General features: G+C 33.5%; 2 protein-coding genes and 1 non-coding gene across 3 annotated transcripts; all 3 read right to left on the bottom strand.

Moving 5' to 3' along the window:
- Positions 1 to 61,424: 61,424 nt before the first annotated feature.
- Cht5 (Chitinase 5) lies at positions 61,425 to 70,185 on the bottom strand. Its single transcript, XM_085957259.1, has 12 exons — positions 70,134 to 70,185; positions 69,392 to 69,459; positions 68,814 to 68,983; positions 68,277 to 68,442; positions 67,679 to 67,901; positions 66,996 to 67,119; positions 65,486 to 65,683; positions 64,384 to 64,465; positions 63,819 to 64,030; positions 63,305 to 63,469; positions 62,437 to 62,508; positions 61,425 to 61,991 (listed from the first exon to the last, which is right to left on the bottom strand). The coding sequence occupies exons 2-12, from the start codon at positions 69,450 to 69,452 to the stop codon at positions 61,866 to 61,868; spliced, it is 1,599 nt and encodes a 532-aa protein (XP_085813385.1). The 5' UTR covers positions 69,453 to 69,459; positions 70,134 to 70,185; the 3' UTR covers positions 61,425 to 61,865.
- A 57,508-nt stretch (positions 70,186 to 127,693) lies between these two features.
- Positions 127,694 to 270,939, bottom strand: kmr (pleckstrin homology domain-containing family A member kramer). Its single transcript, XM_085957084.1, has 23 exons — positions 270,791 to 270,939; positions 239,945 to 240,214; positions 161,706 to 162,928; positions 161,194 to 161,401; positions 160,622 to 160,712; positions 160,418 to 160,536; positions 158,885 to 159,692; positions 156,679 to 157,470; positions 156,113 to 156,338; positions 149,746 to 153,678; positions 147,798 to 148,000; positions 146,975 to 147,097; positions 146,133 to 146,318; positions 144,545 to 144,801; positions 143,112 to 143,319; positions 141,493 to 141,685; positions 136,158 to 136,352; positions 134,609 to 135,537; positions 133,756 to 133,965; positions 133,514 to 133,615; positions 131,887 to 131,983; positions 129,674 to 129,862; positions 127,694 to 127,979 (listed from the first exon to the last, which is right to left on the bottom strand). Exons 2-22 carry the CDS (start codon positions 239,992 to 239,994, stop codon positions 129,798 to 129,800), a joined length of 10,218 nt encoding a protein of 3,405 aa, XP_085813210.1. The 5' UTR covers positions 239,995 to 240,214; positions 270,791 to 270,939; the 3' UTR covers positions 127,694 to 127,979; positions 129,674 to 129,797.
- On the bottom strand, positions 233,158 to 233,374 carry LOC147065758 (small nucleolar RNA U3). Its single transcript, XR_015071857.1, has one exon. It is a non-coding gene; the product is annotated as a small nucleolar RNA U3 (small nucleolar RNA).
- Positions 270,940 to 288,358: the final 17,419 nt, after the last annotated feature.

Genomic DNA, 288,358 nt, shown 5'->3' with positions numbered 1-288,358 from the left:
AAATCGAAACGTTTAAAACAGGCTATTATTTTTTTAATGTATTTAAATACTTACATAAACTTGTGTACAGAGCAATTAAAATTGAATATTAAAATTTATTATTCTAGGATAATTATTACTATCAAAAATATTGTAATACAACAAAATCATAGTATGTATCTCCTTTTCTATTGTTTACTTTTTGTAAGGAAAACAGTCGTTGACTTACTAGTAGACGCAGGCTCTGAAGAATAAAATGGTTTTTCTACAATATACTTATCTTGGTTTGCTCATTCATATAAACTACATTCCTTTATAAACGGATGAATACAGATGAATACAGCTGGAAAAATATTTCGGTCTACATTGCAATAAGGCCACATATTACAAATTCGTGTTTACATATTCGACTTGTTTTGTTCAAACCTCTTCTTTAACATTGATATTTCGTATTTAAGTAAGAATGTATGTCCTGGATACACGTCAACGAATGCAGAATACTTTTGATACAATGGATGTATACTTATAAATTTCACCTAAAACTAGTTAATGTCTTCTTTTGATTGTATTTTTTCCATAATTATTCTAACCACTTGTGTAAGCTTACATTTTACAACTGAGCTACGTATTATAATTACATTATTAGTACTGAAGTGCTGAAAGAAAAAAAAAGCTTGCACCAAGAGCTTTCGAAAGTTTGTTTTGCTTATTTGCTCTCACCGTCGAGTCGCTTGAAGCAAAGTGCCAGCTCCGTCAGTAATGATATTAATTTCATAATTACTTCGGCCTGCGGCTAATATAAATTGAGTACTCATTACTTGTTTCGTGGAGTGTTAAAAACGTGTAAATTCCATAGCACTGTTAAGTTTAAAAACTTTTATCGCCCGAGGTTTCGTGCATACTTAATATAACTATGGATATCCTCCCAATTCTTCCGGGATAATATTGTTAAACTTCCGTTATCGGTTGGTACTTATAAACCTAAAAACCAACAATGATTTCAGTGATCTTTTCTAGTTATAACTTTCAAACTAATCAAGAAATCGAACATAATATCATAAAATTACCATGTTCATTAGTTTTTCATGTTTGTTTATGCTGAACTAATTTGAAATTTGTAGAAACAATCATCATTCGATGGAGGTATCATCACTCCACGCCGTGGCCTGTGCTGCATTTCTCCAGTTTTGAAAGCTTAGTATGATGGCGTCTCTATTCGCGACAGCAAGTCACCTCAATTTGGCTCTTCCAATTTTTCTTCGTCCATGGAGGTTCATCAAAATTAATAGCAGTTACTTTCCCTCTATTTATTTTATAGTTCACTGCAAGCATCCAATATATACATCCGTCGTTAAATTAATTGACTCTCTAATTTAAAATATCCATTACCCAATTTGATCAACATGTTGGCCCATATTGAATTTTTAGTCTAGAATCCTGGACGAGAGTTTTTTTGCTTTCTTCCAGTCCGTCGACAATTCAGTTTTTTACCGTCCGTACAATTTTATTCGTCAGATTATTTGCGTTTGAAAAAATTCCTGGTTGCTTTGCGTCTGGTCTAGGCTCACCCGGGATTTGATTCAGGATCTTTTTTCCGGCGAAACCGTGATGGTTGAGAACCCTAATTACAATACTAAACTAACCAATCTGTCACTAGATGGCAGATGCTCCTAACCAGTAGCACTTATCTTAACTACGTATAGTTGGGCATTTTTTATGTAATTTCGAATTCATCAAAATACGACGATATATGTATTGATACTGACCATTTTAAGCTATGTATCTGCGTTTCCAAAAATATCTCATGCAAATAATAATGCTTATAGGTTATCGAAAGATAATAAAAGTATTCAACAACAAAAAGTGAAAACAAACGCGCGAAATGTATTTTCGTTTGAATGCATGGCCGACATTTTAACGTTGCGATAAATAACGTTGTTAATTTAACTATGCGCAGAACGTCGTTTCGATAGTTTCACGCAGAAAAAACGTTAGGATTTTTACAGTTATGGCGGTTATTTATTGAGACAACTTCCGGTGTTCTGCTGTAATAATTAATTTTCAGTGACAGAAGTTTTCACAATTCCGAAAAATAAATATTGCAACGACTTGTCTACGAGAGAGAAAAAAACTGAACTATGTTGCCTACCCATATTAATTACTAGCACCGTTTCAACGAGAATATTTTGTCAATTATTTAATATATTTTATTTTTAATTTATTCAACGAATAATTCACAAGATTTAAGAATGTAACATTCTTATTATTGAGCATACATATTTTTTGAAAACACTTCTGAGAAAATATATTATAACCAATAGAAAAATCTTTTTGAAAAAAGTAAGACCCCGCAGGAATCGTACCTGCATCTCTCGTGTATCGCGCCCACGCACATAGACCACTACGTTAAAAGAATCATACTTAATTGTGACAAATTTTAACTAATGGCTTTCAATACTCACTGAAGGGCTTTCCAAATTGAGCTGCTATTGGCGATCGGCTTTTGTATTTTAAATCAAAGTAGGTATCACTAATAATTACTAACCGACGTCACGGATCACTCCATTTTATTTATATTAATCATTATTATATAAGCGTACGTTAACAATTTTCTGGGCTGATCGCAATACTAATGATAAGTACTAAAACTACACAATGAGTCAAAAGCTACTATCAAGCAAAAAATAAGGTTTAATACTTCAGTTATATTTTACTCTATAAGTAAACCAATGTCCGTCAAACACAAAAAGGTATTGAAATATGATATTATTATAAGCATTACCAACTTTAAATATATTTTTTTAATTAAAATACTATATAATAAGCAAACATTTCAAACTATAACTTCAAGGCATTCAAATTTACAAGAATAAAATTATAAATACAGAAAACATAATAAAAATATATAAAAACAAAATCCTAAAAAGTAGGTACAAGGAAGCAAACCGAGTAGGCAAAGTAGAACCTATTTTAAGAATATGATACCGATGACCATGGCCCCCACAAGGGGAGGGCTGACAGGGCTCTAGCCTGGGGGGCCGGGCTCAGGAGGGGCCCGGCAAGGCGAGTCGACCAGATAAGTGAGATAAACACACATCACAAATTTGCTTTAATAGTAAAAAAAAAGTCGCCTGCGTATTTTCCTTCAATAATATTGTTATTTAAAATTATGCGGTTGTACCATACAATTTTTAATTATATATCAATACTCGACATCTTGATAATTTGCGAAAGGAATATTTTTGTTTATTGAATTAAAAATACTGGTTTACAAATTACCGGGAACTTTCTAATCGGTTAAGCTCTTATACATATAAAGTGACCGACGGAACGCTAACATTGAGGCCTTTATTCCTAACTCAACTCCTCATCTACTTTTCTACAATGTCTTTATAGCTTATTTACTATCAGGATATAATTCGTATTTCTCTGTGTTTATTTCTTCAAAAGTTAAGTTTATTAAACACTCTTTAATAATCATCACTGATCGGTTGCTAAAACAAACTAAACTACGTTCAACGTCAGTTCTACGTCAGAGTCGAGATAAACATTCAAAATTAAGAATATTACCGGTAATTGTATAGGTATTGTAACATATTCTTTCAAACACAAAATATACACAATAAGTTTATCACAATATTAAAATAGTTAATGTTTATAAACATCATTAGTTTATACATATATATTATAGAATGTAAAAGTATTATTTTCTAGGTTTGGTGTAGTACCCGTCTGCTATTGAGAGACTAAGAGCCCTTGTTCTGTAACAAATTACAATTGTGCGGCTGACAGTCGCTGTTGACAAGTTGTATGAAGTGGGAGTATGACTTCATACGTATTTACAAGTAAATAAAATACGAATTTAGACCAGCCTCTGTCCGATATCACAAAGGTAGTATTGATTTTATATTAAGGTACATTATGACGGAAAATTGCCGTGAAAATCCATTTATTTATTATTATTTTCACCTCTCACAATTCCAAAGAAATGCGTCGAAGCATTTCAACCGCGTCCCTGAATTTCAAGGCACGTGATTGGGGTTTTAATCACCCTTGTTTCTTGGGAAATAATATATAACATACGGTATATAGGTTTTTTCCTCTCAGGAAATAATGATTTTAAGGTAACAGGAGAAGGCAAGGAAAGCTTTTATTGTTCTTCAATTTTTTTAAGTATATTAAACCATTGTGATATATATTTATATAGTATTTTTGTGACTCTTTTGGGTCAAGAAAGGTAGAGGATTAATTTAATGAAATATGTATGTTTTTCACCGTTTTAACCATATTGCAAAATATAGCTAACCTGTACATTTAAAAAATCTGTTCACAAGCCCTTATTTAACAATAATTTATGAAGTTATCTGATTATATTATATCTGATTAAAAATATCAAACTAATTACACACTTTTTGGAAGAGTATATATAGAGTATAGAGTATTATGGTATATATAAAAAATACTGCAATCATTGTGTAATTTTAAAATAAACAGAATACCCGGGTTGGTAAATGTTGCTTTTTTCTAAACAAATAAATGCAGAATTGACCGTTTGCTAGTAACAGTAGAGGAGAGTTTCATTTATGATTCGAACATAAAGCTGCACGCTAAAAATGTTACCACAATATGCTCGCGCGATCTAATAGTATCTAATATTTTAAAACAAATAAAATAGAGAGTGCTATAAAAACCAAAATGAAATAATCAATTCGGTTGTTTATTCATTTAGATAAAAATAACAAAATAGTAAAATTAAAGTATTTAAATTTTTCAGGTGTTTTTAAGATTATTTAAAAACTAAATCTAAATGCCATTTATATCTTATACAAAGCGTTTAGCAGCTGTTTGAGTCAATTAATGTCTAATCCATCGTTCCCACCCTAATCCCACTGTATTATGGGCAGAGAGGATTGACTCAGTAGGCTTGAGGTGAATCAGTGCAATTTAGACATTGCGGAATATACGACAAAAAGTTACCAAAACAATACCCGCTTTAGTGTGAAATAAGCTCCTCTGTTTCGGCAAAGTTTCAGTACACGGATACAGAGGACACTCAGGTAAATGACGGCAAAGCAAGTCAAGATTCTTTTTATTTTCTAAAACTCTTTCTTTAAGCACTAATGTGCTTGGTTACTACATCAGTTCCGTGCAGCATAGCTTTGGGACAAGAAAGTGTGGCACTAAAATCTTTTCATTCTGACACGTTTATAGCGTCATGGAAGGCGGCCGTGCGCAAGCTGAATATACATGGTGGGTGGAGATGAGGCAATTCAAATCAGTGTTCAAGAATTCATTAAATAAAACGAAGACAAGATGTGACTATTAATATGAAACATAATATATTTAGCGTGAAGTTCAAGTTAGAGTACACATCCTGGGTTACAGTCGTCGTCTACAGAAACATCCGTTTATCTTCACTCCATTATCTATCCATTTCTCCACACTTCCCACACTCCCTTTTTTTATGGTCGAATTTAAATCCCACCCGACAATACAGTCCACTTAATATTTGCTACCAACAGTATTTCGAATAACTATAGAAAATATTACAGTAATAGATTGATTCATGGGTGATAAAGTGTTAATTTAATGTAATCTCTTTCACCTTCAAAGAATTTATTTCATAATAAGTAACATAAGTTTTGGCAGTTATTGCCGATTATTTCCTGATGTTTTCTCACAAAAAAAAATTATCTGATCCACTCACAAATGCTTCTTTCAAAATGAAAACTGAATAATTATTTTGTTCTCTTAATGAACGCGCAAACTTTTTCCGTGTCTACGTAAATTCCAAATTTTCTCTTGTTTTGGGCACTTTTTCGTAATTGTGTTTATTTTTCACGTGAATCCCTATTATCTCAAGTGTTGAAATAAAAATTTAAACGAGTAGTAGTAGGGTACTTCGAGGCAACTTTTTTTACAACTTTTACCCTCTTTTTATTTTACTTGTCATTTTATTTATTTTCCACGAAATCATTACGAAACTCTGGATTTTCTTAATACTATACTGAGTTGATAATCCAAAGGGGTGTAAGTGATATTTGGTAGAAAATAGTTATTTATGCCGTTAGATAGCTTACTTACTTACCAGTACTTAAGCAAGGATTATTCCGTGACTAAGTTACAACTTTTTTGATAGATTAGTTAGTGACAAAATATGAGAACACAAATAAAATTCTTATTACTTAATAATTACTCTTCTGTAAAGTTGTAAATTGTCACTTACGCCCTTATGACTTGATATATTTGACGAGTGTAGACATTACATAATTATTTAAAAGTTTAGAAAACTTTTTTTTTCATTCTGATATTTGAATACCTTCATGTAATTTGGTATTTAAACAAATCTTTAAGTTGAAACATCGTTTAACTGTATTTGAGACCTTCGCTAATATTTTCATAAAGACGATTCAATGATTCCCAACTTTTTGAAGTTACACTTATTTTGGCACGTTTGGAAAATCAGATCAGAAAGTATTTTTGGCGTGTGAAATGTAACACATAATTTATTTCTTCACACGAAAAAAAAACGCACTCGATTGGATTCGAACCACCGATTGTTCGGTTATCAGCCTAACCTTTACTCTACAGTATGATACTGCAATCGTGACGATTATACAGTATAATATTATAGTTTATAATTGTTCCGTTGCCTAGGCAGCCAATTTATTATTGTCGGCCATTTGCAATTCCTTATGTAAACAAACAATTAAACGTCAGAGTGACAGTTGGTACTTTAAAAATAAAAACAACGAGAAACCATTATATAATTTAGTAATATAAATTAAAGTGTATATAAATAAACCAACGGCGTTCCAATAAGCGGTCCTTTTTCTCGAGTGTGTAATTTAACAAGATATTTAAGAGCTAGTCAAAGATTCTAGTTTATCACAAGTTTTGTTTTTGTTTTTTTTTACGCCAAAGAAGTATAACTTCTAACGCGCGTACATAAGTACACACACCGATTTTTTTTTATAATGAATGTCTTGATACATTTTATTAATTGTCAGATAACCCCCACTTGGCTGACATATAATATAAATATGCAAAAAGGTATTCGGGAGGAAATTTTGATCTTCGAATTATCTAAATATATTTTCATCGGAATTTTATGGAAAATATATATATTTGTCTCTGTTCTGGCAGAACACACTAACTGGAGAATACTAGTTTTGAGTAATTTGACTTTGAAGTTGTTAAAATGTTTGAAATGGTCTATCATGTGAGTTTATTAAGTAATCATAAAAAGGATGACTTTAAAATAAAGACTGTTTATTTATTAAGAAGGTTTCCAGGCGGTAAAGTTTGAAATAAGGAACATTTTGGTATAATTAACTCAATATGTCATTTTTTCGAATTAATGTCTTCTGCCAGAACAGTGACGATTTAATAATGGACAGTTTAATATATTACACATCAATAAACTTATAGCGTGCATATTACTGAAAATTGAATTCCTTTATCCATTAAACATTAAAGAATTGAAAACTTTCTACCAAATTGGTTTTAAGTTTGATTTTATTCGGTATCTCTTGCAAATACTCGCAAAACTCCAATTGGGAATCGCTAGATTTACATGACATGAACAACAAAAAATACAATTAAAACGGTATTAAAAAAAATAGAAGCAAGTAAAAAAGTAAATACAAAAATTATGAAATACCTATTTGGAAGTACACTGAATGAACTAAGTTGATCCTGTTTTAATAATTTATATAACAGCGTCCACCTGAATTCATCCTCACTTAGATGGAATATATCAATATCCGAATAGATTTGGTTAAACACAGTTATTACCCGCCCAATTTGTATTACTAATGGTAGGTTAGTTCTGCACCTTTTTCTAAAATAGTTACTTGGGGACACAGGACAACAATACCAAGAGGGCAACGTTCACATTTACACCGCGTATACGTCGAAAAAATTACGTAAACAAATAAAAATCTCTTTTAACTTTTAGACTATAGTATGGCAGCATACCTAAAAGAAAGTCTGATAAAGCCACGGGTAGTATTCATACAACCTCAAATAAAGGAGTTTCCAATAAATTCTTCTCGACCTTCTACACCATAAGGCTGTAATTCAACTGATGCGGTTCCCAAACAATTGACCTACATTCAAGTCTACATCGAACTAAGTTATTATATTTATAGCTGTCAGCAGATTATCGATCGGCGAAATTAAATACTGTACCTCAATTATAAATACTTTATCCATTTCCGTAGTATCGAATTATAGTAAAATCAGTAAATATTATTTTGTTGTTATTTTCGCGATATCTATATTTTATACAATAGTCAGCTATTCGTATATCTATTGACGCAAATGACAGTAAGTAGTTGACTCGATTTATAATGGTTATTTCCTAAATTATAATGTTTAGATATTTTTTTGAGTGTATAAATAGCGAATAAGAATTCATCGAAAAGGTCACTAGAATCTACGTACCTGGCCCGTTACTATCTCAGTATACGTACTGTTATTTTATTTATATTATTGTGCCAATCAGTGGCAAAGGGTGACTTTATAGGTAAGCTATGGATATCAGAGAAAAAGAGCACACTTGTCAGGTAACTTACGGGAAATAAGAAGATAATACTTACGATATTACTACTGATGAATAGGTGCACACTAATGACAACGACACACTGGTCATAGGTTTCACCGCTGATTTTGTCAAATTATTTAAATCACTTATGGCAGTAAAATTCCACGCAGACTTTTCTTTAGCAACAATACGCATGGCCAACAAAAAAGTTTGCTTAATGTACCTATTAATGTATTAACTGCCAGTTAAAAACAAATATTTATCATATAAATTGTTGTGAAAATGTCTAATATAAGTTTTTTTGCTGTATTCAAATCTAAATGAACCCTTGGAAGGTCAAGCTTTGATAATTTTTAATTTTTGAAGAAACGTCAAACTCGGGAATGATTTTTTTTAAATGCAATCGTTTCGCACAACATCTTCGATCGGGACACTAGACAATTTAATAAATACTTATATATTTAAAGCACTGACGAATGATTTCGGTACAATATGAGATAATTTGTCCACATTCAAAACACAGTAATACACTGAATTTTGTATAATAAAATAAATCTTTATCACCGTGTTTGAAATGTCAATATGACATGAACTGTGAATAGCATGTTATGTTTGTCTATGACTGAAGTAACCTAAATAATAATCGCGAAATACAATATTTATTTTTAATAACAATTTATAAATTTATATGTGATCGAACACAATAGTTTTTTTTTTAATCATCCTTATTATTTATTATTTGCTTAAAAAAATAGTTATCGACAATAAACTAATCAACATAGAGTGTAAGCTTGTCCTGTAACGCTTCCAAGTCTAGAACAAATATGCAGACATGTATGAAGTTGGCAACGGAATTTCCTTAAAAAATTCGGCGTGGATTACGTTCAACATAATTTTAAAAATAGCACCACGTCTGTGACCTTCCGTCATTTATTTATGATTCGAAACTTGACTAAATTAAACGCTCTACTTCTAAATACCGACTATAGATGACAATCAATATTTTTATTGTATTACCTAGTCGTAGACAATATAGATATTTATTTATTTAAATTACATACTTGAAAATAGAAGCTAAGCTTTAAATAATCGCTTAGTATGGACCCTTCGCCACTGGTTCCAATTGTATCCATGTACTTATGTAACCATAAATAAACTCTCACTCCTCCATCATCACGAATAACCACGATCGTCTTTCATCTATAACACCATCGACCCTCACATCTACAACTCCTACAGTGGTGACCCCGACCGAACCTGGGTAAATACCGAAAGTTCAATAACGAATGCCAAATTCTTTAATACGTTGTATTATTCATTGAATCTAAATAGTTTAATTTATCATTAGTATTACTAGTTAATTTAAAATTACAAAGGTCGCCAATATTCATTTAATTTGAAATAATACTTCAAATGCATAATTATTTTTGCATGATTGTGACGGTGAAGCTCAACATCAAAAATCTGTTTGTGGATTGATGTCTCATTCAGTATAAAAACACATTGAATTTAATATGTATGTTTTGAAGTTGTTCCAAATTATGTTACCACGATAAAAACTAACAAATCGCACTAAGCTACATAATATAAATTTACATATTTTTTTAAAAAGTCGTGAAGTTTTATAAATGGTGGATACATAAAATAAACTTTATTGCGTGCAAACCTCTCAAAGGTAAGTTTTAAAACTAAGTATTTCACACGTCCTTGTATAAATATCTACTTACAAATACTACTATAAAAAATATACTCTTGTTGAATACCTTGCAAGCGTTGCCAACCACAAAGGTCTGGAATGTGTTATACTTTTATGGTCAGAAGCGTTCTCAGTTTTAGTTCACTGTAAAAGTTTTGGAGTGGGAAAAGTTTTGGTGTTTATTCAATTTTCGGTTGGTGTTGGGCAAAACTTCAGTGACAGGCTCATCGCGTTGTGCTGCCAGCTCATTAGACACATTCAAGGTAAACTTTTTCAATTCACACCGGTAAATATTATTCTCTTCAAGTTAATTAAAGTGTACTCAAATTAGGTATACTTTACTCTTCAGTACTACGACATATTAGTGCTTAATGAGACGGAAATGTATAAAGTATTAGTAAATTAGAGTAGCAGAACTTAATATTCTGCCTACTTAACGTGAAAAAATCATAAAAAATAACTATATTTGTGGTTAGGTTAGGTTAGATAGTTACTAATATAATATATCAATTTTATCCCATCATAGTTATTCCACAGATAGCACATTGGCATTTTACATATTTTACATTTATATCCATACTAGTATTTCGATTGATCATTAGATAGTCAATAAGGTCGCGTTAACAGCTTTTTGTATATTTGTTATAATAAATTTAATTAAAATAGCCTCCACTGTTTAATAACTGCGATACATCCTCTACAGATTAATTGTTATCAGACAGGTATCTATTAGTGAGAAAATTTCTTTCAGTGGTTATTTGGACCCCATTTTGTATTTTTCGTATTTTTTAAATTGTTCGAATTTTCGAAAGTGTTTTGTATGACGCAATGCTCAATTACATCATATTATGTAGTGATTAAGTTTTAGTGCAGAAATTTTTAATATTTTTTATAGAACGATTGTGTATAACAATATGCAGGTACATTGGGCATTGGCCAACGATGGCCCTTCGGTAACGTGTCAACTTACAATTTCATGGGTAGGTATAATGTTTGAAACTTTCACGGTTTTGTTTTATCGTAATAGATTGTTGTGTTTCCACCGCGTCTAAATCCAATGGTCGATTTGGTATCTCTGGTCGTATCGATTGATACATTACTCTGAGCAACGTTTGCTCTTAGCGAATCGGATTCATTTTGGCATTCTTAGAGCGACGTTTGCATTCATGTAACTACACTACACTTTGTCATAACACATATCGTGGAAACCCAAAAATCTATTACGATAATTTCATAGGTCTCAGGTTTATAGATATTGCTTTTCAGTGTGTGTTTGGACCCAGAGTGTGAACAATTTGCAAACGTCCGTTTCTCTTAAAAACCAACATCTGTTAATAAAATCTCCATTCTGTGGATACCCATAAATATGATACTCTTAGTGTCGAATATGGTGCTGTAAATTTTTGTATTTAAATCAGCCCCGGAGTCCATGGGTTCTTGTACCATATATTTACGCTTATATTATAAAAAGAAATGCGGCTATATCAGTGTAGGATGAAACTAGTCACATGACTATTGAGAAGGTTTTTAGACAAACTAATGTTCCAAGAGAACTTATAGCTACAATTAAGCGTATAAAGTCCTCATTTTACGCAACAAAAATATGATTTCCACGAGTTCATAATGCAGTGAAGGATAAAGACAGGCGTAGACGGAAAGAGATTTTCTTCGCTATGCAGCTTCCATTAGTGGCCTAATGCCCAACGTGACGGTAACTTAATACGAATGGCTTCCTCTGATAGAAAATGCATGAAAATAAAAAGAAGAAAGAATATATTTTTAAAATTTTGTTACTCAATTTTTATCAATTGAACGTATACATTTAATGTATCTAATTATATGCCAATTTTTATGTTAATAATATTATTATTTGCTAAAATCATTGAAATTATTTTGATGGTTTGCAGCGAATGACTTAATGTTTATAGCCCTTGTTTAAAGACGTTTGTTCAAATTTTACGCAGTTCAAGATTCTAGATTTTTTTCTATGCCGTTTTCAAGTGATCATAATAATTTCAATATTAGTTTAGATATTATAATACATAGACACTACCGTAATTTTAGTTAGTAATAATAGTGCTATGAAAATGACATAACTATAATGAATAGAATTATAAATTATCATTACAGCCCTTTGTCAATTCAAATAATTTAAATTCGTCTGTATTACACGTGACACGTATTACAAAATTATATTTAAAACAACAAACAACTCTATTTTTCGCGGAACTGTTTATTATGTTGTAAAAATTATTCACTAGACTGTTATTAATCTAGGGGTATTGTGTTATATTGAAACGATTTTGATAGCCACGTACCATGCCTTTAAAATAAATGCTGTTTGCGATTAGATTTGTTCTCATCGTATAACATAATATTAAATATACATATTTAAATATGTAACACTATCAAAAGCTTACTAACACACCCCAATAAAAATTCAATATGATATACTGGTATAGGTACTCAATTGTTTTTCCATACACAATGAACGATCACAACATCATTGTAAAAAAGAGAGGACGAAAGAATATACAAATATGCCTAAACTTTTGACTGACATTACAACATTTTTACAATGTAGGTACTTATCTGTTTTTTTATCTGTTATCTGATCTTTTTCTTTCAACGTTTATTTAATTTTCACCCAACTTCTCTAAATAAATTCTATTTCACAATGCTTGCTAATTTTGCTTGTACGTAATTTACTATATATTGTAAATCTATGCTATTTGGGTGAATTGTTTACTGAAATGTATTGTTTTATATTATTGTATCTTTCACCAAATCAAATCGCTTCAGACAATGATACATCCCCCCTTCATGATCATGAGTTTAGTTTAGGTGGACTTTGATTTATAAAATCTTAAAATCAGGTCTACTTAGCGCATTCGCCGTACTTGCATGTTATACTCTTTTTATACTGTTTATCAAATACTGCTTACATGTTTTTGTTTTTTCATGTCACGTTGTGAACGTCATGAATTTGTAATATATAATGATAAATATATCAAAATAAATTTTATTCACATGTTCTTTATTAATTATAATAATATATCGACGGTGATCTGACAATAGTATCTATCTGCAGTTTTGGAAATATTATTGTTCTACGAAAAAAATCCTATTTTCAATTTTCAAATCACTATTTTGGTATTAATATTAAATCATTTCACTTGAAAAATAAAAATAATACCGATACCGATAAAAACAGTTTTTGAACCCCCTGAAAAATTGACTATTATTGTCAGATAGATACTATTATCAGATCACCGTCGATATACTCTTTATGGATAATCTTTTTTCAATAAATAGATATAATATTTAATTATTTACAAATTTAAAGCATTAGTTTGCAAATTATGTATCAAAGAATTTTTATTCTTCAGTGTATTAGGCCGCGCGGCTTAAGCGTTGGCCTATAGCGTCGTGGGTCCCAGGTTCAAATCCTGGATCTGACAAGTACACATAATGTTTTTCAATTTGTGTATGAGTCAAAATATGGACCTAATAGGTTGAGCAAGTGGCTGAAATCCATTTCTCGTAAAAACAAAATCTGTTAATACTAAACCTCCACTCTGTGGATGCCCATATAATCTTATTACGATCGGACATGGTCGACACATGAGAACATCTAATCACATAATCGTCTACATGAATAGGAAATTTTCATCAAACCGTCACCGTTTTGTTTATTTGCTTTTGTGTTTTCTATCATATCGGTAGTTAAATATATTTTCTTGAAAGTAGCTGTATAAAACAATGATTTATGCATATGATGAATCTCACAAAAAAAACTGAACTATTTAACATATACCTATCTAGTTTTGTGAGAGTTTCATGATACTGTTGCTGTTTTGGAGGACTGGTTTATTAGTTATTCAGTCAACGCCATTTCATTCAAAACCTATGTTACCTTCATACAACGTTGCGTAATATGTATAGAATCCAACGAAAATAAAACAAAAAATTATGGGTACTGTTTAGGTGTACTTATGGGTATCTTATCAATGATAGTCAGTCTGTGTGAACGTTATACAAGGACCAGCTTATCGCCAAACCTATTAATATGGGACATTTCAGATAGTTAGTTGGAGGGTGTTAGAACAACTTATTATGTTTCTACGAAATACATTTTGTTTATAACACAACATTAATGGGAAAACATATTATTAATCAAATATTGAAATCCAAATAATACTTAACCGAACCGTTTGTTATGTCATAGGGACCATCCCTAATAACATAGTTTTGCATCAGGACACTGCGATCAGAGATTACCAACAAGGGGCTTACGATCCTAGGCTTATGATTATTCTATAGAAGGGGATTAAAATGCAAGCATGCGGATTACAAACCAAAACATTCGATATATTCTAATCTACTGATAATCGACTTATATCGATAAGCTTTGTCTACGAAGTATCTTAATGATATTATACATAATAATATACTGTTAACTGTAATTTTGAATACAAATTATATGTATACCACTGAGCCAGTTTACCAGAAAGTTCGGCACTCGTCCATGTTGAGTAACCTTATAATTGTGATCTTTTCAAGAATATCTCAAAAATATAAGGGTGTTTTTTTTAGAGGTATAGAACTTTGAAATGGAATAAAACAAAGATGACTTTTTATATTGACATGAAATTTATTTTATTCGAAAGATGCTCTTCTGGCATTATAATTTAAATATGACTTCTCGCATATGACCGCCACGGCTGGCTCGGACGTAGTCTAATCTGGAGGTCCAATTTTCGATGACTTTTTCCAACATTTGTGGCCGTATATCGGCAATAACGCGGCGAATGTTATCCTCCAAGTGGTCAATCGTTTCGGGCTTATCGACGTAGACTAGCGATTTTACATATCCCCACAGAAAATAGTCAAGCGGCGTTAAATCGCACGATCTTGGAGGCCAATTCACGGGTCCGAAACGTGAAACTATGCGGTTACCAAACGTTTCCTTCAATAAATCAATTGTGGCACGAGCTGTGTGACATGTTGCGCCGTCTTGTTGAAACCACAGCTTTTGCACATCATGGTTGTTCAATTGATGAACGAAAAAGTCAGTAATCATGGCTCTATAGCGGTCACCATTGACTGTAACGTTCTGGCCAGCATCGTTTTTAAAGAAGTACGGGCTAATTATTCCACCAGCCCATAAAGCACACCAAACAGTAAATTTTTCTGGATGTAACGGTGTCTCAACATACACTTGAGGATTGTCATCACTCCAAATACGGCAGTTTTGTTTATTGACGTATCTATTCAACCAAAAGTGAGCTTCATCGCTAAACAAAATTCGCTTATGAAAATCGGGATCAACGGCAATCTTGTTTTAAAATAAATTTTCACAATTTGGAAGCGTTGTTCAGGCGTCAGTCTATTCATGTTGAAATGCCAAACCAAACTAAACATAAATCACTTAACAGCTGACAAAATGGCCGCCAATTAAAAAAGTGCTGCCAGCTTAAAGTTCTATACCTCTAAAAAAACACCCGATACATATTGTAAATAATTTTGTAAAAGAAAATTATTGTTATTTCATAATGGAACAGGTTATTTAGAAACATATTAAATTTTGGACAGCAACCTTTATCGTAAAGTACAAATTGATTTGAACTTCTATCGTGGATAAATAGCAGAATGTCTGTTCATATCTGTTTGAATCCGGGGCATCTATTGAATGTCCTAACTATTTTTCCTAAGAAAAAATTCCTCATTAGGAGGGGACGTGCGCCGCGTAGGTCAAAATGCAGATTTTATGGTGTGTTCAAAGCATGATAATGGACATTCCTTAAACTTTGTAGATAATCTGTTTAAACAATTTTTAAGCCTTCTTATCCTTTATATTTAAAATTATAATTATAAATATGACTATATTCTAAAACATTAGAGCGAGAGGTTTAAAATAATACTAGTTTATGTAATAAAAATACTTTATGCAGTCATAAAATGTTTAAAATAAATGTAAAGGATTATAAGGCTTCAAAATTATATAAATAGATTATCTACAACGTTTAAGGAATGTCCAGGATCACACTTTGAAAATAGCATAAAATCTCCATTTTGACCTACGCGGAGCACGTGGGCCGTTAAGCGACCAATATCGATGCTGATTTGTAGAGGCAACAAGTCTAGCACCCATCCAGATCAAGCAACCATTTAACTCTGCATACTTCGTTGGCAAGTACATCAAATTGATTGAAATGCATCATACTTTCTGTCCTGGGTTTCAAAGACATATGTTTTTGGCAATTCTCACATCCAAACTCACTTTCCTACCTTCACGGTCGTAAAACAATTACCATACGTATCCTAGCGTATCTGCAAATTGTGCTGTACCCGCACTTTATTTTACTTGAAATTTCGTCGAAGAGATTCTGTTGAAGGTGTACAGGGCAATTTTAAATAATTCATAGTTTTATGTATGTTTTCATTTATGGTGACAAAACAGACACTCGATTGGATAAAAATAAAAAGGAGTTTCAAGCTTTATACATTTTCATTTTGTAGTATTTTAGATTCTAGAAAATTTGTGTAATTTTTATTGTTCTCTAGTTATTCCTAGTAGCATAACACTTGTATTGAATATAATATTGATAAATAATATTTTTACATGTTATTGTTCATTTAATTCAGGTATTATTCATTTAATATAAAATAGTTTAATTAAAAAAATGCTAGTGAAAATACATCTAAACTTATATTCGTAGAGATAATGATTCCATTACATTAATAGCTTTATTCAAAATTACTAAATATGGTAGACATTATTAATGGAATTTGAAATAATACCTCAGACACATATTGTCAATCAATTTTGGCGGAAATTGTGATTACATCGATGGATTAATTGGTAAAGTACATCACCTGGATTGCGATGGTTGTGTGTTCATGTTTATTCTGTACAAATAGTTTTCTTTTCTATTTTGTAATATATCATCATAATCATCAGCTTGAATCTATCCTCTGAAGGATTGAAGGCCTCTTGAAGCTGATTCTATGACCTTCTCTCGGTCATGTGAGTTGCGTTGCCACGTACTTGTAATATATTATAATATATTTATATAATAATATATGTCTGATATGTTACAAATTATACACGTAGGTACGTAACATATTATTAAACTTAATTATGGAACAATTGCAAATAAAGCATTGCATTCTTGGAACATTAATCATTATTCTAAAATCAACTTTTACACCATAACAGATATTTTGGGTTAGGTTCTTGAAAGTATTTTCGCTCAAAAATGCATGCCTAAAATTAAAATGTGTTTGACAGGCCTTCCATGTCGGACAGAGTCGGACACGTTCACAAATAGCTGAGCGTTTGTTTCCCCCCACCCCGTCCAATTTTCCAAGCCCTGTCCGCCCACCGCACAAAAGATCTCGACCTTCGGAGATCATAATCACTTATCATGAGAAGCAAGCGCGCGTTCGCGATCCTCGGGCCAAAGAGATTTCAGATAGGTCATAGGAAATTCCTAACAACGGGCGGTGAGATTTCTTTTTGTTAAGTCGGCATTTATTTGGTGTCAAACAATTCAGCAGGTGCTATCAAAACTAGCCTTGATTAATGGATAACTTGAAGATAAGTTATTTTGTAGGGGTTGAAATAACTAAAATAAATATAATATTAACAGTTTTTTGGTTATATTAAAGAAATACATTATATTTATACATATTTATAGAGATATAGAATTACAAAATTGAATATCTATTTTTCGTAGTGTCAAATTATAGCAAATTCGGTAAGAAGCTGACTTCAATAATAAATTCTGCATATCCGTTTTCACTTAGTCAGTTATCCATTGACGCAAACGCCAGATAAAGCTGACTCGATTATTTCAATAAAAATAATATTATTTTGATTGTATAAATAGTGAATAACAATTAATTGGAAATGTCACTCGAATCTAAGTACCTGGTCCGATACTATCTCAATCTCCGTATCGTCCAGCACAACATCTTATTCTACCAAGATTCGGACCTCGGAAAATTATCATAAGTATTGTAACATGACTAGTAAGTGTAACATACTATTGTACCGACCGTTACGCCGCAAATAAAACTCGCTCCTGCATTCATCTTCGACTTCTTAATCATCATCCTCAACACCATGACCTATGACACGTCGACGACTCCCACATTGGTGACCCAAATTAAACCCCACATATTAAGCTCAATAGCCTAGTCGCTAGTGATTTTCAAACTTTTTTGTTTTACTGTATCTTTTCTGTATATTTTTTTCACAGCGTCCTAAATAATAATTCCGGAAAAAGTTATAGTATGCGTCATCTGTGGGCTTTGTTTGGATTTTCTCTACCAACGAATCCTTTTATATCTCCTGAGCTTCCATTTTTTTTTTCTACACTGCCGATTGAATACTTTCTTTCAGAATGACATTCGTTCGTTTTTCTTTATGAAAAATGTCGAGCAATGATTGTCGTTTGAGAGTGAATTTGTATAATATTATTTCTTTAATTTAGCAATTTAGTCCATTTAATTTAGTTTATTTAACTTCTGTAGTTTAACGTCATCACTGACGAACATTGTGATCTTCGAGATGCTGATGGATACTGTTTATAAACATTATATTATTTTCCCGAGCTTAATTTTTTCGCTCAAATGAGTCGTTATGACAGCTTGTGTCTTATACTCTTTTTAAAAAAACTTTTTTAATAAACTAACTTAGGTACTGTTTTTTTTTAAGTAAAGCAGTAACAATTCGGGTCTATAGCACCGGCTAGACGCTCATGCTTTACGACTAACTCATAGGTAAATCATTTTACAGTGGACCATGGGTACGGCCAATGCGGCTTGCAGTTGTAGTGGCATTGTTGCAAGCAATTCAATACACGCGCGAATCGCCTATGCTGCCACTCTAGAATGATTTACCTATCTGCCTTACCTACCTGCGCAAAAACCGGTTTGTACCGGGAAGCCCGTGCATATGGACGAGAAAACGGAAGCTCGCACAAACCGAAAAGCGCTGTAAAGGTCTATACCGTGCAGGCAAGTCGCTGCTGACTAGCGACTGTCTAGAGAGTTATCGGAATTTAAATTATTACGTTGACATATTTTATTCAAAATTTTTGAAAATTATTCGAAATTCTTCTTCTTCTTCGTCTTCCACGGCGCTACATCCCGGGGTGGGATTTGACCTCCTTCACAACCACTCTCCACTCACCCTGGTCTGGGAATGGGACGATTTGACACCGCGAACTGGCCTCCGCCGATTGGCCTCCGGTAATTGGCCGCCGGTACAATCGGACGCCGGCCCAATTGGACGCCGACCCAATTCGACGCCGACCCAATTGGCCTCCGGGAGGATAGGACGCCGCATAGTTGAATTAAATGCGCAAAGGAATAGACGTACGTTACGATTTGTTGGAGTAAGTAAGCAAGTCAGTTTAATATGCTTCTATCTTCTCAGTAGTTGTACCTTATACATTTCGCACTTGACACATTTTTAATATAGATTGAGAATAATTATTATGCCTTATGATGTTTATTAAAAGAAAATAAGTCTTCCCTCGCTAAAACTTAAAGATGTGCATAATCAATTAATTTATTGTCTATACACGGGTACTTATTTATATTTACAACAAATATTAAAAATAAAGTTAGATGTTAGAATGAAAATTACATTAAATTTCAGCGTTTTATCGACTTAATATTATAATAAAGCTTAAACATGTATATTATTATGCATAAATGCGTATTTTAAGATAGTATGAAATTAAAAACAAAATATTAAGTAAGTTATCTGCTAAGTATAAATGTTTCAGTAGTTTGATTGATAAACTACTTAGGTACTGGGTGCTGGACGAAATCCCGAAGGCCGAAATCCCGAATGGCCGAAATCCCGAAAAATAAAAAAATACAAACATCAATAATTGCGCAATTTTTGCAAGAGAGACAAAAACCAATTTTTTGTGGAAATATAAAAAAAATGTAAAATACAAACATCAATAATTGCGCAATCGTGCTGTGGACTGGCTTCATATAGGAAGACCCGGTAACTGGAGAAGTGTGGTGAGAGACCAGGGGGGTCTAGGACGATTTGGCACCGCGAACTGGCCTCCGCCGATTGGCCTCCGGTAATTGGCCGCCGGTACAATCGGACGCCGGCCCAATTGGACGCCGACCCAATTCGACACCGACCCAATTGGCCTCCGGGAGGATTGGACGCCGCACAGTTGAATTAAATGCGCAAAGGAATAGACGTACGTTACGATTTGTTGGAGTAAGTAAGCAAGTCAGTTTAATATGCTTCTATCTTCTCAGTAGTTGTACCTTATACATTTCGCACTTGACACATTTTTAATATAGATTGAGAATAATTAATATGCCTTATGATGTTTATTAAAAGAAAATAAGTCTTCCCTCGCTAAAACTTAAAGATGTGCATAATCAATTAATTTGTTGTCTATACACGGGTACTTATTTATATTTACAACAAATATTAAAAATAATGTTAGATGTTAGAATGAAAACTACATTATATTTCAGCGTTTTATCGACTTAATATTATAATAAAGCTTAAACATGTATATTATTATGCATAAATGCGTATTTTAAGATAGTATGAAATTAAAAACAAAATATTAAGTAAGTTATCTGCTAAGTATAAATGTTTCAGTAGTTTGATTGATAAACTACTTAGGTACTGGGTGCTGGACGAAATCCCGAAGGCCGAAATCCCGAATGGCCGAAATCCCGAAAAATAAAAAAATACAAACATCAATAATTGCGCAATTTTTGCAAGAGAGACAAAAATCAATTTTTTGTGGAAATATAAAAAAATGTAAAATACAAACATCAATAATTGCGCAATCGTGCGCGCAATTTTTTTCAGGAGAGGCCATTTTATAGAACGAATGGATTTTGTGTCTCTTGCAAAAATTGCGCAATTCGCGATTGCGCAATCATTGATGTTTGTATTTTACATTTTTTTTTATATTTCCACAAAAAATGGGTTTTTGTGTCTCTTGCAAAAATTGCGCAATTATTGATGTTTGTATTTTTTTATTTTTCGGGATTTCGGCCATTCGGGATTTCGGCCTTCGGGATTTCGTCCAGCACCCAGTACCTAAGTAGTTTATCAATCAAACTACTGAAACATTTATACTTAGCAGATAACTTACTTAATATTTTGTTTTTAATTTCATACTATCTTAAAATACGCATTTATGCATAATAATATACATGTTTAAGCTTTATTATAATATTAAGTCGATAAAACGCTGAAATATAATGTAGTTTTCATTCTAACATCTAACATTATTTTTAATATTTGTTGTAAATATAAATAAGTACCCGTGTATAGACAACAAATTAATTGATTATGCACATCTTTAAGTTTTAGCGAGGGAAGACTTATTTTCTTTTAATAAACATCATAAGGCATAATAATTATTCTCAATCTATATTAAAAATGTGTCAAGTGCGAAATGTATAAGGTACAACTACTGAGAAGATAGACGCATATTAAACTGACTTGCTTACTTACTCCAACAAATCGTAACGTACGTCTATTCCTTTGCGCATTTAATTCAACTGTGCGGCGTCCAATCCTCCCGGAGGCCAATTGGGTCGGTGTCGAATTGGGTCGGCGTCCAATTGGGCCGGCGTCCGATTGTACCGGCGGCCAATTACCGGAGGCCAATCGGCGGAGGCCAGTTCGCGGTGCCAAATCGTCCTAGACCCCCCTGGTCTCTCACCACACTTCTCCAGTTACCGGGTCTTTTTATATGAAGCCAGTCCACTTGTCCACAGCACGATTGCGCAATTATTGATGTTTGTATTTTACATTTTTTTTATATTTCCACAAAAAATTGGTTTTTGTCTCTCTTGCAAAAATTGCGCAATTATTGATGTTTGTATTTTTTTATTTTTCGGGATTTCGGCCATTCGGGATTTCGGCCTTCGGGATTTCATCCAGCACCCAGTACCTAAGTAGTTTATCAATCAAACTACTGAAACATTTATACTTAGCAGATAACTTACTTAATATTTTGTTTTTAATTTCATACTATCTTAAAATACGCATTTATGCATAATAATATACATGTTTAAGCTTTATTATAATATTAAGTCGATAAAACGCTGAAATATAATGTAGTTTTCATTCTAACATCTAACATTATTTTTAATATTTGTTGTAAATATAAATAAGTACCCGTGTATAGACAACAAATTAATTGATTATGCACATCTTTAAGTTTTAGCGAGGGAAGACTTATTTTCTTTTAATAAACATCATAAGGCATAATAATTATTCTCAATCTATATTAAAAATGTGTCAAGTGCGAAATGTATAAGGTACAACTACTGAGAAGATAGAAGCATATTAAACTGACTTGCTTACTTACTCCAACAAATCGTAACGTACGTCTATTCCTTTGCGCATTTAATTCAACTGTGCGGCGTCCAATCCTCCCGGAGGCCAATTGGGTCGGTGTCGAATTGGGTCGGCGTCCAATTGGGCCGGCGTCCGATTGTACCGGCGGCCAATTACCGGAGGCCAATCGGCGGAGGCCAGTTCGCGGTGCCAAATCGTCCTAGACCCCCCTGGTCTCTCACCACACTTCTCCAGTTACCGGGTCTTCCTATATGAAGCCAGTCCACTTCTACTTATTTGAAATTCTAGTAGACTGCTATTAATAAAATATCAATAAAACTTTATTGATACGTCGCTAAATAACACATACATTAAATACAAAAACAAGAAATTTTGCATTTCGTTATATTAGTAATCAAATCAAGCTATTATTAACATTCTTTAACATGACACATAAGATAGTATAATATAATTTTTTTTGTATTTGCCGTCTGACATTTTCCCTCTTATGTCCGCAATTTACACACGAAACCATTCATGGCTCCAAAACAAAAGCACTACATTTCTTTGATTATTGAGTTTCACTTGAAAAAGCCTATTGTTGTATATAACGGAGTTTGTATCGTATCATTAACGGTGCTGTTTTGAAATATTCGATATATTATATACTAAATAAGATAACCTGCATGTGAAAGTTTTTAACCATAAATAATAGCACGTGCAAGTATTGAGAATCGAATGGGAGATAGGTGGGAATTTGAAATTGGTTTCTTGATATAATTTTATAGGATGTTGGACGATTTACGTATTTAAATAGGTACTTAACTCCTTCAAAGACACATCCCGTGGTTTACGGTGGCAGTAACAGAAGATCATGAAACAGGGTATTCCATTCGGATGAACACGGATGCGCTGAGAGATTATGGTGAAGTACCACGTATGAGTCTTTTTAAACGTGAATAAGTAGGGGTGCGCCGTAGAAGATTGAATCGACGGAAGAAGTTCAAATCTCGTGTTGATCCATCGGAAAAAATGTTTTATAATTTATTAGTAGCAAATTAGTAGAGTGAGATAAATAGCATTAGTTTATACTCCAATAATCACAAGTGTGGCGTTGGGGTTTGTATGTCTTGTATGTTCAATAAAAAATACTCTAATCGCTAATCCACTACTTGAAAGCACATCAAACAAACTTAGTAGAAGTCAGCCGCAGTTGTCTGGCGCTAAATGCGGCTCGATAAATCTTTTATGGCTTATAATTCATTTTTATGGCGCTACGACTCGAATGTTGTGCTCTGAGAACTTCTCAATTCCGCATTTACCAACTTAATGAGCTATAAGAATGAACTTTCCTATTCGACGATTTAAGAAAGCTTTTATAGTGAGAACGGAAAATAGCTAATAATTGTATTTGCATAATAGTATACTATTATTAAATTAAATTTATATATAAAATCATACACATAAATCTGGGATCAAGAAGTCATCCTTATATTGACACCACCTAAAATAATACTTAAGAGCGGAAAAGAGCAGAAATCAGATCAAAATAACATTAATTACAATACATATTAAATAAATTCATTAAATACCGGAAAGGAGTGTTTATAAAATATATAAGTACAGGTAACTACACGGTGTAAGATAATATTTCCTAAAATCTCGTCCACCTAAACTCACCTCATGCAAGTGGAAAACATCGACAATGATCGTCAGTATAATATAATGACCGTTTGACGGTACTCGTAGTGAACGAAACCGGTCTTAAAACTAAATATGTAAAATTATGATATATATTAAAACCCTACTGTAAATATTATTTATTACTTTATTTTATACAATAGATTTCCACCGAGAGTCGACATTTAATATTACATTGATAAACAAAACCCTTTCTATAAACCCTGTAAAAGTGTCCATTTTATTTTTAAATCGTTTAAACGCAAAAATTAATAGTGATACATTTCTTATTAGGCTTATTTTTGCAAAGACTTGTTGAAGTCGGTTCGGTGAAAGAATAAAAAATAATAATCCACCAGTGTAATGCAGCTAATTACCAATAAAAATGAGAAAAATACCATATCACTACTTCACTCCGGGTTATAAAAACTATGTTAAAAAGATTATATTAAATGCTTGATTTACCCACCTGTAAAAAATATTTTAAGACACCTGTTTCACTTGCGTAGTTACCTTTATTAATTAGTTCATCTTATTATTATTATTATTATTATAATACTATGATACTAAAGAAATAAATTCTATAATATTTCGCTAATACCAAATACACTCTGTATCGTAATAGATTTTTAGACCATCACCGCGTGTTCTCCCTCCAACTTTTTTCGACATTTCGGGCTCTTTGCAGAGACCATTCTCAAGATATAACATATTATGGAAGTGTATTTTAATGTGTATGAATTCGAATACCGCCCTAAGTTTGTCGAAAGAGGATCTGTTTGGTTGGAAGTAAACGTTGCTCAGAGTAAAAAAGGGTAATACTGTACTGCGTCAGTTGTGACGAAGAGTGCTGGAAGCCATGATGTTTATAAACATGGCACATCGTCTCTATAAATATTGTTCGAGTTCCTATGGATTTAGCCTCCTTTACTCAGCGTGAAAAATATCCATTATTCCTGCAAAATATCTTAGTCTCAAAGTAAAATTTGTGGCCTGCGTCCATCGGGTGTTCGGCTATCGCTGACATCATGACAATGTAGTTCTTTAGTCGATATGTCCTCTCATGTTCTCTCACATGCTTTTTTACCGTTCGTGATGTTTGGCCAATGTACTTCGTCTGGCATATGTGGCAATTAATTTGGTACACGCCGAATCCAAAGACTACGAGTCCTTCACTCATCTTAAAATATTTCGGACCTTCGTCGATGTTAAATCCGTTTACCATTTTGACCTCGTATTCTCAGTAATAACCAAGATATTAAAAAAACATTATTTCTATGACCATCAACGACAAAAAATATTCTTAGTTTAGTACCTACACCTACTGCATAAATATTACACTTATTAAACAAGACTTGGACTTTAAAACATCATAACTTCTCAGAAAAACTATTCTTTGTAAGTACTTACCAAGTTATACAAAAATCTCGCTGCTTCAGTACGAATACAAAATAAGCACGTAAACGAGCTCCTTAGAGGTGGTATTAAAACCCTAAAGTTGCGAAGAACTTTTCGTGTTTTCCAAATTAAAATGGTAAACAGCGAGCTGACATTGACAAATTATTTTCTGCAGAAATATCGACATTTCTATACCTTTTTCGCTCAATCCGAAAAAGTTTAATCACTCTTGTTATCCCTGCAACATAATCCTATAATTTATTTATAACTATCAACTAATAATATATATTTGTATTGATTTTCAGTAAACAAAGATTTTTTTCTGTGTGATAGATTGTAGTTGTTTGTTGTTTCAATTACATTTTAGTTCGGTACTACGTAAACTAATATTGTTTTTTTATGAATACATATTTGACTTTTTTATGGCGCTTAATTTGTTTAATGGGATTACATTTAAAGTTTATTCTACTAATACTATAAATCAAGGGTACTTGATGGAATTTGTAGTTTATTCGTTTAACCATTAGTGTAACATTTTTTTGTTATTCTATGATATATAATGTATTTAATGTTGTTTAGTTTTCTATACGGAGTCGAGTCGTGGACCCTGAAGGCAAGGAAACGGAAGGCAATTGATGCCTTTGAGATATGGTGTTGGCGACGAATGCTTCGTATTTCTTGGATGGAGCACAGGACGAACCAGTCAATCATCCAGAGACTGAAGATAAAGGAACAGCTCTTGAGAATATGTCTGAGAAGAATTCTGCAGTTTTTTGGACATATTATCAGGCGCGGACCGGATAACCTGGAGAAACTGGTAGTTTTGGGTGGCTTCCAGAGAAGGCAAATCAGAGGAAGAGCGTCTGCGCGCTGGAGCGACCAAGTGAAAGAGCTGACTGGGGGCACCATCCATTCTGCCCTGAGAGAAGCGGAAGATCGAGAAGGATGGAAAGTCTTGGTCGCTCAAAGGATGGCGAAATTCAAATGTGGTCACGATCCTCAGCCATGAGTGCACGACCAAGAAGAAGTCTTAAATCACTTTCGGATGGACACGTCCGTTTACGTCGACTGTCTTATGACGAGTACTTCATTTCATTATGGACTTAGTTCTCTTTTATGTTGATATAATATGTTACTATAAGATACCTGCTCATAAAATTCGAACACTGATACTCTTTCTATTAATATTTTACTATAAAAACACTTAATTGAATTCCAAAAAAATTAAAGAGCTATCAGATAAATACTTCGACTTGCGGAATTTTGTAGTTAAAAAAAATAAAAATGTAGATTTATAGTACTACGTTTTTGATATAATTATTATTTAATATTAAGTATTCACCAAATAATCACAGTTTTAACATTAAAAAAACTAATACACTTTATTATACTTTATTAATTGGCCAATATGAATGGAAAACGCCGTCATGTCTAGACTAGGGAGAATTTGGTAGAGCATTACTATGCATACTAATGGACGTCTAGAGCGATCAGTAATTTTCTCCGTATGGAGATGTATGTCCTCGGTAAAACAAAATGTCGAAAGAGTAAAAACAGTTAACCACTTTTGAGGACGATGTTTGGAATCTTATGGACGACCGAGCGCATTCTGAAGGGCTGCACACCCATCTCGATGTTATTACGTAAGATGCAAACCCGGCTTCGTCGACCATATTGCCAAAAGTAGTGCCGAAAATCTCAAGAGGCTGGTAGTCACAGGAAAATTCGAAAGATTTAGAAGGATCCCATCTCGCTGCGGTTGAAGTAACCAAGTAAAAGGTGCCACAGACTGACCAATGGCCAGAAAATGTGCGGAGTACAAGATATAATAGCAGCAGATAGTATAGAGGAGTTTTTCTCAACCGAAGGCTATGCTCCCTTGAATGCACATAACATCCCAAGGGAAGCCAGAGGCCAAATTAAAGTTTTTGGGCTGCCGAGAAAACTCTAGAGCGGCCACAGTCCGAATACAATTTAAAAAACAACGAAAACAATTAAAATTCAATACCTACTTAAGATATTTTTTTATAGAAATATACATTCATAAAAATAGTATCTTCATTGCAATCAGACATAAAATAACTTGCTTGTCAGCAACAGTCACCACGATCACACTTAACGGAAACGCCAATTTATTACAATTTTTAAAAGTAACATGACTATAAATATAGTGAAGAATATAATATTATAATTATTTTTTATTAAAAATCCCCTAAGCAACTATAACGGTTGGGGGATTAGACTCAAACGGGGGACGTAGATAAAAAATGGTTGAGAAACACTCGTCTTGAATAACTGTTCATCGGTACTGAAGATTGCTATTCCTACGAAGAAGAAGAAGAATACAAAAAATGTACAGACATTTGAAAAAAAGAAAATATTACAGAAATAATCTGATAATGTTCTCATTATTCAATGGACGATGAAATATAATTTCAAAGAATGTTAATTAAACCAAAGTTTACACTTTACAATTCCCATAAAAATCAAATCACTTAATAAATGATAAATAAAATGAATTTGATGATTGTATAGGATCACAGTTTTCTCGTCATTAAGTGTACCCATAAAACAATTTATTGTAGTGGAAAGCTTTGTGAAAAGTTTTTATATGACTGACGATAGTACCGGAATGGCCCATAAAAATGATAAACGTTCGCCATTTTAAAAGTTATCGTGCTGCTGAGATTCGCGTTTGATTTTAGATAAACATTTACGTGGAAATTTGTCTTGTATTTTTAATATTTTTTATTATACAAATTATTACAATCTTTTGTATATTAAATTTCTAGAAAACTGACTAAAATTACTAATTTAATGTAATTTATTCAAAATAAATCTACTCCTTTTTTTAGATAATGCTTTGTTAGAAGAAAACATGATGACCAGTGAGGAAGAAAGATTCTCTAATGAAGGAATACACTGATATAATCGAAGTATTGGAAGGTCACCTAATAGGTGCATAAATGTTATCAAATTTACCGAACTTGAAAATGGGAGAAGCCTATGTTCAGCAACGGATGTCTACACGCTGAAGAAGAGCATGATGCTATAGCTCAAATTGAACCTTTACAACTTTCCTCCAACCAACCAGATTTTTTTCGCATCATATCTAGCCATAAAAGTTGTATAGAACTCATGCAACGCTATTCACACCTCGATTTCAGCTGACGTGTTCCAAATAAGAACTATTATATGTTTCCGTATATGGTTTATCTAGTTATGTCTGGGAAGTTTATTTTCACATGGTCATCAGAACAATTTTTAATTAACTATTGTTTTTATTCAACGAATAATTCACAAAATTTAAGAATGTAACATTCTAATTATTGAACATACATAATTTTGAAAACACTTCTGAGAGAAAATATATTATAACCCATAGAAAAAATATTTTTGAAAAAAGTAAGACACTCCGCAAGATCGAACCTACATCTCTCGGGTATCGCGCCCACATACAATATAGTCCACAATACTGAAAGAGTCATACTTAATTGCGACAAACTTTAACTATTAGCTTTTTGATACTCACTGAGGCGCTTTCCAATTAATTGATTAAGGTGATCGACTTTTGTATTTTAAATCAAAGTAGGTAGTTATTACTTTAATTATTAACTGACGTCACGGATCACTGACCGAGCGATGAAGGTTCGATTTCTGCGGGGTGTCTTACTTTTTTCAAAAAGATTTTTTCTATTAGTTATAATAAATTTTGTCAGAAGTGTTTTCAAAATTATGTAAGAACACTCTTCGTCAAACTAAAAAAATGAGGCCTTGCCATATTTTTTCATACATTTAAATTAATTGAATTGCCTTCGATGGCAACCTTTAGATTGTGTCTAATTTTAAAATGGTGGGCTGATAATTTAAACGGTTCTATAAAATTGACACGCTAATTTTTTTCCTAACGTGTGTTTGATTCTAAATATGTATCAGCCAATATCAACATTACTTTTATAGCGCCTGTACACATGCATGGATTTACTATCAGCGATAGTCTGTCAATTAAACTATCGCGACTCTTTTCTATGTTACGCAGTGTAGTTCGTATTTTTTCCGGCAGGTTTGCCACTACAACTATATCTACATTATTTGATCACTTCATCTTTTAATTCATTTCATTTTTTTAAATTTTGGTTTTAAAGCCGAGTAGTTGTGCGCATGTTTTCGATGGAGAGTGTATTACGCAACGCGTCAACTATCTACACTTGTACGTCAAATAGTTTTTAATTTTTCACGAGCAGAAGTGTTGTCATTTTTTATAATGCTGATTTTAATACAACGATGTAAACTTTAAACTTTAGTACACAGAACATTTTTCGTTTTTAATCTTTCAAAATTAGAGTATTTTTGGCTTATTTGGCGAAATATTATAGTATCTCCTATATATTATTATCCTACAGCTTTGCCCGTTTTTGCTAGCGATTGTGTGCCTTATTCGTTATGTCCGATGGGTTCAAACGTCAAACACACTAATTAAATGTTCTTAATTCAAAACGGTCGAATAGAGTGTGAAAGAAAGGGTTTTCCGAATTTAAGTTCTCTTGCGATATAATATTGATGTTTCTCTAAAGCTTTCCGGCACGAACGTCACTTTATTGACAATATGGGAATTAATTTTTTCACAATGTTTGCAACACTCAAACCAACTAAACAAAGATGGCCGCTTTAAATTTAAAATGCGTTTTAACCGATATATACAATCAATTTTCACAAACTAATCATAATAAGATTAACCGATAAACATATTAGAACTGATTTATTTAAATTTTTATGAATTAAGTTCTTTGTTTAAGTTAAGTTTCTACACCTCTGATGGAAAGGAAGTCTTTTGACACTGCGCGTATTTATCACGCTATGTATACTAAATACGGTATATCAATTGACTCACCACATATTTATTTATCAGATGCATTTGAGTGACTATAATTTGAAGTGAGCACAATTTTATAAAACGTAACACAGTCACAAAAAAATCACTTTTAAAAACTAGGTACCATCCGTCATTTGTTGTTTATGTAAAAAACGACAGGTGATATTACTTACGTCTCATAATTATTTAAAAATGCACAGCACTATATAATAACTCACATTTATACCAAGTACCCATAGATAACTATAATTATTCAAATAAATAATAACATTTATACGAATTCCGATTAAAACTGATCATTTCATTGAAACGCGGGCGCACGAAATATTGGCGTTTTAACATAACCGAGGAATAATATTTCAAAATGTAATGTCACTTTTTTTTTGTACGGCTGTTGAATGAATTTTTTTTTGAACCAATGAAACTTATACACATTTAATTAGCTAATTATATAACCCAAAAATATTTAAAAGGTATCAACCAGTGTTGCCAACTAAAATTTTCAAAGTTCAGTAGATTTTTTGATTTTTTCTTCAAAATATCAGTAGATTGAAAAAAATGTATAAAATTCAACGATTGTGTTTGGTGAAAGCGTGCATATTGACATAATCTCACAAGTGTCTTTTAAAAAATCATGTAAAAAGTGACTTTTGTTCATCACAAATATCATAATTTCTTCTTTTCCTGACAAAAATTTCAGTAGATCTAATGAAATTCCAGTAGACATGGCAACACTGACTATGAGATCAACCCAGTGTTGCTATGTCTACTGAAATTTCAGTAGATCAACTGATATTTTTTGCCAATATACTGAATTTTTGATTTTTTTTCGAAATTCAAGAAATCTACTGATATTTGTGTTTCTCCATAATTGTAAATTAACTGATGATTGTTTTAATAATAAACTTGAAATGATTTACGCATGACCTTTTTTGATGTTATACACTTCTAAATTGACATAAAAAGCATTGTAACTCTACCCAAGAGCGCCATTTTACCCATTAATATCATCATTGTTTACAGTAAATTAATATTATTAGTTATTGTTATTCTTATTATTTTTAAATCATATCTAATAAACCACATTTTTCAAAATCTACTGATATTTTATGAAATCTACTAATCTACTAATCTACTAATTCCAGAATTGATAACTTTAGTGTATACTTTTAGCTTGTTCAAACTTTTTGTTCAAACATTTTTTTTCCATTATCCTTTTGTTGTTTCATTCTGTTGTAATATTTCGTTCAGCTCTAAATTTGATTTTGCATACCTATAATAGTATAATATTATATCAAAATTGTAAACATCTGAAACCAATACTTTTTCATTATAAATTACAACCAAAGTTAATTACATTATGCGGTTAATACTAAATTTGTGATATCGTTTTTCAATGAAATTAATAGATTTCTTAATAATCACAAAAGTTCATTACATTACACTATAGATTTTTTGCTAAAATGATTAAAATTCATTATTTTAATAAGTTTTAATTTACAATACACAAGCAGAGTTTGTTACGAGGGTGGGTCAATAATTCCTTAGAAAAAAGCATTAAAACAGTTTTTATTTTTGTATTTTTTTTTTATTTCTCAACATAATCTCCTTGGAGCTCAATACACTTGGTTAGACGTTTCTCAATTTTTTTTAAACCGTCAGAAAAATAAGTTTTCGGAAGGTCCTCAAAATAAGCATTTGTCCGATCGATGACTTCTTCATTTGAAAAAAAACGTTGTCCACTTAGCCATTTTTTTAAGTTTGGGAAAAGGAAAAAGTCACTGGGGGCTAAATCTGGCGAATACGGTGGGTGGTCGACCAATTCGAACTTCAATTCTTCAATTTTAGCCATTGATCGTAAACATGTGTGAACACGGGCATTGTCCTGATGAAAGAGGATTTTTTTCCTGTTTAAATGAGGCCGTTTTTCTTCAATTTTGTTTTTTAGCTGGTCCAATAAAGATGCATAATAATCCCCTGTTATTGTTTTTCCTTTTTCCAAATAGTCAACGAAAATAATTTCACGTGCATCCCAAAATACAGTAGCCATAACCTTACCAGCTGATTTTACGGTTTTCGCCTTCTTTGGACATGGTTTGCCTTCGCAATCCACTGCTTTGACTGTTCTTTCGTCTCGGGAGTATAGTGGTGTATCCATGTTTCATCTACAGTCACAAAGCGACGAAAAAAATCATCCGGATTGCGTTGCATGAGCGACAACAGGGCTTTAGAGGCCACCACCCTATTGCGTTTATTGTCGACTGTGAGCAAACGCGGCACCCATCTTGCAGAAATATTTTTCATGCCCAATTTGTCATGTAAAATAGAAATGACGCTACCTTTTGAGATCCCTGTAACCTCAATTATCTCACTCAACTTTAATCTTCGGTCACTTAACACCATATCGTGGATTTTATTGATCATTTCTGGTGTAGTCACCTCTACAGGACGTCCTGAGCGTGGTTCATCCTTTGTTGATGTACGACCACGTTTAAATTCATTTAACCAGTTATAAATAGTTGCAAGTGAAGGAGCAGATATGCCGTGAACTAAATCCAACTCATTTTTTATTTCGTTTGCTGTTAACCCTTTTATATTAAAATGTTTAATAACAGCTCTAAACTCAATTTTCTCCATTTTCCATTTTTCCATTTTCCACAAGCAAATTTTTTTTTTAAATGTACGAGAAACACACAACAACCCGACCAATCTGATTGAAACTTCGCAGCATACTGAATCGGTAGTGCCGCTGCATGAAAACAAACCGCTTACAGTACTAGTCGCGCCACCTGTCGGCTTTTCTAAGGACTTATTGACCCACCCTCGTATTTAAATCATTATCAACCAAGATCAATCCACTGCTGGATAAAGGCCTCCCTAGCCTGATTCTATTCCTTTCTGTCATTTGAATTCCTGTATTTATCATAATCGGTGATATTATATTTATCCTCATATTCATATCATCATCATAATCATCGACCTGAACCAATCCACTGCTGGATAAAGGCCTCCCTACCCTGATTCTACTCCTTTCTGTCATTTGAATTGCTGTATTTATCAAAATCGGTGATATTATATTTATATACATATTCGTATCGTTATCATCACCATCATCAACTAGGATCAATCCACTGCTGGATGAAGGGTTCCGCAACCTGATTCTACTACTAGCAGTTAAACGAATTTGTGATACTATACCTATTTATATCATCCTTATCAACATCGACCTGAACCAATACACTGCTGGATTAAGGCCTCCCTAGCCTGATTCTATACCTTTCTGCATTTTAATTACTGTATTTATCAAAATCGGTGATATTATATTTATCTACATATTCATATTGTCATTATCTTCATCGACCTGAACCAATCCACTGCTGAATAAAGCCCTCCCTAGCCCGATTCTACTCCTTTCTGTCTTTTGAATTGCTGTATTTATCAAAATCGGTGAAATTATATACGAGTATATCTACATATTCATATCGTTATCATCATCATCATCAACAACTAGGATCAATCCACTGCTGGATGAAGGGTTCCCTAGCCTGATTATATTCCTTTCTGTCATTTGAATTGCTGTATTTATCAAAATCGGTGATATTATATTTATCTACATATTAATATCGTCATCATCACCATCGACCTGATCCAATCCATTGCTGGATAAAGGCCTCCCTACCCATATTCTACTCCTTTCTGTCATTTGAATGGCTGTATTTATCAAAATTGGTGATATTATATTTATCTACATATTCATATTGTCATTATCATCATCGACCTGAACCAATCCACTGCTGGATAAAGCCCTCCCTAGCCCGATTCTACTCCTTTCTGTCTTTTGAATTGCTGTATTTATCAAAATCGGTGAAATTATATATATCTACATATTCATATCGTTATCATCATCATTATCATCAACTAGGATCAATCCACTGCTGGATGAAGGGTTCCCTAGCCTGATTATATTCCTTTCTGTCATTTGAATTGCTGTATTTATCAAAATCGGTGATATTATATTTATCTACATATTAATATCGTCATCATCACCATCGACCTGATCCAATCCATTGCTGGATAAAGGCCTCCCTACCCATATTCTACTCCTTTCTGTCATTTGAATGGCTGTATTTATCAAAATTGGTGATATTATATTTATCTACATACTCATATCGTTATTATCATCATCATCAACTAGGATCAATCCACTGCTGGATGAAGGATTCCGCAACCTCATTCTACTATTATTAGCGAAATGTCAAACTGTCTGACGTGAATAAAAAACCCATCCCGAAGAGAAAACTATGGCGCCATCTATGCATACTTATCAATTATATTAAAATCCAACACCGCCAAGCCGTCTGCAAGACCTATCGAGACAGACTGGCGAGAGCCAGCTGGCTCAGCTAGTAATATACTATTATACATTTTTAGCGGAATCATTTGGTTGGCAACACTGGCGTGATGTTGAAAATATTAATGTACATGGGTGATCGATCTACGTGCGCTAGCACTTCATGAAAAACGACCATTTTGAAACCGGTTTGAAGCAGGCAATGCGATGCGCTCATCTAGCGAACAAAAAATGCCCGAATGTAAAAGTGCTTTTCGTTCTTCTAGCCATTCGCAGATATCGCGCACGCTGCAACTATCGCGTGAAGATTCAAAAGTCGCTGAACTTTTTCAATCCATCCATACAGTCTTGCAACTTGCGCTATTGTTATACGTACTGCCAACAGTAAATACATGCAGACGTAAAGCTAGTACATAATAACAATACATAATATTAATAATATATAGATCACTCTCAGCTTCTTAAATCATATTCTATAAATTTCTAATAAATAATATTCTTTTTATCCAACACCTAAATATTTTTGTATCCTATTGCCATCTTAATGAGGTACAACGAAAGGAAACCAATATAAAAAGAGTAAAAATAAAGTATTGTATAAACTTCAGCAATCAAAAAAATATATTTATACATCAACAAAAAGAAAAAACATTTTTAATAAGCATCGTTCATTATTTTTAAAATTTGAAAAGGCAAAATATAATAATTAAATGTCAAATGAAGAAAGAAAAACATCAAAGAATCGGTTTGAATTTTTAATTGATAATTAAGAATAAATTGAAATTTAGATAGAAAAATTGAGTTTTTATTTTTTTCAAAAATATTAATGGGCATTACTTTACATTTAAATATACACAATTATCCATTGGTAAAGCTTTATAGAAGTGACAATTATTTAAGTTTTATTTTAGCCACAATTGGACAATCGGTTTCAATGAAATTATTTTAATATATCAAGGGGATAATAAACTATTAATCTAAGACTTTCACAATATTTAAGACAAATTAAGAAATATATTTACGATAGTGAAGAGTCTACAGAGTAAGTTAAACATAACAAATTTCAATAAATTGTGAAATAACAAATCTCAAAATCTCAATTAACCCTAAGCTAAGAAGAATATTCCAATACTTTAAGGAATTTGCTATAATACAGCTGTTATTGCCATCACCAAATGGTTTCAATTCAATTCAATTCAATTATATTATTCAATATAATTTAACATATTATTGTGAACATTACAAATTATAATTTTAAGACGTTCACAACATGACAAGAAATATTATTATAAAGAAGAAGAAAATGTAATAAAAGCGATAAAAGCGAAAATATAAAGAGAACATAATATAAACATACAAAAGCAGTGAAATACAATTATACATCTATAGAAGTTCAAAGAAGTACACCGAGTTTGCTAAAAAGACCCTATTTTAAGAATTTATAAAATGTCGTTCTTCTAAACTCACCCTCACGGAAGTGGAATATATCAACACCCGAAGCAATTTGGTTAAACATAGTTATCGGCCTCCCAATTATTGGCATTACCAGTGGCAGGTTGGTTCTGCACATTGGGTTGCAGGTTGGTTCTCTATTTAATATATATTTATCAGGGGCACACAGGTCAACACTGCCCAGAATGGCAGAGTTCTCATTTATTTTATACCTCGTATAAGTCGAAAAAAATACGTAGCTAAATAAAGATCTCTTCTAAAGTAGTTTTACAGATTAGTAACACTAAAGTAGTTACAAGTAAGTTTTACATATTGGTAGAAAAGCAACTAATATTTCTGATTATATGCATATATGTCAGAAAAAAATGGATACCAATATTGACCTTTTTTAATATTTTTAAATATACTTTGCAATCTCACATAAGAACAAATCAATCAAACAATGACACGGATAGTTTCCAAACAACTGCAAATAAATAAATCTGAATTCTTTTTCCCAAAAAATTAGACTGTACTTCAACATATCTAGGTACTAAACAATCAATGCATTCTAAAGCCTGTGTAGAATATTATATGTAGCATCTTCAACTACGTTACCTACCTATAATTTAATATGAATTAGTGGTTAGTGTTCAGTTAATAATTTGTCTAAGATTCTCGATATTAACTACATAGTTTCAAAGCTGTTATTATAATATCTATATAGGTAGTAGCTAAGTGTCCTGCCAATGACGCTCGGCTATATACCTATGTTGATATTAATAACAACTCTGAAGTTTAGATATGACCTGGGGCCGTCGCAGCTTTAAGCTTGTGTCAGATAAAGCTCTTGAATTTAAACATCCTGCCTGTTGCAGCGGATCGATCTGGTCTGGAGAGTGTAGCATGTTGGCACTTATATTTGATATTTATTCAAATTGGGTAATATTTTGCACCTGCATTTTTAACTTGCTGCAATGTTGTTTTATATTATTTGTATTACGTATACTAAAATCAGCAAATCGTGATGTAAATATATATTATAAATATACCCATATTACAGCTACTGTCATGATGTATTTTTTAAGGGTAACCATCGCATATCGATTTTTCTATTTTAAATCAAAGTACCTATGTATTATTTTAATTACTAACCAACGTCGCGGACCACTACAAGATATTTTACTGTTATAGCTTACTTGAACGTGCTAATAATTTTTAATTAATTCCTTTTTTTATTCAACGAATAATAAGTGTATTCACAAGATTTAAGAATGCAACATTCTAATTATTGAACATACATAATTTTGAAAACGCTTCTGAGAAAATATATTATAACCAATAGAAAAAATCTTTTTTTTTTGTAATTTTAGAATATATAATAGAATAATAGATTAAAAATACAAACACCGATAGCCAATCGTAGCTCAATTTGGAAAGCACTTCAGAGAATATTATAAGAGCCAATAGTTAAAAATTGTCGTAATTAGTATGGCTGTTTTAGAATAGTGGTCTATGTGCGTGGACGCGATACCCGAGAGATGCAGGTTCGATTCCTACGGGGTGGTGTCTTACTTTTTTCAAAAAGATTTTTTCTATTGGTTATAATATATTTTCTCAGAAGTGCTTTCAAAATTATGTATGTTCAATAATCAGAATGTTGCATTCTTAAATCTTGTGAATTATTCGTTGAATAAAAAAAGTAATTAATTAAAAATATTTTCTTTTTTTCACTACTTAAATATCAAATATGGTAAATCAGATCATATTTTCTAAAAAAATAATCATTTTTATGGTTAAAACTTATTGTTCATTGAATTAAATCGTTTGCGAGAATAATAATAATTGTGATTTGTGGTATACCTAGTTGATATAATACTAAGCGACATTACAAATACTTTGTGACAGATTGACAAAAAGCTATAAAGAATTATGGTGTCGGGTAAAAAATACAATTTTGAAAATGATATATTTCTGAAAATGATAATTTCTTTTAGAATATTTAGGGAGTGCATGAATCAAAATTAAATTGTTAAGAAATAAATAAAGCGGCGTTTAAATAAGAAATTATTATCTTGTCCAAGAGATATATTAAAAGTAATTATTATAGGGATACTTAGACTTATTAGCAGGATCTGACTAATGCAAAAAAAATCAATTAAAAAAAAATTGTTTCTTTTTACAGTTAGAATATTTTTGAATCGTTTATAATATGTTAATCGTATTTAAACTCTATTTAATATGAAGATGGCCATTACTGCGCCATGACGTAGAATATGTTAAAATTTAACTGACCTTGCACAAGAAATGGTGCTTAGCCATTCTATCAACCCACCCGTTTACACACGTCATATTGATTCAAAATGCATTAAATGTATTTTTTGTATATTTTGTGTTAATGTGGAATAATTGTTTGCCAGACCTTTTTTTCCGAAATTTATCAAATAAACTCGAATATGTTGTTTCATATTCGATTAGCCCAACGGTTGAATAGTGAACAAGTGCTCTGAAATGGTGGATATAGACTTTCGCGGCTGACAAAAATTATAATATTATTAATATATTTATTCCTATTTTTGGTATCCACATATTATTTTAAAAGGTCGAAAATATTTGCCAACTTTGATGGGGAAAAATGTAACTTATAATTAACAAAAGTTTTATTGAGTACGTACTAAGGCACATAATTGCAGAAAACTGCTTATAACTATAAAAAACTAGATTTGTATAACTATTTTCTCTTTAAAAAAAGAAATATCGTTATAACTTTGAAGTTTTAAAGTGGTTATATTATTTAGAAAGTAAATGCATTTCGTTGAACGATCGGGTCATTTAATGTGATTTAAAAGCTAAGCTCGATTAAACTTTAGCGAAAATGTCGAGTGACTAGTTACATTCCAATTTGCGTAGTGATTCCGTTAATTTATTTTTTTACATTGGCTGCGGACATTTTTGTAGCTATCTTCAATTTTTTTTATCTATCCTCTCTTTCACGTACGTCAGATCCTCGCTTCTGTCATTTCGCACCAGTGGCATGCTGATTATATTATGATAACAATGCTTACGAGAAATAGTTGTTATATATTCTCTCAGCCAATAGGTACATGCTCTGGATCCAATAACTCCAAATCAATTTGTTAGGTGCGGGATTGAAACTGATGACCTATAGTTTTTCAAGCAGACATTCTGCCGTTTATCCGCGTTGGGTGTGGCAGTCTAAAATTAATTTAAATAAATATTAAGTAGGTATGTTACAAATATTTTCTAAAAAATATCAGTTTGAATACAAACAATTTAGAAAGCATTTACTTACTCACACACTTAATTCACTCATTGAAGATGGTTATAATAGCGAGTGATGATACTTCTTTTCCAGGAGGGTATGCACCTAGGAAGGACATTAGGAAGATTTTATGAAGTAAAACACGATATCTACATAGAACACATTAATTATTGAATATCATAGAATTATAAAAGTTAACCAGTTAACACTGTGGCAAATGTTTTAGTTATTATCACGACTAAACAAATATTTCTTGATAGTGGTAATTCGTATAACTACTAAAAAGAAAGCGAGTAGAGAAACTACAAACTAAACACACAACGGTCCATCTCCTGCGAGACAAGGATGGGTTATTGTGGCAAAAAAGATAGTGTGGCAAAGCTTCATGGCGTAGGTATCTTTTATACATACCAATACCCAAACAGAATATAATATATTACAACTTTGTAACTGGTTAATATACACATTGTTAGGTGGCGGCACACCAATATGTTCATCTGGTAACAGTACATATCATAGATATAAAAGTAAAATTTATTTACTTATCTAAGAAAACAAACTATTGTGGACATAATAAATGTAAATTCAAGGCGTTCGCTACATGAGATTTGTATTATAAGAAATATTACCCTCGCAAGAGAGACGAAGAGAATCGCCGAACCTAATTCGTATGTGAGACAGTGTCTACTCCGTACATTATTAAATTTGTGGCTGGGTCTCAAGTACCTACTAGTACAATAATTCAATAAACTTTCTGCAGTACTGCAGTTAACTATTCACGTGGTCATCTAACTTGCAGCATATTATTTCAGTTTGTATTTAACTACTATACTGTTGTGTTCCATACATGACTGCGTTCTATTCCAATATTAATCCGACTTCATTATTTTCGTGATTAAATGCTTTAAAACTGGCTTATTATTTTTATTTTAAATATTTACTTATTAAAAAATGATTAACTGTAACCAATTTTTCATAAAAAAAACGTAACCAGACCGCAATATCTCTCAACTCCCATTGTGTATATTATATGCATATATAAATAAATTGAAAACACCTCAGATATATTACTCATTGGCGCGAATCCAGTATTGACAGGTTCATGTCCCGCCTAGGCGGGACTATTTAAAAAAAAATAGTAGGTATATTACATTAGTATGTGTTTACAAATTATATATTATGTTATATATAAAGAATGTTACATTTTCAAATCGTGTGAATTATTCGTTGAATAAAAGAAATATATTAAATTAAACGCGACCTTAAATCCCTCAAAATTGAAAATGCAGTTTCTACTTTTTACAAATTCCCTTGACAGGCCATCAATTATATATTTTTTGATCTTTATATATTATCTGATATAGAATAACAGTTTGGAAAAATTGGTGGTATTTTTTTTGAGTCAGATGTCAGAAAAAATGGAGGAAAATAGCTCATCTGAAGTGCCAGGAGTTTTCTTTTACCATTATATTATGAAAAGTAGAGCCAAGCTATAGAGATGCCTAGCCGATGGCCAAATCATCCATAGCGCTATTTTTAATAGTGAGGTATAGATGATGGAAGTATAAAATTATTTTTTTCCTTTAAATCATTATATTTTAGGAAAAACTATTTTTTTGGTTTTTTTGGTAAACGTAAAAAATAACGTAATTATTTGTAATGAACAAAGTATAATAATCCTTACACAGGAGATGATCTATTTGTATCCAAGATGGTATAAAAATACTTAACGAATCTGCTAAATCTATGAGGTAATCAAGTTTAGCGGGAAGTAGGTACGTCGAAATGAAAGTCTTAGGACTGAGAAGAATGCAGACAGCAAGAAGAGGCTTTCATCCAACCATGTACCGAGTGTGGCTGAGGTGATGATGACTTAATGAACGTAAAAACACTACATGTGTTAGTTGTCTGCCTCAATAAACAAATATTTTGTTTTTGTAATTATTTATTATGCCACTATCTGAAAATGTTACTGGAAGCTGAGTAAAAACATAAATGTATTCATTTTGTAATGCGTAACTCTGTCTAAAACCAATAATTCAACAAACCTCGCATGAAAACAAATAAAACATTATAGTCGTTCGCTTTATAAGGAAACAAAAACACTTAACATGACTTTCAAAGTAATTGTGTTTCGGTATTGTCAATTTCTAACAATTTACAATAAAAAAATCGTACGTCCTTTTATTAGTGAATTTCATTATTCAAGGGCAAGTTTTAATGATATTTTGTAAAGGGTAGGTACTAAATTTAAATACGTAAGTGAGGATTTGGTTTTCGGAGAAGTCTGAATGGAAGGATTTCTTTGTTGGAGTCGCGCTGGTAATATTTCGGCCTCATAACGTCTTTCTTGTGTAAATTTTCACTTTCACTCTTGACAGCAACGCGATCGCTAGACTTCGAACGAACTCACATACGCAAAGTACTTGCTCGAAAGAGAGAGAAAATTGTATCTCGTCGTCTTTTTTTATTTCTTCTCTGGATTGTTATCGAATTACTAGTTACCAAATTAGTTGTAAATATATAAGTATATTTTATTATGTTGTTCAACCAATATGTGCTACCAACGCTAAAGTGTGCATGTGAAAATTACGAGTAGCGAAACGTGGCATGGAAAGGTGCATTTTAGGCATAATGCATAAAGATCACAAAATAAACCAATGGATAAGGAAGCAAAAAAGAGTACGCGATTTGATAGAAGTCGTAACAATGGACTGGACTTGTCACTCGGTGAGTGGACAATCATTTGACAAACACCCTGTGGTTGATGGATGTACGTGACAGCAAAGAACTAGGGACCTATCAGAATGGATGGAGCTATGGGATGTCTTCTCTACTGTATATATTATATAGATAGACAGTGAAAAATGAATAATAAAAGGTTTTAATTTCTGGTAACTATAAATGAGAAAAAAAAAATTAAATTTTATTACGTTTATCAATAATTATGCAATTGACAGCTGCTCAAAACCTTATACAGAATCACAATAGTTGTTTCGTCTTCTATGATCATTTGTCTCATTTATTTTAGAGTACCTATTCAAAGTGTTCATAGTAGTAGATACAGGTGCTACAATGTCGATTAATTTATAGAAAGCTGACGTCTTTGTAACATTAAACAATATATTCAATTGTCGAACTCGTTAAGTTTTAAACACGCAATAGATTATAACTTCAATATATTGTTATAGTTTATATTTCTTGAGTCGCAATAAATTTGAAATGTGACAGACATGTCCGTTATGTCGTAAATGAAGGAAAATACGGCCTATTTCTAAATTACCACTGCAAGTTACATTTCATGGTCGAAAAACAACCTATGTTACTCATTATGTTCAACATTATCATCGACACCAAAACTCAATTTTGTTCTTGGCCGCCTCCGGAAAAGACACCTAAGTATTGCACAATTTTGGAACATATTTCTAGGCTAAAGTGAACATTTTTAATCAATGCATGTACAGAAAATAGTTTATTTAAATTTGATCTATTTTCACCCCATTCATTGAATTTACATTACAATTTGTATTGATTTATATTTTCATAACAATTCTACTCACTGGCTTGTATATACTGTTACCTAATACCAATCTAAAATATAATGCTTGTAACTTGTAAGCAGATTTTTAAAAGTAACATGTCAACTCACATTTTTATGCAAATGGCGACCAGACTGTTTTCATATACGTAGAAGAGAGAGTTTTCAAATTATTTTTTTCATAACATAACTTTTACTTATACCTACATAATATGAATCTTATATATCTAAACTACATTTAGGATTACATCTTAGATAAATTTTAAAAGTTAAATCATTAACCAATGTTAACCAATAAAAAGTCTTGTGCCTCAGATTTGATTCCCGGGCTTAATAAATTCATAATTTGTTTTTCAGCGTGATTATAAACACAGAATGTACCTAATATTTTGAGTAAATGGCCATCGTTCATTCTTTAAAAAAAACTATTAGTAAACTTCCGAGAAGGAGTCAAAATTCATATCGGATTGTAAACATACCTAAATGACGAATAGAATGTTGATGTCTAAAGCTTCGATGGGCTGATAAGATTGGTACTTGATAGCGGAGCTTCATCAAACTTGTACCGTACTGCCTAAAAAGGCTAGAACCCACCCCGGAAACCAGTATGGATAGTTATTAAACTATGTCTTTCTACCAGGAATGGGTTTTTATCAGAATAATATTTTAATCAAGGAATATACACATTTTTCAAACGATGCCTAGCTTAATACTTTCACATGTCATCTTGGTTATTTTTTTCAACAATTATCTACCGTAATAACTGATTTAATTATTTCTTTGAATCGTGCATGTTGGTACTGATTTTTTATATGTTAGTTAGATATGTTGAATCTATTTACTGCTTTATGAAAGCGTCTCATAACTGCTCCTTACATTCTTATCAGTCACTAGTTCTTCGTTTTCGCATACATCCTCCAAAGTAAAGTTGATGAGTTTAAAGCAGGGGTTCACAAACTTTTTCATCAAAGGGACAATTTTGAAATCAAAAATATTTGGCGGGCAAAAATATTTCTGTTTTTAAAAAACATAAGGCAAAAAAATAAAAAATATATTTTATCGTGTAAACTTATATTTTTAATTAAATAGGTATACATTATTATTACTCTTATTAAAATACTAAAAAATACTATATAATTTTTTTCACCATGTTATTTATGCAAATGTTTGTTTGAAACTAAATCCTGCAATCTAGGCTCAAATTTTGTGGTGTGAATACGCAAAATAGATGCGATATGGTTGTCTGTTAATTTTGGTCTTAAGTTTGATTTATTAATGCTCATTGTAGAAAATGTTTTTTCACAAACGTAGATACTTCCAAATAAATAAGCCATTTGATAAATATGTTTAACTATATTTAGATATACCCCAATTGAAAGTCGTTTGTAGAATTCAATTAAATTCTTAAAAAAATAAAAGAATAAAAAATAATACAGATTTTTTAGCATAAATCTCAAGGGACACATCAAAACTCATGCGGTACACACTTTGTGAACCCCTGGTTTAAAGTGCCTCTGTAGTCATATACTGCATTTTGACAACATTAGTTCAGCAGTTTGGAGAGAATATCACCTACTCTTGATATTAGGTGCTTTCCAGTGGCGAAGGGTGACTATTGGAAAGCGATAGGCTGTGGAGATCTGATAAAAATAACACACTTGTCAGGTAGACTTACGAGAAATAAGTAGATAATACGATATTACTACTAATTAATAGGTACACACTAATTTAATGAAACCTCAAAAACTCACTGACGACATAAAATTAAGCGATCAGTTTAAATTACGTATTTTTTCAAAACATTTATACACATCAAAAATCATTAGATAAAAGTTCTTTTTATTTTTAAAAACAGTCTATATTTATTAATATTCGATTAAACACCATAGAATTTTTTTTTCGGTTTTAGGCTCTACGATCGGAACTTACCTTAGTTCATACAATTCGATAAACTGGGCGGGGCTACGTGGCGTAAAGTCCATATGAAAAAAAAATTACAATTATTTGAAATATAATCCGACCTTCATTTACGCCAAGACAGATGGCGCGCTGTGGTGTATTTTTTAAAACCTTTGCAGATTGTTTTGTGATTATCTTTGTAATACTTTTCTACACATGCTGCATCTCTCGTTGGTAAAATAAATTATTAGAATATATTATAATCAAGTGATTATATAAATAAGTCAATATGCAATTGAAAAATATTTTTCTTAAGAAGGTAGGCTTCGAATAATAGCCTAGTATGGAGTTTTCGCCACTGGTGCTTTCAAAATATTGATTTATTTAACGGAAAATACAAGTTATTATTTAAAATTATTCTAAATCTGTACTCGTATATGCATAGGTACACATTAATTATAAGAATAAACAGAGAAAAATAATACATTTCAAATATTGAAATCCATTGAGAGTTTTTTTACCCATCCATTCTTTGTTCAGTCAACAAAGAATTTTTATTAATATAAAGGAGGTATATTGACGGAAGGTAATGTCCGGGAGGTTATTGACGGGAGGCTAGTCAGTGTCTGAGAGTTTTTATCCATGGTGTATTTGTCATATTATCATCGTACTCTTGTACGTTTTTCTGTTTTTTAATTATTTTTCCTTGTGCTGGATAACTTTTTAGAAATTTTCATTTCCAATAAGAGTACTACGCCATTCTCACTACCCCATTGCCTTTTAAGCAGTATGATAATAACAACTATCACATCCAGTGTTGCCAACTGTCATTCACAAAAATATGCCAGATTGGATAAGAAAATAAGCTAAATGGCAAAATAAAATTCTTTTTATTTTGAAAATTAAAAAACTGTCTAGAAACTAGCATTTTTAAAAAAAAATGTGTCACAATTATTACAAACATCGTTTTTACAAGAACAAAGATCGTAAAAGAATTTAGTATATTAATAGAACGCCTAGGTCTTTCAATTTAAAATTAATGAACTTAAGAATTAATTTCATTTTTTATGTAACATTTAGTGTATTAATTATTATAATATGTATATAATATATTTGTCTGCAACATAGCGCAAGACACACAGACGCACACACATACTATCATACTACATGTCTGCGCATTGAACACACCAAACGCATTGTGGGCATTGAGCGCTTGAACAATAATATTGACGGGTGGTACTGCCACCTTATATTTTTCCTAGTAATATATTATAAAGTACGTAAGACCAGCGTGTTGATTTTCAAGCAAATTTGGTGTTATATTCTAGATTTATTACAAAAACTTTTAAGCTGATTGCGATGTCAAAAAACTCTAGATCTAATACCATATGCCAGATCGATATGTTGCATGCTATATGCCTATTTAAAAATGATAGATCTGGCAAGAAAATCGCTAAATTGGCAACGCTGATCACAGCTTTGCCTGTTCCGTATGCAGGGATTCCGTTTTCAATCTTCTCGCGTTATAAAAAAAACCCTATTTGACATATTATAACCGTTCTATTTTAAATACTTTATTGCGACTAAAATTATGCTAAAAATATATTATGAGTGCCCTAATTTTCCGGCTACTTCCGCCGCCCCCGTTCCGTGAAGCATTTAATAATAATTTACTAAACGTCAGTGATGTCATAATAAATACCTTGCATCAATCATTCATAGATGGACGTTTTTCCGTGACGTATTATGCATATTATTATTTTGTTATGAAAATAAATTCATTTTCTTTATCAAGATGCAAACACGCCATCTGTCAATTATATCTGGAAGTGCTTTCTTGTTTTATAAGTTTAATATTTTAGTATTTCTTAATTTATTATTCACAGTGTATTTATGAGAATTTTATTGATCACCATGTCATTGTTTTATGAGAGGTAACTCATAATGGAGTGATTGGTTTATGGTGAAAAAAATGAAAGAGTTCTATGAGCGTTGGTAACAACTTCCTTCAGCAGTGTGTCGGTTTCAGCTGTTGATGGCAAAAAATTTAGTCTGAATATCCTCAAATTTGACAACTGGTAATAAGTACTCTTTAATCCAGGCGTTTTTAACCTTATTGTCATCATGAACTCATTTATTTTATAGACAAAGATAGAATGTCTGGCACCATTTTTTTCAGTGAAACTTACATACATACTTTATAAGACAGGTAATAAATATTACGAAGACAATTAATTATTAGCGAATAAATCATTCAGATGTTATATTATTCAAAAACATTATTAAATATGATGAAACAGAATAATTAAAAATATGTATCATGTTTTGATGAAACATTTATTGATAAAGAAATAATAAAATAAATAATATTAAATTCTACAGGTGTTCTCTCTCTCTCTCTCTCTCTCTTACTGTTACTAATACTTCTTCTTCTTCTTGTGCCATCCCCTAGCGGAGGTCGGCCACCATCAATGCGATCTTATCTTTGTCGTCTGCTACCCGGAACCGTTCAGTGGAGCTGCACTCGTACCAATCACGGAGGTTCTTAAGCCGCGAAATGCGGCGCCGTCCTCTGCTACGCTTCCCATTGATCTTTCCTTGAATGACAAGTTGGGGAATGGTGTATTTTTGTCCTGAGAGGACAAAAATGTCCATGAGAGGACAAAAATATACCATACTAATACTATTCATGAATACATAATACCTACTTACCTAGAAACCGCATTAGTTTAAAATAATTAATTTACTTAATTTTAAAAAAATAACTGTCAAAATATATTATATTTTTTATTACATTTTCTTTTTTTATAAAAGGAGTATTTTTTTCTTTCGGGTAGGTAGGGATTTCGGCCTTCGAGATTTCGACGGCAAACCTGTTTAAAACGTTTGCAGATATAGGAAACATTTGAAATATAAACTACTCTGATACTTCAAATAATGTGTAATTTTGTTTTATTTAAATAATTTAAAAATATTATATTTACGATTATTCTATCTTGAAGATTTATGATATTCTCATTATTAGCGATTAGACTCACCCGGCCCCCTTCTCTAATCCGTAAAGTTGGAAGGGCACTGAATTTGCTCAACGAACGCCGTTAATTCAAAAGTTACAGATTGAGTTATAAAACCATAACTTGTGAAATTTTAACTTTATAATGGCTCTCGAAATATTTCCAAGGTTGATTACCCCACTAACCAAATAACTTAAAAGCTTTCATGAAAGTGATTTTAAAATACTGCATACAAAGTTACTTGTTATTAAATCAAACGTCGTTAAGGCGAAGTCTTCACTGAGTCTTTTTTAAAGAGGCACCTAGCGGAAAAATACGAAGCTTGCAATTTGAGATTTTTTTTGATAATTTACAATTTCAACTGTATTAATTAATAAATATGCATCTGAAAACATTAAAAAGAAAAATATTTTTTATTTTAAGGCAAAGATAAACTTACAATTGTAAGAAATGTAATAAAATGTGAATTTGTTGAATCGGACCGCACCCTATTATTACATATATTTTATGGTCATATTTATTATTAAAATTTAGTTTATTAAGTTTTTTAAGCATCACCTAAGAGATTTTTGACTAATTCTTAGCTTCAATATTAGGACCATACATAAATAAAATTTGATATAAATAAAAAGATTTCAAGTAATACACATTTATATTTTTTATAAAAATCGATGTTTTTTTAAAATAGGTATAAAATATATTAAAACGATGAATTAGTCAAAAATCTCTTAGATGATGCTTAGAAAACTTAATAAACCAAATTTTAATATTAAATATAACCATACAATACATGTAATAATAGGGTGCGGTCCGATTCAACAAATTCACATTATCTTTGCCTTAAAATAAAAAATATTTTTCTATTTAATGTTTTCAGATGCATATTTATTAATTAATACAGTTGAAATTGTAAATTATCAAAAAAAAATCTCAAATTGCAAGCTTCGTATTTTTCCGATAGGTGCCTCTTTAAAAACGGCTCAGTAAAGGCTTCGCCTGCGTATTTTAGATAAAATTATTGCAGGTTTCCTATCAGTAAATGTGTCCGGCGAGGTGAAACGATCTCACTCAAACTATTCACGGCTAATTTGGAAAATCCTTTCAGGTGACTTGACTTAGAGAAAAATACAATAATAATGGTCGTCTACGCTTTACAGACGGCGTTATAATATTTGCAAAAGCCCCAAAGATATTTAGATTAGAATGCTGTAGCTGTTAAATTAAAGCTGCAAAATACGTTGACAGATAAATATCTTGAAGACAGCAATACTGATAAGCTGCATTACTGACTCGAGTGGACAGCAACTGACTATTGATGGAGGTACACAAAGAGATTACACGAAGAATCAAACTGGCATGGAGTACATTGGATCGTTGAAAAAAGGTATCTCAAAAATTTACTTCCAATAATTGTGTTCAATCATTTTCTTTTATACTAATGCGTACATATTCATAATATTAAACATGGACCCTTAAAACTCATTCACCGCGGACCTGTCAATTACTATTCAATTACCACATTTAATTAACATGCTAATAGTATATAATGGCCAACTAATGGCAACGCAATAGTTGCGTTGGATGCACTTAATGTAAGTGAAATCTAAAAACTAAGAATATTGCAACGCGCCATGGAAAGGTGCATGTTAGACATAACGCAAAAAAACTATAAAACAACCTAACCGGGGAAAAAAAAATTTAACGGTACATGTTCAAACACGCGCGTTACCATGATCTTAACCCCTACTTCATTTATCGATTGTCAATTTATGGCTATGGCCGTATGTTGTAGCTTAGCCACTGGGAAATGCCAATAGAAATGGTGTATTTCAAAAAAAGACTACCTTATTCTTAGGTCAATAATTATTATAAAGCATACATTATTCATAGACTGTTTATCATATTTGAATGGTCAATGACATAGCTTATAATCAGTATTTTTAAAAGTACCTTTAAATGTGTAAATCTTGCCAATTTTTTGAATAATAAAATGCCTAATTCTTGTCAAATTTGGGATCACAGAGATTATCAATATAAATTTTAATTGTAAATATTTCACTATAATAACGTCAACATAAATTTTACTAATGGTTTTATAAATGCTTTTAAAAATTAATAAATAAGAAAAAATCTTAACACCACTGGACGTACTGAAATATGACTATATTCTAAAACATTAGAGCGAGAGGTTTAAAAGAATACTATTTTATGTAATAAAAATACTTTATGCAGTCATCAAATGTTTGAAATAAATTTAAAGGATAATAAGACTTCAAAATTATGTAAATAGATTATCTACAACGTTTAAGGAATGTCCAGGATCATGCTTTGAAAATAGCATAAAAGCTCCATTTTGACGTACGCTGAGCATGTCCCCCCTTCTATTGTACACTAGATGGGCAGACAGATACACCTATCCATCATATAAACAAGATTTTATTACTAAAAATACAAGAATCTATCTATAAGATCAAACTTATTGTGTGCAAATTTTGTTCGGGTACCCATCGTTAACCATCTAATGGTTACTGATAGACAAAATGTCATATCTAATTTCTCCACAAACAACTTTCAGCTCTATATCCCCTATTCATAATAATACCTGGGCATGTCACTGGCGTTTGTCAACTAGTGAAAACGAGGTGCAATGAACCGCCTGCCCTGCCTGAATGTCAAGTTCATATCTCCCGCGAGTGATAAATTTCTCCGCGGTTTCGGGCGGATGTATTTCTTCAGGGCCGGATTAAGGTATAAGGGTCTCGCAGTGATGTTAGGATCAGCATAAATTAAAGGTTATATGTTGTGTGGTGTCTTAACTGCTTCTAATGTACCCGGTACGCTTTCTGTATTATTACACATACCAGTAAATCTTGGAATGTCTTACGACTTGCGTAGGCAAGGCATGTATGAATGAATGATTAAAATGTTTTATGTCACAAAACAAAAGTGAAGAACTCTTAAACCATGTACAATGGGAAAATGTTGAGAACCTCGTAAAATATGATTATAATAATAATTATCGTACTATATTATTTTAATGGGTCATTACTGTGTCATTTTTATTGCATTATCCTAGAGTTAATTGGCGAGTTGACCCGAGTTTCCGTCCTTATGATGTTGACAACTTGCATGTGTATTGTTTTTAAGATTATATTTTATATTGTGCTACAAAATATGTCACCATCATCTTAATCTTTTCTTGCCGCATCCCATACTCTATCCATCGATCTCATGAGTGCCCTACAAATATTTTTATATATCTTGGTTAACAATGGATTGTGCGGTTTGTTCAATAATATTCTTCAAATGTTGTGACCCACTCACAAGAAAAAACTACCAAGACGCAGGAGAGTTTATATAAAAATTAGTGCAGTATTTTTGGTGCTCTTTTTTTACCTTAGGCTACTTACACCATATACAAAAAAATGTTTTCTTCATCATCCTGGAATATTTTAGTACGTCCACCACATTTTTGTTAAATATTTCGATATTTTTTACAACCCAATATCTCAAGCTCGTAGGAAAAAAACTGGAAGATACGAAAGTTGCTGGATAGTTTTTTTTTTATAAATCAGAGTTTCCGCGAATACTCAGCATCAAACACCCACAGCGACTGACCACGTGATTCGGGAGAATATCAGCGTTAGAGATAGGGTTTCAACTGTAAGCCAGTAATAGTGTTTGTGTCAAATGAAATGCGAATTAAAAATAATGCTGGGATCGGTCAAAAATTGCAACATGATTCACCTTCTGGCTATATTATCATAATAATAGTATTCATTTTTGAAGTTAAACTTCTTTAGGCGCGTTTAGGAAAACAGATCAGAGTGTATTTTTTGCGTGGGACGAAGTTGCGCACGCAAATGTAACGCAATAATTTGGCATGGGACGGAAGTTTTGCCCGCCGATGCAACATAATTTATTTTTCGCGGCGACGTTCGGGTGTTCTAAATGCTGGAAGTTTGTTATTTTCAGCCGTGATGTTGATGGTTTTGGCTTGGGCCGGTTGGGTAAAGACTGAATGTTGCAACTTTTATTTATGAGTAAAATTATATATGGTATTTTGTAAATTTACAATATTTAGACACTTCATACACAAAAATACATATTTTTACAGTTTAAGATAATATTTGTCGTATATCGTTTTAAACGTAATGAACGTAATGAACGTTTTAAACGTAATAAACGTAACCTTTTGCGCAAATTATTTCAACGATCTCTCTGACGCAGATACCTAAGTAAATCCATCCCTGTAGTCCGTTCGTCATCGAGACATGGTGTAAATAGATTAACCTTTGTGACGTACCGAAGTATTGGATATCTAAATTTATACCAAACATGCTATTTTTACATTTACACATTAATTATTTTCTCTTAAATCATTAATATAAATGTAAAACTTCTTTCACATCAATATATATATTTCAATTTCCTTTTTCTTTTTCACGTTTAAAATAATTACTTCTCATAATACGTGTATTGTTCTTTATAATAATGTTGTTAACTAATGTAAATTGATATAAGGAAATCCAACATGATGCCATAACCAATAGCACATATAGACAGCCATGCTTGACCTCTGGTGTAATTTTAAATTCGTCAGAGAAGGTTCTGGCTTTTTACTTTGGAGAACTAATGTCTCCATTGAATCCTAGTGGTATTATTATATACACTAGTATGACCGCCTTGATAACATTATATTATTTCATAATCAGATGCATCGGTTCTTAATGTAGGACATCATTGCCAAGAGACACATAATATTAAGAGTAGCACGCATTGTCTGCAACACTTGGAACTGCCGTTTTGACTGAGTATCACTATTATATCTCTGCATCGATGGTATAAGAATGATTTACGCATTGCATCGTTGATACAATAACTTGAATAACTGATCCAGTGATATAATTTAGCGTTTCCCTCACTGCATACTCATGCATAATCATAGTCATGCTCAAGTCAAGTCAAGTCAAGTAAATAAACAGATATTATTGTATCCAGTATTAGCAGTATTAGCACCAGGGTTGAATAAAATTTACCATAGAGGTAATGGTTAGCTCAAATTAGTAGTGGCCCCGGAACCTAAAAAATAATTTGAAATAATTCACAAAAGAAATTGCTGTAGTGTAAATCAGTGTTGCCAACCGTACTATAAGACGTATACTGTACTATAATTTTGGTCCGCGTACTATGTACGATATAAAACCGGTATAGTACGCCCAAAATACTATAATTTTGAATATTGGAAAAATATGTATAAAGGACTAAAATTTCGATATTTCCGTTCGATAAATTGGTGCAAAGTACTATAATTTTGCAATATAAGAAGATTTAGAGACCCTGGAAAAAAAATCCTTGAAAAACGTAAAAAAAATCCCTTGACTTTAGTTTAAAATGAAATTTCTTGAATTCTTCGGTAAGCATTTTTGGTCGGAAGAGGTACTTAAATAAAAAGAGGTCTCGGAGTTTCTCAAATCTCCGTTATTTTTTTCTGAGAAAAAAAAACCTATACATTTTCAACAGATGACAACGCGTACTATATTTTTCCCCCAACTACTATAATTTTAGAGGCTCTGTACTATAATTCCACTTTGAAAAGATGGCAACACTGGTGTAAATGCACAATTGTGCAAGTTTACAGATTCTAAAAAATGGGAACCCAATCCTAAGTATATTTGAAAATATACTTAGGTAAAAGTATATCTCAGTATGTAGGGTGAAGTAAGGTTATTTGGTGATAATTTTTAAAAAAGCTCAATTTACAATCTTATTTTTTTGTATAGAAAAATAAAAGACGTCGAAATATCAGGACAATATATAATTAAATCCTTACAATAAATACATTTTATACAAAAGCCAGGGAAATACACGATTTTTTATAGTTTAAGTAGTTAAGAACAGTATAAGTAATTTGGTGATAGCATAGGTAATTTGGTGGTGGTGGGTATTTAATTTGGTGATATTGTATGATTTGGGTTTTTTTAAGATTTGACTACCTATCTACCTATTTATAATGCAGCATCATAATTTGCACAAAATCGCACATGAATACGTTGTCAATGGCACCAGTTTGACATTTTTTATGATATTTTTCCATACAAAAACAACATTCAATCCATTTTGCTCCATTTTTTCTTAGTGTCATGAGAATTTGTTTTCCCAGATATTCCACAAATCCATTCGTCGTCACTTTGTTGTGATTGGTTTTTTGTAGTCGCTTGCATAGGAAGTGAAGAAACTTGAGAGCATCCATGTTGTTTTACCACAACTACTCGTTCTTCTGCAGCTACGTCTAGCTGCTCCTCTCCAACTGGAGTTAGGCATTTTGCCGAAGAATATCTTTTCTTTTTCACAGGCACACGCACTGATAAACTATATCTAGCTTAAAATTGACTCCACCACCACTTACTGGCTGAATCACTTTCCGAGCTTAACAAAGCATCGCAATAACAAAACCGTATTAATGGAAAAATATAATAGGCCATGCACTATGAAAAGCCATTATAAAAACATAAATAATGTAATTATTACCTTGATATAGCTTAAATGTTGGAAAAAGAAAGATTTTATTTGAAAAATGTGTCAATTCTCCGAAAAGCGTTCTATACAAACACGTGTACGTCAACTTATAACTGATAACACTTTGAAAATAATTTTTCCAAGTCAAAGAATAGTATATACATCTATGACTTATTCTTGAAAGTTTTTGGACGGCAGGTTATTTGAATACACAAACATACAAACTATCACCAAATTACCTGTATCACCACATTACCTTACCTTACCCTATACCTGCAACTGAATTGCCAAAAGACCAAAATCAATTAAGTTTGCTTGCCCAAATGTCAATAAGGCATTAAATATTTAAAATAAATAATAAATATTTCATAAAAGATTTCTCCACCAAAAAAAGTAATGACTATTACCTACATTATAATAATATGTTTTTTGGGGGGCTACGATATGACAATCGTAAGTGCGGCCTTGATTAGCACAAACCAAACTAATAGTTATATTATGACAAGTTACTGTACTTTATTGTGTTTTTAATAGGTGTGTTAAAATAACGTAAGTCATAACGACCTAAAGGCATTATTTTTAATGTCAATTTTCTAAAATTGCGAGTGTAGTTTGGTACACCTATTTAATTAACTCCTCAGTGTTCACAATCCAACCAATTTGTACGGAATAGATTTTTCCGCCTGCGTAAAGGATTAATTGATGGGGTGAAATCTAATTTTCCTTTCCAAGCGCACGTTCTGTATTACTTCATAATCCACAAATCCGGGAAAATGGGCTTTCATAATATAAATTATTGTCACGTAAAAAATGATTCGGAAATACGGAAAACTTTTGAAAATTTTTGAGAGTTCGATTTTTTCAATTAAGTTTTACAAGTGCCTCTTTAGAACATGCCAATATTTGGTAAAGTTTTCAATTTGAAAAGTATTGGATTTAAATGGTTTTTTAAACGAATAGGTAGTATTATGAATAAAGCACGTCTTCAGTATCGAAATATTCTTAAAAATGCACGTGGTTATAATTAATAATATATTGAATAAATTATTTGTAATAAAATGTTTTATGAACTGTGTTTTATTTTATTACATAATATTTACATTGTCTTCACGTCATAATAATTATTATTAGGTATTTAAAATTTCATACTTGATACAGAGGCAGAGGCATCTGTGGCAGCATAAGTTAACATTCAAATACCTTCAATGACCAAGGAGCAAAAGCTTTCAGATTTATACGCCAGGTAACATAAATGTATTTTTCGATCACCCGATTTTAATAAATTATTATAATGTTTCATTTTTAATTGTAAAAATGTAATCACAACCCTTCGTCGTGTGTTTGTCGTAGTTATACCTTCTTTAAAATAAATTAAAACCATCTCCATTTTCAATCTCAATGATCCAGTGACGTACCGTAGCGGTAGGCAGATTGAGCATCGCCTAGGGGCGGCAGTTACTCGAAGGGCAGCAAATCGAGAAGAATTATTTGTTATATATTAAAATAACTACCTAAACTCAGTAGGTATGTAATAATGAAAATATTTTTCTAATAAAAAATCAGCTTACTGGTTGGAAACAAAATGTCAGTGACGTCCCGTGGGGGTAGGCAGATTGGGCGTCGCTTGTGGGCGGCAGTTTCTTGAAGGGCGGCAAATCAAAGGATAATCAATTGGTATATAAAGAAATAGCTACCTACGTAAACTTAATAATAATGAAAATATCTTTCCATTATAAATTCTGCTAACTCGTTGGAAACAAAATGTAATAATTAACATAAAAGGTTTAACAGGACTGTATTTTTTGTCGGATTCGCGATGTCTAGTTTACTTCCGTTGCTCTTTGGCGTCCTTGGTGACCAGAAACGACACGTTCGCGGATGATGAAAAATACTGTATAAAAAATGTGGCGGCATTTTGTCTAGGGACGTACACGCACTGATCACCATAAAACGCAAACTTCTCAACAAAAAAAAAGGAAATCTCCTTATTATACATAATATTATGATAAATAATTACACTATAACGTATTATTGATTGACCGCAAGATGAAGGCAACAAATAATACTATAATGGCTTATAAATTTCATTAAAATAATCAAAAGATGAAATTATATAGCTATAGTCAAAGATTATACCCAAAGCATTTCAGTTTTTTTAAAAATGATTAAAATGTCACATTTTAAAATCCAATAAATTATAATATTTATTTTTATAAATAAATTCCCCGGGTTCGAATGATGTCGGTTGGTCATAAATAACGTGTGGTTTTGTTTTCAATCAATAAGCGCGTTTATATTTTTTATTAATATACCGCCAGTCTGTGGAGGTCAATACGCTCCAGAATAGTGATTTGCATATTAATCTAAAATTAAGACCAATAAATCTATTAGGTACTTAAGCCTCAATTACATTGAGCTTCTTTACGAGCTGTTTGTTGGCGAATTTATAACCTGCCTGTAAAGTCGCCCAGTGTAATCATCGAACATGTTAGCTTGTTCGATGATTACACTGAGCGACTTTACAGGCAGTTTATAAATTCGCCAACACACAGCTCGTAAAGAAGCTCAATGTAATTGAGGCTTTACTACATCGTTTTAGCTGTTTAATGTAATATAAATTGTACCGTTCCATAAATTGGCAAAGCCAACACCATTTTCTGCACCTTGTAAAATCCTCAAAAGAGATGTCTTATGCTTTTCATTTAGCCCCATTTAGCAAGATTTTCCATGTCAACATTTATTTTTATCAGTACGCCCTATCGTGATTCACATTATTCAATGCCATCAAATGCTTCCCATGTGGACAGTCAGCGACTCCATTCGAGTAAGAGGATTAAATCCTTATTGTACCCATTCGTGAGCAATCATTTCAAAAATAACATTACGTACTTACTTATTCGATTTTTATTGCTGAGGGCTATTTATGTGTAAAAAAATTATTAATGTTCAAGTATTATTTTAACCTTTTCTCTATTTGTAAATATTTAATAATAATGGTTTACAATTTAAGGACCTATCATCGAAAATTCTGACATCGCTACAGTGAAACTTTTTTCTTATCATTATTGTGGCTTTCATAAGCCGACAAAATTCAGAAACTTCAAAAATGATACAGATGAAAAACATTTTCGTTTAATATTCTTTTTAAAATACGTTGTGATTTTAATAAAGAAAAGCTTGTCATTTTCCAAACAAAGGATTGTCGTAATGATTGAAATACTTGAGATGTTTTTTTTTTCGATGGAGCTTTCAGAGAAATAAAAATAAAATAACAGGACTGAACTTGAAAATACTCAAATGTTTAATTATGAAGGCCTCTGAGGGTCATTAAAACGTCTTACAGCAGTCTGTAGGCGTTTAATTTCATTCGTTTGAATAAAATCGTCCTTCGTACCGGGTGGTTCGCAAATATCGAGTAAAAGATAAATAACGGTTGGGAATTAATTAAGAAATCGTTTACTTGGTAGAATTTATTTTTCAATAACTTAATATTAGACTATTAAGATACATGCAAGGTAACAAACTGCATTTACAATTTTCAAAGATACAAAAAGAATATGAAAATAATCGAAATGGATGTCAAAGAAAATCAAAGCATCTTGTTAAAGGTCTTCGATTAATAGTACAAAATTTGAGTACCTACGTATAAGAACTACATTGATAATTTTCAAGAGTAGAGGTAAGAAATTTTAATAAAAAATCAATGAATAAAAGAATATCTCATTCGTTTTATGTGTCTTCTTTGGTTTTCCATTCACTCTTTTATGAAATCCTTTCTTATTTTCACTAAACTTCCACTTCAATAAGTATCGATTAAGTGTATTAGCATTATTAGATTATGCACTATTTTCAATAATACGATGTTGCAGCAATTGTGCTTTATTCCAATAATGAGGCCTGCTTATATCCACTTCCAAATCATGTCGACATCTTCACCGTGATCTGCCACTTAATCTATGTTTGCCATAGGATTCATTATACCCAATATAAATCACTATGTATTTTTTTGCGTTACGTATCCTTAATTTTATTATTTGTAGCGATACATTATAATAATATGGTAACACAGAAAATGCACATAGTTAACAAAAGTAATATAACTATAAATAACTAATGATCGGCAGTTAACAACGGTCTTCTATTAGAATAAAGCCGTTGTAACCATTATTAAATTATGTAGATTAAGGACTATAAATGCTTTTTATTTCATTCAACACATTGGATTGAAAAGTTATTATTTGTAGGTGAATTTATTTTGTAAATATAAAATATATTTCTCGACATCTATTACACATATTTTTCTTGATAGGTTTATGAATACGAACGCTGCTCAAAGATATACATATTACATACATAAATTTGAAAACACTTCTGAGAAAATATAGAATATTAAGATCCATTGGTTAAAATTTGTCGCAACTAAGCATGACGCCTAGAGCATAGTGGTCTATGTGCATGGGCGCGAAACCAGAGAATTGCAGGTTCGATTCCTGCTGGGTGTGTTACTTTTTTCAAAAAAGGTTTTTTTCTATTGATTATAATATATTTTGTCAGAAGTGTTTTCAAAATTATATATGTTCAATAATTAGAATGTTACATTCTTAAATTTTGCGAATTATTCATTGATTAAATAAAATATTCAATTACAAACAATACGTCATATTTTGTTCGTTCAAAATATCAAAAATATATCAAATAATCGTGAAAGTCTCAAGCAATTATTTATCCATTCTATAATTCACTTCATAAATATCAGAAGTGGTTATTTATTTCATACCACTCTGTAGCAAGGTCCTTCTAACCGAGGATCTGTGTAAAGAGGCGGCAGTCAATGAAATAAAATAGATGGTCAAAATTAAGCAACCTCCTGAATGTTAATCTCGAGCAATTTATTTAATTTCGGTTATATCTACCATCACATAATTACTGAGCACGGCTCTGCCTGAATTATTTCGGATTATTTGCCTCGGAAAAGTTATACTTTTTTAATGTTTTAATACACTTATTAAATTATTTTTCAGCTCGGTTAAAATAACACCAAACGATAAGTCGTTGGTTACTTAAATTTATTTTCTTTGTGAGGTGTATCCAAGAAAACAGATAGTCGTGAAACCAATGATTACTAATTAATCGAACTGACGTTTTCTTCTATGGTATGGAAGTATTGACTATAAACCAAGAGATGTCACGGAGACTTGAAGCTTTCGAGACGTGGCTGTATAGGCGCATCCTCAAAAATTCCTTGGACTGACCAGGTGACAAATGTTGAAGTTCTCAATCGAATGGGGAAGGGCCGAGAAGTTCTACGTAGTATAAAAACCAGGAAACTACAGTACCTCGGCCACATTATGAGAGCACAAAAATGCAGCATTCCCCAACTTGTCATTCAAGGAAAGATCAATGGGAAGCGTAGCAGAGGACGGCGCCGCATTTCGTGGCTTAAGAACCTCCATGATTGGTACGAGTGCAGCTCCACTGAACTGTTCCGGGTAGCAGACGACAAAGATAAGATCGCCTTGATGGTGGCCGACCTCCGCTAGGGGATGGCACAATAAGAAAAAGACGTTTTCTTGGTAGAGCTTCATTATAATAATACACGTGAATAAAAATAGCTATTGTTCCCATTTCAAATCTGTGGATACTTTCTAAACTTCAAAAACACTAGGAAACGTTCCTTTATCTTTATATTCACTATAAAAACAGAATCAACATTTTGTCGAAGCGGCAATTTTCACTAACTTTAAAAATAAGAAGTATTTATATGAGATTGGTACATTATTTATTTGAAAACAACATTCCACTAATTGAATTACAGAACTAGATATTGATTCAAAACAAATATAAATAAAGTACTACCATAAATACAATGAAAATTCTATACGGCTTCAATACTTCCCTACTGTCTACGTACATATTTAATGATTTCTATTAAATTTCTGTCGTATAAGTGTTTTCAAACTAATTACCGGACAATGTCTAAATTGTATATCAATAATTAAATTTGATGTCTACGAAATAATGTGTGCACAAAATAAATAATTAAAAGATAAAAAGAACTTTTTATATACAACGTTTTCAAATTTTCTGTTGAATTTTTATGCTCAAACTTGTACTTGATATTAAGTAACTAAAAAACAAACAAACAAATTAATATAGAATACCGAAATGTCATTTTGACATTTCATTTTGATTTCCATGGTAACGCACGTATATATTAATAATTTTGTTGCTAGGACCACCCCCTTAGCAACCAATAATACTCTTTTACTTTTTACGGATTTTTCTGAAATAACTTTCCATACAAAACAGAATTAACTGAAAATGAATTCAATTCTGCTTAAAGATGGCTAAAGGTATTAAAAGAATGCATTGGCATCGTGTTCTGATATATTCTAAAAGTTTCAAATGTCTAGCTAGTCGGGAAGTTAGTTAAAAATCGATTGCAAGATTTGTACTGGACAAACAACCACCGGACAAACAAGAATACGAGCTAATAAAAACGTTGTAAAAATAGATATTACCTATTACATATTTGATGACAATTTCATGGATTTACCTATATAGTTAGCTCTAAGATCTGATGTCTAACCCTCCAGAATATTTTATATCGGTATTTCTTAACAGATCTCTTTTAAAACTTTTATTAATTCTAAATAATAGTCAAATGATGAAAATATACTTTTGAATAATCAGAATAAAATGCCAATAATTTTAACTTATTATACTTATCATTCAGTACACATTCTTTGCCAAAGTTATGCAAATATATGCTCAAAGTTGTGCGATATTTTTACCTGTTGTAGACCTTTTACTATTAAAAATAAGAATTAAAAATGAAACAAATAATATTTTTTCTTCATAATTTTATTTCAAAACATGAATTATCACTGCCTATATTCATATAATATAGGTATGATAAATTATCACAAACAAAAAAATCATGTTCAATTATAGAACTAGACCGTAACAGAAAACATTGTTAACAATACAATAATTACATAAATGGCACTTGTGTATAGTATACTAATCAATACATAATATACATTTTTTTTTAATTCCAGACAATCATTATTATAATATATTTCTAGATAGAATTGTATTGTTTAATATTTTTCTATTGAATTTTCAATTACCAAATATACCTTATACACAATATTAAAAATAAAATTGTTAATTTGAAAAAGAAAAAAAATCAATTAGTAAAATATAAATTATTATTTTCTATCTAAGTCTATCGATAAAATGAAATAGGTGGATAAATGGAACGATAGTAATGTATTTCACTCGGCGGTAGTAAACTATTGGTTTCTGCACTCTGGCCTGTCAGAGTTTTCTGGCCAGTCGCAGACTTGGGTCTGGGTGTTGAAGACGGTTCCTGGTCTGCACGAGAACAGCACAGCTTGGCCGTTGACGCACCTCCAGTACTGCAAATGAAAACATTTTCATTATGGTAAATGAATTTTGTATATTGCTACCCCGTGGACTGGATGCTTAGATATGGCTTAGATCGCGAAATTTTGGGCTGTGTTAAATATATTCATTTATTGTTTGATTTACCGCAAGATATCAATGAATGTCTAAACAAAAATTTCACCGTCGTTAATTAATAAAAATGACAATTTATCTTAATAGCTTCATATCGAGGACACATAGGTACATTCATAGTCGTTAATATCCCATAAACTACTCCACATTTCTTATAATTCTGTCACAATCAATATAGATTTTTCTAGCCCACTTTTACCCATTTTTTTTTTACCCCAAATGCAAAAAAAATACATGTCAATTAATATTTTTGTTCCACAGAATAAATAACACGTATCTACTACTTTAGAGGAGTATTTATAGTGTAAATAATAGGTACAATACCTTTTCGCAAGACTCGTGAGGAATGAAGTCATTTGTGCCAGTACACTCAACCTCGTTGCCTCCGGGATTTGCCTGGAATAGAAAAACAATGAAAATTATTTAACAATATCAAAAACAGATACATATTTAAACATATTTAATTTCAATTTCCTAAATTGGAGATCCGCACAGAGTTTGTATCAATAATGAGTACCAGTGGCGTGCGGTCAATAAATGCTGTGGATGCTTAGCATCCTCAAAAATAAAAAGCACTATATAATAATAATATCATGTAAGTATTTAATGCTCAGCTTTAGTATACATTTTGCTTAACTTCACTTATCGAAAGGTTATAATATATTATTAATACTATGTAAATATTTTAGTTTATATAAGAGCTATCGCCCTGCAACACTGCAAACCTTACTACCTCAATTAATAGCAGCTGTCCACTAAGATTCAATTAGTTGCGAAACCCTAAGTTGATAATATATCTCAAAAAGTACTTAGTTATGGTGTGTCTTTTTTTAAACAGAATCCCTTCAAGGAAAGGTCATCTCACACTCCTGGTGAACAACATAAGTTAGGTAATTCTTCGAAATAATCTATGGTAAAAATGGCTCAATATCTTTAAGTATTTCGACGGCCTAGTGCTTGAGTTATAGCAGAAACACATTATTAGAACTATGAATAATAATAATATTATGGGCCCTTACCCGGCACTCCCAATCGGTCTAAAAAGATTCTAGGTATTTCTAATTTCTACAACAAAGAATGCTACATTCTTAAATCACAATATCTATGTTCAGTCTTCAATAAACCATAATTCCATTATGTGATTAAGATTCAATTTACTAAGCTAATAAACTAATGAAGAGATTTGACTCACCTCTGTAGTAGTAGTTGTCGTCGGCGTTGTTGGTGACTGTGTAGTGCTACTATCTGGCTTCGACGTGGTGGATTGTTGAGTAGGCTTCGTGGGCATGGAAGTGGTGGAAGGAAGGGGTCCTTCATTTGGATCTGGAGGAGTGGTTGGTGGGCGATCCCATTCAGGCTGCAAAATAATAAAAAGAGTTTGATATCAATAATCCAATCACAACTTCTAAATACATATTAATAAGCTTTATCATACTGATATACAAAACAGTTCACTGGGAAGTTAACCAATTCAATCATTAAATATTATCTACTCATTTAATTTCAGGTTATTTTACAACTCACTAATATTTTAATCAATGTATCAAAAATGAAGAATAAATTTTCACAATACTTATTTGGATAACTCATAACCCCTTGTGCAGTCAAAAACCCGAGATCACTCCAGACGAACTAATATGTTAACACATCAATAGAAATATTTTTAGAGTTAGTTATTATATACAAAATAATAATGCTTTAATTACCCTAGGAGTGGTAGTTCCAGTAGGGGTTGGCACCATGTAGGTAGACATGGAGTCGTGCATGATCTTCATAAGGGGGTTGACTGCTCCGCAGACGCCTCTGAAGTCATCCATGTCGATGGCCCATGTCATGGCTCCCAGGTAGCCCTTAGTCTTCAGCCAGTCCATCTTGATCTGCACACTCTTGGGGTTCTCATAACCGACCCATTGTGTTCCTGAATCAATCGTTACAATATCGTTACGACAAGTTATATCTAGACATTAGGCAATTTATAATAATCACTTTCCGAAAAAAAAAATTTTAGTCGATATAAAATATGTAGAATTAAATATTGAAATGGAACAAGTAAATTCTATCTGAATTAACTAGCTAGCATAAATTTATTTGTTTACTTAACTAATTATTATATTATTGATGTAATGGTTCGGATTATTCAGTGAATTGGATATTTGAAATATTAAACAAATGTTTTAATACAAATTAATTCAAGTACACACTAATTGTGCAATAAACTAATATGGTTATATTATTAATGAGTTGTATTACATTATTTAGTTATATATTTACCTTTGTATGCGAATGGACATTTTCCAATATCGTCCCACCGTTCAGTCCATCCGTTATTTTCCTTTTGAATCTCCATACAGATCTAAAGAAATATAAAAGTATCTTTTAGACCTTTCAAATAAAATCAGTTTGAAATACTTCTTGTCAATTAAAATGGCTTTAACATTCAATTAGTCCCTTCTTATTCATGTTATTTCAAATAAACACTGAAAAAACATGTCGCTATATTATCTTTTATATTCAATATATAAAAATATTTTTACAAGTAAGCAATAATTATCTCCAATGTTTAAAGTAACTCAGGAACTTCAACTAAATAAGAAAAGGTCTAAATAACACGGACGTATCAGTGGCGAAGGGCAGAGGTAGGCTGTTAAGAACCGACATAAAGATCGCACACTAAACTTTGTCAGTCATACGTATTTGTTTTTATTGAACTAAATTTTTAAAAATCTATTATACCCTGCCTAAGACAAGCCATAATAGTTTCGGTATGCTATGGGCGATCTGATAAAAATAGTGCACACTTTCTCAGTCATACTTGTTTGTTTTCGTTGAATTAAGAATACATTATATTACAGCTGGTATTGGTTAGCGTTTTTATATTCATTAACCCCTGTCTGGACCAAACCATAATCGTTAAAAATATTTTTCTATTTATAAAATATCCAAAATTACATATGTATGATTTATTTTTAGATATTTTATAGATATAAGACTAGTTTTTGACTGTTATTTATTATTATTATTAAATGAAAATAAATACATATGGCTGAGATAGTTCAGTATCCATTATTTATGTCGGATCTTAACAGCCTACCTCCACCTTTCGCCACCGGGATGTATAGTTTATCTCCACACATTTTTTTTAAATACATTGTCATTGCAAAGTTTATCATTGATCGTCCATAAAAAAGTGATAGAATGTATCCTTATGTCAGACGCCAGCATCAAAGGATTGATCAAGCAAGGATTGCAATACATACTTATTTTTGACCAGCGTCCAACACCCCTTGACAAGTCAACCCTGCAGGGCTACGTGATGAGGAGATGGTTGTACTACTATTAAACATTACGTTGATAGGAATGAGTTTTTTTTCACCTCATAGTATGACCAGAATCCAGTAGCGTTGGTGAAAGGTGCTGGATCTCCGCCGCCAGCCTCCTTATTGATGTAAGTTCCGAGCTCGTAGTTGGTGTTTCCCGCAGACAGGGTGAAAGAGCGTCCGTAGAAGGGGATTCCGACGACCAGTTTGTCAGCTGCGCAGCCCATGTTCTCCCACAGTCGGAGACCATCATTCTAAACACAAATGAATACGCAGTCTTTGAAGAAATTCTCATTTTTTAGTGTTTACGATATTACTTTTTTTCGTTTACTTTTCCAAAAAGCTGACTTTATATGGGTAATAATAAATCAGAAAGTTAACGTAAGGCAAGAAAAATCTCTCTGTGGAGGCCCATTTATGATCTTCTCAGGATCGAATATGGTGAAAAAAAATCTTTCCTAATTGAATCGATGAGTACGATTGCCAACTCAGAAAAAGTGAAATCAAATACGTAGTAAATATAACATCGCATAGATGAGGACGATTCTCATCAACCGTGATTGAATTCTTAATTTATTAAAAATTCTTGCGAATATCAATATATTGATCGCGATGTCATGATAATGTGATTATCTATATCTCTTTGAATCTGGTCCAAAAGTCTGTAATAACAAGATTTTTTTTAATAAGCAGCATGTATCATAATACACACAAGATGTACTATAATGACAAAAGTAACATAAACTATATTTTTAAGTTATACTTCTTTAGACGCGTTTGGAAAATCAGATCAGAGTGTATTTTTGGCGTGTGACATGTAACAGATAATTTATTTTTTCACACAAAAAAACACACCCGGTTGGATTCGAACCAACGATTGTTCAGTTATCAGCCGAACGCGCAACTATTACGCCACAGAATGATACTGCAATAGTGACGATTATACAGTATAATATTATAGTTTAGAATTGTTCCGTTGCTAGGCAGCGAATTTATTATTGTCGGCCATTTGCAATTCCTTACGTAAACAAACTATTTAACGTCATAGTGGCAGTTTACTTTAAAAATAAAAACAACGATAAATAATTATATAATTTAGTAATATAAGTTAAAGTGTATAGAAATAAATCAACGGCGTTCCAATAAGCGGTCTTTTTTCTTGAGTGTGTAATTTAACAAGATAATTAAGAGCTAGCCGAAGAATCTAGTTTATCACAAGTTTTGTTACGCCAAAGAAGTATAACTTCTAACGCGCGTACATAAGTAAGTACACATACCGATTTTTTTATTCAACGAATAATTCATACGATTTAAAAATGTAACATTCTTTTATATAATCTGAAAATACTTATGTGAAATATGTAACCACTAGAAAAAATCTTTTTGAATAAAATACGACACCCAGTAGGATTTGAACTAGGATGTGTGCCTGATCTATATAACCAATAACACAATAAATAATTCACTGGCATACAACCTGATATTATGACTGTAATAGTTGTATACATATTGAGATGTTTAATTCATTATTTACTATCAAAAATAGAGTAACTGATTTTTATTTACCACATTGAGTGTTTCGTATGCCCATTGGTCATGGGGTCTCTTATAGAGTGGACTGTGAACATCAGCGAATCCTGCCCAGTTTCCTCTCAAGTCATATGACATCACGTGGATAGCATCGAGCAGACTGAAAAAAAGGATATTTCATTTATGTAATTATCATCATTATGGGTCGATTCATTGCCCATAGTTCCCTTCATTCTTTTCTGTCTTAATCAGTTTGTTGATCCAACGGGCTTATAGCAGATTAGTGCCTCGTGACTATCCCATAATGATTGCATTTGTCAAACGATTATCCATCCTACGAGTGACATATCAAACCTATTGCTATCCCATCATTATATTCCGTTGATTGCTTTCATATCCATTATTATCTTGTGTGACCTTTCTACGTTGTGCCTAACATACACATTCGTATGCCACGTTGTGTTAGGTACTCTTAATTGTTGAATCAGTATCACACCATGCATACCTCCCACTTTTAGCAATCAACAAATACGTTCGTTTGTTTCCGAGATACACTTCAATTTAAGTACCACTGATAAGGATCGAGTTTGAGTCAGCAAATCATTTTATCATTTATGTAATTATATTACAACAACAGTGCGCATTAACTTTACTTTCATGGATAATGATTTAAAATTAACGCAACCTTTTTCAGATAATAGTACTTTCATATAACTTACTCGCAAAGTTCTGGAACATGATATCCTTCTTGCAGTCTGAATTTGGCAAGTGGCACAGCCATGGTGATCTCCCATCCCTTTCCTTCCCTGGTGAAAGCCCTCCTCAACTCTTCGACGAAGTAGAAGAACATGTTCTTGTCTCCGAACGAGCCTCCTCTGTCTGCTGCTCCGGGGTACTCCCAATCAAGATCGAAACCGTCGAACTTGTATTTGTTCATGAATGCTGTAAAAATCATTATTCTTTACTCGTATAATTCTTCGTTTTTAACTTCGGATTTTAACTTAATAACTATGATATATAATATGTAATAGTAATAACTATTAAAGACAATAATAATTAATAATGGCAACATGTCAATAAATATTGGTAATGCGTGTAGCAAAAGGCCAAATCAAAAATTACGAAAAATACTATATGCATAAAAGGAATTTTGAATCGTATGGATGAATAGCTTGAAATCCAAAGTTTAGGTTGTTAATATTATTTATAATAATTAATTCCTATACTCCGCGCCTAATTTTCACTTGTATACCTGAGTTTTCAAGCCGTTGCCTCACATAATTTAGTGTGAATAATTATTAACAATTGAATACGCACCGACGATGCTGTTGATAAATGTGGTTCTCCTCGATTTTTCAGCGACCATATGGGAATATTTCTCTCCACCTTCCGCCCATCCTCCGACGGCGATTTCTAGCTGGATGTGAGGGTACTTTGTCCTCAGCGCTGTGAAGTTTGAGAATCCATTCTGCTGAACGTCCAACTGAAATGCAGATAGACACATTCAAATAAGTAATTCTCTCGGCTGAAGGAACTGCATAGATGTCAGATTTAATGAGCAATTAGACATCAGAGATATTAGTCTTCTGGCGGTTTTATCTCCATTAAAGAAATGAACAGGACTGAAACTAGTCAGAACACTATTTACAAAATTTAATAATAAATTAATATAGTAAACTTAAACTTAAGTTAAACTGAAATAAGCTGAACTTAAAATCAATTAAAAATGGAATTGATAAATCAAATTACTTGTTCACTGTCTTACAAATTGGGGAGTTCAAGACATTTTCTGTGTCGTATGAATAAACAAATGAATAATATGATGAAATAGACAAGTTATTTAAGCATAATTACCTCTGGATCGATGATGAGCACCTCTTGCGAAGTGCCATGGATGCCAATGAAGGAATAGATGACGTGAGTACAGAGGTCCACTGGAATATCTTCGATTCCGTACCTGCCAATGCCTGGACGGTACACCGCCCAATTACTGAAGTAGCAGACTATCCTGGCTGGCTGGTCAGCTGCAAATAGAAATTACATCGAGATTTATACTTTGAAGACAAAGGAACATATAGATCGCTAATAATAACGATACTATAACATTATGAAAGTGTAGACATGTATATACATTTTTTAAATTGAAAATTAATTTTCATCGACTACCAAGTAAATAATATAAATTTTCAATTATTCATATTCACAACCCGTAATATAAACCTATATTTTCAATATGTATATTGATTAGGTAAGTATGTAATTCATAAATATTATATATGATAATTGTTATTATTGTAACTTTATCTGATTTTTTTGTAATCTTTATTACAAGATATGTCATATTATCATTATAAATAGTTATGCAAAAACAAATAAGAGTAAAATCAAATCGATCCGAAAACAATATAATTTTAAATAGAGAATTTGCTTACCTGTTGCAAATGTAGCAGCCGCCAATACCAATAAAAGTGGTAACAAGGATTGCACCCCCATTTTTGATCTGAAATAAAACAAAGACATATTATTAGTGAAGAAAACAGAGTAAGTATAGATACTATTAGTTATTATTTTTTTGTATATCGTACACAATTTTCAAAATACTGTCTTCAAAATAAATTTTAGATTTCGAACAGTTTAAAATCAAATAAAAATATAATTTATAAATGAATAATAGAACGATTTCGATATGATTTTCCCCAATGACTGACAGGCATATTATTTATACTTTATTTCTACATAATCATAGCCGATATGTGATATTTATTTTGTCTATTAAATACAAGTCTATTTCAAATAGGTGTTTCACACATTTCATTCGATTAGAAGTGTGTATAAGAAAAATAAAATTACTTCATTTAAGTGAAAACTTTCACAATACCCAAGTTTGAAGCACTGAACTGATTGAATATTTTAGTAATATAATGTATAACAAAATCCAGGATTCTAGATACATACAAGAAAGAATAAAAGCCGTGTTGGGTTATAGGTGTAGCTTAAGTGAAGTTAATGTAAAGTGAAAAACGTCGTATCTAAGACGATTTCAATATCATCCATTTTTCGCGCTTATATTTCCCCTTGTAGGGTGTCAATACAAAAGTATTACCTGAAACGAGATCGATAAATAAATTGAATTTTCGCGCTACTTCGAAGAGAGGGGGAGGGACAAGTACTTACAATGTGAAAATTTAATGAAAAGCCAGGCGAGTAGATCTTATGGAACGGTCTAAGATACAAAACTGAACGGGAATGAAAAATGTCATCTTTTATATGAGAGCCTATTATGATCGTATCAATTTTCTTTTATCATGATGCTACGTCAAAGATAAGGGCCGCCTACAGACTATTTTTTAAATAATTATTTAATTCATATCCATTCGATGTATTTTGTTTACTCCATAACAAAATTAAAAACGTATTTGTATTAACTGATCGACAAGATTTTCAGAGCCAGGAGAAGAGGGCCTGTTGAAACTATGTCATTACATTACTTAAAATACAATTTTAAATTACACACTCCGATTTTTTTTTTAATTAATTTAATATGAACCATACCTTTTTTTTCGTAAAAGTTAGTCCATAGAGATAAATACATTGAGTTAATTATATATTCGTATTTTTTAGTTTAATGCAATATAATAATGTATTTGTGAGTAGAAACTTGCTAGATTTTTAGGTGAAGTCTGTAATGAGTTATGTTCCTCCATTTATCCACGCTGATGTTGCAATTCAAATGGAGATTCATATTTACCATTGTAAACAATAATAAAATACGGATATAGGTACTTATTATTTGCTCAATGAATCACGTACATATTATTACAATATTATTCTGGACAAATTTTGAATAATAAACAAAATATTTAACGATTCAAACAGACAGCCATTTCCTATTGTGTATATTAAATAACACAGTCAAGTCTTCAGTGTATTATCGCATCACATAACTAATCGATGGTCTAACATTGACACCTCGTATCTGACATTCAATATTTTTGATAGGAGTAGTTAAAATGTTATACATAAACTATTGAATGAAAATAAATAAAAACAAAACTGTAGTTATATTAAAAATAAACCAAATTATTTTTGCACTAAGCGTATTTTTGTTTTTATTTAATATCATTTAATAGTTTTGTATAACATTTTAACTACCCCCTGTCAAAAATATTGAATGTCAGATATAAGGTGTCAATGTTTGATCATCGTAATGTTATATTATAATCATTAGTATTTTTTACAAGTTAAGTTAGATTAACATTGATACTTCCATTTTCTGTTTCTATGTGGTTTTTATCCATAATATTACTACAATATGCAATTTGTTTTGCATTCAGTTCGGTATAATAAATTTGATCTTTCTAAGTCGCTTATAACTATTAAATTGAGACAATTTCCATAAAAAAATCATATACTTTATTAGCAGGCTGTGTTTAGTGGAAAATATATGTAACTATGTAGCGGGAAAATACACTTCTATTAATGAGCAGCATCAAAATTTCCGTTGTTGATTTTATACGACTATTTGAATACCTACAACTATTTTACTTGGAATTGTTAGGCAATATTTACTCGGTTTAATAAACCTAATAGAGTTAACTAAATGTATACATACATGCTCCGTAACAATCTTACAATGTATACATTATAATTAGTGAAAACAGTTCCCGATATGTATATACTAATATAGTATATTCGTCGATTTTCACACTTCTCATAACTTCAAACTATTTTGAAATATTCACATGAGGCAAGAAGAGAAGTCTACGTTATCTATGAACTCGTGAATCAAAATGCTAATAGAATATGAAAAATATCATATTAAAATCGGAATGAAATAAAATGTTGATTTTTACTAAGCATTTACGACTATTTTTTAACATTCTGTTTTTAGACTGACACCCATGTACTTCTTTCTCATTCTATCTTTCGTGACCCAATCATTTTTGACGCATTTTTACATGAACTTTCACTTTCATACACTCAACTGTATAATCTTCCATATTATCTTTTCAGAATAAATCCTGGAAAGAATGATAAGTAAAGTACAAACGTTGACCACTGAAAAACAACACGCAAGAAAAATCCTAAATACAATAGTATTATGCCTATATAGTTTAGTAGGAAACTGTTACAATAATTTGATGAGAATTTATGATCATAATGTTCATCATATTAATCAATAATTAACAGATTCGAGGTAGTTTTATTGTTGATTCCTTGTGTTTTTCTTATAGTTGAGTTTGCTTCTTCTTTATCTGTGTTTATGGTTCATTTTAGAATCCTTTTTCAAAAGATGTCTTAACAAAATACCAAGCATTGTAATAATATGAATGAAATAAATACCAAATAATTTATTTGATAACATAATAATATGTTTAAGGATGATTAAAACTTTGCTGAATTTTATTGCAATTGTATGGATAAGGTATAATAAAATTTGTTTTATTACAGTTTACAATCTCAGTGAATAGCATTAATGTGATCATTCTTATGATTTCTTAAACAAACGAACAAACGCTTTTACAGTCACAGAATTCTAATCCTTATTGAATTTTTTTAGAAAGATAGTATCTATATAAAATCTGTCATTATAAAATAATCAAAGGAATCTCAGATTAATTTTATCTAACATATGCGTAATATAATTAATAATATCTGATAGTTAATAATATGATTCATAATACTATTATTGTGTCTAACATTATATTATTATACTTATATTATATAAACTTAATATAAAGCATAATAAATTAAAATTTATTAAATCATGTCTACCGGAAGGTAAAGAAAAATGAACACTGAGGTAATATATAATATTACGTAAAAAGTGTAATAATTCAAACAATTAAGGCTGCGCGCACACGGCAAAGCGAAGTTTCGGATTCATCCGCCAAACGACGTTTGCGTTTTGTTTGCGAGCCGATTGCGAGCCGATTGCGTTTTAAATGCGTGTCAAATGCGTCAATATTTCGACGATGCTGTCCAAGAGAAAACACGGTTTTCAAGGGGATTCATAAACGCCTTTTTTTGAAACTGCACCCTGCTGCGAGAGTATTTATCTTTCATTACAGTGGCGTACAAGGGTAAATAAATCAATATAAAATCAGTACATAATATTGCATTATACCTACATTTATTTTCCCACTATTGCTTCTTTTGGAGCTGGACTGTTTTATATCGAAAGCGTTTTGAAAATTACCTATTGTTGAGCCTATTATATACCATCATCATCAATACTATCGACCGAGGGTACTTGATGGAGTTTGAATTTAAATTCTAATTGATTTAAGTTTTGTACTATTATTATTTATTAATAAAATAAAAAAAGATTATAAGTTAATACACGAAGAAAGGGTAAAAACCTTATTACCTAGATACCTACTAAGTAAAGGATTAAGTACAAAAACATAATATTTTGAATAATTTGAATATTTGCAGTATTTATAAAAACCTGTTGTAAATACTATTAAATACATTCGGTAGGTAAGCAGTTTTACAAAATATAATAAAAAGTTGTGACACAGCACAGCTATGAGAAGAAGTATTTCACGAGAAGAAAGATTTCTTGAAACGGCTTTGTTTTAAAAAAATACCAAATACCTACCATTTTTGTTTTTTCGCTAACCCTTTTATAGAAATTTCTTTTACTTAAACTTAATAACAATTAGTTTAGTTCAGACTACGTTGTGATTAAGACGTTATGGATTGTGACACGGATTCATTTATTGTGGCGATCAAAAACCACCTATGTCTTTGGAACTATAAGTGTGCAGACTATAGCAATAAAATAATTAAGAAATCTGCCAGGACCGAACTTTTGAAAGCTGAAATTTATGGGGGCGCGTATTAAGAAATATTACTGATTAACCACATAATTATGTTCAGAAAGGCCTAATAAATTTTATTTACCAATGACAAACTCATGACCGGATGAGTGGGTATTTTTCATTAAAAAAATGGTTCCATGACAAAACAGGACAGTGACAAAACAGAACACCTGGAGAAAACCTGGCTGTTCTGTTTTATCATGTTCTGTATTGTTATTGTTGTCGAAGTCATGATGAATTGTTTGCAACCAGAAAGATTCACTTGAATGCTTAATGCTTATTTGGACTATGTCTGCATTTGCGTATAGCTAACAAAAATCCGCATGAAAGTCATTAAAAATAATTTCTACACTATGAAAATATCATCAAATTAAAAAACGCTTTCGATATAATATAACAGAATTCTATTCCAAATCAAGCAATAGTGGAAAAAATAAATATAGGTAAAATGGTAAAAAAGACATACTTAATAATTATGTAGGTAATGTTTACATATTATATTTTTATATTTTATTTTTCTTAGTTCGCCACTGGCGACAAAAAAAAGTTTTTTTTTAATTCTTCGGATAGTGCAATAAATAAATTCTTGTTTGTCGAACACAATAAGGCAAATATTGTATGACATAATTTATTACTTTAGTCCGAAAAAATTAAAAAAATCTTCCTTCTTTCTTAATTAGTGTCATCAAGAATTTCACAGTGGCGTTAATGCAATGGGGAAAACAGATATAATTTAATTAAAATATTTTATAGGTTTTTTGTATATAATTTGTTAGAACAATGTAATATATTATTATACCTATTGTATATTTTATTAAATAAACATTTAAAACATATTATTCATAAACATTTGAAATATCTTCCCTTAAAATCTGTTCATATTTCCAATAGAATATTATTGCTTAGAATTCAATAGCTACATATTAAAAAGATAGCTATTGTAATGAGACTATATCAGGTAATTTGGTGTTAGTAGTAGTACTAATCAATAGTAGTAGGCAGGTATTCATTATTCTCACTTCAATATATTATTATTAGTACCCGTTTCCATTTTAGTGTATCTATAGAAGATGACAGTGTCAACTAATAAAAAAATTAATTAAATAAGTACATACTACAAAATAAATAATAATAGTTTAGTTTAACGTAAAGATATGGCGAGCCTTTCTTCTCGTGAAATACTTCTTCTCATAGCTGTGCTGTGTCACAACTTTTTATTATATTTTGCAAAACTGCTTACCTACCGAATGTATTTAATAGTATTTACAACAGGTTTTTATAAATACTGCAAATATTCAAATTATTCAAAATATTATGTTTTTGTACTTAATCCTTTACTTAGTAGGTATCTAGGTAATAAGGTTTTTACCCTTTCTTCGTGTATTAACTTATAATCTTTTTTTATTTTATTAATAAATAATAATAGTACAAAACTTAAATCAATTAGAATTTAAATTCAAACTCCATCAAGTACCCTCGGTCGATAGTATTGATGATGATGGTATATAATAGGCTCAACAATAGGTAATTTTCAAAACGCTTTCGATATAAAACAGTCCAGCTCCAAAAGAAGCAATAGTGGGAAAATAAATGTAGGTATAATGCAATATTATGTACTGATTTTATATTGATTTATTTACCCTTGTACGCCACTGTAATGAAAGATAAATACTCTCGCAGCAGGGTGCAGTTTCAAAAAAAGGCGTTTATGAATCCCCTTGAAAACCGTGTTTTCTCTTGGACAGCATCGTCGAAATATTGACGCATTTGACACGCATTTAAAACGCAATCGGCTCGCAATCGGCTCGCAAACAAAACGCAAACGTCGTTTGGCGGATGAATCCGAAACTTCGCTTTGCCGTGTGCGCGCAGCCTAAGTAAGTAATGATTCGTCTGGTAGTAAAAGTTATAAAAACCATTTAAATACATCTAAGTACTAATTTTACCTATAACTATGTACCTAAATAGTATTATTTTATATTGTTATCACAACTCATTCCTAAAATGTTCAATTAATCATGGCCCCCACATCCTGAAGCGGGCCCCCAGGCAAGGATCTTTGGCGGGACCCCTACCTATCACGAAGGTTAAAGGCAGTCTGACGCTCTACAGTGGCGTTTTCTAAGTGGTGTTCGAGGTCAATAAAAATTCAGTGTATTTTTAGTGATTTTTAACACATCTAATTATGGAGTTATCGAGTATTAACACACAATAACCAAAAATTGCATCGCACAACCATAGTTATATTTTAAATCGTTAATAATCCCGAAGTAAAATAGCGCCGCAGGCGACTTTTTTACTATTAGGGCATATTTAAGATGTGTGTTTATCTCAATTATGTGGTCGACCCGACACGCCGGGTCCCCGTGAACCCGGGCCCCTAGGCTAGAGCCCTGTCAGCCTCCCCCTTATGGGGGCCATGCAATTAATAATAGTTATCGAAATCAACTGTAAAACATAAATTATTTGGTTTGTAAAGACTGTATGTTGTTTAGCTAATAAAACATTTCTTAATTTATTTCTTTTATTCTGTTGATGAGTTAATTTGACAACTTTTTTCTGTTGTCAACTCCATTTCATCCACACAGCGAAAATAAGCGCCAACAGTTTCGTTTTCACTTCTTTACCCATATGTAATCAGCATTTCGAGCCATAAGTTGATTTTATGATGTTTTCAACTCGAGTCTAATTAAGGTGTGTTACTCTATTTCTCCCATTCTCCCAATTACTATATAACATTACTACTCTCGCAGCTAAGAAAAAAAAAGTTAAATATAACAAAATAGAATAGAATACAATACATAAAGACTATCGAAGTTTGTCAGATTTAGTATGGTATATTTTGTTTAATTTAGTTAGTTTTTAGAACTCTTATGACATTACTAGTGATATGACAATTTGGCACCTTACTCATATTCCCTGATTCTATCCACTTGACACGTGGACAGTTACCCAATATCAAATTCGTCGTGGCACGAGCGGACAAGGTTCATTTTAAGTGTGCCAACGTGAGAGACAAAATTCTTAGGTCCGTATGGGACCTCGAAACCACATCTAAGGGTCTATGAGACATAGATTCTTAGAAATTAGAACCGCATCAGAACCCACTCATTCCACAGTGGGCAAGAGTTTTCTAGAGGCTTCATTCCCAGCCATTACAAAACAATTTATTACATCAATGTTTATATATTTTACCGGTTAAGTCGTGTACTTCAACTAGTGTGTTACAGAATGGCTATGTAGGTACCAATGAAAAAATTAACAGTTTATGTAATTGAATAAAAAATACACGTAATTCAAATCGTTAGTAGGTGATAAAATTACCATTATACTATTAAATGTATAAACATTCAAATTAAGTCTTGTGTTGTAAATATTAGAGCTATAAATTGAACTGAAACCAAAAATTTCTAATGTTACATTATTTTTCTTCAAATATTTTCAGTCGTCATTCACTCTTGATGGACCCGGTTAATAAAAAAATTTGAATTATTATTTTACAATAATTAAGTACCTACATAATATATACATTTTGACATGTGTTGCTAATGTGATGAATAGTCAATACATACTGTGGTGACCAGATGATTGATAACTTCAAAAAATTGTATGTCTACCCTTATTTGGAGTTATGACTTAAAAAATATTTTGTATTATATAATATATATATATATATATATACAGGGCTTTTTTTTCCATTTAACGCGGTGGAACGGCGTTCCGGCACCTTTTTTCACGGTTTTATTTCAAAATCAATTAAACGAAAAAATATTTGCGCTTAAGTAATTACAATAATAATTCGTTAAAATGATAAAATAAGGTACAGGTGGAAGCCATTTTGAATGTTGGCGTGTTAGTGTTAGTGAAGTAACCGTATAGTTTAAATAGCAAACATGCGTATGTAACTAGCTTCATACGTATGCTGCGTATTATGATTTTGACAGTTTGACGTTTATCGCATGGCAGCATCTGCGTATATTGTTATTTACGTTTGTTTAGTCAGTTTGTGTTACGATTACGTGTTGTGCAACTATTTTATATAATATTATTTAGTGCAACCCCAAGTTTAAATATGAAAAAAATTTCCTGTTACTTCTCAACCACCGGCAGCGGCGCCGATTCCGCAAATAAAAAGCTCAAAACAGAAACGATGACAGAAGATATGGAAATATCGGTACATGTAGATGTTCCTGAATCATCTCTAGCTGATCTCGGGGATCAAGGTCGAACTCAAAACGATTGGCCAGACTGCTGGTCATTAGATAAAAAAAACGATTTTTGCTCAAAAAACGAATGGTTGAACGTACACAAAATGAAACTTGGCTGCACAATTTGCAGAAACGTTGGAACTCTTGGAACTGAAACGACAATGGGAATGAAAATATCCAAAGAATGGGCCAATAATGAAATCACGTATTCTGGGAAAGAGAGGAAGCTACAATTGGGGTCACTTCGAAAAAAAATTTTCGATCACAGAGGATCTATTGCACACAAAGCAGCGTTAAAAATCATTTCTGAAGCCAAAAAAAAGCAGATTGAAAATACTTTTTTAAAATCGTTATCTCGCGAAAAAGTAATAACAGCAAACATTTTTCGAACTGCATATAAAGTAGCTAAGGAAAATCAATCATTCAATATGTTTGAAAGTGAAATTAATCTCCAAGAACTAAATGGGATCGAAATGGGTCATATTCTCCATTCCACTAACGCATGTGTTAACATTGTAAATCATATATGTGATGAAATGAGAAAAAATGTTTTCAAAGAAATTGTTCAATCGAAAAATATAATTTCTTTGATAATTGATGAGTCTACCACCATAAGCCAAAAAACCATCCTCATTGTGTATGTTCGATGCTGTGTCGAAAGTGTTGGAATGAATTCACCAATTAATTTGTTTTTGGATTTGATTGAACTTAAAGACGTAACGGCAAAAGGAATATTTGAATCATTACTCCAATCTCTTGATTTATATGGGATGACAGAAGAATATTTAAAAAAATATTTAGTTTCGGTTGCATGCGACGGCGCTGCTGTGATGTTAGGTTCTAAAAATGGAGTGAAAAAATTGCTGACAGAAAAATTTCCTTCAATTATAGTTTGGCATTGTACTAATCACAGATTAGAATTATCAGTAAGTGATGTTGTAAAAAAAAATTCAGGGATCAATAGATTCAAATCATTTATTGATAAACTTTATGTTTTATACCACGCGTCGCCGAAAAATAATAGAGAGTTGCATTTATGTGCAGAATCACTAGGCGTTGAGGTACTGAAAATCGGAAGAGTTTTAAGTACCCGATGGGTGGCATCTAGTTTTCGTTCAGTTTCGGCTGTGTGGAATAATTATGAATCCCTTGTGCGTCATTTTGAAGAAGCGATGAATGACCCTACAAGAGATAAAAATGACAAGTGTACTTACAGTGGCTTAAAGAACAAAATAACATCAACAGCATTTTTATTGGATCTAGCATTGATGTGCGACGCTCTCCAAGAATTGTCGGAACTTAGTTTGGACCTACAAAATCGCAATGTGAACCTTTACATTGCAAATCGAAAAATAAATGAACTCGTTCAAGTTTTTGAAGAAAGAAAACAGAATTTTGGACCCTATTATAAATGTGCTGCAGCTGCTATAAGCAATCTGCATTTTCGTGGAGTTTTACTTCACGAAAAAGTTTCTAAAAATAATTCTCCTATTGATCCGAAAATATTTTATTCCACGTTGAAAACGTCAATTGAAAAAAGGCTGCTAGATAATAAAGATGTTGAGTTTGCACTTTGGGCTCGCGTACTTGACCAAAAATATTGGCCTGAAGACATTGATAATCGGTTGACATTTGGAGAGATGGAAATTAGAAACATTTCGATCAGGCTACAACTAGATGAACGAGAAATGATTCGTGGATTTCGCGAATACATTCTCGAAAAGACATATTCTGAAAAACTCTTGCGTTTGGTATATGCTCTGAATTCTATTCCCATTTCTTCAAGTGAATGTGAACGGGGGTTTTCGCAAATGAATCTTATTATTACCCCAACAAGAGCTTCGTTAAACACTAAAACAGTTTCGGCACTCTTGTTCATCAAACTCGTGGGACCACCCTTGACACTTTTCGATCCTTCAAAATATGTTGATAGGTGGTTACTTAAAGGAAGACATTCGGCCTTAGACTCTAACACTAAGAAAAGGAATCGAGATGATGTATCAGACGAGAATTGGAAAAAACTTTGGAAATCACTCTAAACTTTTATTCAAGTTCATAAATAAATACATTACATATGTATTTACAATTATATTTTAAAGTTAGTCTTATTTAGTCTTATTTGTACAATATATTTCAAATATAATGTATGTATTTTATTGTTTCTGTAGCTTTGTTTTGACTAAAATAAAAAATTATCGTAAAAATCAACCTTTTTTTGTTCGCTTCGTGGCATAGCTCCTTTAAATTTCATTTAAGTGACATTTGAATATAATTTTATTTAGTAAAAAGCTTGACATGAAGTGAGTTCCGGCACCTTTTTTTTTTAAAAAAAAGCCCTGTATATATATATATAATATACGCTGCTAGATATAAGTACGTAATTATATTGTTTTTTTAAGAACCGGAAACCCGAAACCGATGTTCTGATTTTTTCACTGTAACGGAACTCAAACCGGAATCTTTAAAAATAATGTACGTTCTTACAGATGTTGAGAATATGTTTTATACTGTTTTATTTAATTTTGAATAACGAAAACTCTTTTGACTAAAATCTTCTTAAAATCCAATGCTGAAATAATTACAAAATTTTAAATATTGTTTCAGTTAAGTAGAATAATAATATTTTGAAATACTCGGTTACATCTGTTACAATAGTAATGATGTAAATTGAAGTTACAATACTGTCGTTGTTACAATTTAAATCCGGTTTTATTTTCCCTATCGTTGAGTAATATTATGTTTTCCAGTAAAGTATGCTGCGATAAAAATATGAAGCGGGCTTCCTCTTAATACCGTCATATTACTTTCGTCATTTTGATGGACTTTTATTACCTACCTATCATCTTTTAAGCGCTTGTTACTGGATACATACATACGATTACTCCGCATTTATAGAACAGAAGTGCATTTATTAAATTTTAAACAAAATGTATGTCGCTAGTTTAATTCGTAATAAATTCACTATAACTATAAATTAATATATGTGGTTAGATATTTATCATATTTCTTTTATAGTGTTAACTGTCAATTCATGGTGGAACTGCATTGTATTATTTGATTAATTATTTGTTTTATTGAATTAAACAATCAAAGGTAATTAAGAAATCATGCTTTCCAGATGGAATCTTCTATGGTTTCTCTAAAACTAGATTCAGTTTATCATGTGCCACTTTTTTAGCCAAAACAATGAATGCCTTTCTGAGTCTTAATTTAATAATTAACGAAAATTTAACAAAAATTAATAAGCCAGGGAAGTTTTTTTCAGCTTCGCTTTCATATATTTAGGCTCCCATCCCCGTTGAATAATTTCTTCGATATAACAGTATTTTTAGTTAATCATTTTTTTAGCAAAGGAGCTAAATAGACCTTTATCTGTATATAAGGAGCCTAAATATTTGAAAGTGAAACCAAAAAATACTACTTGTAGGTATTCGAAGCAAAAGCAAGCACAATGACTAAATAGCCCGAATCTGTTAAAAAGCATTTCTAGAATCACTCAATCAGCCAATTCCGCAAAATATTATCTAATATATCTATTAAATCTTGTAGTGATAAATTGGGAAACTTGAATTATGTTATAAATGGATGATATTGTTTTATAAATTATTACATTATTTGACCATTCCGAAATGTTCGACTTGTACCAAAACTAAATCATTAGAATTGTAATACAAATGTATCTATAGAACAGGCGATACGAATGTTACCGTATATAGGTATACAGTCAAATACACTGAGCCATCATCATTATTTAGAATATCGATATGAATAATTTGTCATAAAACCTTTCAATGCGCCAGCATACAGAAAACTATTTTTTCAATGACAACCAATTCAACCGCATTACAAACGTTATAAAATCGCCATCAAGCGTTGTAAAACAAAAAGTTCGTATCTATCTACACACCCCAAGCCCTTTTCAATTTGAATTATATAATATTATACTGGGTAATATTATATTATACTTCTCTACAAACACATGAATTATTACGATTTTTAAATTTCAAAATTGGAGCAAACATGACTACAAATAATTAAATCAATATAATATATTTACATTAATTCTCTATGGCTAAGATAATAAATAAAATTATAATATCCTGTTGCTTCATTTGATATGATTAATTATTAATTAATTAAACAGAGTTCATTTATATAATATCTTATTTTTTACATCTCAAAAAGAAAAATTTCACCTGATGATGATATGAGATAAAATTTTACAATTAATTATAATGATATAATCTGCACGATATTTAATATAAGTAATACATCATTTTTGAATTGTTTACATTGTTATCTAAATTGCGCACCAACTTGCATGATAGAAACATCGCAGTAAGATAATAGTAACCAATACCTACTACTATTTCAAACCAGGTAATTTTAAATAATCAGTATTTTAAAAAATGGATATTATGAGTTTTGACTATTTTGGCGTGGTACCTATTGGAGTTATATTATCATCATTCATCAGGCAACTAATTTTGTAAGTAGGTATAATATTATGAATTTTATAATTAATGTAAATCCGCCAATATTCAACTGACTGTTTCAAACTTGAATTTTGACGTTTGCTTGTTCATCTTTTGTTTGAATTCATCAAAATTTCTCTTGATACCTTTTCTAATGGATTAACAGCCAATATAATATTATGATAGGTTCTTACCTATTTAAAGAGTGGGAAGAATGAAAGTAAAATGGAAAATATTAAACAAACATAAGTATAGGTTTATGTTTTTTATATATTTTTGAATAATCTTGGTGATAGCATTAATCAATATTAAGATTCTATCTAGCCAAAAAATAGTCTATCCCAATGATTCTCAACCTTTTTTTTCTTCGGGCCAAATACATATATTTGTAAAGTAACGCGGGCCGCATCACTACTGGTGTGACTAAAAAAATCATGAAACCCCCCCTTTTTCACAAAAAAAAAATAGAATTTAAAAATTATGCGTGTTTTTTTAAATTAATCGTGTGCACTCTTATACCAGATCTGATGTGGACCATAATGACAATCCTCTTCGGGTGTCACTATCTGTGCGTCAAAGTCGAAACGAATCTCAAGATATACGAAATTCCTGATAATAAATGTGTTTCGGGCCGCACATAAAAGCTCAAAGGGCCGCATGTGGCCCACAGGCCGCAGGTTGAGTATCGCTGGTCTATCTGATGACTACTCTCATGGTAGTGTAATTTCAAATTATTCTACGACTCACTTAATGTTCAAAAAAATGTAATCAATGTTAATGAATGAATTATTACAATAGGATCGAAAATTCGCAAGGCTGACTCAAAAAGTTAATAGATATAATATTCGTATCAGTCTATGCAATAAGATACGCATCAAAAGTGCTTTAAACTTATTCAACAAATTGCAAACTCCGTGCAGAAGTTTATTATTTTATATTTCACACAAGCGACTGAAGCGAAGTGGCCCAAAAACTGTTGTCGAGATAAAACTGAAAGGGTTTGGGCCATTTTGTTCTCAGCCGTTCTATGCAGGAACATTTTAGGGTACACATTCATTTTATTTTTACGAGTCGAGAACACAAATAATAAGAAGCTTGCTCGCAAAAATGAGACGGCTTCGCTAAATCGCTTTTTTATTGCGCCTAAAGTGAGCCTAGTTTTCGCAAGCTTTTAGGGTGACTAACATAAATTTTAAGCTCTACTACTACAATCATATTAATTTTACAAAAGTTTAATGGTAATATAAAATTCTTTAATTCTCTTTTAGTTAGACTATTTTTGTTTTAATAAAAAACAATATATTCACAGTTTTTACGACAATTCGTTGATAGTATTAATTTAACTGAACAAAAGCCGTAAAAAAGAAATATAAAATAAAAAATAATGATGCGATATCATATAATATTATGTCACCAAGCTATTGAAATTATAAAGAGCCGGCAAATGAATATCTGCTGGGTAAAGGTCGTCGGTATTATAGTAGGTGATACCTATAAAAAATAACTAATTAAAGATTATAAATATTTATTATATACACAGTGGCATTGTTATTAGTTTTAATTGACATTTCAATAAAATACACACTGATTGTCAACATAAGAAGTTTTGGTCACATTACCGGACCAAACATTCTTTACTTTTATTGCAAGTTTATATTTGAGAACATATCAAACGTAACTCTAACAGTTACCAAATTAACTATAAAAATGCAGGATTACCAACTCATAAAGCTTTCAGTTTGCTACTTACTCACTGTGCTCGCAGATTTAATGTTTGTCTCTCGAGGGATGAACATAAAAAAATGCATTTACACGCGTTAACCCTATTACTGTATGATGGTCATAATAATGTCATAAGCACACAACAACATTATTTAAAATAATGTTCGTGGCCTCCGTCAGAAAATTATATAAAAATTCTATTGTATTTTAGGACTAAAATATCGTATTTTTTTCACAACGAAGATTTATTATAATACAACTTGAGTTATTACGATTTGATACATTCACTAACTCTAAATTTGAAATTTGTCTATATGTTTTTTCAGGTACGTCTATCTCCAAATCAAACACCTCATTACATAATAATATCATAGTGCCCTAATACTTTATGATGCGATATATTCATGATTAATTTGGGTCTCGTATTCCATTTATTCGTGCAATTTTAATTATACTATTTTTTTTGTTCATTTATAATATATATTTATTGTGTGATATTTGAAAAAAAAATTATAAGTTTACATTATGAATGTAACCTGTCGCAAAAGTTTAATTTAATGAAAATGCTAATTGCAACGGAAATCGGTTAAAATGATACATAAGTATTATTGCCAGTAATTAATTGGGTTGATTTTATCGGACATAATACATCAAACTTGTCATATAGCATACTTATTTACGTACACAAACGACATGAAGGTATAGAAAATATGCAGCCCCATACTCCATACTACAAATGTTTCGTACAAAATCCAAATAAATTATTTTTGTAAATTTCGTTTGAAAGATGCATTCCTCTTAAGCCTTTTAATAATTGCGAAAGAATATTTTTTGGAAAAAATCCTTAATTACATAGGTAAAGAAAATATTTTCGTGAAAATCAATACCTACCAATTAATAGCTGTCACCTATGGCAATATTGAATTAAATGACCGAGCATTAAATGAGTACAAGAGCTGATTTTACGTCTCCACAAAAATATTAATACGTAAAAAAGAATTTAATCATGTAACAGCTTTCTATAAAAAGTTATAACCATTATATTTCTAACATTGGGCTATAGTGCACGAGCTCCTATACACAAAACTGTCATAATTTTCGTAGCAACACAATGTAAAATTTGAATATTTTTACTAGACCTTTTTGCCCCTTTAATATTAATACTATCTAAATAAATACGGATATTTTCTCATGAAAAAAAAAGCTCATTTAAAGAATATTAACAACATGTTTGAGGCTTTCACGGTTGTTTTTTTATCGTAGAAGATTTTTGGGTTTCCACCGTGTGTCCTTCCTTCTTTTCTCAACGTTTCGGGCTCGTTGCAGAGGCCATTATCAAGAGATGAAACGTCGAAGAAAGAAGGAAGAAGGACACACGGCGGAAACTCAAAAATCTCATACGATAATATTAAAAACAGTTTTGTAGAATTTATAATTGTTAGCCAATCGATTTACTCGACTCATTTACATTAGCAGTTGGATCGATTTTAATTCTCAGATTCTGAATAACTATACAGTAAATAATTATTGATATAACTATATAATTTAATTCAAATATAAAAATATTTTTAAACTACTTTAAATAGCAGACTGATTTTTCTATAGAGTTTGTTTTTTCAATCACTACACCATATTATTATCGTAGTGACTTGACACTGTTACATCTTAATACAAAAACCGTTGCATCTTTTGTTGTTGACGTTGACCTAAAATGGTTATTTAGTTTACACTAGAAATAGAAATGTAAGCTTATATCTATGCCAAAGTTAGGGTTGTAATATTATGTGTAATAATAGATATCTAGCCAATCTAGTATGTTCTTTAATACATATTATCCGTTTGTAACCCAATAACGTGAGACATAACAATAATAATTACAAGATAAAAAGACAAAACAGAAATAACTGAAAATGAATCCGATTCTGCTTAAAGATGGCTAAAAGTATTAAAAGAATGCATTGGCATCGTGTTCTGGTTATATATTCTAAAAGTTTCAAGTGTCTAGCTAGTCGGGAAGTTAGTTGAAAATCTTCAATCGTCCAATACAAATCTTGGACAAACAAGAAAAAAATGTACTGGACGCACAATAAAAAATCTGTACCGGAAAAACAAGAATACAAGCTAATAAAAACGGGGTAATAATTAGATACCTACCTAAAAATTTATAATAAAATGTACCTATATTATTTTTACTAAGTATAATATTTTTATAAATGTGTATAATATACAGTAACAAATAATATAACAAAATTATAAAGGGATCATTGTCCAATCACCTTACTTTATAACTATGAGGTGTTAAAGCAAGCAAATACGTTAATGGTATAAGAGAAAGCTAACATAACGCGCAGGGAACTTGCATACATCGGACATATTTTCCGCAGTATTGTGTATGATATTATATTGGCCAATCACGCAAGAAAATATTGAGGTGAGCACGAGGTTTTCTTGATTACACATCCCGAGAAATTGGTTCAAAGGTCGAGACGTTAAAGCGTTAGTTATTGGGGGTGGGTCCAGGCCAAGGAGGTATATTGCATTTTAATCACCATCTTGCTATATAAAACAGCACCTAAGAATATAAAGAAGACAACCAACGTGTAAATTCCATTGTGTTTTATTATTATGCATCTCTCACGTTAATATTAAAATTGCCATGATATTTTGTATTCGTCTTAAATTCTCAGATAATAATGATAATATTGAAACATAAACCTGGAATAATAATATAAACTTTTACTTTATAAAAATAGTTACAAGATAAAAATAACTTTTTATATACAACGTTTTTAAATTTTCTGTTGAATTATTAAGCTCAATATGCTCAAACTTGTACTTGATATGAAGTAAATAAAAAACAAACACACAATTAATATAGAATACTGAAATGTCATTTTGACATTTCATTTTGATTCCCATAGTAACGCACGTATATATTAATAATTTAGTTGCTAGGACCACCCCCTTAGCAACCGATAATATTTTTTTTTACTTTTTACGAAATTTTTCTGAAATAACTTTCCATACAAAAAAGAATTAACTGAAAATAAATTCAATTCTGCTTATAGATGGCTAAAAGTATTAAAAGAATGCATCGGCATTGTGTTCTGATATATTCTAAAAGTTTGAAATGTCTAGCTAGTCGGGAAGTTAGTTAAAAATCGATTGCAAGATTTGTACTGGATAAACAACCACCGAACAAATAAGAATACGAGCTAATAAAAACGTTGTAATATAAAATGTTTACATAAATTAAAATAGCGCAGCCCTGTATAATTAATAACAATAGTCATTGGATTTATTTATAATAAAAATTGTGATAAGATGAGATAAGTAGTAAAAGATTTTTGGAGCAACGAAACTAGAACGCTTTCGAAATATTTAACCAAATATTCATCTGTATAGTGTATGATAACATAATATATGAAAAAACGATATAATTATTATTCTAGCTTTTCAAAATATTTAACTCAAAATAATTACATATAACGTCATAAAATCAAGTACATGGTGCATCAGTAGTGATTATTTAACGTTTACCTCGATAGCATAATTTGTTAAAATGAATTACCCTCACTAATAGTGTATATTAAAGTTGGGTGGAAGCGGATACTGGAGGAGACCAAGCCCCATAATATAACACTGTGACACCAGGAAGACAATGGCTTATTACTATGATTTTTTGTTACATCATAGTAGCATTAACAATATAGATTTAATAAAAGACAATATGGGTGCATGGGTTACTCATTTTATTCTTCACACATTATTCCACAGCGAACGTCGAAAAATAAATAATTAAAATTATTATAATGTTACCACGCTCACATAACAGTAAAACCATAGCATACCACATCCTTGACCAGATCGACGCCAAGAAAAATAGAGGAGGAGATATATGCTTTTAATGGATTCCATCGCTCATGGGTATTGAGGGCAATGAAAGGGCGGATGATCTGGCAAAGGAAGCTGGCCATTCAGGGGTACCATATCAGTGGATACCAGAAAACCTGGACTGGACTGAGGCTATAAAGAAAATGGGCCAAAGTATGTGGATAGATTTTCTCCATAGGCCATCATTATAAATGGGGAAATGGAGTAAGTCTATTCTACCATCACCATGAGAGGTGCCCTAGTTTATAGCGTCTCCTTTGACGAGGAATGATCTTAAGTTAATACTGAGGCTAAGAACAGGGCACACAATGGGCAAAAGATTTGATATCCTCATGGAAAGAAGCGAATCGCAACTCTGCGATGAATGTCATGTTTTAGAGGACATTAGATATAGCACTACAATGCCCTAAATATGAACTTCACAGAGTACAGCTGCGAATTGCGGATATCATTGAGAATGTCGACGAATTGAAAGGTGTCCTGGCGGTGGGTAAGACGGAAGAGCTAGGCAAAATTATAAAGCTATTTAACAGAATAGGAGTGAGGACCTGATCGACGGATCCCCTTCTAGAAGAGAAGAGGCGATATGACAGTCGCAGTCAATGCCTCGGTAAAATCACAAACAAAAAAAAAATGTTACCATAATGATATGAAATAAAATATAATATGTATGTTGAACTTTACAGTTCATTGCACCTTACAATTTTATGCAATAACTTATGCAGCGCATACTCTTGAGCCCTTCGTTGCAAAAAAAATAATGTATTACCTTCCCAAAAATAGTCGGGACCAGTCCGCGATACAATGATACTGAAAAATCTGACAGTCATCGTTTACGGGTCATTTACCTAAAGATGCTCGACAACCGGTTTCCGAACCAATACTTTTTGTCAATAGGTAAGTCATACATGGGTAGATTTGTTAATGGCCAAATTTATTTTTATCAGTGGTCTCATTTTACAGCGTTTTTATTAGCTCGTATTCTTGTTTGTCCGGTGGTTGTTTGTCCAGTACAAATCTTGCAATCGATTTTTAACTAATTTCCCGACTAGCTAGACATTTCAAACTTTTAGAACATATCAGAACACGATGCCAATGCATTCTTTTAATACTTTTAAGAATTGAATTCATTTTCAGTTAATTCTGTTTTGTATGAAAAGATATTTCAGAAAAATCCGTAAAAAGTAAAAGACTATTATTGGTTGCTAAGGGGATGGCCCTAGCAACTAAATTATTAAAATATACGTGCGTTACTATGGAAATCAAAATTAAATGTCAAAATAACATTTCAGTATTCTATATTTATTTTGTTTGTTTGTTTTTTATTTACTTCATTTATCAAGTACAAGTTTGAGCATATTGAGCATAATAATTCAACAGAAAATTTAAAAACGTTGTATTTAAAAAGTTCTTTTTATCTTGTAATTAATCAATGTGAGACATGGCGGCTCTCATGGTGCAGTGGGTAAGGCGCTGGCCTTCCACCCGAGAGTTCTGAGCTCGATTCTGACCTGTCGTGCAAGAAGGAAAAGCCGCTTTATAAGTAAACATAATATTGTGTTGCTATGCGACAATAAAACTCAAGAAAGTAGATAGTTTTAATGATAAACCAATCTAACGATATGAAATTTAATCTGATATCAGATCATATATGATCTACGTATGTATGACAAGAATAATATTATCTAATTATCAGATCATTTAAATTAAGTTGAGATATGTTTCGTCGAAAAGCCTATAACTCTATAATATTATTCTCTTTGTGAATTTCTAGATTTTGTAACATAGTAATAATATCATTAGCGTAATATTAGTCTAAAGTTCCCATACGGTGTCAATATACATGGATTCTGTGATGTATGGCTAAATTCTAATCTAATTTATTTGAATACCGTTAATGCTTTGAGACGATCTCGAATTGTTGACTTAATTACCGATTATTTAAAAAGTTTTAACGGTGACTTCAGTCAGGTCACAAAAACTTGCCGTCTCTGCCTAATATTTATTCATTTAACCTGTCCGGATTCTATTTTATGCAAAACAATACAGTTAAACGATTAATTTAAATCTGAATTTGCAATAAATCAGGCCAATACTGCACATATTACTTTTTACATGTTGTTCGTCACTGTTATTTTATACAAGTATAAAAACATAACTGTTTACTTGACTTCAAACACGTTTTGTGTTGGAATTTACAATATTTATATCGACTTATAAAATAACAATATACCATATATATTTTTTATTAAAAAACAGTGATTCCTTATTAATAAAAATAAATGGTCAATTTTAATTAAATAAATATCGAATTTACCTGTTACAAAGAATCGCAGAGATAATACGTATCCGAAAATTTGTACGTAAACAGTTCACCGCAGGACACTTATTCGTGCGCCGCAGTACGTGAAACATGAGTTTGTGTAACATTTAATCAAATGACGAGTTTTTCATTGAACATTTCACCGTGGAGTTTATTTGTACGTATGCTACAACATGTGGCGAATTTTATGAGATGTCTCTACTAAGTTAGGTTAGGTTAGATTAGGTTAGGTTAGATTAGGTTAGGTTAGGGTTAATCTAATTGGAACAGTACTATTTGCAAACTATCGCCGCATGTATGTAAGATGCGTACAAATGTATTCCACGCGGCGCACGAATAAGTGTCCCACGATGAACTGCATACGTAAAATTTACATGTTACCGAGATAATAAAGTAGGTACGCATTTACATTACCGAACTTACTAATTTTGATAATTTAATCTACGCACGGTTTATGCGAGAGTAATCTATAGTTTAAATCTAAGTCTATTAATAATTGTTAATTGCGATCTATTATATTATAATAGTCAAATCAGAGTAATCGTAACATCCGAATAGATGACACACTTCAAATATCACTGTATTTCTTTAAAACAACAAAAGGCTTTATCCGAAATGCTAAATGATAAATTAGTGATTCCCTCAATTACGTTAATTGCTTCTTAAACTAATCAGGCACTTATAGCTTTACTAGATAATAGAAAAATATTAGAAAATCTACATTCACTATTTTAATTGAAAGCGATTTGTATACCGTTGTGAAATAAAATATGACACAAAAATTGTTCAAACTCAATTAAGACGTCCTTAGTAATTTTATCTAAAATTCAATAATTACTAGCACGCGTAACTCTTTCGTTGGTTCATTATAATTAAGTTAATAAGTGAGCAATCATTTCAAAGAATTTTCCTACTGTCTTAGTTTATTAATTTTCTATGTTAATGAACCTTTAGAAATGTACAGAATATCTCATTACGAAATCATAATTTTCCGACATGGAATACTTTTAAATAGTTAGTTTTGTTGATTCATTGAACCATACTGCAATCTTATTATATTTCATGACAAATGCACACGTATATCTACGAGCAGGACTGCATTATGCGCACATATTATTGCAGTTTTCACCAGCGCTTCAAATGAACCTTATCATATGATTATCTAGTCCCTCTAGTCACATAAAAGATGTTAAAAAAACTTCAAAGACGCAGCGTAAACATATAATATGAAAGTAGAACAAAAAAATATTTTCTGGTTATACAAAAACTGTAAAAAAAAAAAAAAAGAATAAGTTCATTTTTTAATAAACCATTATTCTTTTATTCAATGAATAATTCACAAGATTTTGAGAATGTAACATTCCATATATTGAACATACAAAACTTAAAAAATAATAATAGTAACGCACTTTAATAAGCATTCCATGTATGACCTACTAGTATTTTTTTTTCAAATATGATTTTTTCTAGTGGGCATCTGAGGTGTTTTCAAGTTATGTATGTTCAATAAGCTCATTTTTTGTTGCATATAAAAATCCTACAACAAACTAAAATTTACTTCAACTATTTTGGTTGGGAAACCACAGAATTCTGATAATTCCATCCAGCACAGAGCTTCTACAATTCTTTTGAGTCACATGCATTTTGTATGAATCATTACACCGTGTTTTTTTTACGCAGACGAGATGCACCTAATGTAAAACTGGATAGGTATAGTACGTTTATATATTGCAAGCTATAGTATCCATCAAATGGATTAAAAATGCAACATGTAACTTTAATACTAATTAAAAATTGTGTTAAGTAAATTATAATATCAATAAATTGAATTTTCTTCGAACTATCTTTGAATTAAGCGCATTTTCTTCGATTGAAAATAAAGACCAATGCTATGCACTTCATCTATAAATACCTACGTAGCGATATCCAATCATCTGAAATTATATTAATATATTTTGACCTTAACTATTACTCTCTTGATATGTTAATAAATAATGAAATTAATTATATAACGAGAAAAATATTGATATATTATCTTGTTGATAGCTTTATCAATGCAAGATTGATTGGAATGGTTATGATTTATTTTCTTTATCTATGACATTTTCGTTACAATTACAGATTCCCGGTGTATCTTGATATGTAAATTTCGTAGAAATTACATATATATGTGTACTCAGATATGTAAACAAATTCAATAAGGACACATACCGTGTAAAATATGGTACAGAGAGATTAATTATTATATTTACACGTAGGCTAAACAAACAGATTTAGTTAACTAAAACACCCTGACAGTAATTATTACTTCTTTTAACATGACCAATTAATATTTGTGACTCTGTTATCATATAAAATACTCAAACAATTACTTTTAAGTCCTCCAATTAAATTTAACCTCAATTTCGACTTGTCCAATTTTCCGCAATATTCTGATTCCTTAGTTAAGATCCCTATAAAGATACTGTCGCATTTTCAAAGGGTTACCGACCCTATTAAAAGATACGTCTCTAAACTTCTTCTTGATATTGAAATGAATTTATTTTCTTCTTCATATCTCAGTATATAATCAAAGTTTAAGTATGTGGATAAAGAAATTATTATAAATTCATTATATATTTATATTTATATATATATAATATAATAATATTTTCAACATATTATAATATTTAAAAACTAGTAACTATGATTTATTATATTTATATTTGAAATGTTGTCTTTTAACATTAATATTAAATTGATAATAAATTTTGATGCTTATCAACACGCTCAATAGATGATAATAATACAGTTTTCCTAATAATTATAAAGTATTTGATATTTCATTACTTAGATACAAATTGATATCTATTGAAGCTTGCATTTACTCATAAAATAATCAATGATATGGGTGTGCGATGTATATCTGGCATTAAACGATAATATGCAAATATTTGGTGCATTTGTATTAACTAAGTACATATTGTTGATAATTTGTACGTTATGCTGTGAATCATTAAATATTCATATTATGTCAATAGGTCCTGAATATCAGTATTCCCAATATTTTTTTTTCACTATCAAAAATCAATAAGAGTATTGAAATATGCTGAATAAATATGGTTTTCAGAAAACTTCATAAAACCCATTAAACAGTTCATTTCCCCTCCCAATACTGAGTAAAATCAAAAATGTTTGTGTGCAAAAAACCGCAAGTGTATTGATTCTCGGTACACTGCCATATTTTGGTATTATATAGTATATACATTATACGCGAATGCTCAGAATATAAATCTTTTCACTATAAATCAGTGAAGAGTCCATACTAAATGCTTATTCAACGTTTACAATGATTTATAAAGATAATTTTAATACGCTAATTTGCTAAACGATTTATTGAAATTTCAACAAATATAACAAATTGATTTATTAGTACCTCCTCAAGTACTACCTACCTGAGAAACTAGCGACGTTTATAAATAGTATGAAACTTATGTCTGCTGCCCTAACATTTATTAGAGAAAACACCTAGCTCCGCTAAAAATAAACTAATTTTATTTCTAAAGATTTTATGAGTTTGATCATAAATATTTAATCTCATGTATAATAATATGTACAATAATATAGACCAATGTCAAATCTATAAGGTACTTAGTAAAAAAAAATATCAATAAATTCAATTGAGAAAAAGCTTTTTGTGGTACCTTACGTAGTAAGTAGTTATTTAGAAACTTTATTAGTTATTTGATAACACTTGAAAGTTTTCGTTTATCAAAGTGGTATTTTCAACTGATAGTTCGTACGCTCTAGATCTTCTTTACAGTTTTTTAAGCACTGTCTGGTCCTAAGAATATATGCCTCGACAGCTGAGTGGAGGTTGTACTGACATTTTTTTTTTTTTTTGAGAAATGGATGTTAGCCACTTGTTCAACCTATTTGATCCATCCATACTTTCAGTGCAAACATACATTGAAAAATAACATGTAAATTTTCCAGACTCTGGGTTCGAAGCCGGGTCCCACGACCTTGTAATCCTGACGCGTAGCCGCTCGGTCATCGAGTGAGTTTACAGTAACCAAAATAAAATTGTACTAATATTATTGTAGACAACACAAATTTATTAGGACTCTCTATTCTCAAAATTTGGGCTTTTTTTATTAATAAACGGCAATCATTTTGTCAATTAAATATTTTAAAAATGCACCTCATGTTATGGATAAAGAATTTCAAGCATTTTTTTCACGTACATATTATGGCATCACCGATAGTGATCCATAACTAATATTGATTGAGAAATGTTTCCCTAAACAAACATATTATGATTTTATTAAATATGTCTTTACAGATTCTTTTTAAAAATTAGTATTCGCGTCGCGTAATTTATTATACTGTGTCATATTATTTTCTAATCCACTTTTGTATGACATACATACATACCTGACACACTTCAAAGCTATAGCACGACGGTTGGCTTATAATGTTGAACTACAAAATACATTTTAATAGCACATATTCATTCGTATATCTGTCGTGAATTCACCCTGAGATCAAACATAAGAAACATATTATTTTTTTCTAAATCTACGGCCTGGTACACATCAATATTTTCATCAACCCAAAAATGTATTGTCCTTAGAATAGCAAACTGAACGCTCTTATGAATTTCAATCTCTAAAAATTAATAATAAATAATGAACTTAAAGATTCCAGTAAATCATTAAATTAAATAATAAATAATTACAAGATAAAAAGAACTTTTTATGTATAACGTTTTTAAATTTTCTGTTGAATCATATAAACTTGACTTGACTAGCTTAAACGATCAAAAAAAAATTGTATTTGATAGAAATAATACTGAAATGTCATTTTGACACTCATATTGATTTCCATAGTAACGCACGTATATATTAATAATTTCCTAGCAACTGATAATAGTGGATTGGATTGCGGATTTCTTCCGAAATAGCTTTTCATATAAAACAGAATTAACTACTGAAAATGAATTTAATTCTCCTTGAAGATGGCTAAAAGTATTAAAAAAATGCATTGGCATCGTGTTCTGATATATTATTCTAAAAGTTTCAAATATCTAGCAAGTTGGGAAGTTAATTAAAAATCGATTGCAAGATTTGTACAGGATAAACAACCACCGGACCAATAAGAATACGACCTAATAAAAATGTTGTAAAATCCATCTTTATTTTAGAGTTATGAAAAATACGCCTTTTCACCGACTCCGTATAATATGATAGTGTTAAGTCAAAATACTATTAGAGACAATTTACATTTTTACAGGAGAACGATTTGAAAGAAGAATTTATTGGTTTCATCATACAGTTAATATTCAATAAATATCCTTAGTTAAGCCAAGAAAAATTTGCAATTTCGTCACGTAATAACTCTTGCTGACGCACTTATCCCCATAAATAACTTATTTTTCATTTTCATTTTTGCCACAACGTAAAACCCTTTCGACTAACAATTTTATAGTGATGTATTAATTTCTAATTGTCATTTTCTATTGAATTGATTATTATTTTTTTCTACAATGCTTGATTTGTAATTTTCTAAAATAGCTGTGTTTAGTGGGAAATGGTTAAGGTTTTTTTTGACATGTTCGGTCCTGTAAATGGGGCTCCATATAGTGAAGTTTTGCATTAATAGATTTCATATTGATTATAATTTATAAAGAGTTGAAAAAATACTCATAAGTGCCTACATGAAAATGCATAAAACTTTTATATTTATTGTCACACTAGTTATAATAAGCAAAATACGTCTAATATTTATCTATACCTACATCGATATTATGTAGATGGCCATTATGGAAATCACGTTTTTTTATTCTAAATTATTCACAATATAAAACTACAGGCAGCCAAATAAGCAAAAAAAGTTTTGTTTAGAAAATATTATAACGGTAGGTATCTACTTGAATCCAAATAGCTTCGTATATCAGGTAAAATTTTATTACATTATGATAATAATTTGTTGGTATTGTTTCAGAACTGCATACTAATTTTCATGAAACTGCATTAATTGAACGTTGTAGATCCCAATTTTAGGTAACAAAATGTAGATAATAATGTATTAATTTAATTGTTTATTTTATATTGACATATTACTATACTTACAAAATAATATATTGAAATAACAATAAATAATACGTCGAATATTTAAAAAAAATAACACAACAGAAAGAGTTGACAGTTAACTTAAAATGAACTTGTTTCGTCCCGAATATAATGTTTCGTTTCTGTTTTAATTTTATTATTTTACAACGTTTTTATTAGCTCGTATTCTTGTTTGTCCGGTGGTTGTTTGTCCAGTACAAATCTTGCAATCGATTTTTAACTAACTTCCCGACTAGCTAGACATTTGAAACTTTTAGAATATATTACCAGAACACGATGCCAATGCATTCTTTTAATACTTTTAGCCATCTTTAAGCAGAATTGAATTCATTTTCAGTTAATTCTGTTTTGTATGGAAAGTTATTTCAGAAAAATCCGTAAAAAGTAAAAGACTATTATTAGTTGCTAAGGGGGTGGTCCTAGCAACTAAATTATTAATATATACGTGCGTTACTATGGAAATCAAAATGAAATGTCAAAATGACATTTCAGTATTCTATATTTGTTTGTATGTTTGTTTGTTTTTTATTTACTTCATATCAAGTACAAGTTTGAGCATATTAAGCATAATATTTCAACGGAAAATTTAAAAACGTTGTATATAAAAAGTTCGTTTTATCTTGTAATTATTTTTAGTTTTAGTTTTCAGATTCTTTAAAATCATACCCATTTGAACAAAACTGTTTAAGAGTATAAAATAAACCTTTATGAAGCCAACATAGAGTTAAGTCTTAAAATAATGGTCTCAAAAGTCTCTTATTAATTCTTCCATTTTCAAATTGGTATGATAATGGCAGTTGTTTCAACCCCTATAACCAAATCAAAAGTTACAGGATTATGGAAGTCAACCGCGACAGTTCAATCAATCAATTAAAATTATGTAGTTCTCTGTTGGTAATATATAAAAAAGATAAGTGTCTAGATTACCTCTTCATTTGCGGATATTATTTTTAAATGCGAATGATAATCCAATACGTTTCACAGATTTTCAACGGTTTTATATATTTTCTTTCTCGCAGTTTTCACACAATCTTTAAGATAAAGCCCTGCTTAATAATTAGTGCATCAAAATAAGAACATCCTTCACTGTTATCTATTGTAATCGACATTGTCGTTATAATTAATTATGTCACCCACAACAAAAATATAATCACAAAACAGATCGCTCATAATTTTGACACTTCGTAAATAACAACAGAAGTAGCGGTCAAGACAGAATATTATTTGAAAAAAGAATCTTACTGCGTGAAGAGGTCTGTTGCTGGCTGCGTCGAATCACAGGCCGAAATAACGCGAAATCCAACAGCCGTCCATTTATATTTATTTATAATATGACAAATAAACAATGTCTTGTATCGAACGAATTGGTTTTTTTTAACCCACCTTGTCCACGCGACCGAGAAAGAGGGAGGAGAAATGCTTATTGTATTGTATAATAATGAGATGGTTACGATTGCACGTTATTCCATTAAATATCTATGTACAGCATATAAATTTTTAATATAGAATTTAGGCGTTAATCGTTTTCCGATTAAATTCACACAGAAACAAATCGAAAAAAAATGTTCGATATATTTTACATTGTCTCTTAATTCATAATATTATAATATTTAAGTATTAATTCAAGCAGAACTTACGAGTTTGGTTGGTTTTTTGAAGTTATACTTCTTTTGGGGCGTTTGGTAGAGAGTGAAATTGAGAGCTGCGCGCGCACACCGTTACGAAAGTGCGCGACAGTATGAAGTTAGCTGCGAATCAGTCAACTGTATACAAACGCAAGTTTGATAGTAGAATTATTGTTCCGTTGCCTAGGCAACGAATTTATTATTGTCGGCCATTTGCAATTCCTTACGTAAACAAACAATTAAACGTCAGAGTGATAGTCGTTACTTTAAAAATAAAAACAAGTTGAAATAATTACATAATTTAGGAATATAATTTAAAGTGTATAGAAATAAGCCAATGGCGCTCCAATAAGCGGCCCTTTTTCTTGGATGTGTAATTTAACAAGATAATTAAGAGCTAGTAGAAGAGTCTAGGTTTCATCATAAACAATTTTATACACTAATGAAATATTGAAACTTATATGTATTCGATATCACAAACTCTATCCTGAACGTTTGGCACTTTCTGTTATCTCCAGCAAATCGTCAGCATGGATGACAATTTCTTGTGAAAACTGGGAATATTTGGCCATGTCTAAGGTCACAGAGGATGAACAAGTACTCCTTCCATGTGGGCAGATAAAATTAAGAGTCCTACCATAGGCCAGATATTTTATCTACCTTAAGCTTCAATTACATTGAGCTTCTTTACGAGCTGTTTCTTGGCGAATTTATAATCTGCCTGTAAAGTCGCCCAGTGTAATCATCGAACATGTTAGCTTGTTCGATGATTACACTGGGCCACTTTACAGGCAGATTATAAATTCGCCAACAAACAGCTCGTAAAGAAGCTCAATGTAATTTACGCTTTACACATTTTAGAATCAGTAATAGATCCCAAATATTTTATCGTAGAATACAAATAGGTAAATAAACCGTGAATTTCTTACATCGTTTTCAAGTAAGTATTAAACTGGCAGTAAGTAACTCGATTGATAAGGAAGATGAAGTTGTTGTACACAACTAAATTTGTTTTATTGATTAGTACCTAGATATCAATCGTCATAAATCATTATTTAATTTCTACAATAATAATATTATAAAAACATATTATTTAAAATTACAATTCTGTGATATTTATTTAAAGATAATTTATCAATTTTAACACGATTACAACATCAATGTTGTATGTTTTGATATCAAGATCAATGTAATCGATAAATAATTTCGTAGATGAAAATGATAACATTTTTAAAAATATCATTTTATCAACACGTAAATGTATACATCACGTCATTATCACTAAACTTTTTTTATTTGATAATATCATTTTAATTCTGTATAAACGCTACCTACTATCAAAATACAATGCTATTTGTGTAATTATATCAATAACCTTTTTTTTAATATTCATTGCAAATATGTAATATACTTGTTAAATTTTTTAAGAATAATTAATATATTTTAGAACATATTTACTAGCTTATGGATTTATTTCAACTAATGATTCTGTTAAAGTATTCCTAATGTCAAATTTGTCCGTATTATTATAATGCTTTGTAAAATTTGAATTTTTCTGGAATCGGTTTTGGTTTCAAATAGAATATTCTTTTGTTTGACCGCTTTTGTTTTACTTTTTTTCGGTTAGTTTTGAATTCTGTTGAATTTTGTATAGTCCTGTGACATGTAATTAGTGTGTGAATACAAAATTATTAATATTGAAAAGGGTGTTTTGGTTATTGTTTTGGTATGTAATATTTTATGAATGAGTTTCCCACATCAAGAATGTCTGAACTTCTTTGTTGCCAATTTTATAATTATTGTGAAAAATTAAGGAAAATATTGTTTTAATGAATGAATTAAAATTTGATAAACGTTTACATGCCTACATTACTGTCATAAAGAATTCCAGGAAATTGCCTCGAAATCAATGGTCGACTAAAACAATACTTCCCATGATTACGCATAACTATAAACAAAGAATCGACCGCGAGAATTAATTCTGAGGCGTGCAGTCAAATTTATTGAAATTTTATTTAGTTAAGATTGAATGAATACACACAAGATTTACTTGTCAAATGCAGGTATATTTTCGTTAAGTTAACCTTAACTAAAACGTCATAAGAAAAATAACAATAACAAACGCGACAATTGGTTTTCTCAGTTTCACTGTATGATTGAGTGTTGCATACGTCCAATGTATACAGTATGATTTTTCATTTGGCCCAGGAATTTAGCATTATTTACTGTACTTGTAAAAAGGGAAGCATAATTCTAAGAACAACATAATATTACGTTGATATTTCAGTGGCAGAGCAGTCTCCTGTCAAGCGAGCGATGCAGTGGCCAGGGGTGGGGTAGGCTGTTAAGATTCGACATAAATAGTACAAACTAAACTTTGTCAGTCGTACTTATTTGTTTTCATTGAACTATGAATACAATTTTCAGATGGTGCTGGTTAGATTTTAAAATTAAATCTAACCCTGACTCAACCAAAGCATTATAGTTTAGGTATGCTATGGGCGATCTGACAAAAATAGTGCACACTTTTTCAGTACCTAATACTTATTTGTTTTCGTTGAATTAAGAATACATTTTACAGATGGTGTTGGTTAGTTTTTTAAAATTCATTACGCCTTCCCTATACAAAACCATAATCGATAAAATAGATTCGTATATGTATAAAATATCTAGAATTATGCATGGTTTAATGGGATAATTTTATATATTTTATAAATAAACAATATTTTTTTGACTATTATTATCTACTATGGCTTGGATTAGGCAGGGTTTAATTGAATTTAAAAAAAATATCAAACACTATTTACACATTGTAGTCTTAGAGCAATGAAAGCAAATATGTTTGACTGACAAAGTTTAGTCTGCACTATTTATGTCGGATCTTAACAGCCTACCTCCACCCTTCGCTACTGGAGCAATGTGTGTTAGAATCCCACTGTACTAATAGGTAAATTGCAGTTACTTTTTCAAGTAATATACCTACTAGAATCATAAAAAATTTAGTTTTTGAATTAATTAATTCGTTAGGTAGTGTTAAATTTAATATAATGATCGAAATCATTCCATAATATGGTTGTTTATACCCCGTTTACACGTGCATAGATTTACTGTGCACAGCAATAAAATGTATGGGGAAACATGTATTATTCTGAAGCTGGCAAGATTGCGTGCATAAATCATACAAGTTTGGAAGATTCCAAATTCAACGCGACAGTAAGATTATTTTGGATCTGCGCCTGCGCAGTAGAGCGATAGAGAGCGAGATAGCGATATAGAACATGCCGGTAAAAAACGAAATACTCATTTTGAGCTCCGATTTTCAATATAACTTGTCAGATAGTAGTATAAAATGACAACCTCGCGTCTCGCTTACTCTTGAAGAATGGGATTGGAGAGACAGTCAGCACTTTTACGTGTAAACAGTTATTGTCATGACAGTTTAAAATAAGCACAATTGCCGACAATAATTCCATGCATGTGTACAGGCGCTATTAGATTAGAAATGCAAAACATTTTCTTACATTTATGGACATGCAATAATTTTAACCTTCTTGTCGTTTTATCGGTGAAATAAAATAACGGATTTTTATTTAGTCAACAACTGTTTGGAGTCTTGAAGTAGCTTTTCTAAATAGTTGAAAAATAATATTATGGTGACAAGACAATACTTGAAGAACGTAGTATGTATAATGTATATGATATCATTATATACATTTAGTATAAGTATTATATTTAGAGTACTTAACTTACTCAAAAGAGTACTTATCAATTATCATTGTAGTGATTAATATCTATGGCTATTGCCTATTAGCTATGGTAATGTTATATAATACCTGTATAATGTAGATTGCAAAAAAATCTACGCATTTTCTGAATTACACGATACTCAAGCGTCTTCATCATTCTAGAACTCAACAGAAACGTATTTCCACAATATGTACCTAGAAAGGGAATCCTATGCTACTTAGGTAGGTACTATTTTAGGACGAACAGACGATACTACCAGTAGGCAGTAACGTCTCTACGGAAAATCCGCCAATGCCACCCCTTTTTATTTTTGGTTTCAAATTTGTTAAGTACCTACTTACCTATGTTATCATTTATTTTCAGGTGGCTTAAGCAAATACACTAAAAGTGAAATAGACACCATCTACCTACTGAAAATGAGAGCACTTCCACCGGGACCTACTCTCAAACAGTGGTGATTTTATGAACGTGGATGACTGTGAGGGTGACAGGTTTGAAGGCACCCTTGTAAAAAATGTCTGTGCTATAAACCGCCATTCCAATATTGGGTAAAACAACATAATGATAGCTATGTTTGTCAGAATTATTTATGTTTCGATTGTTTAACTAAGATGTTTATAGGTACTTTATAATGAAACGACCGCATCGTTTGCTGCATGTAAAACTCCCAATGCTCTCAAAAGTTGTAATATTAGTATTCGTTACTTCATTCGCCGCCCTTACGCAACGCATGCCCTGCCTACGCCCACAATATGCCACTACCAGTAGGAAAGTGATTTTCCTATAAGTTTCATAACTCACGTTAAAGATATGGCAGTTATTTCTGATATCTTATGAAGGTTCGGGCTAGGATTAGTATACTGCCATTCTAAGAAAGAAGGCAGTAACTCGCAAAAATTGTGAAATTGAGTTATGAATGCCATCCGTTAGGTAATTTTGAAATCTATATATTCTGTTCACTTTAAAATCAGTATTAGAACTAAAATATCGTTAAAATCCTTAGTGACAAAATGGACATCTGCTAAAATGACTTAGCAAAAAGGCAGTCATTGCACATATTTATTGCAGTTACTGCTTATTTATTATTACTTTGTTTGCATTTTAACATCCTACTAATAAAAAATGTCACGGTCTTTTGTTAATTCACAGTACTAGAAATAAAAAAAACACATGTCATTTAACTCGAAAGTGTGTGAGAGTTACTGCTTTCTTCCTTGGAAGGGCAGTAAGTAGAGCTTGTCACGGAAGAAATTATCACTACCTCCGGTAGAAGAGGTGGACGTATTATTTACTAATAAATACTACGCAATTCATCTAATATATAAAAATCAATATTTGTTTGTTTGTTTGTTCGTATTTTATGCGCTGCCATACCGTTCATTCGATTGCGATAAAACTTTGTCAACTTATTGCTTGCACTTGCGCGAAGGTTATAGGCTTTATCTTATTTATAAAAATGAATGTCTGTCTGTCTGTCTGTCCCGCATACGTTCCTATACCATTCATCCGATTGCGATGAAACTTTGGTGAGTTGTTGTGTGCACACCCGCGAACGTTTCTGAATTAAAAAAATCATCTTCTTTTTTTCTTCATTCTATATTCTTTTATTCGTATGGTTCATATACCATTCATCCGATTGCGATGAAACTTTTGTCAGTTGTTGTGCGCATACCTGCGAATGTTTCTAAATTAGTATTATATAAAATACAAAGTTTGTTGTTTGTTTGTTCCATGCAATTTTGAATTTTTTTAGTACATATTAATACTATTAATAGCGTTTGCATATTTTGGATTCTATTTTAATTTAGTGTTCTTTTGGTTGACATTTACTCCTATTAGAATTACTTTTTTTTGCCATATTGTATTACACAGATATTTTAATATCAAAAAGATAATTATTTTTATTATTTTTTTAAATATCTAAGATAAATGTATCCACGAAGCGACCCTGTGCGAAGCCGGGTACTTCAGCTTGTGGTATATAAATGTTCATGTAACCATGGATTTAAGTCAACACTCCCTCGTACATGTAGTAGGTACGTCACTGCACAGGTATCAAAGACAAAATGCGAAATACATTAATCACGTACGGCCGGACATGCGTGCGCACGATTCGTCCGCTGACTTCTAAACCCAAATATCGCACTCATCTTCACTTTTATTGTATTCAAATTTCATGTATTCATTCACATGGGGGTTTTAACACAGCGTTGACCTCAAAAATCATTCCTAAACTTTTTCTTGCGACTGCTAAAAACACCTTTCAAATTTCTCTTGATGTATTAGTTTTACAATAAGCGGTAAATGTAGTCCAAATCATAATAAACGGTAACTTGACAAATCATTTACAACCATGCTCTGATAATTGTCGTATTTTAGTAGCGGTTATATAAATCAAGGAAAAAACATCGAAGAAAATGTGGCTTTAAACAAAATTATTACACAATAAGTGCTAAAAACTTAATCTCAATTTATCGGTGTAAAAAATTAAGACATCACTGTTTCAAATAATAATTGTAGGTACCTAGGTAAATCTCATTTTTCTTCTGGTTCCTCTTCAAGCACTTCACGTCGGAATCTTCGTCACCTTTTAGAATATATTCCAAACAATGGTTGACATGGGTACTTTTTTGGCGTCATATGTAATATACATTTTTTTGCCATGGACCCTAAGTAAAAGAGAGATCCAGAAACTTAGATTAGCACAATGTGGTATGGAGAGATGCATGCTGGGCATGAGGCGAAAGGACAAAAAGAGGAATGAGTGGATAAGGAAGCAGACAAGGGTTTGCGATGTAATAGAGTTTATTAAAAGCCTTAAATGGAGATGGGGTGGATACATAGCTCGAAGAAGAGATAATCGTTGTACAAATCTAGTCATCAAGTGGTATCCAAGAAGTAGAAAACGTCCGCAAAGTAGACCTAGAGGCCGCTGGATCGATGAAATGGTAAAGTTCTGCGGAAGTACGTGGCAACGCAATTCACAAGACCGAGAGAAGTGGAAGCAGCTTGAAGAGGCCTTCATCCACCAGTGGATAGATTCAGGCTGACGATGATGGATGGATGTAATATAGTAGGTAAAAATGTAGAATAATAATTGTAATACGTAAAATCAAAAATTTTTGCCATGTGTCGAGTTTTAACCATAGTTATTAGTATCTGAAGCGCCTAGTTTCAAAAGCCCCTAAAACGATGTTAGGTCGTTCTGAGAAAAATGAGAAAAAATCACATCTATTAAGTCTGTGAACTTTATGTATTTATTTTTTAATTAGTTACATTCTAAAGAGTATTTTGGCTTTTCATTTTAGGAGTATTTGAAAAGCACACCCAACCATTTTAGCGGGTTTTGAAATTTACCTTAATTTTTGATCATACGTATTGACGGTTTTTGGCGTTTTTTAAAGTTCAATCTTTGGCCATCATATAGGCAACAAAAATATTCATCTCTAACACAATATTATCTAACTTGAAAATTTTCAAAAACCGTTTTAGGGGCTTTTGAAACTAGGCGTTTCATTTGACAAAGAAGTTTAGAATAATTTTTATACGGATTCATAATAAAAGCTTTTTGTATAAGTACCAATATTTGATGAAGATATATATATGATGGTTCATATAAAAATAGTAAATAATCTGTCGACCCGTTTTAATTTGTTGCAACGCCTCAAATGTGTCCAGCTTTGGTCTCTTTCCAACAAAAATTATTACTAATAAACTATTTTTTTTATTCAACGAATAATTCATAAGATTATTTAAGAATATAACATTCTTTATTGAACTAAATCGCACTTACAAAAAGTTAGATCTGGTATGTCGAATAATTTTTGGTTGTGTGCAAAATCTTGTTTTAAAACACTAACGGTTGTAACCATGGCCCCCACATCCTGAAGCGGGCCCCCTTACCTATCGCTAATATTAAAAGCATTGTAATGCTCTACAGTATTGTTTCCAAATGATATTCCAGGTAAAATTAAGGGTAGGTAACCAGTGTATTTGTAGAGATTTTTTATTAGGTATTTAATACATCGACTTGAATTATGGAGTTGTCCAGTATCGACACACAATAATCAAAAAAAAATATGGCACAATCATATATTTTTAAATGTTAAATATCCTTGAAAATAGCGCGGCATGCGACTTTTCATTACTAGTAGAGCAAAATTGTGATGTATGTTTAGCTCACTTATCTGGCCAACTCGCCACGCCGAGCCCCCAGGTTAAAGCCCTGTCAGCTTTCAGGCCAGAGGCCATGGTTGTAACTTTAGGAAATAAATGCCAACTGAAAGTTTTCCGGCTGCTACATATAATATTATGTAGTTATATCCAATGCGAAATGACTTGCATGTAATTTTATTAATAGCCTCAGTAATATTTTTTCATCATCAATTTCGTATTTTTAGATTTCTTCTCCATGGAAGAAGGTCTTCATCGACGTCTTTCTTAAATTGCTTAGGATAGATGGTACATTTATCTAATATGATTTGCGTTTTTATAGTAAACTACTAAATTTTACGTTGTATAAAGATTTATGCACCACAAATTTATACTTACCATAAATAATAGGGAATCGAAGAATATCTATGTTTTTGAGATATGGTCTCTAACCCTGGAATGCCATGATATTAGAGCCATCCTTGCAGGGATACGGATAAAATACAGACTCAACTGTCTTTTCAATTCCATAGGAGCAAACTTGCCTACCGCAGCAAGCTGCTATTATACACAGCTATCAACCGCCCCATCATGACCTACGCGTGCCCCGTCTGGGCATACGCTCGCCTAAAGTATCTCAACAGACTCCAAATCACACATAACAAAGCTCTCAGCGCAATCACAAATGCACCCTGGTTCGTAAGGAACACCACACTCCACAGCGATCTTAACGTGGAAACCCTCCACACCCATATCCTCAAGCTCACGAAGCAATTCTACAGCTCCTTCAAAAACCACCCCAACACTACAATATCACACTTATTACAGTATGACATACACACACAGACAGAATTCGACCAGCCCAGAAAGGTACTCCTTCTGATGCCCTCCTAGCTTCTCACATCCCCCATTCCCTTCAGACCTTCATTTCTTTTCGGCGACCGTAATCGGGACCCCATTGCGTCACAAGGAGATCGAACTTCCCTCGAGTATAAACTAAATATCAAAATATGGTGGTCAGTCTGATCCTTGACTTAAGTGCAAGCCTCAGAACCCGATAAACTAAATTGGTCAAAGCACGCGGACAGCATCTGCAAAAGAGCAGCGGTGACTTCGCTCAAACTAGCAAGAATGGCCAAACCCACATGGGGTGTATCTTCTGAAGCTCTTCGAATTCTCTACGCTTCTGCTATTGAGCCTATGATCACGTATGCGGCCAGCATATGGTATGAAGCTGCCAAACGGAAAAACATAGCAAAAAAACTCAATACGGTTCAGCGAGCACTAGCGATACGAATATGCAGAGCTTACCGCACGGCTTCGCTAAATTCAACGCAAGCTCTAGCAGTACTTATGCCTCTAGATTTACGTTTAAAACAAATCGCTCTCATTTACAGAGAAGGGCGAGGAGGGCCTCGCAGGTTTTCTGCCTGACGACAGGCTTTACGAAAAACCGGTGGACTATAGAAGGCTGCCACACCCGGCTAGACTATTTTCTGAAGTGGTTTCTTATCCTGCAACGTTGGAAAGCAACGAATGAAATAACATGCCGATTTTCACGAATGGGAGCAAAATTGATGGCGGTACTGGTGCAGGGTTTGTGGCATACATTAATGGCGGTGAGATAGCGGCTCGTAAGTACCGCCTTGCCAGCTATTGTACGGTGATGCAGACCGAACTCTATGCCATCCAATGCGCTCTGGAGTGGGCAGGCTCAGATCCAATCCAATGAAAGCTCACCGAAAACCATAGTATTTGTATTTATTCGGACTCCAAAAGCTCAATCCAAGCAATTAGAGATCCCTTGTCTACTAATCCGATTGTCTTTTCTATTCACAGCGAGTCCGCAATACTGAGACGGCGCCACCCCGAGGTGCATTTCAAGTGGATAAGGGGACACACCGGAATAGAAGGAAATGAAAGAACTGACAAATTGGCTCGGCATGGTGCCTCTGAACCCAAGACCGCGATAGCTTATGACAAATTTCCTCTGAGCTACGCGAAAATTACAATTTCAGATATGGTGAAAAACGAATGGAACTCACGATGCATAAACTCATCGACAGGGGAGTTGACCCGAAAGTTTTTACCTTCAATTTTAGCAGCACGAGACGTCAGGGTGCATAAGGGGCTGTGTTTTGAGATGACTCAGATTCTTACAGGTCACGGAGTCATGCGAGCATACCTGCACCGGTTTCAAATTACATCTGATGGAAAGTGTCCATGCGACGACGGAAGCGACCAGGATGTCCTACATTTACTCCTAGATTGTCAAATCTTTAGCAAGGAGCGGCACAACCTGAACTTTTTATTACAGATGGCAGATGCGGACATTCGAAACCTTCCGGGGACCATGGCAAACGAGGCCGGAAGAGATGCACTTTTTAATTTCTGTATTGATGTAATAAAAAGAATAAAAATAATAAATGGTGACATGTAATGATGATTCATGCCTTTCAGATCCAGTGACTGCAATCATATAAGATAGGATAAGTATATGCTCAGAATATCAGTCCTATGCGACATTTCTTTTACCACGGGAAAAAACTCGACTACAAATCGCAGTCCTCAGTTCCCAATGAATACGACAAAATATTCATCAGAAACACCTCCGCCATGCGGTACTAAGAATTTTCCAGGGTTTTTGCGAGGCGGTTTCATAGGCCCTGGCCGAATTCAAATTAGCAATACCCAATGCGGGTAGAAGAACAGTTTTCAATAATCATTTGACTAGCATCAAGTAGAGTAGTTTGCGTGCCAAAGTCCTTAAGAAACCTCGATATTAAATGCGAGGTATCCATAAAGACATCTAGGGGGGAAAAAAAAGCCTCAGAACCCACCCACCCTAGGTATTAAAAAATAACAAATACCAAATCATTGATTTTCAAATTATTTTTTTTTTTAACATATTGTGGACATTACAAATTATAAGTTTCAGACGTTCAAACATGACATGAAACATTATTATAAAGAAGAAAAGTAATAAAGTGATGAATATAAAAAGAGAACATAATATAAACATACAAAAGCAGTGAAAATACAATTATACATCTATACAACTTCAAAGAAGTACACCGAGTTTGCTAAAAGAGACTCTATATTAAAAAATTATAAAATAGCGTCTACCTAAACTCACTCTCAATTTGGTTGAACATAGTTATCGCCCTCCCAATTGGCATTACCAGTGGCAGGTGGGTTCTGCACCATGGGAGAATAAACAACTGATGCTCTCTATTTCTGAGATAGGTACCAGGGACACACAGGACAACGCTGCCCAGAATGGCAGAATTCTCATGTATACCTCGTATAAGTAGAAAAAAATACGTAGCTAAATAAAGATCTCTTATAAATTGCAGACAGCAGTATGTAAGTAAGTATACCTAAGAGAAATTCAGTTGGATAAAGCTACGGATAGTATCCATACAACCTAAAGGAGTCTCAAGAATTTCTTCTGAACCCTCTCGACCATCAGTATGGGTTAAAAGAAAAATATATTCAATATACGATTGATGACAAAATATCCATAAAAATATGACGTCTAATTAATGAACTAATTTATTTCTTATTTCCAATAAATAATGCAGCTGTAACTAAACTTGCAAAAGCACTTTGTTGTGGACGTAGTGTCTACAATTCGAACGTGTTAAGAATGCTCGCGTAGTTTCCTCTGTGTTCAAATTATAACAAACGTAATAAATTGTAATTTAATTATGTGTTTATTCTGTTTAGGGAATACTAGTATAAACAATAATTTCAAAGGCATTTGTGGTTCGTGTACTGTTTATTTCCTGTCGTAATGTTACGTTAAAAAGTAATTTTGAAAACTTCGAACGTGGCTGCCGTGAATCGCTAAAAACCAATCCATTCAAATTCAGCAATATAAATAAACCACGTGTACAGTGAATAAAAATATTTTAATACAATTTTCAATTACCTATATCATTTTTATTACAAACAGTTAGGTTACTATTTTTCCAGCTTTTAATAAATTATTATTCTTTGAAATTATGGAGATTTTGACACAAGTCTGTTAAACGAAACAATCATCTTTCTTATTTGTGTGTTTTCTTAAACCTAGGTATAAACAATGTTTCCCATCTGCGTCGTAAAATAAAAATCTAAGGTATGTACTTTATGTAGGTAATTTTTATTACAATATTAATATTCGGATAAACATTTTTGATCTAATTTTCGAACAGTTTGTGTACAATGTTCACCGATCTACGAGTATATATCTTGGTATGGACTAGGTTGGCTCTCACTATTTTAATCATTCATTCATTGGGGTTTGGTTCGAAATCCCGAAGGCCGAAATCCCGAATGCTGAAATCCCGAAAGCCGAAATCCCGAATGATGAAATCCCGAATGGCCGGAATCCCGAAAGCCGAAATCCCGAAAAATAAAAAATACAAACAGTAATAATTCTCAACAACTACCAACTCGAAAGCAAAAAATACTACTTTTTATAAAAGAGAATGCAATAAAAAACATATGATATAAATGAAACTGGTCGACATCTTCATTAAAATATGCATTAAAACCTGCTCTCTTACAATATATTTATTTTATTTTACAACGTTTTTATTAGCTCGTATTCTTATTTGTCCGGTGGTTGTTTATCCGGTACAAATCTTGCAATCGATTTTTAACTAACTTTCCGACTAGCTAGATATTTTAAACTTTTAGAATATATCAGAACACGATGCCAATGCATTCTTTTAATACTTTTAGCCATCTTTAAGTAGAATTGAATTCATTTTCAGTTAATTCTGTTTTGTATAAAAAGTTATTTCGGAAGAAATCCGTAATCCAATCCATTATTATTGGTTGCTAAGTGGGTGGTCCTAGCAACTAAATTATTAATATATACGGCCGTTACCATGGAAATCAAAATGACATTTCAATATTCTATATTTATTTGTTTGTTTGTTTTTTATTTACTTCATATCAAGTACAAGTTTGAGCATAATGAGCATAATAATTCAACAGAAAATTTAAAAACGATGTATATAAAAAGTTCTTTTTATCTTGTAATAATTATTATTTAATACATTTCCAACCAGAGATTGTTATGACGCTACGCCTTAGTAAATGTGCTACGCCGTACCTCTTACACCAACTCTCTAGCAAATCTAGAATTAATAGTGTCGTTCGACATCTCTTCGTTGGAAAAATCATGTGCAATTTTTATTAAGCTAGGAAAATGATAGGAAGTTACGTAAATAATAGAAGAAAATATTTCTAATAATATTTCTGGATAATTACTATAACTGTTAAAGTTATTTATGAAACATTGCTGACAAAAAAGCGATGCTGCTGCAACAGAGCGAAAAATATTTCCTAAATTAGACGCATTCCTTCTGTGAGATGCAACTTGTAACAGTGGATGTATTTAGCTATCAGACGGGTTAACAAAAGAAACTGTTTTTGACAATACAAAAGGATGATTTTTATGACTCAAATTAAAGTATATTAAGATATTTTCCTTATTATTTGATATCAAAATAAACTATTAACAACTATGTATTTGCAACATAAGGGCGACATACATTTTGGATTGGGTCGTCATTAAACAGAAAATCAATAAATATTTTATTCGTGATAGTTAATCGCCATAAAATAAAACAATATTTTTAAAACAGGGCTCCAAAATCTTTAAATGCAAGTAACACATTATGAACAGTGGAATATTACTTCTTCTACCTCAGGTGACCCGGATGTTTTAGCTTCAACTCAACGACACGGAAGGCTTATGGCCAATGGAAGACCCGTGGCACTCATGAATAATTGGTGCAACCACCTGAGGCATCCAATGTTTGTTAATCTAAAAGACAAAACTGCGTGGGCGACACAAATAGACACTAACGATCCTAATAATTTTATAACAGCTAAGCCACGCGCTCGTGGATGTGACAGCTCATATTAAATAACTGTTAGATGAAACCCATACCTATATGGGTAGATGATAGATGATGAATGATAGATGGTCCCTTTTTCGTGTTTCAAGTACCCACTTACCGGTAATTCATTCATAATGATTCTCGTAACATAAAGCACACTGCAACTTTGCGTATTCAACCTGTGGAAAAACGAGATTTAGAATAACCTACAATATATTTTGACTTCGGGGATTCCTAAAAAATCAATATTAAGACGTACCTGCCTTTTTTCAAGTACATATATCTTTTTCTTCTTATTCTGCCCATTTAATAACAAAACAATTATAACATTAACACAATTATAACAAGACTATATTGATATCGATGAACACAATATTGATACTAACCAATGGTAATTATTGTGTAAATGATTTTTAATTCGTGATAATCTAAAAAACGACTTTTCCACTCATTAATTATTTTATTTTTCAGGATAGCCACCTACCCCTGCCAATTTAAGTGCTTTTATAAATTAGATTGAGCTGAATTTATTATAGATCTTTTTTTACCATATCCAATCCTAAGATCATTTGGACCTTCACAGAGTGAAGGTTTGTATTAACAGATTTTTGTTTTTACAATAAATAAAACCTATAATGTACATACTCTGACTATAAACACACGTAGCAAAAACAATATGTGCATTTTCCAGACCCAGGATTCAAACCTGGGACCCAGGAATTTGCAATACGACTCGTCTTTAGTCATATAGTAAATTCAGGCATAAACAATTATTGTCGACTCAAAGTACCTACCTAAAAGAATAGTTCAAGAATCTGCCTTTTAAAACTTACCTATTAACTGTTGGAAATGTCCTCCCAAGCGAATTAAATCAGCCTTGATTATTGCTGAGCGCTTAAAATATGCAGTAAATGCCTAGGTACTATAGGTAAATTGTGTTTTATTTTAATTAATAAAAAGTTTAATTCAATAAGTACCTAGGTACCTTGTTAATGTTTGCAAAAATATGATTTTTTTTTCTTTTAGAATTTTTAATTTTTTCTTTAGAGTCATCTATATCTAAATTACTCAATATGGAGTTGATGTTATTTGATTCAAGATGACAGTAATCATCTCGCTTCTAAAGAAATGCTTAGCACCAGTTACTGTCATGATTGCAGAGCATTTAAGGAGACGAGGATTAAGATAAGCCAGGTCCATAGGTTACCAAGTTAAGTTAATTGACACCAAAGTTTAAAAGTTTATGATTGTACATTATACATACATATTTACTTAATTATGATCACATCAGCATTCTGTAAGTGATGTCGTACCTACTGTAAATGATACATTAATTAACAAAATTTATTGGCATTCATTTATGTTTATTAGTAGTTTAGTGTTTTTTATACCTCCTCTGCATAATTGAAGTCATCTTAAGTAAAAGCAAAGAAGTCTCATATCTGGGACTATGTTGGCTTTGCTTCTAATAGCGTCAATTTTTATTATTATAATGCATTTTAGAATAGATTGTGTATAACATTTTCATACAAAGGAGATATAATAATATGCATATTTTTTTTTACTTATTCGTCACGTGTAGTTCTTTTATCGTTGCCACCTCAATTAATAATATTGTTAAGTACTCACCTACCTACATTAAAATGAACTCGTAACTAAATTTTACTAACTCTATAGTCACGCTGTGGCGCCTTTAGTGACGTATTTTGAGGCCTCTGACAATAAAGAAAATTACAGCTAATTTTAATCGTCTAAATAAATCCATGCATTCGAACGATTTACTGTTTTTATTCTATATAAATTATATATACACAGATACTCGCGTTTAATTAAATTTATTCGCGTAAACAGTCTCATTTTTTACGAATCTTAATACATAGGTACATACAGCAGTATACCTACCTGTCGTTCAATTTATGTCTGAAATACGCATCTTTTTTAGATCTTGGTATAATTTAATGACTTTATGACTGGCTTGAACTATTTAGAGGCCCCCTTTTTCCTGACGAATTTTTTGCGTCATTTGCGCCAAGTAAAATCGCCGCTGTAGTCACGGAAATAAGTTATACCACTGACATTAGTTCTTCCTGCTGCAATTCGAATGGGAATATAAAATATAATATAGACACCTTGTATCTTCCTTCCTGGGCTTAAAATTACTTGTGTATGCCTCTCGCTTATAAACAGGCTGTAGTTCCTAACGCCGTACAACTTTGAGAAGCGTTTTTTGTCTAACATCAAAGGTTTTCTTTGACAAAGGACATTACGAATTCGATGCATGTCACATGCATTTACATTAGTTGAATATTTTAATAAAATATTTTAATCGCAATGGTGTGACGTCCGCAACTATGTGGTTAACATAACTCACTCACTAATGGCGCCAAACAAATATTTCCCAAGGTGATAAACACTATGTCCATCCATAAGCACAATACCTTCATTATTCGGTGACCATGCCTCAAACAATTCATGTCGAACTCAATGGTGACATTTTCACTGCAAAACCATCGGCTTTCAAAAAAATAACTGTCTACGTATCTATGTACTTTCAAACAGTACACCCCATCACATGGTCTCCACATCCTGAAGCATACCCCCAGGCCAGGATATATGGCGGGCCCCCAACCTATCGCTAAGGTTAAGGGCAGTGTGATTTTCGACAGTAGTATTCCTCAAATGGTTTCCGAGGAACCCCCGAGTTAAGGTGATTCGGTGTATTTTCAGCGATAAATAAATCCAGTCGATTTATTGAGTTGACGGCACTCATCATATTATGAAGCATTGATCGCAACCTCCTTTTGTAATATCTAAGTCAGTGACGTTCCGTGGGGGTAGGCAGATTGAGCGTCGCTTGGGGCGGCAGTTACTCGAAGGGCGGCAAATGGAGCAGAAATAGCTACCTAAACTTAGTAATAACGAAAATACCATTAAAAATTCAGCGTACCACCACTATAAAAGGTTTTACAGGACAGTCATATTTTTGTTGGGTTCGCGATGTCTAGTTTACTTCCGTTGCCCTTCGGCGTCCGCGGTGATCAAAAACGACATGAGCAGATTTGCGAATAATTACAGTCAATATTATTTTGTTAGTAATGTATCCTTACAACACATTTCTTAGATATTGGAGTCATGAAAGGATGATATAGTATAGAATATATAATAATAGACTACTGTATAAAGAATGATGCGGCATTTTGGCGCTTCTTATGGGGCGGCATTCTCTCTAGGGATGTCACTGAGCTAAGTAACATGCAACCCTTCACCATTAAGGTAAATAGCCATTTTTCGTAAAACAGGAAACACACACATGAATTATCATATCATACCAAATTGCATCGCCTAACCGTGCATATTAAAATCTAAATATTTCTTGAGGAAAAAATCGGCGCAGACAAACAACATCGCGCAAGACCCCATAGTGCAGGATGGTGGCGGGGTGCACAGGACCTTTTTATAAATAAAAAAACCTATTCGCAAATAATATAAGGTATTTATACATTGTTTGATACTTTGACGGTTGTTTGTTATCGTAGGATTCCAACCACATCCTCTAGGAATGTCCTAACATGTGTAGAGAAAGGAAGAGCTGCTCAAGTCAGTTCAACCACCAGCTGTTCCCATCTGGTCTCCACAAGGGCCAATTTTGTGAGCATTTAGATAATTTGCGGCGTAATACTTCCAAGATGAAAATCTTTTCACTTAGATTTTTCGTCAGTTTCGTATTAGCTTTTGTTACTTAATAAAACTAATAATTAGGGCTCCAAACCTGTCACGGTCTCAGACCTCCACTTCTTTCGTGGCAGGTAGGCACCCAACAAATTTGCATTCAATTTGAGACTAAAGGGTGGTATTCTAAGTCTGCTTAAAGGCGGCACTTTGCCTAAGGCTAAGGTCTAGGGACGTCACTAGTGCCTGGAATTTGAAGGTCCGCAACCGATGTTTATTTATTTTTTTGTCTACACTGCCGTCATACGAGTGAACGAATGAACATTGGTTGGTTTTGTCGATTATCGTACGTCGTATAATTTTGTGGTTTTCTGTCCTTGTTTTTGATAATAATTATTTACAGATATAAAATAGCATAAGTAAGCAGTCTTGAGCAAAGAATCAATATTACAAATCTAGTTATTGGCGTGTGGTGAAGCGTGGAAAATCAGGTGATATCAAAAGTACTGATTCGAAGCTTCGACAAACTATTATCAAGTCATCATACGAAGAGTCAAAGAAGCTATCAACATAATAAAACAAAAGCATGGCCAACAATGCTGGATTGTCAAAGATTAGAGGATCGTGCTGCTTGATGGATTGAAATGAATTAAATTCTCCTGGGTTTATTAAAACAGATTTCGGAATATTATGGTCGCCGTAAATTCCATAAATGCAATAAATTTAGTTGAGTAAAATTTTCAGCCGAATTATATTCGGGTTGAATGAATCTTCGGTAGGTATTGTCATCTTTGACTCATTTGAATACGGAATGTTTGCTTATTCTTCGTATTTGCGATTCGAATTTGAAACCCAATAAATTGGTGGCGGGGAAATTGACAGCTGATGCTATTTTTATGCAGATAGAGCGGTCCAAAACAATGAAATAAAATAAATCAGTGAGATAATTAAATTTATACCAAATACGCTAACAATGGGACATAGACATTTTATGGATTTAAAATATATTAATTTTATTGTGAAGCAGTGTATCTCAAAAAGTTCGCTGTGAAATCAATTTACTGATAAATTAGAAGGACCTGTTTCAATTTACCCAGCACAAATCTGAATAAATAAATGCATTTAGTTACCTAGAATATCCTCCACGTAACCTTGCCATTGTACACAGTGACAAGGATTTGTGTGTATACGCAACCGTATAAATGTATTAGTAAAAGCCGGGCACTCGATTGGTTTACACACGTACGCCGTATAATTATCGATTGGTTTATTCACATTTTCATTCAAAAACATCTATTCCAAATGGCAAGGTTACGTGACGGAGACTCTACTATACCTAATCTCTTCTCTCCTCCGCTGGAAGAACCGAAATATCGCTCAGCGTGTGAACAACTAAATGCAAAGTGCGATCTAGTGCAGTACTTCTCAAACTGGAAGGTGCGGCCCCCTAGGGCGCCCTGGAGCTCCTGCCAGGGAGCCGCGAAATATTTCAGTATTTGAAGAAAAAAATCATAAAAATGTGATTAATATCTCGCATTAAACAGAGCAACTTCTTTGCAATACAACTCGATGAATCTACTGAAACTACGGACAGTTAATGGTTTTTGTAAGATATCAGTAGGTATGATTCCCAAATTCATGACGATTTGCTTTTCTGTAGGAAACTATTGGTGACAACAACAGAAATAGATCCACCATAATCTAGAAAATCATGATAAAAATGTACATATAATAATAATTAATGGTTAATAAAATACTGTTGGTCACTAAATACTAAAAAAATTGGGGAGGGGAGTGCCTTGGATTTTTTTTCTTCTGATTTCGGGGGCCGTGGTATAAAAAAGTTTGAGAAGCACTGATCTAGTGGACCCAATATGCACTAAACAACCGCATTGACGCCCTGAAACTGACTGGACCAACGTAGGTACTCATCAAATTCGGCGGAAAACAAGAATGATAGCAAAGAATGAGTGAAAGGAGCTAGAGGAGGCTGATTGAGTTCCGAATGAATTTCGATCCACTGCCGAAACCTAACCAATGGTGATGAGAAGAAAGAAGAAGGAAAAGTATATTATAGATATTTTTTTTACCATTTTCCTGCAGGCGCGCCTGACTTTAGGTCACTTATCAATAAGGTGGTTCAGTCCTTGTGGTTTGATGGTGGTGTATATCTTAAAATTAGATGTGTCTACATTATATGATCAGTGGCGGCTCGTCCATATGCACTGCGGGGCTGCAGCACCCCCAAGCAAATTGAGAAAAATGTAATTTTATGATATACCTACTACATATAAATGTATGTATATTATATGAAAATATCAATATTATTGAAGCGTGTATTAAGCTCGCCCGCGCACCGATACATCCAATAATTATCATACACCGCGATACTAATATCAAAAAGTCATCGCGTGATTTTGTGCAGTACCATTTTCGATGGAATATGCTCAAGTGGGCGAAGGAATGGCGCGGAGAGTGGGGCTCGCAGCTAGGAGTTTGGTCTAGTATTACCACTCTGGCAGTATTGTTGCGTGCGGGTACAGCGTAGGTATCTGGGACATGTATTCCGGATGCCACCAGAATACGACACTTCGTACCCTTGTGGCACAGCCTCAAGGGATTTTCTCGCCGTGGCCGATCCTCTCACCCTGCATTAAGTAACTACTTACCTATTTTATTATTTATTTTTGGTTGTCTTAAATATGCAAATATGCTGATCTTTAAATTAGCATAGCTACACAAATCTACTGAGAAAGAGAGCATTTCCACGAAACCTATTCTCAAGCAGTGATGGTTTTAAGTATTCCGAGGTCTATGGTAGACCGGTTTGGAGGCACCCTTGTGAAAAAAAAATCCTGTGCGATACACCGCCGTCACACTATGTATTACGATGGGTTTTTCGTTATAACAAGACTTTTTATGCTTCGATTATTTTTTTAAACTAAGATATTTTCTAATAAAGCGACCGCGTCGTCGGCTTCATGGAAAGCCGCCACTGCTCTCAAAAGTTGTAATCTTAGTATTTTGTTCCTTCATTCGCCGCCCATATGCAAGACATGACCTGCCTACCCCCATGAGACGTCACTATAAAAAGTTATATTCATTGAACCAAGATAAATATTGCGCAGTGTTTATTCATCATATATCTATTGATAATTTACCTAAACTCGATAAATGATAGTTTCTTTGGAGATCTAAGGTAGTTATAAAATTATTTTTAATTTTCTAAAGCTGCGTTCGGCCAAAACTACTGAAACTGTTTCCACTGCTTGATAAAGGCCTTCCCTAGCTCCTTCCCTATTCTCGCCCCCTAGTTCTTCACTACCATGTACATCTACCGAACTTAATGAGCTGTAGTCATTTAACGCCCCTTGGATATCACTGTATGGGACCGCATTTGTCCACTCGCCGAGTAACATGTACGACTCACTGTACTCTTGCCTGCCTCCTTATACATTTTGTTTCTTATACAGGCACAATGCTAGGTCACTCATTTATATTATAATTATCGATAGGTAGGTATCATAATTACCTATGTATTATCATATTAGCTTTCTACTTTGGTGTAGTTTGCTGCGATCTAAATTTAAAGATAATGTGGTTTTTTGAATGCTTACTACTATAAGGAACAGTAAATACAACACTTTATTTAACATAAATCATTAATATTTTATTAGAAATCGATTCTATAAATTTGATGGATAGGTATGTTAATTGACACTACAATACAATAATATTTTGTAACAGATCCTTATCAAAGTACCTATTGGATAAATGAATGTATTTAAAATAAATGGAAAACATATTATGTAGTGTGAGATGATTGTTTGTAATATTTTTATTTCCATAATATCTATTATTTTCTCTCAATTAGTTTCATCCCTCTGTATCAAATTAATAAAGTTCTTATTACGTTTCCTGAAAATAATATTGCAGTCTTCCAACAGATGTCACTATGGTAATTAATACTTCAATAATAACATGAAGGTGATAAACTATTTTTTTTTTTAATTAATAATAATTACTATGTACCTATTCACAAGGGATTTTGTAGTAAGATTGTATTGTGATTCCAGTTTTTTTTTTCCTTTATGTCTGGTGTACACATAATTATTGTATTACTAACAGGGCTGTCAAATAACTATAGATAGATACTTTTCTTTCAATACAGATATCAGTACATATTGGTACAAACAGAATACTTTCTTTCAATGCATAAGCATTGCTAATGTTTAGCGATAATCCTTCGCAAACAAACACCATTTGATACAGATACTCCATGAGAGATACTCTTCTTCCGATATGATACTGATACCAAGTTATGTATTGATAATTTTTTTTCAATATGATGGCCGCCCTGATCGATATTATGAGTAATTATTCAGTATATAATTTATGTCTGAGAGTTTACTTAGCATAAGTATCATCCAAATCTGCTGATGAATAAAAAATTAAAATTTGTTAATCTTTTGATGTTTTGATATCTTTCAAGATTTATTTAGATTGTAATATCAATTTGTGTCACGATTTCATGTTTGAATCATTTTCTGTTGTATGTATAACAGCGATTTCCAAACTGGGAGGCGCGGAGTGTTGCAAATGGAGGCGCGAAAAGTTTTACACAAATGTAGCCACAGGTTTGCAGTTTGCAAATGCATAGTTTATAAAGAGCCTGGGGCCCGGGCATAACAGACATTAAAAATTTAATCCAATAGTTTAAAAAAGGCGTCTGCGACGCTACTTTATTTCAAGACTATTAAATATTTTGAATATGTAGTTTAAATATGATTGCTATAGGTACTTAAACGATAGCTCCGTGTATAATTTAGGAAACACTACTTTAGAGCACCACACTGCCCTTAACCTCAGCGATAGGTAGGTGGGCCCGCCAAAGATTTTGGCCTGGGGGGCCACTTCAGGATGTGGGGCCCATGATAGAACCCATTTGCCAATGAACGATGATGAATTTGGATTGACTACTATTGAAAAGGAAAAAAATTGATAACGACCATAGTTCAATTTTGATTGAATCGAAGTGAAGAAATAATATTATAATTTGTCAAGAAAAGCAATGCAAGTTGCAAGTAAAGTAGGTACTGCTATACCATTCGTAACATCACATTCTTATGCGAAACGGGATTTTCTGCATTAGCTGCAATGAAAACCAAATATCGACCCCGTTTAGTAGAGCACTTTGTGCTAAGAAACAAGCACATCCATCACATGAAAAACAAATTAATTTAAAAATGAATATAATAAAAGTACTTAGTAAAATCTTGTTTATTTTTATACTTGATTAAGTTTTTTTTCTTTGTTGTATTAAGTAGTACATTTTTGGCTATTTAAAAAGGTCTCTGTATTATTTAATGAAAGAAAGGAGGGAGGCGCCAAGATTAGATTTTTTTTAAAGGGAGGCGTAGTAACATAAAGTTTGGAAACCACTGATGTATAATAACAATAATAATATATAAAAAAGGGTAAATGATAGGAACAAAAGGGTAAATAAAAAAAATTAAATCAATAATCTATTATTTGTTTTGCACTCATATTTTGTAGGTATTGTACAATATTTCAATGGGGTGGGTATTTTTATTGTTATGTTCACAAACAAATCCTTCGAGTAAAATGTATATTATATTACAAAATTTGTTCCGACTATTTGAATGTTCTTAACGTAAACGATAACTATTATTATGACACTGTTGTTTTTCAATTATTCACTAAAATACCTTTAAAAAATCAACATAAAAATATAATAATGATATATGATACAAAAATGTACACGAGTGATAAACGGTGAACTTCCAAAAAAATATTTTAAAATGGACGAATCACGCTCACAGACTGTTTCATTAATTCAAAAAAATAAAAATCTATTTAAAACAAGTCATAACGTAATAAGTGAACCGTAAAAACTATAATCTATTGATAATATAATACAAATAATAAGTTGTACATTCTACATCTAAAATAATACATATGTTCAAAACTGATAAAAAATCATGTTTTTAGTTTAAAATAATATCTAATTGCATTTGGATGTCCCAACTCATTAATGATATTGTATTAACATGTATTTACAATAACAATAATACTTAAATGGTATTTATATGACACAAATAGTTATAATGAAGTGCTAAATAAATTATAATTCATGAGTACACACTACGTATGTATGTATGTCAATTGTTAGGTTCTCAATCATTATATTAGAAGTTATTTTATGAAGCAAAAATTGCTTAAAACACGTTTCAATTGTAATTTACATATTATGGGTGTTGAAAATAAAATTATCAATGTTGTTTGTTTCACGTCAATGATATTTTATAAGAGTTAATAAACAAAACACAACCTTTCGGGTCTAAAATGTACAATGGCTATCTGCACATTTTTTTAAATATCGTGTTAGGTACACTTTCGTTACTTTTTAATGAATAATTACAAAGATTAATGGGTTAAAGCCGACATTGCTATTTAATTGCCATTGTGTATAATGGAGATTAACATAGGCCAATAAGTTACTGTCACTTAAAAAGAAAGGCATGGTTTTCTGTATATTCTTGAGCATATTTTCTAAGACACTAAATGTTTCTATCGTATTATAATAAACATTCTATGAAAAAAAGTTTCACATATTATCAAGTAGGTACAGTAACTAAACTGCGTCAGTGAGTGTCAAATAAATCAGTATCTAAAAACATTACAAAAACTAGGCCTCGTAAACCATCCGTAGTAAAATTCACAATACGCAATGGTCACTATTGTATTGTAATAATGCAAGCAAAATATTCAATAAAAGGATTCTTAAATGGCAGTTAGTTTTAATTGTTTCAGTAGGACACCCTAAGTAATAATATTGTTTATCTACCGTCTTATTGTTAAGTCACTGCTAATGTATTAATTTTATACTATTATTATATATTGTAAAATTGAAAAATAATTTGGAAGACTGCAAAGAGTACTGTTGGAAAATGTTAATTTTTATTTAAATGGCCAACAAGTGTGGTACACAAAAACCAATGAATGCAAAATGGGAAAATTTTATTAATTAATTATACAGAAGGTATTATTACGTGTATATTTAATTAACTATTAGGTATATTATTATCGTAGGTAATAAATTCTTATTATAATTTTTGAAAAATTTTAACAAAGTTTTTCGATAATCTACGTATGTTTCAAGTGTGTTCTGTTTTATCAAATTCGTACGCAAACTAGAAGTGAATATAGGTACTATGTAGGTGCCGTATCCATTACAACTTATCCTTACCGATTCGTGGGGATGCGTTTAACTAATAAATTATTATAAAAGTATCTTCGCTTTCTATTGAATTTAATTATATTACAATCATATTAAAACCCTTTGAATGCTAATATCATTGTATATAAAACCAGCGAGAAATGCTAACTACAATCGTTGTTGACTTCATTAATGCTTAGAATGATAAATTAATTTGGGATCTTCTTACTATGCAATTGATTTTTACTAGGTTTGCTATGCACATTTAATTACTCTTTTTAACACTTCTTTTCCCTATTAGATGATTTATTTACTGAAAATTAAAGTTCTTCATAAAAGGAGAATTCCCTGTATACAGCTGAGTCCTGTTAGAACATCTAATTGACAATTTAATTAATTAGATGCACCGAAACATAAAAAAATAAGGTAGTTGAGTGTAAGCAATCTGAGATTATTGACAATTATCAAATCAATATAGAGAATTATACTCCTGGGATTTTATTTTCAACTTTATTTGGATCCGCTGACAAAACTATAGAATGACCTCTGAATGAACTTCAAAGAGAAGCCGAGCAAAGAATAATTGATAATAAGATCAAATAAAAACAGCATTTTTGTCAACAGGAAATGTAGTTTCATCCGCCGTCAATTGAGAAGTTTTCAGACAATCAGGCAATCCTCCATTCAATCCGACCCGCCGCGAGTTGTTGTCATTAGTTTGGTGTTAAAATAATGATCCGATGTCCCACGATCGATAAGAAAGTTAGGGTGTTTGAAAATTAAAACCATATTTTTTTATCATAATTATAAATCGTGGCATTTCTCACTGGGTTTTTGAAAAACATCATAGCAGCGAAAAGGACAGATTATTTTTATTTTCATGTCATGTTTCTATAATGAAAGCGTTTGGGTATAAAAGAGGCACCTGAAACATTTCAGATATCAGAATATGTCTCGATGTTAAATCAATGTCTCAATGTCATAGAGAAGTTGATTAAAATATTATTCTTTTGTTGCAAAACAATAAAATTGTGTAATTAATTGCCATAAATGAATACAATCTATAATTTTGTTATGGTAATTGGAATATTGTGAGGTGAGGTGAGGTGCGACGATGAAGTTCAACTGTGAATGTGTAAACAATTTTATATGAATTCTAAACAACACTAAATTTACACTTGTCAACAATTTTAGTGAGTTTTCTCTACATTAAAAACAAACATTTAATATTATTAGTTATAAAAAATAGGGTGTAGAGGTGACCGTTCAACAGGGAAAATTGAAATATTCTAGCTAGATTTTACATTAATAGTAAATACACTATCATTTGGACGTATGCAAGTTGCATCCACAAGATGTCTACTGCTGAAGATCGATTAGTGGAATCACGCAAACGTGAAATCAAAATGGCATACTACAGGTGAAACATTAATATTATTGTGATCGACGAACGTTGAACAGATTTTGTAGACGCATTATTGTACTTTACGGTGTTGAGAATAAGTATACCGTGAAAAATATTAGTATTTCTCTTACAATATATTCATATTTAATGATATAAACAAGACGATAAATGCCAAAATACTATTGGCCCAATTTTGATAACAACATTTAATTAGTGCGTCAAAGCAATCCTACAGTCATTTTGTTGCATACATCATTATGCTAAAGCGTTACGTAGAACGAGTAATTATTACGATATGATATTAAATTTAAGGTTATAATATGATATACGATCAATATATTTTTATAGGAATTCCCCAGATTCTAAAATATCGGTTGACTTATTCCGGTGTCCGGGATATTTCAACATTATAGATGGATGTTCTTTAAGAAATTAAATTTGTAAACAGAGTCATCGCAATATTGAGGAGATAATAAATTAATAAGTAAAATCCGAGATTCTTTCTAACGACAAATTAATGTCTCGATCACTATACTAGGTGTGTGCTTAAGCTAAAAGCAAGCTTTTAATAACAGTAATTGCGATACATGTTACATAATTTACACTAGATATTTTCGTTAAATGTTTTTATAAAAGTCTTTTTGAATCATTAGTTTTTTTCTCAAATCGGTGGGTTTAATCTAGTCTTTTTGAAATAATTTAAGTCAATACATTTCTTTGAATCATACACGAGGTCCCCGGACAGAACAGTCGACAGATTCCAGTCGTTCCTGTTACATATTATTATTATGAAACTTTTACAAATTACGTAAGAAAATTCATTCAAGTTGACTAATTAATTTATTCGAATATTGTATTCCCAAGATAATAATCTAATATTTTATATAAATACATATTGGGATTTGTGCCAGAGAAGCAGAATTAAAACCGTCTATGGTCCCTTTGTATAGGTAAAAATGGTTGAATGTCAGATGCTCAAAAGTTTGATCGAGTCCATGCAGGGAAACCCGAATGATTTTAAAGATTACAGAAATAAATTGGTACATCATTGTAGGGATAATCTCATTACAAATTTTAGTCCACATGACCTTTATTATAATATGCTTTTGACAAATTAATGAATAAGAAGTTATTATAGCAAAAGACACTGCCGACAGTCCAACATTTATGTTTTATTTCGTGAACAGGTATGAAAATAATAATAATATGTACGTAATTCCTTCTATATTAGACAGTGAATGAACGAAACACTTTCAATTGTTAATACTGAAGATATCCATGTGGAATAAACAGTGTTATAGACATTTTTAATTACAAGAAGTAGATGAATCAATCATCGTCACTAGAATTCACAATAAAAACAATCTTGTATAATTTTTCATTCTCAACACTTAAAAAGATGCTATGATGAATGACAGACAAAAATAAGCTCATTTCGTCAGACATTTTTCCCTCGTCATAAGTTGACGTTAAAGCATTGTCCGAATAGGATTATTCATAAATGGGTTTATAGACTACGATCCCCCCCCTTAAATAGAAAGTGGAAGTAGAAAATGAATAACTATCAAAGTGAATTTTATTACAAGTATGTATATGCGTAGGTACATTACATATTCGAAAAGTTAAGAGCACAATATGAATAAGCCTACGGGTAGCCAGTTGAGATAATTATCATCCATAATTATTGAACAATTGATATAAGCCAAGTATATCTACCCATTGTGGCAGAGATCCAGTGAAAGAGAGAACTTATTCTTGTTGTGCTTTCAACCTATAATTTATAACATAATTTACTGAAATGATACAGCTTTGTATATAAACATCATCATGACAAAATCATTAACACTATACCGATGGGTCAATACAAAAGTACTAAAGAGGACTTCATATAATTTTATTTTATTTAAATACGTAATTGATCAGAATCACTAAGCTATTGTCTATTGGTTCGGAAGAACTACCAACCCTACGATATAATATTTTTTGACAGAAAAACTTTAAACCGTTCAATCTGAATTGACAGTTACATTGACAGGTTTGTTAATAGCATTGACAATTATTATCATTTTGAGACCACAATAATTTAACAAATCGCATTACGTTACGACAAAAGATAATTGTATACTCAACGATTAATTTCTACATACTCAGCTTCTACTCCACCGATATAATATTTATTATAGGTATAGTTCAATTTAAGCCGTGAATACAACTTTTAAAATGTCTAGGTCTTAATATTTTATTAATGTAAGTCGTTTTTCATGCATAATAATTTATATATGTAAATAGTTTTAAATAGTGTGTGTGCGATCATATAAATTTGAATGCTACCATTACATTATGCACTTAAGTAGAGTGTTTGAGTTAAGTGAGCATTCACAACGGTCCTACCTATATCTTATGTATTTATTATTATGCTTATTATGTAGTTCACAAACGTGTATATTATTATTTAATGATACATTCATATTGCAGTCTCTAATTGACCGTATGTTGTGTGTCGATTAAACATCAAAGCTAGTACTAGATTTAGTAAACAATTTTGTAAAAATTTTCAATACTACCACACAAAACATCCAATCGAAGGTAAATCGAGTGTCAATAATTGCCTTCGTTAAAAATGATTAAGTAATTTTCTACACTTTGATGATTATAATAATAAGTCATTTAAAATTTATTTACGAGATCGATAATTTGCTTCAATATTAATTATTCTAGATTAACAATTTTGGAGTAAGTCATGACGACTATTATTCCGATACATATAATATTTGTATGAGACACGAAAAGCTTAATTTTGATTTACATATAACATATATCATGATTATGAGAAGTGCTCCGATAACATTGTCAACAATGTATGCACTGATATCGACTAATCACTACACTCTAACAGTGGATATCGAATATAACATCTGACTCATTACGGATCAGTAACGAGCTTGATATGTCCACGTGTTTTTACAATGTTGATTATTGTAAAATATTACGAGAATCTCTCGAAGCGGTCAAAATAAATAAGTCAGCAAACGCTTAATTAAAATGTCTAAGAATTTATAGACGATGAATACTTATATCCGTAGTGAATTTATGGAAAATCGGTGGCCAAATTTAGCCAGAACGTCTTTCCGTAATATAAAGCTGCTGCAGTAGTGAATAATACTCGCCTTCGAGTGAACGGTAATATAGGGTGCACCACTTATAAAATAGACAGGTACAATAAATACTTAACCGTAGAGAAAAATTTACAAATCACAAAAATTAAGTAAACAAATTTTTTAAATAACATACAATATTGAGTATATTGCGACTTAACAGTATGTTTTATTACGTTCAATTTAATATGAACGAGTGTCAAGAAAACTTGTCGGTATTTAAATGGTTACATATTTTCACTAATGGCCTGCATTATTTATAGTATGTAATTTTTTTTTACATTGTACATTTTACATCATAATAATATATTGTATTTTTTGATAATTTACTGTGAAAAAAAACTAGTAAATTCTAGTTGTACCGTTCATCCACGGGTATCTTATTATTTAATCGATGAAATAATGTATACTGGCTGTGAAGGGATGTTATAAAAGTTCTTTCGGTGAATATTTCAAGTGAAGAAGTTGTCTCTCTGCTGGTAGAGCGGCAACTCCACATCAGGCGAGAGGTCTGCAGAATCACAGCTGTCGTCACCGTCCGTTGGCGCTGTTTGCAGAGCTTTCACTGTCAATTTAACAACACATTAGAAAAATACAACCAAATGTTAAACCGACTACATAAACAGAATATCAATATGTGTCAATTTGCCAAAATGATTCACTTTTAGTACCTACGTATATTTCTTGACTATTCTAATGAATCGAGATATTTTTGTTTAATGAGATAAATTCATTCATAAATCAATAAGATAAATTCATTTCAAAATACATAATAATTATTATAATCCATAATTCCTTTGACATAATTTTTGTAGTTGTGTGCCACATCGAGAACAAGGTTTGACAGTTGAAATTTGATAGACTCCAAGTGACAGGAACGGTGTAAACACTGTCAATGATAACGGCTATAGGCAATTATCTACTTCTTTCACACGGGAAGAAATAGTATCTGCGGTGTTCATGGCCCCCACAAGGGGGGGGGCTAACAGGGCTCTAGCCTAGCGGCCCGGGCTCAGGGGGGCCCGGCGTGACGGGTCAATCAGATATTTAAGATAAACACCCATCACAAATTTGCTCTAATAGTAGGTAAAAAAAGTCGCTATTTCATCGCGGCGCTATTTCACAAGAGAGAATTTTACATGTTTAAAAAATGAGGTCGTTAGATCCATTTTTATTGTTTTGTGTTGATACTCGACAACTACATAATTCAAGTAGATGTATTAAAACTATAAAAATCCCTAAAAATAAACCGAAGGCCCTTACTTTTACCTCTAACACAATTTTGAAAACGCTTCTGTTGTGCGTCACACATGCCATTAAACTTAGCGATAGGTAGGGGGGCCCGCCAAAGATCCTCGCCGGGGGGGCCGTTTTAGGATGTTGGGGCCATGGCGGTGTTACTGTAGTCTAGATGCCAACAATAATATTAACATCACTATTTTGACAATTTTTTATGTCTTTATTAAAATTAATTATTAAATTTAATTGTTCTCTTTATGATTTCAGATACAAAATTACATAGCTTTATGTATCATATTATATTATGTACTATGGCAAATAATAAAAGCATCAAATCAGAATAAAGAAAGACATGACTAACTTAAAATGGATCATGCATTTATGATGCAATATTTGTGTATGCAAAGGGGTTAAAACATTGTGTGGGGATGGGACGGAATAGCAAGCTCACATCGATGAAATCAAATCTAATCAATATCATTAGAGTTTAAATCACACAATTTGTCCAGTTTGTAATCATATCGGTGTGACAATACTGTATTTCTATTTCTAGCGAAATTGACAGATGACAAATGAAGGCGTCCCCCGAAAAGGGGTCTATATAATACATCATGTCAAAAAGTGATTTTATTGACTAAAACGGGTCTATATAGCATTGTTCACGTTATTGGAAAGTTTTATTATTGTATCGGCCACAGTTTTGGAGATATTAGCAATACTAAAATGCTTACCGTAGAAGAGGGGTCTATATTATTATTTTATTATCCAAAAAAAAAAAAAAAAAATAACAATGATAAAGAGTGCTTTTATAAACATAATTATTATCACAGATATACTCCAATAGTCCGCATGATCAAATAAAACGTTTTTTCTTCTCCTGAACAATTTTGTTTTTGCATATAGACCCTTTTTCGGGGGACGCCTTCAAATATACAATATGATCACAAGCACAGTTACACCGGGACCAATTCTGCGATTTCTATCTCTACTGTGATTTAAATGAATTTAAAAAATACTCACTTTTGGTTGGGTCAAGCGGCTCTCACAACATAACCGAGCATTAGTAGTTATTGCTAAATGGGTTTGCAGTTGTGCTTTGGTTATAGGTGGTAACTTAACAACGGATCGGGTGGCAAACATTTTTTTAGGATTTTTGGCTGTCGACAGAGTCGGGCGACGGCGGCTGCCGGCCGGCTTCCGGTCCCGTACCTGTTTGAGGAGAAATTAAAACAACACGAAACACATAAAAGCAAAAGGTTCTCATGCACTGGTCAATTTTAAAAGGGTCACTACCCGAATAAATTAGAGTTGGTGATAGTATGTTTTGAAATAATTATGCATTGTTCTTAAATAAAATCCCAACCTCCGGGTTTCAGGTTGATTTAAAAAATGATAACCACAAAGTACAAAAGTGTCCTAATATAAGTCTAGTATTGCCGAGTTTAGATAATAACCGCAGTTATAAATTAATATTCCATCTCTCGTAGTAAAAGCGATAAAAAGTTTAGGCAGGTTTTATAAATCCTAAATTTATAATTTGGTTCATTATATGAATATGTGTATTAAATAAGGCGCTAAGTACCAAAAAGTAGTATTGCCTGTGGTTACAAAATAGTGAGTCATTGCAGTAAAATTCCATGAAGCAGATATTTTGAAAAATGTTGTTTCATAGTGTGAAGCAATCTCGGCAGCTTCCATAATTTTAGGAATTAAGAACTCGCGAGTGTCAACACACCATCGACAGCCATTTTATATTGAATGCCTTTGACCACTGCAGTGGTACTTACACCATTATAAATAAAAGACGCCAACGGACTTACAACGTCGCCATATTTAAATATTTTGTTGTATTTTTTTGCCTTGCTTGATCCACTTAGACCACAGTTGACGTTATTGGCATTGATACGTAGAACATTTTTCTATAAAAATGTCAGTTTTTATTTTTTTGGTACTTAGCGCCTTAATTAATACACGTATTCATATCATGTATACAATAATCAACCCAGTTTACCCGGCTGGCATAAAGAAATGTTCATTTGAAATGATATCATTATAAAATTTAATCTTAATTTACAATGCATAAAAAATTCAAAACAAAAATTTAAAAGAAGATGAGAATGATTATGTTTTGAATATAAATCCACAATTTATCACATTGAAAACTATCTATTGATTATTTCTAATACATTACATAAAATAAAGCTTTTAGCTAACTTTGATTATATTTTTAAATAAATTGTGGACTTATAATGGCATAATGTTATCATAATAATATGGATGTGTGATATAAAAATTGTTCATAGACCATGTTTATTGTCTTTGCATTTTTGACTTTGTAAACTACACAATGAAGGTAAAATGTTATGGCTGTAAAATTCACAACAAATCAAAAGTAGAAAACACAGGAATTACCAAAACACTTAAAACTTTCAAAAAACATGCATTTTTACTATGAGAACTCAACGGATGGTTTAGTGAAAGCGTAAACCTTAAAAAAGGGAATTTTAGCTTGCTGTAAGCAAATACATAATGATAAAAATTAAATGTGTACAGCTGCGGACGATACTAGAACTAGGTATATTCTCAAATTATATGTCAGCTTACAGCTTGATTATAATAGTTTAGCAATTAGTTTGGAGTCTGTAAAGTGTCAGTAAACCAATAATGAGATGTGTCGTGGATGATTGATGACAGATTTAGTGTAACTGTGAATGAGTTAGAACAAGGGTGAAACATATCAGTGCGAATGATGACAATTCTAATGTGCGATCATTTCATTCTTTGAATATCAGTTTGTTAAATTTAAAAATATATTGCATTGTAACAATGCCATTTTTTTATTAAATCTTGCAACGATCGTATAATGGATGCCAGCGAAGCTGTTGTCCAATACCCCTTAATAATTTTAAAAACACTTTCAGAGCATCTAAATTTTTTGATAGAAAATCAATTACTTAATTTATGATGAGGATAAAAATGACATACGTTTAATGAATGACTGAAAATACAAGTAATAGATATGATTTATAAATAATGACAGTTTAAAAAAAATATTAAAATTATAAGCGCTTCAAAAAAGGTGTGAACGCTTTACGAGCAGTTTCATAATGAGCTTTAGAAGGTACCAAATGGGATTAATACTCATAAAATTGTATAAAAAGGTCTATAGTTACTTTTGATACCTGATTGAAAAACAATACCATGACATGCAATGAATTGTGCATTGTTCTTACCGGCTACGATCTTGCTCATTTCCATGACTTGTTTGGCCAAGATCTGATTTAGTTGGAGTAAATGTTCTCTCTGTCGCTTATCTTCACCGTCAGGACTCTGGAAACAAAATATAAACATAGCGTTACGTATAATTATGTAGTTTAACCGTATACTCATGGATGCACAATGAGTCGGAAATGAGTGGACCGTTTGTCTTTCATCATGTTACTAACAGTGGCGAAGACTTCCTGTTGAACATACATAATATTATATAGTACATAAACAAAAATTATAAAATACACGCCTTTCACACCTGGACACTGAGTGAGTCACTGTTTTATCCACGTACTGTATCAAAAGTAAAAACCGATCGGGTCTTTGAACTGGAGCATTGAAAAACATCATGTATTTTTTTACCCAGCCGCGGGATCAAACCACCTCGGAGACCGACTGAGCCACCGCGAGTGGTGTACAGTGTATATTAGATATTAATAGCGCCTGTACACGTTGTGCATAGATTTACTGGCAGCAATAGTGAGTATTTTAAACTATCGTGACAATAACTGTTTACACGTAAAAGTGCTGACTGTCTCTCCAATTCATTCTTCAAGAGTGAGTAAGACGCGATGTTGTCATTGTATGGTACTATTTTGTACTATTTGACAGCTAGTAAAAATCGGTCAACCTGAAAATTCATTCGTAGTTCGTTTTTTCGCCAGCAGGTTTGCCACTATCGTTCTACTGTGCAGGTGGAGATCAAAAAATCCCTACTATAACAAGAAAATTCAGAAGCTTCCAAACTTTTTTGATTCATGCATGCAATCTTGCCAACTGCACGATAATACGTTTTCTTCTTATGGCCGCGATAATACTTACTGTCCACAGTAAATCCATGCATGTGTAAACAGGGTAACAATTCATTCTGACTTGTAAACTGAAAATTTCAGAAGAATGGAATATTTTTAGTGTATTTTAAAAAACATATTTCTTATTTCTTCACAACAGGCAATTCACATGTTTGAATAGACAGGATATGTGTAGAGTCAATAATTCAATCACAATTAATTTTCATTTAGAATCTGGGTAGTCAATTAATAGATTAAGATAATCAATTAATATGGGTGCCGCCATCTCATTCTTCTTCTTATTGTGCCATCCCCTAGCGGAGGTCGGCCACCACCAAGGCGATCTTATCTTTGTCGTCTGCAACCCGGAATAGTTCGGTGGAGCTGCACTCGTACCAATCACGGAGGTTCTTAAGCCACGAAATGCGGCGCCGTCCTCTGCTACGCTTCCCATTGATCTTTCCTTGAATGACAAGTTGGGGAATGCTGTATTTTTGTCCTCTCATAATGTGGCTGAGGTATTGTAGTTTCCTGGTTTTGATACTACGTAGAACTTCTCAGGCCTTCCCCATTCGATTGAGAACTTCAACATTTGTCACCCGGTCACTCCAAGGAATATTGAGGATGCGTCTATACAGCCACATCTCGAAAGCTTCAAGTCTCCGTGACATCTCTTGGTTTAGCGTCCATACTTCCATACCATAGAAAAGAATTGAGAGCACATAACAACGTACCATACGCAGTCTCAGACCTAGGTTAAGATCTTCAAAGTTTGACAATTTAAATAGATTGAAAAAAATACCTTGCTGGGATCACTGGATGGAGTCGTGCTGGAGAGCATCTTCTTTATGGACTCCACTTTCTCCAGCCTCTTCTTCTGTTCCTCGGGAGATAATTCTGGAAGCTGTGCAATCAGACAAATACTTGTAAATAATAGCTGATGAAGAACCAACTTCATGTGTAAAATTGTTAAAATACCTATAAGTATTAAGTCGAGTTATAATTAACATGAATTATTAGCGAAAATAAATCACTTCCACTGACCTGTTCAGGAATATATCGCTCCGGGATGAGGATCTTATTAGGTGCAGCCAGCAGGCGATCGATGGTCTGTTCAGAGTAATGATCGGCGGTGGCATTGGTAGGAAGGGTGGAGCGGACGACGTCAGGGGGCGCCACCAAAGGCGGAGGACCGCGAGTGCTCGCTCGGAGAACGCGTTCCATGTCCACGTCGTCTCTCGCTCGCCACCATTTCTGAACATATAAAATGAATCCATGTCAAAATTAGATACAGCAATGAAACAACTTTCACAGGAATAATATGTGCCACATTAATTTTAGACATAATTAATTACACGTTTAAACATTGTTGAAAATTCAAACATCAAGCCGGGCGGGCAAAATGATAGCATTAATGCACATTTGAAATTATTTTGAATAGCAAAATTGTATGCGTCTTAAGACACCACTGTGGCGTATGCAGTTTGTAACTATTGCCAACTATAAGACGCCACATAGACGGGGGCGATAGGTAGTGTTCATATAATAATAACGACCATTCATACCAAATGCAAGTTTCAGGATTTATCTTGGCAACAGCTACCCACTGATAAAATCGACTGTTTGAATGTATCCTAAAATCTTTAAATGCTTACAGTTTTTGACAGATATGATCGATAATAGGGTGAAGTTTGCTACCATTGAATTTGCAATGTGAAATGCCTACCAATTAATTTAATACCTACTAGTCAGCCTCATTTTAATATGTTTATGCTCCTGCTAGTAGAGAAAGTTTTTTTCAAACCCTGAAGTCGGGATCACCCAATCTTTTCATATAATATAATTCTAGGTCTCATGCAAAACATTGTACAGTAACTTTAATAGGAATCGTACAAACCTCTTCATAGAAGATGTCATTCTCCGGTGAAGACGGATCTAAGGCTTTGGCGGTCAAATGATGCGGCGCCGTGTAATGTCTCCTCTTCTCCTTGGGCACCTGCCTCCTGTGCTGTGACCCGTTGCTCTTGATGACTCCATTCTTCTCTCCGGCCATTTCGATGATGATCTGTCGGGCGGCTTCGCTCGTAAACACGGGGGACAGCTCCGCATTCACCTTAGTGAGACTGCCGATGCTGCCATTCTTGGAGAGTCCCGGACTCACGGGGCCGTTCATCAAAGGCCGGTGTACTTCCACAGGACTATCTAAGAACGGAACGGACTGCGACATACCATGCTTGGGCATGCTATAGCTATTTGCGGTGGGCAAAGGTAATATCTGATTACTGGATTGGTAACTTCCATACCTGCTGCTCGAAATCTGCAAAGCGTCATGATGATTGTTCAAGTAATCATTATTGTTCACCAGGGATGGACTCGACACGAACTTGTTGCTTGAATTAGCGCTCGAAATTGACATGTTATCGAAAGGAATATTAACATTCGTCAATGAGAGAGTATTCGGTGGGTTAGCGTGCGATCTCGGCTGATATAAGGCAGAATTGAGCTGATTATTATCCTTCTGATAGGAGCTGTACGTTCTCGAATTGGAGTGAACGTTCTCCGGTTGATATGCAGAATTGTACGAAGAGTACTGCGGCGGATTGGTTTGAAACCCACGAGGCAGGGACGACGTTCCCCGGCTCTGCTGATATGACAGAATGGTCTCCTCCTCCGCAAGCTGGTCCAGGGCTTTGACGGGATGCTGTGTCGGCCAGTCGGGGTTTCCGGGCTGCGAGGATCGTTCCCGATCTCTCTGACGCCGTTCACTTTCCCTTTTGACGATGCGGACGGTTTTAATCTCTTGCTTCTCGACATTAGTTAGGTTACCTGTGCAAAATTGAAAATTATTACATTATTATCATGGGTTTAGCTCGACAAATGCCATTTTGCCTATAATGTACAGAGAAAAAATACAAACAAAACTACATTCATAACTCAAAACCATCATGTCACAAGTGCCCTTTTGCTTTTGGAGCGATGATATGTACCTAGTGTAAAGTCTGCTACAAATGAATCTATTTTTCCAGTGACACTTTCATATAATTTAGGCTCCGTCATGTATAGAAGTGTTTTTTTAACATTCTACGATAAAACTTCGTTAATGAACAACGTTAATTTGAAATTCGCCATAAATTAAAATATTCGCTAAAATTCATAAAATCTATTTAGATACCTATAGATATAGCGAAATTCTACTAATTCCATGAAAGAAACATAATAGTCAACACTGATAATAATCTGAAAGAAATTGTATCAAAAACGGAAACAATGTTGTAAAATTGTAAGTTATAGATTTTCGGTCCCGTCGATTTCAAATTAAAGGGATTTACTGTACGTTGGATTCATTTATAACCTATTGACATTATTATGTAGATGACAAAATAATTGCAAAATAATCAAGTAGTAATGAACAGAGAACTCAACGCACAACTAAATTGAATACTAACCGAAGCCACCATTCTGTCCCGTCTCATCGCTAGCCAGCGGAGAATGGTTGCCGCCTCCGTTGCTGTCGTTGACCGCCGTGTCGATGTAAAGCGGCGCCATCCCCACCATGCTTCCGTTTCCGCCATGATCCACCAAAGATCCGGAGTCCAGATCGGTTTCCTGCCAGCCAGAGTGAAGGCGGGATTTCTTTGGATCTGAAACAAATAAATACTCTTGTGTGAAACCATCCATATCCATTATATGGCGTAATCCTAGCTTATTCTTAGTATAGTGAAATTTGTTAATTAATAACATCACAATATATTACTTACGTTTACTTTTTATTATGTTATACAAATACAATATATTGTTAAAAATACTATGGGTATAACAAAATCATATTTACAGCTTTATGGTAAGTCCTTATAGAAAAACATGTACATACATAACTATAATAATCTGGAAATTACTGTAATTAGCAGAGAAGAATGTATGTCAAAGATAAATGTTTTACATAAGCATACTACATGCAGTTAATTAATTGTGAACACCAACTTCACTTACGTTAATAAATTATAATATGCATAAAAAACAATATTTATTTAATTACCCATTTATAATATTATTATATAATGGAAATGATGGTCTCATTTGTTTGAGTACCTGCCTATATTGCCAAATAGAAGGTAATATATAAGTATAGCACCTGCAGCCCTATGTTGTAACTTGTGACATGAAGTCACCCGACGACATGACGTAATTGTGACGTATGCTCAATACACAAATCGAGGCGAGCCGCCCAATGCACACGGCTCACCATAGATTTTATTATGCTGAAACACCTATTTGTGTATGGGGACAATGAATAACGCCAGTATTAGAGTAGCGTTAATTTCTCGAAGACTATTGACTCACTCCGGTAGTACGTCACAATGATGTCATATGACGTCATGTCGCCGGGTGACTTCATGTCACAAGTTACAACATAAGGCCCCTGTACACGTGCATGGATTTACTGGCAGCAATAGTGCGTATTTTAAACTATCATGACAATAACTGTTTACATGTAAACGTGCTGACTGTTTCTCCAATCTCATTCTTTAAGAGTGAGCGAGACGCGATGTTGTCATTTTATGGTACTAATTCATACTATTTGACAGGTAGTGAAAATCGGTCAAACTGAAAATTCGTTCATAGTTCGTATTTTTGCCGGCAGGTTCGCCACTATCGTTCTACTGCGCAGGCGCAGATTGAAAAAATCCTACTGTCAGAAGCAATTCCAAACTTTTTTGATTCATGCATGCAATCTTGCCAACTGCAGGATTTACCCATACATTTTCTTACTGTTAACAGTAAATCCATGCACGTGTAAACGGGGTATGAGGTACATACATTGTTACTATACGCCAGTGTTTCCCAAAAACGGCACTATAACCTTCTTAGGAACACTGGAAGATACGAGGGCGGCTCAGTTACTAAAAAAGGCCAAATAATACAAATCAATACCTAAGGTTTTTCACCTGTATTAATTATTTAATATATTTTTAAACAATGAGGTTTTATAGTTTTATAGTTTATCACATTATGTGTCATTTATGTGTTTAAGTGGTGATATAGTCTACTTGAATAAGAACAAACAATGCAATTCAATAGTGAGCTTTCACTAGTATGGGTCTTTTCACATAGATTCAAAGCGCTTAGACACATGCACGGATTTACTACCATTATAATAACTACTGTTAAGTATCGCACCAATCTCATTTTTAGTCAGTGAGACGCATCGGTTGTTGTTGCGTGCAGGTTCACCACTATCATTCTATTACCACGCGCAGATATCGTGCAAGTTGCAACTATCGCATGGAAGTTCAGAAACCGCAGAACTTTTTTGATCCATGCATACAGACTTGCAACTTGCACGATGATACATGTTTACACCTGCATTTTATTGTTATGGTCACGATAATACTTACTTCCAGCAGTAAATCCATGCACGTTATAGAATTTTAGGTATGCTTTTTAAAATAAAATTTTATCATTTTTGATTAACTAGCAAAATCTACAATAAATGAGTGTGCTTGATAATAATAATAAAAACATACTTAAGGTGGGTTCAAATCACCTAATGATCCTGTATAAAACAAGATAGAGATGCATTTTCATCTTTGCGACAGACTGAGTAAGTACTGGTACCGTTAGCGAAGGGTGGAGGTAGGCTGTTAAGATCCGCCATAGATAGAGCACATTAAACTTTGTTAGTCATACGTATTTGTTTTTATTGAACTAAGACTACAATTTGACAAATCCTTACCTTACTATGAAAAGGTTCTAACTGACATTTTGGCCTAAAATGACTTTTTAGTGTGAAAAGGTTCCATTAGCCATATTCTATCATATACGTTCATTTCAGAGTCATCTATTGTTAAATATGGGAATAAGCAGTATGCCAGAGTTTTATCTACATGTCTTTTTATATTGAAAATATGACCATTCCAAATTTCAAACACTCATAGCTCAAAACATGGTCAAGTGCAATTAGAACCTTTTCAAAGTAAGGTAACGAAATGTTATTGGTTAGTTTTTAAAAATTAATTAAACCCTGCCTAAACCAAACCATAATAGTTTTGGTATATTTTGGGCGATACACCAAAATTGTGCACACTTTTTTATTCATACTTATTTGTTTTTGATGGATTAAGAATGTCATACTACACATATTGTCGGTTAATTTTTAAAATTCACGAAGCCCTGCCTAAACCAAACTATAATATATAAAAAATATCATTCTATTTATAAAATATCCAAAGTTATGTATGATTTAATTGCATAATTTTAGATATTATATAGATAGACGAGTATTTTTTGACTATTATCTATTATGGCTTGGTTTCACAGGGTTTATTTGAATTTAAAAACTAAGCAACACCATCTGTAAATTGTAGTCTTATTTCAATAAAAACAAATATGTATGACCGACAAAGTTTAGTGTACACTATTTATGGTGAATCTTAACAGCCTGCCTCCACCCTTCGCCACTGACCGGTACTGTACTGAATATGGATGATTTTGTATGAAAACACCAATTCATTCGACATCAATTATTTATTGTTATACAATATTATTATATGATAGAATAGATGGAAGAATGGATCTTTGAGCAAAATACTACATATTATTTACTAAATTATAAATTACAGAAATGTGTTTTAATTATTTATTCAATTTCTTATGTACAACGCAAATCTCCAGAAAATTATAGGCTTAATAAAATTAGTGAACCAAATCCTAAAATTAGTCATTAATTCATATATAAATTGTATTATTACGTTATCATGATGATGAATGATCCATGAGTAATTGAGTAATTGTATTCTACACAAATTGGCCAACTAGTTCTACGTAATTCCACAATCCGTCTTTAGCGATTGTTATGAAGCGAACGTTCTACTGAAGCGAGTCAAGAGATGAGACTAACTGTTCAAATCGACACTGGAAGAGTTGAGCGACTGTTGTTGATACAAGTGGGCAGGATGTGGGGGCAGAGGGGGGGGCACTAGGCCGAGGGTTTGCGACTTGTCGCTGATGTGGCGCACGGCCGCACTCAACTCCTGCCGCTGCTTCTGCAGGTCGCCCACCAAATGCTGTACGCGCCGCACTTCTGAAATTCACCACTACCGCTTTACGGACCTTCACACGATATGCGATATTCAGGCACCATGCACACAAACATATGACGTGGCGCCAACTTAATCCGAAGATATTCTACAAAATTTTATTCCTAACAGTGCACATAGAGTCGATTCAATCCACCAAAAAACTAAACTGTAAAATATTCAACCTTCCCTTTACGATGCTAATAAATTCTGTCCGCTCAGGTGATTTCACCTTGGGTAACCGTACGAGATTGGCAATGTTACAGTAGGTAAAATGGAAATGCCTGTTTTGGCAACATAAATAAGTCTAATAAGGTTTCATCATCATTATTTGCTATTCGTTTCATCTATAAAATGATCAAAAATCCAACAAAACCTAATTAGGTATATTCATATGAATATTTCTATACTTTCTTACAGCCTAAAAGTCATTTTGATCTCACGCCTTATTTTCATATCTCTTTCTCACAAACGAGAGTGTCTCTTTTTGTCGCATATACAAGTAGATCTATATCTTTTATTCGTAATGGAGTGTGACGCTCTGTATGCAATGTGCATTTATAAATCATGACGGATAAATGAAATCTGATGGATATTTAGCAATTACTATATGTATTTACTGTATTTTGACAATAATATCATTTTAATTAGATGTAAGTAACATTAATGATTCTAGGAATAGCCGAAATATGAAGATAACGAAATGCATCTTAACTGAAATATTTGCAGTTTAATGGACTAGGTAACCTAAGATGACATAACAGTAACGGGAGTGTTAACATCATTTCATCAAAAGAAAAACGACATTAGTGACTTTGTATTTGTGCTTAAGATAAATGTAAAATTGGTGGAAATATGAGTACATCCGCTAATTAAAAATACATAATATACCTACTAGTGCACTGTTTCAATTACTGGAAGGATATAAAACATAATACATAATTTCCTGCCTACCTTTAACCATTAGCATTTTTTGGGTTCTGTGTCATTTGAAAACTAGTGGCTAATAGTAAACTAGAGCCAAATGACACTGATGCTAGAAAATTCGATATGTTTTGACAGAACGGTCGAACTATAACTGAAAGCGACAATCCTTCCAATTTTGTTGCAAAACAAGTGGTTATTTTCCAACTAACAATGGTGCCGACTCAGTGTGCATGAGTGCATTAAGTTACATGTGTTTTGTGACATTATATTATACACAAAACCGTATGAATTGCAATTGAATAAAATTTGTATGTGGATGGGCTAAGTGTAGTACATAGTACATTGTAATTCATAGTACATAAACAAAATCTTTATGTAATAATAAACCTGAACCTAGCCTAACCTAATCTAACTATAAATTTATTACAATACATAAACACCTCTCCATTTGAAGACCTTTAAATTTTCTTCAAATCAAAATTTGACAATTTGAAAATTGAAAAAGGAATAAGTACTAAATCAAAAAATTTTGTTTTTATAGAAATTAAAAGACAATCACAAAAGTTCATGGAAACACAAGAAAGAAGAGACTATTATTAATCAAAATGAAGAGAAATAAGTTTCAATCACGACATGCAGCAAAATTTCATAAAATCACACAAATTAGTGCATGTTACATTTATTTTAGTAGATGTGGTCATATCAGTGCAACAGATTTCTTGATTAGATTACGATTATATCACAGCAAACCATTCCATTGATGAACAAAAATACGCACCATCTTCAAGCATAGCCGTGGTATCGGCGGCCGTTCGTCCATCGGGGCCGATGTCCTGGTGACTGTGACTGGCGGACATGTTTTGGTTTCCGTAGCCGCCCACCTGCTGATACTGCTGACCTTGAAGCTTCTGCCGGAGCACTGTGAGCTCCTGTTCCAATCGCGCATTTCCAGCGACCGTCTGTTCCAGTTTCTAAAAAACAAACATAGTCTGTCAGATGTCTAGCGGGTCTCTCCTGTATTTGTCTACCGACTCATTGAAAATGAGAGGACAAGCAAAACTAATTTATTATATTAGGTGCTTTCATTAAAATCTTTCAATATATTTCTCAATTTGTGGAGAAATGGCTATTACAAATTTCCTATACACCTATTTACGATTTATCAAAAATTCAATATTTACCGTGAACAGCGTTTTGCGGTTGGAGCTTAAATAATCGGATTTAATATTATTCCACGATTATTATTTTCAAATTACAATAATACGTCTATTTTTACTAGGCAATAAATCCTTAGTTGTAATAAAATGTAATCAAAATAAAATTATACATATCGGCATTTGTTGGTATGCCTTTAATTTATCAGCTTCTGTAAGTCAATAAGTTTTAAGCATTTTGCTGGTTTTAAAATTTATAGACTGGTTGGGCCAATTGTGGTTGTCATTCTTTCTTCCCACCTACCCTCGAATCCTAATTAATATTGTCACAAGACCTGACGACGAGCAATTACGGGTTATCTAAGCTTGTTATAGCTTTACCGTTGCTAACTACAGCGTGACTCATACAAAATGTATCTATGACGGTTTATCAATAAATTTGTTACGGTTTGAGTGAACTTCGCGTCTATATCAACCATCTTGAACTCATCATCATCATTCATCAACCTCATATATCATCCATCAAAAGTGTACTGTCCGTTTACGAGTGCGTGAGTGTGTGAACACTGAACCAGCTCCAGCTCGCGCCAGACCCCTCAACAAAAAGGTCAGTGTCTGGCATCCTGTGTAAACCCCCCCCCCCCCCTAGATCCATAATCCACCAGCATCTTCAAATTACAGTTCACTACAAAAGCGCTACCATAGACTATTACGTCATATTGTGTGAAATTACATAGAATATGTAGCTATGTATTTTTTGATAGACTTTAAGAATAATTATTATGTGAATGATGTCATATCTAAATACATAAACTCTAAAATGAGATTTTTGGGTGACCATTTTTATACCTAACCTGAGTGTCTATTATTTGATTAATTATATGTTTATTTAAATAAAACACAATTTTATAAGTAGTACTTATTCCACTTTATTAATTAAATTTTGGACCGGTTTCACCCTCAAGTGGAATAAGTACTATAAAATTGTGTTTTATTTAAATAAACAAATATTTAACCAAATATTACAACGGAGTTCCACCATGAATTGATAGTTAACACTATGTGTCTGTTTATACTATTGATTTCTCTTGATAAACTATGATAATGCCATTGTCTATTTATAGTACAACTAATCGGGCTCTAACAGACATGAAGCTCACATTGTTTGGCCCAAAATCAACAGATGAAGTATTTGAATGTGCTCTTTCCACAACGATCAAGTATTTAAAGGAGCCATTCTGACCTTGGAGTTGACGGCGAGCATGGCGTGCACTCGAGACAGATCGTGCTGCAGATGAGCGCCGCCCAGCGCCCGTTGAAGGTTGTCGCGGTCGCGCCGCAGCCCGCGCACCGCACCCGCCTCTCCTGCCACCAGACGCTCCAGAACCCTCAGCTGTTCCAGCTTCTGCTCCGCCTGCTCCCGGGGTAAGCACTCCGATGACTCCACCCATCTACAAAGTATAAACAAGAAATTCTTAAAAATCAAGTAAAAATTATTAAAAGTGTAAAAATGACTGATATTGATGATGGGCAAAGATTTAATTGGAAATATCTAGGCCATTTATAGCATATATTACACTCGCAGGCGAAGCAGGATGCAGATATCAATATCAGCGGCACCGAAAGAACGAGCCTGCAAATACAACATATCTCGTCCTTTTATGTTTCAGTTTACCTGCTTCGGTTTTCTTATGAACTGACAGATTAATATTGCCAATGATCCTGATCAGTACCATGGACGAGTTAAATCGCGGGTTCTTGTAAACATCGTAACTTCTGAATTAACTATTCATGTATATTTTCTAGACAATATTCAAGATTTTAGTGTAAAATTATTCACGATAAAAACTATGTTGATTTGGTAAGTTTTCACAAATATTTATCATTCCGTTTCTATTTCATATTTTTTAAGGGGTTTCTTTTATTCCAAAAATAGCTGGCCTACAAGTGTCCACCTAGTAAAAATTGGCTGGCAGTGATAAGGTTAATTAACAATAGAATCAGGTCAATGAAAAATAGCCACTTTGGTCTACCGAGACTTTTTAAGTTCTGTGTTGTTCCACAATGTCTAAGTTAACCAAAAGCTCGTTTTAAATGACATTCAGGAATCCTACACTTACCTACGCCTCAGAAACCTGGACATTAACTCTAATATTTATGTCAGGTGCTTTATAATAGTATTTATAATAATTGTTTAGTTTTTTTTTTTTTGTCAAATTATAATGGTGCTCTAGCATTAATTGTAAAACCTACGTGGTATGATTGTTACATTCGACTGACGATCAGAACTTGACCGACGAGTTTGTTAGATTTTTATTTTTAGTTACTTAGGCCAAAAATCTTTTTGGCCCCCGCTGAATCGGTTGACTGACATTTTTCTTTAATGTAATGACGCGTTTGAGCGAATGTATCACAGAGCCACTCGGAATACTACTTCTTTGAGAACAATAGTGTTGCGTGTTATCTGGGTCTGTCTCCGGGTTCTTCCAGGTTTGTCAATGACTAACTTAACTCGATGACATCAACAAGAGTTTCACACATTAGTAATTATTAACATTAACTATGTAGATACTTTCTCTCTATCGCTTGACATGTTTTTATACCTTTTTGAGTGTGTACTGATTGTGACCACGAGACCATGATTTTGAATCAACAAAAATAGAATATGGTACACACCTTCTCTGCTCCATGGCCTGCTCGAGAAGTAGCCTCTCCCTCTGCCTCTGGTTGTGCTCGAGGCGGTCGAGGGTGGCGGGTACGGAGCCACCACGCTGGTACAGCGTCCCCAGCTTTACCATGTTGTCCACCAGGTGCACGAGGGGCCGTCCCTTCTCATACTGCCTCTCCAGATCGGCCAGGTGCCGCCTCAGCTGCTCTAGCCGCTGCACATTCTCTTGCCGGTGCTCGGGAGAGTCGTCCGTGCTGATGCGACTCTGCAATGCGCACATCAAAAATAGTAAAGGTCTTCAATGCTTGACACATACAAATTCTACTGGTATTAGTAATAATATCGCTGCATGAAGTCTGTTCCAAATAAAAACTAAATCCTTAAAGAACTTCTGTATTCGAAGAGTATTCATTAGGAGTAACTTTACAACGTTTATCAGGCAAGATCATAGAGAAATCGGTTTTTATGTTCCGAGTAGGGATACATTATTATAATGGTCGCAAGGGTGAGGGTAGCAGCTTTCGTGACGTCATCAGACAATCATCCCTGGCACATCCCAATTGAACATGTGAAAGAGTACAAAAAGGATGGAATACCAATTAACAAACACTGCACTAAGAGATTTTATATAAAATAAAGTAAAATTTGGACTACACCTTAAAGAACGCTAAGGGAAGTTCTGGCAATAGCAGGGAAGTGTTCAATTTCAGATTGCATCAATGGGAATAGTGTTCTGTTTGTCAAGTTTAAGTATGCTATAAACTATAAGCTATAAATTATACAATTTTTGAGACTTTCGTGGTTGTTTGCTACCTTAATTGATTTTTGGGTTGTCACCGTCTGTTCTGTGTTCTTTCCTTGACGTTTCTGGCTCATTGCAGGGTCCATTCTCAAAAGATAATGTATTGAAGTGTACTTGAGTCCCTATTGATAGGGACGATGGGCTATGTTTGAAAACATTATAGTTTCCAACACTTCCAGCAAAATCCAATATCAGATTTGATATTTCTGGTCGTCACAACTGACACAGTGCACTCCCCCTTTTTACTCTGAATAATGTTTGCTCTCAGCTAAACAGATCTCTTTTCCACATACAGTGATGAAGGGTGGAGGTAGACTCTGGAGACCCGACATAAAGCGTGCACACTATACATCCATCAGTATAAATTGTCCGCTGAGTGAGGGCGCCACTTGCTAACATTTGACATATCGTTCAATAATACTGTGTTGAGTTTAGTTCCAAATTCGAACACCTGACGATTTATGATGGTATATCTATACACTTTGTCAGACGTATTTTTTTATTTTCATTGAACTTAGAATACACATTTACAGATGGTGTTAGTTGGTTTTTAAAATTCAATTAAACCCTGCTCGAACCAAACTAAAATAGATAAAAAAAAATATCACATTCATAGACCTTACAGTCTCTTGAGAATGTCCTTTGCAATGAACCCGAAACTTCGAGGAAAGAAGAAGGAAAAACACATTGTGGCATTTCAAAAATCCTTTAGAATATTATAAATTACTGTTAAAATAAGACAACACAATTAAATTAAATCAAAAATAAAAATGAAAAAAAAAAAATATAGGGACCTGGACGCTATGTATTTGCGTACAGCACTGCTCAATAGCGACGGCGGTCGCCGAATGTTTCCGTCTCAGTTGAATCAACAACAGAACGAGCTCCTCGTGAGTTCTCCCGAGAAGTTCTCCGGCCGACAGGTTCTGAACCCCAAGTGTCGGGTCTTGGGACGGTGGACTCACTAAAGGTGCATTGGGCTGGCGTAGTGAAAAGCAAAAGAACATAAAATAATAAAAACCAAACAAAAAATACCATAAGAAAACGAAATAATATATAAAATAATATCAGGTTGAAGGAAAGGGATTCATTCTCTACAATTTAAAAAGTATGTTTAAAAATTAGTCTATGATTAAAACCTCAGGGACGGTACAATAGTTAATGAAACTACTGGTTAATAATATTTTATTTACAGGAGTGACTTAGATCCAATCTTATGGTGAAATTATAATGTTGAAAAATTTTATTATTTTCATACATACAATATACTTCTCAAAATGCAATTGAAATGAAAATTGTATTATTGAAAACATTATTATTACTGTGTAGCTACCAAAATGTAGTTGATGCTTTTTTAAAATAGGTACTTATATTCATCTTCTATGTATATTTTTTGTTTTTTTAAATGTAATTGATTTTAATTTTCAATTATGTATTGTAATTGTGTATTAATTATCTGATGATTTTTTCTAAAATTAAAATTGTAATTAGATCCATATATTTGTTAGGTTAGGTTAGGTACACCTACGATAAGTGGAATCTAAGATAGTGGACTACGGGATATGAAAGAAATAATTAATAAATCTTTGGATGATTTGATTATGATGTTGACATGAAATCGATTATGAAATCTTACTCTGTCATCCACCTCTGAGGAGCGTCTGACTCTCGGACTGACAGCTCTCACCGGTTGATGATTGCTCTGTCGAGAAGGAGACCGCATCGTCGACCAGTTGTCTTCCACCATCAGTTGTTGCATCTGAAATCGAGAAATGATACCAATATGATATTCTTTGAATTATTTATTTATTAGGTACACATCATAGCCGGGACCAGAATTACACTTGAAAAGGCCCTGACCTAAAACATATTACGGGCCCGAAAACAACACTTATTATTAATTATTCCCTGTCTCAGAGTTTTTATCTTTTGTCTTTTTAGACATAAGACAACTCCAGCCACGGTTGCAGCCCGTCGTCCCACAGGATTCTCTTTCAAATATCTCAGCTGCTAGTGTTTTTTTGCTAGTTTCATAATATGAGATGAACCGCCTGGTTTCAAATCCCCCTAAAACGGTTTTTGAAAATTTTTGAGTTAGATAATATGTATTTAGATGTATATTTTTGTTACCTGTATGATGGCAAAAGATTGAACTTTAAAAACGCCAAAAACCGTCAATACGTATGATCAAAAATTAGGGTAAATTTCAAAACTAAATTGGTTGGGTGTGCTTTTTAAAAACCCCTAAAATGGATAAGCCTAAATCCTCTTTAGAATGTACGAATTAAATAATAAATACATAAAGTTCACAGATTTAATAGATGTTTTTCTCATTTTTCTCAAAACTACCTAAAATCGTTTGAGGGGGTTTTGAAAGTAGGCGCTTCACATGACAGTAGCCATAATCCAAATCTTAATGTATATAGTCGATATAGTAACAAATCATTACAAATACTAACACTTTGTCCGTTCCAGAGGTCTAAATCGTGTCCAGAGTGCATGCCGTAAGGTTGTTCCCTCACCCGAGGGCTGACGGCTCTTATGGGAATGGAAGGATCCCGCCCTCCGGATCTCTGACCGGACGAGTTACCTCCCGAGAGAGGCTTCTTCCCCAGCGATCTACTCAAGTTCTCCATACCTGACATGGATGCCGACATCGACGCTATAATAATATCATAAAAAATGTTGAAAAAAATAAATTGTTGTTATTCTTAAACATTTTCATTTAGCTTACGTCGAGTCCTCGTTGAATAGAAGTGACTCAAAAATTGTCTGTCTTTACTCGGGCAGAGAACTAATATGCCTAAGCATAAACAGGTCTTTTATTATATTATTTTCAGTTAACCTATCACCTACCTATATTATTTTGTATGGTCGACAACATTTGTTTGACCATGGGATATTGAGTGATGATTTTTATAAACGGAAGTTTGGTTTGATATTGTTTAGTTTGTGTTTTGTTTAATTTTTGTTATTTGCTCCTGACATGAACAGTAAACAGTATGTATTTATGAAAAAATCAGGTTTAATTGTGTATAATATTCTCAACGAATTAATTAACTTTTCAAGGGAGAATAATTGTTAAAATTAAAAACCTTTTATGATCGTTTCACTAGTTTATCTCCATCAGAAAGATATTAAATTAGTTGAACGGAGAGCATCCCATATTCGACAAGCAATTTTTGAATTCTTTCTGTTAAATTAGGATATTACAACTGTTTTATTTATATTATTCACCAATATCAATATGCGATGGATATAGTATAAATAAACAGAATAGTTTTTGGCATAATATAAATTTAATATAAATGTAATCTGTCAATAAAATGTATTATGTAGTATCCTAAAATTCGATTAAAATAAAACAACAAATGAAGCAAAATAATATGTATAAACAAGAAAAATTTTAATTAACACAAGAGAGAACAGTTAATAAAAATTAAATAAAATTTATAATACAAAGGACATTATTTGAAGATTCTGATTTTGGTATGTACAGGATAATAAGTCTATTTATTTTCTAATTATTATTGTGTAATACATTTGAGAATTGATTTGATTCTTGTAGAATGAATTAAACTCAAATCGAATGCTAAATTATTATGATTTTAATGTTTGAATGAATTTGTTTTCGTAACTTTTCTCATTATTAATCCTAGTATTGTGGTCTACAACCTACCTACTTATACTTAAATGAAATTTCAAAAACATGTAAATGAAATCGTTTTTCATTTTATGATATGATATGATACGGAAGGCAGATATTCTTAAATTACATAATGAACATTATCTTATCTATGTAAGTAAGTATTTGTCTTTTGAAAATGATCCAATCAGTTGACTAAAAATATTAAATGGTAAATGGACACTTCAGTTAGTACTTTAAACTCAACATGTTTATAGAGCAATGGTTTTTTATTAGAAATTGTGAAACAGAAAATATCTTCCATGAGAACTCATTTCTCGGAACGTGAAAACAAATGCTTTGAACAACATGCACCTGAAAATTGATGGATTTTAAATAGAATAAATAAGAAGAAAACGAATGTATTCGTTTCAATGTAAGCATTCTACGATAAATAATTTGGGTACTACGATTTGGTACAAAAAAGAAATGCTCAAAGCGTTCTAAGACAAAATCTAATTCACGACATTCAGGCCGTTAGTCACTTTTACCAGCCAAGCGATGATACATATTGGACGGGGCGTCGACCCACCAGAGAGCACGAGATCGAATCATTCTCAAGGTCATACGAAAGAAATCTGCGTTAAGTATCTATCCCTGATTGTACCTACGGACGAGCCGCCCGAACTGCCGCCGAACCGAGAGTGGCATCGAGCGCCGAAAGATGAAATAGAATCGAGAAGTAGAGAGAGCCGAGAAAGTGTATCAGGGTGTGAGAAAACCTGCGAGATTTGCCGACGACGTGGTGAGAGGAGTTTGCCGCCTGAGGGAAGACGTTTCGCCGGAGGCCGGTTCCGCCGGGTCGCCCCCCTCCCTGCTCGCTTCCCCTTCCCCTTCCCCGCGCCCCTTCATCAACCCGCTGGACATGAGGTCCCACTGCCGTAGCTTCTCCCGGTCGATCTCGAAACGCTTCCTCGCCCTCCCCGGCTCGCTGCCGGGAAGACTGCGCGAGTCGCTCGAACGATTGCTCTCCGTGTCCGCCGTGGCCAACTGTTCGTAGACTCCGTCATCCGCAGAAGGAGGCTCCTTTTTGTCCGAATCCGCAGCGAGCTGAACATATACATCGTTCTCATTGCTGTTGTCGACAGTTCTGGTGAGCGGTCTGGACGTCCTGTGGTGCTTTTTGGGCGGCCTCCTCTTAGAAGACAGCGGCCGCTGGCTCTTAACATTGTCATTGACGTACGTCACCTCTCTCGAGATCCTGCCGGGCCGGGGGCAATCTCGCTCCGGAGCTCCTTCGCCGCCGTTCAACATGGTCTTCAAATCCACGCTCCTCCGGCCGGATGCTCCGGCGGGACTGCCCAAGCAATCGAGATGGTCCAAAGACCTGGCATGCCTATGAGACACTCTCCTCAGATTCTCTCTCCAAAGGGCGTCCTCGTCCCACAGCATCTCACCATCACACGGTTCCTCTAATGCATCAGGGCCGTCCTCGTTCTCGGACGGTATCCTCTTGCTCGAGCGCGGACGGCGCACTTCCGTATCTACATACAAATTGCCATTATCGTATCTGTTTTCTGGCCGGTAATTTCGGATGGTTCTCGAATCATTATACGCCACGTTGGATGATGAAGTCGATGCGGCCGATTGAGCGTTGGAAACAAACGGTTCTCCTGCGACTGAGTGACTTCTGTTTTGAATCATCTCAATATTTCTCCTTGGAGTGACATTACTTCCGGAGCCAACCGCGTTCCTAATGATTCGATCCAAACTTTTATTCCTCTCACTCGAGTTCGCACCGGCTAAATTGCGAGCGTACGCTGTCATCGAGTCATTCTCACGATAGGACGATGGAGGATAGATATTCTTCATGTCGATATTTCCACGCAAGCTCAGCGAGGAGTCTCTGACCTTCTGCCGTTTCAGCGTGTCCGATTCATAAATGTTCTTAAGATCGATATCGGCGAATTTGTCAGCTGCGCTGAGAAACTCCACTGAAACGCATCGCGCCGCTTCAGCTATCTGAGCGGGATCCTCCTCAGGTTCCGGAGGGCGGTCACGTGCCAGATTCGAACGAATGGGATTATGGATGTGACCGATGTCACTCCTTTTCCCGAGTGGTCCCTTCCTACGCTGGTTGTTGAGCTTGCCTTCGAAGCCGAAATTATTCTTGTTGTGATTTGCCGAACTCGATGAAGTGATATTCAAGTTGTCCTGCGATGAGAGATCGGAATAATAATAAGGGGCCGACTGATCGGCGGAACTGTCCCTACTGTGGGACGTCATCGGCTGAACGAGCGGCCCGGCAGTCAAATCTCGTGAATCGGCTCCATCAGATTTGGGAGATTTCGCTTTGATCATTTCAGCAATGTTGACCTTGCCGGTCGATCCACTCGGACTTCTGGTTTGATTCAGATTCTTCAAAATTGACGCGTCATCATCAAAAGAGGACGCATTCTTAGCGTAATACGATATCGTCGGTTGCTCGATGCTGGTGTGCCTGGTGTGATTAAAATTTTGTGGGTCATAGTGACGAGCGCCTTCCACAGGCAGGGAACTTCTGCTGGCGCTCCTGGCCGAAGAACTTTTCAGACAGGAAGAGGTGCCACTGAAGCCAGATGTGTTTGACATTCCGCTCGTCGGTCGTACGGTCTGAAAAGTGTTCACCGTGTCAGGATCGCTGGTGGTGCCGGAAAGAGTGGAATTTCTGCTTCTGGATCGCTCGGTCCCGTCACTGACGTTTACGTTTTCATACTGAACTTCCTCTCTTATCGCTGCAACCCTATCATTTAAATATCCAACTGTGGCCAAGTCCAGATTCGAATTCACCGAGCCACCAAAGGTGCCTCCGCTCGACGACTCAGGCTTCGCATACACGTTACCGCTGCCAGTATAGAGGTAGATGTTTCTCGACTGCAACTCATCCAGGTACTGATCCAAGTTGACATCCTGCAGTGTCTCGTTGAAATCGCTATCGAGGGACTCAATCTCGAAACAGGACTCCTCCGACAGTGGCCTCCTCTTGAGCATCCGCTCGATTTCAGAGTCGGAAGGAGGGCGGGAGCGCCTCAGCTCGATGGGGTCACCATCTCCCAGGGTATCATAACCCAGTCGGAGGGACGCTCCTGTGGTAGGCGCGTCAAACTTGCCACTCAAATCGGATTCCATCGACATTCCGGAGGATCCTCTGTCTGCATTATAACTTAGAAGAGAATCAGTGTCCGCGTTTCCGCCGGGCGGGACAGACTTCGAATCGAGCGATGCCCTCTTACAATAGTCCGTCCGCTTAGCAGCGGGGTCTCCCTCTGGCAGACTGGCCCGGTTCCGCTTGACACGCTCCCCCTTGAAAAGAGTGTCATACATGGAAGGTGTGTTTCCGTATATCATCAGTGATGTGGATTTTCTCTCGACTGCCTCACCAGCTGGTCGGTGAAACACTCTAAGGTCGAGAGAGGAGTCCGCCTCTTCGGCAGGAGGAGGAGACGCAGGGACAGGCGGAGGTAGGACGGGTTCACCGTCGGCTCCGCTCGGGTGCAGATAGTAGGAAGCGGGTCGGAAGTTATCCGACAGGCTAAGCCGAGAATACGCTGTCTCCAGGGAGATATCTTTAGAAGTCTCATCGTCCACGTTGGAACGGTCCGACTCAGAATCGGCTTCGGTCCGCAGGGCGGTCAAAATATCCGGCAAGGGAGATCTAACATCCGGTCTCATCAAACTGTTTCCCGACAAACCGCTTTCAGAGTTTTGCTTTCTCAGAATCGATCTGGGCGGTGGGAGTTCTCTGGTAGAATTTTTACCATCCTCCTTCGCCTCATCATCGAGGACATTCCCGTTGGGCAAATTGTTCAACTCCATGTAGACAGGCTCCACTTTTCCGCCACTGACGCAGACTATCTCATAGGCTTGGGTCTCCTCGTCGGAGAAGGCGCTCCGGACTCCGATCCCCAGACTCATCTCCACGTACGGACTGTCCTCGTGCGGCTCTCCGCCCCCAAAGACACTGATGTGCTTGATAATCTCCTGATAGTTGTGAGTCGATTGGGCGTCCGGAACCGCTTTCCTGGGGCTCATCGGCAGATAGTGATTCTCGCACACGTCCGGATTGGGCGGAGTCTCCGGCTTGGGGGTGGCCGCTTTGCTCCTCGCTCTGATACTTTCGTTCGAATAGTCGCCGGCGAGCGGAGAAATCTTACTGCTTTGATTTATTTCACATATTTCATAGTCGTGAAAACGTCGTGGGGCGGATTCGCCACCGCCGGTATCATTTTTGTCTCCGGATGGGCATCTCATGACGGAGCGGCGTCCGCTCTGTCGGTCTTCGCAGGCAGACGGGTCGTCATCGTCGTCGGACTGCGCTAAAATTTCATCGAGGTCGTCGTCCGTGTATTCAAGCTGGATTTCTGATTCACAGTCGCTGCCGGCCGCGGTTTCGGGTTCTCCGCTGTCGTTTCTCTTATCCCGAGAGTCGACCTGACGAGGTGAACTCGGGGCGACATTTCGAGACGGAGGACGCGGCGACGGCTCTTCCGCGGGACCGACCGGGGGGTGAAGCCGCAGCGGGGTGCGTGCGGGGGCGATGAGATCTGCGGGCGGGTCGATGGGGGGAGGGGGAGGGGGTCGAGGGGGGTTCGCGTCGATTGACCTTCCTGCCTGCCGTTCCCCTTCCCTTTCCATTTTCCCTTGACGCTGGGGCGCCGCTTCGCCTTCCGATCGCTCTAACAGTCACACAGACGCGCACACATTAATTACATCCTCTACCGACACTGGGAACAGTGCGAGAGATGTACAGATTTTATCTCAGACATTATTGTTCAAATGAAATACTGTCAATATCGACAGTATATCAAAACGGGCTTGACAGAACTTGTTAAAATCGTTATTATAATAAAATTAGGTACCAATTTAATACCTATATAAGTATTCAACAAAATTATGCGATAGGGATAGGCATTGTTATTTATTGTATAACATACAATTTCAAATTAATAATAAATTATAATATAATAAAAGTTGTAATACATTAACTTGAATAAATACAATTAAAGAAATATTTTGACATGTCTATGTCTTTACAAGGTCCTCGATTGTAATGCAAGATATTATCTATATTCTATGAAGTAATGTCAAGCCCTGAGAGATGCAATAATTTAGATCAATTTAATATTTACTTTTCCTTTTCCTTAGATACTTCACCATTCACTAGATGCATACAATATAAGTGTTAATGAAATCATAATATGACATAATAGACCACATCCCATTGTTAGTACAAAGCTACATATAACATCTATATAGGTATCTTCATCTATGGTAGGTACCTACTTACCTATATGAACCATTGATCCATAATATTTCTTTTTAAATAAGACACCTACTCATGTTAGGAATGAATTTATAATACACTCAAAATACAACATGGAATATTCTTTAAAAACCCCAAAAGTCAATTTTATAGATAATATAATATTATGTTTCCAATTTTTGGACACCCACAATGGTCACACGGCTTAAGCATCGGCCTAAAGTGTCTTGTGGGTCCCAGGTTTGAATACTGGGTCTGGCAAATACACATATTGTTTTTCAATTTGTATATGAGTCAAGAGTATGGACCTAATAGGTTGAGCGAGAGGCTGACATCCATTTCCTGTAAAAACAGAAATCTGTTAATACAAACCAACACTCTGTGGAGGGGCCCATATGATCTTATTAGGATCGGACATGGTCGGAAAAAAAAAATGTTTCCAATATCCCGATCGATTTAAAAATACATTGAATTAGATTATAATAATACAAATGTGTCCATATAAGCTATAAACTTGTTTGTAGGGATGCATTTCGATAAATTTTCAATTTCATTGTGTTTTATTTTGGACATTTATGATTCGCCTTATAATAATATGTTGAGTATTCTGAGTGTATCGATAAACATTCGGTTGTATTTATACATAGTACTTTTTAAAAGAAAGATGTAATAACCCATTCACCATAATATTGATTCATCAACGTCTTTGAGGATAATCACGAATCCTCGAGCCCCCGTGTTAGTAAAACAGTCCCCAAAGCAGGCAGGAAGGTATGTACTTTTTGCAAAGCTAAATCTAAGAATTTCTAATCAATAACTCAGTGCTAAACTAAGATACAATTTTGATAACAATATGTTTGCTCTACTACCAATATGACCACATCGTATCGACATCTGACGTTTACTCATGTCAGTACATTTAAAATAAAATATGTCAAAATGTCCTTAATTAGTGTTGCGAGAAAATATATAATTAGAACAATGATTACATAACAATATATATTGATTATTTTGATGTTTAATACATATGTATATTCTCACTCTCGCATTTTTATATTATCATTAGAAACTAACAAATTGTGTTAAATAAATAAATAAAATGAAAGGAAACATGATGAAAAACGAACAGAAATTTAATTTAATTAACATATAAGAAAAACACTGTGGATAGACATGAAGTGGATACACAATGTTATGAGACATATTGTGATATAACGATGATCTTGAAAGTTATTTGTGATCACAGTCTGTATTTTAATAAAATATTTTATATTCATATCGAAATTCCTGTCAGATCTTTCCACAGTGTGTATTTATAAAATTAATAAAGAACAAATGGCCAATATTTAAAAACAGTCCCAATTAAACCAATACATTCAGATGGCTATTAGAATGATGTTCAGAATAGAGAAAGCCACGGTTACATAGTTTACCGATAAAAAATTCAGATGAAAGCGGAAGGCTTATAAGAAAAGTGGTTTTATTTTATGATAACAGATATATTATTATATACTTATCGAAAGAAATCTCAGTATCAAATGGATACTTTCTTTCAGGCAGACTTTCATGACATCATCAAACAAATTATCGTAAAGTAAGCTAGAATATGTATGTATGTAATACGATTGCTGTTGTAACAGGATATTTTAAAAGTTGACAGGGGATCATTATAATAATATATGACACCATCATGGATATTGCAAAGTTGAAGAATGACTTTATCAGCAATTAGATAAAATGCATAAATATTCTGACTTGCAGCTCAATACTTTCAAAAATACATTCAAAATAATTGAAACTTTGTCAAACTTGAATACGGTTTCTAGCAGGTAGACAAAAAATGATACCTTCATCGTCGGAAGAGTAGCTGTTGTAGGCCGCCTGTCCGGCCAATCGCGGGAAGGTCTGCGAGGCGGAGGCAGTCAGAGGCGTTCTAGTGGTCGACGTGGTCTTGGCCACGTGGCGATTTAGACTGCGAGCCAGGGATAGCGCGGCGGGAGTCGATTTGCGAGTCAGAGGCGATTGAAGCATTCGCTGCTTCCATTCCAGAAGCCGCTTCATCGATTCTTCACGCTACAATATGACATTAACAATATTAAGTATTTTACTAAAATGTTCTCTGAAACTTTATTGATTTAAACAATATATGTTAATACCGGCTAGAAACATAGATCCTTAGTATAGAAAGCTGACAATTATCTTTTGCAGGAATGATCCACTTGGAGATGAGGCTTTTTTTAAATCGTTATGAATTGAAATTGGTCTTTGATTCATTGGGTGAGTGTAATATGAGAAAATCACAACTCAAGTTTCTCTCCAAAAACACATGCCAAATGATAACCGCAAAACATTGGAATAGAATAACACCGACACGAGACAAATTGAATCAAAATTTTTCACTCACAACACCAACCTGTTGTACTTTCCTCTCTCCGTCTCTGGATGACAGCTGATCGGAACTGGTAGACGGCAGTCGTGCACTCGCCGACCTGATGAATTGCTCCCCATTACTCGAACCCATCTGCGCCGGATCTCTGTTGAACCCGCTGACAGTGGAACCTTCGCTCATCGCGCTGTTGCTTCTGTTGTAAACTTCTTCCTGTCCCATCAAATGAGTGAGACTCTTATTCCGAAGAGTCCAGTTTGAATTGGGACCGGTGATTTCACTCTGTCCGTATTTTCCTTCCCCGCTCACATTTCTGTTTTGATCTCTGATACCGTAGACGGCTTCCCCGTCTATTCTGAGATCGCCGTCGTAATTGCCGCCGTCCACATTCGAATCGTTCCCTCTGAACGTAGGCATGGACAGTTTACGCTGATTAGGGGGGAAATCGTCCGGCGATTTGGGGTCTGCGATTCTGGGGTTAAAATTGGAGCTGCCGAAGTTTTTGTTACGCAAATAGTGAGCGGACTGTCGCATCTTTTCCGCGTAGCTGGCCTCGGAATAGTAATAGCTGTCTCCGTTGTATTCGTTGTATTTGTTAATGTCCAGACTGGATTTAGGCCGCGGAGGCTGTCTGGACGATTGGCCAGACTGTCGGGTGGAGATATTAGGGTCGTAGGAGGGGTTTTTGGCTTCATATTCCAAAAAATCAGCACTGTGCGGTCTCGGAATCGAATTGTTGTGAGGAAGTATGGGAGCAGCGTAGTTATGAGGTAATTTCTTCTGACGCATCTGTACCGGAGGCGCTTGATACAGTTGGTTCTGAAAACAATCAATTTCAATAAAATCAACTATTAACGAAACCCGGTAATTCAGATCTAGAAAATATATGTTATAATAAATACCTACATTAAAACCACTTTTAAACAATATCTGGAGTTCAGAGGTGAAGTATTGAACAATCAGAAACCAACATTTCGGGCAAAGACAAAAAATTAAATCCGGCGATTTTTTTCGCCATTCACTTTTTTTCAATTTTTTCAGTCCAGTCTAATAACATATTATGTATCTACTTCCATATAACTATGGAGTTTTTTGAAGACCTTTATCTTGATGTTAAAATTTTCAGTATTTCACTTTACCTCCGGTATTTAAAAACTGTGAGATAATAGGAGAACGACTGCTGTTATTTAGCAAAAATTGTGGAATATACTTTAGTCATTAGTGAGTATGTTGATATATTTCTTATAATTTGGATCAAGGGTGTAAATCTTGTATTTATGGTGTGGTTTTGTTGGTTCTATTGTTTGTCTATATATTTTAAAATCTATTCGAAAAGCAAAAGTAGGTAATAGGTAAATTCCCGCGCCCACGATGGCCGAGTGGTTACCACATCGTCGCAGGTCCCGGTTTCGAATGGTCTAGCAAAATTCACATGCTGTTTTTCATTGTGTGTTTGGACCCAGAGTGCGGACCTGATAGGTTGAGCGAGTAGCTAACATCCATTTCATTGTAAAAACCAAAAATCTGTTAAAACAACCTCCACTCTGTGGCCCATAAATGATCTTAGGATTGAACATGTTTAAAAAAAAAACTTTTAGCTCGACGATATTATGTCGACTTGAATGCGGTAACAGTGAGACAAACTGGCGACCTAAAAATTTTGTGTGCGAAAAGCAAAGAGAGAAAAGTCTAAAATCACTATTTTTCGGAAGAGCTAAAAGAAGATTGATTTTTGTGAATCTGGGTGAAATTTACTAATTCAATGGCATTGTTTTAACTATTTCTCCTTTATTCATGAGATGCTTGATGGGAAATTGTCTTCTATAATATTTTCTTAATTTTTCAGACATATCCATTTTTCTACCTCATACAGAACATGAAAGATTTTTTCCTATTTATATAGATAGTTAGATAGATTAGCAAGATGTGTGTGTGAATGAAGAGCAAAAACCATTATCGAATACAACACTTTGGCGTCTAAAACCAGTGTGCAAACAATAGAATAGGTACCTTATTTATCTTCCTAATCAATAATACTTTATTGTTGTGATTTCATTTACTATTCTATAGAAATAGCAAACCTGATGCCAAAATACATAAAAACCCAAAATCCCAAATTTTTCAGAAAAGAGAATTATCCCCTGGGGAACAAATTGACAAGTCTGTGTTACATTGGTGAAAAGAAATTGATATGTAAACAACACTTTACTAATTTTTAATTGTGTCAACTTACATTGTCCAAATTAGTGGGCGTATATCTTTGGTGCTGCATTTGCATGGCGTTAAGTTTCTGCTCTTCGTACGCCATCGGGCTCAGCGGCCGTCTGTACGACTGTTCGGCATAATTCTGGGCATCGGTTCCGGGCGGAGGATTATTGTAGACGTCTTCGTAGTCTCCCGATCTTCCTTTGCTGTAATAACCGGGGACGATGACGGATCTTCCGTACGTATCGGGAGTTCTTCTTTCGAAGGATTGTCTCTCGGGATTTCCGCTCATTTGATTAGGATTATTAGGGTGCTGCTGGTAGATTTGACCGTTACCGCGGTCTTGAGGGTATTGCTCGGCAATTCGTTTGTTCATCTCCTGTTGATTGAGCATCTTTTGATAGCCGGTCTCGCCGTAAACATTCTGGTTGTCAATCTGGTAACCCTGTCTCGGAGTGTTTTCCGCAGGATTTCGGCTGTCGAAATACGCGGGAGATTTATTATGAATCAGTCTATTTTCGTTATTGTTATGTATCGTTCTACTGTCTTGATATAACAGCGAGGATTTGTTATTTTCTAATCTATTTGTGGCAGTGTTCGTCAGCGGAAGAGAAAGATTATGAGCATTGTAAATGACTTCAGGCGACTTGCTGATGTGTCTCTGGGCGGCGTAGTTGCTCGCGTTAGGTACGGATTTGCTTTCATAGAGGGCCTCCGTTCCGGACGGTTGCGGCGATTTGGCGTTAATTCTGTTTTTGACTTGGAGCTTTTGTTGAGCATTTTCAGGATTTTTGTAAGCCGAAGGATCTCGGAGGATGTCATAGTTTGGATCGTACCTAGAAGTCAGAAGGGTTCTCAAATGATCGGGCTGTTAATGGAACAGGGGCGTGCCAAGGTTATCCGACGCCACCGTACATGAGTTAAAATACGACCGGCGCCGTAAATGAGTTACGGTTAATGGAATAAACATTTCAAGCTCGATTTGTGGACGCCAGACCCGTCTCAAAGTCGCATAGCATGCCCCTGTTTTTCAAAATGCTCAGCTAATTATAAAGATATTAGTAACGCAATCGCAAGCATGGTATTAATAAGGTTATATTTGAACAAGCAAAACTCGTCATACTTTATAATGTAAACAGGCCTCTTGCTCAGTTGAAAATTGATAGTAACATTATGTATGAGGTATGAAAAATGTGTGCAATTTGATTTTAGAGACACCTCACATAAATATAACACAATCCATAAAAATGCAGAATTTTCTGTATCTTCATTAGAGGACTTCTAAACAATACTGTTTAAATATGATAGGTATGCTCATAATACTTTCAAACTAACACTGACAACTGGTGTTGGTAAATGATTATTATCATTGGAAATTGCATATTATTCATATTATGTATTCAATTCATAAATTATTAGTTTTGTACAATTAATAACTCATAATATGGCAATACTACTTGTGTATGAATTTATAAATATTATATAACAAAAGTTCATCATAATAATATAATAAATTATATTATTATGAATTATCATTATTATGTATGCAACATGACATTACCTCTCCATAGAGCGATCTGGACTCGGCGAATTATATCCCTCATTTGATCTTCTGGGTTTAGGAGGTGCATTCTCATAAGTCGGTTGAATCCCTCCACTCAATTCCGCTGTTATTTCATCCTGCAAACAATTCATCGGACGTTAAAAATTAATTTCCCGTAACAAAAAAATATAGATATCTAAATTTCGATAATATTCTGCAAACCTGTTCTCCCATGTTGATCGGAGTTTTACTTCTTCTTTCCGTGTTATTGGGCATCGAATTGACAGCAGAAAACTTCTGGTTTTCTGCACCACTGAAATTAATAATTATTTGAAACATACAGATCAATAAGAATGGACATGGGCTGACAGGGCTCTAGCCTAGGGGCCGGTCGTGACGGGTCGACCAGATAACTGAGATAAACACACATCTTAAATTTGCTCTAATAGTAAAAAAAGTCGCCTGCTGCACTATTTTACTTCGAAGCTATTACCATTTTAAAATATATTATGGTTGTTGTGACGTGTTGAGTGATAACTCCATAATTCGATCCGTTAAAAAATCGCTAAAAATACACTGAATTTTATTTGACCTCCAACACTATTTGAAAAACAATACTGTAGAGCGTCAGACTGCCTTTAACCATAGCGATAGGTAGGGGGGCCCGCCCAAGATCCTGGCCTGGGGGTCCGCTTCAAGATGTGGGGGCCATGAGAATGGAATCATATATCACATTGACAAAAATAGGTCCAATTCATGGGGTAAAATATAAAAAACAAAATTTGTAATCATACCCTCCCTCTTGCATAAGAGCGGCCATCGTTAAAACCTTCATCCAGTGCATCATCTGTTCTTGGTCGGGTGCGGCCAAGATGTAGGTCCTCATATTGGCATGTTCACATTTGAATGAATATTTCTTGAGAACCTTATCGTCCAAGGAACAGAGAGAGACTTTGTACGATGGAAGTAAAACGGATCCCAGCAGTTTGTCTTCTTCTTGACCTAAAAAGAAGAAAAAAATATGACAGCAACCATTGCATTAGAGTACTACTGTCTACAGGCTGTAGACAGTTCCCAGCCTTTTTGTACCCTAGAGCACATTTTAAAATATCAGTAGAGCGGTGGGCCTATTTTTTACGGCCTATTTTTTCAGCAAATTTATAGTTGGATACTACACTCTAGATAGATATGACAGAAAATATTGTTTAAATTGCATCAAATGATGATAACCAATATAAAAAAAAAATATGTAACTCTAATAAAAATATTAATGCAAAGCAAAATAATTAAAGTTGAAGTGACCAACCTTTATAGTAAAATAAGCAGTATTCAGACAGCACGAACCACCTCTTTCTCCAGACCTTCAGTCCGTCGGAACCTTGCTTATAAAGCCATCCAGCCTTGGTGACAGGTGCTGAAAGAGGCCTCTGAGCGATCGGAGACCGGAGAGCCTGTCCCGTTCCGCTGCTGCTTCTTCGACTCTCGGAACCGCTCGGCGATTTAGTGCTGGGGCTGCTGGCGACGTCGCAGGAATTTTTGCTGATCGGAGAGCTGCCCAAATGGACAGACGGCGACTGCGCATTCTGCTTGTGTTGATTCTGAGAGTTCTTCAAAGGGTGTAATGAATATTCATCTTGAGGGGCGGCATTCGTTTCCTGTTTTTGGGTCAATCTGGAGTTGACTTCGTTTATCTGCGCCGTGGTTGGCGTCATACCGTACTGCGTTAAATTCTGTTGAGACTGCTGTCGGCTGTGCAGATGTTGATGTAGAATCTGTCGCTGGGCGAACGTCTGCTGCTGCTGCAGTTGCGCTTGGCTCTGGTATTGCATTTGCTGGTGCAACTTCATCTGCTGCAGCTCATTATACTGCTGTCTCAAGAGCTGGGTGTGACTGTGGCCCGGCGACTGGACGTAATTCGGCTGCTGTATTCTGCTCGTGTAGGGTTGGTAGGTTCTGTTTTGCTGAGCCGGCGGCGGGGGTCTGTACACGCTTTGGTGATTTTGGTATATCTGCTGCTGGTCGGTCAAATGTCTATTTCTTCTCAGGTAAGCTTGGTGAACCGAGGCGTTGTACCCCGGAGGAACGGCGGCCGTCAGGATGGGATCTCGGGTGGGGCTGTGCATGGAGTACGTGGAATTGGCGACGGGCATGGACCTCTGCTGGAGTTCGGCGGCCCGCTGCGCCGCCGCTATTTGAGCGTTCTGCTCTCTGAGCGCGTACTGTCTCGACAATTCGGTGGGCTGCCTCGCGATCTCCGCTTGAAGTCTGGCCATCTCCAGAGTCTGCCTCGTCATCTCCGCGCTCTGCCTCGTGCCGTACAGGTCTTGATGGTTTTCGAGGAGAGGCGACCTCGGACCCGGGGGCTGCTGAGGTCTGGGCGGGGCGTCGTACTGCGGCTGGTGGATGTGGGGGTAGTGCGGGGGCTGCGCCTGCGTCTGTTGCTGCTGCCTCATTTGATGTTGATGAGGCGGCGGAGCCATCTTTTTACCCTCCATTGACGCCGACGTCGTCAGGACCGGAGGGTCCAGCCTGGAACAAAAGTTAAATTAAATTAGCCCTAAATCCATAATTTCAGATAATAACATCTACATTATAATTAATATTGTCAGTAGGTAACATGTAGGTAAATAAGTACATTTTCATCTACCTTTAATAGGCACCCGACAAAAAAGTGCATTGTTAGGTTAATGCCTTAATGATTAATAGAGAAAGAGAATTATTTGTTTTGTGGCACATCATATAAAAATCCCCTAAAATTAATATAGTAATTACGTACCTACTTTATTACTTAATATTAATTTAAAAAATAGGTAATATAGATAATAATTTTATCAGTGAGAAGGATACAATTAATTTATAAAAAAAGAAGTGTGTCAAAACGCGTATCTTCATTAGATTATACAAACACGAAATGACAACAGAGTTTTAATGGCTGCAGTTAGTAGTAGCTAATAGATAAGACTCCAAACCGAAATCTAAAATGCTGACAATTCTAGCTCAGAAAATAAGGCTTCGTGCACAAGATCGTTTTCCAAGTGTATTATTTTTTCCTAAAAACGATATCACGGACCTTCTATCTTAAGTCAATAAATTCATATCGCTAATCCAGATAACAACTATGAAAATATAAACTTAAAAACATGTTAAGATACCGCACCTACTAAAAAAATACGAATTAATCAGGAATACTTTCATTAAAAAAATATCAATTAATATATAAGTTCTAATGGATTTAAATTCTAATTCCTTCAAGTACCTTCGGTCGACAGCATTAATATTATAAATATATAAGTACTATTTTTAACTAGAAACTTAAGAATTAAGGCTTATTTTAACACAACCATATTACTATGTGCCTATTTGCATGTCGGATAGTATGCTTCTTTAAAGTGATATCGAAAGCCTTCATAACTTTATATGGACATAGGTACAATACGTATACTTTCTTACATAAGACAATAAGAGTAAAGGAAGGCCATTATCTGTATATTAATTCATACATCTTAAATCCATTGTATGTCTACATACCTATTCTATTCTAAATTCGATAGATATAGAATGTACCTATACCAACGCGTACCAGACGTGTTCAATCAATCAAACATAATATTATGCATGAATTAATATTATATCATTAATTTAACTACATACTCTAGACTTATAGACGAATCATCAAATCAAATCAAATCAATCAAAATATCAACTCTGACAAATAATAAAAATCTTTTAGCGAGTGAATGAATTAATTCATAATGCAACTAATTATGTATGTATCTAATAAAAATGTGTAAATTTACACATTTTGCCTGAAATTTCAGCAGTAATCCTGGCCTACCAACTCTCAGAACCGACAAATGTTATTTTCTTTGTTGCAACGTAGACCGTGCTTCCAGGAGCTGACGATCGACTTCTGTGAAAGAGGGTGCCAGCACTAAGCAGTGTTCATTGGTGTTTATTTCATAGATTCGCATTAAAATCAATTGCAAACCATACTTACCCTTATTTGACACTATACGGTTTTAACCGAACCGTTAAAAATCTGAATCGGCAACAAGTTCGCGCTCTTTTCACACTATACGGTTTATGCACGGTTTTTTTCCGTCACAAGCTCAGTTTGTGTTGTTGGTTTAAAACCGTCAAATGTGAAAGCGTGCATTAGGTCACGTATACCACTGAGTCATCGGTGGCCGACCGGGCGCCGTGAATACAGTGGAAATGGACTGCTGCTATACGGCGCCGTTTCGGTTTTTAACCGTCGCCGTGTAATGTGAAAAGGACTATGCTCTTCTTCATGCCACTAAAAGAATGTCGAAGTTCGATTTTTGCCGTACGGTCAAAACGGTATAATGTGAAAGGAGCGTAACTGTGGGTCTAAACATTTTGTATTGTCTGCGAATTTGCCTCCCGCGGGTTGTCTTTCCTATATTTTTTGCCCATCCCGCTACGGTCGTGGAAAGTGCTAATTCCATCATAATATTGTACTTTGTAGTGATTTTAAGGGTTTATCGGCATTGTGCTATAGTTATATGGATAGTACCTATAGTTTTATTATTGTGGGGGATCTATGGAGTATGGACACCTACGTCATTAAAATGCGGCTGACAAAAATAATCGTATAAGTGCCTACGTCTTAATTTACGGACAGTAAAGCGTTTATTTTCACACTACGATCGAGCCAAGAATAAGCAAGCATTCCACAAAAAACGGGCCAATGTCAACCGAATAAGTAATATGTAACACAATATTTCGCGAAATATAAATAATTAGAGCTTAACTGCTTAACACGTTAACACAATTATTTTGTATTGTGGAAATAGACTTTATTTTATAGCTTGAAAATAAATATTTGGTAAGGTGTAATGCTTGTGTAATGCTTAAATTTAACTGCAAAGACAAAAATATGTACCTACCAATAATTAATTACTAAACTAAATATGTTTTTATCAACAAATTGCTCACTTAATGTAACATTATTTAATTATTTATTATAATACATAATTCGAGCTGTATTTTTTTGTTAGTACCTATATGTTGAATGAAATGTTCGAACTTTCACTAAAAACATAAATTAATAGCAGAACAACGAGCATCGCCAGGTATTCGAACCTTCAATATTAAGCTATGTGTACACAATTTAAGTAATTACCTACTTAGATACTCAGGAGATATGTAACTACCTAGTCTAAATCCATTTCTTTTCAACCTTATTATGTATGAAGGACAAACTAAGACATTATAACGCTCAAAATAGTCTACAAAATTAGGCTAAAAGGCAAAATCCTCAACATTTTATGCTACACAGTAATTATAGCAGAATATTATTAATTATTAGACGATCTTCGAAGAATGCTGCGCAGATGTCATTTCAAATCAAAGAAATTCAAAACGACATTATCTATTGAAAAATAAAACAAATCACCTAACATTTGCAATGGGTCAGCAAGATACAAACTTACATAAAGCTGCAATCATCAAGATATCTACAAGACATTGTTTGGGGGGGGGGATGAGAACACAGCAAAACATGAATTAACAAAAACCATTGAAAAAGACAAATTAAGCCTAATGGGGTCGAGCGAACCAAATGTAAGTTATGAAGCCTAGATATATAAGGACTCAGGCAGAATCCTCAAGGATCATTAATTTATGAAACATGAACAGGTCCGAGAAAATTATGAAGTTGAGAATGTTGTCAGATAGGGGAGAAACGAAGAATGCACATGTGATTGCACCACAGATCGTTTAGAACTGAAGACCTGCTGGCTATCATCCTCTGGAATCTGGACATGTCTCCCAAAAGATGGGAAGATAATTTAGACTCAACTTAGCAAATATTTTAAAGTTCGAATCAAAACATCAAAACAGACCGAATGGTCTAAAACGAATAGGTATAGTAAGAAGATCTACTGATATATTATATTCTTATAATTTATATTACATATATTACGCATATGCACATATTCTTTAACAGATTTCGTATATTCTAAATTAGGGCGATATATAATATAGACAATAATTATTTACACATGAAACATAATGCACGTAAGTAGGTACCTACATCTTAATACAAAAATTGCCAACCTTATTCTATGCATGTACCGCATTTTTGCGAAAACAGAAAACTATACAATATATACTTATCACAGTATCAGACAGGTGAATGTCTCTTTTTGGCATTCATTTATAGACAGAAAGATACAGAAAACTTGACGGATATACCTATTCACATATTATTTTTTTTTTATCAAAAAACATCAGGATGAAATATCTTAACATTAAGTGGTTCTGAAGTTATTCTGAATAAGATTTAGATGACAGCCATTAAGCGTGGGACTGTACGAGATGAGAGATTTTTGTTGAAAAAATAAAACAAAAACAAAAACGAAAGTTATTTCCGAGTAAAACGCATTCCACTGACTTGAAGATGTGGTTCGTGCCACGAAACAGTGACACATATTCCGCTTGACAGCTGACTGACTGTAATAATTAAGGTGTCAACCGGTGGCCCTGCGTAATGTGTGCGTCAATCACAGACTAAAAACCTATGTTCATGTTGACATTGTGAAATCACTAGATGATATATTGATTACAATAACAATAAAATAGCTTTAGTGCGTTTCTTTACCCGAAATATTTTTGTAAATCATCTGTATGTACCTACGAACTATAAGAGATTCTAAAGGTTAAATACACGAACCGCAAAATGAGGTTGATAACATCCAGAAAACAGCGGTACCTAGTCTTACTTTGGTCACTCGTTTTTTTATGATTCAAATTTTACTAAACCAGTATTCTTTGATTGTGACATTTCTACTGATTATGTTGTAGTCGTAGTCCTTCTCTGAATTCTTGACCATAGGTTTAAAATATACGTGAGGATACGAACACATTACACGATGTTGAAGACTATTTTGTTATTGCTTGAACTGGCGTTTACGTAGTAAAACTTAATTATAATAAGTAATGAGAAATGCATTATAGAATGTATTAATTATTAAGTATATAGTTTTGGTGAGAGATTAATTATTGGGTTAGTTCAGAACTATTTCTCATAAATAGCCGATATGAATTTAACTCTAAGCGATTATTTAAAGTCAGCCTTCTAAGAAAAATAGACTAAAGAGATTATAAAGTTAAAAAATAAACAGACCCATTTGTCGTCGGAATCTTCAAGTATTAAATTTAGAATTCGTATCAAAGGTAAAAAATATGCGACAGTGCCATCTGTTTTCAACTACTGTATTCATACGATTATATTGTTAGGAATTCAGATTTATTTTGTATGACCGTCAGGTCACGTGACCTTAGCCCCGTATACAATACGGTAAGCTCGAAAGGCGAAGCCTAATTTTATTAACAAGATAATTTAGAGAAATAATTGATATGGCATACAATCACTTATTACTAGATATAGATTGTTTTTAAAAATAAAAATTAATTTTATCTACTTAATGATTTTTGATGTGGTTTAGGAGGAAAGAAGTAATTAAAAATCATCGTTCAACTTTATATCGTTAATGAGCTATTAAAATTTCATCGATTTAATGTGTCGTTGTCATAGTGTGGAGCCATTCATCAGTAGTAATATCGTATTATCTTCTTATTTCTCGTAAATATACCTGACAAGTGTGCTCTATTTCTGATCTTTACAGCCTACTGCTTTCCAAAAGTCAACCTTCACCACTGCCGTATATGCATACAAACTGACAGGAAGTTTGTGAGTTTCACTTTTGGAAGATAATATAATCTACTTAATTATTATGTAGTCTAAAATCTCTTCGTCGACTGAAATTGTCGTGAAAACCGGAAACTCCAGTACATTATTCAATGGAAAGTGATAGAGAATCTCAAAGAGTAAGTACTTCAATGCTATCGCTAATGTTATTGTTTACAAAAATAAATAATACTTAATCTGTCTCTATCATGTTTAACAAAGTGTAAAAGATTCGTGTGCACATATCGCATTTTACTGTGGGAATTTTCTTGGTCATTCAATGCGTATGCATGTAAGGCGAGTATTTTTTACTTCGATGATCTCTTTGCGAAAAAAATGGGCGTAGATGATCGCGTGTTAAGATACATTTAAAATGCGTGAGAAGTTATCTACATACAATGTCGCAACACTATTAATTAAACTGCAAGTGCTAAGCGCCGTGAATCTCGTTTGTTTTCAGGCATAAGTGCATGTTTAATTACACTACCTAAGTGGTTAGGAATATCATAATTAAGTACCTATATTATTCTCAAAACAATGTACATACTGGGCAATAGATAGTTTATATCAATCATAATAATAGCCAAATATGATGGCCGTCTTCCATTATTTCCCCACCTACCTCACATCCTTATTTACTATTGTCACAAGACCAGACGACGAGCAATTACAGGTCATCAATCGAACGTGATTGAATAACATTCAGTTATCTCAAGATATCGTGTGCCTGTTGGTCTGTTACCGCTAAACAACAGTTTATTGATTAATTCAATTATTATGAAGACTGATTCAGAAGTTGTTCGTGGGCCACGGCCGGCTCAGCTTGATATAGTGTGACCGTTGTCCAAGCGATACTTTTTAATGCTCGGCAAACCGTGATAGCGACTCTCATCATTCATACAATATATTATCATCATCGTTCATCAACCTCATATCATCCATCAACAGTGTACCGTCAAGTGCCGCGCCCCGGGTAATCCAACAAACCATACCGCACGAGTGATAGTGCAACCAGACCACGGAGCCATCATCAACATCATCTTGCATCCTGTTAAACCACCCCCCTCCCCCCAGATCCGGAATCAAAACATCACCTTCAAATTATAGTCTACTGCTAAAAGCGCCACCAATAACTCTCGGGCAAAAGATTACCGATTTATAACGAAGAGGGTGCTCACATTATATAATATTTTTAACAAGTATGTATTATCTCGTAGAATGGCAGCCACCAATAAGAAATTTCATACAAAATACGTCGTACAATCAAATCCAAAATAACTCTTTTTTCAGGACACAGTACCCACCTAAAAGCAGTTTCGCAATTCAAAAATAAAAACAAACAAAAACTGTACACAAAATGACAACGATTCCAGGTATTTATGAGGTCTGCAAATTATTCCGTTGTAGGAACACTATTTAAGAGATCATTAATTATTATGGATTGATTTTATTTTTATTAGTAGTGCAATAATCATACAGGAGTGGATAACTTACACCACACTCGTATATTATTATGTATTATGAAAACATAAAGAAAAATCTGGTAGAAAATAACAATGTTTGTTAAGTTAATTAAACTAAAGGCCAAGACAAATCAGCAGCAAAAGGCGGTTCTCACCGACCAGAAAAAGACAACCGTATGTGTGTAGAAATAATTGTCGATAATGACAATCTGGCCGCCATCAACATCGGTTTGCGGCTGGGGTATCTCGTCCCTTACACCCACCAGCGCCAATTTTGTTTGACGCAGATGAAACAAACGATTCGTTTGAAGATTTAAAAAGGGGGTATCGATACAGTTCAAACCAGTCATACAATAATTAGGTATATTACAAATTGAGTGTAAATATTACCTAAAGCATACAAAAATAGTTGCAACTAACATCAAAGTAGGACTTATACACAATAAAATAAACCATTAATATTATTATGTGTTGTCACTGTCATAGTATTTAATAATATTTTTTTTAGCTACAGAATGTGATTCTAGGATAGAGGTGCCTACATTGATATTTTACTAGGTACCTACGTTGGTAGTTGGAAGTTATGGTTTTTATTTTATTTTTTATCGTGGGGGCCTCAACATCAGGCAGTGCATCGGGTCTCCACGCCCTTAAACTACACTTAGGCCAATGTGTGGTCGTGTGGACCAGGGAACTCAGAAATTGTTCTGTGGTGTGGACTAAAAGGACCAACGACCGAATGTGTCAATGAAACTAATAACAGTTTAGAGCCCCATGCAGAATCCAAGATTTCGATCCTAAGGATAAGTCGCCGAAAAGCATGACTTAACTATAACAATCCTGAGTATAGAGAGGTATCCTCAACCATAGACTACTTTTGTTATGAACACGCCGCCTTCTGTATTACCATTTACCACTGACAGCTGCTGTCAAAATAAATTCGCATGTCTATAAAACAGTCCACTCATTTAACAATGTATCTCAATATGGATATTGATAGTGTTAATTCGTTTGGCATGTACTTGCAGAATATTATTTTACTTTTATACGCCAGCCCGCAGAAATATACGATGCCAGACAGAATGACACTGGACGCTAGTGTTACCATGTTAAAAAAAATATCTTGCGGTGCCTGTGGAATCACGTATAATGACTTATAACGGATACATAAGAGTATTATAATTAAATATAAATTATGTATTTATAGTTATTGTATTTATAAAGTGCAGTTGTCATATTTTTGTCACCGTTTAACAATTACAAAATAATTTACCTAAACTATAGGAAAGAGAATTTTGAAATATGGTATTATAGAAAAAAACGAACGAAGTTTTTAAGACAAGGTGAACTATAGACAACATGATAACTAAGGACATGTTTCTGGATAGTGTTTTCTGCTAAGGAAATTTTAGTTATGATAAATGTTTCTGCATTCTGCTCTAAGTTGTTAAAACTCACTAAGTAACACTCCACGGTTTGACACACCTACCACAAACCAATAAGCACAAATGCTATATTATAACAGGCATGTTTTAACGCCGGCTCACGTTTTTCTTTGTTTTGTAGCCATTGTTTATAAAACAAAAACTACTTAACAGCTACCGACGAATAAAAAACATTTTTTCTGAATACTACGGAATTCATCATGCATGAATAACACAATCAAATTCAGAGATCGTAAATAATATTATCTGTATAGGTAAGTACTCTGGTGAAATTTGAAAAGTACCATCTCATCACCTGGTAAAATGAAATTAATTCAACATTTTTTTTATTATATTATAACCATTCTTTTGTCTTAATTTTATAGGGAACCTGTGTTCAACAAGTCGCAACAAAATTAGACTAAGTCATATTATTATTTAAAATATCACTACGTATAGTCGTATAATCTAGCTAGAGTGATACCCAATATTTTATATCTTGCAATATTTATCAGCGTCATCTATAAATTAACGTGCAAAGACTGTGGCCAAATTTACACAGGGCAGACTTCGAGTTCGATGTTACTATCAGGGAACTCAAAATTGGTCAATACCTACCTATAATATGTAGATATGTCTAAATAATATTTTTTTAGATTTAGAAAAAACCTGAAATTATCATAATTTAATAAAACAACAACTCCTAATCGAGCAGGTAAATGAAAGTTATTTTTGTTAATTCTACTATAATTGAATCATTTATGTTGACAGCTGTTTCGGGCTATAAACGCATCTTCAACGATTCAGATAACATATTTAGGAGTAACGAGGAGATAATAGAACGCACCAAGCAGCCTCTCACCACGCTGCGAGTGAAGAGGCGATGGTGGACCTGGCTGCGGATGCCAGAAGACAACCACAACCTAACCGGATTCCGGCGTCCTGGAAGGCTACTAAATACTATGTATATAGTGTATACGGCGAAGCTACGAGATGCTGGAATGATGCAAGAAGACTGGCTAGCGACAGGAATTCTTGGAGGCGCCGCGTGGTGTCCAACTAAGGGGCGAATATGGCCGAAGAAGAAGATTGTCACTACATCGAGAGGTTATATAATATGTTAATATATTATAACGAATATTAATATACCTACCACGTAAACGCCAGTTCAATTAATAAATAAAAGAGGCCTAATTTCCACAAAGTAAACGTATAATATCCACAAAAATGCATTATCGTGACATTCTGATTTATGCCTCTGACTTATGTTTGATAATATTATCTACCCTGAGTTGATAGTAATACGAACTTTTCGAGACAAAATCTAAGGTTTCTAGTATAAGTTAAAATACTTAAATTAGTCCTGTGGGTCTATTCTATACTTATCGAACACTAAATTGATAAATAGTATCAAACTTAGGGTAGGTTTGTATCAAAATATTAGCACTTATTGTAACAATTACACGAAGCCGGTTTTTATTGTTGCAATAAGTGCGATATTTTAACAGCAGCAAGATAGGTGCTGTTAAAATATAGCACTTATTGCAACAATAAAAACCAGCTTCGTGTAATTGTTACAATAAGTGCTAATATTTTGATACAAACCTACCCTAAGTTTGATAATATTTTTCACTTTATCACTTTAGCGGTCGATAAGCATAGAATAGACCCACTGGTTTGAATAAACCAAAAAAGCTGAAACAAGCTTAGTTACATCAATTATTCACGTGTCGAAGCCGAGGGTTACCGAACGCTGTTTTGCTAGAACTTGTTTCCGAAAACACACGAGTGTCAGAACTAAATAACGATGGCTAAATGTAACGCTTCAAGCTACTAAGAAAATTTAACAATGATACACGTAAAAATAAAACGAAATATCATCATATCTCTATGATTTAATGTAAATTTTCATTATCATAAAAAATCTCAGAAATCTCTCCACAGAAAAATAAAACATTCAAAATTCTGCGACCATCGATTTAAAATGTCTGCAACAATGACTTATTTTTATCACTGGATGTGTTTTGTATGCCAATTAGCTGAGACAAAAATATGTGAAATTTCACGTTTATTGTTCTTATTTAAAAGTATATTCAATTTATTTAAATGTGTTCTGTACTTACGTACACTATTCTCACATGAAGTTGTTTTGTTCGTTTTAATTTTAATGTTTTTCACACCTTACAAAAGTGTTGTGGAACGTTTCTTTCCAATGTGCCGATTTGTTTTTTTTTAATCCGACTGGTGTTTTCAACAATATTGCGTTGCACCTAGTAGTGGCTACATATACAACGTAAAACACCTACATTTTAACAAATAATACTAACCTATATCACATTATCGATATTAGATACCTATTATATTATCAAATGTGTAAGACATTATCCTACCAACTTGCAAAATTGAGGAGTCGAAGATAAGATAACCTAACTTAACCTCGAACCATACTCATGCATAGTCAATAGAGAATATCTTTCATAAAGCCAATTCAAATGAAGTCATTGTGTGTTTTCTGAAGCGTGCAAATTATAAAATTAGTTACTCAACCCTTTCGTGGCATATCATAATATGCCTATATATATTTAAATCCGTGTGCTTTCAAACGTTCATGTTTTTAGAAGCCTGATGCGAGAGTTCTAGGAACATGCCTTTCAAATGTAAAATGTCTATAACTAATAACTCCTATTATGATAGTTGATAATATGAATTAGGTTAGTTGTGCACACAAGCAGAAATGTGTATTCTAAGTATCACGGGGTGAAAGGTGGAGGTAGGCTGTGGAGATTCGACATAAATAGTGCACACTTAACATTGTCAATCATACTTATTTGTTTTCATTGAAATAAAAATACAAATTATACAAATTACAAACAGCGTTGATTAGTTTTTTTTTTTAATTTAATTAAACAGATAAAAGAATATTTGAATCGATAAGTACTTTTGTCATTTTGTAAAATACACTCTTCATTTATTATCACTTGATAGAATTTGAATACCAGATTGTGCGTTCTATCTGAACAGTCCATTAAATAATTACAAGATAAAAAGAGCTTTTTATATACCACGATTTGAAATTTTCTGTTGAATCATATAAACTTGACAATTATATGTATTAATAAAATCTTTTTATTGTACTTGATAGAAATACTGAATAAATATAGAATACTGAAATGTCACTTTGACATTTCATATTGATTTCCATAGTAACGCACGTATATATTAACGCTTTCGCTGCTGAATAGATAATGAGATTTTAATTGCCCCCTTTAAAATGCACGTTAATTACATCGATCGGCCGCCTGATCATTACGCACCGTGTGCGTCTTCCGCGTCCAAAGTATTAATGATTTAGTTGCTAGGACACCCTCAATAATAACTTTCCATATAAAACAGAATTAACTGAAAATGAATACAATTCAGCTTAAAAATGGCTAAAGGTATTAAAAGAATGCATTGTCGTCGTGTTCTGGTATATTCTAAAAGTTTCAAATGTCTAGCTAGTCGGGAAGTTAGTTAAAAATCTTCAATCGTCCAATAAAAATCTTGGACAAACAAGAAAAAAATTGTACTGGACACACAAGAAAAAAGGTGTACTAGAAAACAAGAATACGAGCTAAAAAAAAGTGGTAAAATACACTTAATTGCATTTATAACTCAAGATCACAAAATATGAGTTTTTATAAAATTTCGTTGTATGATGTTAATACTTAGTATTATTCTATATACCTACGACTGAACACTTATTAAAGTGAGAAAATAAGTATTATTTTATAATTTGACAAATAATATAGGTATCACTCAGCAAATATTTGCGAGATTTGTGAAATGTGTCGGGAACGGGTTAAGTTAAACTCTCTCGAATAATCATCTGAAGCACGTACAAATTTTGCGCTTCTGTAAAAAAAGCTTCGTTGAATGCAGAATATTCATAAAAGCTTCAGGAAAGCTTTTGAAACAGCTAGGCGGGGAGTATAATTTTTAAGGAGTCACGTGACGTTGGAGGCTGGTATTATTGCTAAGTCGAAAGCTTCTCTTACCTCCCCTCCCCACCGGAGAGGTGCTTTCGTAGCAAAACAGATAGGATTATTTTGGTTTAATACCTAATATGTTATTTGTATTTTCAAACAAACTGGATAGAAGAAGGTATATACCTACTAGGTATCTAGTAAATGTCCTTATGTATTCCCCGACTGCCTCCAAATTAATACCACCTATACCTACTTACTTACTTCGGTATAAAATAGTTTTGCAATACTAACATATTAATATTATTATATCCGACAAGACGTACCTATACAAACAATATCTAAGTCAGGGTTGGCGAACCTTTTTACGTACGCGAGCCTAAATTTCCCTAATATTATTATTCATCCGTCTGACGTGCCAAGCAGTTTTTCATGGGGAAAAAATAGTTTTTAAAAAATCTATTCAAAAATAATGATGTTCTAGATACCACTCACAGAACATAGCATACATAATTAGAGCTTTATCACTTTTATCAATAATTGATACATTTATGGCGTAATTATTACGCCATACATTTCGGTCCACCAATTTTGAAACTGTCTACAAACTTTCTGTTTTTTCATTTTCGGTGGGTAGAAATGAAATTGTTGGTTACCTAATGTATTAATTAGTTTGGTTATTTACGCACAAATTGACAACAGAATTGGTCCGATCAGAAGAGGCATTCTCTCGCTACAGTGGTCTCAAGCATTGTAAATCGATACAAATTAGAGGTTCGCAGCGTGGCATTCCCCGCCGCCTGACGAGGATAGTGCGATAATATTATATGTGTCGCATAAATTCTAAGGACCGACCTATGCAATTATATATTTAAATGAAACCTAATTGTGGCACAGCCTCAGGGGTTCCGTCGCCGTGGCCTCCCTCACCCTGCAGCGGTGCTACAAGAGCGACCTACGTGCTGCAGGTCTGACATGGCGGGAGGCGCATGAGTTGGCGATGGAACGAGGGAAGTGGCGCCAACTTGTGCTTGCCCTACGCCCCAATGTTGGGACGTGACAGGGTGGCAGAAGAAGAATGCTTATTCTTTAAGAGTATTTGCTTGCTATTTTTTACACAATGCGATCTGTCATTTATTATTATAGGTTTTTTTTCTGTTCAAACGCGTGTCATGCAAAATCAACTCGCGTGCCATAGGTTCGCCACCACTGATCTAAGTGATTCATAATGTAAAAATACAATAATTACATGTGTGTAAAATCCACTTACGGCAAGACCATTAAAGTACAAATTACACATTTGAAAGTGTTAAAATACGAAGAAAATCTGTTTTAAATGTACCTAATAATGTAAATGAAATGTGTATTTTTACAACTAGGATACCTACCTATCTTCTTCTCACACCCAAGAAAGATTTAGGTACAACAGATACGAGCATTTTTTGCTGTACTTACATCTATAGGCAATTCACTGAATTTTTCGAATGTTCTACATATTACACATTAACACATACTTGAAAACCTCACGTATCATGTTGCCCTTATACTTGATGTATATAGTGTGGCATTCCTTTCCTTCAGACGAAGTTTTATAATAATCTGCCGAAAAAGTATTTAAAGTGAACTGTTTTTTAATGATCACAGAAAAAACAATGTAATTATTATTTACAACAATAGACGCTGTCAGTTTCTATAAGTGTAAAAATATTAAGTTAACCATTCTCATTATTCTGTAGGTAGAATGATACTAGGGCAAATTGATAAGTAAGGTATTAATGAGATATTAATGACTGGGCAAAAGTTCCCTATCCGCAATTTTATCCCATTCTTCACAGACAAATCACAAAATAAGTTACCTTGCTTAAATAATTGTGTTTGACAGTTCGCTAAATTGTAAGGTGTGAAGATACCAATAATAGACGAAACCCGGATCATAAGACGTGTCAAAGTGTAATATGAAAGTGTAGCAACTTTAGAGATCAATTTGTTTGATAAGTAAAAGTTATATTAAATATATTTCAAATAAGAAGATAAGATGGCTACCGTATCCAATATCTTAATAATATCTTAGTAATATCCTTTACCAATATCTAACGCAGATAAAAATTAAATTAAGTATTCGATGAAATTTAATTAAAAAAAAAAAACAAATGGTTGAGACGTACTTGGGTAGGTACTTACCTACTACATAATAAACAAAATTTTATTGAAATAGGAACGCGTTTCATTTGATTTAAACAATCATTATCAAATTAATCCGCTGTTCAAGTCAACCGTTGTGGTAGTATGCAAGTATTGATTTTCTTTTTTTTAATTTGTTATATTTTATTTTAAATCGAACTTTATAAGTTCGCCAACATAAGTGACGAAAGCGCCATTTTAACACGCATGATATACATATTATTATAATCTTTAGAAGTCATTTAAATAGACATCTAATACGATAATATTGATAATACTACATCATGCCTAGTAATTTATGGGTATCCACTTTCCATCAAAGAAACTACCTATAACAAGAGGGGTGTTGTGAAGTAGGTATTGCAATACTATTGTTTGTCGCCGCCATTTTCGGCAACTTTTTAGTAATTTCAGTATTATATAGGTACTATGACATACATGACGTTATGACGTAACCGATTTTTGTGATAGTTTATCTAAATATTCTAAATAATGATGATTCGGTGCATTTGGCTGCATATCCATGTAAAATTATTGACGCGGTCTGTTCTGTCACAAGCAGTTAAAGTTACATTTTGCATTAGGTACCTACAACGTTTAGGTTTCGGGACAAGTTGACTGTTCGAAAAGGTCAACGTATAGGTACAACCATGGTACAACTCATTCGTATCAAATTCAGGTTTAACTTAAATATAATATATGCATATTATGCACAATTATTACTTGGTCATTATTTATGAAATTGGCGGTTTAATTGAGTCAATAGTGGAAATTTTTCTACTAATATATCAGCAATGCGAAATGACTTTCAGCTCAATTAATAATAAAATTATTAGTCTTAATAGTCTGTTTTTCAGTTTCACTTTCGTATTATTATTTTAGAGGTTTTTTTTTAAGAATTAATTGTCAGAAAGTGAATAAAATTTCTCGGGTATTGTATAAGTATCCCCCTTCTTAGATATTTAAATCATAGACAAGCTGCTCAATTAATTCAATGTTCTTGACCATTTATTTTTAAACTGATGTAGTAAATAAAGCATCTAAAACTAAAGTAAAAATAGACTTGGCGGTCCAACGATCGCATGCTTCAAGCAATTAATAGCTAAACGTTTAGTGGTACATAAATTTAAAAGAGTGTAGTCGTTTTGTATGATAAATGAGAGCGATGCTGGCATCTGTTTCATTAAAAAATGATTTCGATAATATGCAAGTACAAAACCTTAACCTTCATTTTGAATTAATAAGCATAAAGTGTGTTAATTCGGATTAGAAACCGGCCGCCATTTTCCAAATAATATTTTATGTTGAATAGCAGCTTGCGTGAAATAAAATCCAATGAACCAATATGACACACTACCATTATAACATTATAGCCCAGTGGTGGCGAACCTATGGCACGCGTTTGAAGCGAAAAAACCTAGAATAATAATAAATGACAGATCGCATTGTATAAAAAATAGTAGGCAAATACTCTTCAAGAATAACCAATATGTACGTTTAATTTAAATATATAAATGCATAGATCGGTCCTTAGACTTTGTGAGTCACATATAATACTATCGCACTAACCTCTTCAGGCGGCGGGCATTGTCGCGCCGCGAAACTGTAATTTTGATCGATTTACAATGTTTAAGATCTCTGTAGCGAGAGAATGTCTCATGTGATCAGACCAATTTGTGCGTAAATAACCAAACTAATGAATAGGTACATTAACTAACAATTCTATCCACAAAAAATTACTTCACCAAATAAGACACAAAAACTTGGTTTCAACTGACAGTTTCAAAATTGGTGGACCGAAATGTATGGCGTAATTGAAAAAGTGATAAATCTATAGGTATGCGTGCTATGTCTTATGATCTGAAACATAATCATTTTTTCAATAGAATTTTTAAAAACATTTTTTCCCATTACTGTTCGACACGTACGAACGGTTGAAAAATAATATTTGAGAAATTTTGGCACGCGTACGGAAAAAGGTTCGCCAACCCTGATATAACCAGTCGACAATTGAAGTCCAAATCGAAGATCTCGATGTACTTAGGCACAAAATATTGATGAGTGCCGTCCTCACATAAAATGGAACAGAATTTTGGCTCGGGATTGGATTCTCTATACGGGACCAATTAGGGTCGATTCTATCCCATATTTTGATGTTTAAAAAATCTTGTCTAGCTACTTTCTATCGCGAACGATAACCACGATTCAATCTCGACTAGGCTAACAAGTGATCAATCATAAAACCTTGTCACAACATATTGTGTAAAATAAAATAAATATACATTATCATTTTATATTATAACTATTTCGGTCAATGTTTTATACATTAGTAAATTAGCTCAAACATACACATATTATACTAATTCTTTCTAATTTTGTGTTACAGAAATGCCAAACGTCAATTTGATTGACAGACATAATTTAGTATGTCTGCCGATTCAGCCGGGTTATTTTGGACGTCGATTAAATGATTGGTATTGACTTGAGGCCGAAATATTTTTAATCTTTAAATAGGTAGGTAAGTATTGTGAACAAACTTTTAAGGAATCGCAATAATACGTAATATGTACCTACTTACCTATACGTTTTGGTAGTAATTACCTTCCGACCATGTCCGATCCTAATAGGATCATATGGGCCTCCACAGAGTAGATTACTTAATATTTTGTTTTTTTTTTTACGAGAAATGGATGTCAGCCACTTGCTCAACCTATTAGGTCCATCACTCACGTACAAATTGAAAAACAATATGTGTACTTGCCAGACCCAGGATTCGAACCTGGGACCCACGGCGTGATAGTCCAACGCTTAAGCCGCACGGCCACCGTGGGCGTATGGTAATTTAGTGACTGAATTACAAGACATGTAAGTAATTAAATATAATAAACTTAAAAATTACATTTGACACTAAGCGATGGTGCCCACAGAACGCGTCGAACGGGCGAAGTCGGCGTATTAAGTGTTTATTCATAACCATAATCACACGTCTCTCCCCGCGCATTACCCTTCACCTATGTAATAAGCGGCCCAAGCTGCACAAAACAACTATTTTTACAGCGTCTCTCATAACAAAGCAATAAAAATATTATATTATTTCGGGGCTTGTAATAAATATTTACGACGACATTATTCAACCAGCGAAATAAAGGACATGCAATAAAATTAAACAATGCGTTCTCTGTTATTAAATAATGACTTTTCGCCCGTCGATCGATGACGCCGTCCAGAGCGTGATTTTGCTCGCTGTGTTCAATGAATGGACTCCATTGTATTTTCTTTCATTCGTATCGCCGAGAAGCGGTGATTCGCGAAAAAACGATGATTCATGCGGCGGGCGCGTATAATGCGTCGCCAAATCCAGTGGGCGCTGGCGTATTTGATTACGTTGTATTTTCGATGATTTACGCGCCACTTGTAGAAATTTTGCGCGAGTGCGGCGCTCGCGCAAAATTTCTACAAGTGGCGCGTAAATCATCAAAAATACAACGTAATCAAATACGCCAGCGCCCACTGGACTTGACGATGCCTTGCGCCCCGCTTGCCGCATGAGTCACCGTTTTTCGCTTCTCGGCGATACGATTTAATGAAAATACAAAGAAGTCCATTCATTGAACACGGCTACCAAAATTACGCTGCTCGAGGCCTCGTCGATCGACGGGCGAAAAGCAATTATTTAATAACAGAGAACCCATTGTTTTATTTTATTCCGTGTCATTATATTTCGCTGGTTGAATAATGTCGTCGTAAATATTTATTACAAGCCCCGAAATAATATAATATTTTTATTGCTTTGTTATGAGAGACGCTGTAAAAATAATTGTTTTGTGCTGCTTGGGCCGCTTATTACATAGGTGAAGGGTAATGCGCGGCGAGAGACGTGTGATTATGGTTATGAATAAACACTTAATACGCCGACTTCGCCCGCTCGACGCGTTCTATGGGCACTATCGCTAAGGCTTACCTTTTTACGAGGGTAACCAAAGTATTAATATATAATATTTTTTAACCGATGTATTATAGTTATGTATTAGTTTAGGCACTTCGGTCAAAAAGCTGGATATTTAAATTACTTCCAAAACATTAAACAACATTAAGCACATACTATTAAATTCCTGTACAGTATGTCAGTATAATTATGTCTTAATGCCAGATGCATGACAAATTGACAAGCCAACCTACCTATAAATAAAGTTTCTACTAAAAGGTCAAGTGCAATACATCATAATATCATAAATCAAGTAAAGTTTAACAGGATCTATCTTTGCGTGTAGATATAGTTAAAATACATATTTCTGCTTGTTTTCATAACCAACCTTCTTCACCTTGGAGTTATTAATTATTGATATTTTACATTTGAAAGGCATGTTTCTAAATCTCTCACACCAGACCTACTAAAAACATGAAAGTTTGAACACACACTTCTTTCTTTTCCTTATTTCCTAAAAAAATATGAATCTTCAAAACAGCATTTTAATCTCCAAAATTTACAAAAATAACTGCGTTCATTTCACATTATTTTTTCAGTATCGCGAAGAATGATAAATCAATATTAGGTTTCGCTTTTAGCAAGAAAATCAGTAAATAAATAGCTCGGGTATGTTTACAATAATCCATGTCCAATCTTGACACCCACACAAATACATAACAGATGGTCAGATAAAGATAATAATTTAGTCGAAGTGGCTTTAAGCCTGTGATCATATCATTAAAATAAATTATTAAGTAAAAAAAATATGCGTAAAAGCGTGAATTAAGACATTATTAAATTAGCATAATGGCGCCCAGTTTTAGTGAATTACTAAACACCTGCTATAATTTACTACATACTACCAATCATAGATAAAAATTGATTCAGTAAAACCATACGTGTTTCTAAACATTGTTATTACATTGTTAACTTTCTACCCCTAGTCCGCTTGTGGAAGGCTTGTGAGCCGCAGACTAGAGCCATACGCACACTATTTAGATTTACACATTCGCTATATCATGGGAGTATTTAGCTTTTGTTAGTCACTGTGGTAAACACCAGTTCAATTAATGGCATCATTTTATAAATAAAGATCTGGAGTCTTAAACCCGTAGCTACGAGTATTATTTGAACTGAATTTTTCGAGATTTTAAAACATGACTTAAGAAATACCGTTCGCAGTCTATATTATGATACTACGAGATACCAAATCATGTGTTCGCTAGATGAACGCATCGCAGTGCATGCGTAGCGTGCGCATTGTCTGCCTCGAATCGGTTTCAAAATGACCGCTTTTCGTGTGCTGAAAGTCCTAGCCCACGTAGCTCCATCACCGGTGGACATTCAACATCACGACTAGAGTTGGGTATTTCCCGAGAAAATCTCAATCTCGAGATTCGGGATTTCCAGAGAAGAATTCTCGAAAATTCTCGAGATATCGAGAAAATTTAAAAAAAAAACTGTAAAAAATCCTAAAATCAGTGTAAGAACAGACAAATTCCAAAAAATATGATTTTTTTTTATTTAAGTAAGAAGACAAAGAAATAGAAGTAGGAAAACAAAAATAATTCAAAACATTACTTATTAAAATAGAATTTCAAAAAACACAGACTGTCAATGGCTGTGTCTGACAATCGCGTAGGTACGCTATTGAGACACAAAATTCCCTGATGTTGAAAAATTGCGCTGCTTCCGGTGCAAAATCTAAAATTATTTGACGTACAAGTGTAGACAGTTGACGCAGTGGGTTCCAAACATTCAACTTAACTAAAGCCTGAGCAAAACTACTCAGTCTTGATTAACAAGTTGAAGTGAAGTGGATGATGAAGAGAATGAGATGAAATGTATACATAACAATAAGGAAGCATCGCCTTCATGGCTATGTCATTATTTTCCTTCATTCCACAATTTTATTATTGTTTATATTATTATTTTGTATACTAATGGCTGAATAAACAAGATTGCATTACGAGCTACGACTATTGCGAGGTGGACATTCCTAGAACTCCAAATGACTCTGAAGTCTGAGTCATTCAATAATTCATACAAAAATGACATACAAATTCAACCGGTTATGAATGTCAAATAATAAAATGGGTTTTTTCCAAATTTTCCGGCTGAGGACTACAACAATCATCATCATGCATAAAAATGCAATATTCAGAATAATACAATATTCTTATATTAAAAACAAGATCCATGTATAAATTTTATAGTAGCAAATAATGCAAGATGATTAAATCAATTAAATTCATAATGTTCACTATACCTATATAAAAAATAAATAAAATTTGAATTTCATAATCAGCATCTCATTAATTAATGAAAAAACCATGGTAATTATGTACTTATAGTAGGTACCTCTGCTAGTTTTCTTGAATATTATAGTCATTGCCCCCACATCCTGAAACGGGCCCCCAGGCTAGAATCTTTGTCGGGCCCCCACCTATCGCGAAGGTTAAAGGGAATGTGACACTATACAGTCAAGCATTTTCCAAATGGTGTTCTAGGCAAAATTACTTATCGATTTTTATATTTTTGAAAACATTTACTTGATCTATGTAGTTGTCGAGTATTGACACACAATAATAAAAAAATGTATCGCATAACCACATATTTAAAAATGTTAATATCTTTGAAGTAAAATAGCGTAGCAGGCGACTTTTTTACTATTAGAGAAAAAAAATTATGTGCGTTTATCTCACGTATCTGGTCGACCCATCATGTCGGGCCCCCAGGTTAGAGCCCTGTCAGCCACCCCTTTGTGGGGGCCATGATTATAGTAATAATTATGATTGATATAATTTACCTACTATCACGGGTATATAATAATATATATATATATATATATATAAATTGATTTTGTTTAATGTCTAAACTAAATAAACATGTAAATTATTTTCTTCTGACCACAAAATACTCCAGATCTTTTTCTTTTCTGCTTAGATCTAGATTTGTTATTTTCGTCATGTCATATTAACTATTTGTGGAGTCTGCTGTGCATAAATTGGTTCAGATTTCGTGTGGCCCCCTTAGACCTTTGCCAAAAAATCATATTGCGAAAGATTCGTAAGTATGTGGGACACATTTTATTCCATCTAACCACTTTCACATATTACGGTCTATCTATGTTAATATTAAAATCGATACAATGCATGCTCGACCGTTGGAAATATGATAAAGTGAAGAGACTCTACTATTTTTTATTTTTATTTCTATATGCTTAAAATATCGGTTACATGTAAATTGTACGTAAAACATTTCACCGTAACACAGTTCGCCGTGAGCTTTCTATCGGAAAGAAATGAGCGTATACTACACGGTCTCCAGTTTTATTAGATTCAATATGAATATTAATTCAATTTTCATATCTGGTTTTGGCAAAATTCATGAATTCAATAATTAAAACCTAACCTAACCTAACAAATAATCCAGTATATCGGCTATTTTCAATTGCTGCTGGCTTCCTGTAAAGTGTAAGCCGACAAGAACCGTGTTTTATTTAGACATGAATTTTATGTCAGTACTATACGACCCAAAGAGATTGGACGGTCTTTAATATCGGAGGTATGGTGTGTTCAAGTAATACATATTATATCACTATAATTATACAAAGTGTCAACACATAAGTACCTAATATTCTTACATAGTAATTCATCCATTATTTATAAGGATGCTTCGCAACTACAGCATCTATAGACCGCACACCACTGCTATAATAGATCTACCATCATAAATTGGCATTTCAGCGAGGGCGCTAGTATGACATTGAAAATATTACCATAACTAACAAAAAAATGGTAATTTATAATTTTTTATTGGTAGTAGATTTCTGTACAAATATTATGCAATCCATAATTCGAGAAACATGTTGTAAAATTAAATGGCATTTGTAACAAATTTATCCTCGATAGACAATTTTAGTTTCAAATTCGACCGGCTGCCAACTTACGATGGTAGATCTTTAGCTATAATGTAATTTAATATTTGAAGTTGACGTCTAAGAAATACTTAGTGCCTACTTAGTTGTTTCTAAATCTTAAATTGTTCTAAATTTACTATCGTCAATAATATAGCTGAAGTTAAGTTAATTATACATGATTATGTGAACTGTATCCTAGTTTGCGATCTGTATGTAGGTAATAACTAATAATTATGTCGACGACTCATCTACCTAATCACTAGATACGGTTAATAACAACAACATACTTACATTTACGAGTACATGTCGTAGTTTTGTATCAATTTTGTATCACTGGCAACAATTCGGTCATCAATTAAACGAAACAAACAAAAAAAACTGTACAAAGTCGAATTGTGGGAATCAAAAATAATGCTCACTCGATTGTATTCAAACTTCAAATTTAGAGATAAAACCCACAATTATTAGTTTAACAGTAACTGTTTGACAGTGTTTTGTGGCTAGCTAATTTGCTGCGATGACTCAAAAGCGGAATTTATTATTGAATCGTTCGCTTTTGTCAGCAGGTAGCGACAGGTAGTACAGGTAAAGTAGATGGTTAATGATTATTTGAGTAACCAGCTTTTTCTTTTGGGCAGTCTTCAAGCTTAAAACGTGAATATTTACGATATTTGGTGCTGGTGCGTTTTCATTAAAACATCTTTTATAAGTATCCGACTTATATACTTAATAGTTTTTAAGATACAACGCAATGTTACTTTTACTTTGATTGTCATCAAATGTAACTTCACGTGGGTACTTACTTACCTAACTAAACGACTACCTGTATGTTGTCTAGTTTTGTCGATGTGCTTATATAAATAAAAATATTTATGTAACAGTGTACTTACATACTTACGAATATGCAAGTACATTTATATCTACAATAAATTATTGATTTACGCATTGAACAAATGCCGTTCCTTTAATACGTCATAGTATTATAAATCGCGGTCGCGGGTGCAAATGACGCATGCCGAACGAAATATAATTTGTCATATAAATCCAACATGCGTCCATTTAATGTTCTGTTTATTGTTCTATTAGTAACAATAATAATAATATATTCATTGACATGTTTTCTTTTTCAAGTAAATTGGTAACGTTTTTAGTCATCTTTACAAGATTTAAGAATTAACACCCCCGTCGCCATCACGAAACAAATTGGCGTGTTCCCAGCTCGACGTTCTATCTCCGAATGCTAGCGAGTCCAAAATTTCATCGCGCCTATAGTTGAAAATTATTTGCCGTTTCACTGATGTATCATCTTAATGTTGAGTTTTATATTATTGATATACCGGTCTTTCGATACTATGCCAAAATTGTTTTATAAGTAAGTTTTATTACAATTGATTTTTTTTAATAAATAACTTTACTAAATAGTCTCTTCGTCTGATTATCATGTTCACTCCGAAGGTGATCATATGGGTCCTCACAGAGTGTTTACGAAGGTTAGCTACTCTCCCGACCCATTAGGTATTTAGGTACACTAATCAAATACGCATTGAAAAAACAGTGTGAATTTTTCACTAGGCCAACGTAGGTGTTTCCTTTTATTGGTCATGTAATATTAAATAAATTGTTATTGGTACATTGAACTAAGCAATAACACTTCAAAATCGATCATTTTAAATAGACCTTCTAAATTATCAGTTGCTATATAATGAAGTACTTACTACAATTAATTTATTATTTGACTAATGCATCGAGGGATATCAAATGCTGTGTTATTTTATCCTTGTTCAAATATTATGCATCCATATAAATACTTGAGGAAAAAGACTAAATCCCCACTATTAATAAAATTTAGTTTAATAAAATCGTAAAATAAAATGTCATGACATGATAGCGACTTTTCGATGAAGTGACTCATGCATCTTTAGTTCTCCGAAAATAGAGGTAACGCATCGTACAGTCACGAATGGTATTTTGTAAAGTGGACATTTAATTTTCTTTGTTCTGGTGTCAATTGAATGAAAGGTGACTTTAGCATGCCTTTCAGAAAAAAATCTACCAACAATTAAACCGTTCACAAAATAAAACATAAAAAAAGATCTTACTAAACTAAACTAAATGGCCAGCGGCAATGAAAGTAAACCACTTATTGTTTTATTGATTTAACTATTTTATTTTAAATGATTTTTAATTACAAAAATGCTCTCTATTTAGTATTTAGTTGGATACGGATTGATAAATCTGCCATGCAATTTTCAAATTCGCTGTGGACTATAAAACATCATGCAGTTATTTAAGTTGGATCGTATTCCACCTACTCACATAATATTATGGAATAATATCACATATCAGTATTTTTTATGATGAGATTGTCGCGATTCAATTAAATACTCTGTCATCACTAGGGATTCCAATCCCGGGATCCCGAGCTATTTTCGATACCTATGAATCCCGGGATCGGTAAACATAATCCCGAAACTTTCGGGATTGATTTTTTATCAATTTTTATTGAAAATAAAATAAAAACGAGTATATAACAAAAAAAACACTTTTAATAACAAATAACTACATTAGAAATAAAAGTGAGTTTGAATGAAGTTTGATTTATACCCATGTGTAAGTTGCCGATTCATTTTATTTTTCCACATAAATGAATAAAAATGAGAATGATTGGAAAAAAAACAATGCTTTGCACTATTAACAAAGTAATTCCACCATGATCTCATACGTTTTACGGCAGTTTCATATTTGGCTGGCTAATAAGATTTATGAAGCCGAAAGGTCATAAGTACACCATGATTTGCTTTACTATTTTAAATCTCGCTAACCCATTCATTAGATCTTTACTATCAGAAACAGCAATCTCATATCAAATTCACATTATTATTTATATTACAATATTATTTACTCCATTAAACTTTTTAAACTTTTTTTAAATTTCCAAGATTGAACGTATACAATATTAACAATAAATGTCTTAAATAGCATAAATTATACTAGATTTATTTTTGACCGATTTTATCAATGTTATTTGTAAATATAAAAATTTTATATTAACAATGGAAAAAAATGCCAATCCCGGGATTGTCAAATTGTAATCCCGAAATCCCGGGATCAGAATTTTGGCTCGGGATTGGATTCCCTAGTCATCACATCACACCCTCACTGAGTGCACACGCCAGCGATTTATATTTTCATGAAAACAGAAAAATACTGCACACCAAAATGAATACAATATCATACAGCCATACAAAAGCAACGAAATATAATAAATATGTAACATTCCTTTCGGGGCCATTACGAGAATGCCTATTCAATTAACTGGACAATCCAAAAATACGATAAATTCAATAAGCCACCTTTTATTCGAGAACATTCTGAATAAAACTATTTTTAATGCAGGTTTAGGATTGTACAAAAAAACACAACCTTCTGTGGCGATAAAATATTATTTCTTTTACAGCAAATACTACACAATCCACTTTCTTACGAAAGAAATATTTGTTAGCTTTCACCGTTTGCTCGATCGGTTGGTTTCATATATACTACTCATCATGCATATCACGTAGTCTATATCTGTGACAAATTTTGAAAACGTTATTGGGATGAAAAATCATAAAATAAAAAGTAAGTAGGTACCTACTTATTTATTCTACGGAAATAGTTTGGTCATTGAATCAATATAATATAGAGATTAAGTATGTTCTATGGATCAGATCTATAATTTAGATAAATTTAAAATGTAAAACAACGAAAAAACAATCGTACAACCCTTTCTATTAGACCAGGCGGACAAGGCTCTTATTAATATCGTACATAAGTGAAACGGCAAATAATTTTCAACAGTATGTGGAACGAAATTTCGCAGTCGTCGCCAATCGGAGGCTGACAGTCGAGGTGTGAGCACGTCAATTTGTTTTGTGATGGCGTCGGCGTGTAAAGATGACTAAAAAACGTTCTGCATGTACTTGAAAGAGAAAACATGTCAATGAATATACTATTATTATTACGAATATAATAATAAACATAACATTAAAAGGACGCATGTTGAATTTTTACGACAAATTATATTTCGTTAGGCTCGCGTCAATTGCACAATCCACTCATCGCCTAGTCACGATCTTTTTAGACCATGCCTCAGCTGAAGTATAGCCTTAAAAAAGCATATTATACTAGTGGTGACGCTATACGTCTTAATGACGTCACGTTCCCAAACATGATAATATCAAGGTGGTGAACAATATTCAATTAAGTAGGTAAGTACCTACCTACATAAATCACATAATATGTAACACGCGGTTAGAGGCGCGAGATGTGGTGATGGACTGAGGGAAGTGACGCGACCTTGTACTTGTCATATCTGATGCTAGACCGAAACATAATGAAATAAGTAAGTACATAATCTACTGATACTGTTCTCATTGATATTGGCTTATACCTACATACTATGACTAAATTTTCAATATAGAGATTAACATATTGCATGAAGGCGAGTTTTCAATATGAATAATTTTTATTGCAATGAAGGTAGAATTCATTTTTCAACCACATCAATCTGTATTTATATAATTTTATAACTTATGCATCTGTTTATGGATGAATGAAAATTGTATGATTATAATATTGTGCTTAGATGTCTACAAGCAAGATCGTTTACGAGTTATATGACAAGTTAGAAACCACTGCTTGCGCTATTAATAGTAGATACCTGAAGTCAATGTAATCAAATGAGAAATAAATTATTGTGGAACTGCAATATCTGACCCTGTAGATAGATGTAGGTGCCGTGAAAGCCCAAAGCTCCAGCCTTGCCGTAAAAACACCGAAAGAAACAAGACACATAAAAATAGCGTCTTCAGATTTCCGTACAATAATACAAAAACTGTCTTTACATACCCTATATACCGTTCTTGCTCAAATACAATAACTTCATCAGACATAAAGAAAACTGTTTCCCGGCTCCACATCAAAACTCATCTCGCCTGCAACGTGTCGAAAACGTCGATGTGACGTCTCGTTATTCACAAAACACACGTTGCCAAATGGAGCTCCACAGATTGGTCGCATGAGACTTTTTAGTTTGAAAAAAACATCTACGGTTGCAATCGACAAGTTGCACGCTTCTCGGGTGCGATAGAAGTCGCCAGGACGCATACAAACACTTACGAATTGATCATTACTATACCGGCTCGCCGATCGCCGCATCCAAATATCTATACGTTTCGAAGGTTATGTACGACTAGGTAGATGTGCGCGGTCTTCATATGCGACACCGGATCGATGTTCTTGGATGGTTTTATTTATGGTTGTGCGGTAGACAGGCGAGTTTAGATGTGAGAGCCGGCTAAATGGCCATTTAAAATTTAAGCCACGCAATGATTTCGTACCTACCTGGATAGTAATTTAGATTAAATACACTGTCAGTTTTCTAATATAAAATAAAATCTTTGTGCCCGATCTAGCAAATGGTACTTACTTACAGAATTAAAAGGACAATGAATTTGACCGTTTAAACAGAAAGGTTGCGATTAACGGATAACGTTCAAATAATAATGGCAGATAATAGGGTACCAAAAAATAATAACCATGTGGGTGCATAAGTAGGTACCTACAGACTGATATTTCGAAAAGAGAGATACAATTTTGGAATCGATTGGCGAATACCACCAAAAGTGATTCAGTCTCAATATATTTTTGAAGAGAAAGACAATTAGCGGGAGAATGACTGAATGACCAGACTGAATGAGCAGCGGCAGCGCCATCTTTAGATTAATAAAGCATGAGCATATCTTTTTGCACAAGCAACGAGTGGTCCACTGTTCAGCTGTCAAAATCAGATCCCAGATTGCTTGACATATTGATTAGCTTTTTCTCGTTTCAGATTGAATTACTTATAAAAAAATCTCAAATACCTATATTAATAAATTATTAAAAATATACATTCCTGTTATTCATCAGCATCCTTCACACAAAAACCGGTGGTAATATCGATTTCCAAAAAATGTGTAGCATTGATATATGCATTACATTTGTAAAAGGTGTGTTAATATCGTCGGTGTTTTGTAAAAAGGGCGAATCAACCATTTTGGCGAAATCGAGATTTTAATGAAAATACAATATGTAACCCACTAGCTTTGTTGTGTAAAAACGGCGAATTTTTATCTCCACAGAAAAGTACTTAAAAACGATAATCGACTAAAATTAAATTACTTAATTAAAATTACGAAATAAAAAGCAAATGTGACATATTAGGCCTTTTAAAATATATCATAATACCTATTATAATGACAGTATTCTTTCTAAGCTTTATTATAAACTTGTTAGATATTTATAATCATCTACAGGAAAAAACAAATAAATGTCAAAAGTTAAAAATCCTCCTCCTGTAAAGTAGCATTATGGTTAATTCGCCCTTTTTACAAAACACCGACGATATGCTAGTGCATGGTTTCCCAAACTATGGGTCGCGACCCACCAGTGGGTCGCGAGCGAATATTCAGTGGGCCCTCGCCACTGTATACATGAATTAAAAAATATATTTTTGCAGGTCACGATAAAATTCGAACGTTCATGAAAAAGCTTATGTTGTGGAAAAGTTGTATTGAGAATGGCAAGTATGATTGTTTTGAAACACTTGAAACTTTTATTATTGAAAACCAAGTGCAGCCTAAGATGAACGTACTGTCTGAAATTTCCAGTCATTTATCACTGTTAATAAATAACTTTGACGACTATTTTGGGGAAGAGATGAAAAAGTTTGGTTCGTTGCGTTGGATTTGTAACCCATTTCAAGACGACTTACCAACTAGTATGTCAACAAAAGCTAGTGAAGAACTCATTGATATATCAGAAGATACGTCACTGAAAAATAGTTTCAATCGTAAACAGTTAACGAAATTCTGGCTCTCGGTTGCTGATAATTATCATTGCCTGTTCGATGAAGCTATGAAAGTCCTCCTCCTCTTTACTACCTCATATCTATGTGAGGTCGGATTTTCGGCTATAGTTAACATTAAAACTAAATACCGAAATAAATTGGATATATCAAACTCACTGCGATTAAAAGTAACTGAAGTTGAAGTTGATGCTAAAACTGTAACGAAGAAAAATAAGAAACAAATACATCCTTCCCATTGAAATAACTTTGTAAAAAAACCTTGCAGGTGTAGGTATTTAAGTAATATTTTTTTTTATTTAAGTTGTGTTTCTTATTTCAACAGTCTTTCATTCATAGTGGTAACATTTATAATTTTTTTTTTTCAATTAGAACAAAAGACAGCATTAAGTAGTTCCACGACTCGCCACTAGGGGATCTGAGCATTACCAATATGTATGTCCTCTTTTCTCTAAGACAGCTAAGAGGTGGGTCCCAAGATTGGAAATTTTTGTTAGATGGGTCGGAGCCCAGTCAACTTTGGGAACCACTGTGCTAGTGTATTATTTATCATGTAATTTATCTATTCAAATCAAACCATTCCCTGTGTCAACACGACATAAGCGTCAGTATGAGCACTTTATAGAAAAATGACAAACAATGACAGTCATCCTTAAACAACAATGGGAGGGGCGGAAAAAGTAGGACCAGGGGCTCTATGTTAGAACTTGCGAGTGCAAGCTTCCCGGTCGAGATGACGTCATATGACATCATTATGACGTACTACCGGAGTGATAATAGCATTCGAGAAAATAGCGAGTGGTCAGACAGCGGCGCTATTCATTGTCACCATACACATATAGGTGTATGATAATAATATTTTCTATGGTTATTCTGTGCGCGGTCGGCATGCCTCGAGCGTGACGACACAATTACGTCATCTCGTCTGGTGCCACACGAGACGAGAGTTAGGAAATCGCGGTGCAGTCGTTGAGAATGTATCAGTTTTCTACTTGAGTCGGCAATGGCAGCGGGCATTGATATAGGACTATATTATGTAATACATATTATATCAATGGCAGCGGGGGATTAAAACCGATTGGGAAAGCCTGGTACATACTTAACTGGAACAGCTTCGGAATTTCTACTGAAATCGATCCAAAATAATATTAATATCTATATCTTCCTTTCTTGGCACCTGCACCATCAATGCTGTCGAAGCGAATTATGTCTGTTATAATTATGTATGTCACGGCATTACTAACTATATTCATTAGCAATAAAATTGATCTAAAAGTGTTTATAACGTAATTAAATCTAGTTTTATGGATAAAACTAGAAAGTATCACATAAAGATGCCAACGATTTCCACCTACGGAAATTCAAACATCGGCCCATTTTGTTTTATTTTATTAGCGACGTTTACGTATTCAAATAGTGAATAAGATGACCGTTTAAAATTATCATAAATAGCAAACATCATTCACCTAAATTTAACAGTCAAGAAAACGTCATTTAAAGCGCAATAAATAACTTGGGTAGGCAGTGTAAGGTGGACAAATTTACGACGGTTTGCGTTAAAATAATGTTCACCTTTGTGACGTAACATATAAAGTTGTGAGGTAAGTAACCCAAAAAGACCACATAGCCCGTTTTGATTTCGGTTCACCACTTACCACAAACCTTCCAATGTATTTTTTATGTCATTGTGGCGATAAAAACAAAGCACCTGTGCTCGCATGGGATGCTAAAATGATGTAAATATTGTTATCTTCCCAAATGGAAGATATTTTCTGGTATGGGAATTTTCAACCAAAATTAGATGATAATAATATTGCGATCTGTTATCTATAACCGCCAACGGACTCATAATATCTGTTTGTTTGTACTTGTAACCAAATCATATGAACTGGGTGACCATTGGCGGCTCTATGCTCGATGATTTGGTAGGTCAGTTTTATATTATTTTAATTTGCCTTTTCGTTGTACACTTAAAAGACGTATAGCAAATTGGCTTTTTATACATTATAAAAGAAGTGATATAAATTGTTAGATAGTTAGATTAAAAAGATAGATACCTACTTAACCTTAAAAAAAATGTCTATTTTCACATCAAACAATCAAAAATATTTAATAAAAACTCCGTAGCTTTTTCATTAAACTATCACTATCAGAAAAAGTGTTGTGTACTGTTATGAAATGGCGGGATCATGTATATATAAACACTTTTTATATTTCCACTGATTTTATTAGAAGGTAACTTTTACGATTAATATAGCAGATTACATTTTAAAGGGTAACTTTTATACAATGGTTTAACTGTTTAATACAATGAATGCAGTCGATGCGTTTTAGTCAAAGGTTGTATTTAAACTAAACTAAAAAGCTATTTTTGGTTGAGTACTATAATATTACAAAACAAACAATGACATTGCATAATATGAAACTTTCAGACAACAATAGGAAGTTTGAAATAATAGAAATATAAAAAATAATACGGTTGAAACCATGCTTGGTAGGTAATATAATACATGCTCATGCTTAGTAGGTAATATAATACATTCTCGATGAAATCGCGAGGCAATAATAATTAATAACAGAACAACGTTTTATACCTGTTTTCTTTAACACACTGAAAAATGTATTGTTATCTCTTTCTGGGACAATGACGAAAATCTTGCCTATGCAGCGTAAAAACAAATTTAAAAAAAGACTGGCGAAATGTGTGTTTTCTCCATTTCACATATGGAAAATGAGAGAGAAAGAGAAATAGGTAGAAATATTTTATTCCGGCATATTTCCAAATGCCCAAATTATAGCGACCGAGCGGATTCCTTTTGTTTGAATTTTATACACACAGTTCGTTCGTCCGTGTGCGTCTCGCCTTGACGTGTTAGCCGATAATTATTATAATACATTGTACCTACATCTTAGATTATAACCTACATAGATTGTAAGATGTTTATTTTTGGAGGGTCATTGACCAATTGACCTAATGGACCAGCCGCTATTGTGGGTGACACTATAATATTATAATACACATTCCCATTTTAATTGAAAATAGAAATCCAAACTTATACAGAGCCGATCGGTGGGTTCGGCGAGCCGGGTGACCGTCCAAAGCGCCGAACATTAAGGGCGCCAAATTTTTGGAATATGTACACACATTTTCCACTAGATTATTCCACAGTTAAAGGTTAATTAAATCAGTGTTCTTCAACCGGGCGGGAAAGCTTTCAAATAAAATTCGTCTCACAGAAACGCTGCAATCACGTATATAAAATTCTCTTACAAAGAAGCAGTAAGTAGTAGAAGTAGATGTTGCACTAGCCAAAAAAATATTGGTTTTTATTTCTGGATTATACCTATCAGTCTGCGAAATATTTCGCCCATGTTGGCCGGACCACGGGTATTAAAAGATTGAAGAACAACGAATTAAATGACTTAACCCAAGGGGTAGGTACTTGTCATTTCTGACACGTTTTGAGTTTTTATATAATTTGGCATTAGATAATATAATTAAATCACAAAATTATAAAATATTTATAATAAGGAAGATATTTCAGGTATACTGTCGTTTTTATACACCCTTATGCTTATCAAATACGTCACGGTATAAATACTAAACGCCGGATTTGATAATGATTATTGGTCCGACCCTGGCCTTTCGGATGCCAGACAACACAAGTGTAAAATACCATGCGACTACGGCGGCCATTAAATAAAAAAATACAAATTTGTGAAGACTGAAGAATAAGTAAGTACTACAGACTGTATATGTACCTGCCCTACATTTTTTTGCATATTGCTGTATTCGAGGAGCATTTGCTGAGCGTCAAATGTGATTACTAAACCTTATAAAATAATCAATAAATTATAATAATTAATATTAAAGTTAATAAGTCCATATATTCCCAAAAGACCCAGGCCTCTGGCGGTAGGAAGGGATAATAATAATTATCTAAGTGTAATAATTTAATAAAACCTAGACAGAACATTGTACTGAAAAAAATACATTTAAGACATTAGAACCGTGAAAGAAATTGAGACGATTCTGTCCACAGAACAAATTAATAAGATATAAATGTAAAAGCTATCGCCATGGATCAAGGTTTTGAAGCAGGTTACTTAATGAAGGTCAGGCCATTAAACTTTAAAGTCCTACAGAAAAACGAAGATGCATTTTTACAAAATTGCTATTCGCATAGTCATGAGAGTACATTGATGAGTGGAGGGCCTGTAAATTATCGTGCCGGCTAGCGTGATGGAGGAGGGCAAAGCTCGAGTTGAGATGTAGTGCCATCAAAAATATGTTTTAGAAGTATAGGCGTAGATACGGTCCAGGCCCATAGATGTTGCGGGTGCAGAGCATACCCAGAAATAATAGGTAGGTAAGTACGCTGAATTTATCGTATAATTTCATGGTAAAGTCTACTCATTTTTTTTTCTCCTTCTGAATGTTCTATACCAGCGATACTCAACCTGCGGCCCTTTAAGCTTTTATGTGCGGCCCAAAACACATTTATTATCAGGAATTTCGTATATCTTGAGATTCGTTTCGACTTTGACGCACAGATAGTGACACCCGAAGAGGGTTGTCATTATGGTCCACATCAGATCTGGTATAAGAGTGTTGCTATTGCACACGATTAATTTAAAAAACACGCATAATTTTTAAAATCTCAAAAATGATTTGTAAAAAATGGGGGGTTTCATGATTTTTTTCGTCACACCAGTAGTGATGCGGCCCGCGTTACTTTACAAATATACGTATTTGGCCCGAAGAAAAAAAAGGTTGAGTATCATTGTTCTATACTATTATAATATTATACAAATTATAAATATGTTTCGAATAAGTATAACAAAGAATACCAGACCAGTTTCGTCCGCCTCAGAAGGACATTTTCAACTTTTCTGAGACGGACGAAACCGGTATAAAAGTGGAAAAAGTACTATAAAATTTTGCGTTTTATTAAATTAAATTAATAATATACCTACTACTAATTGCAGATTATCTAATTTAGTACCTACATAGGTAATTCATAACTTAATTATCATTGGATATACCTACCTAAGCTTATTTCAGTCGACGTTAATTTGGCTTCAGTACACGTTATTTATTTTATCATAATAATTAATTACATACTTACATAAATTATGGATAATATTATAAAACATTGTACATTGTAATGCAATGTAATTGTGGCCAGTTACTTGGTTGCCTACACGCATCACTGTTCTGGTGAAGGAATGCGAAATAAGATGCGAGATAAGTAACATAGTAAAGTCTCAATACTTAGCAGAGATAAACATTTCTTGCGACTGTATAATAATTGAATACCACGAACTGATATGATATAAGTAATAATAAATGTAGGTAAGTATTATTACGTAAATTTCAACAGTATTCGTGTTTAACTAACTTATTTCTTAGTTCCATGCGCGCACACAGAACAATAGTTTGGGGGGGGTCCGTTTCTAAAAAAAATGCAGCTTTAATGAAAACACATAAGTATGACTGATAAAGTTTAGTGTGCACTATTTATATCGGATCTTAATAGCCTACCTCCACCTTTCGCCACTCGTGAACTGCGGATACGGCGAAATTTAGTAAGTACGCATAATAATTAGAGTTGGGTATTTCCCGAGAAAATCTCAATCTCGAGATTCGGGATTTCCCGAAATGATGAAATTTTGAATTCTCGAGATTCGGGACTTCCGGAAAAGAATTCTCGAGAATTCCCTAGAAATCGGGAAATTTAAAAAAAAACTGTAAAAATCCTAAAATCAGTGTAAAAAGAGACGATTTCCAAAAAAATATGATTTTTTTTATTTATGTAAGAAGACAAACAAAAATAATTCAAAACATTACTTATTAAAATATAATTTCAAAAAACGCAGACTGTCAATCGCTGCGTCTGACAATCACGTACGCTTTTGAGACACAAAATTCCCTGATGTTGCAAAAATTGCGCTCATTTTGAGTCGACGTTGGCTTAATTGTGTTAAATGCCCCTATCAGTCCTTGAAAGTTTTGTGTTTTCTGTCCACTTTTTTCATAAAGAAAATCGTTTTTTCAATTAATATTTCGTCCCCTTATTGCAGAACTAGCCCAATTGATTTTTTGTGATTTTTTTTTTATTTGACAGAAAAATTCGTTTTTTTGATTCTCTATTTGGAGTCAGAACAGGCGTATCTGAATTGTCAATTTAAAAAAAGTTATCAGCTTAGATCATTCCAAGCCTAAATTCAATCTTAAAAATATTTTGGAACTAAATTAGCCTAACTGACGTTAAGCTAGTTCTGCACGCAAAAGTACACCTACACGTTGGCAATATCGCCTCTTTCTATTGCAGTTAGGATTTATTTGTACTAGTTCGCTGTCAATGTCAACTGCCAATGTAATTACGCTGATGCTGTAATTATCAACAAGTATTGCAATCATTCTATGGACCATCTAGCTAGTGGCTCCTTCCACATCTAATTCGGTTGATGATGATGAGATAGTTAACACATTTTCTACCGAAATCAGTGGCATGACTGGAGATCTATCAACACCAAATCGATTGATCCTGTTGACTCAAATTACGAGGAGAAATCAGTGCCACAGTGGCCCACTTTACATTAGAACAACGAGGTAATTATGAGTTTTATTGTTCACTTTGACAACAAAAATAAACACTTTCTTGACTGAAATAAGAACTGCAATTTGCTTCTATCCCGCACATTAGCTCAATGATGTATATATTTTCAGACTCTGTAATCATCGACAAGGTTTGCAATAATTCTATGGATGATCAAGAGGTTCTTTCGACATCTGATTCCTTTGATAATGATGTGAAAGTGGACCCATTTTCTACCGACAGTGGATCAGACTATGAACCACCACAGCATTCACTATCATCACGCAGTGATGAAAACTCATCAAATGGTATTAGTAATATTGTAAATCGACTTTCAGCACCTGTCCTAGAGGTGATTAACTCAAATCAAGCAGGAAAAAAAGACTAGGAAAAGACAGCGTAATGAAGCTTTGTAGCGCAGAAATGTAATAAAAAAGCAGCGAAATTGTGTAAACGAATTTATAAACTGGAAAAACAATGTAATACGTGAGCATCAAATGAAGGAACTCTCTCCTCAAACATGCAAATTTGGTTGTTCTATAAAAATTACCCAAGAACAGAGGGTTGCAATATTTCATCAGTTTTGGAATTTAGGTGATACAAATCAACAACGTGAACCGGTTCGTTGAATTTAATAAAAAAAGAACTACAATTGATATAAGTGAAGGTAGAGAAAGAAGTCATCGTAAAATGACTGACAACTCAAATTTTCTTTCAGAAGATCTTAACAAGATTAAAATATGCCAATTTTTTACAAACCTAATTGAGCATACGTTATCAAATGGTTAAGACTGTTGCAAAGAAATCATACCACCTTAATTCAAGCACGGTTGCTGATGACAACAGAGGGTCGCAGAGGATATGTGCGGTAAGAGACCACATGAAGCAAAACGTGAGGGATCACATTAACAGCTTTTCTACAGTAAGCAGCCATTATTGCCGAAAAAAGACCACGAAGCAGTACTTGGACGCAGCATTAAATATAACAAAGATGTTTGACCTGTATAAAAAGGACTTAGAAGAAAAAAGCTTGACAGTAGCCATTGCTTCAATGTACCTACATATAGAGGCATATTTTTAATGAATTTAATTATTCATTCTTTACTCCGAAGAAGGATCAGTGTGACTTTCTCTTGAAATATGAGCAGAGCAGTAATGAAGAAAAAGATATTATGAAAGCAGAATATGATACTCATCTAAAAAATAAAGAGTTACCCGAAAGTTAAAATAAACTGTCAAGGAGCAGGCAAAATTAAATAAAACGTTCCTATTGCGCAACAACAAGTCTTACAAATCCCTAAAGCAGAAGTCGCACAACTATACTATAAACATAAACGAAAGTATACCACATACAATCTCAGTATTTATGATCTAGGATCACAACAAGGTCATTGTTTTATGTGGCATGAATCAATCGGAATGAGAGGAGTGTGTGAAATTTGGAAGCTGTGTCTTTGATGTCATCAAACAACATGTATCGGAAGGGAAAAAGAATTCATATTTTTTTCAGATAATCGTGCTGGACAAAATCGCAACCGTTACATGTACTGTATGTACATGTTCTGTGCGGCCAATTTCGCTTGTAAAATAACACATATCATTTTAGAAAAAGGTCACACGCAGAATGAAGTTGATTCGATTCATAATGTTATTGAAAGGGCTGCCAAGAAAATACCAGTATATACACCGAGCTGGTGGTATTCAATAGCGCGATCAGCATGTAGGAAGAGACCCTACGCCTACATTGCTTGAAATCAACAACCAAAAATTGGGATAAGGATGAACATGGAATCAAATTTTCTTGGCAAAAGATAAAACGAATCTCAGTAATGCGAGAAAATCCACACACAGTCCAAATCGACTACAACTTTGAAGAGTCGCCTGCACCAGTTAATACAGCCGAGCGTAGCCGTGGACCAACTAATTCAAAAGTTAACTGACTTCAAATTGATGCCAGTAAGAAGTTCGGTCATACCAATAGCTGAGCTAAAACATTGTGACCTAATGTATCTTTGCCGGGAGAAAATAATCCCTGTTGACTACCATTCTTTCTATACAGGACTGATCACCTCACCATAATAGGGATGAAACTGACAGTGATTAAATTAAAAATAATGCTTATGAGTAATAGGTTTTATTGCCTTTTCATTTATATAACTTCTTTAAAGTTAACTTTCATTAATAACTGCATTATAATATAATATAAGTACCTATGTTCATTGAAGTGTTTGGTAGATTTTGTGAATAAAAAAACTATGGCTTGAGATATAATTTTTATTTTGTAGTGCTATACAAATTTAGCCTAACTTCCTAATGCGCTTAAGGTACCATTTTTTATTGTCTTATGTTCGCGTTCAAATACCTTCACTCAATTAAGATAGTTCTGATCTGAATTATTGTAGTACAACCATATCCTAATAGTTATGCAGAACAAGCTTAACTCAAATAAGATAGTGCTGATTTCAAATACTGTAGTGCAAAAGTAGCCTATCTGCATAAAATATGTGACGGAATATACTTTTTGGTATTTTTTTTTCACATAAACAAAGCATTTAACCAATGCATTATCATATATTTAAATCAATTTTTTTATATTTACAGTTTTCAAATTAATGACGAAATAAAGTTTAAAAGTGCTCTCCTGTAAAATGTCTAAAAATCAGTTAGGCTAGTTCTGCAATAAGGGGACGATTTGATAACAAAGAAATCCAGAATCCCGAGAAAAAATTATCGAGATCCGGCATTTCCCGAAATGTTAACAACTTCAATTCTCGAGATTCGGGATGGAAAATCTCGAAAATTTCTCGAGAATTCCCGTCGGGAAAATCCCGAAACCCAACTCTACGCATAATATGCATATAACCACTTTAAGGACGTTACTGACAGAACTACAAAAATTTGGGGCGTCTTTTTGCTCAACTAAGTAATTATTACGTAAATAGATAGATAAAATAATTATTTGTTTCTGTCTATTTTGAAGTAGATACCTACTACAATACCAAGTACCTGTGCTTTGTAAAGGTCTGAATTTTTATTTGTTCTAGATGCAATCTAATAAAAATGAGGCTGTATGGACACAGAATAGATACAATGATTTATGATGATTTACCTTTACACGGGATATCTTAAAGTTTACTTATTTTATTATAGAGTCGTTTCGTATAGATAGGACATAGGTAAGAAGTTGGAATGGAAAGATTTAATAACGGCGTGCATTTTTGAAGCAAGTATTAATAGACAAATTTGAAAAGTTTTTAAATATCAACTGTCAGAATTTTAAATGAATGGTAAGTATTTATTGCAAAGTATCGGTATAACTCCGCCAGTTTTAATGTTGAATGTAAAATATTGGTACAGCAAGAAATAATATTCAAACATCAGTAGTAAAAATAAATAATCATTATTTAAATGACATGGGCCAATAGATAAAACCAATATCCACTATATTAGTCTATGCATTCATGAATATCGGTAAGAACAAACTATTTATGATTACATTATTATTAAAAGAAGATCAACTAAGAATTCGCACAGGTGCAGAAAAAAGAGCTAGATAGACATTTCACACAAGATATGCGAATAACCTCAAAGATTAAATTAATAATTGATCAAAAATATAGGTAATCTACTACAAATATTACAGAAATCATATTAATAAAAAAAATCCCTATGCTTATTTAAATACTTCCATAAAGATTATTTTTATACTTACCTAGGTATAATCATTTTTTACTTGCTGTTAATATTAAATAATTGTCACCATTTTAATTAAATACTTGCTAATGTTTTATTAAAATACTTGCTGTTTTCGCATATAGGTATATACTTACCTAATAATTAGAAGCCTATAATAAATAAGTATCTTCGTAGAGGCAATATACCTATTGTATAAAAAAAAGTTTGCAAGTCCGTATCTATGTACTTATAATTTATTAAGAATGCTGAGTTAACAGCATTTTGCCATGCAAATTAATTTATCCCATAAGTTTCACAAATACCTACCTAATCGCAATGTTAACCAGAATGTAACCTTGACTCTTCTAAGAAAAAGTATTGGTAGGTTCGACCGCGTCATCGAGTTCGTGTTAGATTTTAGATTATCGACCTGCGGCAATTTATGGTCTCTTGGCAGATACAATATTATGCAGATATTCAAATTCTCAAAAGCAATAGAGATTTTTAGAACAACTTAATTCCTACATCAAATCGTCGTAGATATTATACGAATGTAGATCAGCGGCGATTTTCTTTGACGTAAATAACGCAATCGATTCATCGGAAATTTATTTACCTTCAAACGGTTCAAACCACTCATATGATTAAATTATACCAAAATCTATTAAAGAGGCGAATTTGTCATACATTGATAGTGTTAATGTTGGTTTAGATTTCACAGAAAAAACGCTCAACGATCACTCAACAATGTTAAAATCACTGATATTCTGTGAGAATAGGCAGATCATGTGTTGGTAATGGACAGCAAATTAAGACAGAAATTGACATTTAACTCATTTAGTGCTAACACCGCGACTGGCGCGTTTGGAGCAGTTGGCCATTAGATGTAATTAACGTTTTATTTAAATGTGGTAATTAAAAGATCAGCAGTGATTATGTTGTATCTTACCTACGTATAAGTAGAGGTCGCAAAATCAGTATTCTGCATCGGCCTTCTAGATCACTAAACGCGCCACTGATGTAGATAGTAAATAACTAGGGGCGGCAGGTTATATGAAAGTATGGTGAAGCAGGCTAGTATGGTGAAAAAGTATGGTGAGGCAGGCTGGTAATCAAGTGGCGACAAAATTTCCACGTTAACATTATATTATATGGGTACGTTATAATGACCAAAGTAAATCCTCCGTGATGCCCTGATTTTTTTTTATCACGTCGCTATTTCTTGTAATTTGGCGGCTATTGTTGGTCTGCTTCATTCAGTTGTATGAGAAAGCCGATCCCTTGCCCCTCTTTTTATTTAATATCTCTATGGTAAATAAGTAAATCATGGCCAAATACATCCTCTTCTCTCATCTATCTCTCGTTCAACATTCTGCACACATTCATGCCACCAAAACTTCGTCCATTCATAAATCATTATGAAAATAATCTACAAACCAATACATAATACATACTTCAGTGGTTATTTTTCAAAACTGGACATGTCCACTATTCACTCCCTCAGAGATAAATGAACTTTTCAAATAAAAACACAGAGCGAAAACACGCACGCGACAAAAACCAAACTGTCAGAATGTATGACAACATACTCGGTCACGTGACTCAATACAGTCCCGCCATAAGCTGAAAGTGACATGTCTCATTTCGAATGTCAACAACGTTGGACGTGTCCCTATTTGAATGTCAACCTACTTTTTGCAACCTCTTTTCAATATGAAATTGGTGTTTTGTGGCTATTTTTGAAAGTTAAAAAGCGTGTATGAGGCTATAGAATGATATTCCGATAATAACTCATTTTCGGCATATATGGGACATGTCCAGTTTTTGAAAATAAACCACTGATTCATAACGATTTTTTTTTATCAAAATGTGATTTTACAGAGGAAATACGATCACCAAAGGGATCTTCAATCTCTTTGACGATCACCTATATCTGTGTCATATAATAGATCAAATAATTAAGTCAGGAAAATACTTTTATAGTATTTACTTAAATACGAATTTATGTACCTCATACAAACCTGTCGTATTACACAAATATGCCAGGAATGGAACCAAAGTGATTGAATAAATAAAACTATTCGACCGCAGAGTTTGTTAAACTCATTAACACCAATTTCTTTTAGCAAAGTAAATGTACAAATCGATTCGGTGGACGAAATTAGAATTATTTACGCAATAAAAAAATGAAACCATTTAATTAAGTAAGCACGGTCAAGAGGTAAGACGTCAAAACTGTGATTTTATTTGTGTAGTGTTCATTTTGAGGGTATCAAAGCAAACAAAATGTTTGTACGTGCCGTTGCTTACATTTGAAAACAGTGCTGATTGACAGCAGCAAACTAACGTTTACATAAATTGACAAAATATGTGAAGAATAAAATGACACCAAGCCACACACATAAAAATATTAGTCAGCCAGAACCCTGTCGCACACAGTTTATTCTTTTGTAATAAACGTAATATACAGACCTACAAACTTATCTGAAGAAGCCACAGTCGAAAACTACCCAATCAAGACTCGCAACTGGACAGAATCTGACATACGAATGTCGTTTTCAATATGGCGTCCATGTGGTAGTTCGTAGTTAAATTTTTGACCGATCTTAAGTTTGTAGGACTGTACTTACTTACCTAAGGCAGTGATGGAAAAATTAACTCGCTAAAAGCGTTAATTTGTGTACCTTTTCTGAAAAAGTACCGATTTTATGGTTAAATAATGTATGAAATTGGGTATCCTGCCCTTATATTATCAATGTACCCAAAACACACTGAGTTCATTAGTAGAATATGTAAATAACATTAATGCGAATTTGCGAATATTAGAATTATTAAGTTCGTTTTTCGATAACATTCATATTATGTAAAGAATATGAGCAAACCAGGATGTATATGAGTAGGGTAATTTACGAGGGCCCCTTTATTCTTCAGATGTTGCGTCCATAATTAAACCGCTACATCAAAATGAAAAGTGCTTGTTTGAAATGCGAACTGTCAACTTTTCACCTAATATAGCTAAATGAAGAATAATCAAGTAGGATTAATTAATTAAATATTTCTTATGTGTGTGAATTATTGGACCTTGCATAATTGATATACAGTTACACTATCGCATTCTCACCGAATAAATCCAATCCGTTATCGGGTTATCCAAACACAGGGAGTGTCCCTTTACGGCAGTGTTGCCATATTTTTGTCACCGAATTATAAGTACGCAGACATAAAAATTATAGTATTTCGGCAAAAAATTTAGTACCTACTCGTTGAATGACCAGTACTTTTCTGCATTTTCAAAAATTACACGTAAAGTGATTAACGAAAGCTTTTTTTAGATAGGTACCTAAATTCTTACCGGCAAAATCGAGTAAGTAATTCCGTTTAGAGTGAGAGTCGAGACCTTTTTTTAGGTCGTCTCCCAATGGGGGAATTAGGTACACCTATAGTGATAAACGAGAGCTTTTTTTAGCTTTCTTTCACAATTATAGTATTTTCAGACTTTTATATCGTACATAGTAGGTACGTGGGCCAAAATTATAGTACAGATACTATAATTATAGTACGGTAGGCAACACTGGTTTACGGGGATTTTCGAACACTAATTGACGGACACACAGAAGGAAGAAACAAAAGAAAACCCAGAAGCTCGCTGTAGCGACCGAACAAAACTGTCATTCTTCCCTGATACTTCCGAGATATACGAGATCGCGTGAGTTGAATAATTGACAGTAAGTAGTCGTGGTAGGTAATAGCAATCACGATAACTGCATTTCAGGATGGTGACGATTCTACGCCATGAATGATCCACGAAAAAGTAAGTAGGGTCGTCTTAAAAATCGATGCAATATAGAGTTATAAAATCTGATTTTTCAAATATAGAATAAATTATATTGATCAGCTTATTTTACGATATCACACCATTGAATACTGATTTTGCGACTTTGTCACGAATCATGATCGAAAACGTCAGCAGGTTTACCACAAATTATTGAACAAACAATAATTTTTATTTAATTTCGCCGTTTCGCAACTTTAACTGTAACTATTAAATGGAATTTCATCATGGCCGAATATAATAATAATTGTTCCTCCAGTCGACAATGTTGCATAACTTTAATCGAGAAATTCCATCGAGTATCAGAAAGTTATTCGCGATACTAAAACCCGTTTTGCTTACTTCACAGATACACAGTACAATAATTAATCAGAAGTTAGTATCAATACTTATGCAGCCAATATACAATTTAATCCCATACTAAAACTACGGAACTATTTCATCTTGGCTTTTCAACGAAGCAATCCGAACAAATTCCATGACCTTACATTCTACAATATGAGTGGTTTATAAATTTCATTCGCTCAAATCCTGTTCGGAGGGTTTAAAGAGGGAGTAGGGAGAAAATAGAAACACAAGCATAATAAACTTTACTCTAGGTTGAAATAGGTAAGTAGCAATAGCGAAGGGTGGAGGTAGGCTGTTAAGATCCGCCATAAATAGTGCACACTAAACTTTATAAGTCATACGTATTTGTATTTATTGAACTAAGACTACAATTTACAAATAGTATCGGTTAGTTTTTGAAAATCAATTAAACCCTGCCTAAATCAATCAAAAATAGTATTTGGTATTTTGCCGATGCAACAAAATTGTGCACACTTTTTCATTCATACTTATTTGTATTCATTGGATTAAGAATAGGTACATATTATTACACATATTGTTGGTTCATTTTTTTAAATTCATTAAGCCCTGCCTAAACCAAACTATAATAGCTAAAAACATTATTCTATCTATAAAATATTCAATGTTATGTATGATTTAATTGCATAATTTTAGATATTTTATAGATAGAGGAGTATTTTTTGACTATTATATATTATTATGGCTTAGTTTTCGCAGGGTTTAATTAAATTTTAAAAACTAAGTAATCAACACAATCTGTAACTTGTACAATGACATTAAACTTATGTCATTGAACTTGTAGTCTTATTTAAATGATAACAAATACGTATAACTGACAGAGTTTAGAGTGCACTATTTATGGCAGATCATTAAAGCCTACTACTATTTAACTATTAACTACTATTTAATTTAATTTACGATAAAAATTTGTTTGAAACATTTTGAAATAATTAAGTAATAAACATTTAAGTAATTCAATTTTAAATTAAATTGAAATACCTCTAATCGCTTATTCGCGTGACTGTGTACGCAGGTACTTTATCGAATCTCTAATCTAAAGCCTGAAGAAATCACATAAATTTAATATCAACCTTTACAAGTTCATACAAATAAAAACTCACAGTACCTACCACATAAAGATAAACATACTTGCATTAATGTGAAGATACCTACTCGATCATTTTAAGCTTTAAGGCTAGGCTTTTCTTGGAACCCTTTTTGCGTAATGCCGTAGTCATGGCATGGTGAGGCACTCATGTCAACAGTTAGTGCGGCTCTCGTGGTGCAGTGGGTAAGGCGCTGGTCTTCCACCCGAGAGTTCTGGGTTCGATTCCCGGTCACGACAAAAACATTTATGTGTTTTTCTCAAAGCCTGGGTGTTTGTGATTGTTCAAAATTACTAACAAACCACCTTGTACGAAAAAGCCTAAAAAAAAAAAAACTGCGTTGCAACCTTATCAAACGGCCAAACTAGTGTGTCACACAGGTAAACACGGCTATGTAGTGTAGGTAAGGTAGCTAGGCAATAATTGCTGACAAACCTGAGATATGCATGCAAATAAGCTGATAACTGTAAGTAAGTAACTCACTACCAGTTTAATTTAAAAAATAGCATTTGAACGTAGTTACTTAATTCAATCGGAAAAAACATTGCTTTACCCTCCACCCCACCCACTACATCTCCACACTGGTTACGGTGTCGTATACCGAGGCGTAACGAGCATTAGGTGCCCATCGAAGTGCGCATGAGTACCACATTAGTAACATCACAATATGTGGATGGCATGCACTACGGTGCATAATTCATATTTTGATTTAACTAACATAGTGAGGCACTCGTAGAAAATGTGATTAAGTACCCACTGCAATTTGACATAATATAGTTAAATAGATTCTATTAGACCGAGCTGAGAAAGCCTGGAGGCAAAACCACCGTGTCCAGTGAAAAACTACGAGCTCCAATAGTCTGGTTATCTTCATTCACATTGTTATATTACTAATAGTAATGACATCTTGGAATAATGGGAACTAAATACCTAACGGGTAAGGAGAAGCAGGCAAAAATCTCGAGTACGGAAGAATACGGGATACATTTAAACACGTGTCAAGAATACGTCATACGTCGAATACTGACAACTGCTATCGGTTTATGCCTTGATGCCCATTTAATATTGCACGTCTATAATGCGTGGTTCAATTTCGTAGGACACTCATACATTCAAAACCCTGCGTCAAAATTTACTGTATTGGTATTAAGCCTATCGGAATTATATTTATTATCTGTTCTGTGAATGACATGTTTATGGTCGATTGTGACAAGTCAAGTTGTGGTCAAGGCGTCCTTGGGAGGAGTTAAGGCGCATCCCTTGAACGAACACCACAGAAGAATATTACTAATATAATCAGGATTTTCTACTAACACTGAATAAATAACAAGGGAGCTGGAGTGGAGTCGTGGACAAGGACAAGGAAATCGTCAGTTGAGTCACGAGTCATAATCGCAATCATGAAAAAACGTTTTACAACTGTTTTGTTCAATTAAGTATAATATGAAAAAATTAATATCAATAAAAAAAATGATTACATTTTAAACAGCATAGTAAATAAAATATTTTTATAATATTCAGCGTTTCCTCGATGGCAACTTAAGAGAATTTATAAAACGTACCTATCGACCACAATATATTTTACCTATGTACCTATACATACACATAATTTTACGACACGTATTTCGCCCACATACTATAGTAATATTATATTAGTAAGTATGAATATTATATTAGTAAGTATGGAGGTGGGGTAGAAAAAAGCTACGTAGATTTAAAATACTAAACGCTCCCCATTCTTCACGATTTTCCAATTATTTGTAAAGATTATCTGCTGTCCCTTTCTTAGACTATGTACTGTTTTTATCCCCCAACCCTCAAAACACTTAAAATAATGATTAAAGGATTATTTAAACACTGACGTTAAATTTTTATAGTTATCTATCTACTCATGGATACACTTTTATCCAAAAATAGTTTTTTTTATATAATTATGTGGTGATAGAAACATTTTATACAATAAATTTAATCTTCATACATTTATTATGATTTTACCGAGGCTTTGACTGCGACTCGCTGCCATATCGCCTCTTCTGATCTAGAAGGGGTCCGCCGATCAGGTACTCACTCCAATTCTGTTTTACAATTATTTTACCAAGCTTTCCGTCTTACCCACCGCCAGGGCACCTTTCAAATCGTCGACATTCTCATAGATATCCGCAATTCGCAGCTGTACTCTGTGTCGTTCATATTTAGAGCATTGTACTGCTATAATGTACCGACAATGTCCTCCAAAACATCACATTCATCACAGAGCTGCGTGTCTCTTCTTCCCATGAGGACATTAAATCTTTTACCCATTGTGTGACCTGTTCTTAGCCTCAGTATCAGCTTAAGCTCATTTCTCTTCCAAGGAGACCCTACAAACCAGGGCACCATGACCTATGGTGAAAATATATCCACATGCTTTGGTACAATTTCTTTATGGCCTCATTCCAGTCCAGGTTTTCTGGTTTAATCTTCATTACTTAAGAACTTAATCTTACTACATACCTAATTGAACGATCGTGGTCAATGGTCGAACTAATCTAAGAAATATTATATAGACGAAGAGCGGAATGCAGAATCCAATTTTTCGAACAAGTTGCCGAAAAGGATGACTTAACTATAGACTATACTGACTATAAAGTTAAGTGATCCTTAACCATAGACTACTTTTGTTATGAACACGCCCCCTTCTGTATTACCATTTACCACTGACAGCTGCTGTCAAAATAAATTCGCGTATTTATAAAACAGTCCATACCTTAGTCCATACACTTAAATTCATTTAACAATTTATCTCAATATGGATATTGATAGTATTAATTCGTTTGGCATGTACTTGCAGAATATTATTTTACTTTTTATACGCCAGCCCGCAGAAATACAAGATACCAGACAGAATGACACTTGACGCTAGTGTTACCATGTTAAAAAAAATATCTTGCAGTGCCTCTGGAATCACGTATACTGAATGATAACGGAAACATAAGAGTATTATAATTAAATATTAATATTTAGTTATAGTTATTGCATTTATAAAGTGCAGTTGTCATGTTTTTGTCATCGTTTAACAATTATAAAATAATTTACCTAAACTATAGGAAAGAGAATTTTTAAATATGGTATTATTTTCAATAGAAAAAACGAACGAAGATTTCAGACGAGGTTAACCATAGACCACCTTAGGACAATGTTTCTGCATTGTGTTTTCTGCTAAGGAAATTTTAGGACAAATGTTTCTGCATTCCGCTCCTAATAATCAAAAGAAATTCAAATATTAATACGGGGAGGAACCTAAATAAGTAGGTTTCACTCATCCCGAAATTGATTTGTTATTGGAAAAGAAGACGTAACAATACCGCAAACATGAATAGTTGTTTTCACAGTGTTATTTATTACAGTTTTTATTATTAAACAAATACCTAACCACCTACTCAATCAATTTATTATTTCTGAACAGGTGTTACGGTATGTCTGCACATCCGTAACACCTGTCGTCGATCCAAGTTAGGCGGACCAAAACGATGTGCGAACTTGTTCAACAAATCACTCATTGTGAATTTTAATTCGGGAGTGCATAACATATTAAAACAACTCCAACTGCATCTCAAACAAAGCGTCGCGGTAATTTTTACCGACCATATTATATTCGCCTGTATGTAGAAAAGTTGTTGTTTTGTTTCTACTTTTATCACTGGGTTACGGGGCGTCTATAAATTGAATAACGGCATTAATGTCGGTTAGGGGTCGTAGATTAATGAGTTACTTACATATTTTCTTGGTTTTGTAAAGTCATATTTTCCTCTCTCTCTCTCTCTCTCTCCCCAATAGGGTGTGATTAGGGATTGAAATACCGGTATCTCGGTATTTTTCGATACCAAAATACCAATTTTAAAAATCAGACAATACCGATATACTCGGTATTGAAAGTGGATACAAAATGTATTAACAAACATAGAAGGTTTAACCGTGTCCGGAAACTAGTACGTATTCACTTCACCGTAAAATGCTGTATCGGAAATATATGCCCGTATACCTATTAGACCGTCCAATCTCTTTGGGTCGTATAGTAGGTAGGTCCTGACATAAAATTCATGTCTAAATAATCACGTCTCTTGTCGATTTACACTTTACAGGAAGCCAGCAGCAAATATTTTTTGAAAATAGACGAAATTCCGGATTATTTGTCAGGCTAAGTTAGGTTAGCTTTTCATTCTTGAATTCATGAATTTTGCCAAAATAAGCTATGAAAATTGAATTAATGTTCATATTAAATCTAATAAAATTGGAGACCGTATAGTATAGGTACGGGCATCTCTTTCGGATATAAAGCTCACGGCGAACTGTGCCACGGTGAAATGTTTTACGTACAACTAACATGTAACCAGGTTTAACAGAACTGTAAATTTTTTGTCGGGTTACGCGATGTCTGGTTTACTTCCATTGCCATTCGACGTGGAAGTGTAAAAAGTGCAGTAAACCAATAAAACAATAGGTGGAATAATGATAAGTGGGGTAGGTACATACACATCAAAGGCATAAAGCCCATTGACGCAGCGAGTGCGGCGCTCGCGCAAAATTTCTACAAGTGGCGCGTAAATCATCAAAAATACAACGTAATCAAATACGCCAGCGCCCACTGGACTTGAAGATGCCTTGCGCCCCGCCTGCCGCATGAGTCACCGTTTTTCGCTTCTCGGCGATACGATTTAATGAAAATACAAAGAAGTCCATTCATTGAACACGGCTACCAAAATTACGCTGCTCGAGGCGTCGTCGATCGGCGGGCGAAAAGCAATTATTTAATAACAGGGAACTCTTTGTTCCGTGTCCTATATTTCGCTGGTTGAATAATGTCGTCGTAAATATTAATTACAAGCCCCGAAATAATATAATATTTTTATTGCTTTGTTATGAGAGGCGCTGTAATAATAATTATTTTGTGCTGCTTGGGCCGCTTATTACATAGGTGAAGGGTAATGCGCGGCGAGAGACGTGTGATTATGGTTATGAATAAACACTTCATACGCCGACTTCGCCCGCTCGACGCGTTCTATGGGCACCATCGCTAAGATCACTTCATAATATTAATGTATTGATAGATCATTCGAAGAAGAAAGTGCCACACATTCAACTACCAAGTATTTGTAAACATCAACATGTCTACCATCTTACCTTTACCTATTTTTAAAGGTTTACATATAATAATGTAGGTAGGTGCGTATTTATATATTTTTTCTATGAAATATTATTATTATAATTATAATATATATAATGTAATAATAATATAATAAATTATTACCTATTTTTAAAGGTTTACATATAATAATGTAGGTAGGTGCGTATTTATATATTTTTTCTATGAAATATTATTATTATAATTATAATATATATAATGTAATTATAATATAATAAATTATTATAATATATATAATGATACTTCTATATTTTCCATATTATATTTCACGAATACCGGTATTCGTATTTTCATTCGGTATTCGGCAATCCATAGGTGTGACATCATAAAGGGACGACCTTTATTAATGGACACATAGGCATCTGTGTCTTGACATAAATATTCTCACGTAAAATCACGACCACTCTGGATCACTGCATGTCTCTGATACAGCTGACATCGTTTTATTCTGTTTTCTACGAATGCTGAGGCGAATACTGATACACATCACAAGATTATTTTCAATTCCTGGAGTTTGGGAACAAGAAATCGACGAGATCCCGGGATTGTAAAACTCAATAATGCAGTATCAAAGAATGAGAGGGCAGGTAGGTATGTATTTATTTAAGTAAAAATAGCATTTTGTCACGTTACTATTCATTATCATAAAACATATTTTGTATTCAACAAATGACAACTATTTAAAATAAGTAAACCATGGCAAGTACATAAACACGTAATTCCAACAAACAGCACGAGCGCAAGGTGTGTTTTTAGAGTCAAATTCTAAATAGCCAGTAAAGTCCTAACGTGACTAAAATCGAAATGCCTCCAATCACTCGGCTGTCTCTATTAATAAATCTGATTCGATGCTGGTTTTTTACCAATCCAACAACTTCGCTTCTGATCATTTTGGATGACTGGTGGCAGTTCATAGAACTGCAAATTATTTTATTTATCCATTGGTTGCTAACGTTTTTCAGTAGTCATCACTATTGAAACATTGAATAGTTTCTTATTTGAATGCGATTTGAGTTGCCTACCTTCAATTACGTGTTACAGAACAGGCATATACTTATTTTAGACGCTGTCTATTATAATTACTCGAATCAGTAGTTTCAATGTTATCAAAAATTATTCAGGATGGTTTCCCATCATATTGAATATGACGATAGTCTGCCGAATGATGGAAGAAAGAGAGAGAGGTGAAGAAACAATTAATGCCTACAAGGCATAAAAATACGGAACTGACCTAACAAATTCCTTACAGATTTCTCAAAAGTTTAAGTAAACGCTGCGAAATGACACTCAACAATTAAAACGAGACGGTATGATTAGCGAATATAGTTACTTTAAATTCATCATCATCACCATCATCAGCCTGAATCTATCCACTGCTGGATGAAGGCCCCTTCAAGCTGCTTCCACTTCTCTCAGTCATGTGCGTTGCGTTGCCACGTACTTCCGCAAAACTTTATCATTTCATCGATCTTTTCTAGGTCTACCTTGCGGACGTTTTTTTTTATATGAAGAGAATGATATCGACTTAAAAATATTTAATGCTAGAGATTTATCCGATTTTAGAAAGCAAAAAATACCTACAGCGATAATTTGTAAAATCAGAACCATTTGGCGTTTTGTTTCAAGACTTCAATAGGTACTATTTAAGCTTTTTTATCTTAATAACATAGAGATTAGGAGCGGAATGCAGAAACATTTGTCATAACTAAAATTTCCTTAGTAGAAAACACTATGCAGAAACACTGTCCTTAGTTAAGATCATTTTTATTGAAAATAATACCATATTTAAAAATTCTCGTTAGGTAAATTAGGTAAATTATTTTATAATTATTAAACGATGACAAAAATATGACAACTGCATTTTATAAATGCAATAACTATAAATACATATTAATATTTAATTATAATACTCTTATGTTTCCGTTATAAGTCATTATACGTGATTCCATAGGCACCACAAGATTTTTTTTTAACATGGAAACACTAGCATCAAGTGTCATTCTTCATCTGGTATTTTGTATTTCTGCGGGCTGGCGTATAAAAATAAAATAATATTCTCCAAGTACATGCCAAACGAATTAACACTATCCATATTGAGATACATTGTTAAATGAATTTGAGTGTATGGACTGTGTTATAGACATGCGAATTTATTTTGACAGCAGCTGTCAGTGGTAAATGGTAATACAGAAGGGGGCGTGTTCATAACAAAAGTAGTCTATGGTTAAGGATTCCTTAACTCTATACTCAGGATTGTCTATAGTTAAGTCATGCTTTTCGGCGACTTATCCTTAGGAACGAAATCTTAGATTGTGCATTCCGCTCTAGGTATATAACTATATAATACTTAGGTACGATTATGCAACTTCGCAGGTGTAGTACCTAACTACTAAGTCTCAGTGGAGTAACCGAATTGCAATTGAGTGATGCACGAGTCCTTCTCAGCGACAATGTTTGGAAAGGGTCGCAGAGGATCACGTCGGCTGGAGGGAAGTGGTGAATGAAGTCAAGATTCGAGTTGAGCTGCTAAGCCATTGGAAGAATAACCATGATTCCCCTCCGTTACCTACCTACCATACCTCAACATTGTTTCACGGGTATAATTATATCAGTGCTGGGAACATGCCTTTTTTTAAACCAAAACTTCAGTGGTAGGTATTAGAAAATGCAGGCTTCGTAATTTCTGGACTACTTACTGCCAATAGATATTACTTCGGTCGAACTGAAGTGGGAAGAAACCTCTCTCCACATATAGTATTCACAATTGTCCTCCATGGAAAACAGGAGGCAATGTACGACCAGCTCAGCTGAATATTGGACAGTATCAAGTTTATTCCATTTGATCGATATGGATATAAGGACAATACAAGAGAATACATACGATTGACCATGCAATTCACACAATATAAGCATGGCGTATTCTGTTTTATTCATAAGATACTCATGTATTTGACTTATGACTTTTTGTGTTTCTTTTGACTGATTTTGTAGTGAATTAGTCTGCAGTGAGTTTATTTTTCCCCATACAAGCGTCAATAAACTAATATTTCAAAAGATGAAATGTAGTATCGTTCTTCGACATTGATGGACCAGCTAGAGCAGTGGTTCTTAACCTGGGTTCGGTGAGTCAGTCTCAGGGGTTCGGCGGAGGTCAAGACACACACCCGACTCATATGGTTCGTGATGACACGCCCGTTTTGGTGTCAACAAATGGTAACGTACCCTGTTATTGCTAAGCTCTGGAGATTTTCATACCGTTTGTTACAACATATCTTTGCGAGCAATCCTTTTCAAGGATGCTGGACATAAAAACGAAGAAAAGGAACAGACTTTGTTGCGAAAATGACATGAGAGTGGCACTTGCCAAGGTGAAGCCGCGCATTTCTGAACTGGTCTCTGAAAGGCAACAGCAGAAGTCACACTGATTTGCAGTAAATATTCATTATTTTGTTTTTGTGTGAAAATCATGTTTTAATGGTTTTGTTCTTTGAACACAGTGACGTTGATGCACGGTTCATTTTGTGCACCAGTAAAATATATACCTATGTTTTGAATTTGAAAAAAATCATATTTTATTTTTCCAATTAAGGCGAAGTCTTCACTGAGCCTTTTTTAAAGAGGCACCTAGCGGAAAAATACGAAGCTTGCAATTTGAGACATTTTTTTGATAATTTACAATTTCAACTGTATTAATGAATAAATATGTATCTGAAAACATTAAAAATAAAAATATTTTTTATTTTAAGTCAAAGACAAACTTACAATTGTAAAAAATGTAATAAAATGTGAATTTGTTCTATCGATCCGCACCCTATTATTACATGTATTTTATGGTCATATTTATTATTAAAATTTAGTTTATTAAGTTTTCTAAGCATCACCTAAGCGATTTTTGTCAAATTCATAGTTTTAATATTTTTTATATCTATTTTAAAAAACATCGATTTTTATAAAAAATATAAATGTGTATAACTTGAAATCCTTTTTATTTATATTAATATACTTAAATATTTTATTTATATTTATAAAAATAATTGATTTGATATAAATAAAAAGGATTTCAAGTTTACACACATTTATATTTTTTATAAAAATCGATGTTTTTTAAAATAGATATAAAAAATATTAAAACTATGAATTTGTCAAAAATCGCTTAGGTGATGCTTAGAAAACTTAATAAACTAAATATTAATAATAAATATGACCATAAAATATATGTAATAATAGGGTGCGGATCGATAGAACAAATTCACATTTTTTACAATTGTAAGTTTGTCCTTGACTTAAAATAAAAAATATTTTTATTTTTAATGTTTTCAGATACATATTTATTCATTAATACAGTTGAAATTGTAAATTACCAAAAAAATGTCTCAAATTGCAAGCTTCGTATTTTTCCGCTAGGTGCCTCTTTAAAAAAGGCTCAATGAAGACTTCGCCTTAAGAAGGGTTCGGTGAATGCGCATATGAAACTGGTGGGGGTCAGTACCTCCAACAAGGTTAAGAACCACTGAGCTAGAGCAATAATTCCCATTGGAGAAGCTAATTCATAATGATTGTTTTGTACCGTGGTTTCTTGGACATTTTTTGAAAAAATATCTCTGTCTCTAATGAAAAATATTTTTTTTTAATGATTTCGATGCGTTTATACACAAGAAAATGAACTGCATTAAAAAGTCAATTTCGCCAAAAATAGAGCTTAACCAAACTAATCCTAGAAAGACGTAATGGAAAATAGGGTTAACAATAAATTATTTGCTGTCACTGTTACCTAGGTAGGTACTCTTTTAGTTAACCTTGTGTGCCAAAATCCAATTGACCTCACACGTGTTGTGATTTGTGAACCAACCAAAAGTATGTTCTTGTGCAAAAATATTTCTTTCTTATAGATCACGATAACGATAGTAGTTACTCATAGGTAGTTTCTCAGAACGGGCTGAAGTAACAAATTGTTCAATAGATTTACTGAGAGTTAATTTTCTTCTATCTATGCGTTTCGTTAGTTAGGTAACTAAATCAAATCGTTTTGTTCTGTATACTTGCTTATTATTTGTGATGAACTCGGCAGGTATTAATTATTCAATTGCAAGAATAATAGCATTGATAATACACTGTATTATGTACAACGTGTTTAGACTTGATAATGACGTCACGCATGGGATGCTCCATGCGGTTACCATCGCAAGAGAACCGATCCACGCTGTGTGATATAACTGATATAATATATAATTTCCTCGGATAAAATCACATAATTTGAAACGGTCTGGTCGTTACGATTTATTCCCCATAATGGTTTTTAAATTGGCGACATTCTGTGCCGGGGAATATTTCAATGGCAGCCTTCAAACTGCGCCATTTAAAAAATACGTTTCCGTAATTTTTAAAACAATCGAAACATAACGGGTTGTATTAATAAACGTGAAATCCGTTAAGTTTGTCGCAATACCTATCAAATATATAGGTATGCAATTGATAGATATAACAGTAAAACCATAAAAAAATACACAGTTTGACTCAAGGTTCCACAGCATCAGGACCTATGTATTGTATATTCGCATACCGTGAAAAACCTGTCGTTTTTTGCAAACCGCTTTGGTCATTCTATATTATAAAATGTAGACAAGGAAGTACTTATCGGAATTCTACATAATAAGTATTATGTTTTGTCTGATATTGAGTAAAATGATACGTCGCAGGGCGCGTTCATTTTTTGCACAAATGAGTCCTGCAATGGGTCGCATATCGTATATTATGGAGGGTAAGTATGTTTTTATGTTATATCCTGTAGTTCATGAAAGTGGAGCCATAAGTACTCATATCACAATAAATTGTCTAAAAATGATATTCAATTACTTCAGTATGTAATATTTGTATGTGTAAATTTACATAACCAAGATTTACGTACCTACAGCGTTTCTGTTCCAAAAAGGAGCACATAGGTATAGAGCAGTGTTTTCCAAACTTATTAGTGCCATGCCCTACTTCAATGTTTCAAAAATGTCCCCCTATCAAAATTTTATAGTTACCTAACAAATTCTGAAAAGAAATGAATTGCTTCAAATAAAAAATACACATAGGCAATACTATTTTTAATTTAACTATCGTAAATAAATATGTATATTATGACGTAGGTACAACTCAGAAGAAAATTAGTGCGATCCTTGTGCTTGATGTGAGCTAACTGACTAATTTGGTATACTATAACCTCAATATTTTGACGTTGACATTTGCGGTAGTGTTGCCATCTTTCACTAAAAACAACAAGGAACAAAATATAACAGTGCTACCTTCCATATTTTTCTCAGAAAGTCAGGGTTTGAATATCAAAAAAATATTTTCGAAAACGCCATTTTTAACAAGAAAATAGGTATGTAAGTAACAAATATTATTTATAGACCTCCACAATGTGGACGTGTCATAACTCATAATCTTAATATTCTTAATGTTCGCTACATTTGCTCAATCCATTGGGTAAGTACCTATAATAATGTGCTGGATTCAACGCAGATATTTGAAAAAGTAAAATGTAATTATAAAAAATTAATACAGCGTTCTTTATGCGCCTAAGTAAGTTTTGTGCTGTGTAAATGGAATATGTAGTACACAATTTAAATTAATTGAATTCTGAATTCAAATTCTATTAAGTAAGTACTTACCTACCTACCCTCAGTAGATACTATTAATTTTAGAATATATTATGTTAGTTAGTACATAGGTACTTAATATTATAATATTTATAGGGTTTTTTTTTTACTTTATTTAATATTTTGTAAAATAAATATTATTACGATAACATTCTGCTCAGTTCCGTGGTCTTTACTAAATTAATATTTTGATTAATAATATTTTTATTAAATTAATATTTTAGACTAAATTAATATTTTTATATGATGGATATTTTATATGAATATCATGGAATTCTTCAAGAATGCGCCGCACCCACAGCATCTACGAACCGCACGCCCTTGGCGTATTGCACCCTACATGGAAAAAAGGGTTGCCGACATTAATTATTATTGACCTTGCTACTTTGTGTACTCTCATTTTCTTTTCTCCCCAGCTCAGCTAAAGGAAATTACGAAAAACAAAAATTTAAGTATAGGTATGTAGGTGCCAGTGGCGTGCCATCTATAGATATTGTAGATGCGAAGCATCCCCAGAGATAATCAATTTAATACTATGTAACAACATAGTAGCTGACGTAATACGAATCAAATGTAGATTTATATACCTAATAGATGTTTATTCACCAGCATCCCTACAAGTAAAAATCACCGCATGCCATGCATGGTAGGTACCTAGACTACTGATTAATTACGATACATACCGATACATAGTACCTATATATTTTATAATCGTACATCGTAATACGTACGTCATTATTTTACTCTGTTACTCAGTGACAGTACCTATTAAAAATAAACTGGCATATAATATGATAGATAGAATATAACGGAAATCTCCAAACCTGAATCAATAAAATCCAATCTCGATAACTTGAGAGACATCACAACATAATATTTTGTGCAATGGTGCACACTGCATCTCCACTGCACAATGCATTTTTATCTGCAGTCATAAACACGCCTACAAGTTTCAAACAAACTCATCTCACCAACACATAACTAAACACAGTAAACATAGGTACAACTTTGAACAGGTTGAATTTAAACACAAAACAAAAGTAAACAAGTTTGTATTCAAAGTAAGAATCACCAACACTATAAAAGCGGTTAGAATTCAAAATTTAAAAACGATAATAACTTCAAGAATAAACAAAAGGATCCGCGAACATGAAAGGCCACTTTTTCGAATATAATATTATAACAACTTTGTTTAAAAGTTTACGCGATCTTTCTGACTTTAAAAAGAACATTTTCAAACATAACAAAATCACTTAAACATTCTTGGTGTTTTTCCTAGTACTTCATAACACAAACATCCGTTTAAAAATGTATAGGTATTTCTCGTAGATTAAAGTTTCCTCGGCATATGGACGGATTTGTATACGTTTACACGTCGACTACGGACTGGCGCATTACAACTACTGACCGTCGTCGGGGCGGTCCGGGGAGGTGAGGAGTGTTGTGGAAGGTGGAATCCCCCTCCCACTGCCTTTCCTGATCCCCGCACACCTGACGGATCACTGATACGGCAGGGGTATCTAACTAAATAAAAAGATTAACAATAATAAAAAATAATATAATGCGTCATTGAAATCGTAGTGTCCCGCATTTTTTTTAAATAATTCAAGTTGTTTACGTCTCTGGTCCCGTGGCCATAGAAACTATCACAACATCTCTCACAGAAACAGAAACAGCTGATACTGTACAGAAGCGTTTGTTTACACTCTACGCTTATGTTTTTAATAGACGTTTTGTTCTAATAAAAATAATTGACTATTAGCTACCTATGATACATAAAAAGATAAAGTATATACCTACCAACATTTGCAATACAATAAGATTGTTCACATTTGTAACTAAACTAAATTTTTTGTTATTTGATAGGTAATGGAATGAAAAATTACATCAAATTGTCGCCATTTTACAACGTTTTTTTTAGGTCATATTCTTATTTGTCCGGTGGTTGTTTGTCCGGTACAAATCTTGCAATCGATTTTTAACTAAATTCCTGACTAGCTAGACATTTGAAACTTTTAGAATATATCAGAACACGATGCCAATGCATTTTTTTATATGTTTTTAGCCATCTTTAAGTAGAATTGAATTCATTTTTAGTTAATTCTGTTTTGTATGAAAAGTTATTTCGATACCATTATGGTTGCTAGGAGGTCCTAGCAACTAAATTATTAAATAATATATACGTGCATTACTATGGAAATCAATATGAAATGACATTTCATTATTCAGTATTTCTATCAAGTACAATTTTTTTTTTGATCGTTTAAGCTAGTCAAGTCAAGTTTATATGATTCAACAGAAAATTTAAAAACGATGTATATAAAAAGTTCTTTTTATCTTGTAATTATTTATTTTTATTACGTATAGTTTTTTCATTGCTTTTCAATAGGCTTCATTGGTAAGTTATTTGGAAGAAGGAAAAAAATAGAATAAGCATCTCATGATCCTGTTTTCTCATATTAAATTATTATTATTAGAGGCATATTATGTATTACATAGAATTAATTATTAATTCGTTGCATTGACCTATTATGTGCTATATTATGAATTTGCTTTGTAAAAGAAGGTTGCATGAACATGGAGGTTTAGGTGTTGGTAAATATCCTTATTTTTTATCCATCGGTTACGTATGATTAGACGATTATTCGGTTATTTAGCAGGAGTTATATATTCGGCTTAGAGAGAATACATAAAAAGGTGCCTATCTGCCGTATTCATACACTTTTGAACCGCATTCAACGCAGTAAGCGGTTTATCGGCCAAATAAGAAAACTAAAAAATGCACACGTCACGAAGATGCGTATAGGAATGCGCACTAAACTTAAAATGGCGGCGATCTGCGCGAGCTGTCAGTGTCACTTTAATATACGTCTAAAATGAGTTCATCACAACAAGCGTTTAGTAGGAGACTTGAAACGTGCCGTTGTGCTATAATCGGATTCATGATGATGCTAAATGCTTGTAAAAATGTATACAGGTCGTGGATCGATGGAGATGTATGTAATATTGTCAATGAGTCCGCGAAGCTCTATTTCCATATTATGGAAATATTTACTGGGTATACTTTATCATTTTGTGCATTAAGAAGTATAAAATAAATATGATTTTATAACAAATAAATTATTTAAAGTTCATGATAATTATTCATTTATAATTATTAAATTTATATGGTACCGTTTGCACATTTTTACAACTATTCACAATTTCAAAATTTTAAATTAATTATCGGGAAATTTAAAAGTTGGTAACATTAGCCACGGCATGACGCTTATTATGTCAGCGACGTGACGTCACTATTCGACAGATTCAAATTAGGTTTATGCATGCAAATTTGCAGTAAATTGCTTGAATGCAGTTTGCTGTTATATGCATACGCCAGTAAAGCGGAACTGCCCTAGTAAATGTCGTCGAAATATGATAATATAACTATTGGTAACTAAGGTTGTACATCGCGAATGAGTATAGCAGAGACGCCTGCTTCAAGATGGGTCACGATCACAATAAAATGAATACCTTTCTACTATAGTATGCGATAAGAGAAAAGTTAGTGTCGTGCAATGCCATCTATATTTTATGTTTGTAACATGTTATAAATCTATAATAATGTTTTATAAAATTAATTATTTAATAAAAATAAAATATTATAATATAATATGTTTTATAACCATAACATGACAATAAAATATGTATAATTATTCTAGTATGTAGAACGGTGTCATTATTTCTCCATAGCGTACGTTTACTATTATTGTTTGCTTTATTTAGACAGGGTTTAATTGAATTTAAAAAAGTAAGCAATAGATACAATCTGAAATTTGTATTCTTAGTTCAGTGAAAACAAATAAGTATGACTGATAAAGTTTAGCGTGCACTATTTATGTCGGATCTCAACAGCCTATCTCCATCCTTCGCCACCGGTATGTCCTTCGTGCTACCAGTGTCCAGTACTTTAGCGAAAGAGTGGGCTTGAGTTGGACATCCCTGTCACCTGGCCATCGTATCGCTCTCTTGGCCGACCTGAGCCACTGAGCTCAGTTCCAAGACGTAAGTGGGGTTTGTTAAACCCAACTAGTGCAGTGGCGTGCCAGCTATCTCACATCAGTCATGCCACAAAACGTATTTTATTTCTGCCTCGCGTTTGCCAATGGCTTATTCTTTGATTATGATTAATACTTTTGCTTTTGTTAAAATAAGCTTCTTGTGTACACGACACGAAGTTATTCTAAATATAGTACAAAACCTAGTAGCAGCTACTATGCTAAATCATAGAATGTTTCAAGCTGGAGAATGGCATTGATTTAGTTTACATTTTTTTACAGTATTTAGTAGTTTACACTTAATATTTGAAATAATTTATCATGCGACACTCTTATATATTGACATCTGAATCGTATCAATCAAGGGATGATTTCTGATAAGCGAGGCTGAGGCAAAGGAAGAACGTCTTGGTTCAAGAATAGGCATGGCCCCCACATCTTGAAATGGGCCCCCCTACCTATCGCTATGGTTAAAGGGCAGTCTGACGCTCTACAGTGGTGTTCGAGGATTACGAGGATTCAAGGTTACGAATAATATTCAGTGTATTTTTAGCGATTTTTTAACACATCGAATTATGGAGTTGTCGAGAATCACTCAACAAGTCACAACAACCATATATTTTTAAATGGTAATAACTCTGAAGTAAAATAGCGCTACATACAATTATAGCAAATTTAAGATGTGTGTTTATCTCATTTGCCTGGTCGACCCGTCACGCTGGGCCCCTAGGCTAGAGCCCTGTCATCTAAGAAATAAGAAGAAATGTATTAAAATCTATTTATATTAGGTACGTGTAGCTTTCATGATTTTTGTTCCATTCATAATGTTATTATTGCAAAATGTTGGCAGTTTATTAAACCTACGGTGTGAATTTTCTTCCTTCTTATCTGACGTTTCGATCTAATTCCAGAGTTTATTATCATATCACCATGATCATCAGCTGGGGATCAATCTGACCACTGCTGGGTGAAGGCCTTCTCTAGGTCCTTAGTTATTCGCTGCCACGTACATCCACGAACTATATGATTTCGTCGATCCAGCGGGTTTCGGGGCGTTCATTTAGTACCCATCCAGCGGTTTTCCACTACTAGCCCAGCGGCATAACTAGCGCATTGCCATTATCATCTGTTGGATGACTCACATCGTGTTATCTCATTATATCTCATAGACTTGGTGCCATTGTTTAGGATGATGACAATCATTCTGATAATAAGCACCAAGTCGTCCTAGTCATTCGCTGTTCTAAATGAACATTTAATTGACATGCGTGGTTTCAGACTAACATTGAAATCTCGACTGAATTAGCTTACATTTTATTATATTAATTGTTCATATAATTATAATAATAAAGAATAATTCAAATCTTTCTTTATTTATATAAATTGCTCAAAGAATGTATTTTTCGTATAAATTGACATGCTCTGATTAATGAACGGAAAAAAATAAGACAAATCAGAATTATTCAATGCTGTTGAGGTCAAAATGATATTATAATAAATTTAAGGTCCACAGTGGAAGGAAAATAGTAATTTATTTTTAATTTACTCTAGTATGAATCCGCTGCCACTGAGAATAGATGCACCGCCCAACATCGACTACCTGCACCGCTCAAACTCGAGCCGACTGTTCTGTGCTCGTATCCCATACGCGACGAGATAATACAAGAGACAAGCCAAAGTAAAAGGCAATGAGTTTCGCTTCCAAAGCGGAATTTTTATTAAGTACCTACATGAAAAGGAGCCAACGTGAAAATTTCACCGCGACACTATTGACCTCGGGGATTGGAAACTAGGGTGCTTTCATATTACCACCCTGAATGGGTTGGTTACTGCATCACATTTAACACCATTCAATACCAATTGCATAAAAAGGAAAAACAAGGGCAAACGATTTAACCCAGCATGTCCAAGGCGTCAATCGCATGATAGACCCATACGAGTCTTGAAAATAAAAAAAAGTATGATTTCATTGTGATCTTCAAGGGGAAATCATTATTAATCTGTTCAGTGAGAAGAATTAACCATCCTTATTGTTATCTCCCTAATCAACTTATTAATTAGCCATGAGAAATCCTGCGTAACCTCGTCGTATTACTTGAATCGTATTGTATCACTCGCGGTATGCAGTAGAAAGAGTCCTCATAATCCAGTACGAAAGTCACTGATCATATTTATCCGGGGGTCCAAGCTCGATTCTCGATGTGTTTTTTCTCAAATTCGGTGAGTTTGTGATCGCTTCTCTTCTTTTACTAAACATACTACTGTTTCACCATACTGCCACCATGGCCTGTAGTGTTAAAAAGATGTGAATCATCCGCTTTAATTAAATTAAACTGAGGCATGGGTTCCCCTTACCGTCGCGCAGTAGGGTATTTGGACAGTAGGATAATAGTTTGACGATTGGGGTAATAAGTGTCCGAAATTGAGTACTTACATACTTATATCTTTGTGACGGTAAAATACTAGTGTCCGCAGCCAAATATAATACATTTGTTCAAGTTGAAGAATGCCAATGGAAGAATGTTGTCGATCACTGCTAGTTTTTATACTGGATAGTAGATCACGCTGACCACAACCTACTTGAAGTTGGACATGCTTGGTGTATAGTGATTCTCGACATTTTCTTTGACTACCAATTCCGATATGAATAGGCACAACGTTAAAACTAAATACTGCTATATAATAATATTATAAGATAAGTATGAGAACGAATAAACGTTTTTGTCCGGTTCGGTACATGTTCAAACACGCGCGTTAACATGCTCTTACTCCCTACTTCAGTTATCGTTTGTCAATTTATGGCTACCGCCGTATGTTGTAGCTTAACACTGGGAAATGCCAATAGAAATGGCGTATTTCAAAAAATACTACCTTATTCATTGGTCAATAAATAAGGTTTAAATGGTCAAAGACATAGCTTATAATCAGTATCTTTATAATTATCTTCAAATATATGTTAATCATGCCCATTTTTTGAATAACAAAATGCCTAATTCTTGTCAAATTTGGGATATTGGGATTATAAATTTATTTTTTTATCGTAAATAGTTCACTATATAATGTTAACAACAATTTTACTAATGGTTTTATAAATGCGTTTAAAAATTAATGAATTTATAAAATTACCACTACACATGGATGTACTGAAATATGACTAAGGACTAAGTATATTCTAAAATATTAGATCGAGAGGTTTAAAATAATACTATTTTATGTAAGTACTTACTAAAACTACTTTATGCAGTCATCAAATGTTTAGAATAAATATAAAGGATAATATGGTTTCATAATTATATAAATAGATTATCTACAACTTTTAAGGAATGTCCAGGCTTATGCTCTGAAAATACCATAAAATCTCCATTTTGACCTACGTGGCGTATGTGGGCCCTTAAGTAGGTACCTATAGCGGTAATCGATAGTAAAGACAATTGAGTATTTTTTTTTATTTTGATGTCATCAAGTTATATGATAGATTAAGAATATAGGTATCATGCACCTACTTTGTTCAACCACTAAAGATTTAGATTTACACAGGTACAATAATAAAAGTTACTTGAACAGTCCATATAAAAAAACCTTTGTCACGATCTATTGAAAAACTGCACTTCTTTTGGTGTACGTTTGCATAATTATTTTATCAAGAAAGAATCGGTTGAATTGATACATTAATGGCAGGGAGATGATTGGTGCAAAAGCTGTGACGTTCCGCAATAACGGACGAATAAAAAAATTTGGCGCCCAAATTCCATTCCTCTTGTCTGAGTCACGTGCTACATTTTCAGGCACAACCTAATCTTTCTTTCTCTCTGCCGATACAGCGCAAATACATTGCTTCTAAATGGTTATAACTTATAACCATGTTATAACTCATAATCAAGGTTGCTTATTTTAAGATATTTTTTTTTAATAATAATTTTATTTTATTTATATTCTTTGTATACTATAACTAACTATATTTTGTTATTCAAGATTTAATACACAAAATTTAAGAATTCGAAATTCTTCATTCAATACATACAATTTGTAACAACATTAGAAAGCCGTTCGTGAAATTCTTGAAAAAAAAAATTAAACCTATATCCATCGCAATATAGAGTTTTACTTTTTGAATGAATGTTATTAAAGATATGTAGGTATTACCTTTATTTAAAAATCAGAAAATTGGTTGCCACTATAGAAGGAATCCATCAAAAGTGGCGTATATTATAATAAAAATATCGACATTGATGATGCTTGAGCAGGTAGTTTAACTGGTAAAGCTCTTAGTCGAATTGCGATGAATGCGGAGGTCTATTCAGTCCATTTCACACATTGATATACTCAGCGCTCGAAATGGAAAAGTTTACGAACCGGAGCGCTCGACAGTTTTCTGAATATATTTACACAGTTATCATAATATTTTATGTGTATTTCATAAAAATAAGTGTGTTGGATTTTCTATTATATGGCCTATCTAGCTCAGACGGTCAAATTATTTTTTCCACGAGACGGAGCGATAATTTTACCGATTTAACGAACAGGAACGGCGTTCCGGTGCGTTCCGGTCCATTTCGAGCCCTGGATATACTACATCAATGATTTCACAATTCTTTTTTAATTTACAGCTCTTCAATTCAAAAGTCTGATATATATGAAGAAATATACGACGATATTCAACCAAGACAATCAAGAATAAATCTATGCAACATTTATAGGAATAAAACATTATAGTAAGTACAGACACACGTACATTCTCGGTGGTTTTACGCTCATTCCAACATGTCTCTACGTGTGTACCATCTGGTTCGATGGTTTTTTGTTCAACATCGAACAAATTGCGCTATCCGAAAAATATTGAAGGTCCATAATTCTTGCTCGATGTAATTTGAGTGAGGGAGTGTGGACGCACCGGCAAGGCTAGTGTGGCCTCGCTCTCACTCGTGGTCGAAGTTGTGGCGGTGCGACGGTGGCCACACAGCGTCTTATGCCGAGTTGCTCGACTGTGTGGTCGCAACGACAAGCATGCTTCTAAGTCAACATGCTCGATCGAACAAAACCGTCGAGCAAGAACGTACGTGGGTACTAGGCTTTATAATAAATTATCAACAAGAAACACTTTGAAGGGGTCAACCGCATTTGGGTGCATGTATACGCAACCGTATAATTGTATTAGTAAAAGCCAGGCACTTGATTAGTTTACTCACCTACGCCGTATAATTGTATTAGTAAATTCCAAGCACTTGATTGGTTTACTCACGTTTTAATTCAAAAAAATCTATTCCAAATGGCAAGGTTATGTGGGGGCCACTCTACGGTGGTAGATTACGTTCGATTAGGTTTTGGTTAAGGGCAGACGTGCTCAGCGTGGGTCAAAATGGAGCTTTTTTTATTTTCAAAGCATGATCCTGGACATACCAAACGTTGTAGATAATCTATTTATATAATTTTGAAGCCTTATTATCCTTCTTATGTTTGAAGTAGGGACTAGGGAGTAAAATGATGTTAACGCGCGTGTTTGAACATGTAGGTACCGTTTAAAAAAATTCGGTTAGGTACATGTTCAAACACGTGCGTTAACATCATTTTACTCCCTACTTCAATTATAGTTTGTCAATTATGGCTACGGCCGTATGTTGTAGCTTAACCACTGGGGAATGCCAAAAGAAATGGCGTATTTAAAAAAAACACTACCTTATTCTTAGGTCAATAATTATTATAAAGCAATCATTATTCGTAGGATGTTTATCACACTTGAATGGTCAAAGACAAAGCTTATAATTAGTATCTTTAGAATTATCTTCAAATGTGTTAATCTTGCCCATTTTTTGAATAATAAAATGCCTAATTCTTGTCAAATTTGGGATCACAGAGATTATCAATATATTTTTTTATCGTAAATATTTCACTATAATAATGTCCATATAAATTATACTGATGGTTTTATAAATGCGTTTAAAATTAATAAATGTAAAAAATCTTAGCACCACTGCACATTTATGTACTGAACTATGACTATATTCTAAAAAATTAGAGCGAGAGGTTTAAAAGAATACTTACTATTTTATCTAATAAAAATACTTTATGCAGTCATCAAATGTTTAAAATAAATATAAAGGATAATAAGGCTTCAAAATTATATAAATAGATTATCTACAACGTTTAAGGTATGTCCAGGATCATGCTTTGAAAATAGAACAAAAGCTACATTTTGACCTACGCTGAGCATGTCCCCCCTTATATTAAATGAATGATTAAAACATCGTGTCTGATATATTGTACAAGTACCAAAAAAATCTTATTACCTACATAATGTTAAAATATAAATTTGGGATTCATTTCATTAGCAATGATAATGTAGAACCATTTCAAAGTAAGTCACCAGTATTCCTCCTCTCTTGGTACTTTTATCTCTTCGGAGAGTTCATCGACGCACAAACCGGTCTGACTACAAAAAAAATGTATAATTTGAGATGATGGTAAAAAAAATAGTAGTGTTGATGCTGGGCAGTGGACGAAGTCATAGAATAAAAGTGCTGATCTGTCATAGACTGCTGGCAGGAAGAAGCATACTTGTTTTAGCCATCTCAACGAAAGACAAAATAACAGGAATCAGCTCATAATAAAATTATGATAATGATGTGCGTTACTGTACTAAATTATTGAAATTTAATACCTTTAGGTACTTTGAAAAGGGATAGAAAAACTTTAATATTTTGTATTAGGAATCTATAAATTTCTCGTTTCAAAATCTTCGTAGGGAAGTAATAATAATGCTGACAATATTGTTTCAAAACAGTTTCAAATTTTAGATAGGTAAGTACCTACATAATTTTTTTAATTCTAGAATTTTCACCACAGATTCCGATTTCAGAAATGGGAGGACATAATAATAATATTATAGATTCCGATTTCAGAAATGGGAGGACATAATAATAATATTATAGATTCCCATCACTGTGTAAGTAGGTACCTACTACTATATTAAATTAATATTATTATCTGTAACTTATTAAAATATTATTTGGTTACGGATTCTCTCCTTTCATCCGTTGCTATAGCACGGTCTAGTTAGTACAGGGCTGGCGAACCTTTTTACGTACAGGTGCCAAAATTTCACAAATATTATTTTTTTGACTGTCTGACGTGCTGAGCAGTTTTTTGAGTAGTTCAAGCAGGAAAAAAATGAAAAAATAGTTTATACAATGCGATCTGTCATTTATGAATGAATTTCGTCGTTTCCGTTGGCGATTGATTGATAAATATTATTAAAAACCGAATAAATTACGCATTTTTAATATTATATACTTAATATAAATTTGGGTATTTGTAAAGAATTTTTTGTAAAAAAAATATATTTTTTAAAATAATATAAGTACATAATAATTATTATTATGTATATCTATTTTTCTTTTCAACGTAACATTCGCGTGCTATGCAAAATCATCCCGCGTGCCATAGGTTCGCCATCCCTGATCTAATATTATTATTGTACCTATATTAAAAATATTATTATTTATGCCCTATGGCAGTGCTCCGCAACCTTTTCTCACCCACGGCACACCAAAGGTCTTCCGAGAATTCCACGGCACACCGCACGTAAAACAATTTATACACCAAATCATGGACCCCACTTCCTGAAGAGGGACCCCAGGCCAGGATCTTTGGCGGGCCCCCTACCTATCGCTAAAGTTAAAGACAGTGTGATACTCTAAAATAGCGTTTTTCAAATGGTGTTCGAGGAAAAATATTGGTATTGATTGTATGTTTAGCGATTTTTTGTATTTATTAATACATCCACTTGAATTATGGTTAGCTGTCGGGTTGAGAACAATTTTATTATTTGTTGAGTATTCACATCATAATAAATTGTATCTTACAATCGCACGTTTTAAAATATTAATACCAGCGTAGTAAAATAGCGCCGCCGGCGACTTTTTTTCCTTTTCGAGCAAAATTGTAATTTGTGTTTATCTCATTTATCTGGTTGACCTGCCACGCTGGCTTCACCTGAGCCTGGGCCCCCAGAGAGCCCTGTCAGCTCCCCCTTATAGAGGCCATGCACCATACTTACATTAGTTTATGTTTTTTTATGTGATAAATAATTAAATATACAAGCAACATAACACACGACGAAGAACTAAATGTACAGATTGCCATGTATTTGTATTATCAATAACTAATTAATGTAATAACTTAGCTTTTTTGTAAACGTTTTATATATTTTGACTTGATATTTGAAAGAGTAACCTGAAGCCGTCGGTCAAGACCCTTCAAGCAAGACTGCTTATTATTTTTAATTATAACTTGAGTTGAAAAACTTTGCTCACCTATATATGTCGTATAAAATAGGAGCTGAACTGCGATAGTCTTGTCAGAAATCCGAGGATATTCTTTATCGACCGAAATCCTGAAAATAGCCAATGGAACATCGGCGAAGTTAAGTTTTAGCGTCCCGTCGTTTCTCAATTCAACCAATTCCTCTCGAATTTATAGGGAAAGCGCTTCTATAGAATTTTCGGCATTATTTGCAAAATGGTTTCGAATCCAGTCGTATTGATTATATAAAAGTAATGATGAAATTTCTTTTGCAGCAAAGTTAAATGTTTTTGAAACGGATCCAAAATTAATTGTTTGTTTTCAATGGTGGTCTGGTAGGTCCTTTGGTACACTGTCTTAAAATTATTTGTATTTTTTTTTGGGAGCAATGTACCGCGGCACACCTAGTATCGTCTCACGGCACACCGGTTGCGGAGCACTGCCCTATGGCACGGTCAGTACTTAGACTAAGCAGAATAGAAAAAATACATTGATAACTAAAAATTACCGTTCGGTTTTCTTTTCTGCCTCCCCAAACCCTTGGATTTCCAGTTATTTTTTATATTAGTATACCTACGATTTTTCCTACAAAATTATAAGTAAGTAGGTACTTACCTACTTTGGCAAAATTCAGTTTTTTTTTTAAATATTTATAAGGTAGGTAGTGTAGGTACACTTTGTAAAACGTTCATCAGTAGGTATGTAACATCATAATTTTACAAGCATATTCTAGGCAATATGTAACCGATTTAATTGAAATTAAATATCATATTTTAATAAATTCTGATAAGTATTATTTTGTGGACAAAAATCGCAGATTTAATGAATGTCGGCGACATTCCGTTTCTTTACACTCGCATCAGTGTTGCCATATTTTCAAAGTGGAATTATAGTACCGAGCCTCCAAAATTATAGTACATATTTCGGCAAAAAATATAGTACGCGTTGAATGACGAATACTTTTCTGCATTTTCCAAAAATTTCGCGTAAAGTAATTAACGTCACCTTTTTTTTTAGACAAAAATTCAACTGTAAGGTGATTAACATCTCGTTTTTTTAGACAAAAAATGAAATGTAAGGTGATTAACGTCTCCTTTTTTCAGACAAAAATTCAAATAGAAGGTGATTAACGTCTCGTTTTTAAGACCAAGTTAGGTATTTTAGTTCTCCCGAACAGCTTTAGCGCCATTTTTTATCTATTTTTCCGAATTTTCAAAATTATAGTATTTTGGGCGTACTATACTTGTTTTATATCGTACATAGTACGCGGGCCAAAATTATAGTACAAATACTATAATTATAGTACGGTTGGCATCACTGACTCGCATACAAATAAAAAACAGTACCTTCGTATAAAATACATATTATTTATTATAAATAATTATTATGGTCGTAGCATACTATTAATTTGTAATTATTAATCTAAGCAGTCACAAGAAGACACGAATCATATTGTATGGATTATAATAATAAATAAAGGTTATTCGTCGTAATTTTGATATTTTATGAGCCGCTCAGAAAGCGAAAGTTCCCCAACCGTCCGAGATCCAATCGGACGGTGAACGGTCATCGAGGGCTGAGAACCAGATCCGAAGACCCAATTCAAAGCCTGCCTCACGCTCAAGGAACCCCACCACGTCTCCTCATCGCGGAGTGTCACTCTGGTAGAGTGTGCACGTTACGAGGGAGGAAGTACTACAGAAATGATCCTGTGAAGTACAGTCCTAACGATAAACTGTTTGAAGTAACAATATATATAGTTTTCGTAACAATGTATATGCGATTTTAAATTGCCACGCTCGATCTGGCATCTATCGGCGTTATTTGCGAATAGAGAAACTTGAAATTTGGTCATAAATTTCCACGAATACAACAATCACGTACCGTCATCCGGCTATCTCGCTCTAATACGTTTACGGTAGGCGGCGTTGCGTGAAATAGCAGTAGTTTTTCACGACGCTATTCAAAACGTAGGCAGCACAATACAAAATATTCAGATTCTACGCGCGTGCCGATGTGTTTTACATTTCTCGCATTAATTTATTTATTATCTCGCTCATGTAAATATAATAATATGCGTTTACTCGTCATCTTATAAAACATTTATTATTGTTTATTTCACATAGCTTGAATGGCGATAGTTTGAAATAGAGGGATCAATACCTATATTAATATTATTAACAATAGAGTCAGCTGTCTCGCTAGGACTTGCAGACAACTTGGTGAATGACGTGGTGGATTTATGTATACCTACCTAATAACTGTGGAGTAAATCTAATAACAATTGCATGCGTCGATGGCGCCGTAGTCTTCCACTGGTTTCCATGTGACAGTTGACATTTCGCTGATTTGTCACTTTACGATTTGCGATGATTCTATTCGTGCACTCAGAATAGGAAAATTTATTCACTATGCTTTTTATTATGGAGAAAATGTCTACGGAAGCTTTCATATCATTATCATCAGAGAATTGAAATCGAAACAATGTAAACATTCAATAATTTGTGATGAATATAATATAAATAATATGCATTACGATTAGTAATATAATAAAATTGAAAAAAAGTGGCACTGTCATCTGTCAACATTCTTGGATATGGCTTAGTTCTGCAACAGAAATTATAGAAGCGGTGACGCTTAGCTAGTGGTTCTTCATCATCCATAATGTTTCTATTTTTCGATTGATTGTGTATTGAATAACACACTATTAATTCCTCGTCTAAGCCACTACCGAAATCTTTTCAATTTGAATCGAGCATATACTATGTAAATATATAAATGGATATTATCATAGATTTATATAATTTTCAAAATTGTGTCGACTACTATCCGATACCATACTTCTTTATACCTTTCCACCAATTTGTCACATATTAATATTTATGTAATGCCGTTTAAAATTTTCTATATATGTACTCGATAAATGCTAGTTGGTACTGCAGTACTGTACTGTAAGCACCTGTCAAACTATTATGGGAGAATCCTATCATTAGTTTTCTTTCACGACCTGATTAAACTAAACGATTTCTACAATAAAATTGGCTGTCAGTTTATTTTTCAAAATCAGAAATTGCGTCGACGTTGTCTACGTGTACCTATCTATTCTCTCACGGCAGCCCATTTAATACGTCTTCGCCCTGTCTCGTTCTCTCCTACACATTTATATATCCTTTCTCTCATACTCCCATTTTTATTTTTATTGAATTATATTTAATAGTCTTTGTAAGTATAACTTTTATCTCCCATTTGTCAAAAATATTGAATGTCAGATACGAGGTATCAATGTTAGAACATCGATGTGGTTTTATCTACAGGATTATTTTGTAGTATTGTGGTTGTCGTCGGCATAATTTGAATGTCACTATTGCAACGCGCCATGAATGACAATAGCTTTTTTTGGTAGATACTTACCTACAGATTCCTACGCATATTATACTATACTGCTCTCTACCCATTGTTGTTATTATGATTATTCATACATATTTTTAATGCCTATCATTGAGTACTGGAACAATGGTGGCCATTTTGAAATCGAGTTTCACATAATAAACAGTTACCGTGTATCGGAATTATAATATTTTCAGTGCGATGCAAATGTCACATGTTTCAATATGCAACGATTACGATCTCGGACGTTTGTCGAATCTTTGCGCACGTAACATAATTCAAATAGGTAACACAAAATATAACTGAGAAGATAATAATATGTAAATTACGTATTATAAATGAACCCTAACTCAGTAGTCGTCGCCGCTAGGGAATCCAATCCCGAGCCAAATTTTTGATCCCGGGATTTCGGGATTACATTTGACGATCCCGGGATTGGCATTTTTTCGATAGTTTATATAAAATTTTTATATATACAAAAAACATTGATGAAATCGGTCAAAATTTAATAAATAAATAATTTATACTATTTAAGACATGTATTGTTAATATTGTGCATGTTCAATCTTGCAAATACATACGTGTAATGGAGTAAATGGAAATGATATTGTAAGAGTAAAACAGTTCTATTTATTTATGAAAAGATAATACAAAAACAAGTTCTAAAAATAACATATTGTGTTACCAATAAAAATACAAGCTAACGTGAAGTGTTAGTTTTTTTAGTTTTTTTCTGATGTTGTTACGATTTCGTAAGGCAGCAAAAATGGTTATTTATTATTCGGTGACTCCCCCTGTGATCAGTGGGTCTCCGGAATAGAATTTTTTTGGTAGAAACGCCTAACTAAATGTTTCTTGATTTATTTATTCTATTTCTCAAATTCATATCACGAAAGTGCAAAGCATTTTTTTTTTCCAATCTTTCTCATTCTTATTAATTTATGTGAAAAATAAAATGAATTGGTAACACATGGGTAATAAATCAAACTTCATTCAAACTCAGTTTATCTCTAATGTAGTTATTTGTTATTAAAAGTATTTTTTCTAAATATTTTCGTTTTTATTTTATTTTCCATAAAATTGATAAAAAAAATCAATCCCGAAAGTTTCGGGATTATGTTTACCAATCCTGGGATTCATAGGTATCGAATATAGTTCGGGATCCCGGGATTGGAATCCCTAGTCGCCACCAACGCACCTTGAAAACGTCTAGCATTTTCTCTTCTTTGACTCGTAGTGTCCAGGACAGTGACGTCCCGTGGGGCTAGGCAGATTGAGCGTAGCTTGGGGGCGGCAGTTACTCGAAGGGCGGCAAATCGAGAATAATCATTAGGTATATATATAAATATATAGCTACATACATAACTCAATAATAACGGAAATATATTCCATTAAATAATTCAACTCACTGGTTGGAAACAAAATGTATTAATTAACATAAAAGTTTTAACAGGGCTTTGTTTTTTTATCGGGTTTGCGATGTCTAGTTTACTTCCGTTGGCCTTGGACGTCACGTCCTTGATGACCAGCAATGACACGTGCATGAGTTATAGGTAGGTACATACTTACCTAATTAATTTATCCAGATATTTTTGCCAGTCCTCGCGAGTTTTGAAAGTTGTTTGTATTTTTAGTAGGTGTATTTTTAAATGTATCTAAAACCGTGGACTCGCAATATTGTGTATTGAAGTAGAGATAGCATTTAAATTAGATTTAGTTGTATATATTTTGATACATTATACAACATATTTCTTAGATATTGGAGTCATGAGAGGATGATAAAAAATACTGTGTAAAAATGGGGCGGCATTTTGGCGCTGCCTTAGGGGCGGAATTTTGTCTAGGGACGTCACTGGTCCAGGATTCCACCCGCTATATGAAAATGGACAACACAACGGATTGTGTCAACCATTCCGTCCATACCTATTTATCTACATTCTACGTATTTTAGCAGAGAGAAATTGATTTAAATTATTTTAATAAAAACTGTCCTTTCTGCTTTTTATCATAATTTGGCCAAAGACCTTAGACATGAGTAGATATTCATTCATAATTGGTTTTTCTTTTAAAGATTCGTGATTAATCACAAGATGTACCTATACGTATATCAGTTGGTACAGTTTATAAATTATGTATCTACCTACCTACCTACCACACACATACAGAAATGATTTTTCATTATGTGCTTCGTTCACATGGTAAACATTATAAAGTATTATTGATACACCAGCGAAACCCATGTGGTTAAATATTATTGTATAATATATTGAGGTGAATACTACGTTATAGATATTAGCAATACGTACTGCAAATAAGTACCTAAGTACATATACGAAAAAAGATCATTTCATATTATGTAGGCTAAAGACGAAAGCTTCTATGTTGAATTTTTTTATTGTGTTAACTGTCAATTCATGATGGAACTGCATTGTATTATTGGTGAACTTAAAGGTAAAATTTTTTAGTACTTATTCCACTTTTATTATTTAATAAATCCCTCTCCGATGAAAATGTCCCTCTGAGACGGACAAAACCGAAACAGATTCATTAAATAATTAAAATGGAATAAGTACTTACTAAAAAAAATCATTTTATTACATTAATTAATAATACTTCTATGTTGACATAAATATGCTCATTGACAATAATTAATCTTAACAGAATAGTGTTTTATTTGGAATCAGAAATAACATGCACAATTAATTAATCATAGTACTCAAAAATGTTACCTACCGTAAAATATTTGTGTCGGTTTTTAATTAGGAAAAATCATTTTCAATTATTTGTATTAATAAAACACACAAACATATTATATTTGTTACTTGTTCAGTAGCAAAATCTCATTTATTTAAATGGTGAAATCCCGATATCGGAAATACATAATCTCGAAATCTGTGGATTAAAAATTCTGAATTTCGGGAAATTCCTGATTACAACACAATCCTGTTAAAATCCCTGTTTTTTTGTTATCAATATATCGATGCCTTACTATAAGTATAATTATTATACTCTTTTCATAATTATTGACAAATTTTAAATAACAATATTTTAAATCCCCTGTTTATATAATTTATTAGATAACCCATAGTTATTTCATAGTAAATAGGTTGTGATAATTAAACAGAAACGTGCAGACTTTCATTAAAAGTTGGCAAAATCTTTACTTAAAATTTCCGTTGAGCATAATAAACTAATCAAGACCGCATTGTACCATTGTAAATTGCAAAAAAAAACTTCGCCAACAGATAACTTCTTTGCAAAAGAAAATTTTAATTTCTCAGACTTTGACATTATCGACTGCAGAGGCGATAGCGGGAGTTTTTCAAAGTAATTTTCAAACTTAATTAAAATTATACTTTCATTGGCACGCAACTCGAAAATTGATGGATAATGAATATTACAATTTCTTTAATTAAGGACTAAGAAGCGTGTTAGAGATCCACTATCGCAACTTTAAAAAACTTTTAATTGTGTTTCTCATATCTCAAGAGTACCACTGTACCAGGTACCCTACACCATCCTACTAGTGGAGCATACTATAACTAGCTTACAGGACGTATCCTAAACCATAACGTTGAGAGGTTTTTTAAGTTACGAATAACTTAGAACCAATGCATTCTTGAATTAAAAAAATGATTTTCTTTTCTTTTCACATATTATAGGTACACATTCGTTTTATACGTGAAGAATATACGGACTCCCAGACAAGTTACAACTCGGAGCGCTATTGCTCGTCTACGGAGCCAATAAAAACACAATTTGTTATAGGTCGTGGAATGGTTATAATCCCCAAAAAATCTGACAACAAATTCGAAGGGAAGAAGACAAATTGGAAGACCAAAGTTGAGATTGCTCAACTTTGTTAATAGGGACGCCACCGTATTGGAGCTTCAAAACTGGAGAAGTACTATAGTTATCTTAGTAGGCAGGCGACCATGATCCACATGGAAATGCCTGCGCAATCGCACTCCTGACGATTGATCACAAACCATTTCTTTCCAACAGAATGCATGATCATTTTTCCGCATACTTGTCTGCATAGGTTTGCTGTTCTATCTATGTATGTTTGCATAGCCAGAAAGGAAGTCAAAACAAATATGAGGGACGCTATGGATGGCGAAATGCAAGAATCATTGGGGAGACATTACTAGGACATTTCAAAATAGTCATGCTCGTCAACAGTGAGGAAAACGAAAGTGAAGAATACACACCGGCTGCCATCTCTTGCGTGAGTATCTCAGGAATATGCTGTCTGCCGTAATTCGCCGTGTGTCCGGAAACTTGTACGTATGCAGTTCGCCGTATCACACTTCACCGTGAAATGTTGTATCGGACATATATGGCCGTATATTAAAGACCATCCAACCTCTTTGGGTCGTATAGTACCTACTGACATACAATTCATGTCTAAATAAAACACGGTTCTTGTCGGTTTACACTTCACATGAAGCCAGCAGCAAACTAATTTTGAAAATAGCCGATATACTGGATTATTTGTTAGGTTAGGTTAGGTTTTCATTCTTGAATTCATGAAATTTGCCAAAATCAGCTATGAAAATTGAATTAATGTTCATATTGAATCTAATAAAATTAAAGACCGTATAGTATACGATCATCTCTTTCCGATAAAAAAGCTCACGGCGAACTGTGCCACGGTGAATTATTTTACATACAATTTACATGTAACGAATTCGCCGGTGAGCCCAGAGGAGAGTTCTGGTTCTCTCAAACGTACCCGTATATAGGGGACTTAATGAAATTGGAACGAACTCCGCACTGGTACAGGCTCTCAAATTGTCTATTATATAATATTATGCAGTATAAAGTTAATTATAATGGGAGGAGTTTGGAATAAACTTTGACCGATTAACAGGAGGATGTAAATATAATAATAAAAAGCGGTACTCACCAGTCCCACAACTGCCAGAGGCAATTGAACATGATGCAGCTCCTGTCCATGGTTCAGCAATTTCTCTCGCGGCTCGCCCGGAATACGAAACGCGTTCCACTTCAGATCACGCCGCAATTCGGCGACATTTTCTCACTCCTCCTCGCCCAAAAAGCCGGCATTGTTTCTTCACACCGTTCCGCCATTACGGACTTCACAAATTCGCCATTATTTTTTTTAAATTACAACAGTGGCTTATTACCGATAAACACTTTTAACCAATAGGGTTATCTATTAAAGAACCCATGATAAACCCCAATGAAATAATGCAATAATTTCAGTTTGTGTTTGGATAACTACTAACTTAGTACGATGTCTGTTATATTAATATGTTCATGTAAAACAATCACTTAAATACTTTATAAAGCGCAAAGTGTTCAACCAGTGTGTGCTTCCCGTGATCACATGTGCGTGTGAACCATGGACCCTATGTAAAAGAGAGATCCAAAAACTTAGAGTAGCACAACGCGTTATGAAGAGGTGCATGCGCGAAAGGACAAAAAGAGGAATGAGTGGATAAGAAAACAGACAAGGGTTTGCGATGTAATAGAGTTTATTAAAAGCCTTAAATGGCGATGGGCTGGACACATAGCTCGAAGAAGAGACAATCGTTGGACAATTCTACTCATCCAGTGCTATCCAAGAAGTACAAAACGTCCGCAAGGTAGACCTAGAGGCCGCTGGATCGATGAAATGATAAAGTTCTGCGAAGTACGTGGCAACGCAGTGCACAGGACCGAGAGAAGTGGAAGCAGCTTGAAGAGGTCTTCATCCAGCAGTGGATAGATTCAGGCTGATGATGGTGATGATGATATCATGGGGTACAAAATCAGTAGGTGCTTCAGACTTCTAAATCTCTAAATTTGCCACTGTTTCCTACTGTTTCCCACTTTTTTATGATTGTTATAAATTATATATAACTATAAGTAGCAACAATTTCCAACGTATCTTGCCCAGGTAATTATTTAATGATTGAATTCTATATTTACATACTATATGAAGCCCGTGAAGCTACCTTTACGGTGTATTTACTGTGCATTAACAATATTATCTGAAATGATAAAGTTCTGCGAAAGTACGTGGCAACGCAATGACAGGACCGGGAGAAGTGGAAGCAGCTTGAAGAGGCCTTCATCCAGCAGTGGATAGATTCAGGCTGATGATGATGATGATGACATATTTAATCCAAAAACATTCCAGGCCAATGGTGTACAATAATTATTTAAAACAATCCGTTGAATGACAATAGCAACAAATTAAAACAATATGTGAACATGTTGTGATCTTTGAGTAAAAAAAAATGTACATTTCTCGAAGCGTATAGTCCGCCTTATCGTACAATATTATTCTTTCCACCGCATTTTCCCGCATATGTACCTTTATGTCCAGATCACTCGTGTAATTAACACATATTCTGCTACCGGTCGCACCCACAAGTGGTAGTCATATTATGCGTACGGCCTAACTTGAAAAAACTTCTAAAATAACTAACATATTTCTATTAGATATAAATTGCAGGTATACTACTAAAACTGAATTAAATTGATCCGTACTTTCATATAACATAAAATGCTATTCCCAACTTATTCTATACCTAAAATGCTATTCCCAACTTATTCTATACCTATCGCCGAAAAGCTTGGGATGGGTAAATTCCACTGATGTAGTAGGTACTCGTACCTACATATTTCAAATTAATTTGAATAGTAAAAAAATACTGATATGTATGTAAATTCAACCAAATTTAATGTGCAACTTAAAATTTTGTCTATATGGATTTTAAAAGCATATTTTTACTTTAAAACCACATAAATAGTAAATTAAAATTGCAATTTACCTATATTAAAGCTAATAACTGTTTATTTTATGGGGCAAACATTATTTTTCTTCGAAAACGCAATGATAAGATTGAATTAATTAAGTTTCAATTATTTCCATCACAATAGGATGGAGTAAGAATAGAAAAACAAATGAACACATTGAAAAATAATTTTAAGGCTTTCGCAAATCTGTGGCATCAGTAGTATTTAGGCGACGGTATCCATGGTGACAGCCAATTTCTTTTTAAACAATTAAATTCAACATAGGTGTTGTAAGATATAGGACATACCTAACCGCGGCTGCATAATATGAGACCTGTGTTGGAACATACCTAATGGAACCCCCAAAAAATCAATTTATTGTTCGCAAAAATACCGTATTTTATAATGTTGGCACTCTATCAACATTAGAGCAAGTGATTTCGGCCAATGGTATTGGGTAAATAGATTTTAATTCGCGATAATGAGGAAAATGACCATTCACTTTGGCAATTAATTATTGCAGATAAACTGAAATAATCTCAAAGCGATACGAATCTTTAGACAATTAGTACCTACTTAGAATTAGTATAGTTACCCACTTGAATTAATTTATGCAATTATATAAATTCATCCTCTAATACATGGAATTCATAATATATATTTTTCAAGTTCGAGGGTCATACGACACCAATTTTGAGGTTATAGCTTCTTTAACCCTGATGCAAATCTACCCCTAGATGGCCTAGATATACCGGTCAGTATGCATATCTATCGTTCGTTTTTCATATATGATTTAGACCAAATATTTTTTTCTGTAAGGCGTCATAACATAACATATCCGTAGTTTTGTATTTATTGAGTTTATGGGAAACCCTTTTCTTCTTTAGTTTTTGGGATAACAAACTTACATACTACAACATAAATACTTACTACAGACTAAATACTGATTACAGATGAACATTTAAATAATTATAATACATATACCTCAGTAGCGAGGGGTGGGGGTAGGCTTTTAAGATTCGACATACATAGTGCACACTAAACTTTGTCAGTCATACTTATTTGTTTTCATTGAACTACTTAGACAATTTGCAGATGGTGTTAATTAGTTTTAAAATTCAATTAAACCCTGCCTAAATCAAAGCATAATAGTTTACGTATAATATGGGCGATTCGACTAAAATAGTGCACACTTTTTCAGTCATAATTATTTGTTTTCGTTGAATTCAGAATACATTTATTACAGATGGTGTTGGTTAGTTTTTCAAAATTCATCAAGCCCTGCCAAATCCAAACCATTATCGACAAAAATATTCTTCTATCTATAAAATATCTAAAATTATGTATTATTTAATGATATAATTTTAGATATTTTATAGCTGATAAACGAATATTTTTGACTTGTATATATTATGGCTTAGATTATGCAGGGCTTAATTGAATTTTAAAAACAAACAAACATTATCTTCACATTGTAATCTTAGATAAATGAAAACAAATATGTTTGACTTAAAAAGCTTAGTGTGCACTATTTATGTCGGATCTTAACAGCCTACCTCCACCCTTCGCCACTTATATACCTATTCCATACCCTAGTACCTGCCTGCAATTGATTTAATATGAGGTTGGTTAACAGTGACGTCCCAAGACAAAATGCCGCCCCTAGGCAGTGCCAAAATGCCGCCACATTTTTTTATACAGTACTTTTCATCATCCTTCCATGACTCAAATATCTAAGAAATGTGTTAATCTAATCTAATCTAATCTAATCTAATTGAAATGCCATCTCTGCTTCGATAGACAATATTGCGAGTCTACGGTTTCAGATAGGTACATTTAAAAATACACCTGACAACTTCTAAAACTCGCGAGTGACTGGCAAACATATTTTGATAAATTTTAAATTCGGTGTGAACATGTCATAGCTGTTCATCAAGAACGGGATGTCCAAGGACAACGGAAGTAAACTAGACATCACGAACCCGACAAAAACATAAAGTCCTGTTAAAACGTTTATAGTACCTAATTTATACTTTGCTTCCAACCAGTGAGCTGTGTTTTTATTGGAAAGATATTACCGTTATTACTAAGTTTATGTAGCTTTCTACATATACCTAATGATTCTCCTCGATTTGCCGCCTTTTGGGCAACTGCCACTCCCAAGCCACGCTCAATCTGCCTACCCCCACGGGACGTCACTGTTGGTTAATAATAAATTTATATAATATCACACACTATGTATAGAATTAAATAAGAATTGTTATTAAATTCAATTTCACGATTTTTATCGCTTTACCCTAGGATGGCCCGATAGTAATTTAACACGTTTAACAGACAAAAAGGCGTTTTGTTTAAAAAGTAGGTCGGATCCAAAAATTAGCTAATCGGAACGCGTACCGCTCCGTTCCGACACAGTTATTTTTAAAAATGTTCCGTCGACCACTGTGCCAATAAGTTTACGGTTTTCGCTGCAAGGAGGCATGACATTTTTTTAAACTCATTAAAACTGACAACGAAAAAATCTAAATAATAAAAAGTATTGTCTGTTTCGTTCGCAGTGCACTTTCTACTGTTTCGGTTACGTCTTGTGAACTTAAGATATTTATTTTTTGTCACATTTAAAACGTATTTGAATTGCATTGTCATTCAAGAAAATAAAATAACGATTTCTTGCTTCGGAGCTTGGAGTATACATTGAAAACAAGAGCAAACCATTATTGGAATCATCTTTTTTATAATATCAGCATCAGGTAAATTATGTTACAATCTGCCAATATCCGGTCAATTTTTCTATTCTACTGTATTGTGGTTAGTATAATAATGACTACAGTCCGTATTTATATAAATAGTCACATTTGGACCGCGTTGTGCATTGGTAATCAGCGCGATAGCGGTTCAAAACTCTCTTAAAATATATATAGATCTATAATATAGATTCTATATGTTTGACTGCTAATTTTTTTACCCATTTAGTTTAATAGCACTACTCAAACTAAGTATGGTAGAATTTATGTCCTATAATTAAGAAAAAAAATTAAGGCATTTCAATTTATAGTTCAGCTTATATAGTATCGTCTATAGAGGCAATGGTGATGGGGTATTATGGACTGCCTGTACAGTTCTCCTTGAAGGCCAGAGAGATGTGAACGATTTAATGTTCTATTTTCGTGTCGAAATCTGTACAAAAATGTGCGGAAATATTCACTATTGTTGTCTATAGGTAGACAAAATACAAATGAACTCGTCAAATTATTATGATACGAACAAAAGTACCTACCTAGAATTTAGTAAATTGCGCAATATCAGTAAGTACCCAATTTTGTTGCTTTATCTCACGTACCTACTATGTAGGTAGGTACTTTCTACACTAATTCTGTTCCAATCTAAACGGATGTTTTCTGTGGACATTATAATCACAAGATTAGTGTAAGCGAACACATGCACACAGCAGAGGCCACGTTGGCATGGAGGTACCTTGGAGGTACCGATGTACACGTCACCTGGAGATATCACGAAAAGGCAAATTCCCTTGACTGAGAAGATGACTAATGTTAATGTTCTCAAGTGGTTGCAGTGGCGGGCTTAGGAACTTGGGAGTCCTGAGGCACTGATTGATTCTGAGGCCGCCGATGATCAAAAATAAAATAAATTCTAATGCGTCAATTACATTGAGCTTCTTTACGAGCTGTTTGTTGGCGAATTTAAAAGCGGGCGATGCAGCTACTGCGATTTGATGATTACACACAAAACTTTCCATTCGCTGAGAAGCCACAAGCCAGCGACTATTTTGACAGAACGTAGCTCGTATTTTTTACCGGGAGATTGCTCTCTACTGCGCTCTACTGCGCAGACGCAGTGTAGCCAGCGTGTAGCGTGTAAAGTTGACCGGCTTTCAACTTTTCTCGGTAGAGTGTTTACAACCTGCTTGTTAGCTTGTTCGATAATTACACTGGGCGACTTTACAGTCAGATTATAAATTCGCCAACAAACAGCTCGTAAAGAAGCTTAATGTAATTGATGCTTAACTACCAATGCACCTAGTATAAATAGCGATGTATTTCTTTCCTAAAATCACATCCTGTAACTAAAAACAATTAGAATTGAACATGACAATGATGAGTATGACACATCCTGAACAGCTGCGACTCTTAGTCATGAGGAAGATTGCGAAGAAGTTGAATATAATATTATGGTTAAACCCGTTTTGCATGGATTGGTACAGGTATATATACCTACAATGTAACTACATGTTAACCACATAGCGATTCAAAACTATATAAGTATAGTGCTTAGTTGGATTTCACATATCTCGGTCACTGATTATTCGTCATTTTTTTTTCGCCAAGGTTTCGCAAAAACGGTTTTCAGTAAAATAAGATCGATTCCTTTTGGTAGTTTGGAAAGTGACATTAATAAGTAGATATCGATTTATCAAAATTATGCAGACTTAATCACTAGTGTAATAAAATGTTAAACCATAAACTACAATCTTAACTTTCTGCAATCTAATTATTAAGTTAACGGGCAAAGTTCTTAATTTAAATTGAGGCCTAATCAATATTTTGTGTTCCATGATTAAGTATCCACATTTTAAAATAAGAACATTCTCTTTCGAATGTTCCAATCTAACACTACGCAATCATTATTATTACCATGTACCTAGTATTCAAAATCTACCCAGGCTTATAATGAAATTTGCACGAATTTCTCGCTATTTAATACTTTATAATGTATACCTATGCGAAAACAGGTTTTTAATAGTGGTCATCACTTCGATGTGCTTTGAATTTATTGCTAACAAACTTTTTAGTATCGGGCATAAACTTTTAAAGCCATTTATTACGTCATCACCGAAACAAGAACCGAAGAACCACGTTATAGTAATCATGGAAGGATTCCGATCAATTAAACTTTCTTTATACTTTGTGACCTGTGGAATTAAATACAATTTTCGTTTATATTTTCTTACCCAGTCAAAACATACAAGTTAATTTAGTGGTTGTTTAAAATGAAGTAATCATTTCGTCATAATGTATTCCTTATATGTATACATGATTTACTATCAATCACTCCATGAAACGGACTCTATTACAGACTAGATATCAAAAAAGCATGCCCCAAGCGGCTAATTTGTCGAAAATCAAACAGCGGCGTGCCAATTAATAGGGTTTGCAAACCACGGAATAACAAATTTCGAGATATCATGTTACATTTCTTGATCCCGATCATCTGTGTTGATTGAAAATACTGTAACTGACTTTGACCACTAAATCTTAACGCAACATTTAAAATGTATTTTTTTTTATTTTCTTTTGTGGTGTTCATTCATGGTAGAAATGCATTGTTTCATTTTAATTATTATCTATTTTTTAAGTTTTGTACTATTTCATTTGAGTCGTTTTTTTGCGACCCGGGTCTCGCCTTTCGGCATATTCAGGCACTATGTGCACTCATCAAAAGGTAAATACACACTGACAATGAATGCAATTAATTCTAACTTATACAATAAATTAATAGAGCAAAGTAGGTAAAAACTTTATTACCCACATATTAAGTCAATGATCACAATAATTTTTTTTTTCCGACCATGTCCGATCCTAATAGGATCATATGGGCCTCCACAGAGTAGAGGTTTGTATTAACAGATTTTGTTTTTCACGAGAAATGGATCTCAGCCACTTGCTCAACCTATTAGGTCCATACCCTGACTCATACACAAATTGAAAAACAATATGTGTACTTTGCCAGACCCAGGATTCGAACCTGAGACCCACGGCGTGATAGTCCAACGCTTATGCCGCGCGGCCACCGTGGGTGTAAATCAATAAAAATATAACCCTCAAATTATGACCCCATCATTGATAATATAATCAAAAGGTATACGCCTCGTCAAACCCTAATAATGGATCATTAAATAATAATCAATAAATACTACATTCAAGAGGTGTACAATCGTCAATAATGGGAATTTAATGGAGTTACCTAATGAGATTTATATCAATAATACCAATCAGTCATTAAAAAGTTATATTACATCAGAATATTTAATCAAACATTAGATAACCCGGATGGTTTTACCAATTTATAAGTGCCACAGTCATAGAATGTCGATAGAATTGTGGCCAATCCCATGAGAAGACTGTTCGAGAGCCAAATCACTTGCGTCCACAGTCATGAGCTCCAGACGAAGAATAAGTAATATGACGAAGAAGACAAAATGTCGAATTTTTGATATCGAGCGAGACGATCAAAAGATTTCTATGAGGTTAATAATCAAGAAAATAGTTTTGTATTTATATTTTGGCCGATCACGTCGAATGATTGAGCTGACATAGTATTCCGTAACATCCAGGAAACGTTATCAAAGTGGTGAGATACCAGTTGAAACACTTATTGTTGTCATCAAGCTAGACTCGACAGTGTCACAAAAAATAAAACAAGACAGAAATGCGACTATAAACAAAGTTTTCCAAAAATACTGCACGAATGAGTTGACATAGCATGAAATGGCAACGCCACTGCGTTGAGACTAATTTGAATATGAAAAAGCTCTGAACGGTAGCCGATTAGTTCCGTGGGTTCATTAGAGATTTTTGACCATTTTACCATTAGGCCATTAGACAATAAAAATAAGTCTAACATATTCGTCAGACAATTTGTGTTCGGAGAATAGATTTTTTTTTCTTTTATCAGGTACAAACATATTGTTACTTATGCTTGAATACTTTGGCGACATACCAATCATACCATACCGGTTCTACAACAAACTTACAGCACCGTTGTAATCTGCGGTGAAAATAAGCTAAACACTTAATAATAGTATGGAGTTCTGCATTGTGTTTTAGTATTTTGCAATGCTGTTTGTTATATTTGCATAAATTAATTTTTATAAATTCTTGCGATTACAAGAATCGTGTCATTCACTTTAGTCAAGGATGCAGTCACTGAATACCAAACATCATAACTATTATCAAGTTTATTTATCACACAAAACTAAGGCAAGGTTGTCAATCAATAATATAATTAGATGTCATTAAGCAATTTGCAAAAACTTTACATAAATGAAAGCAGCGTAGGAGGTGGAGGAGTAGAGAGAGCTGTAGAGAATACAGGCGTACGCGTAATTATTATGGTGACATATTATATTAAGGTAAATAATTATAAACATAAATATTATATGAATGTAAAAAAATTTTCGATCAACTAAACATTAAAAATGTATGCACAATTTTCATTTCACCGCGTTTTCCAATTACCAAATATCATACAATACACAACATGAAAACAGATCCGAATTTTCATCTAAATGGGCTCTGGACTATTACATATCGCCATTTCCCCCAGACACATCACATCTTAACTTGATTAAGATAATTTTTAAATAATATGTATTAGGTATACGCCCTGCATTATCATCGTTGAACACTTATTGTTAAGGCTATACTTCAGTTGAGGCATGGTCTAAAAAGATCGTGGCTAGGTGATGTGCGGTTGTGCAAATGACGCGTGCCGAACGAAATATGATTTGTCATAAAAATCCAACATGCGTCCATTTAATGTTATGTTTATTGTTATATTACTAATAATAATAGTATATTCATTGACATATTTTCTTTTTTAAGTACATACGTAAAGTTTTTTAGTCATCTTTACACGATTTAAGAATATTTTCATCCGACGCATGACAAAACAAATCGACGTGCGTACACTTCGACTGTCGGTCTCCGATTGGCGAGTCCAGGTGACGAGTGAGAAATTTCGTCGCACCTACTGTTGAAAATTATTTGCCATTTCACTGAAGTACGCTCTTAACATTTCAGATTCTATTCACACTATTGCAAGTGAAGTTAATTGATTTTGTCTAATGGCGTTGCGTACATAATTTGTAATTCCTGGCAATGTGGAAAATCTTTCGCATTGGCCATTACCTCAAAACGATTCGATTTGTTTGGAAAAGTATTAAAAATGGGTTCCCATCTTCTAGAAGTTCAAACATTCCATACCTCAGTTCCAAAGTATAACAAGTCAAAAATTTGCAATTTTGAGTTAAGTATGAGGAAATGCTTAGAATACCTACCGATATTTACCAGTTCCAAAATGTATGAATATTTTAGAATGGCAGTGGTTATTATTCTTTAGTTTTATACGTTAATCCTGTGGAAACCTTTGGAAACGCCTATTATTATTACCTATTATAAAAACATAAAATTATGTTTAAAGTAATATTGTAATTATAAACTAATTTTTTAAATACTCCCAGAATTTCATTACAATCTACAAAAGTTATATATACACTAGATCTAAAAGATTAAGCCGCCCAAAATCTTTTTTCTTAATTATCTCAGAAACTCAGAACTATGCTTTTTGATATTAATACTATCGACCGAAGGTACTTTATGGAAATTGAATTTAAATTCTAATGGATTGAAGTTTTGTACTATTCCATTTGTACTATTCCATTACCTAAATGGAATAGTACAAAACTTAAATCTATTAGAATTTTTATGCTTTTTTAGTTGTTACACTTTGGAACTGAAGAATCGAATATTGCGTGTGTACCCTGCCAAAACATTGAAAATCCTACCAAACTACCATAAATTACAGCCTTGGTGAAGTCTCAAGCAACATATTATATACCTACTACCTACGTATTATTTATGTTTATGATTTTTAATTAAGTCTTATAAATACTGTTACATTACGTGAATTGTGGAACTGAACACCTAAGTATGTATCAATGATAAATGATTTAATATTCTAAGATGGTCAAATGAAATGCGTGTCTAATCGGTCGTGTTCTTATGTAAGCGTAGGTATTCACTCGTGGAAGCCACGTGCCTTTCGGCTTAAGTATCTCCAATGGTACCTACTGCTACTACCTTTCTACATTCGTACACAAAATAATACAAAGTCGTCACTAAGTAGGCACTGACATCTACACATCGTGATCGTATGTTATTGCGATACAATACAACATCAAGACGAGGAGCTGTCTTTTAAATCAGTAGTACGTTATCTTTGTATGTGATTCTTTGGACGATGGTGGTTGATAAATACTGGATACGAGCCCGTTAAAGGATATAATAGGTACAGTCCTACAAACTTATCTAAAGAACGGTCAAAAATGGAACTACGAACTACCATATGGACGCCATTTTGAAAACGTCATTCGAATGTCAGATTCTGTCCAGTTGTGAGTCTTGATTGGGTAGTTTTCGACAGTGGCTCCCCCATCCATTCTTTAGATAAGTTTGTTGGTCTGTATGGTATTGTATTGTCATTGTCTACTATAAATAATAGTATATGGATAGTATAAGTGAGTAATGCAGAATAATACTTAGAAGCCTACGTAGAAAGGATATATGTATAACTTACGATGCCGAAATCGATGACCTAGTTTGAGTGAGAAAAAGATTCCTTAGTTAAAGTGAGAATAAGTTAGTATAATTCGTATTAAAACGGCCACTTAGCATCGACGTCTCTGCATTACAGTCCATTTTTTTTGGGAAAAACAAGGAGAAATAAACAAAGCCGCTCTAGATTTCCGAATTTATAATAATTATATATGTCCCTAGAATATAGCCAATATTATATATAGCCGAGCGGCTTACGCGTCGACTATAATATCGTGAATCCCAGGATCGAATCCTGAGTCTGGCAAATACACACATCGTTTTTAAATTTTATTTGTCTTTGGAGTCAGAGTATGGACCTGTGTATTAGCAAGTAGCTAACATTCGTTTCTCGTAAAAACAAAAATCTATTAATAAAGGCCTATGATCTTATAAGATCGGACATGGTCAAAAAAAGAATACATGTACATATTGTGATCCCCGACGCTCCTCTCAGTAATATTTTCAAAAGAAAATAATTTTTATTTTACGATAACTGCTTTGCGTATTTTTAGGAAACAATTTCTCCAAACCATCGGTAAATTATTGTAAGTTCAGTCACTCTGATTAAACTGATTCTATATCACAATATCTATCACAAAACTTTCTCCGGCACTCCAGCTTTTGAACGCTTCTTGGTTGTAGCCCCTATCTAATCTAATCTGGCTCAGACACGCAATATTTTGAGAGCTTTTTTTATATAATTATATTCGTGAATTTTGACTCAATTCGGTTGGTAGACAATAATTTATATTTGGCTACAGCATATTGGTGTTATTTTAAAACCCAAGTTTTACTGCTTCGATTCTAACAACCGGCTCGACAACTGACATGTTTTTAACAGCAGGTTCGCGTAAACAGTTGCGAGCCGCTTAATGACAACACTTATTGAAATTCGAGTACTTGTGCGACTTGATTGAAAGTGATTGGTGAAATACTGCATTCCTATGATGCTAAGTAATACTAATAACTACAACTACTTGACTCTCGAATCAAATGGATAATAAATATCAGTGCATACGTTAAATACAGACAAAGATAAATATTTAAGAAGTTTAAATCTTATTTAGTTGTTTATGTATAATTATGTTTTCAAAGTACACACGCATCTTATAAGGTTGAGCGTTTCTATTTTTAATGCAGACATTTATTTTTAATTAATTTAAGAGCGAAAAGAGATATCGAAACCGCATAATTATGAACGAAATTATAGTAAAAGCATTTCCATTTAAGACTATCACCTAGTGCAGTAGTAGTGAACCTTGTGCATATGTGCGATAAAACTAAAATAATGGTTGGCATGTCACGGATTCAAAAAAATATTAAGAGTAACACAAACAAAATCCCCTACAACCCAACCCGCCCCCCACCACACTCGATTTTAATTGAGCGTATTACGAGGCCCTACTTTGTATGTGAAGCATCAGCAGTTTTTACGCCTGGTAATGTCTCAGGAGCAGATACACAAGACTGAGGACGACACGCTCTCAAGCGAGCTTTGACTGAGTTTTCCGATTGATATAATATAATAAAAAGTGCCATGGGAGAAAAAAGCACGGAAAATTAACATAAAATAAATAAATTTAAAGGTATATAATATATAATACAAAAAAAATCAAAGCTAAAACAATACAGATATACAAAAACTATGTGAAGAGATTTTCACGTCCGCAATAAGGCGCCGCATATTTTTTAAATGCTATAAAATTGGATTTTGTAGCGACCAGGTCGGACGGCCCGATGAGCCCAACAGCTGGTGAAATGCTAAAAAGTTGCCTTCCATCGTGACAATTTTCAAGAAGAAGAAATTTAATTTGACAGATTAAGAAGTGTATTGGAATATAATAATATCTAATAATTACACGGGTTGATACGAAGATAGACGAAAATTATCTCAGTCGATATAATATCAACATAAAAACTTTTATTTTAAATGTGTAAGGAATATAATATTACTAGCTGACCCGGCAAACGTTGTTCTGCCATATAAATTATTTCTAGTGAATATTTTGGTTGTTAAATAAAAAATAACGAATGTATCGTAAGTGTGTGGGGATGGGATCTATGACAGAAAGAGGAATAGAGCGCTGTAGACGATGACCGCCGATAAAAACAAAAAAACATCAACCATTCACTTTCTCAATTCAAAATGAGTAATGATGTTCATAATGAATGAATTACCTGTGACAGGTTCTGGTTGTTTAATATTTATGCAATATCCGTCTTGTCCCTTCCAGAAAATTAGCTTATATTGGAGAGCGTCGTATGAACGGTGTGTGTCAGCGATGAACTCCAGATTATTGTTTCTTCTTCGAATCACGATTTCTCGCGTCGATGTGCGGTCTTAAAATTGCGGCGAAAATAAATCGTACAAAATTTTGCACGCACTGCGTTGTGATATGCCGAATGAAATGTCAAAATGACGCGACGCTTCTCTTGAATTCTTCTCGAACGTAGCGCCATCTGTCATTCAACAACATAAACAATTTCGTTCTGTTTGAAATACGAACGACGGTTAAATTTGTTCATACAAAAATAATAAAATCGCGATTAAAAAATGGGAGGGTAGGGGTAGGATGGTGAAAATTTGGGGTTATAGGTATTTTTTATGCCAAATAATAAAAAAAATACAAAAAAAAAATTGTCAAAAAAATAAAAGAAAAATTTTCTGGATAGAGATACCCTAATCACCTAGCGGTATGAAATATACTTGTTGACCTATTCTCATACCTAACAAATATACGTAAGAAAATTCATAAAAATCGGTTGAGCCATTTCGGAGGAGTTCGACCACAAACATCGTGACACGAGATTTTTATATATATAGAGATAATATTTAATTACTACAAAATGAGTCAGATGTGTTATACTTGGTGCATTCCTTTCTATATGGGATTTTAGAAAGTTAAAAAAATGTTCTTGGACTAAAAGAATATCAACATAAGCAAAGGGCGGCGGTCACTTTGCATTACAAGTCATGCGTAATATTGCATACACTAGAAAAAGTGCCACCTGTCAACATTTTTGAATGTCGTTTAGTTCTGCAACATAAATTAATCACTACCAGATATCATACTTCTTTATACCTCTTCATCAAATCTGTCACAAATTAATTGTAATGTCGTTTAATACGTCATATACCTATACTCGATATACCTACCTACATTCATAAATTGTCAGGTGCTCGAATTTAGAACAAAGTTGAAAGTATTGACACATTTTAGCATGTGGCGCCCTCACTCAGCGGACAACTTATACTGGTGGATCTATAGTAGGTACTATACTTGTAAACATCTGTCAAAATATTATGAGACTATCCTATCATTAAATTTGTTTTCTTTCAGTACCTACCAGATTCCTTTATTTGTGTGTCAGTGTATTATTCAAATTTAGAATTTGCGTTTAAGTACGGGTATATTCTCTCTCATTTTACCCCTTTTGATACGTCGTCTCTCTATCTCTCTCTCTTCTACACATTTACATAAGTATATGTTTTCTCTCGTGTGTTACAAACAAACAAATATATAAATAATGATAAATATAATAATATAAGCTAACAACGACGCGGTGGGCCTGGCAAAAAAGGTAACCATTTTCATTGGTTGAATGGTAAAGGATAAAGTTACTAATAGGAATTATTGTACACAGAATCTGAATACAGGGTGTTGGTGTTACGTTCAATAACCTTGACTATAAAATCATATGATTGAATTCAACGAACCGCGGTAAAGTCGATGCAAAAATGTCAATAGGCCACGACAAAATAATGAACGAACACGCCTAACTCCGATTGTCATATATTTTATTACACTACACTGCGTTTCAATCCATAATGGGACATAAATTACATAATCAGAATCCTACATACAACTCATGTGGTCTTAATAGTACCATATTATATGTTTTATAGTCTGACTAGTGATTGGATAAGGAGTGTCTTAGAAGAAGCGATTTTTACGCGTGGTCCAGCAATTTCGCCGGTAGAGTTAATACGGATTATTTGTAATGACTGTAATGAAAAACCATAACAGTCCATTCGAAATTCGAAAAAAGATGTCCACGGTATACTACCCTCCACGTAACCTTGCAATTTGGAATAGATTTTTTTGAATTATTTGATGAAATCCGCCAATCAGGCGCCTGGCATTTACTAATTCACTATGAGTGAGGTCTATGACTAATACGCAGTGAATTTTACACACAGATCTTGTCACTGGTACAATTATTGCAAAGTTACGTGGATGATACTCTAAGCCAAGGTCAGCAGTGGCGGGTTTAAAGACGTGGAGGTCCGATTTACCGACCGATTTTGAGCCCCCCACGAATTATTTTATGAATCGAAGGCATCCGTTGTTTGTTCTCCCAAGGTGCAGAACTAACCTGCCGTTAGTAATGCCAATTGGGAGGGCAATAGCCATGTTTAATGAAATCGCTTCGGATATTGATATATTCCACTTACGTGAGAGTGAATTTAGGTGGACGTTGTTTTATAAGTTTTTATAAGTCTATCAATAGTTCACTCCGTGTGCTTTCATCTACTTTTATTTTTGTTATTTTATTTTATTTCTTTTCTTATTTTATTTCTTATTTTATTACTTACTATTAACTCACATTGCTCTGTATTTTTATTTGAAAAATTGTTAACACTTATTTTATGTCACTTAATGTCGTAAACGCTGATATGTAAAATAAATAAAATTGAATTTTAATTTGAAAAATAAAATAATAGCAATTCGTCAATATAACCTACCTCTTTTCTATAATCACACACTATAACTGAAAACAATAAATTACCTAAGTAGGTGAACATACCTACCTAATTATACCTATTACTGATTTATTTTTTTGTGTACGTTAGTTGTAGGAATTTTGGGGAATATTTTATTGGCACCTAGTTTTGAGAAATATACATCTTTTTACGATGTTGATATATTTTCAATAAATGTATGCGTTTGTATTGGTTCGAGGCCTACTTTTAAATCTTTTGATGAATCGATTGCGAAAGAATTTTATCCGCGATACATAAGACAAAAGTATCTAGTATTCATACTCGCCATCACTATTATTGTATATATAAGTATCGATTCTGTTTTGACATCCCTGTTTATGTTATGTAAAAATATGTAGATTTGAATAGGGAATCCAATCCCGAGCCAAAATTTTGATCCCAGGATTTCGGGATTACAATTTTTTTCGATAGTTAATATTTTTTTTAAATTTAAGTACCTACCTATACAAAAATAGCATTGATAAAATCGGTCAAAAATGTCTAGTATAACTTATACTATTTAGGAAGACATTTAATGTTAATATTGTGTACGTTCAATCTTCCAAGTACCTACATGGGTTTAATGGAGTGAATAATATTGTAAGTACCTATATATCTTAATAATGTGAACGTAAAACAGTTTTTTTAAAAAAAAAATTAAAACATTCATAAAATTCGGCGTAGAAACAAGTGCCTGCCTGCACGTCCGTGGCACTGGCGGTAAGACGCCGTTCGCGTGCCAGAACGTCAGTGGCGTCTAGCTGGTTAAATAAACGATTTTATTATTTTTACCTGATGTTCTTACGATTGCGTATGACAACAAAACAACAAATGGTTATTTGTTAAACGTGAGCATCCGGCGATTTCCCCTGTGACATGTGCAGGTACATACACGTCACTAACATCATTTTGTACACATACTAATTGATAGTGATAGATAAAAAAATCAATCCCGAAGATTTCGGGATTATGTTTACTAATCTCGGGATTCATAGGTATCGAAAATTGTTCGGGATTCCGGGATTGGATTCCCTAGGTATGAAAGTATTTCCATATCATGAGTTTACAACTTATCACGAAAATTTAAACCAAACGAACAGTTTTAATTGTGTGCTCGTGTAAAATTTAATCTAAACCACTTAATAAAAGTAATATTTTCTTTTTCGAATAGATCCGCTAACTTATAAGCTCTTTTTAATTCAAAAACGCGCGATATGGTGCTATTTTCGCCATGCTTTATGGGATTTGTATGGTTTTCTGACACGTTAATAAAGGAACAAGTAAGTCACGTAGATGGACGTAAAAATCTCATTTCCTTCCACAATCCGACACGCCATCCGCGAGTTAGCCTAGAAGTATTGATTATTTTATACTATTATTACGGAGCGTATAAATAATTTAGAAGCAGGGTGGATGAAGGGCGTAAGTGCTAATCTATCATCTTCTTGTTGTGCCATCTCCTATCGGAGGGCGCGACCATTCGATGTATCTTCTGTTTATCTGTTCCGGAACTGTTTGGTGAAGCCTCACTCGTATGATCACAGGGGGACTTAACCATAATAGGCGGCACCTACTCCTGCTACTTTGTTGCCGTCGATCTTTCCTTTGATAAAGAACTGGGAAAAGCTGTTTTTTGACATCTCTCCGTACCTCTCAATGCAATAGAAAGAAAACGACAAGACACAACAGCGACACGACTGAACTGAGCATGGCCCCCACATTCTGAAGCGGGCCCCCAGGTATGGATCTTTGGCGGCCCCCCTACCTATCGATAACGTTAAATGCAGTGTGATGCTCTACAGTAGTGTTTCCCAAATAGTGTTAAGTTAAAGATAAAGTTAAGGGTATGTAATTAAGTGTATTTTTTGTGATTATTTGTATTTTTGAATACATCAACTTGAATTATGGAGTTATCAAGTATCAACACACAATAAACGAAAATTGCATCGCACAACCACATTATTTAAAAAAAAATTACTATCAGAGAACATTTGTGATGTGTGTTTATCTCACTTGTTCGTGTCGACCTACCACGCAGGGTCTCCCTTGAGCTTGAGCCCCAAGACTAGAGCTCTGTCAACCCCTCCCCTTGTGGGGGCCATGGAACGGAGTATCCGTAAAATACTGTTCTATGTGTGCGTATCACAAGTAAAAAAATCGGAGGACGAAAACCTATGTGACAGAGTGCCCATGTGCAGGAATTCACATTCCAGGTAATTATGTAAACAGCTATTATAGAAGTCGGCAGTCTCTTAGACATGAGAGGAATGACGAGGAAGAAGAAATTAAAAATAAGAAATCTATTGCAAGCAGAAGGCCTAAATTTTACTTATGCCCCTGTACTAACCAGCTCCTCATTTTGTTATTGCTCCTAATGTTTGCGGAGAATTTTCGTGTTTATGTTATTTTCCGCCTGTGAGACGACGGAAAAGCGCCCGTCTGATCGGCGTCGGAAAATTGTCCGGTAATATTTGCCGAAATTATCACTGTAATATGAATGATAATTTTATGGGATTAGTCTCACGAGAATGTAATATAAAATACCATATTATGCGACAACATACGGGAAATGGGGCAAGTTAACGTGAATTAATATAAATTGTGATGTGTTTTATTAAATCATTCATATTAATACCTAAATCAAACGTTAACTAATTATTAATGTAACCACCTTCTCTAAACGAACGCTAACTAATTGTTTTAATTTCCATCTTATTCATTGCAGCTCTGAAAAGTAAAAATCTCAACCATTGAGGACGTTGTTGAGACCTGTGTTCTGTATGCATGGCCTCCACAAGAGTGGGGGGGGGGGTTACTGACAGGGCTCTAGCTTGGGGGCCCGGTCTCAGAAAAGTCCCGATGAGGCGAGTCGACCAGATAAGTGAGATAAACAAATATAAAAAAACGCTATTTTCCTTCAATAATGTTATTTTTTTTAAATTATGTGGTTATGCTATAAAAATTTTAATTGTGTATCGATACTCGATAACTCCATAATTCAAATGGATGTATTATAATATACAAAAAAAAAACACTAAATATACCTACTTACACATTAATATACTTACTTACACAAGATCATTGTCCAGCGATGCCAAAGTTGTAGAGTTTCAAGAAGAGCTTCGGAATATCCACTGGGATGTTGTCGGACTCAGCGAAGTAAGGCGTAAAGGTGAGAGTATTATTACTTTACAAAGCGGACATGTGCTGTATTCCAAAGTAACCGATGAAGGACGCACGAGCGGTGTTGGATTTGTTGTCAACAAAGCCTGGAGGGACCGCATAGTCGAGTTCAACTGCATTTCTGACAGGGTCGCAAGCGTGATACTTAAAATCAATGCTAGGTACCGGATTCAGATTTTGCAAGTATATGCTCCGACACAGAGCTATCCTGATGAAAAAGTGGAAGAGTTTTACGAGGAAATAACATCCTTGAAAAATAAAAGTAAATGCCTTTTCAACATCATAATGGGAGATTTCAATGCACGTATTGGATCATACCAAAGAGATGACGTAGCGGTCGGACATTTCGGACATGGCTCAAGGGATGGTAGAGGAGACATGCTTGTGGAGTTTGCTGAAACCAACAATCTTCACATCATGAATTCCTTTTTTCAACATAAACCTACACGTAAATGGACGTGGAGAAGCCCGTCAGGAAGGACCAGCGAAATCGATTACATCCTCACTGACAGAAAATATACATTTCTAAACTGTAAGGTGATCAATCAGCTTAACACCGGCAGTGATCACCGGATGGTGAGATGTAAGATAAGATTGAACGTCAAATCAGAAAGATCCAAACTGCAGAAGAAGTCAAATGCTCGCGTATACCTGCAGAACAATACTGAATTCCAAAATGAACTCAAAAATGCACTATCGGCTTTCTTAGATGAGAACGAAACCGTTTCCCTATCCAACGCGGAGGATATAACGAATATTATTCTACAATGTGCAGAAAAAACAGGCGTAAAAAGCTCAGAAGTTACACCTTCCACCAAGCTTTCGAAGGCAACATTGAATCTTATGGAGCAGAGAAGGAAAAGCAAGAGCGATAGACAGGCACAAAACGATATGGAGTTTTCATCACTTTGCAAAACCCTCCGAAGGAATATAAGAGAAGACCTTCGTAAATTCAATGTAAACCTCATACAAGCAATTGTGAAAGCAGGCAGAAGTTTAAACAAAAACAAGCAATGCTTGCCGATAGGAAAACGTCAAATCACAGCACTAAAAGCAAAAGATGGTTCTATCGTCAGAAATTGAGAACACTTGTTAAGCCGAGTTGAAGAGTTCTACAGCGATGACACTGACAATACGACTATAGACTTAGATCTTCAGAGAAATGGAAATTCGGAAGACCATACTCCCGAAATCACATCCTGGGAAGTAACCCATGCTTTATGTCCTGTATCCATCGAGTGCTCGGTAATTGCTGACATCGTGTAATGTTTAAGTCTTAAACGTCAAGTAAAGAAGGAGACACGGTGGAAACCCAAAAATCCACTACGTTAATATTACCGCGTACACCATTTGGAAAACGCTAATATAGAGCGTCACACTGGCTTTATCCTTAGCAATAGCTAGGGGGGCCTCCAAAGATCCTAGTCTGAGGGCCTGCTCCATAATGTGGGGGCCATGCCTGTATAGTTTAGCATAATATACTGCCGCCTCTCTAGTGAGAACTTACTGAGAATATAACTAGACTGAACCCTTTTGTCATAAGAGTGAATTAACAAAAAGTGTGTATTTTTTTCTGATAAATAATTTATTATTTAGAACTTTTCTAGGAAGTTACAAGTCGTGACCTCACGTGTCGTACTGTAACAGTAATTAACATAATTTTGTTTAATTTCGGAAAGTTTTATAGATTCTGACATGTGATACGACAGTGAGATCCCCGTGACATCACGCATAATATGTCCAATATTCATCAAGATTATTTTACTAATATTATAAAAGTTGTTAATCGAATTAATTTCACACGGTTATTTTTTGTACAACCTGATATAATCTTTTGAAATTTCTGTTCTACAAAATGGAAGCTAAAATGATGGCAATCAACATAACCTTGATTCACTAAATTATAAAAAAAATTGTGGTGTTGAGTATTTATTAAGTATAAAGTATGTAAATGACAAGTGAATGACAAACGAGTTTTCATATCACCAAATATTTTACAAAACACTAACAAGACCAATCATCGTATATGGCTCACTAAATGGCACCACTAAAGCATGAAGAGAGTTTCGGGCTCATTTGAGCGAAACGTGCTGCGTAGCATCTTCGGACACAGTTGGGGTGGAAACGAAAATACAATTACGAGCTGCGCGGGGATCTTCACTACAGTCCATCAAATTGGGCCGCCTTAGATGGCTGGGCTATTGTACACATAATGGATGAGTCACGAATGACAAAGAAACTGACATTCGGGAAGCTGGACGGCAAATGAAAACCTGGTCGACATTTTACAAAATGGAGAGATAATGTCGAGGAAGAAGTGTCTTTGAAAAGACCTAGATGGAGGCAGATATTGGAGGAGGCCATGACCCACATAGGGTTGTAGCTCCGGATAGAATAATAACATACCTGTTATGATAGATTCAAACATTTTATTGATTCTATGCAAATATAATATAATCATCTTATGCCCATTATTGGAATATATTCCATGGACATAGTTTATAAAATATTCATATTATTGTTTTAAATTATATTATGTAATTTGAATATTGTGAATTGCCGTATTCTTATTTAATCGCAAAAAATAATAATATACTTACAAAAAAAAATATTCATATTTTTATGGAATAGTAATAAAGAATCTTTTTGAGAAGACGACCTTATTTACAGACAATTAAAATCAGATATGTAGAATTTACAATCACGTATTATTATTAACTTTGAAGTTGATTTACTACGTTTGGTTATCTGTGCAATTGGAATTGTTCAAGCATTTATATCATTCATTCAGGGGCTGGTTTAGCGGTAAGTGGACTAAACGGCCGCGTGGGGTCCCGAGATCTTGGAATGTCTTTAAAGAATTGTCTTACAGACGGATTTTGATAATTTATGATATTTTTTTTTTTGATAATTTCTGTGATTGGGTGCAGTTCACCGTTTACTTATTATGGTCTCGCTACTAAACAGTGGAATGCGAACTGTTGAAAGGATCTATCCTACTGAAGTCATTAGAAAATTTCATCAATAATTTCTAAGAATAACAAAATAAAATTGAGAAGAATATGAAAAAGTTGAAAAAGAGGCAACTGATTTATCAGGATTATCCTTTAATGATAAATATGGACAAACTCGCATACAATAAAAAAGAAAAATGTTTTTTTTATGAAAACAAAGAAGTCGGACAAGAATTTACAACTAGAGAAGATTTCAAAGTAAATTCATCTTATGTCAGTATATGTGATAAGACCAAGGCAGAACTATCGCAAAGAACACAAACGTATGAAATAGTTAGGTATAGAGCCTTTTAGAATTTTATCAATGGAAGAAAAAAAGAATATGTTTTTATATTTTATTTCTATTACCTTTGCTATATTTTATGTTAATAAATTAATGAGAGTTTCTATGTATAAAACTTTTTTTTCTAACTTCGTTGAAAATATATAACTAGAAAAAAACTTTGGAATAATGGGATTCGACACATATTTTGACGCTTATGGGCTTATGCAACGTTTGTTAATTCACGTACCTATAATAAAAAAAATGTGGGTATTAAATGGCGTAATCTTTAAAGTGGTACCGTAATAAAAATGAATATTATTTTCATAAGAGCTAGTTTTCACGCATTTCCCCGTTAAATGACCCAAAAAAACAATTAATCTAATACGATCACCTAAATTTTCGGAACTAGTAAAAGCGAATAATCATAATAAAACTATACATAGGTACATGTTATATTAATTCACATAGCCTAACCCTACTAAACCTAATGCGACCCTCGTAGTCCAGTGCGTAAGGCGCTGGTCTTATATCCGGGGGCTCCGAGTACGATTCTCAATGCGGTCACAATATATTATTTATGTGATTTTTTCAAAGCCTGAATGTTTGTGATTGTTTCTCTTTTATTACTAAATACACCAGTGGCGAAGGGTGAAAGTAGGCCGCTAAGATCCTACATAAATAATGCACATTAAACTTTGTTAGTAATACGTAGGCAGTTATTGAACTAAGACTACACTTTACTGATGGCGTTGGTTAGTTTTTAAAAATCAATTAAGCCCTGCCTAACCAAACCATACCAGTTTTGGAATATTTTGGGCGATACGACAAAATTGTGCACACTTTTCATTCATAGGTAGGTACTTATTAGTTTTCGTTGGCTTAAGAATGCACATTAAACATATTGTTAGTTTATCTTTTTAAAATTCATTAAACCCTACCTAAACTAAACCATAATAGATTAAAAAAAATTATGTATGCTTTAATAGCAAAATTTTAGATATTTTATAGATATATGAGTATTGTTTGACTATTATCTATTATGGTTTGGTTTTCGCAGGGTTTAATTGAACTTTAAAAACTAACCAACACCATTTGTAAATTGTAGTCTTATTTCAATAAAAACAGATACATACGAAAGTTTAGTGTGCACTATTTATGGAAGAACAGTCTACCTCCACCCTTCGTCACTGAAATACACTACTGTCATCGAGCCTTTTCGCCTGCTGTAGTGACAAAAAAATAATATATATTATAATATATTATTAAGTAGGTATATAAAATATTATGTCGTATCCTCTAAAAATGTTTTACTGTACCTACTCTAACCAACGAGTATTTTAGCAACTTAAAATTTATAATCGGTCAAAATTGATGAAGAGTTCCTAACTAGTTTTAAACATAGCGGAAATTGAGTCTAGTGCCTACATCATTCTGTGTATAGTTTCTCTCCAATCAGTAAATGTAGTAAGCTAGTTTTTGAACAATTTCTTTTCAATTTATCAACTCTAACTCTACTTATCTTATGTAGCTAACTTATTATTATTTTCCATTATTGAAATTATACATTAATATCGTACATATTTCACTAATCAAGAATTCCAAGATGAGAGAGCCAATCCATTGTGAGAAGCCTACTCAATAACCAAATTATCTGGCTCACGAGGTCCTGACGACGAAGTACTGTTCCATTCACCTAAACAATTTGTACTTTGAACATAGGTACATAATTTTGAAAACGCTTCTGAGAAAATATATTATAACCAATAGAATTTTTTTTTCAATCAATCAATAATAATTAGAATGTCACATTCTTAAATCTTATGAATTATTCGTTGAATAAAAAAAATAATTGATTAAAAATTATTAGCAAGTTCAAGTAAGTTACTACAAACAATCTTGTAGTGATCCGTGACGTCGGTTAGTAATTAAAGTAATACCTACTTTGATTTAAAATACAAAAGCCGATCGCCAATGGTAGCTCAATTTGGAAAGCGGTATTAAAAGCCGTTAGTTAAAATTTGTCGCAATTAAGTATGACGCCTTTAACGCAGTAGTCTATGTGTATGGGCGCGATACCCGAGAGATCCAGGCTCGGTCCTTACTTTTTTCAAACATGTTTTTCTATTGGTTATAATATGTTTTCTCAGAAGTTCAAAATTATGTATGTTCAATAATTTTAATGTTACATTCTTAAATCTTATGAATAATTCGTTGAATAAAATAAATATTAGTTAAATAAACGTACTTACGGCTAAGTTTTAAATTAAAATTGGTACTTTTTTGTTCCTATGAAAGCGGTCCGCAATGGTTGTATGCGAGGTAGGTATATATTATATCGGTTAAACATACTGAATTAACTTATTTGTAAAAAAAAATGCATAAAATAATAGATCACAAATATTGTACAGAATTTATATATTATTTCATGAGAAAAACAGTCAGTCAAACTGTTAATTCACTAAAACTACATAATATAATCTACGATATTTAATATGGCAACCCTGTATCCCTTTCCAGTTGTTTTGTTTAATTCATTTTCTACCACCATGATTCAGTATAGATAATAATTATTGTAACATTAGAAAAACTAAAATGTAAATTTCGGTACCTATTCATGCATAATAAAACTCATCACGCGAGTGAGACACTGGTCGTAAAACAATTTTTATGTGAATACCAAGTGATAAACACATTTTATAAAGACACATTTAACTCAAATTATATGCCCAGTGACGTCCCGTGGGGGTAGGCAGGTTGAGTGTTGCTTGGGGCGGCAGTTATTCGAAGGGCGGCAAATAGAAAATAATCAGTAGGTATATGCAGAAACAGCTACCTAAACTTAGTAACAACTAAAATATCTTTTCATTAAAAAATTCAGCTCACTGGTTGGAAACAAAATGTATTAATAAACATAAAAGATTTAACAGGACTGAATTTTTTTTCGGGTTGATGTCTAGTTTACTTCCGTTGTCCGCCACGTCTTTGATCGCTAGTAATGACACGTGCAGATTTGCGAATTATTTCACTCGCGAGTTTTGGATGTTACCAGGTGTATTTTTAAATGCATCTGAAACCGTGGACTCGCGATATTGTATATTAAACCAGAGACAGTGGAAGTTACAGATGACATTTACTTAAATAAAAATAGATTTAGTGGTAATTATATTTTGTTAGTAATGTATCTATACAACAGATTTCTTAGATATTGAAGCCATGAAAGGATTATAAAAAATACTATATAAAAATGAGGCGGCATTTTGGCCCTGCCTAGGGGCGGCATTTTGTCTAGGGACGTCACTGTATATGCCATAACCCTATTATACCTACAGTAGAAAAACGAATTACAAAAATAAATGCTCACTCAACTGAAAAGGGTTGAAACACTATTTTTGGGTGTGAACTTAATGAAAAGCGCCCGTTAATGAAAAACAAACGCAGGCTTTACCGAGGTAAATAAATTTTCTTTGTAATGTTTTTTTTTTGGCACAGAGTTCAACTATTTCTGTACATATTACGTAAATGTGTTAAAGCCTGATTGAAATGTATTGCTAGCTTTAGTGGCTATATTATAAATTGGCAGGTGCTAGGTTTTGGAACTACCATTCTTTCACAATAGACTCAATACATGACTGCGAACACTAGCGCCACCCTCGCCGGCCTATTTATGATGTGGGTATTATACCGTGAGATATAACGGGAAATCAGCAATGCTAAATCTAAAATACTGGTTTGCAAACTTGATTTTGTTCTCAAAGTCGAAACGTCACGATAATGTTTTGGCGAGTGGATTATTTCCAAAGTATTAACATAGTTATGAATAAGTAACTAAATTGAAATGACGTATTAATTACATACGGCAATAATTTATTCTTATTCTTGATTTAGGACCCTATGCTTATTTTATACTTACATGGGCATATCATGTACATTGAACATGACGTTATGTAGCCTATTTTCAGGCTCATAACTAGGGATTCCAATCCCGGGATCCCGAGCTATTTTCTATACCTATGAATCCCGGGATTGATAAACATAAATCCCGAAACTTTCGGGATTGATTTTTTTTATCAATTTTTATGGAAAATTAAATAAAAACGAAAATATAACAACAAAAAATACTTTTAATAACAAATTACTACATTACAAATTAACTGAGTTAGAATGAAGTTTGATTTATACCCATGTGTAAGTTGCCGATTCATTTTATTTTTTTCACATAAATTAATAAAAATGAGAGAGTTTGGAAAAAAACAATGCTTCGCACTTTTAACAAAGTAATTCCACCATGATCTCATACGTTTTACGGCAGTTTCATATTTGGCTGTCTAATTAGATTTATGAACCGGAAAGGCCATACAGTATACACCATGATTTGCTTTACCATTTAAATCTCGCTAACCCATTCATTAAGTCTTTACTATCAGAAACACCAATCTCATATTAAATTCACATTATTAGTTATATTACAATATTATTTACTCCATTAAACTTATGTATTTAAAAGATTGAACGTAGATATACAATATTAACAATAAATGTCTTAAATAGTATAAATTATACTAGATTTATTTTTGACCGATTTTATCAATGTTATTTGTAAATTTTAATTTTTATATTAACAATGAAAAAAAATGCCAATCCCGGGATTGTCAAATTGTAATCCCGAAATCCCGGGATCAGAATTTTGGCTCGGGATTGGATTCCCTACTCATAACCCATAGCAGGTGACAGGACATCAAATAAATACGTAGGTATATATTGTATACAGAAATCAAGTACATATAGCATGGCCCACAAAGGGGCGGAGGGGGGCTGACAGGGCCCTAGACTTTGGTTCCGGCGAGGCGAGTCGACCAGATAAGTGAGATAAACACACATCACAAATTTGCTTCACATCCTTCAATAATATTATTATTTAAAATTATGTGGTTGTACAATACAATTTTTAATTGTGTATCTTTATAATACTCGAAAACTCCATAATTGAAACGGATGTATTAAAAGTACACAAAAAAAAACACTAAAAAAATATACACATTAATTGTACCGCGTACACCATTTAGAAAACGGTACCGTGGAGCGTCACACTGCCTTTATACTTAGCGATAGGTAGGGGGACCCGACAAATATCCTAGCCTGGGGCCCGCTTCAGGATGTGGGGGCCATGACATATAGTATTGAATTTCGTTTACCCATTTTCAATAATATAATATTGTATTGAGTACCTACTGATTATCTATTTAAATACGAAAGATTAGCAGTATTAATAATGTATTTTATTAAACAATCGATTGAAGAAATAAATTACACGTGCACATGTGACTGACGTACCTAGTGATGTAGGCAATACGTTATTATTTGATGTTTGATGTGATTATTGCTCAAATGCTGGGGATAGGTACCTACAGTATGCGCGGTACGTGCATTTATTGAAATAAACCATCGATAACTCAACCATGAAGTCATTTAAAATTCAGTCAATTTAAAATCATTAACTGTTGAGTTGTTTTATTATTATGACATTTTTCCGAATCATTTAAATATAAAAATATAGATATCATAAAAATACTGGCATATAAGTATGATCGGAAATATAGTATCAACGACCCACAAATTAATTTTATTAATCGAAGTAGAAAGGTACTTATATGAGTTGAAATTTATTTAAGCCGCTCAATTCGTATTTATATATTAAACCAATAAATTAACCATGAAGAAATCGAGCGTAAATTCTTTGTCGCATTTTCAAGAAAAACGAAAGTGTGTCAAATTTAATGTAATACATTTTACGTCATAAACCAGTTTTAAAAATACAGCAAAATCAGTTTAAATTAGAGATAATTTATCAACACAGATATATTTTATTTAATACTAAATGAGATATAATACTTCCATCGTTGATGTAATGTTCCTAGTTAATTGCAGTAAACTGTAAAGTTTAAGTCATTTTCAATAAAATATAAAAACTCCCAAAAAATAACAAACCTTATGGTATATTGATACTATCGACGAAGACTGGTAGATGGACATTAAATTTAAATTATATTGTACCTATAAGAGTTATTTTAAGTACAAATTTGTCCTTTGTCTTGTGCGAGATGACATAAATCTGAATCAACGTAAACATGTTTATGGCACGAAGATTTTTATGGCGGTGTTTTGGTAAATTCAGAATCGCATAAATATATCCCAAAGATATAATATTATATTAATTACTCGACACTGAGTATAGAAAAAAACCTCATTTATTACGATGACGTGTTTATATTTTTTTTACATTTCAAATTCGTGAGAAAAGCTTTCTTTTCACTTAATTAATTTTTAACAATATTTTAGCGATCCAATTTCGTCTGTCTGAGCTGCTTTTACCCGTGTTATATGTACAACTGAAAATCAGTATTTTTTTTAAATAATTATTTACTATTTATCACAGATATACAAATGAATACACTATAATATTTGTCAGTTGTATATCTACAGAATACAGATATACATAGAGCCTGAAGATGGCAAAGGAAAAAAATTGGGTAGTTAATACCAATTAATGTGAAATAGTATAGTTATAGCAAAACTAATAGATATCAGGACTGCATAAAAATAACTTTTCGATGTTTAAAGAAAGGTCAATAAGAGGTCAATAGTAATGTACTTATTATTAATTTTCTTTACTGCTATTTTTTGTTAGGATACATATTATTTAAAAAAATCTAACACAATTATTATTATTATTATTTAGTTAATTACTTACCATTCCACATTTATAATAAACATGACCGGTTTCGTCTGTTTTATGAATTTTCAATCGACCAATCTAACCCAAAATATATAAGAAACTTAATAATAATGATAAAGTATTGTCATTTCTTTTAATTATCTGAGAATATGTTAAATAAAGATTGTTATGCATTTAAAATACAAAACAATCACAAATATTCCATCGTCATAGATGAGGAATCTTTTTTTTTTGCACGGTGTCGACTGAATAAAATGTACGATTGTAATATTTTTATTTGCGTCAGAATTTATCAAACAGCCCGTTTTAAAAAGCTTGACGTTTTACAAGGTTGATTCACTGTGGCAAAATATATAATATTAAATTCTGTCGTAAAAACTTGTTAAATAGAAGTAATATTTTTAATCAAGCCACTTATTGAATGACGACGAGAAGGTTGCAGAAGCTATATTTTCTGGCTTAAATGGATTAGCGACTGGGTTGAACATGAGTCCAGCAAGTAGAGCACAGTGAAGACCCCTCGCGTGAGATTGATCGCCAACCTCAGGATTACCTTATAATAATGACACTCAACGCTCAAAATCTGAGAAGACAATCAAAATAAAAAGAAGAAAATCTGGATTAACAAATAGGTATATTATATGCACAAAACTAATGTCTATGTTAATAATCGTCGACTGTAAAAGATACTCTTTTTTCCTTAAACACTATAGTGTTACCCAGGGCATGGAACCCTCAATAAAAGCCGAGCGAATGACTAACAACTGTTTCTCGTAAAAAGTCTTGTTCAGTTACATACACTACACAGTGAATTTCAATATTATATGCCTTGATAATTATGATTTAAAATTATATACATGTTTGTAAACAGTTAATAAAATGCTGTATATAGATACATATCAATTGGAGGTTATAAATTATTATAGTATAACACAATATAAAATGCCTAAACCTAAATAAAATGACAATAATTATGAAAGCATTAAAGAAAATTTAAAGATTGTACCTATTATTTATAAAATATGTACAAAAACATATTTAAAAAAGTAACAAGTATATTAGAATCGTAAGTAAATAATAATGTAAATAAACAAACTCCTACGTGCGCTGGAAAACTCACACAAAAATAATATCGATTTAAATACGCATTTCCCTCACATTAAAAATACTACGGCTCACATACACAATAATACGCAGGTATATATTATACCTACTATATTGTTGAAGATCTTATATACCTAACAGAGTCCGTGAAACCAAAACATCGGTAGTTATCCAAACACATAGCACAAAATAATAGCATTGTAAATAGTAGGCGGCATTTTGAATCGATACAATTTCGTCCACACGTCAAAATATCACAACATTCACAGTTCGACACATTAAAACGTCATTCAAACGTGACAACGGAAATACAATTACAAACAAATTTTTAAATATAAAAAACACAATATTTAATTGTAAAAAAAGGATGAGAATGTATCGTTTAAATAGATGAGGAAAACGCTGTTTCCTCGACGCGTTTCCGATTTGTAGGGTAGCGGAAAACGTCGGAAAACCGGAAGAACACAGATTATTAAAAAAAACCTTTTTTGTTTTCTTTTTGGGTTTGTTTTGACGAATTATAACGTTTTTTTTTATTATTTATACCGTTGTATACGTTACGGGGTTGTGTCGATGTTGATATCGCGCGCGAGGGCAATGTTTTGAAGCGTATTTAGGGGTGTAAAACGAGTGGCGGTGTTTAGATAGGGTATTGATCGCGAGAGACCGCCCGGTTGGTTCGTACACTTACTACTGGAGTCTCCTTACTAGTGGCGGAGTTTTGCGAGGCTCGGCATTATTCGTCGGATGCGAGGGGCGACGACTGACGGACTGGTTGCGCGGTGCGACGATTATCATCCGGCCACTTTGGCCATGTGTCTGCAATTTGAATCGCGTTATGCAAATTAATTACAATATCGCTAGTAAAATTATTGAAAAATGAGTGGGTTTCACGCGTGACAGATGTAAAACAAAATAAGTACAAATTAACCAGTGATGTAGTGGAGCTGGAACGCGACGTGTTGGCGCTCCGGCACTTCTTTAAACAGATTAATTTCCATTTAGAAAAATAACTTCTACGCAAGGGGGGGAGTTAGAGCCATACCACACGGGACACCTGTGTCCAGCCACTGGCGTGTCGGATATGCCGCATTTACATATAAATTAACGCGACATTAGTGTGTCTCCGTCTGAACGTGCCCATTCAGTTATGTGTAAATACAGCCGCTCGACACACCGGTGGCTTGACACAGGTGTCCCGTGTGAAATGGCTCTTAACAAAAGCTGGCAGGCGCCACTGACTTCCACATTTAGCTACCCCCCCCCCCCCTACTACTTATGACTTCTCATCGGTTCAACCGTGGACCCCCGTTCTTTTTCGGTACATTCCCCATACTCAGACACTCAGCACATTTTCTCTAGCGACGAACACCTGATAAATAGCTATAACTAGGCATCCACGTGTGGTTATCAAATTCGCGTGACTTAGCGGTAATAATAATTATGAGGATCGTTTGTGTCGTCCTTGCTCTTTTGTCTTTTAAATATGCCGCATCTGAATTTTGGACGGCTCCAAATACGTGCACCTATTATTCATGAGTACCACGGGTGTTCCAGTGGCCATAGGCCTTACGTGTCGTAGAATGCTGAGATATTTAGACCCTACTTACGAGGGTGGGTCAATAATTCCTTAGAAAAAAGCATTAAAACAGGTTTTATTTTTGTATTTTTTTTTTATTTCTCAACATAATTTCCTTGGAGCTCAATACACTTGGTTAGACGTTTCTCAATTTTTTTTAAACCGTCATAAAAATAAGTTTTCGGAAGGTCCTCAAAATAAGCATTTGTCCGATCGATGACTTCTTCATTTGAAAAAAAACGTTGTCCACTTAGCCATTTTTTTAAGTTTGGGAAAAGGAAAAAGTCACTGGGGGCTAAATCTGGCGAATACGGTGGGTGGTCGACCAATTCGAACTTCAATTCTTCAATTTTAGCCATTGATCGTAAACATGTGTGAACACGGGCATTGTCCTGATGAAAGAGGATTTTTTTCCGGTTTAAATGAGGCCGTTTTTCTTCAATTTTGTTTTTTAGCTGGTCCAATAAAGATGCATAATAATCCCCTGTTATTGTTTTTCCTTTTTCCAAATAGTCAACGAAAATAATTCCACGTGCATCCCAAAATACAGTAGCCATAACCTTACCAGCTGATTTTACGGTTTTCGCCTTCTTTGGACATGGTTTGCCTTCGCAATCCACTGCTTTGACTGTTCTTTCGTCTCGGGAGTATAGTGGTGTATCCATGTTTCATCTACAGTCACAAAGCGACGAAAAAATTCATCCGGATTGCGTTGCATGAGCGACAACAGGGCTTTAGAGGCCACCACCCTACTGCGTTTATTGTCGACTGTGAGCAAACGCGGCACCCATCTTGCAGAAATATTTTTCATGCCCAATTTGTCATGTAAAATAGAAATGACGCTACCTTTTGAGATCCCTGTAACCTCAATTATCTCACTCAACTTTAATCTTCGGTCACTTAACACCATATCGTGGATTTTATTGATCATTTCTGGTGTAGTCACCTCTACAGGACGTCCTGAGCGTGGTTCATCCTTTGTTGATGTACGACCACGTTTAAATTCATTTAACCAGTTATAAATAGTTGCAAGTGAAGGAGCAGATATGCCGTGAACTAAATCCAACTCATTTTTTATTTCCTTTGCTGTTAACCCTTTTATATTAAAATGTTTAATAACAACTCTAAACTCAATTTTCTCCATTTTCCATTTTTCCATTTTCCACAAGCAATTTTTTTTTTTAAATGTACGAAAAACACACAACAACCCGACCAATCCGATTGAAACGTCGCAGCATACTGAATCGGTAGTGCCGCTGCATGAAAACAAACCGCTTGCAGTACTAGTCGCGCCACCTGTCGGCTTTTCTAAGGACTTATCGACCCACCCTCGTATCTCGACTGAGAAGGCTGTTTAACAGCCAAATTATTACGTTCCTGGGGGGTGGGGCTCGCAACCAAAAACCACCTTCTTGTGTATGCAACTGGTTGTAATTAATATTATGTTTTTTTGTCAATATTATGTTACACACAATAATCTTGAATGACGTCGTAACTATAGAAAATTATGTCGTTGTTATTTTTATCTTGGGAAAAATTGAGATCTTAAATACGTTAGTATATTAATAGCCAATAAACATTTTTCCTTCAAACGCTTCACTAATTTTGATTATTCACATATATCTCATGCCGCATTTAGACCAAGCGAGCGAATGTGTGTTCTTCACCCACTCCAGCGAAATTCTCTTGATTGAGCTTTTTGTTGAGCGAGAATAAGAATTTCGCTGGAGTGGGGGTAGAACAAACATTTTCTCGCTTGGTCTAAATGCGGCTTTACATTGATACACCGACCACATGGCAAGCTTCTGACTTAAAAAAAAATAAACCTAACATGCGTTGTGTTTAATAATACCAAAAATATGCGTTTTTCTTGTGGTGCCGTCTTTTATCAAAGGATGGCAAAGAATTTGCAATACACCTCCCAATCCTGGACCAGACGTATCAGCTCACCAACGCTTTTGAAATTTGACTTTGAGCCACTTAGAAAGTTTGCGTAGATATGAGAATACACTTCTGCTGTCCTCTAAAATAGATCAAACTTCTCATTGCGGAAAAAATCACCGAAGTATGTAGACTTTCTAGGTACAATGTATTCTTGTCTTAAAACCTCCTAGTTGGTAATGTAATTTAACCAGTATATTATCTTCATCGTGCGCCGATAAAGCCACACCATGACTATAGAGAAATACAGTTACAGTTAAACACAGTTGTAATAAAAAAAACTGCTGATCTTAATAGCCAATATTTATCTTAGTATTGTAAAACGCCTCTTCATCTGCAAATTCATATAATAGTTTTAACTTGTTGTTAGTGTGATTTATCAGTTTTGAATTAATCAATTTCGCCGTTATAAAATATAATTCGAGGTAATTATTTTAGGGAAAACTATATTGCCACGAATGGCCAGACAGTGTAGCGCGTCCCTTGGGTCGGGCGCAATAGGCATGCCCGGTAGAGATGAAGTGACCTTTTTATGTAATCAATGCTGAAATGTTAAACGCAATCAATGTTTCGGATAAACACTACTCACATGTTTAACAATCACTGGTTATTTTGGGCTAAGCGACCGACAACCCTTGCGAACCGACCAAAAGGATTATAATAATAACAATAGGTATTACTTATTCCAATATTGATGAAATTAATCTACTCTGACTTAACCTAATCTAATTAATTATTTAAAGTGTTTAAACATAAAATAGTTATCCAGATAATAATTCCTGGTGGTCAGTAAATTAATGTGAAATTAGGTATCTTTTTCATCTCTACCACTGATGAATGCAGACCTCCTTAATTATTCACATTTTCAATTACAGTTGCGCGCACATGATAGCCACTTGTGGGTGCGGCCTGTCGCAGGCCAGTGTTTTTTCATTACACGGACCACCAGAATAGATGTGGGGAAATGCAGGATTCCCACTACGGAAGCGATGGGACGTGGTAAAGTATTCGATAGAAGACGATACGTAGTCCGCCCCATCGCAAATTACCCGTGCACCTTCTTCTTTGTCGGATTCTGATCGTGTATTGAACAGGTATTTCGCGAACTCTCGCAACCACATGTGGCTTACGTGTGCGCGAGGCCGAGGGTTAATACATTCATACATCACTGTGTGGTATTTGGTGACGTCTCTAAAATATTTTTTTGGCGGATGTGTTCATATTTGGAGTTATTAGGGGGAACGGTAGATTTCCTGTCAAGCTCTGAAGGGACGAATATATGATTCCACAAGTGGATATAACAGTGGCGAAGACTCCATACTAGGCGATTATTTGAAGCCTACGTTCTTAAGAAAAATATTTTTTAATTGCATATTGACTTATTTACAATAGGTATATAATCACTTGATTATAATATATTCTATAAAATAATTTATTTTGCCAACGAGAGATGCCGTATGTGTAGGTTACAAAACAATCTGCAAAGGTTTTAAAAAAATATACCACAGTGCGCATTCTGTCTTGGCGTAAATAAAGGTCGGATTATGTTTCAAATAATTCTCAATTTTTTTCATATGGACTTTACGTCACGTAACCCCGCCCAGTCTATCGAATTGTATGAACTAAGGTCAGCTCCGATCGCAGAGCCTAAAACTAAATAATTAATAATTAGATGATTTAAAAAAATAATTTATATGGTGTTTAATCGAATATTAATAAATATAGACTGTTTTTAAAAATAAAAATAACTTTTATCTAATGATTTTTGATGTGTATAAATATTTTGAAAAAATACGTTGTTACTTAATTTAAACTGATCGCTTAATTTTTATGTCGTCAGTGAGTTTTTGAAGTTTAATTAAATTAGTGTGTCGTTGTCATTAGTGTGTACCTATTCATTAGTAGTAATATCGTATTATCTTCTTATTTCTCGTAAGTATACCTGACAAGTGTGTTCTTTTTATCCGATCTCCACAGCCTACCTCTTTCCAAAAGTCACCTTTCGCCACTGGGATATAATATATGGCTACTAATTAAAACTGCACAATATGTATATGTATACCTAGATCCTAGACCAGGGGTTTACAACTGGTTTTTGATCAGGAGCACATTACTGATGAAAAAGGAGTAGTGGGATATAATATAAAGTTCCCGATGAAATATCATTGCTATAGAGACAAAAAATAATAATAATATGTTTATTATTTTATAAGTTATAAATAAGTCACGATTTTATCGAGCGATTGTATAGTTTGTTGATGATAACTGAATGTAAGCAAAATTGCTTCGTCGGTTACTCTTTTCAACGATTTCAATAAAACAGTAACGTGCAAGAAAATAATATGTTTTTTTTGTAATCTGAATTTACTGAGGAATAATTAATGTATAATAAAGTAACATTTTAAGTTTAAAACTGCCCTTATTCTTTTTTGCACTGACTTGCATTAGCTTGTTACTAGATAGGTACCTACGTGAAAAATATTAATATGTACATTTACGGTAGGTACATAAATTCAATTGCTATTTTATATTAACGCATTTTTTAAATTTAATATTTAATACGAAATCAAGAATTTTAATTTTAAAGTGACTTGTTTTCGATTGTCAACATTTTGTAACGACTCAAATAAAATCTGGGGCGCACTTAAACTGCGGGCTCGCTGTTGGGAACCCCTGTCCAAGACATATATGGAAACTCTGTTTACTTCAGTGTCTGATAACTTTTATTTGTTTAATTAATTATTTTGTAGGTTATAAAACCTTCATATCAACCTTGACTAGAATAAAGAAGTTAAATGTCAAATCGTTGATAGCGGCCAAAATCATCAAAATTCAAAGCGCTCTCTATACCTAATGATAGTAATAGCTAGCACCTTTACGTTTTTTTGTCATTTGATAAAGGTTAACGGTATAAAAATAATAGTTCCATTAACTGGCGGACATAAAAAGCCAACAGTAATTTATACTAGCATTTCTCCAAACTTCTACACACTTTTCGAGCATAATGCATTTCATAAAATTAGTAAAAATGATTCATTCAAGTATAATCAAAAAATATATTGAATGCGATGTTTATTATTATACAGACAGAACGTACCATACCAAACCATAATATAAGATAACCATTCGTACTGGTGAAAAACTATTTAAATAATTGAGATGTTTGTTTCAATACAAGCAGACGGTTTGTTCACCTAAACCTAAAACATATGGTTACATGTAAATCGTACGTATTACATTTCACCGTACTGTACAGTTTGTCGTGAGCATTTTACAACGTTTTTCTTAGCTCGTATTTTTATTTGTCCGGTACAAATCTTGCAATCGATTTTTAACTAACTTCCCGACTAGCTAGACATTTGAAACTTTTAGAATATATCAGAACACGATGCCAATTCATTTTTTAAATACTTTTAGCCATCTTTAAGTAGAATTGAATTCATTTTCAGTTAATTCTGTTTTGTATGCAAAGTTATTTCGACACCATTATCGGTTGCTAGGGGTCTGGGGTCCAAGCAACTAAATTATTAATATACACGTGCGTTACTATGGAAATCAATATGACATGTCAAATTGATATTTCAGTATTATTTCTATCAAGTACAATTTTTTTTGATTGTTTAAGCTAGTCAAGTCAAGTATATATGATTAGACAGAAAATTTAAAAACGTTTTATATAAAAAGTTCTTTTTATCTTGTAATTATTTTATCTTATCTTATAAAATTACGCGTTGTTCGTGGAGAATTGCAGACAATAATGTTTATTCAAGATTGAAAACTTAACCAAACCTAACAAATAATCCAGTATATCGGCATTTTTTCAAAATTTGTTTGCCTCTGGCTTCCCGTAAGCTGAAAAGAACCGTGTTTTATTTAGACATGAATTTTATCTCAGTACTATACGGCCCGAAGAGGTTAGACGGTCTCTAATATACGACCATAATCATAATCTTCCGATACAACATTTCACGATGAAGTGTGATACGGCGAACTGCATACGTATAGATATTCGGCCAAGAAAACACGTACCTACCTACTGAAGAATTGCCATTAAAATGCGATATGTATTCTTTTACATACATTAAGGCACAGTTGTGGCTAAAAAAACATATACAATGATTAATACAGGTGAAAACTTTAGGTAGGTATAGTTTTGTATTATTTACGACTGTTGAGTAGGCTAGCGTCCCGTATTTTCCAAAGATCCATTCCGCCCCCACTGGGTAACACTGCACCAGAACAAGTACAAATATGAGTAGGCAATATCTACAGACAATATTATTGGTTAGGTATTTAGTTTCCGGTGAACACCAACGATACATTTTGGTAAGACATTTTGTGGAGGAGGTTTGAAATAAAATTAATTGAACGAATTAGTTGTGTGTTACATGCCATGTTACACGGCAGAGCATATTTTTTCCTTGCACTTTCACGTCCCCGCCTCTTCAAATCGCAGTGAATTTAAAAACAAATTTGGTCTCGTTTTCTTTTTACCGGTTAGTAGTTAGCGTGTGAATCGTTCACAGTTTGTAATGTGGTGATTAGAATTTTGAATGGTTAATAACAATTTATTAATGCCTCTTTCAAATCTGAAACCGTGCAATTAGACTTTATTTCCATTGAAGACTTTATGTTTTTGTGGAACAGGAAATCCGCAGACGTGCAACCAGCATCCTAAAGATGCTATCAATCAAATGTGAAACGTATGAAAACGTTGACATTTAAAACTAATAAAATAATATTTCTCTTAACTAACATTTTGTATTAAGGGCCAATTAGTAAATTTTATGTTTCAGGCTCTGTAAATGAATTAAACTCATGGGTCGTAGGTCGTAACCCTTCTTATATAGGTATATCAGAAAAAAGCTCACGTTTTCGGGGGTGTTCATGAGATATACTGAATAAAGGTTTCTCTTGGCTTCATCGACTGCTCTTGTTCCTTAATTTTTCGGTGCCATAAAATTTAATTTTCATCGAATTTGACAATTCCGTCGATCCAGCGAGGTTTATAAGGTCTGTGGCCACATTATGGTGCCTGTGGTTATCCACTCGAGTGACATGTACATGTACATTTAAATGTAATTCAATCAAGACAACATTAAACATCTGGAGTCTTACTGGATGATGGAAGCCTATGAAGGGAGTCATCACGGGTGATGAAAAAAGTGTATCAGGACAATTGACTGCGCGAATAATTATTTATTATTGTACGAGTAAATAAATTCACAATCTTATTTTTAAATAACATTACATAACAAATCACTGCTATATTGAAGATAAATAATATCAATCAGTATGAAAATACAAAACATTAATAAAATTGTGTACACTTTGGATTGGAGTGTATTCTTTAAATAATTTATACGTCGACGTATATTAATACGTCATAAGATTATTCTTTTAAAAATTCCTTAATAATACAGCAACTATACAGTGAACAAACGGATGGGAAAAATATCTTGGAATTCAAATATGTCTTCTGCGGCCAATTTTTAGCGAGTCGAAAAAAATATATTACCATGACAGCGACAGGGACGCATAAGAATGAGACAAATATTCCGCCCCTAAACTAATTCGTACACTAACTTGGAGGGAAATGAAAAAGATACGTGCTGAAATGCGTACGGCCCTTGGCGAAAAATATCTACTTACCTTGTATTATATATATCAATGAATAAATATCTAATTAAGATCGTTTTAAATAATGGTATTAGATTTTACGAACCTCTTTTTGTTGATTTGTCAGGAAATTTTTTCTGTAGATTTGAAGATTTTCTACCAACATGCAATGGAATACTCATTGATTAGTGACTCTAGTACGGGTGATCTGGAAATAAAAATAAATCAACGTCAGAATGATTTTCATTACACAAATATTTACGCCCACGTTATAGCGGAAACTAGGAAAAATTTACATTTATTGCATCAGTAAGGCCCCCAGTTTCGTTTGTATGACTTCAATTAAATAATTTAAATTGGTTTGAGATTTGGACTGTTACATAAGAACCTGATCCTGAGTTTTCAACGAGTACCGTTTAGTAAGTAGGTACTAGAGGTGAGTTTGAAATACTGTCACCAGTTTGTGTACTCAAGTTTCGTCATGAAACTATGCATACTCAGTACGTGTGGCCCAATAAACTTGTTCCGAGAAACTTGTTCAAACGCATACGATGAGATCATCGCGACTCGCTAGTTGGTGTTGGTCAATGACATTATGGACGAAGCATCTAGAAAATAAAATGACACTCACTTTGTGTCGGGTCTGCCGGATGGCGAAATTCATATTTTAATATCGGTATCCTACGCTCAAATGAACATTCTGCTTGCAAGCGGTCTGGCGACACCGCTGGGTCTGCCCATACAAAATTTCTGACTGTCAGGTTTCGACTCCACCGTTATTATTATGTTACAAAATGCCAATGTGCCTAGTTAAAAATTGTAAAAAAATCTACTAAACACTCCAAGAAAGATGGGATATCACTTTGCATGTGTTAGTATTATTTATTATTTATAAAATGCCATTTTAAGATATTGATGAATGTTTATTCAGTGCAATTGAATGACAGGAACCATTGGACAGTCAGTCGCTTGTGATTCGCTGGGCACGCTTGCGTTTAATCTCCGAGAAGTCGTAAGTAACCGAGAATCTGTTTCTAACGCAATGAGTCATGACACTAATACGCCATTACAATAAAGGTTATATTACTATAAATTATCGAAGCTTGTATCGCATAATGGAAACGGATACGTCAATGGTCACGTGACATCTACCTATACATCTGTGAATGACTTTCATGGACAATTTCTCGTGCGCGCCGGGTATGAAGTGAGTCGTCCATTTAATATGTCATTGGTGTTGGTAGACTTTCAATACTACTAACATTAAATGCGCGCGAGCGAGATTGCATAATGCACGTAAATGTCGAGCCGATGTACATTCAACTGTCATTGGCGTCATTGCTCTCTCTTTCTCCACAGTTGTAATGAAGGACAGAAATGGTGACAAGTTCGCGTGACGCCAAATGCTCTATATAATATCCTATATACTAGTAAGTATTTTGGAACAAGTTTCGATACCAAGTATTTTTTTATACCGGTAGTAAGTATACTTAGACTTCAAAATCGACCAGTTTTATCACCTCTAGTAGGTACCCGTGTCTTTTGCATGTGGTGGATGTGGCTTGCACAGTTCCACCCCATGATTTTTTTATGGGGTTGAGAGATTCGAGTACGGTGGATGCGGTACAGTTCACCTGTAGTAGGTATTTTTGTACTATACATACAATTTTACATACCTCCATTATTTAGGACAACTTCATAAACATGGGTATTGGGAAAACGATTTAACTCTATTGATCGCTTGGATAGCGATTGTGGGTTCAACTCTCATTCGATTAAAAAAATCTATTATTTTCCCAATGTTTCTGATATTGCTAGAAATTATGAATGTTCAATGAAGCATGTTACTTACATAGAAATTTATTGCCAAATTCAGTCTAGAGTATTAAAAAAATAAGTAAGTATGTGTGTGTTTGTGGTGAACACACGCAACAGAAGTGAACCTTTTTGTTTTATTTATTATTTTTATTCTCGAACGCATTGTCGTCCACTTTTAAGAATTTTCTTTTTTTCTGTGGTGCATTCGGGTACCTACCGGACATTATCCCGAAGGCTTAATTAATATTGAATGACCAAAATAAATTTCGTGACTGGTTTTACCTATTTGAAGGCCCCCTTTTAATTTTCTGACGAATCGATGTAGTCATTTGCGTCAAAGAATCGCGCCTCTGTAGTGTATCAGAAGAGATAACAAAAACACAAAAGTTCTCGACATAGACTCGAATAGATTTTTTTAGAAGCACTAAATACCCATGTTGGTTAGAATCCTGGGTTTGGCGAGTATACATATTGTTTTTCAATTTGTGTATGAGTCAGAGTATGGACCTAATAGGTTGAACAAGTGGCTGACATCCATTTCTCGTAAAAACAAAATATTCTGTTAAGGGGGAACGTGCGCCGCGTAGGTCAAAATTCAGATTTTATGGTATTTTCAAAGCATGATCCTGGACATTCCTTAAACGTTGTAGACAATCTATTCATATAATTTTGAATCCTTGTTATCCTTTATATTTATTTTAAACATTTGATGACTGCATAAAGTATTTTTATTACATAACATAGTATTCTTTTAAACCTCTCGATCTAATGTTTTAGAATATAGTCATATTTTAGTACATCCATGTGCAGTGGTGTTAAGATTTTTTACATTTATTAATGTTTAAACGCATTTATAAAACCATTAGTAAAATTTATGTTGACATTATTATAGTGAAATATTTATGATAAAAAATTATATTGATAATTTCTGTCATCCCAAATTTGACAAGAATTAGGCATTTTATTATTCAAAAAATGGGCAAGATTAACACATTTGAAGATAATTCGAAAGACACTGATTATAAGCTATGTCTTTGAACATTCAATTGTGATAAATATCCGACGAATAATGATAGTTTTATAATAATTACGTAGTACGTATTACGTTAATGGCGTATTTAAAAAAAATACTACCTTTTCCTTAGTTTAATAATTATTATACAACAAGAATACTATTTTATGTAATAAAAATACTTTATGCAGTCATCAAATGTTTAAAATAAATATAAAGGATAATAAGGCTTCAAAAGTATATAAATAGATTATCTACAACGTTTAAGAAATGACCAGGATCATGCTTTGAAGATATCATAAAAGCTCCATTTTGACCTACGCGGAGCACGTGGGCCGTTAATACGAACCTCCACTCTGTAGAGGCCCATATTATGATCTTATTAGGATCAAACATGGTCGGGAAAGGTGGCCCCCTGCATGCCTCTTAAATGGAGATCCATTGTTTATTACTACGTCACTGTTCTATAGTATACTTTCATGGACTAAACTTTTCCTTGTAAAATAAAAAATGAATAAAATTTAATTATATTATATCGATTCAACGAATATTTATGGAAGCGTGACATGACTGGAAGATATTTCTATTATATTGTTTTAGTATAAATATTTGTTATTCAGTTTCAACGCTTCAGACGATGCACATTATTGCGTGTGGGCGATATAGATACTTACGATGCGTTTGCAAACACGTTATTAGCATATCGTTGTTTATTGTGACAGAGACGATATGCGATATTGTGCCCTGTCGCACTGCAATAGGGTCATGTTTTTCAGTATGCAATAAGGTTATTTTTAACGGATATTGTGTTACAGACGATAATCGGATTACTGAGTAACGTTAATCATAACCGTTAGCTCCGATCAGTGATACCGAAAGCTGCGATACAGTATTTAGAACCGAAGAGTGTTTGACACAGGGAACATAGAATTGAATCCTTACATTTTGGCAGTTTTTAACTAAATATGCGACAATTATCTTAATCACATTGCCTCTGTTTTGGCATATTTATTTTTTTGATCTGGCAACATTAAGTTAGGTAAGTACTTGTTTTTGATCCGTTATGTTGGCCTCCCTACAATAATGATTTATTTATTTAAGAATACAAAACATTGTGGACATAACAAATCTAAATTCAATACGTACACAACATGAGCTTTACATTATAACAAATATTACAATATATATAATATAATAATAAAAACAGAGAAACAAATTAAATCAAAACATACTTAAGTACAATTTAATACAAAAAAATATTTTTTTAAAACAAAAAACATACAATTTTACACAGAAAAATAAAGTTTCAAAAACAAAATGCAAAGTAGATCACTGAAAATGTCTATGTCTTTAGGGAGCGCATTTACCAATCTTGCACCCCTCGCTAATGGTGCCTGATAAGCTTGACACGAGGAAACGGTTCCGATCCAGAATAAATCATAGCTGCGACCACGTAGGTAATTGGCAGGCGCATGTAAATTCAAATTAATTAGGACACCAGGATTAGAAACCATCCTCGCGCTAAGAAGCAAAAGTGTTCCAAGAGAAAAAGTGACCGACGAGATTCAAGAGAGTGAAAAGTAAGCATGCCTTGTAGAAAGGCAGTCGGAAAATAATCATTTGACGAATTATTGAAAGGAAAATAGTTAAATGTCTTAAAATAAAGACATCGAAGAAATTTCTTCTGGACGCGTTCTAAAATAAGCTTATAGGAAACCTCACAAGGACACCAGATGATCTATGCATTTTTGAAAATGGAGGATGACACGAGAGTTTTTGTTAACCTGCGGATGCAAAAAGACTTCACAAAGAAAAATTCACATGGAAAATTGGAAGGGGAATACAAAAAAACTGATTAAGGAATTCAGGAGAGGCCTTTTAATTATAAATTATTTCTTCTCAACAAAATAGTTTGCTTTGATTCTCTCAAAATGCCTAAATGGAACATCGATCATTATTGAGGGGGAGGCTTCAATTAATGGGAGCTGAAATACCTAACGGGTGTGGAATAACAGGCAACCGAGCTCGAGTGTGGAAGAATATGAGATTAACTTAAACACGTGTCAATAATACCTCATTCTGAGCTTGTCCTTCATTTTGACAACTGATCTCGGTATATGCACTGACGCTAATTCAATATTGGTGTATGTTAAGGTTGCAACACACGCTATTGCACGTCTATAAGGTGTTATTTTCGTAGTATACTCAGACATTCAAAACCCTGTTTCATAATGTAGAGTAGTTTATTGGGGTATAGCCTATCTGAATTCTATTTATTAATCTGTTCTATGGTTTGGCATATGGCATATATATATATGGCATAACAAAATTTTTATGTATTTAAATTTACACAAAAATGTCCATTTTCCAGTTTATCTAATATCACTTAGGTACATACTTTCATTAACAGTTTCACAGATTTAGCACAGATTCATCATTTTCCATGATTACCTATCTATATCTAGAACGCAAATTTCACTTGGGAAAATTATGTGGGGTTGCTGAATTGTATAGGTTATTTTTCTATTCTAGAAAAAAATATTTTTATAGTATCTTCAAATGTGACTTCCCATTGTGCGTAAAGCATACATTGTTCAATCAGGCAGTGGATTATCTTCACTTTAAAAAAATAAAATAAACAATTGACTAAAAGCCAATTATATTTAGTTTTGACTGGTCATCCAAGACTACCCTGTTGAAAATAATTGCGGTGACCATATTTTTCTGTGCAGCATGGTACCTTCGCTATGGAGAGACCATTTACTTCGCGACGTTACGCAGTAAAGTCAATTTTGCGGTTAGGTACTCACTGCTGTAATCAAAACGTTTACTTTTTGCCAATAGTTCTTCAAAGGTGGTTCCCTAGTTACCATCATTCAACAAGTAGACGAGAGCCTTGAGTCACAAAAGACCAATAAACATACCTACGCATAGTTTTCGTAAATAAATTGACGCATTTCAATAAAGAAATAATCATATATTCATATTGCGTTTCATGAAGAGCAGATATTTATAAAAACATAAAACAGCATTTTTGACGCATTTAAATTCCGTATCGGTGAAGTTTTACATTTCAAAATAATGCTTTTACATGTGATCCTGTCGTTGTATCATATATTTCATATACCCAATCGTTCAGTTTTCTTTATCTCCAGATTTAAAAAAATACTATGTATTTAAATTAAGATGTGGGTAGAATTAAAATGTACTGAGATGCGACGTTGGACCTGGCTCATCCACGTGTTACGCACTCATCAATAGTCAAGACTGATGAGAAGCCCGCTCTGATCAGCCTCTTGTTCTAGCCAACCGGAGAAATTAAGCAGCTAAACAGGACCGACAGCTGGTGTATACGACTTATATATAAGAAGAATGGAAAGCGACAGTGTTTCTTAGCCGGCTCTCACATCTAAACTCGCCTCGTCTGCCGCACAGCCATAAATCAAACCTTCCAAGATCGTCGATCCGGTGACGCATATGAAGACCGCACAGATCTACCTAGCGACGGTCGCACGTAGACTTCGGAACGTATGGATATTTGAATGCGGCTATCGGCGAGCCGGTATAGGAATGAGCAATTCGTAGGTGTTTGAATGCGTCCTGGCGTCATGGACTCTCAGCCCGAGAAGCGTGAAACTTGTCGATTGCAACAGCAGATGTTTTTTTTTTCAAACCACACAGTCGCATTCGACAAATCTGCGGAGCTCCATTTGGCAACGTATGTTTTGTGAATAACGATTACTTCACATCGACGTATTCGACACGTTCCAGGCGAGACTAGTTTTGATGTGAGAGCTGACTTGGAGCCGCGTGTGGTGTCAAGTGTGTAATATACGTCAAAGAAAATCGCTGCTATCGGCCTGGTATATTTTATTTATTTATTTAAGAATACAAAACATTGTGGACATAACAAATCTAAATTCAAGACGTACACAGCATGAGATTTATATTATAAAGAATATTACCCTCACAAGAGAGAAGAAGAGAATATATAATATATTAATAATAACTGAAAAAAAATTAATCAAAACATACTTAAGCACAATAATTTAATACAGAAAAATAAAATTTTGAAAACAAACACATGCAATTTTATACAGTTAAATAAAGTTTCAAAAACAAAATGCAAGGTACATCATTGAAAATGTCTATGTCTTTAGGGAGCGCATTTACTAATCTAGCACAGCTCGCTAATGGTGCCTGATAGGCTTGACACGAGGAAACGATTCCGATCCAGAATAAATCATGGCTGCGACCACGTAGGTAACTGACAGGCGCATGTAGCATTTTAGTCAATCAGTTGGCAAAGTTGGGTGAAACAGAGTCCGAAGAAGGCTAGTAATTATCGTTAAATCTTTTGGGTTCCAATCTTAGTCAATAATCAATACTCAGTAAACTCATCCCGACGAGGAGTTATATAAAGGTACGAAACATATTGCAGCGTTTAGATAAAGGTGTTTATTTAGATATTATATAGGTTGTTATTTTAATATTCTATCCATTCGCGATAATACATATTTGTATTCACTGAGTGTTGTTCCTAGTTCATACTTTATACTTGCACGCCTGTCAACTAAAAGAAATAAATAAAAACGACGTAGCGGTAAATCAGACAATTTTTCTTTTGCAGTAAAATGGAATAAAAAATAAAACTTTCTACGTGCTTTCAAAGGTGAATCACTGGATTTAATAAACGGTAACAAAATAACTACTTCTTTTTATTATGCATTCAATTCCGCTGGTATATATCTCCATACAACTTTTGAAATATACTATTATTATTATAACAGATTTTAATTCAATTATAAAAACCTTGACCGTTATGTTATATTGAAAGTATAACAATAACTTGAATGGATTGGATTCGTCATTAGAGACCTTTGTTGGAAATAAATAACTATATTTTACGGTATCAATATTGTAGAAATACCACTTAAATAAGATATTAAACTTAAAATTCACTTTTTACACAAATTTAGGTTTATAGGACAATCTAAAAAACGGTTATCGGAAATGAAATATTGAATGATGATGCTTCAGATTTATAAATATTTTGAATATTGATGCGGTTTCTAATAATGTTTGCAATAATTTCGGGATACGACACACGAAATCGTAAGCTTGGAAATACTGGAACATATTATCTAAGTATATTAAGCACCATATTTTATGCGGACTAAAGAAATTAACAGGATTTAAAATTTATGGAAATTACGATTGAAGTCTTTTCAATTACATAATAAATGTATGGAAAAATTTGACTTCTGGGATGATTGCTCCAATTAATATATATTTTTTAATTAATCTAAAACTCACCAGACATCAAACATTTTCATCGCGATATTGGCAAGCATCCAGTCTAGGGAATCCAATCCCGAGCCAAAAATTCGATCCCGGAATTTCGGGATTACAATTGACAATACCGGGATCCCGGGACTGGTCCCGGGATTGACATTTTTTCCATAGTTAATATAAAATAAATCTAGTATAATTTATACTATTTAAGACAATTATAGTTAATATTGTATACGTTCAATCTTGGAAATACATATGTTTAATGGAGTAAATAATATTGTAATATAAAAGTAAAACAGTTTTATTTATTTATGAAAAGATAACAAATAAAATACAATTTCAATTAAAATAAAAAATATTGTGTTGAAAAAATTAAAGATTTAAGTAATAATTAAAACATTATTGTGAATAATATGCCCGAAGTAATCTCCTGAATAGCATTTTCTGGTAGTGCGCAATGGTTTACTTTCTATAAAAAGAATACAGCTTAGGTTTAAATGGCTGAAACGACTAACTAAATGTTTCTTGATTTATTTATTCTATTTCTCAAATTCACTTTACGGATGTTACCTGCATCGTACATATTATGTGATTTTTTTTAATTTATGTTAAACTATTTACAAATCTATACGATTTTCATTTAAGTATAAAATTTTGTAAAATCAATATTGTGTTCAATGTTTACATATTATATTATATGAGATTGCTGTTTCTGATAGTAAAGACTTAATGAATGGGTTAGCGAGATTTAAAATAGTAAAGCAAATCATGGTGTATGGCCTTTCCACTTCATAAATCTAATTATTCAGCCAAGTATGAAACTGCAGTAAAACGTATGAGATCATGGTGG

Source organism: Rhyacophila brunnea, unplaced genomic scaffold, assembly GCF_057557595.1.
Source record: "Rhyacophila brunnea isolate RB1 unplaced genomic scaffold, BYU_Rbru_1.0 scaffold_6, whole genome shotgun sequence".
NCBI lineage: Eukaryota > Metazoa > Arthropoda > Insecta > Trichoptera > Rhyacophilidae > Rhyacophila > Rhyacophila brunnea.
This window is presented reverse-complemented; position numbering and strand designations above follow the sequence as displayed.

Coding starts and splice junctions, on each gene's coding strand:
- Cht5 (XM_085957259.1), bottom strand. CDS start 69,452: ATGGGGGTGCAATCCTTGTTACCACTTTTATTGGTATTGGCGGCTGCT. Junction 68,443..68,813: donor TGCTCATCATCGATCCAGAG/GTAATTATGCTT, acceptor TCTGCATTTCAG/TTGGACGTTCAGCAGAATGG. Junction 64,031..64,383: donor ATGTCCATTCGCATACAAAG/GTAAATATATAA, acceptor CGATTGATTCAG/GAACACAATGGGTCGGTTAT.
- kmr (XM_085957084.1), bottom strand. CDS start 239,994: ATGGACAGGAGCTGCATCATGTTCAATTGCCTCTGGCAGTTGTGGGAC. Junction 147,098..147,797: donor ACCTCTGGAACGGACAAAGT/GTTAGTATTTGT, acceptor TCTCGATTTCAG/ATGCAACAACTGATGGTGGA. Junction 135,538..136,157: donor GGGACAGAATGGTGGCTTCG/GTTAGTATTCAA, acceptor AATTTTGCACAG/GTAACCTAACTAATGTCGAG.